This window comes from Stegodyphus dumicola, chromosome X1 (assembly GCF_044657685.1).
Source record: "Stegodyphus dumicola isolate Sdum_Otavi_A_Nest chromosome X1, ASM4465768v1".
NCBI lineage: Eukaryota > Metazoa > Arthropoda > Arachnida > Araneae > Eresidae > Stegodyphus > Stegodyphus dumicola.
In genome coordinates, this window is record NC_140780.1 from 226129000 (window position 1) to 226401936 (window position 272937).

Here is a 272937-nt window from a genome sequence, read left to right on the forward strand (position 1 = left end):
ATATTAGGTTTAAAAATTAAGGATGGTATAGATATAAAAGATTAAAGAACCGGAATTGTTAAACATCTAATCGAACTAAAAAATATTGTCAATAAAAGTATTTGGAGAAAAAAAATTAAAAATTTACACTAAAAAGAATTTTACAATTTAATTAAGAAAGCTTTAATTTTCCTCCTGCTATAAAATTAACAGATGATGGAAGTTTTCATGTGGAAAATAAAATTTTAACCAGTTATAGAGATCCTGTAAATGATCAAAATTCCGCAAAAAAACATTTCGTTTCTAAAACTGCCGTTCCGTTTTATGCAACTAGCGCTCTTGAATTTATTACTTATAAAACTCAACAAAATATCCATTTCTATAGATTTATTAAATTACCAAATAACAAAATTTTAAGCGGCAATTTAGAATTTCTTAGAGAAGGAGACGTTAAAATTTCTTTATTTACAGAATCTTATGAACCAAATGTTGTAGCTATTACAATAATAATTGATAATACTTCTCTTCTTTTGCATATGGAGTTTCCAAAAGAGACTCTTGTTTTAGCAAGTTAAAGTTGGTGATCATTTGGAAATGAATGTAAAAAGAGATACAGATTTTGGAAGAGCCACTTCTTTCTGCGTTATTAATTGTTCCCGTTTATTTTTTCTATTTTCTTTGCTAAATGTGCTGTCAGTTTTACCGAGTAGCAGCTGCGGATATTTTTCTAAAAAAAAAACACCATTAATTCGGATTGGTTAGTAGCTGTTCAACCTGATTTATGTACTGAATGTTTAGAATGGAGCATATCCTTCCTTCACGTAAAAGATGAGAATGAGATCGAGGGGTCTAGTCGAGATCGATGTCGGAAAACCAGTCGAGATTCACTTTCAACTCGACAGCAACCGGGAGAGTGAGGGGTCTGGGCTGGACACCGATCGAGATTGATGTCGGAAAACAAGTCGGGTGTCTCTTTTCACTCGACAGCAGACGGGAGAGCAAGTCTGACTTCCTTCAAATTCCGTTGGCGGAAAATGAAGTGGAAATTCGTGCGGAAGTGGACGTTTATGATATAGGAACCATACTGTCTCATCTCTACATCGCTCGAGGCTCAGGGGAAGGGGTAGTTTGTTGTCAAAAGTGCTGTTTCGCACGTGCTTATCACAGAAAATGGTGATAGCGAAAAAAAACAGCTACCAATCAATCCAAATTAATGGTATCTTTCTTTGAAAAATATCCGCACCTGCTAGTCGGTAAAGTTAACAGCACATTTAGTAAAGAGAATATAAAAAATAAATGGGAACACTTCATAACGCAGAAAGAACTGGCCGTTCCAAAACTGCAGGTATATGGAGAAACGGAAGCATGATTTTAAATATGATCTTTTAAAAAATGATTTCCATTTTTTAAAAGATCATATTTAAATTTCTAAAAGCCTACATGTTTGTAAACTATTTGCTAACAGGAATTTTATGTTAAAAATATTTTTTTGTGTTAAGAGGTTATGCAACAATGTCATAAATCTACAAGGTGTTTCTCCCGTCTTCTTAGCAAGTCTTTGTGGTGTAGTGGTCAGCACGCTCGACGCATATTCACGAGGTCTGTGGTTCGAGTCCCGACGAGGGCATTGCTCATTTTTCATGTCGCCCAGCATCAAAAGTTATAATGTCTCTACAGTGGCGCCCAAACTAAAAGGGTGGTGAATGATGATTCTAAACCACCAGGATTTGGTGACTGGGTCCTCTAATCCCCAGTCGCCCTTTAAAAGGGGGAGTATATAAGGTATTTCTCCTGCCTTCTTAGCATAACTTCGGGATGTAATGGTCAGTACGCCCAACTCGTATTCGAGAGGCCCGTGGTTGGTGTCCCGGTGAAGGCATTCTTCATTTTTCATGTCTCCCAGCATCAAAAAATCCTAATGTCTCTACAAATCAAATAATTGAAATATAGTATTGCGTAAGTCACGCATTAAAATATTTACAAGAATTTAATTTAACTCGAAATTATACAGAAATTTAACTTAAATTATATACGAGATTCTAAAAACTATTGGAAATTGACATTCATATCGGTACAATTAAAGCTACTTATATATTTTTCTTATTCAAACCAATTTAACACGAATGTTGAATTTAGGATGTGCATAATTTGAATATATACTGCATATTCTTTAATGCATTTGTTAATGTATTACACTTTTATACACTGCAAATTAAAATAAAAGTACAGGGAAATACATTATAATGTAAAACGTAAAATTTCAAAATTTATAAATTATTTAATCAGAACATGAAACTAAGTACATTAATATAGGCTTTAGTTTAAAAATTACACTTTTAGATTAAAAGTGTGCACTCCTACTTTATATGTGAAAGAAGAAAACGCGAAATATATTATTTTCAAAAATTAAAGTAAGGAATTGCTTATCTGATAGATCAGTAGCCAGAAGCCTACATCATACAAACATGAAAACAAGCGAATTATTCCTTAGCAAGCAAATTCAGGAGTTACTGCTGTCTTTGATGTTCCGATGTTCCAATAAAGCCTGGCCTTAATTCATTTACAAGGGTTCCTGCTATAGGTTTGGTAAGTCGAAATAATCCAATAAAAGTATAATCATCAGCATTAAATGCATTTTTTCTATCGCGAAACACGAATTTTTAGCAAATCTTTCGAAATTAAAATATTCATTAAGTACACTTCCAAAAGAAGTGTCCGTGAACTCCGCCATCTTCAGTTTAGCTCTAAAACAACAGTCAGAAAGTTAAACGATAGCTACACTGCTCCAACGCGTGATATCTGTAATGATCGAGACGATGACACAAGAGTCTCGCTCTTTGTCGATTATATCCATAAAAACGGCGGGTCTCGAAGGTCACGGTTCTTCTGTCTCGACGGTGTCCAGACTAGGGCTCTAAATTAAGGCCATACTTTACCTGAGTATCCACATCAAAGACAGCAATAACTCTTGAATTAAATGTAAGGAATAAATTCGCTTGCCTTCATATCTGTATGATATAGACTTCTGACTGTTGATCTATCAGATAAGCAAATGCTTAATTCAAGTTTAGTGAAAATAATATATTTGGTGTTTTTCTTTTCACATATAAAGGAGGAGTGCATATTTTCAATTTAAAATTTCAATTTTTAAACTAATGTCTATATTAATGTACTTAATTTCATGTTCTGATGAGTAATATATAAATTTTGAAATTTTATGTTTTAAATTATAATGTGTATTGCCCCTCTACTTTTATTTTAATTTGCAGTGTATAAAAATGTAATACATTAACAAATACATTAAAGAATATGAAGTATATATTCAAATTATGCACATCCTAAATTCAACATTCATAATAAATTGCTCTGAATTAAAAAAAATTATTTAAGTAGTTTTAATTGTACCGATATGAATGTCACTTTCCAATAGTTTTTAGAATCTCCTGTATAATTCAAGTTAAATACCTGTATAATTTTCAGTTACATTAAATTCTTGTAAATATTTTAATACATGATTTATAGTTAGCTACCATATTTTTTATACGGCCTGCTCTTAGATATTACATCAGTTTTGTGTATTTTTTATTCAGATTTTAAGAGTTTTCGGTTTTATGTGATTATCAGTTTTTTTATATTTTTTATTCAGATTTAAAAAGTATTCGGTTTTGGTTTTATGCGATTACGGCAAAGCCTATCTGCTTAAGGCGAGAGTTGCTTACGTGGAGGACTTTCTAACGGAAACTAACTCGTATACACGTTGCACATGGGGGAAAACTTTTAGAATATCAAATGTCAAAAGGTAAACTTATTTTCTTCTTCTTGGTGGACGGCTGAGAAAATTTTCTTCCGTGAACTCAGAAACCTAAAATAGGAGGCTTCCTTTAAAGAAATATAACACTTTATTAGTATTTACAAATACTTACGAAGAATTTAATTGATAGAAGGAGCTTAATTACAAATACGCTAAGTAGCGTTCATTTCTGCTTCCTTTCGGTTCTGAGGCTACAGTCTCTTTCCATTTTCTTCTCTTCATGATTATAGATCAATCTTGATTTTGGCCATTCTTCCTGAATTTTCTTTAGCCAATCGGAGCCCTCGCAACATCTAAGTGCCAAAAGTTGTTTGGCGGTGAACCCTCTTGATGGGAGGTCAACTGGACTTTTTGTTCCAGCAATATATTTCCACGCATTTAGATCTGTCAGTTTCCTAATCTCCCTGACTATGTTTTCCACAAAGACAGTCCAGATGATCTCTTCGTTTTGAATCCACGTCAAAACTGTTGTAGAATCCGTCCAAAATGCATTTCTACATTTTACCATTGTAAACCATTTAAAACGGAAGACCACAGTCTGGCTCTTATCGTGGCAGCTATCAATTCCAGACGAGGAATCGTGATAGACTTCGCAAGAACTACTCTAGATTTCGATGCCAACAGATGAACTTCAACTCCAGAATTTGTCACAGTTCTCAAGAAAACAGCAACAGCATACGCATTACTACTGGCATCACAGAATGTGTGAATGCTGCAGAACTTCCTATTGTCCTTGCTGGAATGTATCCAACGTTGGAAGGAGATTTCTTTTAAGAGAAAAAAGCCTTTATACCAATTCACAAAGTTTTGTTTTGTACTTTCGTCGACTTCAGTGTCCCTAGAAATTTCTATTTTCCAAAGGGTCTGCAACAATATTTTAGGATACAAGAGAACAGGACTTACAATTCCAATAGGATCAAATATTTTGTGTGTTACAGTGAGAATTGTTCTCTTTGTTATTATATTCATTTCTAAATTGTCTAACCAATTCAGATTTAAAGTCAAATTATCTTTCTGAGAGTTCCATAAGAGGCCCAATACGGGTGAAATAGTTTCCTGTTTCAAATTATCTCCGGTACGTAACCAACCTCGAAGATTAAACTTTTCTTCATACATTACTTCTCGAAATTTTTCGATGAATTGGATCATCTCGGATTCATTATCAAAACTGGCAACAACGTTATCTACGAAGAAGCTATGCAAGACTTTAGCTATCATCTCCGTATCATATTGAGAATTTTTCATGTACTTTTGTAGATGGAATTCTTTAACAGCTGCCAAAAGGAAAGGACTACTCTTAACCCTAAATACTGCTCAATATGACGAAATATTTTCGTTTTCTTTTCTTCTACATCATTTCACCAGAAAAAAACGAAGCCAATCCCTATCTTGAGGCTTTACACTGGTCGGTAAAAAAGCCTTCTCAATGTCTGCTATAGTAGCAAACTTGCCTTCAGGAAATCTCAACAGAAGAGAAGGAATTAGTCCTATCAAATTTCGTCCACATTCCAAACACTGATTTAGAGAGGGAGACGATTGTTTCCTCGCAGACGCATCAAACACCGGTCGAATTGGTGTTGAGCTATTTTCTTTGATCACCGGCCTATGCGGCAAAGAATGTCCATAGTCAACTGCTACATTTTCTTTAACTTCTTCAATCAATCTTAAACTACACCAGTCCTTAAAAACTGCTTTTTAAGAAGAAAATAAATTTTGAGATAGAAGTTTCTGGTTGGTAGACTGTGGACGCTTCAAAGCTAAATCCCTGTGGGTGGGGAGTGGTACATGATTCTCCGTCCACGGAAGTGCGACTTCATAATGCCAATCTTCGCTTAGAGTTACAGAATTTTGGAATTGCAATTTCGCTTGCAAATCCCTTTCCTCTTTCGTCTTCTTTGTAACTGGGTCTATTATTCCGATAACATCAAGTCTCCACAGTTCTGACAGCGTGGCATCATTAACAGGCAGATCTGTCATTATCATGGCAGAATTAGCATCAGTATTTATAACATAAGGTATCTTTTCCATTAAAGTCCATCCTAACAATATTCTGATAGCCACAAATCAGCAAGACAAATGTATTACTGTGCCATTAAAGAGTTTACCCGCTACGTCAGCCCCTATTAATAGATCAATTTCTGATGACTTATGTTTCCCAAGGATTAATTCGTCTGTCATAACAATACCATTATCAGAAAGTTCTTTAATAAATGGCTCTAGTTTCGGAATAGGAATTTCGGAACAAATTTTCTGTTGGTCAAATACTTCAAAATTGCAGTGGTAATCCTCATTTGCACTGCTTAAGTATGTCCGATATCGAAAATGCGTCTCAGAATGTTCTTTACCGCCAAATAAATTATGAATAATATTTTCCTCCTTAATTTTCTGGTACTGCATTTCCCTTATGACACGTTTACTTAAATAAGATCGTTGAGAGCCTGTGTCGATTAATGCATGAATTATTTTTCCACCATTTGTACCCCGTAATCTCACATACAATGTTTATATAAGGACTTCATGCGTATATGTTCTATTACTTAACGCTGCATCACTAATCACATTTTGTTTCAGTTCCGAAGTATTTCTTTTAATTCTTTCCGTTCCTTCAATTTTTCCTCATTGCACTTAACCCTGCAATGTCTGCCGCGGCAGTTTTCGCAAATAATTTTAGACTTGCAGTCTCGCGCCTTATGTCCGATTCTACAACATAAAATACAACGTGATTTCTTCGATAATAATTTTTTCTTATCATCTAGTTTCATTTTTAATGCAGCTTTACATGCTTGTAAATCAGGACCCTTTCTGCAAAAAAAGCAGACAGTTTGTTTACTTTTCGCAATGCCTGTGGCGTCGAAAAGACCAACGGCAGTAGGAATGTTTTGCGTTCCATTAGCCATATGGCGGAAGGGTAGAATGTTTGACTTTACTTTCGAAACCGAAACCTTGCTTTGCCAGTGATATTCTCTCTTCACCCTCTACTTCGTATTTCAGAAAGTTCATTAACGTAGTAAGTTTATTTGATGATTTACTAGTTTAATGTAAACCTACGCTTCTTTCCCATACTCTAATTACGTCTTCCGGCAAACACGATTCAACGAAAGGGTGTAACATACATGCGTATTTGTCAGACGTGGCGTTTAATGTCTCGAGTGCTTTCAAATGAGTTTCAATTTTATCGTACATCTTCGCGAGTCGTGTTGCTTTTGTTGCTTTTTTAATTATTCAAAATTAAGCTCAACAATTCTCTCACATATACTACTATGAGGAGATCCTCTTTGCCGAAACGAGCTTTAAGGCATTCAATTTACTTGGTAATAATCATCAGCCGACGGGGGGAAAGAATCGACGATATCTCTCGCATGCTAACCTTCAACAGTGGCTTGAAATAAATAGCGAAATTTATCTTCAGGTGGAATTTCTGGATCATCGTGAATTTTCTTAAATTGACCCCAGAAGCCCAACCATTCTTTAAGATCATCACTGAATTTCTTAAATTCGATTCTTGGCAATTTAAACTTCCGGTTTTGAACTGTAGCATTAAGAATGCTATTATTTCCCGAATTAGTATTATTCGTTATTCCTTGTACGTTAGTTCTAAGGCTCACATATTTTTCACAATATATTGTACTACCCTCGTATTCTTTATCAAAATCATTTTGAGAACATTTAGGATCCTCAGATAACAATTTTATAATTTCTTTTTCTATCAAATCAAGCTTCAACCATTTTTCTTCTAATTGCGTCATTAGAATTTCGATTTCTTCTATACCACGTACTTCATTTCTTAAACAGTCTTCGAGTTTATTAGATATTCATGTAAAAACGCTTCTTAAAGAAGTACGCAGCTTCTTTAAACACTCCATTTTAAGAGTTTATAAATATCATATACAGGGTGTTCGAGATAAATTTGACATATTTATAATTGATTATATTTTTCCGTAGGTTGGAGGTATTGACACACACTACTCCTCATTTAAAAGTTTGGACCCTTCTTCATTCATATACAAGATGTCAGAAAGGATAGATGACTGGAACCCACCTGAATCATGGAAGAGAATAACTTCCATCACGATGATTCGTGCCGGCCATCAAAATAAAGATATTATGACTGCTGCCCAATGCTCCCTGAACACAGTAAAAACAATCAGGCATGAACTAGAGACTTGCAATGGTAATTACGAGGATGTAGCAAGAAGAAAGATCCCTAGCAGACGATCTGATAGCGTTCGTACAGCAGAATTCCTCGCAAATCTGCAGGAACGGGTGTTGAAGAACCCTAGCACTGGAATTCGGGCTTTGTCACGTGAAATGAATGTTGCAGCCTCTACTATGAAGCTTGAACTCAATGAAGATCTTCGCTACTACTCATACAAGCGCCGCAAAGGTCAGCTACTCACAGAAAAGGCCCGTGAAAAACGTTTGATAAACGCGAAGAAACTTCTAAGCAAAGTGAAACATCCTGCGGATCCACAAACAATCTGGTTCTTTTCCGATGAGAAAAAACTTTTCATCAAAAACACAACACACAGAATAACAGATGGCTTTCATACTGTACAAAGGACATTCCTCGTGTAATGCAGACTAAATTTCCCCAAACTGTGATGGTTTTTCGGATGTGTATCTTCTGAAGGCGACGTCATGCCTCCGCATTTTTTCCAAGAGGGCCTCAAGTTAAAATCAGATGGCTACGTTGAGTTGCTAAACACTGTAGTCAAGCCCTGGATAACAAGGGTAGCCAAAGGTAGGCCGTACGTGTGGCAGCAGGATTCGGCTCCTTGCCACACCTCTGAGAAAAGTCAAAAATGGTTGTCTGAAAATTTCTACGACTTTATCAGTCCAAATGTTTGGCCTCCAAACTCCGCAGACCTTAACCCCATGGATTATTTTGTATGGGACGCAGTTGAAAAAGACACCAATCGCACTTCCAGTAATACAAACGCCCAGCTAATTTATAAAATTAAAACAGGTTTTGAGGCCCTACCCAGGGAGACTGTAGCATCAGCTTGTTCGAGGTTTCGAAGCAGGATTGAAGCTGTGATCGATGCTAATGGTGGTTATTTTGAGTGAATCTTGTTGATAGTATTGTAATTTACTCTGGCCTGTAGTTTTTTTTTTTTTTTTTTTTCTGTCAATTCATTAAATTTAATAGATACAAAGCGGATTTTCTTTTTCCTTACGAAATTGTCAAATTTATCCCGAACACCCTGTATTTATAATCATAAAGTAATACAATAAATAAATCCTTCAAGCCCGCCCACCCGGGGGCGCCAAATGTTATTTTAGAAGATCAAATGTCAAAAGGTAAACTTACCTTTTTCTTCTTCTTGGTGGACGGCTGAGAGGATTTTCTTCTGTGAACTCAGAAAACTAAAATAGGAGGCTTCCTTTAAAAAAAATAACACTTTATTAGTATTTACAAATATTTACGAAGAATTTAATTGATAGAAGGAGCTTAATTACAAATACGCTAAGCAGCGTTCATTTCTGCTTCCGTTCGGTTCTAACGTTTCTATCTCTGGTTTATTCCAGATCTCAGTTCACTTCAGTTCGTAAAGGATGAAAACTGCCGAGAGACTGGCTCAGCAGCGAAAAAAACCACGGAAATGCTCATGAATCCAGTCCGTTTGCGAGATTCGAATCTCTGACCGAACTACCAGTATTCAGTGATTTTACCACTCGGTCGCTGGTGGGATGGATTTAAAAAGGGCATAAATAGGAATATGTACTGGAATGTTTTCACTGCACATGTTAATATATTTATAATACAGTTTTATATATATGTATATAGAGTTATTGTTATTTATTTATTTAAGAAAGGCTTTTTGTGCTTTAAACTTTTATGCTTCTGGAAGTTACCTAAGCTATGTTGGTAATATATTGATAATTACGCCCATGCAGCCAGCCCGTTCGCGAGATTCGAAACTCGGACCGAACTACCAGTTTACTGCTCGGCCGCTAATGATATCTATTTAAAAAGGGTATAAATAGGAATATGTACTGCATTTTCTTTTCCTGCATATCTTAATATATTTATAATACAGTTATATATACATGTAATTATAGTTATTTATTTATTAAAAAGTTTTTCTGTGCCCTAAATTTTTATGCTTCTGGAAGTAACCAGAGATTATGTTGGTAATAACAGAATATAGGGCTGAGCGAGAAATATTTCAGTTGTTGTATTTGAGAAATTACAGGAGCCATTTGTTCTGGTATTTTCACCAAATGAATGAAATTTACAGTAAATACTTTTCAACAAAACAAAATCAATTTAGGATTCAAGCGAAAGTTTGGATTTCCTGTTGTCATCGGCACTGTAGATGGTACCCACGTATCTACTCGTATATTTGCACCTAATGACACGGCCAAGTTTCATTTATATAAACAGAAAACCCTTATATTCGCTTAATGTGCAGTTGTTATGTAATTTTTCCTTCCATTTTATATAATATATGTGTATTTATGCATTTATACGCAAAACGATATGCTTTGTGATTTAATCTATGGTTATATAATTCTTTAATTTTCGTTTCTGTTACTTTTGTTAACAATTTGTTATATTTTTACGCACTAGTAAATCTTTTTTAATGCTTCATTCCAAAGTTTTCTGCTTATATCTACGTTATATAGTATATCTCTAGTTACGATAAAATTATTGATATAATCATCATTTTCTAAAAAAAATTTAAATTTTTTGATTCAAATTCAATAGGAATACACGTACGCGATACTATATTTCAATGATTTGATTTATGACATTGTTGCATAAACGTTTAGGACAAAAAATATTTTAATCATAAAATTCCTGTTAACAAATAGTTTACAAACATGTAAATAAGCAAATAACCTTTTGGAAAACTTCCATTTTGCAAAAGATCATACGTGAAATTATGCTTACGTTTACGTTTCTTCACGTATCTGCAGTTTTGGAAAGGCCGTTTCTTTCTACGTTTAAAATATCCATTAACTCTTCCCATTTTTTTTTTCCTGTGCTCTTTACTAAATTTGCTAGCAAGTTTGTCGCATAACAGGTGCGGATTTTTTCGAAAAATTCCACTATTTACTCGAACTGGTTGGTATTTTTTTTTTCCCCTACCACCATTCTCAGTGATAAGCATGTGCGAAACAGCACTTTTGACAACAACTGCCCCCTTTCCCTGAGCATCGAGCAATGTGGAGGTGAGATAGACTGGTTGCTATGTAATAAACGTCACTTCTCCATGGAATTTCCACTTCATTTCCCGCCGGCGGAATGTGAAGGCGTCAGACTCGCTCTCCCGTCTGCTGTCAAATGGAAAGAGAATCTCGACCGGTGTCCAGACTAGACTCCTAAGTAATTCCTTCTGAGTACGCAGCTTAACTGTAATTAACTCCCTGTAAAAACGATCCGTCGTTTGACAAATACAACGGAAAATTGCCGAAAATTTTCGCCGAAGATAATCCCATCAGTAAAAAATGTCAGACAGTTGGCGGAACCAACTGCGCATCCACTGTCCTCATAACTCTAGAAGCGCTAGTTATACCTAGACGCTTGTTGGGAGAAGAGACGACTTTGCTTTTTAAACCGACGTTTCTCTAAGTGGTCAGCGATCACCAAAGCTGGAGGCAGCGTCTAAACATAGCTCCGAAATTTTTAACCAAGTGTTTCAGTAAATGTTTTCAACTTGTAATGTTGCGCGCTCCCAACCTGCACGCAACAATAGTGGTGACTGCTATGAACTGGAAAGTACACAAAGTCTTGAGAAGGGTTTAAATCCCTTTTTATTCAACTTTAGAAATTACAGATGCCTGCTCTTGATGCTCACAAACTACGCCGACCCCGCGGTAAAATAAAAATAAGAAACTAAAAATGAATAATAACAAGTGACTACCTACGAGGCTCTCTAAAACGTAACTAACCTAACCACGTTCTAAGATACTGCTGACAATTCAGCAAACTTCTGAATATTACGTTGAAAGATTTAACTATCTACCGAGGCAAGCACACAGGCCGAAACGCGTGATTCTTCAATTTCTACCTAGCCACCTCCACGCTCGTGAAGCAAGAAAGCACGCTTTCGAACTCGTTTCCCTTCTATTTAACTCAGAATACTTCCGCTGACTATTTTGAATACTTTGCGCGTTCTACTAAAATTTACATACTCTGGCATTGGCAATTCCAGGGGAAAGTAAGGCTTGACAGGAAAGATAGTTTAAACTTAAAATAAATGTTAGTTAAAATAAATATAAACCCTACATTTGCCGCTGCCAGAATTTGGTAAACTTGGAAGTAGGTCCTAGAAACGACCTGTTGAAAAGTTTCCACAATTCTGAACTAAAATTTAAGAGCCTCGTTTACATAAAAAAACTGTTTTCTCACAAAAGGTAGAATAAATTTCTGTAGATACTTATTTAACCCTCTCTTCTTACAGCAACCTTTCCTGGACTTCAGCAATCAATCTGTTCTCTTCCTTCCAGGACCTGGAAGGAATAAGTATCGGTATCTTTCTAAATACATTATAATTTACACTTTCTTGACACTGAATAAGTTTTTGTTTTTGATCGATTTGTTTTCCTTAGTTACTGCTTAATTCACACTCATTCAAGTATTCAAACATGATTTTAACTTTATCCTGGCTCTCCACCATGTGTGGTGTCAAACGGGAATATTCGTGTTTTAGTATTGCAACACTTCCCCTAACCACAATGATTTGTTAGAATTCAACGACCAAATAGACACACCTTACTCGACGTTCTAAAACTCGATGAGCTATTTTAACATTCTTAAAATTCAAGTGTATGTGGAGAACCCTACAAAACACATTAATTCTAAATTCCCCCTCATTCATCTTTAGACATGCAGGCTTTCGCTCTAAAGCATGATTTTATCTACAGTTTAATGCTTAAATTTGAATTCATTTCTTTTGAGCATTTACTTTTAGCGTCTAAAATTTTATGCTTCTAGACTAAATTCTACTTTTACATAACTTTCAAGTATTTACGTATATTTACAAAATTCTAATACATATGATTTTTACAATTTACCATAAAATGAATAAGAGAAAAATAAATTTTTACTTTACGCATTCTTCGCCAAGCTGGCGGCACTGAAACTAAATTTCTTATTAATACAAGAATAAGAAGTTATTTTTACCTTCGGCCAAATTTTGGCTTTAACATAACAGAATTAGTCTTTCGACCAACAGAAACTGCTTGTTCTTAGATTTTATACATAAAGAAAATAATACTTTTGCCTTAGCTAAATAAAGTAAAACAAAACTAAGTCTCAACCGAGACAAATTGACTTCCTTCAAAACATAGAACTTCGTATTTACGCATAACATTTCGGAACAAAAGAAAAAAAAAATTATAGAAGATTTTAACTTATCTTTGAGTTTTCGATGGTTGGAACTCCGACATCCTCTTCTGGCAGAACTGCTCCCACGATATGGAATTCATCGACGTCAGTCGTCTCCTTTGTGTCCTTCGAGTGTCGTCCATGTTGATATTTCTTTTCGCCCTCTGCATGCTGGCCTCTTGGAGTGGTAGTCGTCTGGTTGCTGTCTTTTCCGTTTTGCCCCTGGACGGCTGGTCTTGGCGTCCTGTGGTCTGGAATCATGCTTGAATTTCTTCTGTTGGTGATGGTCTTTTCGTTCCTCCTGCTGTCTTTTCGTTCTCGGGAACGGCGGCCTTGTTTGCACCTGACACTCTGGCCCTGGAAGCGTTTTCCTCGATGCAGAATTTCTACTGCGATACGTTGTAAGTGGTCTTTTCCTCTTTACCAAAGCTTCTTTACGCGGCGGCGTTGCTTTCTTGTATTTCTTAAATGCTGGAGTCTGAACGTTTTCATTTCTTCTTTTCGGTACCGTAGCATGACTTGTAGAAGGGCTAGGTTTCTCTTCAGTTCTCTGCTTCTTGGGTGGTGGAGCGGGTGACGTTACTTCTTGACCTTCCACTTCTTTTACGCTTGAGACCTGCAAGAAACTTTTAAGGATTTCAAAATCATTTTGATTATAATATTTTTTCACCTGGTCGGGACTTGCTTTACAAATTTCCCCTTTCTCGTTCTTAAGGTACAATACGACTCCGTTTATTTCCTGAATTACATAGGGGCCTTCACATTTTGGAGCTAACTTTGCAGTAAAATTGTCTGGGGCACTTGATAAAGAAAATTTCCGCTTCAACACTTTATCTCCAACTTTAAAATCTGCTTCACGGCGTTTTCTATCATAGTATAATTTTTGTCTATTTCTTGCCGTATCCGAGCTTTTAACCGCTTGGTCAATGAGTTTTTGCACATCCTTTTGTTTAAATTCTTGCTCTCTTTGTTGAACAAAGAATAATTTATCTAATGGCGTAATTAACTTTCGTCCTAAAAATAATTCTGCTGGGGTTTTTACCGTAGTATCGTGATTTGCCGTTCTTAAAGCATAAGCTAACTCATTTATGTAGCCATCCCAGCGCTTGTGATGTGTGCTAACATAACTTCGAATTATTTTTACAATATTTTTATTAACTCTTTCTGCTATGTTTGCCTGTGGTCTATACGGAACCATTTTGATATGGCGTATGCCAAGTCCAGTGCAAATATTTTCAAATATTTGGCTAACGAATTGTTTACCGTTATCGCTAATGACTTTTATCGGTGCACCGTATTTTAAAATGTATCTGTGTAAGAATGCATCTGCGACTGTTTTGGCTGACGCGCGTTTAAGTTGAACAATTTCTGTCCATTTTGAAAAATGATCTACAATTACTAAAAGAAAACGATTTTTATTTAACTCACTCTGGGGGAAAGGACCAAGAAGATCTATGCCTAAAATTTCATTCGGAAATGTAGCGCGAATGCTATTTAAGTACCCGGCCGCCAATTTCCAAACCCTACCCCACTTTTCGAATTTTTGACGTCATGGACAAATCGACTAGTTTCGCCTGGATGGTAATTCTTGAGCATGCGCTGAAGGGCGAGAAGTAACAAAAACAGAACTTTGGCTTGCGCTTGTAAACAGTATTAAGTATATTGTCTGAAAGTGTATTCGTTTATGTAATTGCATAATTTTACTGTTTTTGTAATAAGAAAACTTCATTCAGATAAAATTTATTTTAATATTATTATTATCTGGTTATAGGATTATACGAAATGCTGAATACTCTAGGTACTATCGTAATCTTCGCATTGGATTTTGCCTTATCATTTTAAAATATATTGTATTATAAAGATTAAATCAAAGCAAATTACTTTGTTAGAGATGTGAATGTTCTAACTGAATTTTCTTTTTATCACTTATTATTTATTTCCTCTTTGAAAACACATTCATATTTGACAAATAATTATCTCCGCGGAAAATTTTTTGATCGTTTAAAAACTATATTTGTCAATAATGTAATAAAAACTCACTAATCTAGTGCTTCATAGATCAATAGACAACGAATTCAAAATGTTTTAAAAACAGTTCTTTAATCTTTATTTTGTAGTAGATGCAACTAATGTCACAGAGAAAAAATATTTCAATAAAAAAGTTCTCCATGTTAATTAAATAGCAAAATTATTTCTATTTCAGTGAGAAATCCACTTTCAATGCTTATATAACAGAAAAATGTAAGATAAGCATTTTAGAAGTTTTAAATATAAGCTAAAAATTTACTGTACAACTTTATGTAAGAAACGTAATAATTTACTTTCATTCCTTTTAAATCGGCATATTAGTTTCCAATCAACTAAAATTTTTGGCAAGTTAGAGACTTAACACACAGTATTCCGTCACTTAAAATATCAATTAATTGTTCTTTTTCATTTAGAGATACATTGGAATTGAAAATACCAAAGGCAAAATGGGTCACAGATCCAACCTAATTCCTTATTTGGAAATTTTTGAAAAAAATTTCTGTCAATTTTATCATATGTTATTTTAAACAAGAAATCTGTATTATTTTCTTTAGTAAAATGTGAAAAACATGTTTCTGTTTTTTTTTTTTTTTTTTTTTTTTTTTTTTTTGTTGTTGTTGTTGTTGTTGTTGTTGTTGTTGAATTCTCCTTGCCAAAGTATTGGCTTAGTTTTAAAAGCTTACATTAGTACAAACTGCGACATAGTGTGTCTAGGTAAGATTATTTGACCTTACCCGGTTTATATTTAATTATGAGATTATATTCTTGAAGTTTTAAAGCCCATTTTATTAACCTGGGCGTTAGGTTTTTCCCCGAGTAAAGTCTACCAACAGCCGCATGATCCGAAAAGACTGTTACTGGCGCTTTGCCGAAATAAACTCGAAATTTGTGTACAGCCATTAATACGGCTAATGTTTCTATCTCTGTAGCTGTATAATTCCTTTGTGTAGGGCTCAACGTTTTACTAAAAACTGCCAAAGGATGGCCATTTTGCATGAGAACAGCACCTACAGCATAGTCCGACGCATCTGCTGCAATTTCCAGGTTTTCGTCCCCCTCCAGGAATTTCAAAACAGGGGCATTGATGAGCGCTTCTTTTAACCTTTCAAATGCGGTATTTGCTTCTACTGTCCACGTGAATTTACTTTTCTTTCTTTTAATTACTAACAATATTAGCAAAATCTGTTATGAATGACCGATAATAAGAACATAACCCAAGGAAAGAAGAAAGTTTCTTGGCGGTGTTGGGAGGTGGGAAATTCTTGATGGCTTTTATTTTTGAATCTTGAGTTTCTATACCCTTTTGCGAAATTTTATAACCCAGATATTTAAGTTCTTTAGTTGCGAACTTGCATTTTGAGGCGTTAATTGTAAGACCGGCCTCTTTTAATAATTTAAAAACTTCTTCTAGGTCTTTAATATGTTGTTCCAACGTACTACTCGTTATAATTATATCATCTAGATAGATTAAAGTCGATTTTCCTTGGACAGGCTTTAGAACAATGTCCATAGCTTTCTGGAATGTTGACGGGGCCCCACACAACCCAAAGGGCATGCGTAAAAATGCATAAGTGCCTGATTTTGTTATAAACGCGGTTTCATGGTCTCATAGCTATTTGATATATGTCTTCGGGTCTCATTGCTATTTGATAGTAGCCAGACGTTAAGTCCAACGTAGTATTGTATCTTGTAGATTTAATCTTTCTAATAATTTCCTCTATAACCGGCAAAGGGTAAACTGGGAATTTAGTAACACTATTAAGTTTTCTGTAATCGATAGCAAACCTCCAAGCCCTTTTATCCGAAGGAGGAAACTCGTTCTTTTTCCTACATAGTACGACTGGACTCGCGTACTCACTATTTATGGGCGTTATTATTTGGTTCTTTAACATTTCCTGAATGTGTTCTTCTATGATTTGCTCTTGCTGTTTATCATAGCGGTAAGGTTTAGTCCTACAGGGTTTGTCGGCAATTAACTGAATATCATGCGTAATAATTTGACAACTACCAGGCCGTTCAGAAAACAAGTTTGAAAAAGTACTCACCACTTGCTGGATGGCTTGGCTTTCGTGGTCATTCAAATTGCTAAGGTCGACTTGAGGTTGTTCCACTGGTTCCACCACCCTCCGATCCATCTCCAGCACAATAGAACTTTTCTGAAAATTCAGTTTGGCCTTCGCGGCTTTTAAAATCTCCATACCTAAAATAAGTGGACTTTGCAAGTTTTTTACTACAAAAATTAATACTTTAAGGCTTTCGTTTTGAACCTGTATTTTTAAAGATAATGTTCCAAAACAGTGACAAGTTTGTCCTTGCGCTGCTATGATTTCTGTGTTTTTATTTTTAAATAATCGTAACCTATTAAAATTCTTCTTAAAAAAATATCACTCATAAAATTACCTTCTGCTCCTGTATCGATGAGGGCTTCTACTGGTACATCGCCAACCAAGACTTGTATAATTGGTAATTGTAAGTTTTTTACGATGACCGTACTTAAGTATCTTCTTCAGGGTTTTTTCAAAACTTCCTTGGTCTGGACCCTCGCTTTCACAGGCCTCTCTACTCATTTAAAGCTTTCCTTTCAACTTCTGCCTTCTGGGTACGCGGACGGTTGTTTTCAAATTTCCTTTTTGGGCCTTGACCTTCGAGCTTCGATGAGTTAGCTTGATAGCTCTTTCCCCCATAAGAGCGGTTTGCATTTCTGGTCTGCTCATTTGAAGATTGCCTTCGGATACTTTGAGAATACGATGCCCCGCTAGCTTTTTCCGCTATTCTGCGATTTTGGAACTTGACCGCCAATTCGAAGAGCTCCTGCAATGTGCTTGGGTTTCTAATTTCGAAGTAATCTTGAACAGCAGGTAGCAATCTTGGTAAGATTATTTCAATAATTTCCGCGTCGGGTTTCTTCCCATACAGCATATCCGTCAGCTTAATTTTTCGCAGAATAATGTCCGTCAACTCTTCTATATCCCGTTGATAAAAACTATATAGTTCGGCTTCTAGCCTTGCTCGATCTTTCACTATGGGGAAGGCCTTTAATAACGATTTTTTGAAATTTTCAAATGTATATGTCTGGCCTCCGAATTCCCCTAATAAAAATTTGCCTATATTCTTCCACCATAGCGAGGCCTGTCCTCTTAGTGCAGATGTGGCGATGGCAACTTTTAGTCTTTCAGGCACAGGGAAGAGCTGGAAGTGATTTTCGAACCCTTCTAGAAATATCGCCACCGAATTTTTTCCGTCGAAATTGACGTTTGGCTTGATTTACGCTCTTATCGTCTGGACCAGGTATCCAAATCCTTCCAATTGGCTTGCCATTTCTTGTTGTTGTCCAGCAGCTTCCATCCAGTTTTCGGCCATTTCAGTTCGACAAGTGTTCGGGTGCCAATGTAATGTTGCGTGCTCCCAACCTGCACGCAACAATAGTGGTGACTGCTGAGAACTGGAAAGTACACAAAGTCTTGAGAAGGGTTTAAATCCCTTTTTATTCAACTTTAGAAGTTACAGATGCGTGCTCTTGACGCTCACAAACTACACCGACCCGGCGGTAAAATAAAAATAAGAAACTAAAAATGAATAATAACAAGTGACTACCTACGAGGCTCTCTAAAACGTAACTAACCTAACCACGTTCTAAGATACCGCTGACAATTCAGTAAACTTCTGAATATTACGTTGAAAGATTTAACTATCTACCGAGGCAAGCACACAGGCCGAAACGCGTGATTCTTCAATTTCTACCTAGCCACCTCCACGCTCGTGAAGCAAGAAAGCACACTTTCGAACTCGTTTCCCTTCTATTTAACTCAGAATACTTCGGCTGACTATTTTGAATACTTTGCGCGTTCTACTAAAATTTACATACTCTGGCATTGGAAATTCCAGGGGAAAGTAAGGCTTGACAGGAAAGATAGTTTAAACTTAAAATAAATGTTAGTTAAAATAAATATAAACCCTACAAACTTTCTAAAAAAGTTCAATGCACCTTTCCTCTGCAATGTGTCATCAATTAAAATGAAAACGAAACTTCGTTTCTTCTAAACTTCGAATATCTTCTTCGCTGTTCACTATCAACACGAGAAATCCAAAAGAAATCCTGACACGGAATATGCAGATAAGTCACATTTCGCTCTCTAAACAAAACCTTATTCTCTATCACTAAAGTACCATTAAATTTATTCATTATTTTCATAAAATTCTAGCATTATACAATAATAGTTAGTAATTGCTTTAAGTCATGTAGTTCTTTTTTTCGTAACTATTCCATAGAGACGCCACATTCTTTATCAGTAGTCCGTTCTTATCAACCAGCCACACCCTTCGGAGGACCCCCTTTCTTGCCTAGAAATTTCTTGAGAGAGAAAAAGGGGGATCTCTTGAGTATCGATGAATATAGATTGTGATATTTGTAACTAAGATCCCCGACTTTTTTCAGTTCTCAAACTTAGAATTATGAACAAATATAAATACAGTGTGACTGAATTTGTTAAACTAGTAGTAAAATAAATTATGACAGTTATGTTAATAAATAAATTTTATATTTAACTAATATTTAAAAAAATATATTCTATAATTTATTTATTTATTTTTGCTGAAGTGCTCGCACAGTGTGTATGGATTTATGATTTTGTCAATTACTGCTTTTCTGAAATATACATAAATTTTTTGGGAACGGTAATAGTTAATGTTACTTTAGTTAAAATAATATGTACATCTCTGTGATGTTATTGTCTTTTATAGTTACAGTTGTCTTTTGTAGGTCTCAAGATAAAGACAAACACATTGCCATGTAAGAACTTACTTTTTTTTTTAACTTAGCTAATGTTTGCTTCTTAAGACACTAGTTTTTGCAAATGAACACAGCTTCCTCCCCTTTTGTCTACACTCATGGACACAATCTTATTTTAGGAAACTTTCTACTTCTTTTCCCTTTCTCTCTATAGGCCCTTCCCCCCTCTGTTACATTTAGGCTATTTATTTTTATTTTATTTTGTCCCATCTTTTCGTCTTGGCCTTTCGAACTCGTATAAAATGTACGAAGTTCTTTTATACTGTCCTCTGAAATACGAAATTGCCCTCTTTATATATATTTATACTCAACTGCCTTTTAAACGGCGCCGGTATTGGAATACAGACGCCCAAGTGGATGCTTACTTCACGTGCCTAAACCCCAACCGCCCCCGCATTTACAATGCGTAAGGGCACTGACCGGAGGAACCCTGTTCTTTAACTTTTTAAGAGTCTTTTAACGTCTCTTTAACAAGGGACAACTTATCTCCGCAGCCGCGCGCGACTGCATTTAATTTCTTAATAGCTTCTTTTCACCCTCTAAACGGGTTGCTTTCGACCAACCTGAGGGGCGCTCTCATCTGGCCTTTAAACGTCGCACTGGATAGCGACCAAAAAAAATTTTTTTTGATACTCTTATGCCGGGCTGTCGCTGTAAAGCACGCGACGTTACCGACTCTATGACTAAGTATTCCAATACGGCACAAGACGTCGAACAGTCCGGACGGGTCTTGAGGAAGCGTCGGAAATGGGAAGTGACCAGCGTCACAAGAAGATGGCAGGCACAAGAAGGTGGCACGTACAATCTCAGACGACGAACCTTCAGCCTCGTTGTCCCCGCTCCGAATGGACCAAAATTTCTTCTCCTCCATCAGCTTTATACTCGGATCTGCTCCTAGAACCTGCCTAACGGGTCCCCCCCCACGCCCAGTTCGCCATCTGCTCCGAGTGGGTGCGAGTTCATTGAACTCGCGCTAGTTCCTTCCATTCGGACTGCTTGTTCTAAGGATTTTATTTTACTGTTGATATCAAGAATCAAGGAAATGTACTGCAAATTTTGTTATTCTTTTCAAAATTTTATGAATGATGACTGCCCTATCAAAATTGAATTCTGGCCCTTTTTAGACACGAAATGTAATTAAAAAGACCTTCTATGAGTTTATACTTTTTTCTCATGCGGAAGGCATTATCTGGAAAGCTTTTATTTTTATAATTTAGGCTTCAAAATTTTCCCTTATTAGATGAATCCCTCTTTTGATGTAATTACTTTTTATCTCTGACGATGTGGAGTTAAAGGCCTAGCCTAGCGCACTCTGTAAACTAACTTCCTTGATCTTTCTATATACCGTATATACTCGCGTATAAGTCGATACCGCGTATAAGTCGACCCCCCCACTTCGACTTAAAAAATTCGTAGAAAATAAGAAACCCGCGAATAAGTCGACCCCCCACTTCCGAAATCGATCGAGAAACTTCGAAAAAAATTTTTTAAGTACTACATTTATTCAAAATCATCTGAGGAAAAAACGTAAATATACGATAAAAAATACCTTGGTAAATAAACAAAATCAAAATCCTTCAACGTCCGATTCATGGTCAAATTCGCCAAACATTTCATAGAACTCTTCTGTCGTCATTGGCTCGTCATACATATTTTCAGTCTCGAACTCTGTATTGTTACAATCACTACTAGAGCCTTCGTCGTCATTTTCACTTTCAAAAACAGTATCATCTTCCGTGCCGTCTAGTTCGTTGCTAATACAACATTTTTTAAATGATTTTATAATCATTTCAGAGGGTATTTCGTTCCAAGCATCTTTAATCCACTGAGCAATTAATGCAATATCGGGCTTTTTAATGTTTCCTCCCTTTGTAAATGTTGGTCGACCGGAACTAATCCACTCTGCCCTGTATTTTCTAACATTTACTTTGAAGGGCTTATTGAGGCAGACATCTAGGGGTTGAATGGCGGATGTTAATCCTCCCGGAATTACGGCCACAGTCGGTTTTAGGTATTTTGTCACTTTTGTCACTTCTTCAGAAAAGTGTCCACGAAAAGAATCGTATACTAAAAGCGAAGGTTTTTTGAAAGCTGCTCCCGGGCTTTTATCCCACACATTTTTAAGCCAATCGACTGTTCCGTCAGCATCCATCCATCCCTTTTCATGGACGCGAACCAGCACACCTAATGGAAACACAACGTTTTTCACTAAAGTTTTTCTTTTAAAAATGATCAACGGACGATCTTTAAAAATGACTATCTGCATTTCTCTTTTCTTGGCGTGTTGGCGAAACTTTTTCATTGCTCGATATTGATCGGTTGTTCGGGGGCCGAAAATTCTTTGGTTTAATCGAAACGTACTCTAGTTAAAGTATGAAACTCTGTGATTAGTTCGTCACATAATTTAAGTCATGAAATTACTTCAAGTAAGTGGCTTATTTGATAAGTCGTCCAATTTGAGCGCGGGAAGAAAACAACTGAATTATATAAAGAAATTTTTGAACTTCCGATTCTTTTAATTTTTTATGGCCCCACGTATAAGTCGACCCCCCACTTTGAAGTCTTTTTTTGTCCAAAATATCTCGACTTATACGCGGGTATATACCAAGGAGGTTAGAATAGAAGGAGGGAGGGTTCGCAGTTTCCTCCACTATCGGGGAATGAAACTCCGCCGAACAAGCGGCGTCCATGTTTGTGACTTTAAAACATTGCATTACGGCAGTGACATGTACGTGTTTCTAAGCTGTTCCGTGCATTTATTTTCCAGTAAAAATATGCTAAATTTATAATGAAATCCCTCGCTATTGTTGAATTTTTGTTTTAAAGTAATAAAGATGATATCCATAATTTACTATGTTCTACTATATTACTATAATCCATAATTTACTTACAAATTGTTAAGAAATAGTTCGAAATCTAAATGCATGCGCATAACATTAAAGCCTTTAAAAAATGATGTTTCTGCATATTTCACGGATTCGCTTAGGTTAGAAAATAAATCTTAATAAAATAAAACAGAATTCATTGATTTCAGTTTATGCATGATTTCAGTTTATTCATTGATTTCAGTTTCATATTTATTAATCTCAAAGAAACTGCCTTTAATTAAGTTGAATTACAGAAATACACCTATATAAGTTTTTGGATACATCTTTCCACATATTCAAGTGTGTAAATATTTTACTTAATTTTATCACTATACTGCCCAGAAATTTGTAAGTTTATGCAAAAAATTTTTAACAACAGAACAGTTTATCTTAACTTAAAAAAATGAATAATAATTAATATATAAAGAAAAGCATTGCTTTATTTAACACCTTTACAATTAATAAAAATAGTAACACTTGATTTCTTACTTTTCATGAAAGTTATAAAACGAATTAACTAAAACGTTCAAATTATACAATTTAAATCCTACCATATAGCATTGTATCTTAAGGAACGAAGATACCAGCTATAAACAGAAACATTAAAATGTATTTAATATATTTTGATTATAGTTATATTAAATAACCTATTTTAAGTCCTTTTTTTCACATCTGGAAAGAAAACCACATGACATTGTGATATTTTTTGACATAGTTGTCATATTACATAAAAAAAAAAGAAAATTAATACTTACGTGTGAAAAATAATGCCCGGAATTTTTTTCGAGAATCTATTTGTGCATCCATATGCAATACAAGCTGACATGCTTCAAAAAGAAAAGAAAAAAATGTTGCAATGACAGACTTCCTTGCACAAGTCACGGTGATAACAGGAAGATGGCCGCCAAGCTTCACCGTTTGAGTTGAACCTTCCCTCCTTCTATTCTAACCTCCTTGGTATATACGGTACCTTTCCCTCATAAGCGCCTGGCCCCAGCCACCACCCCAACTCTTATTGGACACGACTTCTGATGTCATACAGTGACGAAAAAAATTCTCCGCGGCATTTTTGCGCGCCAAAGGCTTGAGCTTTTATAAGATATAAAAGTTAAGAAAGTAAATAATAATGCATAAAAAACAGCATGATAACTCCATTTGACAAAGTCAAATAAACGATAAAGTAAAAAACTAACCTGACTACGAACAATTTTGATACCAAACAATCAATATATAACAAACAATAAATGAAAGGAAGATTATTTAGTTAACAAACAGTTAATTTTTATGAAGAAATAACTAGCATTTACATTTACATCACTTTTAAAAACACTTCTCTGCAAAATAAACCGCTAATTAATGAAAACTGCGGCAGACATTATTTACACAGTAAGAATTAAGTGCTATTTCTTGACATTGCTGAAGAAGAAAATCTTGTTAATGGTCTTCTGCTATATGAAATTATACAATATATTTACAAGCTGCCCAAAACGGGGTATTGCGTATGATATGTAATGCTCTCTGGTACATTCGGAATAGCTAAATTCGTAAAGAGTTAAGAATAGAGGATCTTTGTGATTTTTATTGCCGCCTATCTAGGGCATTTTATGATAAACAGAAACTTCTGGACAATCCTGTGGTTGTTAACTATTGTTATGATACTAGGGACCCCAATTTCAGTAAGCGCCCAAGGGCGATCCTAAATGTTAGTAATGTGTAATTTTGTATATGTGTTATGCAAATTGTTGCTCAGATTCTTTATTGTATATTGTTCTTTTTTCCTCCTGATTGCTTTTTGTTTTTACTAGTGGCACTAAGGCGTCGCACTTCGCATTTTGTTTCTCTTGTGTGTACATGTATTCTTCTGTGAAACAGTTGTTAAAAAAATAGTTAATTATGTATGGATTAGTAATTAGGTACTTAAGGAAAAAAATATGTATTTAACTATTAGCAATTATGAATTTAAACTCTTGCTCATTTAATTATTTAGCACATTCAGTTATATTTCTCATAATTCGAAACTTTTATCATGTTATTCGATGAGGGGTAATGGCTATGGCGCCCAGGCACCCTGGTGGTTAAGCACCGCAGTTCAACATGCATACAATATATTTCTGAAATATCAGTATAGCGCTACGAATTGTACTGAATACAGATTGCTTAGCCAAACGGTATTTACGAATTATAAAGTTTTATCGATTCCATTAACGTGATTTAACAATTTATATAAAAAGAGCCGACATATTTCCTTATACTGTTATGTTCGTTTTAATTGCAAATATTCTGTTACATTGCACAAATTCACATTAACACATGGACATAATTAAATCTAGAGTAGTTATAAGTTCCCCTTGACATAAATCAAACGAAACTGATAATTGAATCTTTTCAGCCTGACGTTATAAACGGCAACAAATAAGAACACAAGGAGGTTAGAATAGAAGGAGGGAGGGTTCGCAGTTTCCTCCACTATCGGGGAATGAAACTCCACGGAACAAGCGGCGTCCATGTTTGTTACTTCAAAACATTGCAATACGGTAGTGAAACGTGCGTGTTTGTAAGCTGTTCTATGCATGAATTTTCCAGTAAAAATATGTTAAATTTATAATGAAATGCTTCGCTATTGTTAGTTTTTTGTTTTAAAGTTATAAAGGTGATATCTGTAATTTACTAAGTACAGAAAATCATTAAGAAATATTTCGAAATCTAAATGCATGTGCATAACATTAAAGCCTTTACAAATTATGTTTCTGCATAATTTCAAGAATTTGTTTAGGTTTTATTAGCAACTTCTCTGGTATACTTTCCAATTGCTTCTTTAAGAAGTGATATTTCTGATTTATTCGCAATATTATTATAATTTATTAAAGAATCATTTTTACCTGAAATTAATAGCAGATAATTATCTAAAAAAATGGTAACATGTTGCTTTTTTTTTTAAATGAAAGTTTTAAATAGATTCTTTTCACAATCAACAACCTTATATCAACAAGAAAATAAATCTTAATAAAATAAAACAGATTTATGTGAATTCAATGATTTCAGTTTATGCGCGTTTCATATTTATGAATCTCAAAGAAATTACCTTGAATTAAACTGAATTACAGAAATATACCTATATAAATTTTTGGATATATCTTTTCACATGTTCAATTGTGTAAATATTTTACTTACGTTTATCGCTATACTGCTCAGAAATTTGTCAGCTTATGCAAAAACATTTTAACAACAGAACAGTTTATCTTGATCAAATGCACAAATTATATTCGTAACAGTTCACAGAACTTAAGAATGAATAATTAATACATAAGGAAAAGCGTTGCTTTATTTAACACCTTTAAAATTCATAAAAATAGCAACAATTAATTTCTTACTTTTCATGAAAATTATAAAACGAATTATCTAAGCGTTCAAATTATACAGCAAGCATATAATCCTAGCATATATCATTGTATGTTAAGAGTAAGTTTTGAGAATTACGAATGCTGCCTTTTGACAATAGATGGCGCTGACCGTTGCCCTGGATTTCTGACGTCAGAATTATGTGTTGCTATCTTTGGCGAAGTTTTCGCTCATGTTAAAATACAAGCTCTTGGCGCCATATTTTTATTATGAATTTGTGCAACGTAACAAAATATTTGCAAGTAAAACAAACGTGACAGTATAAGAAACGCATTCTGGTAAGTAAGGATTCTTTTTATTCGGGGTTAGTATTTTTATATTGTCCATATTACGTACTTTTCATCAAAATTTTTTAATCATATTAATTAGAATAAATAAAACTTTTATGGTGAGTAAAGATCGTTTGGCCTAGCATGTGTGTTCAATGCAATTAGTAGTGAAAGTGCTCACGCTATACTGATATTTAGACGTGTTATTTAATTTTTGGTTGAAACATTTTCAGTTACCGAATATTTTGAAATTAGGAAATTACATAATTTCATATAGGAGGAGACATTAAACAAGATTTGCTTCTTAACATGCAAGAAGTTAATGCTATCTGTTGAATATTTAAGTTTTATCATTATAGCATTTAAGAATTATCTTGTCTCCAGCAGTTTTCGTAAACTAGCAGTTTGTTGTACAAAAATGCTATTTAAAAGCGATGTAAATGTAAAAGCTAGTTATTCATAAACTGTTTGTTAACTGGACAATATTTCTTTCTATTTGTTAATTCTTTGTTATGTAGTGATTGCTTGTAATCAGTATTATTTGATAATCAGATTAATTTTTACTTGCTATGTGTAGGCATTAATTTCTGTTCATTTATAGTTAAAAATTAGGTAAACTGATGCGATATTTTTAAAGCACTTAATAACATAGTTTATTTGACCTTTATCAATTAGAGAGATCATGATTTTTTTTATGTGTTCTTTTGTTAACTTTTATTTCTTATAAAATGTGTTTATTCTATGCACACGATGTACGTTTGTTTTCAGAAATAGCATTTAAAATTAAAATGAAAGCTATCATTAATCAGCACTGTCAGTTTAGTAATTTTTACATAATATGAAAGCATTCTATATGTTATGAATTTGCTTCATATATAGCAGGGGTCTCCAAACTTCTTTAGCCTGCAGGACATATTACCTCTTTTACTATCTTTCGACGGCCAATACGTAGTTAATTCATCACTCCGTGGTGATGTAATATAATGAATTTGAATCTATATTGCTATGATAATCCGAAGAAATGGGGTTTTTAGACTTTCATGTTGTTTCACCTAACATGAATTTCTTAAAATTGTTTAAACGTTTGCAAAAACAATCTTGTCACAGCATATCAAAGATTTCTTTGGTTTGTGATGTAATTTTACTTATAAGTGGATTTCCTTGCTTGTTGTAACAATTTAGCATCACATTTTGATCAGATGAAAACTCGCTCATAGGCATTTCATATGTGTGGGGGGGCTCAAAATGCGATGATAAATTTTAACATATACATTAAAAAAATTTTTTTGAATATTTAAACAAAATTGTTGCTAAAAATTTTTATGAACAAATCTAGAATACTACTATGAAAGTGGGTATGGAACCTTTTTTCTCATAAAAAAAATATGACAAATTTTATAATAGAGTGTTGGCTGTATTTTACTCATTGTAAATTTAGAAACAGTAGTATAATATTTATAATATGCTTTAGAAAGAACATGCATGACTGTAAATATATTTATCGATTATTTGTTATATAAAATAGTTATTGTGTATGGTATCTTGCTTCTTTTAAATTTTATAAAACTATTTACAAATTGGTTGGCTGAATTGATAAGGCTCATGGGCCAAATTTGGACCACGGGCTGTAGTTTGGAGACCCCTGATATAGAGGGTAATGTTTTATTTTATTACTGCTGTGTAGGTTTGCAATGTACTAACTCAGTCTGTTGTTCAGCAGTTGTTTTTAATCTAGATTGCAGAAATCTATATTTGATTGAAATTTGATATTGCATAATTAAATTAGGTTAGGTATACTTACATTAGAGTAATGCACACCACATTGTACATCCTCCATCAATATAATATAAGAAATTTTTCTTTCATCATCTGTAAAGCTAAACTATAATTTAAATGATTTTATTATGCTTTTGTTCTAGCATTTATTATTTTAAATTTGCTTCCTGATGGATAATTAATGTTTGATTTAATAATAATAATTTAGGAAATAAATAAAAATGAAAAGACAATATTAGCCAGTTTCGACACGTATTTGCAATTTTCTGTCAAATGTAAATAAGTAAATGAATATTTTGAATTCTGCATATTAATTTTTTCTCATTCTGTTATGCTTCTCAGAAATAAAATTGAATGTTTCCTTTTCAAGCAGAGTTATAAACAAGAAATGAATGCTGAAAGTTAAGAAGACAAACATTTTTGTGTGTTTTTTCAGTGTATCTACATTAATTATATATTTTGGAATATTTATGACTGGATATACAGACAGCTTGCATATTTTAAGTTAGGTAAATGCTATTTACCGTGTGGTATTTTTTTTCCAATATTGCTATGATTCACTTATTTGTAACATGTTTGATGATCAACTATTTCTCTAAACCACAGTATGACTATTTATGATAAGCAGATCTTTCTGTTGGTAATGACTGTTCTGATAAGATTTAACATTTGATGATAATTTTAAAGCATCTCTTAAAAAATCTTTAAAATGTATTTTACAAGGAATTCACATATAAATTAAATATTAGCAAAAAAAAAAAAAAAAGAGTTCTGAATTGTATAAAGAAAAGTGCAGAGGAAATGCCTGTATTTATTTCTAATGATCTTTCAAGGTTGAATCATTTTCAGAAATTTGCTAAATCAAGTTTAGTTTTGTGTGACCTAGAATGAAAGGCACCAATAATAAACTTGTTTTGGCAATGATGCTTATAAAATACCTCCTCCAAAAAAAGTGTTAAAAATTTACTTGTACTGTACCCTTGGCAATTTTTTAAAAAAACTTGCCAAATCCAAGATGGCATCAAAATGCTGTCTTAACAGATAGAGAGGAATAAATAACCAAAAATATAAATTTTGAATGATAATAAAATAACAATTTTAATTTTTGTAACATAAATTTTCTGGGCCGTTCCTGACGGGCAGCTGGAGTCTAAAATTTTATTAAGTATTGAGCACTTTTTTAATTTGAGGGGCGACAATCTTAGGAAAGTACACAGGCAGCCAATGGCCTAGGAACAGCGCTGTAAATTTTGTTTCGATAACTCAAACAACATATTTCCTTTCACACAATTTCATATCATGCTACACATAGGACATTCATATCTCTCAGCAATTAAACCAGCTTTCATGCAAAAATAAAATGTCTGTCATCCATCATCTAACCTATACAAAAATCTCAAATTTACAATTTCATCATACTATAACCCGTCAACATTCATCCTTGTACTTACTTCAGCCATACTTAACATTAGCACACATACTCAAATGATGGTACCCAGAACAAATTAACACAGCATTATCAACATTAGGGCTTCCAAAAATATGTTTGGTACAGCAAAGCTTCCAGATTTGGTAAAAAACCAAACCCTTGGCGATTTTTTAAGAAAAACCAGGGAGTGCCGTACAATAAAGATTAGCCAAAAAAGTTGTCACTGTTATGAAAGAATGAATGAATAAATAATTGTCAGTATTATATAATATTGTAATAACAATTGATGTATTTTGCTTATATATATTAAATTTTGCATAAGATTCTCATTTTCTTTAATTCCTCAGAGATAATTTTCTTTAATCTTATTTTTAATCTTTATAAATATGTTATTTAGTTAATTTGCAGCATTAGTGCAAATTATGAATTTTATGTCTGATTTGAACATTTTGAATTACTTATATATATTCTATATACACACACACATACACAGCGGCCATTAAGATTGCTGCACCATGAAGGTTGCATGTACCAATGAGAGATTTGCATGAAAAATACTGTATGCTGGGAGGTGCAAATGATAAGCGTTCCAGCGCATGTACATGAAGTAGGTATGAGTAATCTACATTGTGTGTATGTGAATAGAAAGACTTGTGTGGGAATTATGTATGAATAGAAAGACTGCATGGTGAGTTTCTCATTCAGAAATTTCATTTTAATGTTGGTGGTTGGTTTGTGTTAAGGTTATGTTATGCCTCACGTAAAAAGAAGAAACTTCTATCAGCATCTGTTAAATTTCGACTGCCACAGAATTGTGGTTTTTTGTTCCATGATAGTACTGATTGAGATGCTATGATTATTAAGCTAATATGGAATTGATGGGTCCAGGAGGGCTAGACTAAATGTCATGCAGGATTTCAGTGGCTCCAATCCACTAGCACCCATGAGAACAGATATATCATCTGAGCATTTCAGGATTGTACAGCAACATCATGTTTCCTAGGAAAGGAATGTGGTTTCTATGTAGGATGACAAGTGTTCACGCTGAAATCTGAAGCATCAGGGACTGTCAGCACAGCAACCATTGCTGTTGCTTACCTTGATGCTTACAGCAGACACAGGTTCATCTGCAATGGTATGATGAATGACAACGCTGGATACAGGAGTTGTACCACATCGTCTTGTCAGATAAATCATAGTTATGCATACAGCATCATGATGGTACATGGAAGCACTGAGGAGAATGAACGTAGATAGCTTGCATTTGTCATATGGGCCCAGCATCTGGTTTGCTAGTATAGAATGCCATTGGATACATATCTCAGTGATGTACTGTTCACATGACCAATAATGTGGATAGCCACCATTACTATTTTTGTGTGTAAGGTGATGTCTAAGCTCTATCTTCAAAGTCATCACCATGGCTTCGAAGATAGAGCTTTGGTGCTTGAATAGGAAACAAGTCAGTAAGTTTACAACTGCTTTTCCCATTTTAATCAATTTCATCAACAAGCTCTTCATCAAATAAATTGAGATATTTTATTGGCTTGTCAATCAAAAGAAGATTTTGTTTATTCATTTTTCGTTTCAAAAAATGCAAAAATTGTGTAAAATGTGTATCAAACATAACAAGTTCTGCAGATATGAAAATTGTGCCAAAGCTCTCAAAACGTTGTGATTAGTGCCATCTTGTAGAAATTTTATGAAAACAATATTAGAGACTGATATGCAAAGGTTATAAATAAGTCACAATAATGGTTGCAGCAATTAAAAAAATTATTGGGTAGAGGGTGAGATATCTTGTCTCTAGTGCACAACGGATAATCTTGGAAGATGAAACATCTCATCCATCATGGCAAAAGTGTTAAAATAAGAAACATTTTATTTTGCATGTTCTAATATGCTAGTAGTTTTCAAGCCATTGGCTTTTAGAATTTAGAAAACAAGACAGTTGCAATAGCATATTTCTATTATGTGCAGGTTGAGTACTAGATGCAAGAATGGAAGAGTCTAAAAAAAGTATGAGTCATCAAATAAAGATAAGTTAAGTACTTTCTTTCTCTTGAATGAATACATATAACTGAAATTGCCTACTAACATATTTATGGTTTTTTTTTGGGGGGGGAATGTTAATACAAAGGTTTCCTGTAAACTGAGAATGCAGGTACAGTTTGGCAGTGAACATGTTAATTTCCTATATTTTAGCTACATCAGTCCCAAAAAATTATGCGGATGTATGGGAAGACAGTAGTGTACATGTCTGAAGTTCTGTACTTCAGCTATGGTATGAATTGCTACTCTGATAACATTTTGAAACTTGTAATTTATGAAACCATTTAGTAATCCCCTCCCCCCCAGTCATACTGAATCTGTGGATATGAAGCTATCACCATGTAAGTAAAATTCATACATAAGATGAATAAATGAAATTTTATTATTATTTGATTAATTTTTCCTCTTAATGAAGATTTTTACAATATTGAATTCTTGCCAAAAAACAAAAAAAAAAAAAAAAAATGTGCAATTAGAATTGTGAGAAATTTAATAGTCTCTTTAATGTATAACTTATTTGGAGAAAAGTTACTGTTAAATAAATAAAAGGTAAAATAACTTATGAAATTGAATATAATTTTCCTTTTCTATTATGAAAATTGCATGCTGATTAAATTTAAAATTTTATTATGCCTATTTTTCACGTAAGCTTATGAAGTTAATACCCAACATTTAAAAATTCACATTTCCAATGCCTCACTGAATATGCTAATGTTTTCACAATATTTCACTATAGGAATTTTAGTATCAGCCTTTGTTAGTGTAGATTAAAAAATGCCTCTATAATTTGAAAACTGCAACTCTGGAAAAAATGACATGTTAAGTAAAAATGGAGCATTAATTTTTTTTTTTACCTATGTCAAGTGGTCTTTTATTTGTATAGTTACATGAACTCCCTGAGGCAAGACCAGGATACTTTCTGTTGCTGAATTCTAGGAAAGAACAATCAAAGTAGGACATTTCTTTATTAGAAAGTGGATGTTTATATTTACAATGTTCTCTAAAGTTAGATATCAGAAAAGCTAAAGGATAGCATGATGAAATATTCTCAACACTTCAAAATGTTTCAGTAGAAGACTGAAAGTTGAATGAAATCTTCAGTTTAATTTCAGTAATGAATTTAGATTTTAATAATATGAATTTTTTAATATGAAATTAGATTTTAATTATTTTAATAATGTTGTATGCAATTTATTCCATTATTAAAACAGTATTTATAAGACATGCATTATTCATCTGGCATATATGAAACCCAGTATCCTTAGTAACCCAGTTCATCTGGCATATATGAAACCCAGTATCCTTAGTAACCCAGTTCATCTGGCATATATGAAACCCAGTATCCTTAGTAACTACATTAGTTGTAAAATGGGCTGGAACTAGGCATTTTGCTGCCAGTTTAAATTCTGTTGCCCGATGCAATCCTAAATTCTGCAGCCCATTGTCTCCTCCTGAAAATTTTGCTACTTAGTGCTTCTCAAAATTCTAAAAATATTGCTGCCCAAGACAGATATTTCTAGAATAGCTGTTATAATATTGAGGTTATAAAGATGAATCACACCTTTTGTATGGTGAATATAAAGTGAACTACATTCACATGATGTTTCGCAATTACTTTGAATAGTAAATTCTGATATTTTCTTAAACTATCAGTTTTATTTATAGTTTTTAAACTCAAGCAATTTGCTACTCTTTCTCAGTACTTATTAGTTTATGGAAAAATTGAAGATAACCATGCATATTAATGAGTAAAAATTACATTTCAGTCACTTATAAACTGATTTCAGATAATTGAAATGATAACAAGAACATTATTCAATACATAATTCAGAAAGACTTATAGTTATTCATATAAAAAAATAGAATATTATCCAAAAATATTCACTTAAAGTCAGATAACTCAGTTAGATGATTAGAGATGGCATACAAAAATAAAACTTCATTATTTTAAAATTTCTTTGCTGCTACTATCAAAGATTTAACCACTACTTTTAGAATTTCAATATTACACAATATACTTCCATATACTATCAAGCAAATGGAAAAAATATATATATAATTTATAATCATTGAAACTACTTTAAACAAATGCTACATAAAAATAAAACAAACTAATGACATAAAAATAACAAAACAAACTTGGGACATAGAGATAGAAACATTAATGTTAACTTTTCACCATGATGCATATATAATTATCTACCATACTTGTGAATTAATAGGATATCACATATTATCACCCATTAAAATAATTGCATACAAAAAGCAAAATCATACAAATGTCAGTAATTATATGTAGAAACTATAAAAACTAGGGTACATTTAAAGTTTAATTTCCAATCTGTAGCCTCCCTTTTAAATTATAAATGATCATTATAAGGATCAGTAATCAAGCAATCACAAGTAGCTGGCTCATGAATTTTTTTTTTTTTTTTTTCAATTTTATGGTTTCAGAATTAATGAGATTTGAACTTTCATCTTTTTTGTTTGGTTTTGTATCATAACTGAAAAAAAGCATTTTTGCTTAGTTAAAAGTTTATTTGCAGGTTCTAAATTGTTCTTATTTGTAGTTTCATCCTGTGTATTTGGGAGTTGGCCAATCTGCAATAAATATTCAATGGCATTTAGGTGTTCCATCATTTTTTGAGCTGACATACTATTAACATGTGCAGAATTTAATTTTGAATATACTGTTGATTGAATATATATTGAGTTGTACTCATCAATCACTTTATCGAAAGAAACTGATTATTTACTTCTAATGGAATACTTGTTGCAGAAGTATTAAAATGTGTCAGTGTAATTACACTGCTGATTTTCTGAGATGACAGCAGCATGTATGTCTGCACATGCTATTGGAAACTGTGTAATCGAAACAAGTACAATTATATGCAAAGAAACAACATATTCTACATGCAATTATGCATTTCTCATTACAAGAGAGATTTTTTTTTTAAGTTTATAAATGATTGTGTCATTGCAAGAGTGATTTTTATGGATGTTTAATTCCGATACTATTTCGAATTACACCTTTTTTTTTATAATACCATATATATGAATAATACGTTTCTGAAGCTGATTTTTATTTTTATTTATTTATTTTTTTTTTTTTTTCAAAAATATGGCAAATTATTCTATCGTGGTCCATTGTTTCGCCCGTTTCAGCTGTAAAATGGCCTCGGCTCACGTTTTTCGCACGCAAAAATGCCGCCGGAAATTCGGTTCGTCCCTGCATGACATCACAAGAGCTTGGGCAAAGAATATCCACGTACACAATACATATTCTTTAGCTGGGGCCAGGTGCTTGGAATTTTTTGCCAAAGAGAGTTGAAGCTAATGACTCGGGTAACCATAGCAACACCGCATAAGATTTAAATAACGCAACGCCTGAAGCAATGAATACTACTTCCCAGGCCTGTCCTCTCATTTACCCATCATTGCCTCTCTCCTTGGAGAACCACTTCCAGAAAACACTGTTAGTCATGCGCCCTAGGGCACTACATCAACTGAGCTGGGCCAAAGAATATGTATGGATGTTCTTTGGCTGGACAACGTCGCACAAATAGTGTGATATTCCAGCAAAAATAGCGGAACTTGAACCTACGAATACCGGTCTATAGGCTTTTTTCAAAGTAGAAAGAAAATAATTTCGGGGATAGTCACAGAAAATATTACTACTTGTGTAATGTTAAGCGCTATAATGAATTAATTAATACCTTCTGCTCTTCATTGCCTTCTGTAAATTTAATAACTTTCATTTGCAATACTTCGCTTTTCCATAGGATTAAAAACTCCAGGATAACAATTATTAATTATCAAAGCTTTTTTTTTCTTTTTTTTGGGGGGGGGGAGGAGGTCCCTTTAGAAAGCAAATGTGTTGTACTGGTAATATTCTAATTTTTGTCTTATTTAGGAATTTTGATTTGTTAATTAAGCATCGAATATTATAAAATTTTACCAAATTAAAAGTAGTAAGAGAGGTAAAATAAAAATGTAGCTGAATCGTATTACTCAAACTTTTTGTTACTAAACCTTTTGTTTTTGTTTATTACTTTAAAAAAACCATTTCTGAAAATGACCAGTCTTTCTAAAAATATACATGAAACATTGGTATTGAATATCATTTCTTTTTAGGCTATCGTCTTCATAGAAAACGAAATCTTTTGGAATTGTAGAAGATTGTCTTAGAAAATCTATATTCTATTCTGTAAATTTATTCAATTTAAATGAAAAATCAGAGATTGAAGATGATATATATGTCATATCTGAGCAATGACATAACTAGAACATTCATCGCCCGGGGCTGGTTCTGAGTTTGTTTGCCTGGGCAGCCTTTGAACTTCTCACTCCTCTTGGTATAATCAAATGACATTAAAGAATGTAAAAATGACAGAGGAAAATAAATTTAAAAAATCTTCCTTTATTTCTGGAGAAAAATTTTAACTCCATCCTTTTAAAATATCATTATTATTATATTTGATTTCAAAACTACCTATTACAGAACACTATGCTGATAATACAGAACTATTTCTTAAATGCAAAATTAAACATTTGATGAACCCATCAGCGAATGAGCGGTAAAATCGCTGAACATTGGTAGTACAGTCCGATGTTTGAATCTCGCTAACGTGCTAACTGCATGAATGTTTTCGTGGTTTTCCCCGGTGTGTAACGTGTACACGATCCAGTTTCCCTTAAAAAGCCCTCCACGAAAGCATCCCATCCCTTAGGCAGATAGCCCTCAAGGCTTTGCCATAATCACATACACCCATAAACATCTGATGATGTTTGATTAAAGCTAGTTTGATGATTGAAAACTAGTTTTTATTAAATTCAGTGACCATTTAACTCGTGAAACAAATTTAAATCATCTTTAAAAAATGAATTAAGAATATTTTTATCTTCCGTGCAGCCAGTGCAGAATTCCGAGCCATTTTCCTTTAGAAAGTCCTCCACATGGACATCTCTCCTACTAAGCAGGGCTCACCAGCGGGCCGAGCTTTAAAGTCGCTGAACACTGGTAGTTCGGTCCGAGGTTCGAATCCCGAGAACGGGCTGGCTGCATGGGGTTTTGCGGTTTTCCCCATGTGGGGGTAACGTGTATATGAGCCAGTTTCCCTTAGAAAATCCTCCACGAAAGCATCCCTCCTCTTAAAGCAGATAGTCCTGAAGGCTTTGCCATAATCCCACACACTCCAAGTAGACAGATAACTCTTGCGTGTGTTTTTCCTTATGTGTGTAACCTAACCTGAAAACTAGCAAAAAAGAGAGTAAAGTATGATATCGTCTGTTTCACAAATTTCTTATTCTTTTCTAATCGTTCGTAAGTACCATGCAAAATATTCTGCTCAATGAAATTATTAGAATGTAATTTTTTAATACTAATAAAACTGATGGCTAAAAACCATACGGCATTTCGAAAGGGAGCACTTCCGAAAGTAACATTTTTCCTAAACAGCAGTTGATTTTTAATCCTGTGTCAAATCAAAAACTTCAAACTTCCTGTGTCAAAAGGAAAAAAATTGAAATTTTTTTTTTTACTGAACAAAGCAAACCACATAAGGGCTATTTTCTCAATGCAGGAATAGCATTGCTGAGCACCTTCTAAGATAGAGAAGCTAATATCGGAAAATACCACATCATTACATGGGAAAAATAGTACATTATGTCATAGAATTCGAAATGCTATAAGTATACTGTTATTATTTCAGTTCGACGCAATTTTTGCGGATTTATGTATAAATTCTGCCTTAAATTTGTTTTATCTCAGAATTTTAACCTTTTCATCTTTAGGCAGTTTGAAAATAAACGTCCACATATAATTTATTCCCAGTTTTTCTCTTAACAAATTTTATCGATTTTCCCTCAATCAATCGACTATTGGCCCACTAGCGCTGAACACTGGTAGTTTGATCTGAGGTTCAAATCTCTTGAAAGGGCTGGCTGCATGGGCGTTTTCGTGGTTTTGCTCAAGTGTAACGTGTATAAGAGCCAGTTTCCCTTAGAAAGTCTTCCACGCAGGCATCCCTTCCCTGAGGCAGATTTCCCTTGAGTGCAGTACCATAATTAAATAAAACCAAACCAAACCAATCAGCTATTTTCAGCAATTAAATATTCAGTCGTTATATATAGTATCTTTCTATTGTAAACTCTCTTTTTTCATTTTAACTACCCAAAGAAATACAAAAATATATATCAATATTTATTGAGCTGTATTAAATTATCCATCTATTCTGTAATTAAAAACTGAAAATAGCAGAGACAGATTTATACTTTTCATACATTTACAAGATGTTATTCTGTTTTTTCTGCTAATTTTTTGACTCAGTAAAATTTTGAAATAAATTTTTGACTTGCTTTGCTATTTGACTCGCTTAGCAGGATCTGATTCTGTGGTGACAGTACAATATTTCATCAAATATGAGTTTTCAAATTTTATATTCTTGTTCTGAGGTAATGATATTAGATGTAAACGGAACTAAAATCATAAAATATGAGATATATTAAAACACAAGGCATTAAAATATAAGATGAAACATCAAAATAAAATAAAATTATGCGAAAAAGACCTATCTCCTTTCAGGTAGTGAAACAAATTCATGCTGGCCTCGTTCCCGTTTTCACGGTCAAGAGACAAGTTACAGCCTTTGAAACACTCGAAGTTCGTTAAAATATGAACATTCTACTAAAAATTGACGTACGGGTAGGGAAATTCTGGTATTAACATGTTAATCAGATTACACAGAGAAATAATTCATAATTTATTGATAGGAATATAAATTCTATGTTTTTTGGAAAAAGTTACACCAAGGTATCAATCATAGAAATCGAATTAATTTCTTTGCATATCTTTTCTTTGTAAAATTATTTGTAATGAGATATGCTAATGTAAAAGAGAATTTTTTGGCAGTAGTTTTAATGAATAAATTTAAAACTGAAATTTTACAATGGCCTTTTTCCACAGTAAATACGTACAGCGAAAGAAAGAGCATCTATTGGTATCTCTGAAATTGAAACTATAAATACATAAAAATAAACATATATACACATATAAATGCAAAATATACATATATAATATATACACTAATATCTATATCTATCTATATATATATATATTCTATATAAATATACATATATACACTAATGTCTAGATGCTGTCTGCGACTAAAGCGGAAAAAACAGTTTCAGAGAACAAAAATCGTTCATTCCCAGCATGAGAGCTTAGTTGAAGTATTTTCACAGCATTATTTTTTTTTAATTTCTAATTTTTTTTATAAATCAAATATAATTTTGGGTTTTCTAATTCGTTTAGATTGGGATGTATTGGTTTGACTTTCAGATGCATCTGTAGAGACAACTCTTCTGTTCTTAGTCTTCTGTTTGAGTTTAGTTTCAGTTTTTTCTGTATTTAGCTTTCTCGATTTCCGTCCTTTTTTACTATTTACTTTTTCTATTATATAATATGGTTCCCTAAGTGTCATATTCCTTGTAGCCCGGGGATCTAAAATTTCGGGTAACACACAGTCAAAGAAAAATGAATTGAGTTTGGGAAGAATATTTTTACAAAATTTCTCGTTTTTCTCTATTCTAACAGTTAATGTGTCTCCTTGGCACCAATAAAAAAGATCGCACCAACTTCGGTTAGTAATATTCAACTGACCTTGAATTTGAAAGTAATATTTGTGAGTATCTGGAAGGTAAAATGAATCATTTGCATTCCATTTTAATCCCTGCTGTTTGTTCTGTTTAAAGAATTCCTTAAGATTAGTGGAATCTCTAGCTGAGTACGGGCATTTTACCTCCACTAATCCGATGTCTCCAATAAGACCATCAGGGGAAGTGCACAGGAAAGGGTTTGCGGGATCTATAAATAATCCGCATCTATGAACATATAATTGTTTGTCATGTTCATATTGCGCCAGAGCTTTAGCTTCATTAGCTAAACCATATTGCATTGCCTCGCATGCTGTCGTGTTTTCATACACAATTCTTTTCACTAGGTTGGCAGTTCGCGTTGTATGTCGTCTGGTTACAATTTCTTTGAAATAAGAAGAAGATATTCTTTTGGATCTTTCCTGTCTCCACTTTTCTGATAGGACTTGCCCTCTAGTTCCTAATTCTAATTCGTCTTTACGCAGAACTTGAATAGACGACATGTAGTTCTTTTTAAGAATATTTAGTGCTTCTGTAGATATGTCTGGTTTCTCAGCAGAAATGCCATATTGATTATCTCCTCCACTTTTAATGTGAAAAAGTCTCCTCTGAACTCTTTCTGTAACCCTCCGGGGAGATAGCATTTTTACCAGGCTTGGGTAATAAAATAACTTTAGCATTTTTCCATTTATCGGGGAAATAATTTCTCTCAAGACAGGCATTTAAAATGCTGACATATTTCGTGATAACATTAATAGGCATGTTTTTGATAGCGACGTTGGTGATGTTATCAAAACCGGGAGCTTTTCTATTCTTCATTCTTTTGATAATCTCCTTAACTTCGTTAGGTGAAGTATAATTAGTCTTGTTTTTGGGTCCCGGGCCGTTAATCCAGTCTTGAATAAAATACCTTGTGTCATAAAATACAGGTCGCTCGGATAAAATAAAGGGTCGCTCGGATCTTGGTTAGGAACAAGTTGCTTTTCTAAATAATCATTACATTGGCTTTGTCCTTATTGGTGACGGCTATAGTATTATCTCCGTAAATTGGTTTATTGTTCGGCTTTTTGCCGCGAAGATTCCTTGCAAAAGACCAGAATGCATTATTCGGCTCATTGAATGTTTCAATTTTTGCGTTCCACGACTCATCTCTATGTTTATAAATGCTTTTCTTTATTTCTCTGTTGAGTTTTTTTTTTTTTTTTTTTTTTTTTGATTCTAGGATCCCAGGCAATATGCCATCTTTTGCGTAGTTTGTTTCTTTGTGATATCAGGTTTCTAATGTTATTAGGCAATCTAGCACTGTACTTATCAGCGGGAATTTTCTTAGTAGCCCTGTTATATGCACTAAGTATGCTATTATTGAGAACATCAATTGCGTAATCAATATCAAATTTTGTTTTAAGGTGCTTAATAGCCGGAGGGTTTTCAATGAGGTAATTATGATATTTATTCCAGTCTGTAGAGATTTTAAACCTTTCATCAGTGTTTTTATTCGTAACTAGCGTAGCTAAAACAGGCACGTGATCCGAAGTTAATTCAACTTTCACATCGAGATAAATCGGGATAGAAGTGGTGGTAAGAATAACATCCAGGATGTCTCCTTTTCTAGGGTCATCAGGAAGATAGGAATAGTCAGCTGGAGCATAAAAATATATAGGATAATTATTAATGAATTCAAGTAAAAGTTCTCCATTTCTGTTGGAGCGTCTGCATCCCCATTCTACATTCTTCGCGTTGAGATCGCCAGCTAAGATGATATGTTCCGAATTGGGCAGTAACTGTGCGAGTTTATGCTCATCTATAGGAGTGTGTGGAGGGTTATACAATGCAACAAAATAAATTATGCCATAATTTGGTAACAAAACAGAAGCTGTAACAGCTTCGTAGCCGTTTCCTCTATCTTCGCTAATCAAGCATGATTGCAAGGAGTGCTTTACGTAGATAGCGCCCCCCCCCCACCACGGTGACTCAGTCTGTCACACCTGTAACAGTTGTAATTTGCGATCTTAATATTCAAACATGGTGTCGCAAACGTTTCGGTGACTAGAGCAACATCAATATCATAGGTCAATAAGAAATTATGAAATTCCTGGATTTTATTTAAGATGCTATGAGCATTCCAAATCATGATTTGGATAGGAGCTCTATTAATTCTGTGCGGGCCCATTATCAGTATTGTTGCGTTGATTGCTTTCTTGATGATTTCTGTTCAAGTCCTTAACTTGTGTGAGCTGGGAAAAACCAGCGGATTTTATTGCTGAAACCAGTTCAGCGAGATCAGTGAAGACTTTTTTGGCCTCAGTAATTGTATCTGTGTAGATACCTGTTGAAAGAGCAGCTGCGAAAGATTTACCTTCAACTATTCTGTTAGAAAAAGTTTTAGGCTTTTCTGTTTTATTTTTCGGAAATTTTTCACATCCTTTGAAACTAGATGTGTGGTTGACACCGCAATTTACACAGACTAAGGGAACATCTTTCTTATTTTTGTCCGGACAGTCTTTTACATAATGATTTTTACTACACCTGACACATTTCGGTTCATAATTACAACCCGCCTGAGTGTGGCCAAAACCCTGGCATCGAAAACATTGTAATGGTCCCTGTCGGCCTCTACTACGATTTTGACTCTGAGGTCGCATAAATAGCGTTCATGATATATTTGTTTAGAGTTTTCATTTTTTGGTAGGGTAACCAGGAAAAGTGGAAGTTTCTGAACTTCACCGCCTCTGCGTCGTGACATTTGTTTTATTTCAATTATCTGATAATTTAATTCTGTTAAATTATCCTTAATTTCCTCAATTTCAGTCGTGAGAAGTAGTCCATTAATTACTACCTTGAGATTCTTATCCTCTGGCAAAATGTACGAATGATGCTCCACTTTCATCTCTTTTAAGATCCTAACAATTCCCTTATAACTTTCAGGATCAGTAGTAATAATTTTAACACCATCCTTAATAGTCCTATGAACTTATATTTGTGTTGATGGAATAACCCTGTTAACGCTTTATATTTGAATTTAGTTTCTTTGAGAATTATCGGAGGTAGTTTGTTCTTTTTAGGTGTTTTAACCTGTGCGTTGTTATCATTTGTGATATTTTGCTGATCTTCAGCATTAGTGGTGTCCATTTCATTGTTATCAGAGGTAGTGTGTTGTTCAGGAATGACAGATTCCTGACTAGTACTCTATGAATTTTCCTGCGGTACATTAGTACCATTGTTATCTTTATGAGTTATAACTGGTGAAATGATTTGTGTGAAATTGTCTAATTTGATCTTCTTAATACCCTGTCTGGGATTTCTTGTTCGGACTGTTTTGTCTCCAAAACGTTGTGGATAGTCGTCCTCAGAGCTAGAATCTTTATCAAGTGTTTTTTCATCATCAGTTACAATTGTGCTATCATGTATACTAACTAATTGGGCTACGTGCCCTCTCATTTTCCTCATAATTTTTACTTGTGGTTGGAATTTGAGGTTGTGTTTTATCATGATTTAAAACTGAGTCAGTTTTACTTTGAATAAGTAGTGCATTGACAATTTCTAGTGAGCTTAACAAAAAATTTAAGAATTTCGTTTCAATTTCTGTTAGTTCACCTTTATCCAATTTGAGTTGTTCCAACTCATGTATTTGAAATTTGTAACTTTCTACGAGCCTCTCCATGGTCGCGCTAAGCCAAAGCAAAACGCAGAGAAATCCAGAAATCCAGCGCCCATAAGGCAGTAGTCCTACACCCCGGAATGGAGCCCTGGCTCGACAGCCTTCTCCACAGACGGATGTGTAGACGGAGAACACACGAGGCCCCTGACAGTCACCTGAAGTGAAACTTGGGGGTAACTACATGCGTTATAAAATCCAAAAAAGTCGTGCAGAACAGAGAAAAATTTATTTGATTATTTTAAATCGCGCAGTAAAGCGTAATATAACGTAAAATGGCAGAAAACAAGTAACCAGCAATTAGGCTATTTGGCGAGACACGCGGTATTAAATTTCATAATAAAACTCAAAAGGCCAAAAAATAATCGAAAATAAAAAATTAGTGAAAGCGTTTCAGCATTTCACAAATCATACAAACCACAAAATAGCATTAAAAAAATGCTGATGCAGTCAGATAAGCAAGGCACGTGTTCGCACAGGCAAACCACGTTGAACGGATGTACTCGCAGAGACAGATCGGAAGCAGGCACAATCTCAGACGGTGAACCTTCACCCACCAAGTCCCCGCTCAGGATGATCTTAGTACCTAATTTGTTAGTTTTAAATTGAATAATTCACCTGAACACGTGATGTATGATTCCGGACAGCATATAAGCCTTTCCGTACCGCGCCACACGCATGGGAAAAATTCGTACTTATGATTAGGTATATTTTCCAATGACATCATTTTCTCTTGCCGTAATGACATTTAGGTTCTTATGGTTTTGTTTTGTTGAATGAAGCGCATGAGTGACACGGAAGAGTGAAATTTATCCTTTGCGTTCTTTGAATAATAATGCCAGACGAAAACATTTACATGGAGCTTTATGCTGATGGCTTTCCTGTTTTATGAAATAATAAAATTATAAAATCCTCCAAAGACGCTGTTATATCAGAAGCAATTTTAAGTGCTTAGGTTATATAAATAGCTGAATTTATGAATTTAGTACCAAAACCGAAACAAGTTAGATTACAAGACGATCTCGACCCAAATGTTAAAGCTCATTATCATTGATATTTTATAGCACATTTTGATTTTTTACACATTGCAGAAAATACTTCCTTTGCAACTTTATACGTTATTTCCATATTAATGTTCCATGTCTAATATTTTGTGTTTGTGTAAGGAAAAAATGCATTCAGTGTTATCGCTGAATTTAATACAAGTGTGTAAGAAATGAAACTTCCTTCTCTGATAAACACTAATTGCATACAAATGTACAAAACATGTTACACGTGAAAAAACGGGCAATATTCACAAAGTAATATTATTCAATTTAAAGATAACGTATGTCCATTTCTCTCTTCTAAATCTATAGTTATCTAACTTCAAAAGTAAATTTTACTTTTTCAGACTGGTTACAAATATCGAGAATTAACTGTGCATTATGTTACCTCCTAAACGTTTTTGCTATTTGCGAAAGCTGATTTGTCTCACCTTCGAAGACTGCATCTGCAGAGAAAGGATATGTAATGAACATGGTGGTGGTGTATGTGATTATGGCAAATCCTCGAGGGATATATGCATAAGGGGAGTGATGCCTTCGTGGAGGACTTTCTAAGGGAAACTGGCTCATATACACGTTACATATAAGGAAAACCTCATGCAGCTAGTCCGTTCGCGGAATTCGAACCTTGGACCGAACTACCAGTGTTCAGCGACTTTACCGCTCGGCTGTTGGTAGACCTGTAATGAACATGAAATAATGAATTAATTATTACAACACCTTTAATATGAATGGTTTTAAATAAAGAATACATTTATTAAAAACATTTATACATATTTACGAAGTTAGCGAACTGGAAAAAATAATTCTCTCTCCAGGAAAAAAAATTCACTACATTTTTTATATAAATTAAATCTTATGGTAACAAAAATACAACGCACATCATTAACTGTAATAATGTTTTCGGTACTCCTATAAAAGTGCAAACGGTAAGGAAGTGTACTCTCGAGCCTAAGCAAAGTCAAGGCGCTCCTAAAAGTGTATAAGGCCCCACCAGCCGCCGAAAGGTAAAGTCGCTGAATACTGGTAGTTCGGTCCGAGGCTCGAATCCCGCGAATGGGCTGGCTACATGGGGCTTTCGTGGTTTTTCCCATGTGTAACGTGTATACGGGCCAGTTTCCCTTAGAAAGTCCTCCAGGAAGGCATTCCTCTCCTTAGGCAGATAGCCCTTGAGGCTTTGCCGTAAGCACATACACCAATACCTAAAACTTTATAGGAAATGAATTCAGCTGACAGCCTTTTCCAAGCATTGAGAACAGATTTTTAACCTATGCGCATGGGCACGGTACGGAATGCTTATGCCTCTGAACAAGGCACGACCGCTGCTTGTCTGGACGAGTGTTCTGCAATAAATGATTTTTTATTTCACTGTTAAAAAGTATTGGAGAGTTCGTCGCCTAATGACCTGATGGTAAAAGGCCTGGCATTTGTTTAATAATTAAAATAATTCTTGAGACTCATTAGCCGTTAAACGGTAAAATAGCTGAAAATTGCTAAATCGACTAGTGTTCAGATCCTCAGAGAAGTTCTTGCAGGGGAGTTTTCGTGAATTTTCTCAGACGGGAATGTGGATACGAGCCAGTTGCATTTTTAGAAAACCTCCGGAGGAGGAGTACTTTATTCTGTACGTACGGGTGGCAAAAGTCACCCCAAAAAATAGTCAAAATTATTAATTTCTTTTACTTCGTACATAATTTAATAATAGTAAATTTTAACAATAGTAATATTTAATAATAGTAGTAATTTTTAATAATAGCAGTAATTTTTAATAATAGTAATATTTCTTTTACTTCGTACAAGGAAATAAAAAAGGTAAATGCATATTTAATAACAAAGAACATAATAAATTTATTCATTTAATGTAAAGGCTCTTTTCACTTATTATTGCGCAATATTGACCTATTCAGTATAATTTTTTACAAAAAGCTTATTATCCCTGGTATTATCAAGATTTTTCCAAGAACTTGTACAGAAAAAGTTTGATGTACACAAAATATTTATTAATAAGAACTAATTAGAATAAGTAAGGTTTTGGATCTCGATAGCCAGAAGGCGAAAAAAATTTCTTTGTCCATTTAAAGGTTTAAGGTGAAAATTCTGCAACTAGCAGAAATAGACATCATAATTTATTTTTTAATATTGCTTAAAATTTTATATCTTACTAAAATTATTGATAACACATGAAAATATTATCCACACGTATTTTCATCTATTGCAGCGATGGGCAAACTACGGCTCGAGGGCCAACTCCGGCTCGCCGGAAGATCCTATCCCGCCGGCAATAGAATTTAAAGGTGGCAAATAAAAAGAAATTCGGTGTTAAATAAAAAGAAATATATATTGATATATTAAATATCCATCTCCTTTTCTAATTTGTTTAAATATTATTATTTTTTATTAAAGGACTGATGAATACTTTCTCCGTTTTTGTTCTGCAAAACATAAATCAAAAGAATTATGAAGATGGCTTGAAATAACTGCATTTTGAGTTCGAAAGCAGATTTAAAGACTTCAGTATCATTCAAACAGAATTGGATATTTTTACCATGCCTTTGAAGTAAACTGTGAAGCAGTGAGGTCAGATTTTCAGCTGGAATAAATTGAGTTACAGTCTAACAATCATCTCGAGCGGTTGTTTCTAACTGAGCCAAAGTTGCCAAAGTTAGAGTTTTGCATATCGAAAATAAGTTTCCAAAATCTATTATCTCATCCCCAGAAAATCAGTGCTAGGTTTTTCTTCATCTTATACATGTGAACAAGTGTTTTCGACTGTGAAATTAGAAAGAATTATTTCAGAAGCAGACTGACAGACGAGCATTTTAGCCTCGTTCCTTAGAATTAGTACATCTCCTTTCGAACCTCAATATGAGGAACTTTTAAAAATGAAATGGCAATTTCATTCATCTCATGAACATATTTAAGTTGTAGTACTTTGTATATTGTTTTTAAAATTTTAGAAAAATTTATCTTGGCCCTTCAAATTTTTTTTTTCTTTTTCGATCTTTGGCCCGCGACCGAAAAAGTTTACCCATCCCTGATCTAATATGTACAGTGAGAAGTTTAAATGGTCATTGAAATTTAGGTACGTATACTTACCTAGATAAAGATCTTTCATCTGCTTTAACATTAATTAATATTCGATGATTCAAAGATCTGGCAAAATTGAAAAAATGCCTCTAAAGTAAAGTTATTACTCATTGTTTGAATTCTTCCACAAGACCTACTTTATTACAGCAGGAATTTCTGCAAAATTTAAGGATTTTTAGTAATTTTACACCATTAAAAAAAATCACTAATTTTCTGTAGATTTCTATGGAAATTTCGAAAGGCTTTTAATATTTGCTGACATTTTGAACAATCCATTTTCGAATTTAACCACGTTACATAACAGCAAACTAGCTCACCGACGACCGAGCGGTACCGGTGAGGAGCTGCTACCATTGAACACTGGTAGTTCGAAGGGCTCGAATAGCAACGAACGGGCTGATTGAATGGATTATTTCGTGATTCTAGCATGGGTACAAGCCAGTTTCACTTAAAAAGTCCTTAACTAAGGTTTGGTTTGGTTTACGTAATTACGTCAAAGCTTCGAGAGTTATCTGCCTAAGGGAAGCGATGCCTTCGTGGAGGACTTTCAAAGCGAAACTGGCTCGTGTACAAGTTACACTTGGGAAAACCATGAAAACGCTCGTGCAGCCGCTTTGTTCGTGGGATTCGAACCTCGGACCGAGCTACCAGTGTTCAGTGACTTTACCGCTCTGCCGTTCGTAGCGGTTCTCAAGGAAGACATCTTTCCATTTACGCAATAGCTCTTGTGTGCTTTGCTATAATTAAATAAATAAACTAAATCAACCATGATAACAGATATCAAATAAAAAGGTGACGTAACTTATTGATGTGACGTAAACTTATTAAATTGTGCTATCAGCTTAAATCAAGATCTTGATCGCTTATGATGGTTCTGTTAGTACTGACAAAGCTTGGTTTTTGAAAATAAATTTAACATAATGCGTCATTATGTGACAAGTTCTTTGGAAGTGTAAGTGAAATTCGTCGGCTGCGAAATATTCGCAGAATTTTGCGATTTATTCTTAGAAATTTCCATTAATTTTCTATCCTTTTAAATTTCCATCAAATTATGCCATCCTTTCCGCAATGAGATAACTTGTACTATGTGATGCACGAAATAATACTGAAATATTCAACAAGAAGTGCCATATTATAAGAATTATTGAAGAGGCAAAATTTAACGTATATCACACTATCCCTAATATCTGGAGACTATTTTAAAAGCGTTTCAGTTATGCTTAATTTCAACGTATTCAGTGTGAAGTGCTGACCTAATATATGATGAGATTATTCGGAAAATATACGTATAATTTGAAGGCCTCCAGTTTCTATGATTAAGTTCTATAAATTACCCGAAAATAAATATCAGTTTAGCATTCAAGTTTTTATGTAGAATGATTTCAACTTGGTAACTGAGTTTTAAAGGTAACCTTAACGTTTCATAAAAAAATACCGAATGATTTTTCGACGTTCTCTCATAACCCTCAGATGAATATTTATTTATTAATGGTATTAGTAAAATAATTTATTATTTGAATTATATTTAGCAGACAAACATTGCGCTTGAGAAATTTTTCGTTCAATGAGTGACTCGTTAGCTGAAGGACCTAGGAAGTAAACATTTCCACTGATTCTGCAAATGGCTATTGAAAGCATTCAATGTTTCGTCCTAAATTGCTTGGGGGAGAGGGCAAAAATAGAGGGTACATTAGTGAAACCTGTTCAGCTCTGCAGACGCAAAGCTGGAGACGATCGACAACAAATGGCGTGAAAAAGTTCGCCAAGTTTTCTGCTTGGCGAAAGACGCAATTACGTTTTAGGTTTGCTAAGTTTTAGACAAAATTGATGTACATGCATATTTTTCTGCGCAAGAATGACATTTTAATGAATGAATTGAATGATGGTGAATGTTACTTCGTTCCCTGAAGTAAAAAATTATATTTTAATGCAGAAAAAATCAAATGTTCCCCAAAATAGAAATTGACAATCAGTCCGTATGGAGTAGTGGTGCCCTCTATTTTTCAATTTTGATACTAATCGAAAAAAACGTTAAAAAAACAAAAGTGATATTCGGCAAATATTTATTAATAATAGGATAAAGCATGCCCTTTTTTTTATTGTAGCAGAATTTTGAAGATGTATTCTATGTAACAGCAGACTTTTTCATTACTTCACTGAGCTTTTTTCATGTGATATTGTGTTTCTAAATTTGCTAATGTTAAAAGAATAGGAAGACATTTGTCAACAATCCCCCTTAAGGAACGAAGATACCAGCTGTAAGCAAAAGCATTAAAATGTATTGTATTTAACATGTTTCGATTATTATTAAGTCTTTTTTGTCACATCTGGAAAGAAAACAACATGACATTGTGACATTTTTTTAACATATTTATGAAATTACATAAAAAAAAAGGAAAATACTTACGAGTGAACAGTAATCCCAGAAATATTTTTCAAAAATCTATTTGTGCATCCATATGCAATATAAGCAGACATGCTTCAAAAAGAAAAGGTAAAAAAAAAAAAAAAAATGTTACAATTACAGACTTTCTTGCACAAGTCACAGTGATAACAGTAACATGGCCGCCAAGCTTCACCGTTTGAGTTGAACCTTCCCTCCTTCTATTCTAACCTCCTTGTAAGAACAGGGGTGGTGGCGATTGCGAGCCGCTTGTCCTTCCTTGGCACCTTCCGATTTTTCGCCCATCAGAGCAGAAAGACTTAGCGGGTGCAAAACAAGACATCTGTCTACTTTGTCTGTCTGTCTGTATGCCTTATTATTTACGATGGATTTTTAAAGTTACATGTGGAGTGTGCGAAATAGTATGATGCGTACAGTGTTTATGTTAGTTTATTTCCTAAATTAGTTGGATCACCTATCTTAGTACTGAATTTTTTAGTTCATAAAAAAGCATGCAGATTTTTTTAGGGGAATACTTTAATTTAATTTCTAAACCGTGAACAAAATTTTTATAGATCTCGTCAGCTAATAGCGTAAAACATGGAGTATAAATTATTTCTTACCATTTCTCGAAACTAAATATTTTTATTAAATATTTTCAGCTGTCTTGACCGAATAAAAGTTTCATAGATCACGGCGGAAGCTAATAAAATTTTTTTATCATATTTCCCGAAACTAATTTTTTATTACATATTTTCAGGTTAAATAACAGCGGCGACATTTATGATGAACAGTAAACGAATTAGTTTGATGTTGGCGACAATTTTCAAAACCGCGCAAAGGTCGAACCGTATACTAGGCATTTACCAATAATTCTTAAAAGCGATAGCCGGCGTGTAAAGTATGTTATGTGTATTTAAAGCACTCCACATCACGATTACATTAATTTTATTCCACATTATATGCATAACGTACAGTTGTGTGATATGTACGTAACAAGTGTTTCATTAACTATGATAAAATTTATGTTTCATCTGCTGATGTTAAGGTTTTGATGTATATTGTATTGTAGACGTAAAATATAATCGACTGGTGATTATAATGACAGTAGTTGAGTTTTTTCTTTATCTTTAAATATGGGTTGCACAGATAAGCTAAAATGAATTTCTCATGCTCACTTCTAGAGAATTAAGTTATTAAAAAACTACAGTTTCTTTTTGTATTTATATGCATACAGTAATTAAATCTCTACTAGATCCTTTTGAGAAATAACCTGCAAGTGATTATTTATTACATGCTTCTAAAAAAGAGAATAATTCAAACACCATCAAAGCTTAAAATTAAATTTATTTAATAATTTTTATATTTAATTTGTTTGGATTTCTATACACTGAAGAAAAAGCTCAATGATTCATTTGTGTTTATCAGAAATTTCATTGGATGCTATAAATTAGTGTTTTTAGGATGCATACAGGTTTTAATTTTTGACTGAATGTGCATTACATACTGTATATTAATTAACCTGTTTGAGATGCGCCTTTGGGAGAGATTGAAGTTGAAAGGAGTCGTTCCACAAGACAGGGATTTTGTATTGCGTAGCTTAACTTTACAGAAAAAATTGCATTAAAAAAATTAGTCCTAATGTCATAATTTTTGGTATCATTTAAAGTTATTATTTAAGTTATCTTTATGTTTAAATAAATATTTAATAGTCTTTTTCTTTTACTTAATATGAAAATATATTAAAATAATTGCTTACTTTAAGAAATAATTTTCCAAAGCACTATTCGAATTATTCCAAAGTTTTAATTGACAAAATAAGTTAACAAAGTGTTCATCTCATCAAACTGTTCTTTCGTTCTAGGTTTTTTGTTGTTGTTTTTAACAGTGTTTTTCATTACTTGGGCTCATTACATTTCACGCGTGAGTTTTATTAGAAGAGCTACTCTAAATAGAGAGATTATAAAATACTTTACTTTAAGTCAAACTCACCATCTTTATAAATGCTAGTTTAAGATGATTTCTGTATAGTTGTCTTTTTAAATATTTTATTCGTGCTTAGTGGAGAGAGGATAAAATATTATGCATAGTCTCATTACCTTTAAGAATGCTCATTTAAAGTGGTTTCTGAATTGCTTTTTTTTTTTTTAAATGTTGCATTAATACTTCATAGTTTGACCCAGTGTTCTGTGTCAAGCAAAATAGAAATGGGGAAGAAAAAACAAAGCTAATATTTCATATTGGGAGAAATCTTTATTCCAGTTTAATTTTCTGTAGTAGGTTGTACTATGTGAATGTAGAAAGGTTCAAAGAAATGTAATTCAATTACTGAAAAATTGTTTTGGTTAATTTTAGTGAAATTAAATGTAAAATTGTTGGTAACTTGGACTAATTTACTAAGAGATATTATTAATTATTTATAGTTGCTATCAAAGATGTTAGTTGCTGTGATTAGTTTTTGAAGATTTATTTATTTCTTCATTTCTAAAATAAGGTTTATGTTCTTTAATGCAAAATTTTAACACTTTCTAACTTTAGTAAATGTATTGTAAACTACTCTGACAAGGAATATTAGGTATTCCCAAGAACTAAAATCTTATCAAGAATCTTTATAGACCTTTATTCATAAGTGAGAAAACAACTTGAAAATTATACTTGTGGGAAAAAGTATTTATATTACAGTCAGTGTTCAAAAATGAGATAACAGCAAAATTGTTTTTTTATTTTTTATTTTTTTTTTTTTATTTTTTTTTATAGGAAATTGGACTTCTACTTTCCAACCCAATTTTGAGAGAGAGAACATCTGAGGGGGTGGTCCAGGGGTCTCCTGCTGCTCTCCCCTGCCATCAAACCATACGAGAAGACTTTCAGTTTGCCGCGTATTTAGAGTGCCCCCATGCAGCAGCACAAATATTATACTTTTACAAACATTCATGTCTTTGGGATTCGAACCCAGGTCCTTTGTTACCGCAGTAGGCTCCCCAAACCACTATACCATCTGGGTGACAATGGCTTTTGATAAACAGTAGTATTGAATCAAATTTAGTATAGATAATAGTAATGTCAAGGAAAGGAAGAGAACTGTTAATGACAGAATTGATAGATGAATATAATGTTTCTTAAATCCCCTTTATTATTGGCAAATGGTGTGAAAGTACTATCAGTATAGTAAATACAGAACAGAAAACATTTGCTGCCCCCCTTTAATAATGTAACCACAAAATAGTATTAGGTTATTTGGATAAGGAAGAGCACAAAACTATTTGTCTAGAGTAGAAAGCCTATGTGGAAAACTCTAAGGGAAACTGGTTTGTATTTGTAATTACATATGAAGAAAAACATGTAAACTCTCATGCAGCCAACTCATTCTTTGGGATTTAAACCAGAATCAAATTTAGGTCAAAATCAAATCACCAGTGTTCAGTGATCTTGCTGCTTCCATAAAATAATGTGCATAAATTTCGACAAGTTCTGTTCAGAAAATGTTAATCATAACTAATCCATCAGGTTAGTAATAGGAATTCTTTTGAAAAATAAAGCAAGTCTATCTCAGAAAAAAATGATGGTAACAAAGATTAAATTTATCAGTTTCATGATGGAGTTTTAAAGTATCTTTAAGACATTTAAAGTCAACTGGAATTTTCAGCTGAACAGAGAATCAGTTTCATATCCTTACATTTATCATGTTTTCAAGGATTATTCTTCAAAATTTTTTATTAGTCTTGCAGAAGAGTAAAACCTGTTGTCACTAATAAAAATTTTTATGGCTTGTCAGTGAGAACTGAATTCATTTACATTTGGGATCAAACCCTGATGAATAGATTGGCTGCACAGTCATTTTCATAGTTTTTGCACTTGTAACAAAAAAAAAAAAAAAAAAAAAAAAAAAAAAAAAAATTAACTAGTTTCCTTTAGAATGCCATCGATGAATGCATCAATCCCATAGGCATATAGCCTTGTATGCTGTACCTGATTTTGTTAACCTAAATTAATGTAGACTAAAAGGCCTTTACTTTTATATTGCTTGTCATTAACAGAATAATATGCTGTATTTATTAAAAGAAAAGGTTAAAATAAGTAATTTTGAAATGTAATATTCTTTAAAAAAGTAAGGTAGCAGGTTAATAACATAAAAATAATTAAAAAGGTTATTAATTGTATATGCAAACTGATGATGGTCCCAAATGCAAGAATTTATTCTGGCAGTGTGCTATATGTTATATACTTGTGTATTAATTAACTGCAGGATGACTGAATATTAAACTTGCAGAACTTTGCATCAAAACTAATCATGTTCCAGAATTATTGTGTCACTGATATGTCCGTTATCAAATACAGGTCTCATCAATATAAAATGAAATAAATGTGTATAGTGTAATAATTAGTAGGAGTTCTGAGTGGGAAAATAAATAAAAGTAAATGTAAATAAATAGCTCAAACATTAGCTATGCATGAATTCCATACTAAGCATTAAATAATTATATTAAGAGACTGGAATTGCATGATCAGTTTAAGTTAATAATCGGAAGTTTTATTTTATTCGTAATTATTGTGTTTAATGAATTCTTTGGGAAATTATGTGTGCATCTAAATAATTTTTAATAAAAACTGTTATTTACAAACTTCAACAATTAAAAAAAATATTAAATCTAATATTAGTTCCAATTCAATCTCAATATCATCATCTCACCAACTATATCTTCTTTTCAGATTATATTATTGTTTTGGAGCTTTACAACTAGACTTTCAACTTGAAGAATCTTGAATATGATTATTGGACCTTTTGTGGCTGAGATTGTAATTACATTTCTTGCTGTTGCTTATTTATTACAAAAGTACGGAAATTGCAGAAGGCATCACATTTTAGTAACTGCCAATGTTTTTATTGCCTGGTACTTTGCCTTCATTATTGTCTTCATTTTACCCTTGGATGTGTCATCTGTAAGTTACCTTTAAAGTATTTTAATAAAAATTGTAATTGCTTTTTTTTATCCAAGTCTCAAATATGTTTAAGAAGACTTTTTTTTCCCTTCTCCTAGACTGCATATAGACAGTGTTTAGCGGATAACTTTCACTCTCCTACTGCTTCTTCCTATGTTATACCAGTTACAATAGCTAATGCAAGTGAATTTGGAAATACAACATCTGCAGAGTATAATACAACTACTCCTGACTATTCTACATTTCATGGTAATATTTTAGTTAACCTTGTGAATTTGAAATATTCTCTTTTAAGCTAAAATTTTGATAATTAATTTCTATCTAGAATTTTATGCTTGTTTTTTAAGTATCACGAAATACAGTTTCTTTGAGAATGTTTTGACTTTTTCTAGCCAAACTTTTTTACTTTTATTATGTATTAAATGTTTTATAACTCTTTTCAGCAGAAGAGGTTATTTGATATTTTGCATCAAGTTTATACTCTCTTTTGCATACTGTTTAGATTGAATAGTGTCATTTATTATTTTTGTACTTTGCTTTTGATCTTAACATTTTTTTAATGAAGTTTCACCTATCGCTCATATTGCTGCTGCTTTTTGTGAGATGAATTTTAGCTTGTAACAATAGTATTTGTGTGATGGTGATTTATTTCAAAAGTACACCAGGTCACTTGCCCAACAATTTAGCTACCCGATGGGTATGTTCACTCTGTGCCACTTGTCTGATAGATACATTTGCCTGGCTACTCTGTTGCCCAATGGGTTACTTTTTTTTAAATTCACCATTAGATGGCAAATTATTATATTTCATAAAATTGACCCAAAATATATATGTTTGTGCCAGAGATAGATAAGATTATTCTGACCATCGGAGGGAACTAATTAATTGCGACACAAGACTTAAAATGCTTATTGTTAAACAAATTCATTTATTGATAAATAATTAATTTATAGAGTCCTGTACTTTTTGGGAGCTTAAAATAATGAGCTCTAAAAAGACTGTATGAGGAATTATCCTCAGATCTTAACACAACACAAAAGTCTGATGAAGGGTGTAAAGGAACCCTTATTAAATCCAATATAATTGGACAGATGGCTCCACTTGAGCTTAATAAATTCAAAACTTCTGGTTCAACTCAAACAGGTAACTAGACTAGACTAAAAATAAATGTAATTAAGTTAACCTAATGGCTCACAGGATAATTTAATGTGCAGAAAGGCTCTAACTCTTAGAAGCCGCAGAAACAAGCCTTATGTCAAGAAGCACCCAACGCCACAGAATCAAATCGCTCGGAATTCAGAGTAACAGCATGGCCTTCAAGCAGGCATAACACACTCTTAAATCACTTACAATAACCTTCATTTAAATAGCACCTCTTTCTCCCTCAATTTGAATACCCATGTGTTATCTCATTAGCATTCTGGCAAGAAAGTGTGGGTAAAAATGAGATTGAAAGGAAACTAAAAATTAACTATTAGTCAAATTAAATAAATCTCTACAAATTGTGATTAAAAACTTGATTAAAGTATAAACAACATTAATTAACTTTTGATCACTATGATAAATGTGATCACAAAATATTCTAGTTATTTCATTAGAACTAGTTAAAAAAGAATTTAAATTTGCTGCTTTGAATGCACATTAAATATCAAGCATGCAAAGAATTTTATTTAAAGATGGCACTGGATATTAATGCAATGTCTGTGATTATCGAGTGACATAATTATGCAATAAAGCATTGAGTACAACATATAATAAAGAAATAAAAATGAATCAGATATATTAAAACCATTTAAACAGTTTTAAATATTAATATAAAAACATATAGAAAGATTGTTAAAGAAATCAATAAGAAAGAAAGCTTCTTTAATATAATAATTTTTTAGAAGGAAGTTGATTTGATCTGGATAAATTGTTAACTATATTGTTATTTTCTATTATTGGTTTAATAAATCAATTTCATATTTTATCAATAGAAATGCTTTTAAATTTTACTGTGCAAGGGTACTGCTTAACCCGCTGATTGCTCAATTTGTGGACCGAAATCACTTAAAAAATTGTGTAATTTTTTTTTTTTTGCAAATTTTAAATCTATATATATTGGAGGAATAAAAAATGCATTTTTCCTTTCTAGAAAATATTTTTTTTATATAGATTTTTATCATGAGAAACTAAGTTGCGAGAAAAACCAATTTCAGATGTTATCACCAAAAAAAATTTTTTTTTAAAATAAATTTCACTCGAATTACAGTTAATTTCTATTTATTGCATAATATAAAAAAGCAAAATGTATGAAATTTAAGAAAATATAAAGCACTGAGGGAAAAATACCTTAGAAATACAGTTTAGTATGATAGAGTTCAAAACAGAGTTGAAGGCAAAGTGCAACTTCACAGTCTTTGCACCAGATTCAATAAATCTAATTATTAATCTAATTAATAATTCAATAACTTAATTAAATATTCAAGATAATTGCTGAATGTTTTCTAGCAGCCATTTCTGTAAGAAAAAAGCGGCAAAAAGTGAAGTTTGAGCGGTAGTACCACGTGCCTTCAAATGCCGCAATTTAGTGGACAACTAATGATATCTGTTGGCCAAAACGTAAACTAAACGTCTAATATTGTATGTAATTTATTCCAGTGTAACCACTGGGGATAAAATGGGATGCACTTCTCAATAAAGGAAGAAAAACGCATGCCTGCGGAAATCGCGGGAGGAGCAGATTTTGCTACATTTGAGTTGCCCGTGGAAATTGCGGGATGAGCAGCCAGAGGGTTAATCAGTTTTTCACATATTTTAATTTTGAAAATGATCTTTCACAAACTAATTAAGATATTTGTAACATAAACTATTTATAAGCCAAATGAAGTGTCAGATAGGCCTTCTTGGTGTATATTATATTTATGGCAATATCTTATTGCCATTAGACTCCACCAGAAAGGCCTAAGAATTTCAAGAACTTCAGCTAACAGTTAAACCAACTTTATTTAGCATTTAAAGAAGGGAAAAGCACATCTTGCAAGAGATTAAATGTTTAAACATTAGTGCATACAAACTGATGCCAGACACCAGCAATAAACGGGAAAAATAAGGGTAAACGTATATTTACAGGTACCCCTTGACAATTTTTGGTAGCACATGGATGCCAAGTTTGTGCAATTCTTAGACTTCTTATTTTGGCTTTGTGTAGTGGCGATTTCAACACCAAAAATCTCTGCTACACAAAGATAAAATAACAAGTCAAAGAATTGCTCAAACTCGATATCCATGTACACATTGACGTATTTTCACTTAAAAAAAAATCACATAATTGCACAAACTAGGCATTACTCACTCCCTTGACTTTATCCATGTATACGTCGACCTATTTTCACTTAAAAGAAACATCAGAGAATTGTATAAACTTGGCATTGCACACTCCCTTGACTTTGTCTATGTACACATCGATATATTTTCACTTAAAAAGTCAAAGGTGCACCCAATTCTACAGTAGAGGCAAACAAAAAATACGTAATCTCGATAAACTGAATTTTAAACCAAATAATAAAATAACATAAAAAAGGAAAAACCTCTTATGTATCTAAGCACTACACAAAGCAAATATCCACTTACCTTATTTAGAAATGCCTTTGTCTTCAGTCTGTGGTGCACAAAATTCTTTAACAGCATCCAAAAACTTCCTAAAATTATCTGAACTTAAATCCGTATATCGGCGTCGCCACATAAATTCACAAAAATAAGAGTAAAAAATATTATCCATAGTTCCGAACAGTCCGTAAAATGGCTACTAAATAAACCTTCACTTACACACCAGTCAATTAATGCTCTTTTCCCCTTTCGTTCCAAATCGTACAGAAACTTCAAATTTAATCTTACTACATTCAGCCATTCTACCATCTAAACAACAAAACAAGCAATGTACAAACTAACACACACCACGAGCCCTTACAAAACATCCTATAATTCAAAATTTACCACAATCATGCAACCGATTGCATCATAATAGGATTTCCATAACATTTATCTGCTCAGGTTACCATAAGCGAAACAACAACTTGGCAGTAAATGAAACAACAACTTCGTGATAATACGAGTGTTACCCTTCAGTCTACTCTAACCAAAATAAGGTAAAAAATAAATGGTAAGGTCTCAGTGAAAAAGTTCAAGATTTTATCCTTGCACTACGGCAAGTACATTTGCAGTTGTGCAGCAAAGATGAATGTTGCCACTCACTGCGAAGAGGATTTCCACCCTATATTTATTATGATTGTGTGGCGACATCATGGACAATTTTTGCAGTTTTTATGCACAGTTGCTTGATTCTCTTCCTCAGTAGTTTTTGCAATTTTTTCAGTTGATCTCTCATTCTTTTCTTTTGATATACCTAGTTTCTATTACTCATGTACACTAAATTTTGATGAATTCTAACTGGAAATAAAATTGTCTAACTTGTAAGGCAGAGAATATAATTGTGGAAGAAGTCTTTCATCAACTGGCAAGGAATACGAGAAGTGCATTACTGTTGTCTTTAATGATAGGACAGACCAAATAACTATAGGTTTCTTGCTTAGTATTGCACACTATATGGCATTATAAAACCATTAAAAGTGATGAAGCCCTCAATGTAGATACCTGACGCACACACGTACAAAAATGGAAGAAGAAAAATTTTAATGCTACCCAAAATGAAATAAAATTCTGGAAGGTCCCAAGACCTTAAAGAAAGCAGAGGGGAAGGTTGTTGCTGCTCATTATTTATAAATATGTAAGAAAAATAAGGAATATGCAAAATATAAATTGTAATTTAAATTAGCAGCATAGATTAATTTACCTTCTGTATTTTAAAAACAGTAGTCTGTCTTTGCACTGTATCATTTCGAGACTAATTCATGTCATATGACTCTTATGTAATTCTGATGATGTTAGTGGAACTAAAACTCAAACAGCCTATAATATTTTTACTGCAAATATTAATTATCCAATCAAAATGCATGGAGAACCAAAATTAACTCATTCTGGATTAAGATTTCATCCTGAACATAACAGGCTTGCTACTTTTCAGCCTATCTGGACTGTTATCTGCTGCTTCCTACTTACTGCAAAGTTATCAAAAATGTAAACATTTAGAAATAGGCACAAATAATGCGCTAAGTTGTTTGTGGCAGCAATATGTTTACTAAAATAAAATAAAGATTTATTCTGCCTCAGCTTCCAGTTTCCTATTCCTTGTGTATCAGCATTTCAGCAGCCTGCATTATCAAAATTCTTGCTCTTTATTATGGATTCAATCTTCTTCTATGTTCTATGATATCAGTATTGCAAATTCCCTTTTTTTATTTCGCACATACACACACACACATATATACAGTAAAAAGTCTGAGATCCAGACTCGTTGGGACTTTGTCTATTCCGGATTTATGATTTTTCTGGATATTATTAGATCATCAGTTTAAAATTGCCGTCCATGAATTGACTGATGATTGGGGCATTGTCATCGCAATGAAAAACTTCTGTTATATCGTCTTCATTTGTTACCGCTTCTCCACATTTCTTTATAAAATCCATTAATTGGAAAATTTTGCCTTTGGTTTGCGATATCCAAAAACTTTCACATTCGTGGCTATCATATTCATCATCCTCACCATGAAATATAGTAGCTGGCCATAAATTATGCCGAGCGTTTTCAAAGTATCTGGAGGCACATCCTCCCACAAAGCAGATTTTATGCTAAAATATTTCAAAAATTCTTGAATAATCTTGTCATTATTCAAGAAATTTAACATGGCTTTTAAAAATTCTACTTTATATTTGCATTTTAGCGCATAGACTATTCTGATATTCATGGGCTGAATGACGGATGTACATTTGGAGGAAAGAATAATACGGATACGTTATCTTTCACTAAAACTTTAAGTGAAGTATGCACCATATAGTTGTCTACAATTAGGACAATTTTTGCGTCATCAGGTAAACCAACCCAATTCTGCCAAGCCACGGGTATAAAATGATTTTCAAACGGATCATTCATTAACACTTGTGTCATCCATGCTCTTTTATTTGCTTAATATATAACGAGGGAAATCTTCACTCCTTTAAATATTTGAGGTCGTGTATTGTTTTCATAAAGTTTAGACTTCTTGCAGCATTTGCTGATTTATGCTAAATTATTGTTTCTTCAATAACAAGGTATTTATTTAGTGCCAAAGTGATTTTTAAAATCGGTACTCTCCACGGGGAAAAAATCGAATTCGCATGCCTAAAGCATACACACACAGACACACACAAAAAGAGTTGGTGGTTTTGAGTCTGGATTTTAGGTCATTTCGGATATTGGATGTCCAGATGTATATACAGGGTGTAATACATACATAATGTGACTTTGTACTGTATATACAGGGTGATTCAAAACTTATCATTCAAATTTCATGGGGATGTAACGAAGATGTCAGGAAATTGATTTCACATAGGAAAGTATGTCCACAAATGCATGTGAGGGTGCTGTGTGTACACAACCAGTGTACTGCTCACCTGACTACTTCTGCTACCATCGGCGTATGAGCTGACTTACTTGTGATAAGATGAATCGTTTTGCACGTCAAGAGCTAGCGGATATGCATTTTGCATGTTAGGCAGCTGGCAAGAGCATCTGCCGACCTAGGCAAGTTTATGAAGACCGATACCTCAGCAGAAGAATACCGCCGCATCAAATGTTTGCATGTGTACATCGCAGTCTGTGCGAAGTTGTTCATTGTGCGGTAATATGTTGGATACGGGGAGACGACAACTCATGCGGACTGTCAACATCGCAGAACAAGTCCCACGATCCATCGAAGATCATCTGAATACCACCACATGAACTATTGCTCAGCAGCTTGGGGTCTTCCGTCAGCAGTATGGCAGAAGGTGTGCATTCTTACCATTTGCAAAGGGTGCAGTTACTGCGTCGTAACAATTATCTGAAGCTTGAGGAATTTGCACTATGATTCATGCAGAAAGGTGCCATGGACCCTAATTTTCCAGCTTCTGCCCTTTTTACAGATGAAGCTTCATTCATTTATGAAAATGTGTTCAGTACACACAATTCACATGTGTGGGTTTACCTGCATGGTATGAGAAGTCATGCTGCACAGCATCATTTTGCCATTAATGTGTGGTCTCAAATTATTGGCGATTCTTTGTTGGGACCTTGCTTACTACCGCTCTAATTGGATGGCTGAAAATACCTAATGTTTCTCGAGACATGTTAACGATTTTTCTGGGTGCTGTTACTGTGCATATTTGCCGAGATATGTGGTATCAACTTGACCGGGCTTACAACCCATAGCATAGTTGTTGCATGTGATTACCTGAACTAAACATTCAGAGCTTGATGGATCGACAGAGGTGAAACAATCGGTTGGCCACCCAGGTCACCTGATTTATGGCCCGTGGATTTCTTTTGTGGGGGGACTTGAAAGACCATGTGTATGACACCCCTGTTGACAGTGAAATGGACCTTGTTGCATAAATATTAGCCGCCGCAGGAATTGTCCGTGATATGCCAGGCGTTTTTAAAAATGTTTGGCGGTCAATGCATTGGTGCTGTGAAGCTTCTGTTCGTGTAAATGGTCGCAATTTTGATCACTAACTGTGAACTTGTACTTTATCCTGTTGGAATAAAGGTCACATTTGTTACCACTTAACTGTACCCTGTGATAAGTTTACTTCAACATTTTATTTATAGATGACGTTTGTGGACATACTTTCCTATATGAAATAGGTTTCCTGATGTTGTCCCTACCTCACCGCGAAATTTGAATGATAATTTTTATATCACCCTGAATATACGCAGCTGTTATAGTTATATATATATATGTGTGTGTGTGTGTGTGTGTAACGAAAGCAAATTTCAGAGAAGTATTGATGTAGGAACACTGAGACATAGATCCATACTAAAGAGTAATCGAGGTGGGTTAAATTCCATTTTTGTTTAAACTGACATTTGTGGCCACAATCATTCGGCACTCTAGTCATGCCTATTCAAGAACATTTATGTTTTTGATACTGTTGCAATAGGAAGCAAGCACAGTGAAATTACATCCTAACAGTGTGGAGAGAGAAGCTAAAGTCCATAGTTATCCAATATTGAAGCACATTAAGAGGAAAGTTTTGGTTTGAGTTAGAATAGTTTTAGTTCTCAGAATTTAGATTCCCAATTGCTATGTCATCAATGTTACACAAACTGTTTGTGGCATAGATTAATCCAGAAATGACGGAGAACAGAAGTGTTGTTATTATTTTCGGAATGAAGATGGGAGTTAAAGGGCTATTATTAATTTATTATTTGAAAGGTAAATAATTTATATTTTACATATTTGAAGAGGAAAGTTTTGGTTTAGATTAGAAAAGTTTCAGTTCTCAGAGTTCAGGTTCCAATTATTATGTCATCAATGTTATGCAAGCTTCATGGCATAGATTAATCTAGAAATGATGCAGTTAAAAAATGTTGTTATTATTTTCAGAATTAAGACTGGAGTTAAAAGACTATTATTAATTTTATTACTTGAAAGATAAATATTTTATATTTTACATATTGTGCCTATTCGAGAACATTTACATTTTTGATACTCTTGTGATGGGAAGCAAGCACAGTGAAATTGCATCCTAGCAGCTAGAAAGAGAAGGTTAACTGCGTAGTTATCCAGTATGGGAGCATACAAAGAGCAAGGTTTTGGTTTGAATTAGAAAAGTTTTAGTTCTCAGAGATTAGGTTCCCAATTACTACATCCTCAGTGTTATGCAAGCTTTGGCATACATTAATCTAGAAATGATGCAGTCCAGAAATGTTATTATTTTCAGAATGAAGACAGGAGTTAAAAGGCTATGATTCATTTATTGTTTGGAAGATAGATATTTTATATTTAACATATACAATATATGTATGTATACACACATACCTGTCAGGCAAACAGCCTCGTGTAGCTGAGTCTTAGGCAAACATACCTGACCCTTCAAAAGAGATGTAGTATTTTGAACTAAGTTAAAGGTAAATTTGCCAACTTTTCTGCTTTCTGTACTGGACAGCCAGATTAATTTTCTTCTGGTAATCTAGTCTTTTCGAGATAGCTAATAGTTTCAATAAACACCAAGTTGCAAAAATAAAATTTAAATGAGGATATTTTTTAACATACATGAAGGATTTAATTGATAACTAGGCACTACTAATTTCTACAATATTTAATTCTAAGAATTGAAACTTTCCAAATGCATTACACAACATGAAAAGTCCTGTTATATCTTGAGTAATCTACTCATTGCGTGAATATTTTGAATATGGGCAGTTCTCTTGCAGTGAAGGCAGAGTACATCTTGTGGTAGGCATCTTGAATGAAAATGCCTTTAAAGATGTGTCTTTATATCCTAAATTTGAAAGAAATCCAGAGAGTAGTATCTAGAGCACTTGATGTATTTTTTTAATGTTAATCTGCCATTGTTTATAAATTACTTTGCTCTTTTATGTGCCAATGGAAAGGTGACTTGCATATTCATGCCAAAATTTTCATTCTGCATCTTGTATTCATATTATCTGTTTTTTATTATTTTATGCTCTAATGTACCTGATGTATAAACACCTCCTGTTAAAAACAATATTATAATTACTGCCAGTGATTTTAATCTTATGATTAAAGATTGCTTTTCTCATAGTTTGTATTGCCTCTTCTTCTTGACCAAGGACTTCCCTAGTGAAGAATTTTTGACACAAGTAATTGGAGTTTTAAGGTGTACAATTCACTGTTTTGCATAATAGTTATGGATAATAGTTCCCATGAATATTTGATACTTAATTTAGAATTCTGACTGTGATGTATTTAATAGTTCATAATTTCAGTATTTTCTATACCTGTTAATCAAATTATAAAGCTATTTTAGACACTGTACGTAATACTTCATACATCATTATACACTTTTGAGATTTAAAAGTATTAATTCCAATTTCAAATGGGCAATGAAAAGCTGGAGTGTACATTTTACTGTTGTATTCATTGTTCAAGATTCTAAATTTCCCTGCATTTCAATTTTCCCAGGAATTTTCTTCTTTTCACCTTACATGTTTTTCGTTTCTTCAGCCATTTATGACATAGTCTCTGAGTAGCTTCTGGAGCATTGATCTGTGTTGTTTGTACACTTTGAAAAAAAAAAGGGGGGCAGTCCGATATCTCCCGTTGTACTGGGCTGATTGACAAAATTCAACTTGCGTTTTTCATGGCTCGAAAGTTTGACTTATGATATATATTAGATTTATATATAGCATCATTCTAACATAGATATTTTGACACAAAATTGGACTTTTTCTGAAATGACATGCCAATTTTTTTCCATATTTCGATTCTAGGACTCAAATTATACCAAACTGCCAAGTTTTGTAAAAATTGTATAAGTAGTTTTTAAAAAATTAGCTCTCAAAATTTTAGCTTGTCATTGTTAATTGAATTTGATATATATTTATTAATCTTTTTTTTATTAAACTTACTTGATTCCTACTTCCTGAATTCGAAATTTAGGCTTAATCCGAATATAATTCACACATTTTTTATGATTTATTTTTAAAATTTGTATTTTTAAATATTTTTTATAAATTTTTCGAAAAAAGTTTTGTATTATATCCTATAAAAATTTTTAACATCGTCTTAAAGTAGATGCATTTCTAGGCACACCTGCAACAAATTAGAATTTCTTATTCAAAATTTTCAGATATACCTGAATTTACATATTGGAGCATTTTGAAATTTGGCATCTTGTTTTTGAGCGATAATAACGCTAAATGTGGTTTGCGTACTTTGTTAAAATCATTTGAAAGTATGAATGATGACTTTTTTCCTCTTGTCTGCAATGAAAAAAAGGAAAGGAAAATAGGTTGCTATAAATTAAGAAGTTCGCCAAGTAAATTATTCTTGGCGAAAACTGAAAAAAATATGGCAAGATAAATTTTTGAATTTCTCCATAAATTTTGCACCAAATTTTACAAAATTTAATATTTAGGTATAATTTGAGTGGTAAAATTGAAATATGGAAAAAAATTGGCTTGTCATTTCAGAAAAAGTCCGATTTTTGTGTCAAAATACCTATGTTAAAAAAATGCTATATATAAATCTAATATATATCCTAAGTCATGTTTTCGATACATGGAAAACGCAATTTAAATTTTGTCAGTTGGCCCAGTAGAATGGGAGATATAGAAGTGCCTCCCTTTGTTTTTTGCCCAGTGAACATTGGCTCATGTATACAGACATGTGGTAGTGTATTCTAAACATTGATGTGTGGTAATGTATTCTATACATTGACCTGTGGCACAGAGGCCTTGTTGATTCAAGATCAGGTCTAATTTTTCAGTACCTTTTATTCCAGTCTTCAATATTTTGTGCCTTAATTATGCTGAATATTTAATTAGTTTATATGAAATTGCATGCATATTTAAAAATTTTTTTCATATATTTGTCAAAATAGACTTTTCCTATAATTTTATGGTTTCTTTTACTGTATAAAATTTCTTTTCAAGTACTTAATTTTTATTTTTGTGTTTTTATACTAAATTTTTGTTATTTGGTTGATAAGATTACATTTTTTTCTCTCTAAAAACAAATTGTCTTAATGTGAATCATTCTTGGTTATAAAATTTATGTTCAGGTAAAACATATTTTAGAAGTTAAGCCTAGAGGAAAACATTTATTTTTCTTTCCTTTTATATTTTTAAATGTGTTTTTAGTTAAACTTTTGCTATAGCAATTGTTGTGTATAGAATAATGTGTTATGAAAACCACTTTTAAAGTGTGCTTTCAGATCTCCATCTAAGGCTGTCACCTGATAGGCCAATTTTAACAATATTCCTCTAATTTGAAATGCTGTTAATGGCAAGACCTAGTATCTAAGTATACATATTAAACCATTGGTCGGTATGTTCACATAGATATATTAATTTAATATTCACACATTGTGAATTATCACTTATTAACAACTAGGATGAGAATTTGGGTTTAAAAAACACGTTAAAGTTCACTCACTTTAAAAGGATTCAGCTTCTTTAAGAATTTTCTTCTTGTCGTCAAAATTTAAGATTCTTTCCTTAGTGGCTATTTTTACTTCCATAAATTAGTCACAAGAATGAAATTTTCGATGTTGGGCATTTTGGAAAAAAAAAATAAAAATAAATAAAAAATAAAAAAAAAAAATAAAGTAAGGGGCTATGGGCTATGGATTAAATTTTAGATGAGAGAAAACCCACTGAAAAAAGATCTAGCAGATAGGAAAGAGGTTTTTTTTTTCTTTTTTCTTTTTTCTTTTCTTTTTTTTCTTAATCTGAGGACTTTTATCAAAAGGCTAAAAAATTGCTTTTAGAAAGTCAAGCATGTATTGTGGCTTTCATTATGTGGTCACTATCATGATTCTCTTCTGAAGGGTTAAATACCATAAATATATTTTGATAAACAACACAAGAAATTGTAGAATTATTTATGTTGCAGTGGTTGTAAAAAAATATATGTACTTTTATTAGGTAGAGATAGAAATAGTGTAGTATTTACAATGCACTTCAATGAACTTTGGGACTTGGGAAAATTATTGTGAAACAGGGAAAAATGTAAAATGCATGACTATAAAAGTGAGTTTTCACCATGATAAGATTTTATCACTCTTTTTCTTCGTACTTGTTTTTGTGGCCAAGCTAATTTTAACCCCTTAACTGCCGCGGAAAACATACAAGATTCATTTCCCAGTGCCACGGTTTTTCACACAGGTGTGCGTAGTTATGCGATGTATTAGTGGGAAAATAAGTGCAAGTTTTACTTTCTAAAAACTGTTTACTTTCACAAAATAAAGAATAAAAGAAAAAAATGAATAGACAAAATTTAATGTTTTGAGTAAAAGTATAATAAAAAGATGTAAGTATAATAAAAATGATCCCTAAATGGAGTGTAATAAAAAAGATCCCTAAAATGGAGTTTCTATCAATTCATTTTTAGACCAGTTAAGTGCAACATCAGGTTTCAGTGTTATACCTTGTGAAATCAGTATGCCTAAAAAGACATATATTTCTTCTGAACTGGTTGAATGCCACGATTTTGTTCTTGATTTTTTGTTTGCAATGTGTTAGTTCATATACTCGTCTACAAAACAGTTAGTTTCAGTGACAATATGAGCATGAGCAGGTCATCAAAAAATAATTCAAAAAAGATAAATGGGTTTGACACATCTGTTATATCTTTCTTTATTCCTGGAACCTACTGAAAAAAGTAAATGCAAGCAGAGGACACAGAATAAAAAAAAAAAAAAAAAAAATATTTTACTCAAAGAGCACCAGCCAATACCGCCCATTCATTACTTTCACCGCTTTAGACACACCCATCTCTCCAATTTCTCCCCACACTTTTCTGAAATATCCTCCTTCGCATACTTTGTCAAGGTCATTGTGGCGTTGCATTCCAAAGCTTTGCGAATAATTTTACAGGTAGCAGCGCAAAGCAAATTTTTGGAAGGGTGTATATATATGCCCGGGGCAGTTAACGCATCGGATGAGCAAGGCATGTATATACGCCCATGGCAGTTAAGGGGTTAAAGGGTTAACTAATAGTGGTAATATATGAGTTTTATTTTTTAGAAGGTATGTACATTAGTATTATTACTGCATATTGGTTGAGTTTTATCTGTGCATTAAAATGCCACTAAATATACGTTTAATATTTTTGTATTCTGATCTTAATAAGTGTAACTAATGTAGGGAAATGAATAAATACATTACTATATTTGGCTGGGGAAGGTATTAGTACATAATGTTAATCTGAAAAATACTATGGAAATCTTCCATATAATGAACCATATTTTTTATTGTTTAGATTTTGTATTAACTTTTCAGAATTGTAGCATTTTTAAACATTTCAGTACATGTGATGCTTTCATATCGTTTGAGCTTCAAATACATTTTTTACATATTCATAAACAGGAAACTAAATGAACATATTATACTGGAAATTTTTTGTTAATTTATAGTTTTTTAGTGCAGGTTAACAGACTCTCATTTTTAATTCGTGCACTGCATAACAGAGAAAATGTCACACCATCAGTGAATGACTGGAAACAGACCAATCTGCATATAGATAGATAATCAAACAGTTAACAAGTATAATTTACAAACATGTTTGATGATAGGGCACTTAAATATAAAAGGCATTAATAAGATTTTGCAGCCCAGTTTCAGTCACTTCATTCTTGAACATAATGTTGCATCATATGAGTGAATGTTTATGTCATGTCCTCTGGTATTATGCACTGTGTGATGTTGAAATGACCTCATAGTTCATTTTCACTTCATGAAGGAAGGGTGGTATTTAATCAGCTCATATCTCATAAATGTTCAGTTTGTGAGAGATTGGGGGGATCGGGTTAGCCAAGGGAGCACTTGCATACCTTGCAGTATTTTCATATGAACCAATGAATATGGAAGAGATGGGTCTGCAGTATGTCATCTACATAGCATCATCTGAATAATGTGCATGTAATGCATGCTAGAAGTAGATGGTTGTTAGCATTATTTATGCCCTGAGCCATTATTTCTCAGTAATGAGCCATGTTTCACTTAACAATGGTAAAAGGCATCCACCAGGTAACCACATTGTCTTTACCTCCTCATATACTGATCATTATTTGTGAGAAAGAAGTGAGATTCATCACTGAAAGCTACATTGCCCATTTAGCCCTTCTTTAAACTGTGATATCTCTGTAACTATTCATTTCATGGCTGACTGCTAATAGTAATCTGCATACAGGACAGCTGGGCCAGATTTAAAATGAAGTCGTTTCATAACATATATGTGTGTGCTATGATAGAAATTTGCATGTCAGTGCATTTTTTGTAATGATGAGGCATAATTTTTTTTTTTTATCAGGCAGTGTATATCTTTGATTTTTGAGATTCATGTAAAATTCACAGGGTAAGCTCTTTTTTTTTCTTAACATTCAAACTGAACAGTCTGTTTCTTCAGTTACCTCATTTACTGGAAGTGGCTTCCTGCATAGAGATGAAAGCGTGAATGATGACTGCTAAGATTTTTGCCTTTAATTTTTTTTTCTTTTTTCGCCTTTTGTACCCCTTCTATACTTTGCTAATATTGCATAAATGTCATCTTAACTGTATTTCAGTAAATGGTTACTGATGTTACAGTATCAGTAACAAAAATTTTTAACATTGAATCCACATAACATAAAAAATTGAGAATTTGTATTTATATGCATATTGTCTTAGCTTCCTATAAGTGTGATTTTCACAAGTAATATGATTATATCTGTGCTTCACAGGTATCTGACAATTTAAAATGAAAAGTATTGTGTACTGAATTTTCTCTCTATATATATTGATTCTAGTAAACACAAAAGTTATTTTTCCTCTTTTGTAATTAGAATATTATTAAAAAAAGCTGTAGAATGCTATTAAAAATATTTAAAAGCAATGCAACTTAATATGGATATGAGTCATGTTATTATGCAGGTGATATGAAAAATAATTGGTCTTTGGATTTAAATAGTGTGTACTTAAGGTGAAATTTTTCACATCATGTCAAAAATGTCTTCCTTTGAAGAAATTTTCTTCTGTCAGTTGTGTTTTTTATGCATATAACCACTTTTTTAAAAATTGTTTTATCATTTTCAGCTTTTTCATCTTTAAATGAGTGCGTAAAACCATGGAGTTATGTTCCAGAAGGTGTGCTTCAGAGCTTGTGGAGAGTTGTATACTGGACTGCTCAGACACTCACATGGTAATTTTGCTCTTACGACACTGACACTAAATTCAAGAGACTCAATTTATATTTTTGTAATTCTAGCTATCTATGCTGTACAAAACATTTCAGTACATGTTTTGTTCTAGATCCTAGATCTGGAATCATCAAAATTTCAGAAATTTCTGAATTTTAGATCATCAGTTTAAATCTAATAAGGTTATATGTAGACAGAGCAACATTGGGGCATCACTTATTGTTTAAGTCAGATAGGAAAAATGCTAACACCCCACAACCAATCAAGGGCTGAAAGTGTGATCCTGGCTAACATCAACATGTCAATCTATAGTTTCATTGGATGCAGTGCCCTTCTTAACCAGGAAATATTTAATAGTGACATGCAGGATTCTAAGTTAGCATAAAAACAAGACTTTAAAGTACTTAAATTTTTGTCTTAGCTTTAAAAACAAGATTAAAACCAAAACAAAGATTTTAGGTTTTAAATATGATCTTGATTAAAGAGTTTTCTAATACAGCAAGAAGTCGGTTTATTATAAAATTAGCTGAAATTACCGCTGAAGTGCGGCAATGTATAGATGACGAAAGAAAATTGGGTATGTTTAATCCTTATGATTTTTATGCTGCTTATGACGCAGAACCAGAAAATATCAAAAAAATTTACATGCTTATGAAGAATATCAAGCAGAGCAGAAAAAGGTTATTTCCTGTCATTTGCGAGGTGAGATGTTGACTAAGGAATTTATTGCACATATAAAAAAGCAACTATTTCCACTTGTTCAAGAATCTGTGCAAATAAAGCGGAGAGAAATGCTAGGAATTGATAAAAAAACACAAGAAAAATGGGAAGTATTTAAAAAATTTATGTTTAACATCAATGACCCCCTCTGATATCCTACTTTATGAGTCTTTTGAAAAAGCTGAAGCAATAGCTATACTACCAAAAAATAAATTAAAACAAAGCTATCAATTTGTGCAAACTGTAGCAAAAGGAGCGGCTTCATTAGGAGAAAAATCTATAAAAAAAGAGGTTTATTACGCAAAAGTAATATTCTGTTTTCTTTGTGTAAATTCAAAAAATCATCTGCTGCATGCTGTAGTAAACAAGGTGACCATTATTCCTTAGTGGTGAGTCGACTTTAGATTAAAGAACAATGATTGTTTCACATCTGTCGAAACATCACACTTAGATAACACACTTTCTTTTGCATTTTCCTTGTAAAGATAATGGCTATTGCTATTTGTATGTATTTTTGATAGTGAGTTTGCTGTAAAGTACTATTACCATTTTAATCAGAAAATTTTAATATAAATTTGCTTTGTTAATTTTTTTTTATTTAATTTCAAAATAATGGGGACAAGAGGAAAAGATTAGAGAGGTTGTGGGCAAGATGAATAATTTTAAAAAGCCAGCGTCATTGGAAGAAAAAGCAGTAATCAAAATAGCGATTTAGCATTGCCAAGCAAATGATTTTAAGGAGATGGTGCTGTGTCTAGAAAAACTGGTATTTGGTACATTCATTCCTTGTTACAATAGTGTGACAGACGAAAATCTGTGTTTAAGTTATTTCGAAAAATCAAAGAAACGTTTTGTCAAAGAATGTTTCTTCTCAACACGTGTTCCTCAATTTCGTGTACACATTGCGGAGAGGGAAATTCTGACCGCCAGGTTCCGTCATCAAATCCCTTGATGAATTTTCCCTCCACTTTCTAGCGACGTAATAGTATTACATGTGTGGAACCTTTCCTTCTTATATAGATGTTCTTTGGTTTGAACACGGAGTATAATGACATGGAGTACTTTGTTTAGAACACATATCATTATACTCTGTGGGTTAGAATAACCTCCGTATTCTATTCTAACCTCCATGTATGGTACACACGGGATTTGGCAACATAATGATGAGTAGTAAACGGGTCATTTTGGTGTTGGCGACAATTTTCAAAAACATTAGGATTTTATTGCAAAATGTTTTAAACTTTTTTTTTCCTTTTTTAAAAATGCCTTATTTGTCATTTTGCAGTAAAATAAAAAAATAGTAATCAGTCATCTAGGCTAACCATTAAATATAACTATATTCGCTAAAATATCCTTGATTATTCTAATTCAATGTTTAAGTAATTATCTTTATTTTTGTTATTCGTATCATTTACTGTTGCTTCTTCCCTCTAAATGTGTTTATTATTAGTAAATAATACTTTCAAATTTCAGGAAATTTTCTCTGGTATAACCCTGAAATTAATTCTAGCAGTATGATGACATACCATCACGAATTTTAATGCATATATTTTTTTGTCATGTATGCTGCTGAATAAATATGAAATACTTGAATTTATTTAAAAATATCATTAAATAGATGTCTTTCTTTTGTTTAGCTGCAAAATGTATGCAAAAAAAAAAAAAAAAAAAAGGACATTTTTTTAATCCAGATTGGGCAGATTCTAATCTCAATCTTCAGTGCAGAAAACAATTCCTATTACAGTTAAAATAGTAATGCGTTGGGGGATTATATTCGTATATATATACACAAGTCATATGTGTAATTGGCAAATTTTTGTGTTCTCAGTTAATACCATAATTAATTTACCTCTTAGCACAGCCAACGTGCATTACATGGATAGACTGGAATTTTCTTAAAACACACCTGGAAAACCTGGAAAAGTCAGGGAATTTTATTCTCCTGTTTGAGTGGCCACTGTCTTAGGGTCTCTTTATTCTAAGGAGACTTTGTTACTCTCATTGCTAAAATCACATTTAAGACCCACCTGCTTCCTTTTGTTTAATATTATATTTTCCATTCCTAAACTTTGTAAGGGGAGAGGGGGGTATTTTTTATATGATTTTATTATTTTTTTTTAGCTGGAGGTCCGTATTAAGTTATTCCAGATATTGGATGTCCAGCTTTTGGACTTTGTATTGTAGGACATTTTCTCTTACACTTTCAATAATATATATTTTAAAAATTTTTCATGCTCTTTCTTTAAATAAAATTTTTGAAGCATAAAACTTAATACATTAGTATTTGCATTATTTTAGAAGATGATTTAAAAATTAATTTGAAAATTTCCTTAAATATTTAAATAGGCATATATAAAACTAGAAATTAGCAATTTACTACTTTTCAGAAACTAAACTTTATAGTAGTATGAGTTACAAATAAGTTTACATATAATTAGTTTGCATATTTTTCATGACTTTTGAAATGCAGTAAAATAAAACTTGTTATTTAGGCTGTATTAATCTTTTTATTAAAATTATATTGATTATTTGTAATAATTCATTTAAATTGTGACTTTTGTACTTTTGTAGGATCATATTACCCCTTATGCAGTCATACTCAACTGCAAGTGATTTCACCATCACAGGCAAATTAAAAACAGCACTTGTAGAGAACTGTATTTACTATGGAAGCTATAGTCTCATATTTGGAACTCTCCTAATATATGTTATTTTTCAACCTAATAGCAGTCTTGATGGGTAAGTATTTAATGTTCCAAAAACGTTTTTAATTTTAAGATTTGTAATAAAAAATTTCTGCATTGATGCAAGATGCCATTTGATTTGTGACAAAATTGTCTTTATAGCCTTTATTAGATATTGAATATCCTGCAAAACTTTCTGCAGCATGTTCTTAAGATCTGTTTCTACAATTGAAGTAATAAAAAGAATAGGATTTGGGCTATTCCGTTGCTTTATGAATTTCATTATTAAATATTGGTCAAATTAAATTCTAAAACCCCTGCTTAAAAATGAAAGTGCATTTTATTTTTGAAAAATATTGGTAGTTATTCTAATTTTTATTCATGAATCAGTCTACTTCAGCCTCCTACCTTCCCTTAAAAAGGGCCAATATAAGGTATTAAATTTAAGTCTTTAGTAAAGCTTGCATGTTTTTGTTTAGGATTTTTTGATAGAAATTTGTTCTATTTTTGTATTTAAATTTTACTTGGTATTTTTCTGTTGAGAAAGTGCCACTTTGTATCAGAGATAAACCTTGCCACGAAATCTAATTAGATGGTTGCAATACTCTAATAATCTTATTTATACTCAAAGCTTTTATGAAAAAAAATTAACTTTTAATGATAGTAATGTATTATAATATATATATATATAATTTAGAATAAGAAAACTTTCCATATACCATCTCCAAGGAACACAAATTCAGTTTTGACTATATATTTATTTTGAATTTGAATTTTATTCTTTATTTAGTTGAACTTTATTTTGAATATATATATATATATATAATTTTTAATGCGTACAATGCTGAACATTAGTTTTCCTCATGGATCCCACTATCAGTTTTCGCATTAAAAAAATAAGGGTATTACAGAATATTGCACAAAATCAGCATTGTGGACAACATTGATTTTGCACACAGTAAACATTGCATTGTTATTCTTTGCTTACCTTTTCTTGTTGTGATATAAACTGGCTGCTACATTTTGTGACTAGAGTGTCATCAATAAAAAGTACCTTTTATATAACTTTCTGAGCATTGGCAAATAATCTTCCGAACATGAGTAGTCTAGTTCAAGTAAACAAGCTTACTGATGTTTCAACCTTTTTGTACAGTCAAAAGTCTTTAATCTGGACTCGTTGGGACTTCGGCGATTCTGGATTATCGATTTTTCCGGATTATAGATCATCAGTTTAAATCTGGTAAGGTGGCATGCAGAAATTATAAAATTAAAAATATGAAACCGTAATTTATGAAATAAAGAACAATTATGATCTAAAGGGTATCAAAATTTACAAAAAAAATCTTAATATTTATTTGTTTACTTTATTAAACATTTCTTTCAACGCGTGCATGCGTAAAGAGTACATTACGCATAGTCGAAATTTGAAAATTGCAACCAGAAAACTATTTGATGTGTATTCTTGGTATTCATAATGAACTTGATTTAAATCATATCAAAGACAGAGTACATCGAGATGAAATACTACATTTAGTAATGAACTATAAGCCAAATAAAATAAAAACATCTGCCCTGAAGATAAGGATAGTGCTGACAGATCAACTTCCAGTTCATTGCACCTGCAACGTTCCTCTCCTCCCCCGCAGAGGGGAATGGTTAGAGAAACAAAAGATATGCCTTTTTCCATTTTTTGCAGCAATTCCACTTTTTGTTTGATGGATATTGAAACATGCTTTCGCTTTGTAGATAGATCCTTTAGCAGTATCCAGCATCAGAAATTCTATTTGACATAATCGAAAGTTCAAGCTTACTTTTATAAAATTGCTCTAACAGTCTGCAAAAAATAATAAGCCGGATCCAATTTGAAGATTAAGAAACAACGCAATCTGCAACATGAACTGAAATAGATAATTAGATAATTTTAGCTTAGCTTATACCGTCCGTTATACATTAAACGCACATGCATAAACGCATTATGCGCATGCGTACATGCATGCGCGCATGCATGAACGCGTTATGCGTTGACGCATGCGCAGAAAGTTTGTAGCTTTGAGGTCCGGATTAATGACTTTTGACTGTATTTGTCTGAAAAGTATATTTCGGGGAAGGGAGGGTATAGATATCATAACTAGGACAGTAATTTTATTACAATAAATATCAAAAATAAGAGAATGGGTAATCCTGTCCCTTTTCAAGGTGCTAATTGCTGGCATACTGTTTTTGCATATATAAAATTTTCTTATGCTAAGCATTTTTTTATATAGCTTCATCTGCAGTATACTGCAGATGATGTTTTTACAAAAAACCCAAAGTATTGCTGATGCTAGAACTACTTGCATTTCACATTCGCTGTCACTCATATCTATGATTTTATTCATTTTGATGGGCAAATTAATATTGCTGAGAGTACAGTCAGCTCTTATCTCAGTTAACTGAGGAAAGGGTAGATTAACTGTGCCTTGTAAATTTTTTTTTTTTATTTGCGAAATGGTGGAAAAATTACTATAAAAAATCATTAGCATGAAGGAAAATTTCTCCGGGAAATGCAAAAAGGAGAAGAAAATGTGTGGGATAACCATAGTGATAGCAGTTATCATGATATTAAGAAACTGTTTTTATCTACAACGTTATTTCATTTAATTGTGCATAATCCCAATATATAGACAATGTTATCTGTTAAACATAAATTGCTAACTCATAAAACATAAGTATACAGCCATCAACCTTATTTTGTTAACCTTTTCTTTTCCATTACCTTTCTGTACACCTTTTCTTTTTGACTTGCATCAAATTATAAGAGTAACATGCACGAAAACATTATTCTTTCTGTATACATTTTTTTTAATGCTGATTTAATTTGTACAATCAAACGAATTTAATCTCCAAATTAATTTGCTTAAAAACTCAGTTAAATTATTAATAGTATTTTTCTGCTAATTATAATGCAGGTTATTCCTCTTTCCTGTATTTTTTTAACTACCATCTGATTAACTGTGATTTGTTAATTTATTAACAATGAACAATTGCCCCCGTTTTTATTCCTATTAATCATGAGTCTGAAGGCAACCACTTGATTTAAATTGATATATATTTAATATCTTCTTTTAAAAGGCTAAAACTTTAGAGAATGGAATGTACATTTAGAAAATTTGAAGCTTATATAAATGAAACATTTTAATAGTAAAGATTTCAGAAAATCAAATCATTCAATTCTGGAAGGAATGCATAATTACTGTATTTTTGTAAGTGGCTGGAAATTTGCTGATGGATCATTGTTAAAATTCTATCTTTCTGAATTCATTTAGATTTATGCACATTCTTGATTTAATTTTGGGGTTTTTTCATTATAGCAGTTTTCTAGTTATTCATATGAAGCTGTGTGAGATCTTTTAATGATCATGCATACCCATGTACGTAACAGTAATTAACTAGTCCTTATTTAACAAGTTACAGTAAAACTATATCCATTTTAATTGTGCACTGATACGAAGGTGATAGTTTCAGTGAATTCACTTATTTGTTCACATAAAAAGAAGGTAGGGCATAAGCTGTAATTTGTGGAAAAACAGTTGTTTCATTTTGATAAGTCATGGGAGTGTAACTTCTGATTGTGCTGTGTCATAATGAGAAAAGCTGTATGAACACTTGTATAAAAAGTTACAGAATTGTAAAGTACTTCTTTTGTGAAAATAAATTTTATCAAGCTATTATTTGTTCTGTGTACATTCAGTCCATCATGAACCTGTATGCATATAACAATTTTTGGTGTCAGAAGTTGGACTGAATGCATTTGACAAGATGGTGAGCAACTAAGATGACAGCCTTTGTTGTATTCCGAGGAAAGATGGAAGGGTCCATGAACTCCATTAAAGAAGAGATGAAACAGTTCAAGAAAAGATGGAAGCAGGCCAAGAAAATATGGAAGGGGCTATTAAGTCAGTTCAAGGAGATATGAAAACAGGCAAAGAAAAGATGGAAGGGGCTGTCAAGTTAGTTCAACAGAAGATTGAAGCAGGTCAAGAGGAAATGAAAAGAGAAATTACTGCCATAATAGAAAACAAATTTGAGACTGTGAAAGGCAGAATTGACGCAGTTGAAAATAATGTTGGAGAAATTGAAGAAAGAATTCCTGCTGCTGGACAACAAATGGAAGAAAGAGTTTCTGCTGTTGAATGAAAGTTAGAGAAATTCTGCTGTCCAATAACAGATTGAGGAAAGAGTTTCTGTTGCTGAACAACAAATCGATGACAGAATTTCTGCTGCTGTCACCAATTAAATTGACAGCATGACAATATCTGTGGTGACAGCTGGACATAATTCTGACATCTTTAAATTTTTAGCAGTGCCTTCTTCTCCCTCTGCAAAGCCATCCATATATGATGAAAAGACCTCCTGGCAAATGTACAAGATGCAGTTCTGTATGGTGGTGAACACAAATTGATGGGATTTTTAAGCAAAGGTCTGCTAGCTGCTTTTCTGAGAGTATTTGCAGCAGATATCTTTCAAGCTCTGCCCAAAGACTAGAAGCTAGACTGTGAAGCTCTGTCCAGTGCATTGGAGCTGCTGTTTAGAGAGAAGTGTTCAAAAGACTGAGACTGCAATAAAAATCTCACCAATAGGAAGCCCACGGAAATACTGTAGGAGCTTGCCCCAGATGTTCAAAAGCTGTCTCATCTGGCCTTTTCAGACTGCCCAACTGAAACAAGGAAAATCCTGTCTCTGCAGTACTTCATCAGTGGCATTCGGTATCCTGAGATACAGAAGGCTCTGCAAATGGTAGATGTCAAGGATCCCCAAAGTACTTTAGTGTATGCTTTGAATTCTGAGGCAGCTCAGCAAGCAATCCATAGATACTTATCACCCAGTCAGAGCTGCTCATGTCCAAGAACCAGTGAATCAAGTGAATGCTTGTGTAGATGATTTAACCAGGCAAATATATGTTTTGTGGCAGAGCAGGAGTGACATCAGACTGAACCCTAAAGCACTTGATGTGTGGGGCTGAATGGCACATACAAAGGAACTGCAGAATATACCAAGGCACGGAAGCTAAGACTGCTTTCGAGCAAGGTGGCAGGAAAGAAATTAGTAACTATCTCATGTGGGTTAGTTTGCAGGATATTAAGAGGCTCGATTTTAAAGGGCTTTGGATTTCTTCTGTGAGTGGTGGCAGTAATATTCTTTATCATGGGACATATCAATGGAGTTCTTTGCAGTATGACTATCAATACAATGTCACCATCATCCAAAAAGGTGCGGCTCAGCAGTTGGAATGTAAACTCATTTGGACACCACTACCTTCCAGACTGTGTCCTGTGACAAAATCGACATTGATGGAAAGTTAAATGTTAACATAACATTTGGAAGTGCTGTTTACCATGACACAGCTTATGTGGCAGATATTACAGGCCCTTGCATACTTGGAAGACTTCCAAAGAAAATTTTGTTTTTTCTTGGACACAACCCTGTTCGAAATCAGAGATAAATGAGTTAAATTGATCCACCAAAGCTCAAGACAACATCGCAGTAGCAGCAACAACAGGATTTTTACTGCCTTGATCTGTAGCTGAAAACAGAAATTTCGGTATGAAATTTGATTTCTGTATCCAGCTTAAAGAAAACATCACCAAAGCAATCTACAGCTTCATTGCCTACTTTTAATTGGTAGATAGCATATACTTTTTCAGCTAAAATATCAGCCAGGATAAACCCAGCCAAAACCTGAAGAGCCACAGTCAAAATGGTTTTAAAACATTTAATATACCTAAGAGAGCTATTCTTTGAAGGTGCAAAATTTTTCTACACATTCAGACAGAACCTATCAACCATGTGCTGTATGCATACAAAATTTTTCTTTAGATGGCTCTTTTATACAAATTTTTCAAGACTTCCCTTGGAGATTTATCTTATTATGTCTGTTGAGGGTGTAAATGATCTGGATCTATATTTGATCTAAGTGCAGAATAAATTTGAGCTTTCCATCAATCATAATTCCCAGATATTTAATTGCTTTAGAAACAGTGATCGGGTGGTTCTACAACATGCACGTAGGATATATTGACTTGGTGTTACTTTTTGCTAATCCCCAAAAAAAACTTTTCTTTGGATCAAACTAAAACGTGACTTGGAATGACCACTTCTCCAATTCTTAAGTAGTGTAACTTAATGAACTGTCTGTAGTACAATGGCCACTCCCTATTGCTAATGAAACAGAATCGTCAGCAAAAGCTTGTATACCGTGGGGCCCAACCTTTGGCCTATCGTGAGCACATTTCCAAAACATCAACATTTTTGTTAAACATATTTCCAATCTTATGTGATACATCTGAAATATTAATTTTAGCAAATGTGTTTGAGATGAATAATAATATTGGTTGAACGTTATGAAAATCAGAAGCGGAGTTCAAAATTATTTTTCAGTGCATTTAGGTTTTCCGAGTATTTCTCCGTTTCAATTGCCTTATGGTTATTAATATGGCTTGATAAATTCTGAAAATGGGTGAAATTTTTTTTTTCATCTGATCTATCCACAAATTTAACTTTATCTGAAAATTAGTTACAGTCCCAGTCAATTGAAAAAGGGTTTTTTTTTTCTTTTCCTTGGTGATCTTCGTTCAGTTTAGCTGTTATATCCATGAGAAAATAGAGATTGGATAACCAATTATAATCGTCCAATTCTTTTTAACTTTCGTTTCTGGATTCCCAAAACTGCTTTATTGGCGAAAGAAGTTCTACAAATCGTTGAAGTACTTTTCCCCTGCTGAGCCATCTAACATGGTAATGAAGCAATAAGATTCCATGTTCGCTATGAAGTTCATCAGTCTGCAAGCAATTATTTATTTTATAAGGTCTTGCAAGAGATCTCTTATGACTATAAATGCTTACCATATTTTAACAATTAAGAAATACAAATGAATGGTTATTTTAAAAATATTTTTTGTTCATAGTACCTAATCGGGCTGGCAAGCACATATAAAATGATCGGCGAGCCGCGAGCGCAAGGTTGGGCACTGCTGTTGTATATTGATGTTCTGCGGCAAAGATTTAATGCAACATTCGCAATAATGTTTCATATAAGTGGGCTCGATATTGACCCATAGTGGCTGCCCCTTTGATAACTTATCTGATACCATTTGTTACCATCATCTAAAGAAACTCCTTTCATTCAAGAAATCACATATCAATAAAAATCTATTTTGTGGACATTTCATGTCCTTTAATTCTTTTAGCAAAATCTTCCACCAAATGTTATTGAAAGCACTGACATCTAAATATAGAATGGCAGTATGCTTATCACCCTTTCTGTTGTAAAGGGTTTCAGAGACTAAATTCTCTCTACCAGGGTTGTACTTTTACTCGCCATAAAACCATATTGATTCTTATTTAAAAAGATTATTTGTTAATAAGTAATATAATCTTTGTGTCATAAAGCTTATCCAGTACCTTGCCCCAAATAAGCAAATGGGGCAAAAAGAAGGATCACCTTTATCCTTTTTTCTCTTTATTGAATAAAACTAAAACAGCCTCTTTCCAATATTTGGGAAAGATCCCCCTTTGGAAACACTTGTTCAAAATAGCTACAGAAAGCCTCTTTTGTAGCCTCTTTCAATAGCTTTAACGTACAATTGATTTGCAGCAGCTTTGGTGTCATGTAAGTTTATTTGAACCATTCTTATCATTTTATGATTTGTACTAGCCATAATTTTGTATGACTAATAAAGATCCATTTATCACATATAAGAATGACAATTTTTATCTAAACTCAATGCCGTTACCAAAAAAACAGAATGTTGTATCACTATTAGGTTTTTAAGTAGCTCATTTGATTTAAGTTCTGTTTCTAAAGCTTCTAAGTCCAGAGCCTTAGAGCATTCTATCAAATTTAATCTTCTTTAATTATTAATCTTCTTTAATCTTTTCATGCTAGTATGTAATAAGGTAGGATTAATTGAATTCACAGTTTTATTTTTAACCTCCTTGCAAGTAATACCTTCCTTTCGTGGAAAAAGTAATAGTGTGAAGTCTTTAGACCTACTTGTAGATCTTTCTTGTTTTTCTGTGTAATTTAATGAGGAAATCTCTTTAGATCTGCTACTGTTGCATATATCATAGGTTGAAGAGTTGGCAAAATCACTGAACGTTCTTCAAACCTTCCTCTGGGAATTGCATTGTCAATAGTTTGTGTAACTAATACATTAAAGATCAAAATTCAAATCTTTCTAATTTTTACTTTTTTTTGTTTTGTTTTGGTAGATGCATTAAACATTTTGCCAGCTAGGTGATTTGTCGCCAGATTTGTATTTAAAGCACATGTCAGAAATTCGGGTTGTCATTCAATCTCTATCATGCAAAAAAAAAAAAAAAAAAAAAAAAAACTTTTTGGTGTAATATGAATTCTGTTATGCATTGCCAAGTTTAACGATTTTAATATGAATTTGTCAACAAAAACTTCAGTTTGGTGGTTTGTGAATGCCATAGTGATTATTTAAAAGATATAATTATATACTGTTATTATGATGTCATAAAACTAATATAAATAAATGAATAACATAAATAATAAATTAATTTGGTTTGTTTTACTTTTCATAAGTGTTTTTTCCTTTGTCATTCTTCCAAAATACTCAGATATGTGTTAGCTTTCACTGTAAAATTCATTTTATGCTTCTTTCCAAACATTTTTCAAAAATCTTTTGATTTTTATTTTTACAAAGTTGGCAGGTATTTTATTTGGTAAAAAATACTGAAAATTTGATGAAGTGAAAAATGTAATAATGGTATACACAGGATAGATGTGTTTTGCAGGAAACTGAAGTTTTTTATGGTATTTGGAGAATTCTCAGAAAAAAGTATTAAAAGTAAAATTATCTGTGATACTGTCTTATTATTAGGGCCTCCATTATTTAAACATTGCCAAGAGCTCTCATATTAATGGATTGTATCAAAGCGGCAACCCTACTCATGGCTTTTCTGCTGATAGGAGGACTGTGACTGTATTTAGTACTGCGGGCAGCAGTTTGTGAAGAGCTTAGAGTAAGGTTGCCGCTTTCACAACCTACTCAAGTAGCAAGACAGTACTCAACAAGAAGTTCAATTACAAGAAGGCTGTTGATGCCATTTTAATATGTGGTATGTAGTAATAAGGAATTACCTTTTCTACTTTTGATTCCAAATTTCTTTCTCTTGACACTTTTTTCTTTTCTTTATTTTCTCTTCTTTTATTTTGTGATTTTCTTCAGTTAAAAGTGTGGAAAATTGCAAAATTCTTTTGAATCTTGTCATATGGATAGGCATCTTTAGAAAGGAATTTCTCTGTTATGAAGGTAATGGAAATTGACTATTTAAAAGATTCACCGTATGTGTCTGTATAAAACTTCATGAAACTATAATTTCATAAAGTTTTCTAAAATTATTTTCAATATTGAAATTAGTAAAGAAATAAGATTAGAAACTTCTCGTTATAAATAATCACTGTTTTTTAGAACAAGAATTTAACCAAGTCAGAATTCAGAGATGAAGCTAAAACTCACCGAGAATGAAATTGATTGAATAAAGCAGAAGGAAATTCTTCTCCAAACAGATGTTGAAGATATTAACAAATTTGGATTTACTGTTGCAGGTGATGCAGAGACTAATAAAAATCTTGATTTGTTTGTTAAAGCAAATAAATTTAGAAATGTAGTGAAAGAGAAAGAAATAGATCTAAATAAGTTAAACAAACTGAAAAATTTTTAGATTAAAAAGAGAGAAATGATTTGTGGTGTTATGGACATGTAGTAAATAATTGTTTTAATATTTTTAGAAATAAGCTTAATAAATTTAGGTGTAATTATCTGTTACTTTAAACTGCAAAATTTCCTTAGATTAGGATTTAAATAATACTTCTTTTAGCAAATAATTTTAAAAAAGAAATTAATTGTGACCATATAAATCTCCTTTAAAATGTGTTTGACAATTATACATGTAAAATATTATTGTTTTAAAAAAATATTTGTAATTTAATGTTAGTTACTTGAAAAGTTGTACAGAGTTATTTTTATTTGCAAGCTACTGTTATTTAAAATGTCCAGATACCTGCAACTTAATGCATTTGCTGGGACTGGCCAAAACGCATCTGTCATTTAGCCATCTTAACACTGATGATGTTGCCGAGGTGATGCCTGAATTACATTCGCAAGAAAGAGGAAGTTCCATCCTAATTTTGGGGGAGAACACCTCGGGGTCTTTCACCCTTCTTCCTCTACCATAAACCCCTCAAGAGAACGTTCAGCTCAATACTGTTTAAGTGCTTCCATTGCATAAACATTTTATACCCTTCATCCATGCCTTTTTCTGAGTGGCTTAACCCAAGAGTATGGCGAGTCGTCATGCCGAACAGCTTCAAACTTGTTTTTATGTTTATGTTAAATATTGCATTTTGCTTAATAATGCTGCCTTCTACATGTTTTTGTTTTAGAGTGGTATTGCAAGAGTGAATGTAGTTCCATTGATAATTTCTGAAATTTCCTCAATTTTGTTTGCTTAAAGGTCTTTTAATTTTTTTCATTAATAGTCCTTAAAAATTTACAAAAGTCTTTAATTTCCATGAAAAGAAATGTGTACAAATCATGTAAATGTACACAGTATCCTGCCCATTAGCTAGAATTCCTCAAAGGTGCATATTGAAAATTTCATTCATGACCCTGTAATTGAAAATGATTATTCAAGATTGACAGAATTTCGCATTAGTGAATCATTGGCCTGTAGTTTACTAAAAATTTAAGCAAATATTTAATGCAAGAAATTTTGCAAATTTATGCCCAACTGATTATTGTTTTTTTAATATTCTAAAATTAAAATGAATATGCTTTTGTCACTACAATACTAATTCTCTTATATTCGCATTTATTTTAAACCATAAGGGCTTTTTTTTTTGTCATGCTTATGTAAAATAATAGTATGCTTAAATCCCTGTGCCGTTTGCAAGAACCATCTTCACCAAAGACTTACTGAAACTTGTTAATAAATGAGAAATTTTACACTGTGTTTTATTCATAGCTGTCATATATTTTTCTGAAGAAAATTTTCGCCTTTGAAAAATATACAAGAAGTTTATTTATATTTGATGTATCATTCAAATATTTGTATTTCAGGTCTAATTTAAAGGTTGTATGCATTACTGCAAGCAATACATGGGGTCTTTTTCTTCTGGTTTTACTTGAAGGTTATGGGCTGGTTGAAATACCACGGAGTTGTTGGAATACAACAAAGAAAGGATTCATGTTAAACTACCTGTATTTTAAAGCATCTAAATTAAGTGCTGAAAGATGTGAAGCTGAAGAAAAGGTTGATGACTTACTGGAGGTACTTCATAATCATGATATAATATCTTAAATAATATTACTGATTTTATTGCAAATTCAGGATATGTTTATTACCAGGCATATTGAGCCACTATAAAGCTACATTTCAAGTTTTGTTCAGAATGATTTGAAATTAATATGTATTTGTACAGTTTTTGTTTGAGACTTATTTCATCAGTAATTTAATTCAATCATACTTCTTGATCACAATTTATGAAAACTTTCCTGTGACCTATTTAATTGTAGGGCTTTTGAGGGATTTAATGTAAGGAACTTAAATGTAGAATTGCTTTACCATATCTCAGTTCTGAGATAAACTGGCATTTAAAAAGTTTTTGTTTTGCCATACATGGCAGAAATCATATGCGAGTTTTTAATTAAAAACACTAATAGTTTTATTATTTATGTAACTGAGGTGTGCCAAAGGTGAAGTGATTGATGTACTTGCTTGAGGTAAATGATGGAGGCTCAGAAATAAAATGTGATGAGTTACACTTTTGGCGATCCAAAATGCAACACCATGAGAAACAATAGATACCAAAATCATACGATTTGAATAATATAATGTAAAAGGGTGAACTGACTGAAATTACAGGCTATTTGACTTGTGGAGGTAAAAAATATCACTATTTTGTGTATTTGGTTTGACTGGCAGCAACTGTATCAATATGCCTCAATTTTGAACATATGTTAATCCATGCTGTATTCATTCAATTCATGGGTGGGCTTAAGCCAGAATATTTCAGCAGAAAATGGATTTAAAAATCTGAGTGCTCATAATGTGCATGCTGTTTAATCAAATTTAAAAAAAAATCGCTTTGTTCTAAAGCAGTTAAAATTTTGGGGGAAAGGGTTTCAGGTGATGCAGACACACATGAACAGTTTGCAGATTAATTACTCAAACTCATTAATAGCAAAAAATTTTCTCCAGAAGAAAGTTACTATATTGACAATACTGGTCTTTTCTGGGAACATGTGCCCTGAAATAGCTTGCTACATCTGCAAAACGAATTTCATCTGGTGTCAGATTCCAAAGTGAGACTGCTGATTTTCCCACGTGCAAATGCTGCAGGAGTGCAGAAATGTCAACTTTTCCTAGTCAGAAAAGATGCATTGCTTGAGGTAAAGGCGTGAAGATTTTCCCTGTTATCTGTGGTTTAAATAAACGAGCATGGAGGACAACAAAAATCATTTCATACATCTTTGGCAACATAGAAATTGGTTGGCTTACATAACAGAAAAACTATTCTGATTGTAGACAAATGTTTGGCTCATTGTGAACCTAAAGTTTTAGTAAAAGATAACATCTCCGTCTCATTCTTTCCGTCACATCCATCATTCAGCCAATGGATATAAAAGTGCTGAGCATGCTGTATTTCAAATATAAAGTAACTTTAAAATCTATATTTTCTGAACAGTGGCAAGACTATTCAAGAAGTTTTGAAATATTTTAATATAAAATCTGCTGTTTTAAAAAGCATTGTAGAGTCAAGGAAGGATGTTTCTTCAGATATTATAAAAAGTACTTGGCATAATTTATGGCCAACTACCATGAGTGGTGTAAGTAGAGTTCATGCCCCTTATGCCAAAACATATTTCTGGGCTCCACACCTCATGATTTACAGCGCTCCAGAAAAAAAAAAAAAAAAAGAGGGGATTAATGGCTTTTCACTGATGATGAATTTGGTGGGAGCTGAATTAATTATTAAGCAACGTAATCACATGCTTATGGGATACCAAGGTGGAAAACACATTATAGAATTATTTGTAAGAAAAAAATTATGATGTGTTCTTCCTTCTCTTTTCTGTTTATCTAATTTTAAGTCTACAAAGAGTGAAAACTGAAGCCTCATTCCTGTCATCACTTGATTTTTAATCCAACTTTGCTGCTTTGAGGGATCAGATTTTTTATGAGATTTTTCTTTCATCGAGAATATATTAGGGAGAAATAAATAATCTCTAGAGAATAAAGCATGCCATGTAAAAAGCAGAATCAAAAGGGGGGAGATTTTTCTTTCGTCAGGAATATATCAGGGACAAATAAGTAATCTCTAAATAAAAGAAGAATGCCATGCAAAATACAGAATTAAGAGGAAACATGCAAAATATTAAAAGTTAAAGAAAGAAGAATTACATTAGCAGATTTTACGTAAAATTTTATTTTGAATTTTATATGAAATTTGCACAAATCTAAGGTTTCTTTGTTCTAATTATTATTATTTACTATATTTAAGAAACCAGAAATGACTGGTTAAGTTACAGATTAATAGACAGGCTGACAGTAATATGTAAACATGCTAGAAAGAAATTATATAAATTTTGCTCCATAATTTATTTAGCTCAAAAATATGAATTACTCAGAAATTTACAAAAATAAATTAATAAAATAAAAATAAACATAAGCCCTTCTTCAATGTATAAAATGTATTGTCTAACCTTAAAACAAAGATTTATATTGGAAAATTCATAAACAAATTTTTCAACAACGTATAATTTAGAAGATTAATTTTTATGTTTAATTTTTGCATAATTTGGTTCATGTATAGAGCAGCATTTCATTTTATTTAATATTTACCTGAAAAATCGTTTTTTATTTTTAAATTGGATTATAAGAGAGAATTTCCTTGATATGTATGAAAATAAGTTGAATTAGTTTAATTAAAATTGAATATTTCTTTGGATTAAATTAGATTTAATTGCATTCAGGCATGTGAGACAGATGAAACCTGATCAGATCTGATAATTGTTGGTGATTTTATAGAGCTGGTCTAATTCCCTTTGAAAGTTTGTATTTTCCATGAAATCAGCCATAAATACTTACTAAAAATTATTTTGTTATGTTTTCTGCAAGTTTTATTGATTGGATTTCAAACTATATTGATTACGTACTAGTTTTATAATTCCAGTCATCTTTTATCAGTATATATTACAATAGCTTCTTTTTTCTTTTTGTTTCCAGGGGATAATCTCTATTAATAATTAATTTTTTTATAAACGACATATTTACAATAGTTGTCCCGTCCCTGTTCATTTAATTCCTCTGTGTCCTTAAATTTTTTTCTTTCCATCGGCTCTAATTTTGTTAGCAAATAAGGAAATACTTTGGTTGACTAATGTTGTAAGGTATTTTCTCCTCATTAATCCATGCCCTCATGGTGTAATTGGAAAGGTTGTTCGACTACCATTGGGATGTCTGGAGTTCAAATCCTAATGAGGACATTGTTTGTTTTTCATATTGCCTGCTTCTACAAACCTAACAACTCTGCAGTGTGATTAATAAAAATGATGATAAAAGTTACTATATATAAATATTAAAAATCCTGATTTATTAAAATTTGTGTCTTGCTAGTTTCATTTCTGCAAAATCATTTATTAATTTCCTGGATATCCCCATTTTTTCAAGCATCTGAACTTTAGTGCATAGTAGTGAAAAGCTTGAGTGAAATTAAATGTATAGCAAATTAAAACTAAACTTTTTATGCATTTTGAGTGACTAAGACCTTTGAATATCTTGTTTAAGATCATTTAATCCAGGTTCGATCCCAACCAGACAGGCTTCCTGCATGGTTCTTTTTTGTGATTTCTTCATGTGTAACTTGAATATGAGTCAGTCTCCCTTAGAAAGTCTTCCATGCTGGCATTGCTTCCCTTTGGAAGGTAGCCCTAATGTGCTTTGCCAGATTCAAATGAACTAACTTTTTATGCATTTCTTGTTCAACTCATTTTACAGACCATTAGTTGAATAGTTTCAAAGCAACCAATGGCTGAGTAAGTCTAGACTGGATTACTTATTAAACACACAAAAGCTATTTGCCTAAGGGAGAAATGTTTTTGTTTATTACTTTCTAAGGGAAACTGGCTTGTATCCACATTACATGTGAGGAAAACATGAAAGCTTCCAAGAAGCGAGCCCGTTCTGTACATATTTAGTGCTGATGAAGAAAAATTGCTAAAATTCTTAATTGCATCCTGCGTTTGTTTCCCCAAGAACAGAAAGATTTGAGTACTTTCATATTTGTTCTAATATGAAGTAAATGTTCCTTAAGAAATTTCAGGTATTTTACATGTGAAAGCAGGCTTTGAAGCAGGTTTTTGAGTTTTATCATGAGATATGGAAAGAGAAGTTTATTTTTTACTGGTTTACTGCATAACAAAGAGTGCTTGAAAAAGGTTTTTGCAGAATAGTTTCTAGATCTAATATTATTGTTTCTAGATTCAGTTATAAAAATTTTAAAAATATTGCCAATTTTGTAGATCAATAGTGATTGAGAGGACTATGTTAAGTAATGAAATATAACATTTTATATAGCCTTTGTTGAGTAAAATATGTATCTAATAAAATACAGTATATTTTTCAATTAATTAAATTAAAAGTTTTGTACCCTTACTGCAAATTTGCAAAGTTAGAGCATTTCTTTGTGAATTACTCACTTTGTAGATTGTAGTGCTGATTTAGAATACAAAGACTAAAGAATTCTTTGGCTTACGTTGATTAAAAAAGTTCTTTATTTGCGGGCAAAATAAAATACATGTGTGAAATCAGTTGATTTTCAAGGAGCAATGGAAGTTGGTGTTCTGAAAAGAAAGAACCTTTGTAAAAATGCTTTCTCAGAATTCTAGCTGAAAATGCTATCCCTTTTCATAATGGGCAATGAAATGCAATTCGACTCTTGCAGGCTGTCACATTTAAAACAGAACTGCTTCCAGTTACTTCCATTGATTCAAACTGTAATAGCTCCTTGTTGTTTGTATTTCCTAAAACATTTAGGCCTTCAAACATTATGTAGACAGCACATTTCTGTATTTTCCTTGCCTCAGGAAAATTCCAATGCTAGAATAATCTCATGCGATAATAACGGTGCATCATTATCTGTACAAGCTTCTGTAAAAAAGTGTAGAATTTTAAGAGGGGTATGAATGTAGTCTTTTTTTTATGCTTTTAAATTATATACAGCTCTAGTTATGATAAGAACTTATTATTTTTGTATTATTCGTCATATTGCAAATTTGTATTAAATATGTATTATCACCAGAAAATCTTAGTTAATGCTATTTATCATTTGATATCTAAAAACCAAGGGCATTAAAAATGCATGTACGTAAGAATTTCAGTTATCTTGTGAAATATACGCTCTTCCTTGATATGCTTCAGTACAGTATTATTATGTCTGAAAAGTTTTTAAATTCTAAAAAGGCTTAACATTCACTAAAGCTAATTAAACAAAATGTAAGATTCAGAAATAATTAAGCTGCCAGGTTTTGATTTAACAAGAAATTGTTAGAATATATGCAGAAGTTCTCAAATAGAGTAGTTAAAATGGAAGTTATTTAACTGTTTGGAGATGCTTTTAATTTAGGAATCTCGATACTGATTGAATTTTGATTGATTTTACTTTGGGATTACTTTCAAGAAAATTCATGAGACTTTGATTTTTGAAAGTTTTGTGATCATAATATGAAATGAAATGAAATAAGTTTCCATTTTATCTGTAGAACTTTCATTTCTCTGTGAGAACATATGTCAGTATAATTTTTAATTAATTAAAAAGAACTAAACTTTGATTTCAGATTAACATTAACTATGCAGTCAGTTACATATTAAATGAAATTTCTGAATATTCATGAATATTACCCAAACTAAAGGAGCTACTTCTAGTTCCTTCTTAGCTATGCAACATATGCAAAACTATTAAAGCTATTAAAATGTTACGTAAACATGAATTTGGTTTTTAAAAAATATCTTCGTAGATCTATTCATTTTTAAGGAAAACCTACAATTTTTATCTAAATTGTTGATTGTTGAACCTTTAATTTTTCTCTAGTTTCTTGGAAGGAATATCTGTATATCTTACTTATAAGACAGGCATGCTGGAAATATTTCAATCAATATTCATTGTAACAAATATTCCATAAAACCCATAGTTGATACCTGTGTCGACTATTCCAGTACAGAAAGCCCTTAATGGCATATTGAAGCAATTTTTGTTATAACGGCCACACATTATAACGTTCTTTTCTTGCTGATGTGAAAGGTTGTTATAACAAGTATCATTGGCATTAAAATTATAGAAATATATTTTCCTCGCTTGTTAATCATCTTATAGTGAATAAGATTTCATGATTATTTAAAAATTACATTTACTGTTAGGCAAATAACTTAGATAATTTTCTTAAATATATTTTAATATGTAAACTGTGCATTATAAAATATCCTTAATCAGCTATTCTGGTAATTGGGGGGAAAACAGCTCAAAATCAACTAATTGGTTATTTTAATAATTAGATTTTTAAGTAAAAAGAGACAGGATTTAAAATGTTTTATTTATTTATTTTTTAATGTTATTCATGTTTATACTACACAAAAGTAACATAAATAATTTTGTGTTAGCTGCCTTTATCAAAGGCTTGACTCCAAAAAATCTGAAATTTGACTATTAATTTCACAATAAGCCTAAAAATCAAATTATTGTTGGTGCAGAATCAGTAATAGCTTTCATTATTAAACTCTTAAAAGCGTTCAGGTCACAGGGAATGAGAGTAATAATATGCAACTTGCTTTTAACTTGAATTTACTTTCAATTGAAAATTGTGCAGCTTCGTTTTCAGGCAATTAGTGATGCTACCCATCTGGAACTGCCCAATAACATAGCTGGAAGGAAGGTTAAGGTTAAACTGCTAAAGTGAAAGAAGCCTGAAGTACCCCATATTTTCCCTGTCTATAACTACTCAAATTTTTGATTTTATTTCCTTAAAAATATGATATGTATATATATGTTTCTATTGAAGCAAAAGTAACCAGTCCTTCTTATTTTCCTTCTAAATTAAAACTTTAAACATAGTAAACTTAATTCAGTAAAACATCTAAGGGCTTTCTAAGGCCTTGGGCCCATATGTGGCTGCATTGCTTGCATATCCTTAGTTATGCAACTAGTGACCATATTTCAGGGTGATCTTGATAGCCACAAATTTGAAAGTTTTCAAAAGCAAAATTTTCGAATTGGTGAAATTTGCAGAAATGTGGAGAAGTGACAATAAATGAAGATTGAAATAACAGAAGTTTGGGTGGTTATGACAATTACCCAATTATCAATCAACTAATAGATGGCAAAATCCGTAGTGTGCTTTTAAATCCAGAAATTATCTCTACCAATAATGAAGAAAGTGACAAAGTTGGTGTTGAAAATTAAGATTTCAATTGGCAATTCAGTCAGAATCCCCAACATGGCAATACAGGATTTGAACAGTGGAACAAGAAACTGAACAAGAAATTATGTCTGTCAGTAAAATTAAACAGAATGTGTTAGCACAAATAATGAAACATCTTAAACAACTTGCCCCCCCCAAAAAAAACTTTAAAGAATTATTATTATTTTTTTTTTTTTAATTTTTATTTATTTATTCGCAAATTTTGATTCTCATAAAATTATAAATCCTTCATTATTTCTTAAACAACTGTTTTATATTTTTAATTTTATAATTTCTACATGTCATCTTACTGGATTTAAGCCCTAAGTCTGGAAATTTCCAAAATCTTGAATCACTGAAGTTCTAGTGATTCTGTATCTTGGTCTTTGTATTGTACAGAATAATGTATCATGATAAAAATTGACACAATAATAAAATTGGATTTTGTGTTACACACTGTTTGATTGTATAGTGTATATGCAATAACTCCAAAATGCATACTGTGCATATGTGTTCACTGTTTGTTCATTTGCAACTAGCTAATATAACAACTAAAAATTTTTTCATTTATTTTATGAAGTAGAACTTAATGAGCATAAACACAATAAATATCATATAAGAGTTTGACAAAATACCAAATATGAACTATCAACCTAAGTCAAGATTAAAAAAAAAAAAAGTAAAGCAGGGGGGGAAAAAAACGCTTAATATAATTTAATGCAATGTTTAATTCTTGCAAAACCAAATGCAGACATTGGTATGAATTAAGAGAAAAAAGTTTTAAGAACTGCATTTATGTGTATTAAGAAGTGAAAGTAGGAGGAGAAAACAGAAATGATCATGAATTAAAAAAAAAAAAAAAAGAATTGTTAATGCCTTGTGTGAGAGAAATCAACATAATTTTTTCAGGAAGAATAAAAAGTTGGAGAAAATCATGATCAGCATATGACAGAAACAAAAGTGAAGACAATCACAATGCATCAAAAATCTCCAAACTTATGATACATCTGTGTGGTAATACATTTTGCTTCCATTGTGCAATTCATAATTAAAAGCAAAGTGCAATTAAACATATGTTTAGTAAATTCAGTTAAAGTAACTGACACAGAAGCTAGAAGGGAAAATGTTCTTTTTATGAGAATATATTTTTTATAAAACAGCAAACTATGAAAAATTCAAAGAGAATGGTAGCTGTACAGTAATAAGAGTAAATTAATTTAGCGTTATATATATACTACAATATTTCGCGTGTAGGCTATTTTTTCACCCTTAAATGTTATTATTTAAAAAAAATACTGCGTTGAACTATTTCTTGGAGCCACAGCTCCTGGTAACTTTTTGGCGAGCTCACTGCAATATTTCTTCTTATTATTTCATAATTTTTGCAGCATAATGTGCAAAAATTTTTAAGACCAAATAGGTCTTACAGCACAATACTTATTAGCTTTTCAATTTCAATTATATATATATATATATATATATATAAACTCTTATTTCTATTTAGACATGTTTTAGTCTGCAGTGATTGGTAAAAGTGAAACTTGAACATCATAAATGCTCAGTTGACTGCAAGAACTCTGTAACAACCTTCATACTTAATAAGTCTATGCAAAATCTCATTGATAAAAGCATTAAAACTCATTATTTGGGAAAATACTGGAGAACGTTGTTTCAAAAAGTGATCACAATTATCAAATTTTTAGAAAAATATCCGTTTTCATTTTGTGACAGTAATAAATATTTTCTGTTAAGAAATGGTAATAATAGAAACTTATTTAGCATTGGAGTTTCTAACTGAACTTATTTAGCATCTCCTGTAGAAAAATATGACCCAAAAAGGAAAGGAATTGTAAGTTATTTATCATCGACAATATGTGATGAATTAATTCACATTATTAATGAAAAAAATTAGCATTTTTAAAACTGAACTTAAGAATCAAACTGCTGTGCCGTAATTGTTGATTCCACATGTGGCATGAGGGTATAATCCATTTGATCAACTTAGTATTCATTATAATGTGCAGTTTGTTAGATAATGGTCAAGTTATGGAGTATTTTTTTGGCATCATACCTATTTGTACTCTGTAGCCAAAAAATCCATACATAATGATAATAGAATGTTTAAAATTTACTTAATTGTGCCTTTAACCTGGCAGAAGGTGCGGACCCAACACTGACGTTGGAGATCGTGCAGGGTGACTGGGTCACCCCAATCAGTTTCATTAGGAAAATGTGTTATAAATGTTATAAAAAACCATTTGATTATAAACAATAATTGCAATATTCCATTGAGAAACTATACTTAACTTATTTCAATATTTAAGAAAAAATTCCATTCAAAATAATTACATACCTAATCAGGGATCAGAAACTGACATACACTTCTGGCAAACATAGGAAGAATGAATTTTACATGAAAAATTACCATATATTTTGCAAGAAATTGTAATTTTATTGTCTTTGGACCTTGGACACATAGCACATCAGCCTTTGTCGAGTTTTGGTTTCTCTGATGGGCGTTCTTCTGATCCACGAGAAGTTGCATTATTGATGCTTTCACGTAGCACTTTAGAAAGTATTGGCATATTTTTTCTTATCTCTATGTGGGGCTGTATAAGAGATATAGCCAAATTTTTTAGGAATTTCCTCCTATTTCAATATTGTAAGGGAGGGGTCTTTGTTGACAATAATGCAACTCGGGCATTTATTGCAGCGACGTTCAACACATAATAAAAAACAACCATCGGCCATCTGTTGATTTTTCGAGCTATCGAATATAATGATGACATTTCATCAACTTTGTCTACACCACCTTTTGTTGCATTATAAAATTGAATTATTTCTGGTTTCTTGGTTCATTAATAGCATCATCGCGATGCATTGTAGATAACAAAACTACACATTTTGATTTTTTAGGCATATACGATACTAGTGTCACATTCTTTTGGAACCCAAATATAGAAGAATGAACTTTCCTAGCTTTTGTTTGGACGAACTCATTGGGAATTTCAGCCTTTTTTCTGTTCAGGCTTCCTACAATAGTTAGCCTATTTGACAAACATTCTTTAGCTAGAGGATAACTCGTATACCAATTATCCATTGTTACGTTTCTGCCTGATCCAAACAAAGGGGTGCACAGGAGTTTTGTAATTTCAAATGGTGAATTTTCAATTCTAAAGGGACCTTCCGGTGTTGTCCTGCATAAATCTCCATGTTATAGCTGTAAAATGTTCTTGAATCTACTAAAGCAAATATTTTTATTCCATATTTCGCTGGTTTGCTAGGTATATATTGACGAAAGGAACACCGGCCTCGAAATTTCTCTAATTTTTCGTCGATAGTAACATATTCACCAATAATGTATATCTTTTGGCAATTTTCGTTGAAATCGGCAAAAAATACTCTCACAGCCACCAGTTTGTCCAATTTTTTGCAAGCTTCACGATTGGTAACATTGTCTAACCATAAAGACCTGAGAAGAAAATTAAATCTTTTATATGACATTGCGTTCTGAAAAATTTCAATGCGTGATCCATCAGTAGCCCACAAATCTTGCTTGTGATGTGACAATTTATGCAAGCCACACAGATATAAAAGCATGAAAAGTGCTCTAATTTCCACATTATTTGTCGTTTTGGCATCTCGATCTCTGGTGTAATTTACTGATATTTTTTCAATATAATTATTTGTACACTCTACAATTAATCGTATCATTTTAGCATTGAAAAACAATTCCCAACTTTCTAGAGGCTCCGTTATATCGCGTGCTGTTCCTTTTAATCCTGGTAAATGAGTTATTATATTTTGAGAAGACGTTTTCAATTTTTATTTGGTTTTCCTTTCTGCCAAACTGTGTTATTTTTGTTAATAAAAATACTTTTTACTAAATCAGGATTTCTGTCGTCTTCATCATTCTGCTCAAATTCACTTTTGCTATCGTGAGAACTGTATATTTCTTCATCAGATTCATTTTCACTATCTTGATCAATTTCTTCTTCAGAAGACACAACTTCATCTAATAGAGTTCTCAAACGTTCCATCTCTTTTTCATATTCGGTAAATTTACATTTGTAAGCCATTATTTATCAAATAATCGAACAGACCAACAATGGAAACACTCGAGAGCACGAAGCTAAACTGCTGCTAATGAAAAATTTCGAAGCAGTAACGGTCGCACGGGGTGACTGAGTCACCCCATTCCCTCATTGATTCCAAGAAATGATTGCTTCTCTCGCAGAAAAGAAAAATAAGCAAAAATAACAATACACATTCCAAGAGGAGTGTCAGACAGGAGGATACTAGAAGGATGATTCATTATCATGAAATATTTCCGGTCAGGATTGTTGATTTTTGACGCATGGGGTGACTCTGTGCCCTGTGCGACTTCTCCCGTGTTAAATAGTCTAAAAGGAGAAAGGTTTTTAAAGTGAGTTAAAAAAACTGTTTAAGAAATTCAGTGGAATGAAAGAGGGCAAGTTCTTTAGCAAAGCATTGCTGTTAAATATCCTATAATTGTTAAATTGCAAATATATCATTGCTTATTTTTCTAAAATGAAAATAAAAAAAATATAAATATTAATTTTTAACTGCTTGCCTGATTATCGTGTGTTTGTATATATTGCAATTAATTATTATCCCGAGAAAACTTGGGCGAAGCACAATTTGTCAGTATGATTTGTTTTATCATGGTTTTACTCGGCCTGGAGGAAATGAAAGGAAATATTCGGCTTTTATTGGCAGTTTGCCAAATTTTGTTGGTTTCACGGTACTTTTGGTGGGACTGGTCATGTGTTTTCCCTGTCGTCTAGTATACATTGGTTTGTGGATTAGTAACGTATAAAGAATGATAGTTGCGTTGAAAAAAGTAAAATAATGGCAATGATGCAAGATAGCGAAAGCGATGATTTTTCAGATAGTGATTATAACCTCAAGGCATTTTCCAGATGTTATTCCTGCTACTGGAAAAAAATCAAATCCAATGAGACAGTGCCTCTGTGCTCCCGTAAGATAGATTCCAGAGGTAAGCCAGTAAGAAAGGAGACCAGATACCAGTGTATAGAATGTCAGATATCACTTTGTGTTGTCTCTTGTTTCAAAAACTATCATACACTAAATATTTATTTTTTTTTTTTATTTGCCTGAGATAACTCTGGATAGTAAACTAATATTAAAACTCAATGCTTTTACACTCATAAAAAATTAAAAAATTCAACTTAAAACCTATATATTTTGTTTCGTTTTGTTTTCTTGTATTTAATAATAAAATAATAAAAAAAAAAATGGGATGATTTTTTGCAATTTTTTCAAAAAAATTTGTAAGGGAAGCGGATAAATGCTGATGAGTGACCATAGTTCATATATTTATATAGTTTTAGTTATATCACAGATATTATACAGCTGCTGCGTTAGTATCTGTTTTATGTATCAGAAATAAAAATGTTATGTGAGCTGATTTAAAATATCTTTAAAAAGCAGTTTATATAAATGCAGTCGCAATTAAAATTTAGTTTAGGGCTCAAAGGTCCCGAAATTTGAAATTTAGTATCTCGAAGAATTTTTGTTGTTTAGAATTTTAACTCATGAACCCCCATATATATATATATATATATATATATATATATATATATATATTACACTACCCAACATTGAAAATGCAACACCATGAAGGCATGTCCAGTAAGTGATGAAACTCGGCAAAGCGATACATAAAGCAACACATCTAAGTACAGAGTTAATGAGACTACGGATGTTGTCCTGAGGAATGACTTTCTGTCAACCAATTGCCACAGTTTGTCTGCTGAATCCGGCAGTGGGAGGCTCTGCAAATGACGTCCAATCACATCCGAAATGTGTGCGATTGGTGAAAGATCAGAAGAGAATGCTGGCCAGGGAAGCAGCTGAACAGCTTGCAGAGCACGTTGGTTGATGCGTGCTGTATGTGGTCGGGCATTCTCCTGCTGATAAAGGGCACTATGCATTCCCTGAAGGGGAGTGTCACTGGCTGAAGCACATCATCCATGTATCATTGGGCCATCATAGTGCCCTGAATATGAACTAGAGGTAACCTGAAATCATACGCAATTGCGCTCCAAACCATGATGCCGCATCGTCGCGTGGTGGGGTGTTCCACAATGGCTGCAGATTAGACTTGTCTGTACGTTCACGCCACACTTATACGCGGAGACTATAATTGGAGAAAGAGAAGCGTGACTCATCTGAAAACATGACCCTGAGCCATTTCATTGTCCACATTGCTCATGCCTTGCATCATTGCAGATGTTGGCGTTTATGATGTGTGGTCAATGATAGTCTTCTTAACAGATGCCAGGAGGGCAGGCCACTAGCCACCAATCGATGGCGAATGGTTCTTGTCTTGAGCATGCTGTGGAATGGCTTGCGGATGCATCGCCACTTGTCAGCAGATGCGTCGATCTATGCATGGTGATGCCACTGTGGGTGCACTGTGATCTATGCACCCTTTGACTTTCCACATTTCCTTGTTCCAACCCTCCATTACCACATCTGGTGCTCTATGGATGCATCCAGGTGTGTGTCAGCTGAGATTTGCTGTATGGACCAACCTGCCCTTCTCAGTCCGATCATGCCCCTCGTAAAATCATCTGTCTGCTGGAACTTCCTCCATTGAAGACAGTCTGGAATTCTCTGCTATTACATGCATCCTCTGAGACAAGAACACATTTTGTGTGATGATTTCCCTAGCAGTAATAACGGCATGAAAAACTGAACATTCTGCTAGTTTCTTCCTTTATATCTCCCTCTTTGTGCATTGGAGAGCTGTTCATTTCACATCATTTGCATAACTCAGTGATGTGTGTCTACTGTGAAATTCATATAAGTTTTCGGTCACTCCCTCTTTGTGTTGCATTTTCAATGTCGGGTAGTATATATGAGATGTAGTTTAGTGGTTTTCAGTTATTGTACGTTACACTTTAGTCGTGATCAAAGTGGTAATAGATGTGATGCACAGTGCAAATGTCATACATAATAGTTGTCATGAGCACTTAGATGAACCATAAAGTACTTATATAAGCACAATATATCTTTATTGTTTGACAATTACACTCTTCAAACATCATATTGAGTAACAGAACATAATGGGGGCAATCTGGTCATCAAAATTTTTAAATATGCATAATTTACCGAAGCAGCAGTAGGTGAGGAAAACGTAATGAGTACTAACTGCTGTCATGTTTATAAACCAGAAAATCTGTTTTAATCCTGAGCAGCAGACCTAAAGATTTTGCAGTGCAGAGAAATTGTAGGGAAAGTGTGACATGACATGCTTCAGAGTGATGGAAAAGGGTGCAAAGCATATCATTGAAGCAGGGATGTGTTTAATTAAAATTTATGAATTTGTATGTTTATTAGTGATTTTGTTTCATATTTTACTATATTTAAGGTATCAGTGTAAAAGTTTGCTAAATATAACTATAGTAAACAGCTGAACTTATAAAAAGTGAAGTTTTAAAATTCTTACAAAATTTGTTTCTTCAATTAAAAAATGCCAAAATATGAATATTTGGCTCGTTTAAAATATTTCTGTAATTGAGAGTGTATGTGTGCAACTAATAATTTTGAAAATAAGGGCCTTATGAGAACATAAATAGATGCAGTATTTATTGGAAGAATATTTGAATGTTTTCCATATGCTTGTGCTTACATAATGTAATATGTAACTTTTTTCCCCCCTTCAAAGCATAGTAAACTTCAAAAATGAAATTTTTCTTGTTAGGAAATTATGCAAATATCTGATACAACATCTGTGAGCCATCCAACAAGAAATTATATAGATTTAATACTAGATAAGGTAAGTAATTGATCTTAATTTTAGGATTTCATTTTTTGCTTTTGCCTCTTTGTCTCTCCCACAGTGTATATTAGGCTAAAGTAAATGAAATATTCGCTTTTATTTAGAATTTATGTGTACCTTCTAAGCTAAAGTAGGATATTCAAAGGATAGGAATTTTGGATGTCAAAACATTGCTATATAACTCACATACATGCTGTACTTAACAATTTTTTTGTTGGCTCACTATTGCTGAGCTATTTGAAGATGAAACATGTGGAAATCCTTATATATATATAAAAGAATAAAAACAAAATAAAAAGCACATTAAAACCTAATCCATTTGCATGCTGAAAGCAGGAACAATAGGTGGTAATTATGAAAAATAAATTTATATGCATAATACATTTAAAATTCATCCCGTATTCAAATCAGAATGAATATATGAAAAAAAAAAAAAAAAAAAAAAAAAAAAGCACTCTCTCAACTTGCAAGAAAAAGGGGGGGGGTTGTCAAAACCAAAAGTGAATAAAGAACTTTGTATCTTTCAATGCATTGGCATTAAGGGTTTGGTGCAATGAAAGAAGTAATTGAATCAGACTGTTTCTGAACCAACAAGGACAAACAGTAAAGTTTAAAATTTAAAATAATCTCAGAAAAACTATTAAAGTAATCTGTATCATCACCAGTTTAACCCCTACCGGCCAAAGAACGCAGTGTAAAAAATTACAAAATTTTCACATCAATAACAAGCAAATTTTTAAAGTATTGTTTAAAGCACACCAAGTCCACAAAACAAAACATGCAAATATAAATAATCTAAAACATAAAAAATTATAAATATATGTAAATTTTGAACCCATGCAGGTCAAGTTAAATTTTTTTTAATGAAAAGTCATAGCAACAAAATCATAAACAAGCAAAAATATTTAAAAATCTAATAATTATAATTTTAATTTAAGTGGACCAAGTCTGAAAAACATGCAAAATAAAAGTAATCCAACATATGACAGCGTAGACTAAAAAAATAAAAGTAAAAATAATAAATAAAAAGAATAGCTAGTTTTTAAAAGTGTAACATTAGTGTAACAAAAGTTTTGAAACAAAAAGATATATATTCATTTTGTTTGATATCAAAATACTGTTGCCAAGCCTATAATGTGAAAAGTAGTGGATTTAGATAAATTACAAATCTTAAACTGATTAATAATAAAGATAATTTAAAGAAACCTTCTGTGAAATATTAAATATAGTTAGCAAAAATTAATTATTTTATAAAATTGAAGAGAAAAAAAATCTTCGAATTACCTGATTACAATTCAAAAATTAGTTCAATACCTACTGTCATAAATTCAGTTTAAAATGAAGAATGAGTTCATTTCATTTCAGTGAATGGAACAAGTTGTAGTACTTAATTCAATTAAGCACTACTTAGTTGTAACATTTATTACCAAAATAATTAATTTTTTTTAATTCCGAGTTCTAGAAAGCTGCAATGAATTGTGTAAAAAATATTTGAAAAAGAAAAAAATTGTTTCTGTGAAGAATCTATAAATTTGAAGAAGCTAAAGAATTTTAGGAAAATGTGATCAATCGTAAAGAACACAAAAGAGGAATTTAACAAAAAAGTGTGGCACCTTGTATATTGATTGCCCTAATGGTGTACGTACAGTCTTCATGAAGAACATCAGTTTGGTGGTAAAAATTATTTTTAGATTGACAAATGTAGTTTGCTAGCTGTTTTTTGATGACATTATATGGAATTTTTTTATCTTTTAATATTTTAATAAATAACCTAAACTCTTTTGTAAAATCATTGCTGCTATTACAAATATTTTTGTTTCATTAATAGTAGTGTTAGCAGTTATTTCTCTGGATGCATTAGATTTCCAGTTAGTTAGTTTAATTGTATTGAAATTGAATAGTGTTCTTTTATCAAATAAAGTAATATTGTTGAGATTCTAAATTTATAGGTCAAAATAATCTTTGTAAATTATATTGCTTAATGAACAGCTTATTGATAACAGTTAAATAGTTAGTTTTCATAAGAATAGTGTTAATTTATAGACACATTTTATTTTCATATTTAATAAAATTCTTATCAGAATTCTTACATTAGTTTTAATTTAGAATAGAATGTTTAATAATTATCTATCTGTTTTATTAAAAAAAATGGTCCTACTTCAGCTTCCAAGTCTCGTGAAAGCCCACTTGAATGAGTTCTGTTTTCTGTAACATTTGGCATTTTTTTTAATTCTTTTTCTGTTTGTATTTTCATTTAGGTTGCCTATTACTTATAACATTTTTGCTAAATTTCCCTTTATCACATAGATCGAAAACATCCTCAGGACATTTTCCCTAACCTGCTAAACATATTCTTCCAAGTGCTTAATGTCACATCCCAGTACATCCTCATGACATCCTATCTGGATCCCATCGGTAGTAAATGGAATGTCATCAGGATTTAGAATTTAGTAAATGTTCTAGAAATAGCTAAGCCATTGAAAATATCATTCTCACTCTAAATAAATCTAAATAATTCTGATCTTGATCTAAATAAATGGAAAATAATCTTTTGCAATTTAAATCCAGTTTAAATCCTTTCTAAATCTCGGTCTAAATAAATGGAAAATATCTTTCCCAATCTAAATAAGTTTTAAAAAATGTCAGAAAAAAACAGAAATTAAGATTAATAATGAAATACGAATATTAACCTGGATATAATTGCTTTTCATTGGACAATATTTACAAATAAGTCTTAGCAAAATACGTATAAAAATCAAAGAATGTACAAATTTGAAAAGCCCAAACTGGTAGAATTGAGAACAAATATCACAAAAAGAAACACACATAAAAAAAAAAATCATAAAAGTGAAAAAACAACCTGTGTTAAGCATAGATTTTTAGCATAGAAGCTCTATTGATTTCAAGGGTGAGTTCTCCTGATGAAGAGGGACTTTGTTTGCCTTCAAAATCATTAAGGGCCGTTCCCTTTGGAGTTCATTTGAGCTAACAAACACAAATGACATAGCCGACCCATCTCCAAAACCAGTTTTTTTCCCATAGGGTAGCAATTTGAAAAATCTGAATTGCAGGCACAGCGGAGCTAGTCGACACATGGAACTGACTCTGTTAGCTCAGATAAACACCAGTGGGAATAGTCCTTTAGAGTTTCTAAGCTAAAAATCTATGCTTAACACAGGTTTCTGCTTCACTTTTATGATTATCCTCAGAATGTGTGACCATGGAAGTCCTCCAGAAAATGCAGTATCGAACATCTTCAGGATGTGAAATTGACAAAGCCTAGGGGAGGCCCTCACATATTCCAGGACAGTGTTTTAAGTGAGACATACTCAGGATGTTAATTTATGTTGTCCTCAGGACATTTGAGAATTGACGTACTTAGGATATTCTAAGTTTGTCCCAAAATGTTGCAATTTTAATTGGATATTCTGTGCTATGGGTCTTTCGATTCTCTTATGATTGTGCATCTGCCTTACAATTTTTTTAGCTTCTTCAAATTTATACATTCTTTATAAGAATAATTATTAACTTTTTCAGAAATTTTTTATACAATGCTCTACAACTTTCTTGAATGCTGAATTTCAGAGATTTAATTATTTTGGTATTAAACATTACAACTTGTACCATTTGTTGAACTGAAGCAAATTTATTCTTCATTTTGATTTGAATTTATGGTGGTTAATATTAAACATCTTTTTGGACTATTCAGATAATTCGATGATTTTTTCCTTTGTCATTCAAATTCATTTTTGTTACATCACATTTATTACAGCAGTGGCAGGTTTCTGTAATTATTTTTATTATTAAATCTGTTTAAAATTCATAGCTTAATTAAATCCTTTACTTTGCACCTTATTGGCTTGGCAACAGTATTTAGCTACAAAACAAAACGGATATATATTTTGTGTTTCAAAACTTTTATTGTGTTAATGTTACACTTTTAGATCTAGCTCTTTTTTTTATTTCTTATTTTTATTTCTATAATTTTAGTTCTAATCATCATATGTTGAATTACTTCTGTTTTACTTGTTTTTTGGGCCTGGTCGACTTAAACTGAAATCATTATTAGACTTGTAAGCATTTTTGCTTGTTTATGATTTTGTTGCTATAAAAAAACTTTTAGTTATTAACTAAAGCTTTGTTTAGTCTAAAAGTTTTAAACTCAATTTGTATGGCTCCAAAAACATTTGACATGTTTTGCACTCTTTTTATAGCAGTTTGCCATTGTGCTTCTAATTTTTTGTTTTTTGCATGTGTTTATTTCGAATTGAATATGGAATAAATTTTAAATGTGTCATTCATAGATCATCAATTTAAATCTGCTATAAAAAACTTTTATAGCAGCTTAAGTTTTGTTTAGTCTAAAAGTTTTAAACTCAATTTGTATGGCTCCAAAAACATTTGGCATGTTTTGCACTCTTTTTATAGCAGTTTGCCATTGCTATAAAAAGTTCTAATTTTTTGTTTTTTGCATGTGTTTATTTCGAATTGAATATGGAATAAATTTTAAATGTGTCATTCATAGATCATTAATTTAAATCTGGTAAGATGGCATGCAGAAATTATACAATTAAAAATATGAAATTGTAATTTATGAAATAAAGAGCAATTATGATCTAAAGGGTATCAAAATTTACAAAAAAGAAGCTTAATATTTATTTGTTTACTTTATTAAACATTTCTTTCAATGTAAGTTGCTTCGTTTTTTGTGGATGCATAAATATTAAACCCGCATGCGTATCATTAAACGCCCATGCGTAAAGCATACCAAAAGAAAAGTTTGTGGCTTTGAGGTCCGCCTTATAGATCATTTCGTATAACGGACATCCGGATTACAGACTTTGTACTGTAGTTATTAAGAGCTAATGAATGGATGAACCTTTAAAACTGCAAGTGGACCCTGCAGGTAACAAGGCATCATGTAGGGGCAGCCACTTATTGATGAAATTAATCGAAGCAGTGTTTTTTTGTAACCATTCAGCCCAAATGGCAATAGACAGAGACATTTATAAATCTCTTTGGGTGCTTCTTTATTATAGCAACCTCCAAGATTAAATCGTTAATTAACTGAGATATCTTGCCAAAATCTCGCAACATATTCATACACCTCGCTACATGTTACATTTTTGCTGTCACCATATGTTGTTATGTTGTTTTTCATTTTTGTTAAGCAAGGCCCACCAGCGGCCGAGCGGTAAAGTCGCTGAACACTGGTAGTTCAGTCCGAGGTTCGAATCCTGCGAACGGGCTGGCTGCATGGGCGTTTTCGTGGTTTTCCCCATGTGTAACGTGTATACGAGCCAGTTTCCCTTAGAAAGTCCTCCACGAAGACATCCCTCCTCTTAGGCAGATAGCCCTCGAGGCTTTGCCGTTAATCACACACACATTTTTGTTAAGCATTTCAAATTTGCATTATGTTTTTTAAAATGTTTCTTGCTTGTTTGTGAATATATAATTAACAATCTTTAACTTACCAAATAAAGAGGTGGCTGCTATATCACTTTTTCAAGAAAGAGGTCTTTGACCTGACAGGGAAGTATATAAAAATGACCACAACATGAAACTATATGCTGATGCCAAAACTATTTGGGGATGCAATGTTAAAAGCTGTAAAAGAGAGAAAGGCCTCCGATTTGGAAATTGTCTCTGTGGTTTAAAAATATCATTCATCACTTCTACTAGATTTATGTATTCTTGGGCAAGAGTGATGACATCCATAAAATGATGTGAGAAGCAACTTAATACATTTAAAAATGCTGCAGTTGATTGGAACAATTACATGAAGAAAATGCATTCCCACAGCAGTGGTTTTTTGGAGGAATATGCCGGAAAGATAGTGAGTGTGTTGTCGTTCAGATCTCGAACAAAGATGCTAGTACATTTAAAGAGAAAATTATTCAACATGTACGAGATGGATCAGTGATCTATTCAGACTGCTGGAAGGGATATAAAACAAAGCAAATTGAAGAAGATGGTTACAGTCACTTTACTGTGCGTCGTAAGTAAAATGTTTTAGATCCAAGAATGGATGTTTACACCCAAAATGTGGGGGTTTAGTCAAGTGACGTAATAAAAAAAAGGCATGTTCAATATCACCTTGAATCATATTTGGAATTTATGTGCAGAAAGTACACAGGAAAAAATTATGTTTTCCTTGAATTGTTGAGAACTGTTTTTGAAATATGGCCTTTTCATAATGAGTATTAAAAATATTGTTAAGAAACAACATGTGAATATTATTGTTATTATTGTATATTGTGTTATTGTTAATTATTTATCTTCATGAGCTCACAAAATATCTCGTCCGGTTAGTGATTCAATCTTGGGGGATGCTATGATAAGGAAGTACGTCTCTTTGTTACGAAGAAATTTATTTTAATTCCTAGTAAGCTGAAGACAGTGTAGTTCTGGGAAAATATGATGTCTAATGAAAGCATTATACCATAATTTCTGGTAGATAAGCTTCTACATGTTCAAAAGTTGAAAATTTAGGTCTGCAGTGTTTCTGAAGAAATTTTATTTTTGCTCTGGCTTTAGAACTTCTCTAGTTTAGATCGTGAGTTAGGCACAATCAAAATAGTTAATGTAAAATTCATTGCGATATTTTAGCCTTTGGGTTGCGGGAAGGCAGTACAAGTTCTAACTCTCGTGAAATTGTCTAACAACAGCTTGGTGTAAAGACACCATAATGCATATTCTATAGAAATCTAGTTTTCTCTGTGTTTTTCCGATGACCATCACTTTTTAATAGCCACAGAAACTTAAATTTGTCCAAGTTCTTTGTTCATTCTTCCATGTGTTTTCCTGCTTTGTGATTGCTTACTTGTTTCATTACTTTCTTTATCGCTCATGCTTGTTGAATTTTTAAAAATATTATTATAAGTATGGCTTCTACTTGAAGAAAATATTATATAGCTGATTTTGAAGTTTCAACAGTGAGAAAAGCGATAGAAATAAGGCTGCAGCTGGAGAATTTTAAGTTAACGAGAAATGCATTTGGCAGTGGAAGTCTGAACAAGAACAATTTAAAGAAAATGCCTAAGTTTAAAAGGTCTTTTTGGACTGGCATCATAGTGTGGCCTGTTTTTGGAAAACAATTTAGAGGAATGGACAATAGAGCAGAGAAGAAAGGGTCAGTATCAACAGTTAGAATTCACACTCAAACAAAAGTATCTGCTTAACAAATGGGCATTAAAAATTTTGTTTGGAGGACTTGATTGGTGTTTCAAGTTTGTGAAATGAAAGAAACTATCCATCAGAACCAAAAAGCAGTTAGACAGAAGCTTTCCATGGACTGGCTTTGAAAAGAAAAGTAGCTTTTTTTGTAGTACAGATCTAAGAAAATTAAAGAACAGAATTTGGATAGAGGGGAATTTATTAATATGGTTAAAGTGCTGCTTACTTTTGACTGCCCTGAGCAGAACTGTTCATTCAACAGATAAAAAAACTATTTCTGTGTTAACAACCGGGAATGAAAAGACTTCTTTTTACTTGTGTTTTGAGTTATATAACCACTATAAAGAAGTTTACTGCTTTGATGATTTTCAAAAGAAAAACAGTTTAAAGGGGTCATTATTTACACCAATGAAAAGGTTGGATGTGTTAACAAGTGATGCTGTGCTGGGTGAAACTGATTGAAGAAGGAAAGTTGTTTTCTCCAACCTCGAAGGTTCATCGTTCCCGATTCAGTGCAGTCCCATTTAATGGATATGATAAAATCCAGAAGCTTAGCACTGATGCCTGAATCATACCAGGGTAGGCATACAAAACTTTTACAGCTACTGGATCTCAACATCAATAGAATTTTCAGCAGTGGGAGGAATGAATAGGAAATGGACTCCATTCCTTCACATATTCTGGAGGGATGAGAAAAGCTTCATGTGAGGAGGCTGCCGTGTGGATCGATAAAGCATAGGAATCACTCTGAGCTGATACGATCATATTAGCTTATACCAGAAATTATTGAAAAAAGTGGACAATGTTGTTTAAAGATGTGATTTAGAACATAATTATTAACGTGATCTTGATGGTCATTTGTTAAATTTATTTAATTCTGACATTGATGAATCAGTTTTGAAGGTTTTGTTAAATAAATGTACTTTAATTATAAAATTTTGTTTGATTACCCAGTTTACATATTCTTTTTCTTAATATGGTAATTTATAGTGATGAACAAAGTTTGCAGAACCTGTAAAAATAACATCAATTAGAAATCAGTAGAGTTTGTTTTGCCAAATTTAGTGTAAGATGTTTATTCTTTATTAATAGATTTATTACCTATCACAATTATGTTATAAATGTAATAAAATGTTTTCAATGATGATTACATCAGTATAGAAGGGAATTACTGAATAAATGAATATTAAGTGCCATGTTTTGTAATGCTTTGCTGTGGCATATATATGGCAGTGCAGCTTACCTGATGAACTTGTTTTTTTTTTTTGTTAGTTATCATGCGATGCATACTGCAGGGTGGCTTATCTCTCAAAAATTACGGTACATTGATGGTTTTTAAATTCTCAAAAGATTATGGCTTTGGCAAATCAACTACATGATCAGCAACTTTTTATCAAATTGAAACTGCAAAATTCAGTTGATGTGTTTTAAATTAATGCATTGGTAGGAGCTAAATTGAATTGCACGTTCTGAAATTGGGTCAGCCACTTTGAATAACCTAATGTATAATTTTTCATTCTTTTGTAAAGCATGAAAGCCTAAGTAAATTTATAATACATAATATCACTTTCCCATGTTATATTTGATGATATTACTTACCATGATTCTGCATTAATGAGTTTTATTATCCAAATGATTTAGTTTCCAGAGGACAAGAAGACTTCCATTCAGATGAGAAGGCCAAGAGAGGATAATCGATATTCTGTTGATGGCATAAGTGAGAAAAAGCTTGCAAAATTGCACAAAAAGGTTATTTGTTTATTAGGCTTTTAAAACAATTTTAAAATCTTTACATTGTATATTTTAATGTGTCATTTCTTTAAAATATTATTGAGATTCATTCTTGCCATTAAAGTACTTATGTATTTCTGTCAGGACTTCATTAGTAATTAGTTGATTTCTTATGTAAATTTTGCTTTTATGTAATGATATGCATATTTTTTAAAACTTAGCATGATCAGTGTAACATCATAACTCCCAAAGGAAAAACTTAAAAATGATTAGCAGTAAAATAAAAAGGGTACGTTTTTATTATTCAACACCCTAACCAAAATATCGTGAACTTGTTACCAACATTACAGAACATTAATGTGCAAAAGCAAATATAATAGAGTATGAATGAATGGCAATCATGAATTCTTATTGTGCCTGCATTTAGACATCTGCCCTTTTGAAAATGGTAGTACTCTAAGAATAATCAATCAATACAATTGCAAAAGCAAGAACTATTGACTATAAAACACTAAATGTTTGTGAGAAATCCATCTTTTTTGAACTGTTGTTCTTCCCATGTACTTCTTCAATTGCACTACAGCCTATCACAGGCCAAGGCCATCTCAAGCTTCCTCCAATGGATCTGATTGGTCGCTACAGTCCGCCAGTGATTGATTTTTACAATCTCGAGATCTGCTTTCACATAGTCTATCCATCTTGTGTGAATTCTTCTGCGTTTGCTAGTTCGCTCTACACCTTTCGCAAAGATCACCTTGTTAACAGGGTCCAAGTTGTCATATCTAAAAATATGTCTAAACCACCGGATTCTATCCATGTACACAGCCATATATTTTCGCTTAAAAAAGTCAGAGAATTGCATGAACTTAGCATTGTGCATCAGGTAAAACAGACACATGCTAAGTGCATACCTGGGTTGCTGTATAAATACACTTCGCACCGTCATGGGTTGCCATATATAGAGGGTGTTTACACATTTTTGTAACGATTTTGGTTTTCTCCATGAATTTAAATATTAATTTAAAAATACATACATGACTGGCATCAAATTGGAATAAGGTTTAATTATCATCTGTAGCATTAAAAATATTCTTTAATTTAAAATGTCACTGAAAAATAAACAATGGATAGAAGGCTATATTTTTGTGCTATGTGAAGAGAAATACTCATATTCAATTATTAAAAAAAAGATATAAAAAGCATGATTTTAATATTTCTACATGTAAAATAAGTGACATATTTAATATGAAAGAAAGAAATGTCAAAGCTTACATCTGACTGGAAAAAAGGCAAAAAATGCATACACAAGAAAAGTACATACAGCTGTTATTAAAACTAAACTCTCATCTCATATTTTAAAGGAATTCTAGCCCCCCAAAGAACTATTGCAAAATCTTTAAACAGGGTTGCCACGCTACCTGGGAAACCAGGAAAAGTCAGGGAATTCAAAATTTGACCAAAAAATTCAGGGAAAAGTCAGGGAATTTATATATTTTAGTCAAAATCTGCAAAAATCAGGGAATTTCATATGGCGATCACCCCAAAAAAGTGAGTTTTGCGCCAACATTGGAAGCAATCACTTTCTTGACGAATTGCGTATTGCATGAGCGTCATTCGGGCAGCTGGCATATAGCCAATTTTCGCAGCTGCAGTTAGAATGTCTTTTAGAAAGGCAAATCAAATATCCAGCAACTTAGGTTTCCAGTAACCTTGAGAATCGCATGCGCATATGCAGTGCATGTTGAACTAAACAAAATACTTATTCTTGTATAAAACGAAATTGGTTTAATTCTAGTATACGGTACCATGGAGGTTAGAATAAAAGAATATGTATTGTTAAGAAGGAAAACTCTGGTACAGGGGTGGCTCCGTTCCGACGTAGAGGGAAACAGCTGCGCATACACGAAGTATCTGTCACCAAAGCTCGAAGTTCGAAGGGCGTCATTAAGAGTTCATAAACTGAATATTGTTTAAAATTGCTTTAAAGGAAAAGAGAATATTTTTTCGCGTAAGTAAATCAATTAATGAATTAGTTATTTTAAGGGGGAAAAACACTACAAAAATCTGTGGTTTAAATTATTGTGAAAGGTCAAAGAAGAAACTTTTTGTCAAAGAACATTTTTTCTTAACACGTGTTTCCTCAATTTCCTGTACACATTGCAGAGAGGGAAATTCTTGCTGTCAGGTTCTGTCGCCAAATCCCTTGGCAAATTTTACCTCTGCTTTCTAGCAGCATAATAGCATTACATCTATGGAATCTTTCTTTACATAAACGTTTGTTGGTTAGAATAGCCTCCATGTATGGTACATATGGCATTTGGTTACATTATGATGAGCAGTAAATGGGTCATTTTGGTGTTGGTGGCAATTTTCAAAATTGAGCCAAGGCCTTATCGTATATTAGGATTTTACTGCAAAATCTTTTAAACCTTTTTTTTCCCCTTTTTAATAAATGCCTTATTTGTCATTTTGCAGTAAAATAAAATAAAAAAAAATAGTAGTCAGTCATCTAGGCAAACCATTTAATATAACTATATTCGCTAAAATATCATTGATTATTCTAATTCAATTTTTAATAATTATTTTTATTTTTATGTTATTCATATCATTTAATTTTGCTTCTTCCCTCTAAATTTATTTATTATTACTAAACAATACTTCAAATTTCAGGAAATTTTCTCTGGCATAGTCCTGAAATTAATTCTAGCAAAATGATGGCATACCATCACAAAATTTAATGCACATATTTTTTGCTTACGTATGCTGCTAAATAAATGTAAAATACCTGAATTTATTAAAAAATATCATTAAATAGATGTATCTTTCTTTCGTTTAGATATGAAATATCTGCAAAAAAGACATTTTTTAATCCAGATTGGGCAGATTCTAATCTCAATCTTTAGTGGAGAAAACAACTCCTATGCTTTGGAAATAATAGTAATGCTTTGGAAATTATATATATATATATATGGCGAATTTTTTGTGTTTTCAAGTAATGCAATAATTTGCACAGTCAACGTGCATTACACGGATAGACTGGAATTTTCTTAACACACTTGGAAAAGTCGGGCAATTTCATTCTCCTGTCTGAGTGGCAACCCTGTTTAAAATATCTTTGTAGGAACTGTGAACAAAATTATAAAAATCTGATTTAAAGCTAATAAAAAAATGTTTATTACATAACGCCAAAACGTGTTTCTCAGCATAGGACTATATGCAGGTTGCTGTATGAAAATTATTTGGCAGGTGAAAAATGGAAATATATAGTTACAATTGATGAGGCTTGAATATCCTTATCTGATTGCAATAGAAAAAGATCGATTTACTACAAAAAAAGAGGAGAAAAATACTTAATATGTTGGTTCAGAGAAAACAAGGAATGTTTTTCTAAAGGTTTTATTTTTATTACTGGATTCTCTTATAACGGAAAACTTAAAATAAGGAAAGTAGAAAAAAATATCAAAATTAAATCGGATTAGTATTAGAAATAATGTGTAAACACCTATTTTTAAAGAAGAAATTCCATCTCTATATCCAAACAATCTTCACCGTGCTAAGTTCCATTAGGATAAGGCTCCAAGCCATACCGCTAAATGCACAGCTCTGTTTTTTGAAAAAATGAGAAATGAAACCGGAATTGAAACTAGTCCCTTTAAATGCATCCCTCTCAAGTCCACGATGTGTCTCTTGTGGATTACTGTGCATTTGGACTTTTAAAACAAGCTCTTTATAAGAGGAATCCCAAAACATTGGATGGACTCTAGAAGATTGTGAAGGAGTGGAATGAAATCAGCCTTGATGTTTTAAGAAAAGGACTTTTATCTTGGAAATCAAGATGTAATATGATAGTTCAACAAAAGGCTGTCAAATTGAAGATATTAGAAAATAAAATTCGAAGTTTTGTTTATATATAAATCTTTGTAAAATTGTTACCAAAATATGTGAACACCCCTCTATAGCTATTTTGGCAACATGATGCTTTGCCTTGCTAATACTTCATACCTTTTTCGGTCCAGATGCAGATAATCAGAAAGTACCAAAAAAGGTCTAGCAGCTTTGCCTCTTGAACTTCAGTTGTCTCATCATGTAAGTGCCATAAGCCAAAATATGCACTGATAATAAAGTAAACTGCTTACTAAGGTAGCATAAGGGTTTGAAGACTATGAAGGAAGTGCTTTAAAATCAATTGGGATGTGAAATGACCTGTTTTTATTAATGATGACATAAGTGGTATAACAGAAATGTCTGTTAGCCTCAACAGTAATGCAACCTACTTATAATTCTTTGTTATTTTTAAAATGATTCTGCAAAAGTGATGTTTGGCCAAAGGTGTGAATAAACTTCTGAAGAGAAACGCAAAGTAGGGTACTATAGTTGTCACAAATTGCTGGAAGGCAAGTAATTGTTTTCATGATGAAGATTTTGTATGCCTTTCGGTCAAAGAAATGTAATGTAACATTTAAGGACCAAACTCATTTGAGGAATTGTAGAACTTCAAATAATCTGTGCATTGAACTGACCACATGTGAAGTCATTTCTTTAGAGATGACTGTTGTGGAGAAATGTGTCATGACTTTGATAAGTTTTTACAGAGAGGTATAAAAATTTGTGTATTACATAATTGGTATGACTGCTAGCTCTGGTGGTATTGTTGAAACTAATGAAAGCAAAATAATAATAATGATAAAAGAGTGAACGGAACCTGGATGTTTGGAGGCATTGAAAAGAGGTCTGACAGTTTTTTTTGTTCTTTTGAGTTTGTTGAGGAAGGAATGAAGAAAACTCTTTAGGAAGTTTTTAAGAGAAATGTTAAACAGGATTTTGTAGTTGACTCAATTTGTTGGAATGCGTGCAGTTGTCTTCTTGATGAATGTTTTATATACTTTTCAGTCACTCTTACTCTGACATATAAGGACCTTGTTTCTAGGGCTTAAATAAAGTGGATAGAAGGTTTGTGGAGCTCCATTATGAAACTGGCCACCCATGGTTTTATGTCTGTTGAGTTCAATGTCATGGAGAAACGCATCTCAGATTCGATAAAGTGTTGCAGAGATGTAGAAATGTGTGTGTAGGAAAGTAGTATGGTTGGAGATTGAGGTGTGATTGTTAAAACTTTAAAAGGACAAATATAATCATGTTTTTGTTTTTGTGATGTGTGTGTGTGTGTGTGTGAGAATGAAAAATGAAGAAAATTATTTTTACAATTATTAAGAGAAATGTAAAGCAGGGTTTGTCTCAAGTTTCTGGAAGGCATGTAATTAATTTAAAGCTGAAGATTTTATATACCTTTCAGATAATCAATAGTGTGATATTTAAGAACTATTTCCAGGCCTCACATAAACTATGCTGATGGTTTGCGGAGCTCCATTAAATAATCTCAGCACAGAACTGGACATTCTTGCTTTTATTTCTTTTGAGATGATAAATCTTGGATGATACATAATGATACATTTTTTCCAAGATGCATGATACATCTTGTCAAAATGTATCATGCATTGGATGAGTTTCTACAAAGATCGCTGTGTAGAAACGTGTGTATACGAAAATGAAATGATTTAAGGTTCTGGTATGATTGTTGAAATGGAGGAATGTAAAAATATAATTATGGTAAAAGAAAAAAATGGAACCTGTGCATTTGAAGACATTGAAAGGGGGCTGACAGTTCTTTCACCTTTTACTTTTGAGTTTGTTGAGGAAAGAATAGAGAAATTTTTTTCTAAAGTTATTAGTAGAAATGTAAAACAAGGTTCTATAAGTGTCTCAGATTGCTACAAAGCATGTAATTATCTTCAAGATTAACATACACCTTTCACTCAGTCATAACATGACATGGACCCTGGTTCTAGACCTCACATAGACTCGATTCTGCATTTGTGGACCACTATGCATGGAACTGGCCACTTTATTGCAGTTTGAGATCAATGTATCCAAGAAAAGTGTAATGAACTTGATGTGTTTTCTCACAGAGTTATATGTAGAAATGTCTTTCTTGGAAATTCAGTGATTGGAGGCTGTGGTGTGATGGTTGTAAATGAATTAATAAAAGGAAAAATACAATCATGCCAAAAGAGTGAATGGAACCTGCATGTTTAGAGACATTTAAAGGGGATCTGACTGTTTTTTTATGTGAGTTTGTTGAAGAAAAAATTTAAACAACAAAAAAACTTCTTGAAGTTATTAAGAGAACCATAAAGCAAGGTTCTTTAGTTGTCTCACATTTCTGGAAAGAAGGTAATTTTCTTCAAGGTGAAGGTTCATTATCCAGGTATAGAGTCATATAAAGTAATATTTAAGAACCCTGTGTCTTGGGCTCACACAAATTTGATGGAGGGCTTGCAGTGTTCTATTAAAAAAAAAAAAAATCTGAATAGAATTGTTCACATGGGGTTTCATTTCTTTTGAGATTGATGTCTCAGAGAAAAGTGTCATGAATGAGAAGAGGTATGGGTAGGAAAGTGTTTATACAAAAGTAATATGATTTGAGGTTTTGTTGTAATTGCTGAAATTAATGGAAGCAAAAGTATAACTGTGGTAAAAGATTGAATGGAACCTTGCTAAATGGAGCCATTGAAAGGAGCTTAACTGTTTCCCCCTGAGGTTGTTGATTAAAGAATAAAGAGAACTGTTCTGAGAGTATGTTGAGAAACATATAAAGCTGGGTTGTGTAATTGTCCCAGATTATTGGAAGGCATGTAATTGTCTTCAAGATGAATACTGTATGCATGCTTTATACAGTTGTATAGTCATTAGGATTTATAAAGCTGGGGATGTGAAAATTTTGTAATGCCAACGCCAGACTTTCTGAATAGGTGTCGAGAATGCTTCCAGTTACACCACAAAGGCATGCGGAAAGAAGGGAGAAAATACCTTATGTACTTCCCTTTTAAAGGGCAACTAGGCAGGAGGGGACCCAGTTGCCAAATCCGTGTGGTGACAAATTATTGTCTGCCACCTTTTAATTTGGGCACCACTGTAGAGTAATTAGGATTTTTGATGTTGGAGAAGTGAAAAATGTGCAATGCCTTCATCAGGAATAGATCGCCTGACCTCTGGAGTTCGCGCCGAGTGTGCTTCATGTTCCACTACACAGGAATGTGGAAAAGAAGGAGAAAATACATAATATAGTGATATTATGACATTTAAGGAAGTATTTCTAGGGATTATAAAAGGTCAATTAGAGATTTTTGGAGCTGCATTAAAAGAGCTCTGCATGGAATTAACGACCTGTGATTTCATTTTTTTTTTCGATCGATGTCTTAGAAAAATCTAATGAAATCAAGTTCAGAAAGCAAACTTATGACCATAGGAAAAGAATGAATGCTACCTAGCTATATATAGGCACTAAAAGGGGTCTGACTGTTCCTCCTCCCCCTGAGATTGTTGAGAAAAGCATGAAGAAAACTCTTCTCTTTGTTATTAAGAGAAGCATAAAATAGAGTTGTATAGTTGTGTATCAGATTGCTGTAAGGCACATAATTGTCTTCAAGATAAAAGTTTTATGCACGTTTTATTTATTTATAGTATGAAATTTAGGGATGACAAAAGCTTGATTGAGGGTTGGTGGAGCTTCATTAAATAATTTCTGCATGAAGTGGCCACCTATTTTGTTTCTTTCAACATCAATGCCTCAAAGAAACGTGTCTTGAACTGGATGAGTTTTTGAAGATATGTAAAAATCCCTGTATATTAAAAAGGTATCATTTAAGGCTCTAGTATGATTGTTATAATTAATGAAAGCAAAAACATAGTCTTGGGAAAAGAGTGAATGCAGCATGGTGTTTGGAGGTATTGGAAGAGACTTTTTCTTTCTTTATTTATTTATGCAAAGAATGAAGAAAACTCTTTTCGAAGTTATTAAGAGAAAGATTAACAGGGTGCTATAGTTTTCTCAGATTGCTGAAAGGCATATTAGTTGTCTTCAAGATAAAGATTTTATTCACTTTTCAGACATTCACAGTTTGACATTTAAGAACCTTGTTTCTAAGCATCTTGATTAGTCTCAATTAAATTTTTGTGGAGCTCCATTAAATGATGTCTGCATGGAACTGACCACCTGTGATTTCATTTCCCTTGAGGTGGAGTCTCATGGATGGAATGAGGTTTTGGAGGAAAAAAAGAATGGTATTCAAATTCATCACCTCTCCAGAGCTACACAGAGTTGCATGTCAGAGGAGGAACAGTTTAGAATCTATGATATCGTAGGCAGTCATGTCCGGTGCCAAAGCAGAATTCAGTGACCGCTCTACGCCTTGGGCCATTACACAAATTCAGGATAGCATTCTTCCAAGACTTATGAAAAACACAATGATAGAGATCTTCCTGAGTATGTACTTTGAAAGATCTTTTAATATGATTCATAGCAGTATGGAAAGACATAGGATGAGAAATATTCTGCATGATTTAAAGCCACCTTTTTTGCCAGGAAGTCGCCTTTCTCCACCTGGAGAACTATTGTTTCCTCAATTGATGCCAGGGTTTTTAGATAGTGTCGACAATCCAATAATATGTTCTGTGATATGGGATTTTTTTATCTGAAACGATAGCCAATAGAGCAGCTCGGGAATCACTGAGGATAACAACTCTTGTGAATTTTTCCAAGTGGCACGGCAGCTGGTACAGGGCTGTGCGAATCGCAGCAATTTAACCATCAATTGCAGAACCTTGGCCTACAGGGATGTGGAAAGAGAAAATTTTGGAGAAAACTACGGCACCTGCATTAAGGCCATGAGACAGGAGGTATCCATCAGTAAAGATCTGAAGCCACTCTGGCTCAGGGTAAAAAATGTTTAATACTTCGAAAGCAAGGGCTCTCAAAATAGAGGGATCCATATTACTCCTGCGGTCTGTACGGCTCCAGAAACAATACATAAGAACTGAATGCATATTTTTTCTAGAGAGAGAGTATAGAGTGCATTTTCCCTGGTTACAACAAGTGGTTCACAGCAGTAACTCAGAAGGGGGAGGATAAATGATAATTTTGGTGCAGGTTTTGTCCAGTGCAACCCCACCTTGCGTTAGGAAGGTGTTTAAGGACACTGCGTCTCTTTATAGCGTGGTTGGACAAGTCCTCTACATGTGGCTTCCATGTTAGTTTGTGGTCAAACATCATACCTAAATATTTAAATTTATTGCACAAGGGGATTTGGGTACCCTTATACGTCAGTTGAACATCCAAAGATTGATACATAAGTGAGAAAGTCAGGCAGTATGATTTATTTTAGTTCACCTCCATATTATTAGTATCACACCAAACTTCCAAAACATTCAAGGCAGCAGAGAGTTTAGTCTCTATGTCTCTCACTGCACTTTCGTTTTTAGAAACTCTCCAGAAAAACCAAATCATCAGTATATAAAAGGCACTTGACAACAGGAATTTCTCTTATTTTAGAAGTCAAATCATTAATATAGATGTTAAAAAGGGAGCGGCTACTAACAGCTCCCTGGTGGAGACCTGTTTTTAAAATCTTGGATTTCGATAATTTGTTGCCGCACCTGACACAGGAAACCTCTAACCTAATTAAAAAGATTTTCTCTGATGCCTAGCCCCAACAGTTTCAGTAGAAGGCATTCCCACCATACTTTGTCATAGGCAGACTTGAGGTCGATAAAAACTGCTGTCAGGACCTGTCTGTTATCTAGGGGGTCCTTGACACATTGATTCAGGATGGCAACATGTTGGTTAGTAGATATGGAGCTTTTAAACTCTGCCTGCTGCTTGGCAAGAAGTCCGCAAGTTTCTGAGTAATAATTAAGTCTTCTCACAATTATTTTCTCCATAGTCTTCCCTGCAATACTAGTAAGGACTCAGGATATTTGTCTATAGTTATGGAGACTATCATGATCTTTGTCTTTCTTATGTACGGGAATAATGATAGTAATATAGTGCATTCATGCCTACTTCAATTTTTTTCATAAAAGACTTATAGTTTTTTAATTACTGCAGAAATTCTCTGGCTTTCAGTAGTTGAGCTTTTAATTTTAACCAAACAAAAAATTTCAAGTAATTCCCCTTTCAGTCTGATTTTTCCCAGATAGTCTTGACCAGAATCTCTTCATTCCCAGAAGGGAAGGGAAATCCTTTTCATAAAGTTCATTGTAAGGAGCTCTATCTTTTTTTTTTTTTTTTGAATATTATCTCTGATTTCTTTTATTGAATTTTTTGGATATTCTCACAGCCTTTATATGAGGAAACATGATTGTTTCCACAGATAGTTCAGTTTTTGGTAATAGAAGATGATTGTTTCCATAGAGTGCATAGTCTGCAGGCATTTTGTCTTTGTTTCTCTTACATGTGTAAGCTTTGTACAGTGCGACACATTTGAGGCACCTCTCAGCATTGCAACATTTCTCTCTGGAGTGCCCATACCACTGGCACTTGTGGCACTGGGTAGGATCCAGCCTGTTTTTCGGTTTGATGTTAAACATTGAGATCTTGAAGCATTTTGTATGATATATGCGCTTTCCTTCTTTGTTTATTTTGACTTTCACAAGAAGCATAGTTAGTGGTATGGGAGCATCTTCATTGATTCTGTGAAGCTGTTGGATTTTTAACTCAGGAATTCCAAGATCTAGAAGTTCATGTTGAATGAGTTCTGTAATGATATTATGTTGGAGCTTTTTGATGACTGCTTTGATCGGCTTTTCGGAGTTCAGTCTGAATGTATGGAATGGGATACTTGCTCTTGAAAGATTTTCGTTACTTTTCAGTAATTATTAGAGTTATATTTTTAGAGTGCCAGCTTTCAAGTTTCCTCTGATTTTCCTGATTGCTGTCAAACGCTTTTTCAAACTCTCCTAGTCAAGATTAAAATCAGAGATTTTAAATGGTGGAATGTGACCAGATGTTTTCATCTGAGCAACTCGATTGCTTTTATCAGAGTCAATAATTTCTTGCTTCATGTTATCCTCAGAATTTAATTCAGTAACTTTGTTACATTGAGGAGTCGTCATGCTCGGTAATAGAAGATTAAAGTTTCTTAGTAACACAAGGTTTTTTGAAGCCCTCTGCATTGATCAGCACTAGTATTTGGCACTGGAAGACAAGAAAACTTGTAAATATCAACAATTTATGATACCGGATTACAATTGGAATCTGCTTGATATTTCTCTTAATATGGTTATGGTTTTAGGAATTCGAAAATCAACAGCAGTAAGCAGTTGTTCTTTGGAACATTTGATCTTATGCTTGAAATGAATCAAAACATACTTACTCTCAAGTATGTCCAAAAGCAGATTGAGTGATTTAGCAGTTTTACCAACTGAATATGACACTGCAAATTCGATTTCATTTGGTGATGTTATTAAAATTTTCATTGAGAATAAATTCAGATGAAAAGTGTGATGTAAAGAAAAGGTCATTTAGTCAAATATCTATATGTGTTTTTATATTCTGCTGGAATGTGGCATTTAATGTGATTCTAATAACTATTTGCATAACTTTTGTATTACTTATTTCCTATTTTTAGTTTTTTAAGAAAGATATCACTGCTGGTAATTTGGTTCAGCCTGTAGGGAGCGCATTTGTAAATTCGCCTCTGTTCGTAATCCTACCTGCAACATAATATTATGGCATCATCATTAAATTCTTAGTAGAGAGCTGTAGGATTTTTTGCCACCTAGTATAAGATAGTGTTAAGTAACCTAAAAGGAGTATATATTTTTATCCTCCTATAATAAATGACATGTATTGTAATCATAGCTGTCTTAAAGAAACTGATTTTTTTCATAATACATTTGTAGCGTTTTATGTTAATTAACCAACTATTTTTGTATTTTATCTGTACTTCGAATTCTTCCTGTATTGGTTCCAGTAAGGATGCAGATTCAGTAATGCATTTAAGTACAGAGTTCTTAAATTCAACTTGGCTATTGCTGACCATCACCATTACTTTTCTCTGTGACAGAATTACTTGAATTGGCTAACTTTGCTAGCAATAATTGCTTCATAATAGATTAAAATTAAAAGCCTGACCCAAAGCTTGTAGGTGTTATTTTTTCCCCCTCTTTATGTAATATTTTATTTGAGCATTTGTCCTGATTTTCCTGCCGGCTGGAGAGATTTAATTTATAAGTATTAAATAAGTTGTGTTGTAAGGAATTTCCTCCTTCCTTAACATGTGCCATTGTGGTGTAATTGGAAGCAAGTGTAGGTAGCAATCAAGAGGTTTTGAATTTGAATCCCATTGAGGACATTGCTTATTTTCCATATTTCCTGGTTTAAAAAAAATCTGATAACTCAACAGTGTAAAGAGATTATTTTGAATAATTTTTTTTTTACGTTATTCTACTTAGAAGTTGAGAGGAGACAAATTAGTCATCTGTCCTTATGGCTCCAGGAATTACAATTTAGAATAGTAGGAAGCTGTATCCATACATTTTGCAGTCTGTATGTGTGTGTGTAAAAACACAAAAGAGAGAAAAAGATTAATGCTCTAAAATTATGTGTAGTGTGCCTCAGTACTAGTAGCAACTAGTGCTTATATAAAAATAAATAGCCTTAACTTAATATTCCCAAGGCTCTAATCTTGCTGTGTTTGGAGTCTAATTTGCAAAACAGTGCAGTCTGCATTGCAGAGTATGTATATTATTAGATGCTAACATTTTGTATGGGTGAATTGAATTTTAATATATGATGAAATTATGAGGAAAAAGTATCCTTATTAATGTCAAGATAAAATTTAAAATGGAAATCTGAAATATTTATGTATTACAGCAAAACATTAAGAATATAATTGTGCTGTTTTCCATATTAATTGAACTGAATAACCTTATGGTGTCATTCCTATTTGAAGAGAGCTACAGAGCTTCATGATTACATTGTGTGCCTATAATAATATTTATGTTAAACATGTTTTATGGGAAGGACTTCAAAAAGCATCTAGGACACGGGTGAGTAACATGCGGCCCATTTAACATTTTTATGCGGCCCGCCAAGCATTTCTAAAATTGAATTTATTTCATTGACTTTCTCAATATATTGTTATAAAAATAATTATAATAAAATGGCAGTACAAACTAAACTGAAACATTTTTTTGTGACGAGTTACTCACTTGTCTTTTACATATTAGTAAATATATATCGGAAATTCTATTTGACATAATCGAAAGTTCAAGCTTACTTTTATAAAATTGCTCTAACAGTCTGCAAAAAATAAAAAAATAATAATAAAATGCAGATGATATAGCAAATGGCAATTGTTTATCGCCATGGCTACCGATCGGTAAGCTATTTTTAGGTAGCCCCGAGAAAAAAGCGATTGATAGGCTTCGGCAAAAAAAAGCCGATTAATAGGCTATCGGTCGGCAGGCGTTGCCTAAAAAAAGCCGATTAATAGGCTATCGGTCAGTAGGCGTTTCCGATAAAAAGCCGATTAATAGGCTACCGGTCGGTAATGTGTTAATTACGTTATCACAGTTACTTTCCTTTCAAGAAAAAAAGATGGCGAAATGATTAGCATTGGTGAAAAAGTGAGATACTACTGATATGAATTAATAGCATTAATTACCCATCATGATTTCTTTTCGTAAAATTGCTTTTGAATTCTCATTGCACTGAAATTTTTCCAGTGTTGAGTTTTCTAATGACATTGATAAACATTTTATTTCAGATTGGTTTTTCTAGCCTGAGTTCAGATACTCTTAATTATATTGGTGTACAAAATTAAAGGATAGCTTAAAATTCAACTTTACTTGTGGTGCATAAGAAGAAACGTTTTGTACTTTTATATAAACTGTAATATAGTTAGTTACATTACACTATTGATAAGTATCAGAATTGCAGAGTAAATGTTGAAAGCAAAAATATACACATGATTATGAAGAAGACATATCATGATATTTATTATCCTAGATAAAAAAAAAAAGTTTTTTATGATGTGTAATCCTATAATTGCTGTGTTGAGAATACCGACTAATTTGTCAATCGAAATATTTTCATTTTCAATAACCTCTGGGTCACTTTCTTCTCTATCGGAAGCGAATTATAATGACGAGGAACTTGATTTAAATCATATCAAAGACGGAGTACATCGAGATGAAATACTACATTTAGTAAGGAATAATAAGCCAAATAAAATAAAAACATCTGCCCTGAAGACAAGGATAGTGCTGACTGATCAACTTCCAATTCATTGCGCGCCGCGGCGTGAAATTGATAAACAGATTTCGGATTTCGAAACATACTTTCGCTTTGTAGATCTTTTACATATTAGTAAATATATATCGGAAATTCTATTTGACATAATCGAAAGTTCAAGCTTACTTTTATAAAATTGCTCTAACAGTCTGCAACAAATAATAAGCCGGATCCAATTCGAAGATTAAGGAACAACGCAATCTGCAGCATTAACTGAATTAGATAATTTTGGCTTAGCTTATACCGTCTGTTACACATTAAACGCGCATGCGCACACACATATTCGCAGCCATAAATGTCTTACGCGCACTCGTAAACGCCTATGCGCATGCGTAATTTATGAAATAAAGAACAATTATGATCTAAAAGGTATCAAAATTTACAAAAAAAAAAAGCTTAATATTTATTTGTTTACTTTATTAAACATTTCTTTCAATGTAAGTTGTTTAAGTTGCTTTGTTTTATGTGCTAATGCTTTCTCTTTAATTCTGTATAAACAGATATAATTTCTTGTTCAGTTACAAACTTCCGCTGTTCAAGTCCTGTAATTGCTGTGCCGAGAATACCGACTAACTTCTCAATTGAAATTTTTTCGTTTTCACTAACCTCTCTGTCACTTTCTTCATGCCTTTATCCATTTTTTGCAGCAATTCCACTTTTTGTTTGATGGACATCGAAACATACTTTTGCTTTGTGGATCCTTTGGCAGCTCCAGCATCGGAAATTCTATTTGACATAATCGAAAGTTCAAGCTTACTTTTATAAAATTGCTCTAACGGTCTGCAAAAAATAATAAGCCAGATCCAAATTGAAGATTAAGGAACAACGCAATCTGCAACATTAACTGAAATAGATAATTAGATAATTTTAGCTTATACCGTCTTTTATACATTAAACGTGCATGTGTAAACGTAATATGTGCATGCGCAGAAAGTTTGTAGCTTTGAGGTCCGGATTATAGATCATTCCAGATTATGGGTGTCCGAATTAATGACTTTTGACTGTACAATCATTATATGAGGCCCACCATGTATTTATATATTGTTTAGATTAGCAGTTCCCTACCCATGGCATGTATAGCACTTTGGTTACATACGTGTACTACAGATTGCAAGTTATGAGTACGAAAGGTTGGGAAGAAACGGCTTAGTTAAGCATGCTCAAATAAATTATCGGTAATGACAAAAAGCAATAAAGTATTGTGGTAAATGCTAATAAAAAAGCAAAATATTCAGAAAGTACACATTTTTCATTGAATAAAAGGCAATGTAATTGCAACGATTTCCGATATAACCCTTGCTAACCACAACATGTACTAAAGCAAAGTAATTAGTTGTAACTAGCCCCACCTATACCAGTTATATTGCTCAACTCCTTGCACATAACTTGTAGCCATTTTTTCTTCATTCAGTAACTTTTTCTTAGAGATCAAGTTTTTAATTTTTGTCTTTAGTATGAACAGGGCTTAATTTCAAAAATTAGAAGTACCGGAGCCCTATAGAAGATCTTCAGGAAAGAGGAACAAGAATAAATAAAGAATAAGATGATTAATAAAATCATTAACAATTAAAAAATTAAATAAGTCATTATTAAAATAACTAAATACTTAATGGTTAAAGTAATTAAATAATTAAAATTTAATAAAATGCAAAGAGATAAATTAGAATTTAATAAGCAATTTTCAATATAATTTTATTAGTAAAAATAAAGTTTTCAAGATCAAATTTCTACTGAAATTATTGTTCACTTACATAAAAGAAGTTCTTATTTAGGACTCCGGTGCGCTCCAGCTAAAATTATAAATTATCCCCAAAACTAAGAAGTACCGGAGCCAGCCTCCTGTGTGCTCCGGCACAATTTAAGTCCTCAGTATGAATAAAGTAATGTATTAATTAAACTTCAAACATAGTACTTTACTGCAGTATAACAGCATTTCAGGAGTGCTTATGTTTTTAAGTAATGGTGGAGACCTTATCAGTAGTCAACAAATTCATCAACCCACTCACTATCATTTATTTTTACAAATGTGTAAAGCGAAAATAACTATGATACTTCATATTTAATTAATTTTTACTATGAATAAGGTAATGTATTAATTAAACTTCAAATGTAGAATTTAATTGCAGTATAACAGCATTTTAAAGGATGGTGGAACCTTATTAGTAGTCAACAAATTCATCAACCGATTCGCTTTCTTTTATTTTCACAAATATTGAAATAGAAAATAACTATGATATGTCATGTAATGTTATGTCTTGATTTCAAAATATGTGTTTCTATTAAGCATATTTAAAATGAGTAATGTTAGTATTAGTTTGTGTTTTATTTTTATTCTTTTCATTCTATTCATTTTATGTTTTTGAAATAATATAGTAAAATATATTGGAAGAATACTGGGTATAATTATGAAATATTTTCAAGGGATACTTAATGATGACAAAATCTTATCATGGAGTATGTGAGAGCTACTGGTCTAGGTTGAAACTGGAATGTTGAAAGTCACTGTAATCTTACCAGCATGATCTAAAGTTTGGTTGTGCAAACATATTTTGTTAAACATATACTACAGTGATAATAGTTCCAAACTGTTTCACCATGTAAATAATTTTTATAGGATTTCTACGCTTTTTGAAAAAATAAATTATTTGTTCTAGCCAAATGCTTTGTTATTTTACTGATTTATTTTTGATTATGAAATGTACATTTACTTTGTTTTGATATTTAGATAATACGAGCTGTTCATATGTATCACCGTACTCAGTGCCAATGGAATATGCTTTTGGAACAAGTATTTCACTGGGAAGATGTTGCTTCTAATGAAGGCAGTAGAGATAGAATTTTTAAGAGCACGTTTAGACCATCTCGTTCTTTGATAATGAAATCAATTTGTTCACCGAAAATTGGTAAAAGAAAAATGTATCAGTTGTATTGCTTTGCTGAAATTCATGCTTTTTTTTTATTAAAATTTACAATTTTATTTAAAGTGGTATTTACAATATATTAGACTTTCTGTTAAATAGTATTGCTAAACTACAAATATCAGATCAAAATAATTTACATAACAAACAATGTAATATGGTATTCTTTCAGCTTACAATTGGTTTTAAATGTAAATATATTTTAAGTATAAAAAATGTACATTAATAATTTCAAAAGAAAGAAGTGTGGTAGGGGAAACGTAATATTTACAAAATATTTATATGTAATAAATGAGGTTTTTAACGTTATTCAGAAGATGAAAGGCTCCTTTCCTGCATTTTGCCATATACATTTCACAAGGTAGGCTGCTGTTCATATCAGTATAAAATGTTTCATTTTTAGGAGCAAAAGCTTTGTTTATATAAATTAAATAAAAAGGTTTAGCTTAATTGTAGCACTTTTGATGTTCACCAACCTCCAGTATTAAAGTTGTTGAAGATATGCTGTAGCAGATATCTTTGATATGCTTAACACACTAAGGGCCAAAAATATTCTATACTATGTTTAATTTAGGAATTACTTATTTTTATTTGATTATGTCTATATTTCATGGAGCTGCGTTTTAGACACATTTTTTTAAACCTTGATCAGTACTAACAGCTCAAAGGTATTCTTTTCTCTTGCTGACTTTCTGAGATGCTGAAGGAAAAAGGGATTATGTTGACAGGTGCTGAAACAAAAGGGATTGATTTTTTTCAAGAGAAAATTTTTATCTTTTTTTTTTTTTTTTTTCCCTCCCATGGGTGTAGAAAAATCTCAAAACTTTTTATCAAGTCTGAAGTAATGTAACCTTGATTTTTTACAAATGGGGTTGTGTGTTCAAAGAGAGCACCTTTTCCTCCCCCTTTCTTACCAGTACTTTGTGGCTAAACAAATCTTTACACCTCCAAAAAGTGTCTCTTGTGACAAGTACAACTATGGAAGGCTTTTTGCAGTGTGCCTGTGTTTTTATTTAAGACAGCAGCTCTCAACCTTATTTGCTTCATGCAAACCTTTCACCATTACTAGATAATCATCCCCCCTCCTTTCAAAAACTCGAAAAATACATATGCATTTATTTAAATTTAGGTTCTTTTTTAATGTGTTTTACAAATTGAGCGAAAAAGAGTACATAAAATGTTTTTAAATACCAAAACTTTAATAAAAGTAGTTTTTTATATTCATAAACTAAAACTAAATATCTAACATGTAAATGAAAGGCTGACAGCATTACCCTAGTAAGAATAATCCTGGAATGGGCCATGGCCAAACAAATATTGCATTAGAAAATCTTGTGTGCTTCTGGTTTTGTTATCCACTTTTGGAAAGAATTCATTTGTGCTATGACCTGTTGTGATTTCGTCATACTCTTTTTTGTCAGATCTTTCGTATTTGCATATTTAGTATATTCTTCTGGCGAGACTTCAGAAATGGCACATCAGGGAATTTTCCTGTTTGCTTTTGTGCTGCCATCTTTACAAATGCGTCTGCAGCACCATTATTATAGTCCCTATTGTGGCCTTTTATCCATGACTGTAATTTTGTATTTTGCATGTTTTCTGAGTTTTGATTGATTTCAAACGCAATTTTAAAGCTGCTGATTGGGTTACAAAGTGATAATTTTGCTGCTTGGCTGTCTTATTCAATCTGATGTGGGGGATTCTCTGGTGATTTGCTATTTTCAATGCTGTTTTTATTGTCAAAGTTTGGCCTAATGAATGCTGTTATTGCTTTTTAGGTATCCTTGTTATTTTATACTATTGTTGAGGTTATTTTACGCAATGTTGTAGACTGCATATTCAACTTTTCCATCTATTTTGGAGCCATACATGAAAGCCGTTATTTTGTTGTTGATGGATTCTGCTGGTTTTTTTAAATTTTTTTTTTACATTTTGTCTGTATGCAGGACAGCAGGATGTCTGTTGTAGGAAGAGGGATGGCGTTTGTATTCTTAAGCTTTATAAAGATGATCGTTAAAGAAAATTTTTTGTTCTAACTGCATGATTGTTGTATAAATAGCTTCATCTATTACTTGTACATGCAAAGTAGTTGTTCTTGCTAGGATGTTGAATGCAGGCACAAAGTAAACTGTCTTTGAATTGAGATTAGAATTCTCTTTTAGCATTCACTCATAGGTATGCTCCAAATGTTGGTGCTTTAAGTCACTATTTTGGTTATTACGGTGTTACATAAAATTTTCTTTATGTGTGGGTTTCAGCTGCAGTTGAATCCATGTATTAATCTTAGCTTGACTCTTGTATGGTAAGTGCATGCTTTGATCTTAAGATTGTAACTAAAATTTTGCTTTTGGTCAGTGTGAATTCCTAAATAATCATTTTTTTATTTTAATTCTTCCGTCATCAGTTTTCAGAGAGAGTTGCTTGGTGGTAGTCTGGCCCGATTTGTGTATTACCATAACCTGTGACTGGTAAAGAGGTTTTCAGTTTGTGCTTTTTATATATAATTTTGAATATTTCAATTTTGGTTCTGTAGTTTTCTTGGAGTATCGCTTCAAGTGGATATTCACAACAAATGTGATGTCTGCAAACCCACTAAGTTTTACTGGGATGGCCAGTCTTGATTAATTACTTTGTTGAAAGTACTGTTCCAGAAGTCTGCACTCATGCAGGACTCCTCGCAGCATTTATGTGTTTGCCGTCAGGAGATGAGAGTATTATTGTATAAGATAATGTTATTGCAATTGTTTTAAGATGTCATTTATGATGCTCAAAAGATTGTTAAGACAGCTGATGTTCCATAAGGCATGGAGAATAGAAGGGTACCTTAACAAATCGAAAGCATCTTGGAGGTCTAGGCTAAGTATTGCAGAGTTAATGGCATTTGTTGGGGTGAACTTGATTGGAATGTGTGGATGGTTGAAAATTGCTGTTTGAAGCTGTATTGATTACATTTAATGAATCCTTTATTATTGAAGTAAATTAATTAGATGTGCAATAATGCCTCTTTCAAATACCTTCCCAGGGCTCAGAGCAGATTAATCGTTTTGTATGATTTAGCGTTATCAGGTGGTTTATTTTTTTTTTTCAGAAGCAGCATTATCTGCCCTGTTTTCCAGGTAGTCAGGGAAAGCTTTGAACCATCAGCATTTATTCCAGAATTTGGTCATCTGTATGCAGCACTTGTTGTCCTCACTTCATTTGAGATTGTAACTCAAATTGTCCTTATCTGTATGCATTAGTCAATATCTTATTTTCTTCACATACTTCCACATTAGGCCTTCATATACGAAAATCAGTCAGCATAATGATTTTTTTCCCTTAGCGCACAATGAGGCTATGATTAAAGCTGAAAACTGATTATGGATCAGACAACTTGTGCTTTTGATTGAATTATCAAGAATTCTAAGAATGAAATTCATTTTAATTTGATATCACTTAGAAACAGTATTAAACATATCTGAATAGTTTTTAATGCTTTTCTGTATTTGTTTAGTCAAAGTACGTCAAGTTCTATCAAAACGTGCCATCTAAATTAAACATAATGTGTGTAAATTTATAATTTGCTGTATTTGGAGTACTTGCATAATGTCTCCTGTTTGATGTTTCTGTACTGAATCTGCTGCTGCTATTTTTTGTTTATTGTAATGATATTGTAAGAAAAAGTGGTTAACATTAAAATAGGAAGAGTCTTTTTTTTATTGTTATGATATTTTAAGAAAAAAAATGGTTACCATTAAAACAGGAAGTCTTTTTGTTTAGACCTGCTGTCTTCTAATTTATGCATTAATTTACAAAAATTCCCATAGAATCAAGGAAAAAATGGATTTTATCTTTTGAAAAAAATCAGTGGATGGTAATATCATGAAATTATTTTCATTTTCGAGATTAATTCGAATTTTTACTTTGCATTATTCGTTTGACTGAGATTTAAAAAAGACTGAGACTTAAAGAAGTAGGGCAGGAAAAGAGAGTTAACGGACTTAATAATTACGATAACAGCATCAAGGGGAAAGAACTGACTTTGAGGAACTTGTTCTAAAGTGATAGACTGTACGTACATCGTACTATTAATAATTATTGTTCATTAAAAGATTAAATTATTATTCCTTAAATGTTGTAAATTGTTGTATTGAATTTATTTAAATTTGTAGAGAGGTAAATCTGTTTCTTTAAATAGTCAATTTGGTTTCAAAATGATATTTCTGATCTACAAAACACAAATTTTAATGTCTTCTTTTAGAGTTACTACAGTTCATTTTAAGATAAAATTTTATTAAGTTAATTGTGTATAAACAATTTCTTACAATGCTGTTCTTCGAAGTTAAAAAAACTATCTATTCAGGCTGGAAAATCATGTTTGCAATTTTTTTCATGGCTGTTTCATATATTAGTGATGCAAAATAACATTCATCAAGAGAGAATCTAAAAATTTCTTTGAAATACTTTTTTTAAAGTATTTTAAGTTGTTGAAATACTTGTTCTGTACATTATTCCCTTTCAAATGAGGTATGTGCATGTTTCGATCAAATTTTAATCAGCAGACTCCATTTCTTAAATTATAATTTATCTCCACATATTAAAAGGGCAGGCCATTGCTGGCATATATGAATTACTTTTGAGGAGTTCAAAGTAAACTGTTTTACTAAATTCTGTAACTGGAATTTACCTCTGTAATTTATAAGATGGTTTTTCTATTTGCTCCATTTTCATCTTCAGTTCTTATAATAAAATACTGCTAAATCTGAAATTACCAGGAATTTAGCCACGTTTTGTGGTAGCAAAAGTTCATCAATAGCTAATTCATTGACTTTTGAAAATGCCGAGTGATCTTTCTGAGTGATATTGTTCCAATAGTTGGTATAAGCATAATTAATGTAAAATAAGCAACATAGTTCAATTAAATACACATTACCTTTACAAATTTTACAACATAAATTATTTTTAATAATTTGAAATAGGATATCCAAATCAAATAGTCTATAACCACTATAATTAGGCTCTAAATTACTATTATCTGTTGGTGGAAAATAGTGTCACTGTTTAAGTGTTTTAAACAAAGAACTGACACCACACTTCTTATTCATTATAGCATTGTGTTTCCCTGAAACTTTCGTTTCTTGGATTGAGTATGAGAAGATCTTTTACGTTTTACATGTTCCTCACAGTTTTCTATAATTAGCAGGTGATAAAAATATTAAACAAAAATTGTAATGTTATAATAAAAACATCTTCAAAGAAATCAGAAGAAATTTATAAATCACAAAAGAGTTTGTAAACAATCACGCTTCACACTAATTCAAAGCTGGAGTAAGATTTCAACCCACAGCTTAGGAAAAAACTCAAGCAAAAATAAAAATTATAAAATAAGTTAAACTGTGCAAAAGATGTTTACAAAAAGTCCCTGTTGATAGTCGTTGAAACTCAAACGACAAACACGGACAGCTCATTTGCTGACGCCAGCCCTTTAAATCAATAAAATGGCACCTGACTAATTTTTTATATTTGGTCATAGGGAAAAAACTACTGCAGTTATATTGATGAGAATGGTGTCAAAATAAGCAGAAAAAAAAATTAGCTTTAAAATGACCCAAAGTTTGAAAAATCACTTTTTTTTTTTAGATTTTAAGGTGTATGAGGTACCTTGGCTTAGTAAAATAATGTTGCAAGTTTATTAATTTTATTTTAATAGTATTAATTAGAATGAGTTATTTTATTGCAGAGTGGTACTGGAACTGCATGGTTCGTAACTGGGTATTTCGTAGCTTGTGTGTTGTTTTAACAGTGTTCAGTGTTATTGTAGTCTGGTCAGAGATAACATTCTTCACCCGGAGTCCTACTCTGTCATTATTTGCTCTTTTTATCAACTCTGCAAAAGCAAGTTATAATTATGCTGTTATTGAAGTAAGTATGTTGTTCCCCCTTCCCCCTGTTAAATCATTCTCAGTCTACCCTGAAACATTTGATTCTAATTATTTATGATTATGTATTATGATATTGTAATGAAACATTTATTTAAAAATCAAACCATAAAGTACTTACATATGTACCTCATCTTACTATTAGGATCTTATCCTTTTTAACAGATAATGAATTTTACTTCAATATATTATACAATCAAAATTATTTCTTTATGAAAGACTCATGCATATAGTTTGCAGTAAATTTTAAGTTTGTCAGTATTCAGATGTTTTTATCTGAAGGCAATTATCTTTCCCCCCCCTTACTTAAGCATATGATACTAGGGTAGTTTTTTGTACTGGCTCAGATCTGTACTCTAACACTGTGAGCTTCAGGGTATACCATACATGTGCCAGTTACCTAAATGTCATCTATCCATGCAGCTAGCATGACTGACCAGTCATCGGATACAACTCTAAATCCTGCATAATTTGTTGAATAGCCTGTGTCCCTGAGATCAGGTAGAAGGTCATCAAAGGCTTCAGGCCAGAGCTTATGTAAGTTTCCTTCAAGGAGCATTTTTGATGAACCTGCTTCTCTTACTTGAGCCCAAAGGTTTGATCCCCACAGTTGCTTTAAATGGTAGAAGTGGGTTAATAAATTTTATTGATTACCAAATTCTAATTATATATGTACTAGCCTACTGCCTGTCACTTGTTGCATTGATTGATATATTAACTTGCATTTGTTGGAAATTTTCTTATTACCTGTTTCTTGAAGTTCATGTAGTTTAGGGAAAGAAAAATGAACTAGCTAGAAATTGAAAGTGAGAATAAAGTTTCATTGTGTCTCTTTATTCTTTTATTCATTTTTGGTGTGCAGAATGGGTAAAGTTGCATAGTAATGCAGTACTGTTTTTTGTTGCAGTGCTTTGTATATCAACTTTTGTGAAGATTAACAGAGTGCAACAAAGTTTAATGAGAGATATTTTTCACATAACTTCTTGTGTCATGAAATTTAAGAGTCTTAATGATAATGCTGTAGAAGTTCTGTTTGTGTATCGTAATTTATTTCTTATGTTGATGCAAAGGGAAAAAATTAAATCTTTAAAAAAACTTAAATATGTTAAACTACAGTCAAAGTAAGTATGTGAAAATGTGCATTTAAGTGTTTATGAAATGTGCAATTAAGTGCTACTTTTCATAGAAATATCACTTTCTTGAAGAAAACTTTGTATATGTTTCTGTTGTACGTGGGGTAAACAATTATGCTTCTATGTAATTTTTTTTTACTGGAACTTTACCTCCAGGTAAAATTATTAGTGTGTAGAAGTTTAATTGCTCAGATGATATACTGGTTCTATGGGGAAACATGTAGTTTATGTAAACATTGAAATAAAATGGGAGATTCTTTTTTTATGGGCAAAATCTTTGGTAAAATGTTAATAATGTGAATATCTTTTTAATGGAGGAATCAATTAGGAATAAATGTAAAATGTATTAGGCACATCCAAAAAACTGTTTTCTACACTAACAATAAATGGCAGGCAATGCTGTGTGAAAGGCGAATGTGCATGCCCAAATGTTTTAGGAGCCACCCAGATGGTATAGTAATTATGGGTGTTTGACTGCGATATCAAAGGGCCCGGGTTTGAATCCCGGAGAAAGCATGGATGTATAATTATCTGTTTATCTGTCCCTTCATAGGAGATAACAGTGGCCGCATATTTGGTGCCTCCACAATAAAATGGCAACCACTTTTGGCCTTAGTAGTGGCCAGTTCTGTTATAGGCAAGTGCCCGCCATTGGGGAAAAAGAGGTTTTTAGGTTGTGGATGTTGCATGCAACAGTTGCTGCTTGTCAGTTGCTGAAATTTAGCAAGTAGCACCATATCACCACTGTTATATTTTGCAGTATTTTTTATTCTTTATTAATAGAATAGGAACTGCATTCTTTTACTAATGTGTGTTTCTATAAGAGTAGATTTATGTATAAATTTTGTTCAGTGAAATTGAGAGTTCATGGTTGAAAGGCCTTTGTTAGAATTTTTCCTTAGTTAACATCAAACTTCTGTAGATGCGACTTAAAAGATATGTCACTTCTTCTTATCAGATCATATATTCAAAGTCCCAGATCAAATTAATGCCTTGTCTTATTCACCCATCATTATTTAAGCGGTAAAATCTGATGCCATGGTGTTACAAGGTGAATTGAAAAATTAGAGGATAATCTTCAAAATTTAATTTGAAGTGCATTTGTGTGTAAAATTTTACAAAAATGCTAAGTGTGAAATGCTTTATCATATAATATTGAGAAGGTGAATCATATAAAATTATAAGCAAATTATATAAAATGTGAAATGTTACAAAGTGTTAGCTATGTGTGCAATAGAAGAGTTGGGCTAAAATACTGATAACGGTAGTAAATATATTCACAGTGAGTGAAAGGTTGTTAGGTATTTGAATATTTCCAGATGGAAGCATTTAAATTCCAAAAAAATGGTGGGTGATTGGAAGCAGAAAGATAAACAGAATCAGTAAGGATAAAGAGCAAATTTGCATGTCTTTTATCTTCTCCAAGTTGTATATAAATAATTTATTGAGACTGGAAGCATCTCATTACTTATGATGAGCTTGTCCTCTTGCAACATACTGAAGGTAATATTTATGATTTCACTCACAAAGGGAAAAATGTATTCATAAAAGTTTGCTTAGTGTGTTACATTTGCAGGGATGTGTATAATGCTATTTTCTAAGGTTGGTCAAAAGAGGCCTTACTGCCTGTTGTTAGTGTTCATTATATTTCATCTACAAGGGTTGCAGTTTTCAAAATGTAATGAGCATGCCAACTGCCGTTTTACAAAAGGCAGTCAATTGCTGTTAAGAGTAAGTCTAGTGTTTAATTATAGAACTCATTGATATGTATATTTATCTGTAAGCAATCAGAGATATTTTCCTAGTGACATCCAAGAAAGGCATTAATATAAAAATAGGAGCCTCTTCATTTTGAGTGAAATGATGCCAAATGATCCCAAAATCTTTCAAGATGTTTTCTTAAATGCATAGAAATGAGATCAAGGTTGTAAGTAAAATTTTATACAGGAGCTAATGGTGATGAATTCTGCTCAATGGATGCTATTGCATTATCACAACAAGCAGTACTTACCTCTGAGTATATGGGCAGTGAGAATACTCAGATAATGGACTGGCCTACCTACTCCCCTGACTTATATTTAATTGAATGTGTTAGATGTAATTAAGGTTTCTGTGTATTCAGAATTCTATCCTTATCATAGGATCCTTAAGGAGTAACATTTTTTACTACATTAAATCTTTTTAAAACTATAAGCAGCATGAGCTTTCATTGCTAAATTGATGTTTGTGATTTGTCATACCCCTTTTTAAACTTGTTTTGAATTTTTATGTACCTCTGTATTTGTACTCATATTTAATATAGTTTTGCTGCTTTTCATCTTGCATTCAAAAACTTACTAAATTTTAAATTCAATATAATAATTTTACATACCATGAGTTATGAAATTATGAAGATTATACAGAGATGCCAGGTTTGTATCTGGAAGACAATGAAAGTTATAGACTTTTTTAAATCATTTATCCTTTACTTTTCTGTTCTATTGTGTTAATTATTCACTTAATCATAATTAATTTCAAGGATTCTTTTTCTGTATATTTGTATTGTATTGGTTTAGTGATTATTACTACTTTCATGAACCTATATTTTTAAGTTTTTTTTTGGGGGGGGTTAAGTTCTTAGTAGTTCTTCAGTAAAGATATTATTGTTAAATTTGTCATTTGCCTTTTTGCTATCTTACTGACAAAGTTATTTCTTTATAGATAATTTCTGTGGCAACTATTGCATATTTATGCATTTGTGCTTATTACACTGTTTTTAGAATTCGAATATTGAATTACTATTATTTAGCTCCTCACCATCAAACAAATGAATACAGCTTAATATTTTGTGGAATGTAAGTATAAATTTCTGCAGTTTTAGAGAGCAATATTAATGTCTTTTTATTGGGAATGCTTCTTCCTCCCATTCTAGCAGTACTTAATTAATAACATTTTATATCTTGTATTTTTGTTTTAGAGGGAATATATCTGAAACAATGAATTTTGATACTTTGAATTTTGATACAGCAGTGCTTTAGTCGTACTTGGCAAATGATTTATTTTGCATTCATCTCTGGTTTAGCTGTTTTTTCGTGGATCTTTCTATTTTTCTGTTTAAAAAACTGTCTTTGTCTTAAATTACTTTAATGGCTTGAATCTGTTATAGAAGCTGCCTGGGCCTGTTGATTGAAATGTCCATTGGCCATTTATTTTTGCATTGCTATCTCTTTGTCTATTTTTTAGTCATGTTTGTGTTGTTTGTGTTTGTCATGTTTGTGTTGGAAACAAACGCTTAAAAGCTATTTCTCTATTACTAGCATTTTTATGCATCAACAATACAATATTATCTTTAATGGAAGCAAAGCTAACTAGAAAGCACACACAAAAGGAAAAAGTATGCTTTTGTGCAGAAATGTATATTCACCTAAGGATAAAAAAAGTCCATTAAAATTGTTTCTAGATAAAAGGAATGTAAATAGATAACTAAGTTTTTTTTTTTATTGTTATTATTTGTTCAGCCATGTACATTTTCTTTCCATTTAAGATTAGATCAGACTAAAGTCTGCCAATGAATTTAATTTGCAGCAAAAAACTCATTTAATTGTTAGTTCATTTATAGTTACAAATGAACAAACAAACAACCTACAAAAAACATTTTTTTTTATTCAGAGTTTGACTCCTAGTCTTCAAAACATTTTTAGGGAAACTCTGCTATTTAACTCTCACCGATCAGTCTTTTATTTTAATTCATAAGAAATTCAAGCACAGTGAAAAACTGTAGCTAATATGCCATTTTGATTGGATATTATATCTCCATTCTTCCATACTATGATGTCCAGAATCTGTATATACAAGGATCAGTTTAGGATGTGTACTAGCTCCAAAGGCCACACAGTATATTTTGTTTCAGCCAGTGTTTTGAAATTCCATCGTGAGATAATGAATACCTACTTTTTTAAATGAATATTTTAAGTAGTCTTTGTAGAACAGTTATGCAGATAGGCCGCACAGATGGTATAGTGCAGAGGTGGCAAACCTTTTTACCATGGGAGGCCACATTTAAATTAGGCAGTGATAAAGGAAGCCACCTAAGTTGATATACCTATAAATGCAACTTTTGTGAAATTATTATAGTTTTTGTATAGTTTATCACTTTATTGCATTATACAGAAATAAAGCAAAAAAAAAAAAAAAAAAAAAAAAAAATCAAGTCATTTATTAAAATAAAAATATACAATGTAAAATATTTTTGTATTCACATAAGGCTTCAGTAATTTTTTAATAAACAACTACATATATTTAAATACTGTTTCAAATAAAAATAATAAAGTAGAAGTATATTTCAATAAATTTATTACATTATGAAGAAAAACAGCAGAAAAGTAATAATATTAAGTTATAAAAATCAAACATAGAGACAGTATGTAAAATACTGTTAAAATCCGATGGAAAATTTAATTGAAATATTTGCATTTGTTTTTTGCCTGAAAATAATTGAATATTTGGCTCAAGTTTCTTAACACACAGCCTTAGTAGATCCTGTAAATGAACATCTGTAATTTGTGTTCTTAAACTAGTTTTAATTTTTGTAATGAGAGAAAATGTTTAATCGCAGCAGTAAGTGCACACACTTTACAGAGCTGTGAAATTTGTAGAAACAGCTGCCACCTCTGGCAGCTAAAATGGCTATGGAGTTAAACTGGGCTTGGATGACAGAAATGGGAAATTCATTCATTCCATGCTGCTTCAAGTCTATGTCACACTTCATCAACCGTATTAGCAGGAGAGGGGTGGGGGCCAGTGTCTCTGCAAACCATTATCAGATGCTTTCAATGGGTGACAGATCTGGGGACCGGATATGTCTGTCATCTATGGTGTAGTCATGGGACTGTGTTGAGATCCTGCCTGCCATTCACTATGACCCTCAGCAATCTATTGATTCCATATTTGCATGACAGTGCTTGGATGTCGACCAGTGCAACCGGCGATATCACGGAACGATAATCTACACTTTTGATAGGCAACGATCCTGCCTTTATCAAATTTCAAATTGATAATTCTTTATAAGTATTGCTGGTAAGCATTTTCTCTTCTTATTCGAGGCATAGCATGATGTTCTGAGCAAACTCCAACCTTACAAAGCACTTTCCGAATCAGAAATCCGCTACACAACTTCTCATTTATGTAGTGTTTCAGATGCCGTTTCTCCCTCCTGCGTAATTTACTAATCATTTGCATATCCCAACTTCTTCCTTTCATGTCATTTTGATATTCCTCAGATCTTTCCTTCCTGTTGTTGCAGTTTTAATGGTCAGCAGTGTACTTCAAAGAAGTTGATATATAATTCAAATATACAAAACAGGAAAGAAAATGATGTGAACGCTATTGTAGGCATGGATATTCAACAGCATTTTCCCAGATTTCTATGGAATCCTTTTTAGCATCAAAAAGAGATTTGAGGCTACTATCTTCCTGCAACTCGAGTAACTCCATCTGTAGTTTCATAGGAATTTTGGCTATATCTACTAAATGTGGTTTAAATGTCAGTTTCATAGCCAAAGTGTGCTCATCAAAATCTGAAAATCTTTCAGATTATACTATTATATTACTTCTATTAAAAAATCCAAGACACCTGCATATTTGTTAAATGTTTTATTGTTACATTTTTGCTCATTCAAAAGTGTTGCTACTAGGTAAGTATTCTGCAGATATATCCGAGCAAGAGAACAATGTTTTGAAAAATGTTAATTTTCTTCGAAAGGCTTGGATCTTTTGTCACATTTCATATGTGTGCTTCGTTTTACCTTGCTAGAAAATATTTAAATTGTTTTGTTTTGTCATAATATCGGACAAAAATGAAACCAGTGTGCATTGGACAGATATAAAGTGGCCTTTTTAAAAATCTATGCAAACAATAAGACAATCCTAGAATACTTGAAATAATTTAATATAAAATCTGCTGTGTAGAGCATTGCAAATTCATGAGAGGAAAGGTATACAGATATTTTTCAAAATGCTTGTTTTATAATTTCTATGTGTAATCTTACTAGATTTAAATTGATTATCTAAAATCAGGCATCTTAAAAATGTCCGCACGATTCAGTATATCGGACTTTGCATTGTATTATGTCTGCATAAAATAACTTGAAATGGTATATTATTCCATTATTTTTCTCCACTGCTGAGTAGTATGCATGGAGTATTCATAACGGTTAAAATTTGATACTTGTTTGTAATTTATTTGTAATTTGAATAAAATATGCATATTTTTATCTTGATTCAAAATTGAAAATGTACTGCTTTGATCCTATGCATATTGCTTTTAATTAAAACCTAAATCCTTCCCCCTTTTTTAATGGTGGTGCATTTTTATTAAAACCATTCTTGCAGTGAGAATGAATATCAGGAGTAATGATGTGTTAGGAAACTTAGGAATATGTTAGGAACTTAGAAATGTGTTAGCAATCTATATATCAGGAGTAATGATGTATTAGGAAAAAATGTTGTGTTATTGTAATGTAGTAAGAAAAGATTATAGAGATTAATATTTATTTGTAAAATATTGTTTTGTCAATTATGGAAAAAAATTTGACTCATAGTTTTATTCTGTTCTAATAACAGGTTACTTTGTCGTTTAACACCACCTCTTTGTCTCAACTTCTTGGGTCTAATTCATCTTGACAGCCATGTTACAAAAAATTCTGGTATTGAAGAAACAGCATACACCAAGGTGAGCTTTCTTTCACATGTAAATTTTGGTAAATGTAGTTTTTTATATAATTTATCTTAAATTCATTATTATAATGCAAAATGTATGAAATAATTAAAAACTGATAAAAAGATGCAAAGTTTACTCCTAGAATTTAAAGTATAATAGACCAACTTACTTTTTATGTTATGTGCAATCATAGAAACAAATTGAGCTGAAATGCAAATCACATAGTAGGTTCATTTTCTATCTCTTAACTTTAAATTTGCTTTTACTTGGGCTTTACCCTTTATCTTTATGGTAATTTTTAGTTATTTCAACCCTGAAAATTTGTCTTTTTAGCTGTTCTCATGTTTTTAAGTTTCGAAGCATGTTGAGGATAAAGTTGTTTGTTATGATATCTAGTTAAGTTAATAAGCATTAAGAATACAACATTTGCATGTGGATTGTAAATTTTATCTTTTTATTCAGCGGTTTCAACTTTAGAACAGCAAAAAGCAAAGCATGAAATTTATGAAAGTTATAGTTATTGGTTACAAGAATACAAAAAAAAAAAAAAAAAAAAAAATGCGAGCTACAAAATGCAAAATAAGTTCTTACAGAGAGAGAATAGTCAGAGAGTCTCATTGTAGTCAGACAGGCAGGGGTTCTGCTAGCCGAAACATTCCAACCAGTGTTGAAACATCATTTCAGATCTAAGTACAATTTACAAATGAAATTATCATAAGAATTATGCCAAAAAAAAAAGCACTAAAATATTCTCAAGAAATATAATATGAAATTATGAAAATGAAACAAAATTTTTCTCAAAATAGATGCTCAGAAGACTTGGGAATACAATTCAGTAACTTACTTGTATTTAAAGCAGAGTACAAAGTCATAATGTTTTGCGAAAATAATTAGGCATTGATAGCAGGGTTGCCACGCTACCTGGAAAACCGGAAAAAGTCGGGGAATTCGAAAATTGACCAAAAAAGTCAGGGAATTTAAATATTATAGTCAAAATCTAGAAAAGTCAGGGAATGTCATATGGCGATCCCCCAAAAAGCGAGTTTTGAACCAATGTTGGCAGCGATGACTTTATTGGCGAATTATGTATCGAATGAGCGTCATTCGGGCAGCTGGCGTAGAGCCAATTTTCGCAGCTCCAATCAGATTTGTCTTTTAGAAAGGCAAAGCAAGTTTCCGGCAAGTTTGGTTTCCAGTAACCTCGAGAATCCTAAGACTCGCATGTGCAGGTTATGTTGAACTACAGAAAATACCTTCCCCTTCTCGTATACAATAAAATCAGTTTCATCCTGATATACAGTACCATGGAAGCTAGAATAGCTCCCAAGTACTCTGTTCTAATGTAAGAAAGTGCATGTAAAGAAAGAAAGGTTCCATAGATGTAATGTAAATCAGTTTGCTATAGTGCTGCTAGAAAGCAGAGGGAAAAACCCGCCAAGGGATTTGGCCACGGAACCTGATGGCGAGAATTCTCCCTCCACGATGTGTACAGGGAATTGTGGAGCATGTGTTAAGAAGAAACATTCTTTGATTTTCACGAAAATTTGTACTCAGATTTTCATACTTTTTTGCTCAAAAGAGCTAATCTATTAATTAATTTATCGCACAAAAATATTTCTTTTCCTTTAAAGTTTAAGTAAATTAAAACGATACTCGTTTTATGTACTCTTGATAAACTTGACCTTCGAATTTCGCGAGCTTCGGTGACAGATATTTCACGCATATGGAGCTGTTTCTCTCTACGTTGGGACGGAGCCATTCCTGTTCCAGAGAAGTTTTTTTTTTATCTTAACAATACATATTTTTTTATTCTAACCTCCATGTAAAGTACACATGGGATTTGGCGACGTTATGATGGGCAGTAACAACAGTTACCTCTTTCTGTCTCTTAAGTCTCTGTTTAAGAAGGTAAACCGATCATTTTGGAGTTGGCGGCAGTTTTAAAAAATTGTACAAAGGCCGTAGCGAAGACTAGGATTTTACAGCAAAATCTTTTGAATTTTTTTTTTTCATTTTAATAAATGCCTTATTTTTCATTTTGCAGTAAAATAAAAAAAATAATAATCAGTCATCTAGTCTAAGGTTTAATATTCGCCAAAATAGCATTGATTATTGTAATTCAATTTTTAAGTAATTAATTCATTTTAATGTTACTTATATCATTCAATGTTCTACTTTCCTCTAAATTTATTTATTATTAGTTAATAATACTTTCAAATTTCAGGCAAATTTCTCTGGCATAATTCTGAAACTAAATCTAGCAGTATTATGACGTACTATCATGAAATTTAATGCACATATTTTTGTTGATATATGCTGCTAAATAAATATAAAATACCTGAATTTATTTTAAAATATCATTAAATAGATTTCTTTTTTTCGTTTAGCTGCAGAATTTCTGCAAAAAAACTCATTTTTTAATTCAGATTGGGCAGATTCTAATCTCATTCTTCAGTTGAGAAAACAACTCCTATTATAGCTATAATAGTAATGCTTTCAGGATTATATATATAATAAGTCATATGCAATTGGCAAATTTTTGTGTTTTCAAATGGTACCATAATTAATTTACCTCTCAGCGCAGCCAACGCGCACTATGCGGATAGACTGGAATTTTCTCAAAACACACCTGCAAAACCTGGAAAAGTTGGGGAATTTCATTCTCCCTTTAAGTGGCAACTCTGTGATAGGCAAAGCACTAAGTTTGTTAATTAGCCTTTTGGAAACTCCATTTGTAGTTTTGAGAATCACAACATGCATAATATTATCTGCACGAGGGAAAACTTCCAAAAGTCTTCCTAATTTCCGTCTTAGAGGGGGTAAATTGACATCCTTTATAATAACTCAATCACTGATCTTTAAATTAGGCAGCACTTGAGACCATTTTGAAGGTCATTGTAAATTAGAAACATATTCATTGGACCATCTTTTCCAAAAATTTTGAAGCATTTTCTAAACAAGCTTCATTATACTTTTAAGTTTAAAAAAATGATGAAACCTCATTAAGGACTGGAATTAATGAAGCGATTGTTCTAATTGAATAAGGAAACACTTTTGTGTTGTTCTATTAAGAAAAGTTTTGAAAACAGGAAGTTGATAGAGAATGTGATATTATTTGAACTGAGACATTGATTTTCTGTCCACCATAAATCATGAGTAGACAGTTCTGAACGTTCTTGATGTGCAATCAGTGAGATTCTCTTTTCCTCATATGAGATTACGCTACAATAGTGGTAGAACTGATTGAATTTCTGAAATGCGGTTGGCCACAAAGGTTTATCAGCATGTGGGTTCCGATTGTATTCATGACATGAATCATTGTATCACACAATGCATAAATATCATCGACATGAATTTGTAAGAAATTTCTGCACAGCTTGAACCAAATGCAGTAATACAGCATCAGAGCAGAGTTCTAAACAAGGAATAGAAATTACTTTCAGGGTAGCTACCTGAGTCTTTAATATTAGTAGCTGCACAGAAACTGAAAAATTATTTGAAGACTTTAAATAAATGACTGCAGAGTAAGTTTTTGCTGATGTGTCACAGAAGCAATTATGTTTTACATTTGTAGCTTTGGACAAAGATACTCTTCTAGGAATGCGAATGCATTTAAGATTTGCATTGTCTTCACAACTATTAAAAACAGTAGATTTCCATCTTTCACAGTAGATTTTCCATCTTTGATTGATTTCATTTGGTTAGAGATCATCCCATGAGATTTGTAATTTTCCTATATCTTGAAGCAAGATTTTTGCTGCAAATATGAAGGATGCTAACCAGTCAAGTGGATCAAAGATCTTTTTAAATAGAAGGCAAAATTATTCTTTTAGTAGAATGTTTATTGTTTTTGAGATTTTCTTTTAGTAGAATAAGAAGAAGTAGAATTTTAGAAGTCATAAGTAAACACATCTTACATTGGATACTATTCTGAACCTAATAACTTTATTGATTTCCTATCAACAGTTGCACATGCAGAATTAGTAATCTGAGCTTTTAATGCAGTTTCTAAAATCGATTGAATATTTGCATACCATTTATGCAGTTGAAAACCACCCTTTTATAAAAGTTCACTCAGTTGTGAAATTAAGTCTACTGCATTCTGTATTGTGTCTGAACTAACAAAATTATCTCAGTTGTGTTTAAGACTTCAGCCCCTTTATCAGTTGTTAGTTGTTTGAGTACAAAAGTAGCCAAGACGCTGAAGTAGTGCCGTACTTAAATGTACACAACCTGTAAGTTTTAATGGGCTTCAATAGATCATCTCTCCACAATATATTTGGTAATCACGATCTTCATCATGAATTTGAACTTGTCGATGCATTTTCATTAAGTCACTAGTATTGGCTATGGGATAGCATCAAAACCACAAAAGAATAGTAAATAAGTCATCTGGTATCTTGAAACCTTTCATAAGTGTGTCATTAAGCGATATCTTAGAAATAGTTTTGGCATTAGCATTTGAGATGATGCATAGTTTTGTGGTAAGACTCAATTCCTTTAGCACATGATGATGAAGTACATTAAAATGCTTATTTACTTTATCTAGATTATCATCATGGATGATTCTTCCATGTGTCCATGTGAAAATATTTGGACATGAACTCTTTATATTGTTGATGTACTTCAGAAGTTTTTAAGAATTTTTATTTAAAGTTTAAAAGTTCTTAGTAAAAAAATCAGAGGAAACATGATTTTAATGCAGTTTTACATTAGACAAAATATATGTACAGATTAAAGTGTGTATTTCAAGAATCAGTAAAGTGCCGCCATTTATGGGACTCAAAAAGAATACATTATGATCTGAATATGTGAAGTCAATTCAATTAACCACAATAGAAGCTGGGAGCTTTTAAAGGAAGCCCAAGTCAAGTTGACTGTGTTCTGTAGAAATGAAATTAACATGTGCGAGATGGGCTTATTTGTTCCTAGTGATAAAAATGTAGCTCACCTGTAGCATAAACAGCCAGAATGTCTTTAACGAAATGAAGTCAGTTTGCTCACTGAAAGGTTAATACTGCAGCTCTGTCATATTTCTTGATAAAACCAGGAAACTCCCCTTTTTTCATTGTGACATTCATTTTCGAATGTTATTTGAAATGTGTTGTTAGTTAAGTATGAAAGGCAGAAAAAATGCTATGAAAAAAAAATTTAATGACATATTTTTTTAAAAAATGTAGAGCAGCCATTGTGTCATCTCATAAGAGAACTAAGTTGATGTAAATACTATTTTGCTTATGTTATTTTGGAGTTATTCTGTGGAATGATTTTCCTTTCTACTGATATTTCTTAATTTGTATCAAGTTTTGTATGGAGTTTGTAAATGGACACTACTAAATTTATCCACATAATTCTGTGCTTCTTAACTGTTAATTTTATTTTCATAGTGTTTGAAAGCATTTTTTTGAATAAAATTTTTCTTCTTTATTTGGGTTTACATAAGTATAAATTTATTTTAAAAAAAATAGCTCAAAAACATTTTTTTCATTAGTCTAAATTTTTTATAAAAATTCCTTTTGAAGTCATATCATTTGCTGTGAAAAACCACTTGGCTTTTCACATTTCAGAGTTAGCAGGTGGGTTATGATTTAGTAGATTTTTAATTTATCTGAACCTATTAGATTCTAGAACCTTTTTAATTGAAAGCAGCAGGTTCTGCATTTCCTTAAATTTCTTTTAAAAATTCTGGTTAATATTATTAGATTCTGCATGTTATATGCCTATGGTAATAATCTTTTAGTCATACGCTTTCCATCATAATTTCTGGTAACATTTTTCATATCTTTAGAACTTTTTAAAGGTGTTTGTTTAAAAATAATTATATAGTTTGTGTTATGTTATTTTAAATATGAGAAGTTGTTTTTGTTATCTCTCCAGATCTGTTTTCAAAAATATGCTGGAATTTTCTAATACAATTTTTGCATTATTTCCAGATAATGGGTCACATGGATGTTATTCCAATTATATCTGATGGCTTCAATATCTATTTCCCTATTTTAATTTTCTTTGTGTGTTTAGCAACATATTTCAATATCTGTAGCAGAATTTTACATTGTATTGGATTTGAACAGTTTGTTGGAGATGATGAAATGACTTCTGACTTAATTGAGGAAGGCAGAGAGCTCATCAGAAGAGGTACGTAAGCTGTATATTTATAAATATATTTAATTATTAATCTTCTATTAATGATTATCTCTTTAGAAAGGAAGTGTAAATGCTATCACAAATTTAAATTAGGAAATGTTAATAAATAAGAAGACTGTGTTAAAACTATAGAAAACTTGTAATAAACTTAAAAGAGGTTTAAAATTTGTAATTGTGTGCATCAAAAATGTACAAATGTGTAAATTAAAATTATAACTTAAATTAGCAAATAGCCCTTTGATTCTTCATTTTAATTTGGGTATTTCTCCTCTCTATTCTAAAAATAGTAATTACTTATAATCACTTTTCCTGGATTGCATCATTTCTAGATTAATCTGTTTCATGCCATCGTACATAATACTACAATGCATTACTCCAATCAGATTTGAGATTTCAGTTGAAACCTAAACTTTTTGCACTCTCCTCGTCCACTCTTTTTTCTGAATGCATTATATTCAGCTTCCGCCTTGCATCTGCTAACTTGCTGATGTGCTGTCTTAAAAAACAATAATCTTTACAAGTCTATCAGTAGCAGTATGAAAATTCTGTAAGAACAGTTGCTGAAAAACTCATTTAATTTCGTGTTAATGAAAAATGTGTCAACCATGAATAAAATGAGATGTGTGATAAGTTTCTACTTCTTTATGCATCCATCTACTATTCCATCCTCTGTCCCAAGCTACTACAATAAAATTAAACCAGTCCAATATATTCAATAAACCATTGTAAAGTTATTACATTTATGTATGTACAGTACAAAGTCCGAAATCCGGACTCGTCGGGACTTTGGCAATTCCAGATTTGGGATTTTTCCAGATATTAGATCATCAGTTTAAATCTAGTAAGATGGCATGTAGAAATTATAAAATTAAAAATATGAAATCGTGATTTATGAAATAATGAAGTATTTATGATCTAGAGGGTATCAACATTTACAAAAAAAAAAAAAAAAAAAAAAAACTTAATATTTATTTCTTTACCTTATTAAGCATTTCTTTCAATGTAAGTTGTTTAAGTTGCTTCACTTTTTTTTTTCTCTAATACTTTCTCTTTAATTCTGTAGACAGACATAATCTCTTATTCCATTACATTGTTGATGTTCTGTAACTGCTGTGTCAAGAATTCTGACTAACGTGTCAGTCAAATTTTTTTTTTGTTTTCAGTAACTTCTCTGTCACTTTAATCACCATCGGTACAAGTATTTTCTGGATCTAGAACCATGCTACAAATTTCGCCATTCATTAATTAATTGATGATTTAGAAGCATTGTCATCAAAATGAAAAACTTCTTTTATTACCGCTTCTCCACATTTCTTTACAAAATCCTTTAATTGGAAAATTTCACCTTTGTTTTGCGACATCTGAAAACCTTTAAAATTGAGGACCGGCACTAGCTATCTTACCGCTTGATGCAGTCTCTGTGTGTCCTAAACTCTGTGATCTGGTGCAGCCATAATAGTCCTGGCACTGGTTCTGTGTTTATGCGAATAAGAAATCAGTTATTCTTAAATTCAATAGCTCTAAATGTAATCTTTGGGTCTATGAGTATCATCAACAATCTATTTTTAGCATATGGAAATAAATTTTTGTTACATTTTCCCTCGTCAACATTTTTTAGCACATTTAACTTAAATCTGTAATTATCGCCAAGCGTAATGTCAACAAAAAATGTTACCATATTCCTTTATTATTCAATTACTATTATAAAAAAATTGTTTAGGTGTCGCTACATGAGTCATTATTCAAGTTGCCGTGTGTTGATAAACATGCAGTGATGAAAGGAAAGTATAATAATGATTTACCAGATTGGCGTCAGATCAACGATGTACCTATGTGGAATGTTTTGGTTTGAGATGTGTGCCAAGCAAATATGTAGCAACAGAGCCAAGTTACTGATCATACAAATTTATGCTAACATTATTGTTTTTTCAATAATAAGGTATTTTATTTAGTGTTGAAGTTAAGAATCGGGATTCTCCAGATGTTTTATTATGCACGGAGGGGAGAATCAAATGCGCAAGTGTAAAACCTGTGAGAAAAATGTTGGTGGTGGTTTTAAGGTCTGGATTTTGGATCATTCTGGATATTGGACGTAATTCTCATGAGAGGGTAGTTTTTTGGTAAGGGGAAAAAATAGTGAAAATTACATTGACAGAGAGTGCCGCACAGATGCAGTAACAAGAAATATGTAAATCGGAGGCCTATAAATTGCCTGTTTTACCATTAACAGCTCATTTCTGATTTTTCCTCATGCTTGCTCGTACATAAAGTTTTAATTGTGATGCTGATATTAGTGGATGAAACATTATTAGTGAAGTTGGTTTACCTCAGCCAAGAAACCGCCGACTGAAGCTTTATGAAAGTTTCGGACATAGAAGGGATAGAACAGTGGTTCAAGTGATTGAGTGATACTTTCAATTACTGAAGCATAATCTCTTTGGCACAGTCATGCAAGCACAGGGAACCTCCACATATCACAACCAAAGTGAAGATTTTCCTAAGGAGAACTTTCATCAAAGTGAAATTAATTAGCTATCAAATTAGAAATGAGTTGCCCACATATTTGCCGGATTTAACACTACTTGATTTTTGGCTTTATAGTTATGTCAAGTCTGGAGAGTAACGCAATAATAGACTAATAGTCTTTGGTGCAGTTAAGGGACGACATTCGTCACGAAACCTCTTGAATCCATATCGATATGCTGCATGTTGCAGTTAATGTTGTTTTAACTCAAACGCAAACTCTAATTTGTGATGAAGGCAGACGTATAGAATAAGAGTGATGTTCTTATAAACATTTGCCTGCTTGCAAATAAATATAGTTTTCCTTGAAATGTGCTGAAGATTTACTCTCGTGTAGTACCTTCTATTAAAGAAAACTTTAACAATTTAAAAGCCCCTTTACAAGAATAACTTTTTCACAAACTGTGCTCAGTTCTTCCAGTTCCTTCAATTTTTATGAAGTTTTAAAATGTATACAGACATATGTGTATGTATGCGTGTGTGTGTATGTATGTATATGTATATACACTGAAGTGACAAAAGTCATGGGATACCTCCTAATATTTTGTCGGTCCTCCTTTTGCCTGGTGAAGTGCAGCAACTTGACGTGGCATGGACTCAACAAGTCGTTGGAAGTCCCCTGCAGAAATATTGAGCCATGCTGCCTCTATAGACGTCCATAATTGTGAACATGTTGACGGTGCAGGGTTTTGGGCACGAACTGACCTCTCCATGATGTCTCATAAATGTTCGATGGGATTCATGTCGGGTGATCTAGGTGGCCAGATCTTTGGCTGGAATTGTCCAGAATGTTCTTCTAACCAATCGCGAACAATTGTGGCCCGGTGACATGGCGCATTGTCATTCACAAAAATCCCATCTCCAAGTAGCTGAAGGCATCCATTTTCAGTCAATGATCGGTTCAGTTGCACCAGAGGACCGAGTCCATGCCATGTAAAAACAGCCCAGACCATTATGGAACCACCACCAGCTTGAACAGTGCCTTGTTGACAACTTGGGTTCATGGCTTCGTGGGGTCTGCGCCACACTCGAACCCTAGCATCAGCTCTTACCAACTGAAATCGTGACTCATCTGACCAAGCAACGGTTTTCCATTTGTTTAGGGACCAACCGATATGCTCACGAGCCCATGAGAGTCGCTGCAGGCGATGTCATGCTGTCAGTAAAGGCACTCGAGTCGGTCGTCTGCTGGCATAGCCCAAGGAAGACAAATTTCGCCACACTGTCCTATCGGACACGTCCCTCGTACGTCCCACATTGATTTCTGTGGTTATTTGACGCAGTGTTGCTTGTCTGTGTACATTGACAACTCTACGCAGATGTCACTGGTCTCGGTCGTTAAGTGCGCTGTCCATGGTGGGATGTTATGCCTGAAATTAGATACTCTCGGCACACTCTTGACACTGTGGATCTCGGAATGTTGAATTCCCTAACGATATCTGAAATGGAATGACCCATGCGTCTAGCTCCAACTACCATTCCGCGTTCAAAGTCTGTTAATTCTCGTCATGCGGCCATAATCATGTGAAAGCCTCTTCACATGAATAACTTGAACACAAATAAAAGCCCTGCCAAAGCACTTCGCATTTATACATTTTCTGCGTGATACTACTGCCATCTGTATATTTGCATATTGCTATCCCATGACATTTGTCACGTCAGTGTATATATATATATAATTTTAAATAATACAAATAGAATCATTATAGTTGCCCAAATTAAGAGCATAAAGCATGTATTTTGTTCAATAATTTGATCATTCAATTTGTGAGTTTCAAACTTGCTTAAATATGTGCGAAAAAATATATTTTTCAAAACAAAGCAAACAAATTTTTTCCTTCATCCTTTTTTTTTTTTTAAACTAGCAGTGCAACATATAAATGCTCTTAGAAATTTATTCTGATCTTTTTGCTCAATGCAATTAAAATGTTGTTATGCATAAATTTCTGAAATGGTATAAGCTAATTTACTGCATTAAAAAATTGCTAATTCTGACTGCCGCAGAAGTTCAGTAAGCCTGTAAATTCTGGACTTTTGTCATATAAGATTAAAATTGTACAATGCTGTAAAACAGTTTTTATTTTGTGTTATTAAGCATTCTGAGTAATGTAAAAAGCTGTATGCAAAAATTCTGCAAACACATTTAATAAGTCAAACATATTAGTAAATAAATTTGTTCTTAATATAATTATATTTTATAAATTTTTCCTTTCATTATTGCCAGTGCATGAATCTTTCTGACTAGAAAAAAATTCAAATTCAGAAATTTGATTACCAGCTCCATAGCTTCCACTCCTGCCTCATTCCGAAATAAAAATTCTAAACAATATGAATGCTAATTAGTTTTCCCAAATAATTTCACTAATTCAATGCATTTAAAAAGATTTTTTTAATGCATTGTTTACGTTCCCAAGCAAGCCATGAAAATCGTATCTTTATTTTTTTTTAACCTGAAATGCTACCTTCAGAATTTAATGAATACTGGCGGGCTGAACCATTCGTATATATACATATATATACATATATATACAGTCAAAAGTCGTTAATTCGGACACCCATAATCCGGAAGGATCTATAATCCGGACCTCAAAGCTACAAACTTTCTGCGCATGCACATATTACGTTTACACATGCACGTTTAATGTATAAAAGACGGTATAAGCTAAAATTATCTAATTATCTATTTCAGTTAATGTTGCAGATTGCGTTGTTCCTTAATCTTCAATTTGGATCTGGCTTATTATTTTTTGCAGACCGTTAGAGCAATTTTATAAAAGTAAGCTTGAACTTTCGATTATGTCAAATAGAATTTCCGATGCTGGAGCTGCCAAAGGATCCACAAAGCAAAAGTATGTTTCGATGTCCATCAAACAAAAAGTGGAATTGCTGCAAAAAATGTATAAAGGCATGAAGAAAGTGACAGAGAGGTTAGTGAAAACGAAAAAATTTCAATTGAGAAGTTAGTCGGTATTCTCGGCACAGCAATTACAGGACTTGAACAGCGGAACTTTGTAACTGAACAAGAAATTATATCTGTTTATACAGAATTAAAGAGAAAGCATTAGCACATAAAACAAAGCAACTTAAACAACTTACATTGAAAGAAATGTTTAATAAAGTAAACAAATAAATATTAAGCTTTTTTTTTTGTAAATTTTGATACCTTTTAGATCATAATTGTTCTTTATTTCATAAATTACGGCTTCGTATTTTTAGTTTTATAATTTCTGCATGCCATCTTACCAGATTTAAACTGATGATCTATAATCCGGAAAAATCGATAATCCGGAATCGCCGAAGTCCCAACGAGTCCGGATTAACGACTTTTGACTGTATATATATATATATATATATACAGTCAAAAGTCCGGACTCTCTCTATATATATATACAGTAGAATTCCAGAAATCCGCTAAGCTTGGGACCAGAGGTTGTGCGGATTTTAGGGGTTATTCAGTTATGGCAAAGCACACGAGGGCTATCTGCTTAAAGGGAGGGATGCCTTCGTGGAAGACTTTCTAAGGAAAACTGACTCTTATACATGTTACACTTGGGCAAAACACCATGCAGCCAGCCCGTTCGCAGGATTCGAACCTCGGACCGAACTACCAGTGTTCAGCATCTTTACAACTCAGCTGCTGGTTGGCTCATTATGGATTTTTTGGATTGTGCGGATTTCAGGACAGAAAAGGTAAAGCATAATATTCGGACTAAAAGTGCAAAATGAATAAGGCATATTAGATACATTTAATTAAATTATTATATACATTATTGCAATAATTTATTATATGCATTAAATTATTATTACATATAGAAATTAATTATATTATTCATTATATTATATGTACACAGCATCGAGGTTTGCCAATTTCGCCTCATGCAAAGATTTCCGGTTTCGGATTCCGGTGTTAGAATCACTGTTGCTGTAAAATTTCAACAGCTTTTCTTTATTTTTCTGTATATCATATACAATCGTGTCGCAATTCCATACCATTCTGCTATAAATCGAGGAGTAGCACCCGCTTCCATCTTTTGCAGAATTTGCACATTTTGCGTTACCGTCAATGCAACGTGTTTACGTTTTTCAACGTTGCAAGCAGTAAAATCACGAGTGCGTTTCTTATCTGTCATTGTATTAAAAAGGGTTGAAATTTAAAATATTCTTAATTGATCCACAAACTATCCGTAGAAAAAAAGGCAGCACTAAACAATCTCGTGAAATGAAATAACAAAGCTCAGAAAATTTAACAGTGTGAATCATGAGCTTGAACAAAGAGTTGAGTGAATCGTCTGCTTTTTTACTTCGATGCAGATTAGAGGGAAAAAACTTATCTTATTTTTTAAAATTTTTATATCAGTAATTTGGTATTTCCGTTTTGACTCATTATTATTCAGTAATTATGACGTCATTATTCGGTAAGTATTTTTTTCTTCGATATTTCGTACTCTAATGTTGCAGTTTCCAGAACCTATAAACTGAATGTTTATATTCTGAGAGGCAACATGGATTTCAGGTCAGCGGATTTTCGGTATTTGACTGTATATGTGTTTTTACCTGACCGCATATATGTGTTTTAACCTGACAGCTACTGGGCATCACGTATGCATCTACAAGATACTGCATACACATGTGGAAAATCACGAAAACACCCATGCAGCCAGCCCGTTCACCGGGATTCGAAAGTTGGACCGAACTATCAGTGTTCAGCAATTTTACCCGGGCTGCGCCCACTTTATTCATGCATCCACAAGATACTGCATACACATTACACATGTGAAAAATCATGAAAACACCCCACTGCTTAAGGGAGAGGGATGCCTTTGTGAAGGACTTTTTAATGGAAACCGTCTCGTATACACGCTACACATGTGGGAAATCACGAAAACATTCGTGCAGCCAGCCCATTCGCCAGGATTCGAAAGTTGGACCAAACTAACAGTGTTCAGTGATTTTACCCAGATTGCGACCGCTTTATTCATGTATACATCCACAAGATCCTGCATACATGTTACCCATGCAGAAAATCATGAAAACACCCATGTTGCCAGCTCGTTCATTGTGATTCAAAAGTTATACCGAACTACCAGTGTTCAGCAACTTTACCACTCAGCCACTAATGATCCATTGTACGAAGTATAATCATGAAAATTTTTGGGTTTATTATTCCAACAGTAGATTCATTGTTAAAATTCTTTTTTTTTTTTTTTAATTTCAACAGAATCACACACAAAATTACAACAAAATTGTTTTACAAGAATACAGTTAAATTAAATTTAAATAATCGTCTTGCACCATTGCTGCAAGGAATGAAATTAGATTTTAACAAATATTCTCTATTCATATAAAGCTCATATTAAATTAAGTTTTAATTAAGAAATTTTAATTGTAAAAAATAAAATAAAAATAAAAATAATTGTTATTGCTGCAAACTAATTTGCAATATCATTTAAATTCAAAGAGAATATGTAAATTAAGTGCACATATCTAAAACCATGAAAAAATCTATTTTTCCAGAAAGTTAAATTTTTTATTCCAAAAAATAATAACATATTTACATATGCTCTTTGAATTTAAATGATATTGTAAATTAGTCTGCAGCAATAATAATTATTTTAATTTTTTTTTCTTTTGCAATTAAAACTTCTTAATTAAAATTTAATTTAATATTAGCTTTATACGAATACAGAATATATGTTAAATTAAAAATTACAACAATATATATATTAGTACAGTAAGACCCCGCTTAACGCAGGGGATACGTTCCATCAAAGTAGAGCGTAATGCAAAACAGCGCTAAACGAGGCTATCTTTACATGTAAATATTGGGGTTAGGGGAAGATGGCTAGGAAATTGGTTAGGTATTAAATTTAAAAAGTATGTTTTTTTAATAAAAATAAAACCAAACATTTATTTCTTAAAGCCCAAATTAATACCACATTATTATTTCTTGCAAAAATAAAAACAAAATATAAATAACAAAACGAATATTCTTAAAAAAAAAAAAAAAAACAAATAAAATTCTCAGTCAGTCATATTTAGTTAGCCTTCCGCGTTTTTAGTGTTCTGCCTTTTTGTGACAAAAGCATCTAATGTTGTTTGCCTTTTTCTTTTGCGTTGTTCTCTTAAAAGTTCTTCATAAACGGATAGAGCATCTGTAACACCACGCCTTACTTTTGAGCTCCTGTCAAAATTCGGATCATTTTCAATGAATTGATCCATTATTTCAGTTATGGTAGACAAACTCCTTTTTACAAACGCCATCGAAAGTTCTTTTTGCTCTTCTTCTGAATCACTGCTGTCAACATTTTTGTTTTCTTCTTGTTCAGTTAATTCCTTGAGCTCATCATTAGAAAGACTAACCGCTGCTTCTTGAATTATTTCATCGACATCTTCCACATTTACCCCTTCAAAATATGTCTGTACAATACCGCACCAAACAAGAAATACAAGTACACTCTTTCGGATATGTATTTGAAACCCATCGCTGCATAATATTTCGGGGAATCCCCGTATGCTGCGAGCGATTTCGTGGAATCCCCGGGTTGAAATAAAAGAGTGCTAAACCGAAACAGTGCTAAACGAAACAGCGTTAAGCTGGGTCTTACTGTATGTATGTGTGTTAGTGTATATGTGCAAAAAAGCATGCAATGAGTGAAAAATGTATTTGCATCTGAAAAAGAAAAAAATTATAGATTCTATGTTCACCTGAAAAAAAATGTATAAAATATAAAGTGTTAATGCAATTTTTCAAGCAACAATAACAGAAATATATAACACGAATGAATAGATCATTAAAAAAATGAAACAAAACATTAAATATAATGCAGAAGTTGAAATGTTGATAATAGTTTCAAGTCTAAGTTAATTAGAAGTCAAGTTATTAATTTTTAAATGATTTTCCACGTGTAAATCCATGAATTTTGTAAATATAACGCTGATTTTTGTTGTTTGACTTCTGAATTAGTATTTATTCGGCGTGTTATTGTGTCTTAAGTAAGAGTAAATGTTTGTGATTTGATTGCACTGTTAATTGTTTTCAACAGCAATATTACATGAAAGAAATCTGAGAGTGTATGTAGGCAAGGGTATAAATAAAACAGATTACCACATTTATTCAAAATTAAGACCCCCTTTTTGCTATATTTTTGTTCTAAAATTTGATGTTTGCTTATAATCAAGTATTTTTAATGCGTGAAATAGCAGAATGAGAGGAAGGAGTTTAATTATCGTACTCTATAGAATAGTTGCACTGAATAAACCACATAAGTAATTACTGTATTTATGTAAATTGCATAACTATCACTAATTATAATAATCTTGTTGAGTAATTTAAGTTTAGGCCTTGGGCAGATTTTCTGAAAACAAATAGATAATAATGTATCATAAATTTTCACTAATTTTCTTTCTACATCGTATTAAAATATTGTATTTAATTAGATGATTGGCTTTTCCTTCTAATGAAAACCATCATTCACCCACACTTTTCTTTCTTAAAACGGATTAAAAATGTAAGGGGGTCATATTTTTGAATAAGTATGATATGTGTTTGGCTTAGGATATGAATAAAAGAGGAAATAAAGACATAAGAAAATTACAGAAGTCATATTGCTGTTAAGAAAATTACGTAGTAAATACAAATTATTAGGCTTTGCAAAAAGTAATGTCATTTTAGAAGGATAATAAATAATAAAATAAGTAATAGTAATAATAAAAAAATGTTTAATATTTTAATTGTGTAATCACCATTATTACCAAAAACGATATGTCATCTTGGAAAGAAGCATGTACTGATACCCATTTTATAAAAGAAAAGCAGTTTGGATGCATAAAAGTTTGCTAGACCTATTTTGACCTGGTCAGTAGTTCGAAATGATTTTCCGTACATAGAAGTGCTTCAGAGATTGGAACAGATGATAATCTGTTAGAGCAGTCTCTGTTAAAAGAGCAAATTCCAACACCACAAACTAACCATGCGTGCAAGACTCCACCAAACATAAAATACAATTTGTTGGGTGGGGGAGTCCTAATTTAGCTGTTGCGACGACTATCTGACCTGGTGTAAAGCAGTAGTTTTTTCTGAGTTTATTGTTAATGTGTGATACCCATTTCTAACTCTAGTAAGAATTCAATAAAGAATTTCCCCCCTTTGATTACTAAGCAAGGAATTGCCTATATAAGACTGAATCCTTTTATCTGCTGAGAGATTGTGTGGTGTCCAAGACCTTTCCAATTTATCATAGATTCTTTTGCATGATGGATTGATGATAACAGATAATTTGCTAATTCTGCAATGGTTTGACAGGGATTTGTTTGATAGCTTAGTACAATAGGTCAGTGTCTAGCTCGTTATCTACTGTTAACATGTATAAGTAAGGTCAAAATTTCTGGCTTGAAATAAGACAAACCGCTGCAGGTGCTTATAGGTATTTAATTTATTTTCACTGATGTAACAGATGTGCCTTGTGGCTGTGGTGTTGTGACCATTGCAAAAGTTATACAGCATGAATGACAGAGGTGACTTTCAGTAGATTTTCTGTCATTGATTTAATTGGGCCTATAGGAAATGTTTAAAATAGAGGGTGCTGCATCACGTGATAAGTTTTTGCACAAGTGTGAGAGTTATTTCAGTTCTCGTGATTATATTCTTTTACGCTTACTTTCTGAGGAAAATGGTGCAAAGAAAGGTTGTTGAGAGGTGCATTTTAAAGTGTAAAATTAAGATATAATGTTCGAGTTAATGTATAAATATATTTATCAAATTCATCTGTCTCGTCACTGAAGTGTGATATGGTTTAATTTTCTGCACCCGAGACAAAGTTGCATTTTAATTACGTGAACCACCGAAGAATTCTGAACCCAGGCTAGATGCACATTAAGTTTTGCATCATATGTTTTGGCTGATCAGCCAGGAAACTTATGTGAAAATTTCTTCATGATAGAAGTAATTTATTAATTTAAAATTATTGCTATGAGTACTAAGGATACTGTTGAGAAGAACAAGAATAATCTTGTTGAGTAATTTAAGTTTAGGCCTTGGGCAGATTTTCTGAAAACAAATAGATAATAATGTATCATAAATTTTCACTAATTTTCTTTCTACATCGTATTAAAATATTGTATTTAATTAGATGATTGGCTTTAGACAGGTGCCTTTAGAGCTAATATAACTAAATTTATTAAGAAAATTAATGATGATCTTTCTGAAGAGCAATGTAGTATAAACAATTTACAGGACGCTCTCTTGCTCTCTTAATAGAAGTAAAGTTATTGAATCTGGATGATGTCATTGCATCTCAAAGTCTAGATCAGGATTAAAAACAGAGGTAGAAAATTCATTCAAATCAAATAATCAAATAATCCCGAAACTATTTGTGTTTTTCCAAACTTTAAAGAAAACAATAGTACTTGTTGTACAAAATTACCCCATATTGCATGAAAGAAGTTTAATGGTGATGTATTAAAACTCCAAGAATTTTGGGCCCAATTTACTATGGCTGTTCATGAAATTGACTCTCTTATAGATGTAGAAAAGTTTAATTATTTAAAATTTTTGCTTATAGATTCAGCAACCAAAACAAAGTGGATTACTGTTAGCACTGAACAATTATAAAAAATGCGATAGAAATCTTAAACAATTCAGAAAGAAAGACCTATTAATAAGTGCTCATGTGAATAATTTCCTATTCTTGATGCTCTTTGGGCAAACTAGTGATGTATTTGCTGTGCACGAATTATTTGATGAAATGACAACTAAAATACACTGTCTGGAATCATTGGGAATTAATTTGATACATATGGAAATTTATTGTTACCTATTTTGTTTAAGTGTATTGCAAGTGATTTAGTTTTATTGTTTAAGGGCAAAATTCATATAGCGATGCATCAATTCCAGGCTTATTATTTTTAGAGAAAGCAATAGAAGTGCGAAAAAAATATTTTTTGTTAATTCTAGCAAATCTAAAGTTGCAAGAAATGAAGCAAATAAATTTGAGAGTTATAATAAAAAATATGTTTGCATTAAAAATAAAGTATTTTCAGCTGGCATGCTTAATATATCAACGGAAAAAATCATCTGCGATTTTTGTTTGAAACCTCATCTTTCGAAACATTGTAATTTAACCATGTTTGAAAAACATAAGGCTTTATATGACCAATTTAAATACAAAAAATGCTCATTAATAGGCCACAAAAATCATTTTATGAGGCCAGGTGGATTAAATGTAGTATCTGCAATTCATCATCACATTTGGAAAATCTGTGAGTTGCCAAATTAAACTAAAAGTAAGTGGAATATGACAGAGCTAATTAAGTAAATTTTATGTTCCCATTCTGCGAACTTAATGCAACTCATGTGTACTCGTGAACCAACTCTGTATTAGGCAGGAGGGCCGGATGTATTCTACTGCAACCTTTTTGAGAGGAAATTTATCGTCTTGCTATGCAGTGGGTGCCTCGAATCCTCTGTGCAGACTTTGAAATTGAACACCTTGCTATACTGTCATACCCCAGGGCTGAACTGAGGCACCAGTTGCTTTCACACCTCGGTTCTCAGAGACCACCCAGAGGGAGGCTTACTCGGACACCGTTATCCACATGGCAGTCTGACTGGTCATTGGTAATGCCCCTGCCAGTACTACGTGGCTGCTCATCACGGAGGGATGTTACATAGAATATGCAGACTAACTATGCTCCGGAACCCTGGGTTCTAGGACTGGCGCAATCCCTCTTGTTCCAGCCATATGAACGACCTTCCCGAGGTTCTGAAACTGACAAGCTCAAATTTATTTTCCCTCAGAGTGCAGCTGTCATGATAAAATACCAAGCCAGACTACACACTCCGAGAGTAAGATAGAGGCAATTAATTAACGTTTACATAGCTCTCCTGGTAATTGAATGCAACTGAAGGCTTACTCGTGAACAAATTTCATATTGGCACGAGGGCCGGTCGTGAGTTCGCGATACCTCTTTAAGAGGGAAATAAATGTCTCACCTTGCTATACTGGGGTGCCTCAAATCCCTGCACAGACTTTGAATTTAACTCTCTGTCTCGCCCAGGGCTGAACTGGGGCTTACACACTTCGGTTTTCAGAGACCACCCTGAAGGTAGGCTTGCAACGGACCCCATATCCACACAGTAGTCTGACTGGTCATTGGTGTGCCCTCACCAGTATTACGTGGCTGCTGATCACTGAGGGACATAACCTGGAATACACAGACCGGCTACGTTACCAGATCCCTGGATTCGAGCACTTGTGCAATCCCCCTTGGTCCAGCCATATAAACGACCCTCCCTCAGGTTCTGGAACCACCAAGCTCAAAGTGCTTTTTCTCCAGAGTACACTGTCATAATATAGGATCAAGCCAGCACTGCAGCTCGTGGGGGAGTGAGATAGAGGTAAAAGAGACAAGCATTAGTTCACTTTCCCCCAAAACCCTTAGCGAAGATATTCATTAAGATTTAATTTACTACCAGACACTGAAAGCACAAATTGTAAATAACAATTATATATTTAACATCAGAATATTGTGTGATTCAGCATCCAAAAGAAGCTATGTATGTGAGACAATTTCAGAAAACCCCAGTTTAAAAACTGTGGCCAAAGAAAAATTGAAAATATTTACTTTTGCACCCATTAATCCTTCAATATCTGAATTAAAGATAAAGAAAATAACTTTAAAAGGTTGTAATAGTGAAGTTTATCTAAATATTGAAGCTTTAAAAATGAGCATTATATGTTCAGGTTCAGTTGTACCTCTATCAGAAGAAGTGTTATATGAATTAAGAGAAATAATTTTAATTTTGTCTAATTGCAAAAATGATGGCTCTGCTAGTTCAAAAATTCATGTTTTAATTGGGAATGGTTTTCTAAACTGTGTTTTGACTGGAGAAAACCCATCTCTTGACAAAGTCATTAGTACTGTATGAAACTGATTGGGTGGACCTTGATTAGGAGGTCTAATATTAATTTTAAGCAGCAGTTGCGAGAGAGAATCAATGGCATTGTTTATCTGAAAATCGTGACTTATCAGAGCAGCTTAGATCAATGTGGGCAATAGGAAGCTTAGAGATTACTGCTTGTGTGGCTCAGAAAGTAGTGAGAGTTGTAAACAAATGATTCAGCAGTTTGAAAATGAATTGAAGTTCAAGAACAAGAGGTGGGAATCAGGTTTGTTATGGAAAAAGGATCCAGATGATTTGGCGAACAGTTTTTACGTAGTGAAAAAGCAATTTGATAGAATGCAAAAGAAATTAAATTGTGACAATTTTGTAAATGAGCACTTTCTTGAAACAGTTAATTCTCAAATTGCTTTATTCAGCAGTGTAATGAAAAGGAAGGGGATTGCTTTATACCATTTCAAGCAATGGTGCATAAGGGCAATGGTGCAAAAGTACTCAAGTTCGAATGGTTTTTAATTTAGTTGTAATAGTTGTAGTAAAGGAAATTAATGATTATTTAGAACAAGGGCCTAATTTAAATCAAGATATTTTGGACAGAATTCTAGCATTTCGAAAATTTAAGGTAGAGTTTTGTGATGATATTTAGAAAGCATTTTTAATGATTGGGATCAAAGAGCAGGACAGGAAATATTTGAAAATTTTGTGGTGTACGGATGATGATTTAGAGGATTTTGAAAATTATGTAAATGAATAGAGTGTGTTTTGGGTGTTCTTGTTCACCCTTTCTGCTTAGTGCCACAATTATGTTTAACATTAGTAAATATTCAAAAATGAATAAAGACTGTTTCGAGATGCTTAGCAACTCTTTATATGCTGATGATCTGTGTCATGGAGTGCATAGCGTTGAGTCAGTTTTTAATCTTTCTTCCGAAGCGGTGTCTATTTTAAGTGATGCAAGTTTTAATTTAAGGAAATTAAAATTTGAAATATAAAGAGTTCTATAATTTGTTTAATCAGGTTGGGTTGTGTGCTGAAAAGGTGACAGAATTAGTAAGTTAAAGTATTAGGATTAGTCTGAAGTTTGAAAGAGGATTAGTTGAGAATAGATAATTATGTCATTGTTGATTAGTTTAGAATTTCTGCAAAACATTAAGAGATCAGTAGTGAGTACAGCGACTAAGGTGTTTGTTCCAGTTGGTTTTTCTCACCTTTTGTTGTTTGAATTAAGAGCCTTGTTCAGGAAATTGAAGTATGATAAGGTTTAATTTTCTGCACCTGAGACTAAGTTTCATTTTAATTACCTAAACCACCGAAGAATTCTAAAACTGGGCTAGATGTAAATTAAGTTTTGCATCAGGGCCACCTGCAAAGGTAAACAGATATAAAACTTTAAAGTAAAACATCTTATTCATTTGTATATATTATTATTTCACTTTTCCAGAGATAGGTTACTTAGCTTCCTACTCTTGAAATTATTTTTCATAAAATGACATTTCAGAGAGTGTTTGCACATTTTTAGAACAGTGTCAGTAAAGTATTTGAAGAAAGCAGATGTTTTGGAATAACAATTTCTCCCAACAGCTTATTATATGAAACTGAGAAGTATTTTCTACTGCTTCTATTCTTCTTTCAAAATGCCGCATGTAAATAAGCTGTGGAGGGATATGTTGTTCCAGAGAGAAAGATTCCTATTACGTAATTAGAAAACGTTGTGAAATGCATGATATTAAAATTTCTAAGTGCGAAATACACAATATTTTTATTGGAAAGAGAAAAACTGTCAATCATTACTTCTGCATGGAAACAAGATTCCAAATGAAGACCTGAAAAAGGATGTATTGTTTCTAACGTTTATAAAGTTAATTCGTTGGTAACAAGAGAAAATCTGCTGATGCAGAAATAAACTGCAAAGTCTTTAAAATTGATTTGTAGCAATAGTAAATAAAATAAGAAACCAAGATTTAAAAGGCTAAAAAATGCACTTAAAAAGTTGTAAAGCAAACTGAAAAATGTAATGTTCACCAGCTTCTGCTGAGCATGTGACTCAACTTAGAACAATTTATTGTACCCTACATGAAAACTATTTACCTGGAAATAAAAATCGAATTACATTGTAACCCTTGATGAAGAATGAGTTTACCCAAATAACTGCAACAAAATAAGGTCTGTTTATTATCAAAAACAAAGTGAGAAAAGTTTGCAAACCTGGTTCTGTCAGTGCAATTAAAGTTTCACTACAGGGTTTATCATTGTCATAGGATCTCTTACTATTGGAAATTAAACATAAAAAGTGTAGGGGAAAAATGTTAAAATCAACTCAGCATACTATAAAGAGAAAGTTTTATGTCAAATATCTGCAAAAGAAATTCCATGTCTTTACCGTAATGACTTTCAAATAGTGAAACTTCATTGAGAAAAAGTCATTTAAAAAAGTACCACTGCATCGCTTGAAAAAATTGAAGAATGATTCAGGTATTGCTTCATATACCTTTTCAGTGCATTCCTGCAAAGTACCCTGACATTTAACGTATGGACTATTGTTTCTTTGATATCTTAAAAAGAGCTCTTTCTAAGTGCAAATCTACCATGATGACTCTGGAAAGTAATGGAAGAGAAACTAAAATCTATACATCTGGAAATTTTATGAAAAGCCCTTATGGAAATTATGATGCAGACTTAAATTGCGGAAAAAAAGCTCAGATATAACATTTAAAAAAATACTCTATACATTTTAAACATTAATTAATTAAATGGTTCCAAAATCATTCTAAAAATAGGTAAAAAACTATTTTTTCTGTACTAGCTATCAACTCAGTACTTTCTTTTTATTTGTGCCTTCACAAATAATATGAATTGCATACACTATTTTAGGAAATATACTATCAACATTTTATAATATATAAAGTACATTTGAATCTCATATCACCTGATACTTCCATAAAAATCTGTGATAATAAATGCCATATTCATAATTTGTAAATACCATACAATGTAAAGTATACCATTTAATAAAAAGTAATATGCACTCTTAATATTTAGGCAGCAGTTTTTGTTGTTTCTTATGGCTGCACACCTTATATATTTTGTTATGCATTGTTGGTATTGCTTCTTTTCTGTAGGTCTCTTAGTACTGAATAGTTATAAATACTGAGTACTGTAGCTACTTGCATCACATGTTTGGTTCTTAGGGATGACCTTGTTGGGCTGCATATATACCGTCACCAATATGTGATGCAAGTAAAGGCAATACCTTCAAGAAATTTCCTCATAAGTATCTTTCCGGCACCACTCGGCTATCGACTGGTTTGTTATCTTAAACTGACAAGCTATTTTTTTATTCACTTTAGGTGTGATGTTGAATTATTATAAGCTTGCAACTGTCATGTAATATTGTGTGGTACAACATGTAGCAGATGATGTGGGAAATAGGTGATGTTTTTCAATGTGCTAGTATAATTTTATTTAATTATGTAATAGAAAGGTATTCTATTATGGTAGATTGGAGATTTGTGTCTTAGAAAGGATGGAGGGCGACTTCATGAATGACTTTTTTTTTTCATGCATTAATGTTATATTGGAAAGAAATCCATGCAGTCAGTTTTTCAACTGCTAGCATTCAAACCCAAGATGAACCGCCAGTGTTTAATAGTCTTGCTGTTTCTATTGCAGAGTATAGTTCTTGTACTTAAGCAATTGTACACACACCTGCAGCAAGTAAGCAAAAATCTGAATTTCCTTACTTGTGGTAGGTGTTTATGCACCATGTCCTTAAAAATCTTTATGGGTGTTTACTTTCACAACCATTGGTGGTAGACATCTTCCTGTAACAAAAATGTTTTAAATGAAGCAAATATTCATGTTTGAGATTTCTAAATTTAAAAAGGGATTTTGTAAAATTACAAAACTTCACTTTTCTATGTTTATATGTCCCTGTAGTTATATTTAGTAAAATTTTGCTCTCATTATAAAATTAAAGGAGAGAAAGTGACTTCTATATGCCAAACTTAGCGAAGATATAATCATAGGGTGCAGGGGGGTGTAGCATGTGTTTCGTGAATATTTGTTTTGCTACAATTAGATGACATTTAAAAATTATTTCTGAATTTAATGATTCATGCTGAGTTGAAATAGAAACTTTCATCTGTGAATAAAGACTTTCAGTCCTTGGTTGAGCATCAGCTTCCTAATGAAGAATATCTTCAGCTTGAGAAAAGAGAGCAAAGGGAAATCCTTTCTAAACTAGGGTATGTGTGAGTGCCACAACTGGCTGATGAGTTCATTTTCCATGGCTTATAAAATTTTTGAAATTCTGCTTGTATTACAGGCATTAGCTTTGCCAGCTGCTTTATACCTCAGTTGTGGCACATCGAGATTTAGCTCTTGATAGCCCAGTTAAAAATAGGGAAGAAGAAAATCTCCCTTAAAGCATTTGGGGGTTAAGTTATTTGAACATGGTAAAGCATACGGGGGGTGGGCTATCTGCATAAGTGTAGATATGTCTCCATGGAAGGCCTTTTGAAGAAAATATTGGCTTATTTTTATGTAACACTTGGGAAAAACTATGAAAACTAGCCATGCAGCTTGCCCATTTGTCTGGTATAGAACCCATGTCAAATTCTCAGTATTCAGCTGTCTTAACCGTTCAGTGTATTGATAGAGCTTGTGCTCCTGAGTTTTGTTCCATAATTTTAGAATGTTGTTTTTGGCCATGCTCTGCTATTCAATAATTGGTGACTAGTACTCAGTTTATAGCTCAGTGAGATTCATGCTTTTTCAGAAACGATTATTTTAATGTTTTATGAGGCTGAGATAATGCTCGAGATTCAAGAAATGGAAATGCACACCTGCTTCAGCACCTAACTGTAGGAAAGGGGGCATCAGTGATCTCTTTTTCTTTTTTTTTTTTTTATTGAACTGCCCAAGGGTTTTAACTTATCAAGTGAAACTCCTTCCATTTTCTTCGTTTTTCTCATACCCACTAGAAATTCTTGTTGAAGCACCACCTCCAATTAAGTTTCCCTTTCTGACTGGAGAGTTTCAGAAGTAAAGGCAGGACATCTGGTCTTTGCTTGGAGCAACATGCAAAAATTACCCTGAAGTCAAATTTAAAGCAGATTTGCTGGGGGAAGCATGCAAAAATTTCATAGCTTTGAAAATAGCTGAAAATGTTATAGTGAAATTCAATGATAATCTCTTGTGGTGTGCAATATTTTTAAATTTATAATATTGTTACACATGATATGCTGAAAGAATTTTGCCCAAGTAATTTATAAATTTTCAAATGTTTTGAAATACATGATATTCTCAGATATTCTTATTTCTTTAGTATCATAATCTTATACAAAAAATATACTTGGATATTTTTTTTCCAATTCTGATTTATCCAAATAATGCTATGAATTGGCTATATGCCAGTACAGAAGCCTACCACTGTCTCCTGGAACATGAATTCTATAAGATTCTTGAATTCTGGCCATGAATAAAATTTCCTTTTTGAAAAATTTGTATTGATCAAAATACTTCACGGCAGTCTGTATAGCAATGTTTGTCACTTAATCTATTAATGCTGCAAACCTTTTTTTAAACTAATGTTTTATTTTTAGCTAAGCACAAATCTAAATATTAAGCACTTCAAATTGTATGAGACTCTGAATGCAATCTCGAATTTTAAAATTAAATATCATGATCAATCTTAGTTGTATGCGAGTCAAACATTTTCTGTGTTCTCTTCTGAATGAGCCTAAACTTTTAAATGCAATTATGCGGCCTATGAGCCATATGAAAGTTAGATTTCATAATTTTTAAAAATTCATGTTTAAAATTTTAAAATGCTATAATACAAATGTGTTTCTTATTTGAAGCCTTTTCTATTTGTAAATATATGACCAATGATTGTAAAAATAAAAGCTGCAAAAGGACATTAGTGAATATAGTGTATATTGAATAAAGAATTTTTTCATGAAAACTTTTTTTTAATTGTTCAATCTACATTTCTAAACTGATAAAGTACTTTTTTAATTAAATAAGTTACTATTTCTCATTACCTTTTAAAAAATATACACTTCTGTTGCACTTTTTATGTGAACAATTTTTAATGTGTATGTATATATATATATATATATATGTATATATATATATATATATACATATATATATATATATATATACATATATATATATATATATATACATATATATATATATACATATATATATATATATACATATATATATATATACATATATATATATATATATATATATACATATATATATATATATACATACACAGTGGTGGCCAAAACTGTGGACACTTTTAGAAATTTTTATGTTTTTGAACTTTGTATGCTTATAAAAAATGTTACGTTTCACAAAATGCAAACTTGTATATATCATTTTAAAAAGAATTTATTACTGAATTCTATACAAAACACAAAATTCAATTATTTGCAATACAAAAAAGTTGAACTATAATAGTTATCGATATACACTACATAGTGATGATTGCAGTGAGTTATCAGTACTTAGTAGAGTACCCTTTTAGTAGAGTACCCTTTATTTTTTATTATAGCTTCACATCGACATTTCATTGAGCTGACAAGAGTTTTAAGCTCTTCTTTCATTATTACATGATGCCAGGAAACAATTATAGCCTCAATTAGTTCCCTTTTATATGATGGGTGCCTCATTCGGACAAGAGTTTTCAAACGGAGCCACAAATTTTTGATAGGATTGAGGTCAGGACTGTTTCCTGGCCATGACAACAATTTAATGCTCTTTGTATGAAACCACTCTTTCGCTATTTTGGCCGTGTGGCAAGGAGCAGAATCCTGCTGAAAAATAAATAAAGCATTGTTGGGAAAGAGATCTCTGATGGAAGGTAGAAGTTTTGGTTCTAGAATAGTGTCAATGTATTTTCTGGCATTCAGTGTCCCATCAGTGACATGAAGGCGACCAATACCATCTGCTAACATGCATGACCAAATTATACCTCTAACTGGGTTCTTCACAGTTGCTTGAATGCAGTCAGAATGTAGCTCTTCTCCTATTCTACGTCTTACATATTTTCGCCCATCACTACCGAATAACGATATCTTAGTTTCATCACTCCATATAACTTCTGACTACTGATCATCTGCCCAATTAATGTGTTCCTTTGCCCACTGTAGTCTTTTTTTTTTTTTTTTTTGTTCTTGTTGTTGCTGAAAATTAAGATAAGGCTTTTTTCGTGGAATTCTACCTCTCAGTCCAACATCTGTTAATCTTCTCCTGATTGTTCTTGAACTGACAGAAACACCAGCATCAGTCAGATCACTTCTGATGGCTGCTGATGACATTTTTCTATCTCGGAGACATAGTCTTTTTATTCTTCTGTCATCAATAGATGTGGTGCACCTTTTTCATCTTTGTTTTTTATTGAATTTTATCTCCTGATATCGTAAACAAAACTTTCGGACTCCAGATGTAGTCACTGAACCATCCACCTGTTTTGCAATTTCTGCATAGGAAAGACCACTTTCTTGTAACACAATAATATTACATCTCTTTCTAGGTGTCCATTGTACTCTTTTATTTGATGTCATTGCTTCTTGACTAAATATTAAAAATTTTTACAAAAATTCCTACTTGTAATTGCAGTGTATAAGAAACAGATTCTCCTTCTACAGAACAAAGCAAAATAATGAATTGTTTCAAGTGTAAACATGATGTCAGCTTCTACTGGCAGTTACTAACATTTGAATGGTTCTCAGAACAAGAACAGTGATTGGCTAGGAAAGCTAGACATTACAAACCACTTCATAACTGTGTTTTTTATTTATATTAAAGTACATATAAATTTTTTTGTATTGCAAATAATTGAATTTTGTGTTTTGTATTGAATTCCGTAATAAATTCTCTTTAAAATGATACGTACAAGTTTGCATTTTGCGAAACATAACATTTTCTATAAGCATACAAAGTTCAAAAACATAAAAATTTCCAAAAGTGTCCACAATTTTGGCCACCACTGTATATTTTCATAAAATGTTCTCTTATTCTGCCTAGATGAAATATTTTAAAAGCATTACATGTTGATTTTCTTTTTAAAATGGTTATTAAGAACCAATATTAACATTTCATATATTGATTTCACTTAAGATGCTAGTGCTGACATAACATTTGTAACAGTGCCGTCTTGTTTTTCAGAAAAAAATAGGCGACAACGTATAGAAATGAATGAAACCCGTAGGTGGCAATCAAGTAGACTTGCATCTAGTGCTTTGTTGAGATCTAACAGGCAGTCAAGTGCAAGAGATACAAGTAAGTCTGCTATTAAGGTGCACAAACGATTATGGTATGTGAGTGAGTATTTTTATGATAGCATATTTGAGAAATCCTTTATGTGTGATTCCAGGATGATAGCATAACTGTTTCGGTAAAGTAAGAGAAAATTTTGAATAACCTGAATGTTATAAAAATTAACTGTTTTTTTAATTGCTGCTGCAGTAACCCAAAAATAGATTAGAATTTTGAGATTTGATTTTGGTGTGCCTTAATAACCTAAAATTGGATAAAAGATAAACCTTGATTTATTACCTGATTTACCAGTCTTAGTGCCCAAAACGAAAATGTAATATCTTCACCTGGAAGAACTATATTTAGTCAGAACATTAGTGTTGTAGTGGAAATTTAAATACAAATTCAGTCACAATGTAATACAGGTAAATGCTAGTTTCATCATATAACACTCACGAATTCATCAAGAATAGGAGGCAGCATGAAATCATATCGTGAAACATCGCATGTCCTTAATTATTTTCAGCCGATATGCTTATGGAACTTTATAGGACTTCATAGAAAGGACAACTATTTTTAGCCAAAATGCTTGGTGGATCTCATGACTTGAACAAAAAATGGCATAAAGAACTGGCATCTGGATTTAATTCTGAATTAACCAATTATTCATCATCCTACAAAGGTGTTTGATGAGAAAAAAATATCTTAATGGACGAATTTTTTAGACATTCACATGTTACAAAAATAATTGATTTCAAGCTGAAACAGAAGCACTTGCTGAGAAATATTCTCATTCCTATTCGCCGAGGGAAAATGTCACCAGACATGTTTTGCATCCAGTATTCATGCTAGCTTTTTTAGCACGTAAGAGGAAAGAAAAAAGGCAGTTCCTAAAACCAGACTATTTATAGCCTCTTTAGCCGACATCCATTGCTACACTATCAGAATGGGACTCAGAAAATGTGAGGGCTTGCTTTCATACTGAGTAAAAAATTTGTTTAAGCAGGGAAGACATTAACACTTTTTTTTTGCAAAATTCATTAGCAGTTTAAATGGTAATTCATTCCATGTTTATGAAACAATTCCATGTCACGAGTATAAATGATAAGTTTGTTTCAAATGTCATTGATATTTATTACTTTTCCCACAGTAACATGTTTTGATGAAATTGTAATATGAAGAGTTAGTGATGAAACAAAGCAAAATATGTTTTAAGCTGGAAATAGAAGTAAGGTTTATAAGGAATGGTAGACAGACAGAAAATTTATTTGTAAAGAAAATAAATGAAGTCTCAAGAGAATACAAAGTGATAGTGTGGAATTTTTATACAATTTAATTGATATAGGTCTAGAGCCAGTGCATTGTTAAGGAGTCTGAAAAGTGGTGTAATGTGATTAATAGTTTAATGTCTATGTCTTTATGACTTTATTTTATGAGCTTGATGACTTTCATGTCAAATCTTTTTTTTTATGAGGATTTAGGTCCTGTTTTAAATTGTAGATCATTAGCTAAGGAAAGCAACTTTCTGTGAAAAGCAGCTGTACAGCAAATTATACTTTATCATAAATCAGAGCTTATCCTTATAAATATCTCTGATTGCATTTTCAACAAAAGTATGCAGTTGTGATTTTTTAAAGTAAAATTTTGTGTGTCAGGATAAGGCTGATTATCAAGAAAATACAAATATTTCTTGTAAGGTTATTATTAAGAATCATTAACTTTAATAATTCTTTGGATTTGATTAAATGTGAGAAGTGTATTTGAATGCTCCAAGTGAATTACCTGAAGTCAGGATTGGGTGTTTGAAAAACTTATTTTTGCCAGGGCAAGGACTAGAAAAAATGGATAAAAATTGGGGAAATAAAAATTACAGTTCCATTTTACATTCCATACAATTTGCGCTCTTTGTGCTTCATTTTTTTCTCTTGCTATTTCATGCTTTAAATGAGTAAATAAACCTTAATCCTTAAATGCATGAATTCTTTTAATTTTTTTAAAATCTAAGTCAAAAATACATTAATTGGTATCAAATAAAATAGAAAAAATATTGAAAAAATTTAAACTAAGTTTTTATTCCAATTTTTAAAAAAAATACTGTTGCCAAATGGCTACATTTTGCAAAAAACATATGATATGCAAATTTGTAATAACAACTTTATGTAATAATACATACCTTATAAACTTGTTCAAACAATTTTAAAACTTTGAATACATAAAAATAACAACAAACACAAAATCACGAATTTGTAAACAAATGATGTCCACACCCTACACATCAACTCACAATAATGATCATTACGCTGTTAGTATTACACTGAAACTTTCAAAACTATATATGTAAACAGTATACTATATCCAGTTGGTTAAAATATGCAGTAAGCTAAAATTTGTATTTTGATTTGATTTACATCACTAAATATAAATATGTTGCCAAATGGCAACTACATGCATTTAATGGTTAAAGTAAAAAAAAACGAAGTCATAGTTTTGTTTATTTGAAGTAAAAGTCCTAGAGCTACGTTTCAGCCAGAGTACAAAATTGTTTCATAGTTAACCATAAAATAATTAACCATTTTTCAGTAATGCATAGTGAAATATAAATTTTGATGATGTTTCCAACAAATGTTTGTAATATCAGAATGAATGAAAGAACAGTTTTAAAATGTCATTTAAGTAGCAGCAGAATAAGCATAACAAATTTGTAAATGTGTATTAAGGTAAAAGTAAATGGTTTCAACTTCTGATCTACCTTATAGGTCAAAGGTTTTGTATTTGAAGAATAAAAAATATTTTGCCAGTTAAGAGAAGTAAGAAGCACCTGCTTAATTTATCATTTCCAAAACAGATCAGTATTTCTTTTATGATTTAACCCCTCATATGCTAAGTCAAGAAAGCTGGAAGAAATGGGTTTTGCCTTTCGAATCTCCACGTTTAGTCTATCCTTTCGTGATTGTGCCTTCAGAAGAGGAAGGATATGCACTTGATAGCTTCTATGCAGACAAACTGTTCAAAAATGTGAATCCATTGTTATTTACCTACTACTAGTCTGTCTACTTGAACGAAATAATAACTTTTTTTCCAAAAAACGAGAAGCAGTTTCAAATACTACACCTTCCTGGAACAAGTTTAAATTATTTGAATCTGCCCCATAAAAGTGAAATTTAGTTTTATTGTACAAAAATACTTTTATATTACTATTTTCGCAAAAATTGTGGCAAAGGGTATTTTTGCTGGTACCTTTTTTTTCCTATGTTTTCCCCCTCAGATATCATTTAATGAATTTCACCAAATGTTGCTGTAAAGCTGACAAAGAAATCCGAGTTGATACTGAATTTTATAATATTTCTCAAGTGAAGGTTTGCAGTTTTTCATAAGTTTTTCCATTTGTGACTTTTTCATTAAAATTCCACTGACTTGCTTTTATTTTTCCCACTTTTTATACATTAGTTTAATAGCTTGTTTGACAAACGATGCAATTTTGATTTGAATGATTTCTGTACTCAAATATAGCAGTGTTTTCTTAGCTTATTTTTAAACTTTATATTTGAGATAGTTTTTGTATTATATATTCTGAGTTTGCTAATTTTTTTCTTCCCCCTCCCACTATTTTCTTGAATTTTATTCATAAAGGTTTAACTGGATCATCCCCAGAAGAAAATTCCCGTGCTGAGCTTCTGAAAGATGTGGAACCTATTGATTACACGGAAGAAAGAAATCATCATGGGGATTATGGTAGACATTTACATCCTGATGAAGAATGTGTGGTGGAGGATAATAGTTATATGCGATCAACTTGGACTCACATTGGTAGACCCCCGGCTGGTATTTTCGATGATGTTTGAATTCTGCAGAGACTTATTTGTAATTGTAGTGAATTTCTGTTTTTTTTTATTTCCGCATTCAAATTTTGTGTATATTTTGTACTTTCACAGTAAATGAAGATACTTTTTGTTATCTATTATTTTACATTTCTATCACTTGTATGAAACAAGCAGTATAAACATTTATTCATTATAAATAATTACTGAAATTTTAAAGTAAACTTTACTCATTTTCTTGGCTTATAAAAATGCATAGTAATTTTATCGATTCACAGCGGGGCCTTAAAATAGTAGAGTTGGAGCATTAGCTGTTATTCAACAGATTTATGAATAGCTTAATTAATAAAAATTTATGTTCGATATTAATGTGTAGTGGTAATAACATCTTTTAGCATGGGCAGTAAGAACCTTTTATTTAGTACAGACTGCAAAATTGTGCAACATAATTTTGATAGTTTAAAATGTTTTGTTTATAATGAAGTATTTCTTTGCACTTGAGAAGCTTTTGTAGTAAGTAAACTTGTTGCTGATCTTTTCATCTCAATGAAATGACTTAATGTTTAAAATGATCTCATGCTACAAGTAAGGTATTTGAATATATTTGTGTATGTGTTGGTCTTCAAGGAACTAAGTAAATGATGTTAGCATCTCTTCAGACCATCTCTCTGAAATGAAATTATTTCAGTTATGTTAAAAATCTGTATTCTAGGGTGACAAGTACAGAGATAGGATTTGTCTTTAGCTGAACTCTGGTGATGATAATAAAATTTTGTTATATATGTTTTGCCCAAATGAATTGTTTAATTCATCCAGAAGTTATGTTTTGCCCAGTGAAGTGTTTAATTCATTTGGCAAAACATAACTTCTGCATTTCCACTGATTTTTGGTGGCAGATAGAATTTTAGAATTTTTTTAGTACCTCGTTGCAGTATGTGTATTAAAAAAATGAGGTAATGAAAATATAATTGTCCAGCTGGTGTATTGCAAAATCGTAATTTTGTTCTGAAGGAATCTCTTAAGAGGATATCTTTGATATTTCAATGAAGTGTATCTCATGTATCTGATATAGAATGTAAATCGAGAATGGCTGGCAAATGCAGATGCCTGGTCATTGTGGTCGTCCACAAACAGAAGTTTTGAGTCTATTTCAGTACTAGAGAACCAACCATACATTATATTGGAAAATTGTTCTTGGTATGCACTGCATTCAATAATATTTTGTCAGATTAGTATTATACCACACATTATAATGTTGGACGATTCTGAAAAATTCTATAATCTTATCACAGTACTATTGTTATGGTGCTGAAACATGTTCCATGCATCAAATTTTTCTGTAGGTAGTGATTAAAGTGATATACATATCTGGCTTTCAAGTAGTTCTCTGTAGATATGCTAAGAAATGTTCATTTTATTGATTACTGAAATATGAATAACAAGTTTTTAGTTGTACTTGACTTCTGTTAGCTGGAAATTGTGGACTAAAAATGATTTTGTGGAATTGCAACTCTTGGATTCCTCTGTTAACTCTTCTTCCTTAAATTCTGTGTGGCCATGCGAGCTCTGGCGCTGGTTCTTGCTTTATGTGAATAACAAATCAGTTATTCTTAATTCATATAGCACTAAATGTAATCTTTCTAGCCTATGAGTATCATTAACAAAATCTATTTTTAGCATATGGAAAGAAATTTTTATTAAATACTTCCTCGTCAACATTTCTTGGCACATTTAACTTAAATCAGTAATCGAATAACACTCTTTGTTATTCAGTTACTAATATAAACAAATTTTTTATGCATCACTGCATGAGTCATCACTCAAGTTGTCATGTGTTGATAAACATTCCACTGTCAGTACCAGTGGCATGTTATACGGTTGGGGGAGGGAAATTGACAAAGGGTTATGTTAATCTGAGATGTCCTAAAATTGCTATTTCAAAAAACTAAGAGATCAAAGTGGTTTATATTTATGTTCATCATCAGGGATAAAACATGAAAATAGACCAAAACTAGCCAAAGACTTATCAGTACATGTGTCTGGAAATGTACTGAATATGATGTATATATTTTTTATATCAGTTGAATACCATTCTACATTATTGTAATTCATCATAGTTATAGATCTGGCTTTATTCTGAATTTCTTTACTTATCATAAACTGTTACATACCTCAGATGAATCAATAATAATTACATGATGCTCATTATTACTATTATAAAAATTGAAACTTTTTCTGAATGAAAAGTTGATGAGCATTTATTGGAAGAATTACGTTTAAATTTGCTTGTTTCAAACATACATTCTACAAAATCTTTCCTCTTCATAGTCTCGTCTGAGAAAAGTTTTATATGTGCTGTAAGCCCAAGCTATGAATTATAACATGTGTAAGGTAATTTATTTTTCTTGTTGGCATTTACTAGCCAAATTGAATATTTTATGCAGCCTTTTCTGAGTTTTTCTTTCAATATTGTATCAATCTTCTTTGAAATATTAAGTTACAAGTTAATTTTTGCAAAAAATCAGTTCCTCCCCATTTTTATGCAAGCTTTACATATTAAATGTTTCATTATTTGCAATTTCAATCTATTATCGTATCTTAATCAGTTCTCTGAATTAAGGCATACTATTAGATTTCAAGCAACATAAGCACTCAAAAGGAGAGAATAAATTTCCAAGTGTGTTATAAAAAACCAGATTTAGAATTTTTTCTGTGCTTCAAAATGTGTTCTTGGCATTTCAGCTTTCTTGGCAAACACTTTCAGTGTATAAATGTGTGCTTAAGAAATGTTTAAGATGTATTTATGTTGATAGAAACAGATAAGTATGTCTCTAAATATAATTGCTGTATAAAACGTTTTACTGAATGTCATCGTGTATGTCTGATGACTTAATTACTTTGTAGATAATGGTAGAAATGAATTTGATGATGACTGTGATTGGTTTTTGTGTTTACAGTACAAACTTGTGTTATTAATAACAGGAAAGATCGTTTATAATAATAGCGAATTATTTTGAGCAATACATTGTTTGATGATGCAGTTAAAATTTTTATGCAAATCTTTTATGTGAGTTATTAAAACTCTAAAATGATACAAAATTTCATATATGTAATGCTTTAATTTATACTTTTAGTTTATGCAAAGCATAATGTATTTCTCTGTTTGGAACATTATTAAAAAAGGTTCTGTTCTATTTCAAAATATGTTTGCAGTTTATATGCACTGCTGAACTGTTGCTAAGGGCAGATTTTAAATTGCAATGTAGTATAACATTAAGGAGGATTGAAGGCTAAGCAGGACAAATATATTGTTGCTACATTGTTCAGACATTAGAGTTAAGAACATTTATTGTTCAGGAGAACAAAAAGGTTTTGAAATGTCCAAAAGTGAAGGGGAAAAAAGTATTCCTTTAATGCTGTGTGCAAAGAAATGAGAAAATCCATATGAATTCACGAATTCCAAGCATTCACCTTTGAGAAACATTTCAGTATGAGACATGTCCACCATGGAATGCAGTGCAACTTTCCACACATCATATCCTTTGCGCAGCATTATCCAACTGCTGTTCAGACAATTGATCTCACTCCTTAGTTGGTGCATGGATGAGGGTGTCCTTGTTTGCTGGAGGATATTTTCAACCAGCAAGTATCTAAAGCATCCCAAACATTTTCAATAGGGATTTGGAGAACATGCTGGTCGTTTGAGGCATTAAATATTCTTTCTGTCTAGACAATCCTGAACAGCAAGTGTTCATTGACATGGTGCATTGTCATGCATGAAAAGAAATTTATCATCGAGCAACATGGAAATGGGAACATAAGGCAGTTGAACTTCATCAATGTATTGTTGGCTGGTCATAGTCTTAATTGCAACCACATGTAGGGGCATCTGGCTATTGATCATGGTGCCAGCCCATTATGATGATCATTTATCTCAGATAGCGGTCCCTTTCATGGATATTTTCTGGACAATAAGCAGCACCATTCTCACTCCAGATCTGTTGGTGTGTATAAATCCAGTAACAGACTGAAGGTATTCTAATCTAAGAACAATACACAAGCCCAGTACTGTTCAGTTCAGTTATGATGCTCTCAACACCATTGCAAATTGGGCGGTATGAGACAATAGAACGGTGCTGTCTGAGCAATAAAACAAATACAAGTCTGTGGGCATACAGTCCTTTTCAGAGGAACAGTAGTCTGGCTACAGTATTTGGCTGCTTTCCCATGGCAGCAGTAAATTTATTTGGCTTCTGCTGAGCTGTGGTGTGCCAGTTTTTGCCCTGTCTACTGCAGACATCGTATATCTAACATGACATCCTCCCTAGCACTGGCTACACGTTCCAGTTGTTTAAAATGCTCTTCACAATCATGAAACAACAATATGGGCGATGTTGAACTTCCTGGCAACTTCTGATATTTTTTGCCCATTTTTTTACCTTTTCTTTGAATCCATTTTTGATCTTTCCAAGACCACAAGGAAAATCATCCAAATGATGTTGGGAAGAATACCAACACTTTCAAGATCGTTAGTTACAGTTTTCCTGTAAAACTTTCGCTTGGTACAACTGCACACATGTGTCAAATCCTTTAAATCTCTTATTGGTGCCATCATGTTGTGAACTGGTGAGGAAGTTAAAAGTTGCATATGTACACCTCTTCCTACAGTATCCAGTGCTTATTGTAATTTTCCATATTTCACTTCCTTTCATTTTGTGGTTACTGTGGGTGCTAATGTCAGTCCTTAGCAGTTATTCAGCTGTGTGCCACTTAACACTTTTGATAAAATCTATTGCAAAAACATCAACTAAATTTTCAAGAAGAATTATAACAAAATGTTAAAATGAAGAAAATCATTTTTGAAATAACAGCAATGTGTATATATTTAGTATCTCGAATTGAAATTGTTTTCAGTATTAATCATTTGTGATAGTTTTATTGTAAGTGAGAAACAATTAACATAAGTATTTCAGAATACATCGAATTATGTTCTTTTTATGTTATATATTAAGAGGAATATAATTTCATGAATTGTAAGATTGTGTATCAATGCATGTGATTTAAATTTTAAAAAGAATGTTAAATGTATTTTGGATTCTGTTTACTGGTTTAGCATAATATTTTTCTAATGATATTTTTGTATAAGTATGAACTCATGAATAATTTGAAAATATAACTTGTTTGCAAACTTCATTTACACATGTCCTTACTTCATATATAAGTTTAATGAATTAAGTTTTGATTTATTAATTTTAGCAAAAGAATTAATTTTATCCATTTTATACTGACTCTTGAAAGCGTGTTTGCTTAAAATTTATTTATATTCCATATAGTCATTGTTTTCTGATTGTATTTTTAATAATATTTAAATGTCTGAATTTTGATTAATAATCTCTAATGATTTAAAATTGTTTAATCAAGTGAGTATGATTGTAAGCCTATAATTTTTTAACAGAAACTTTTAAAGGGCCTGAATTGTAATTTCTTTCACTTGTGTTTTGTAAATTTTAATCTTTACAAGATCTATGTGAAACAATTGAATTCTTTATTTTGTATGTATATAAATATGTACATAAATTAAAGATATATGAGTGTTATGTTTTAACCTTTTATTATAAATATTATTTTATTTATAAATGTGATTTGTAAGTAGACTTACATAAACTTGACATTTATGCATTCATATTTCATTTTATGTGTGCATTTATGAAAATCATTCTGAATTTTGTTGTATTTAATTAGATTGATCTTAAATCTTGTTCATTCAGATTCTGTTATGTTTCAGCATTTCTGATGAATTCTGTTCATGAAATTAAAATTATTAAGTTTTAGAAAAATTATATTAAACAATTAAATATTATTTTATGACTCATGTTTATGACAATATTTTTAATGAAAAATGTGTGTTTTCATGAATTAATATGCATTTTATTGGTAAAGCACTTGAATGTTAGCAAACAATGTGATGTAATAAATTATTTAAAAAAAAAGTAATTGGTTTTGGTTTAAAAATTGTTGAAAGATTTGTTTTGAAATTTAAAACTGACTTGCTGTAATCATAATGTAAGAAACATTTTTGAAGAAAACCAAGCATAAGTAATTTTGTGAAAAGTCTGTGCATGGCTATGTATGCTTTTACAAAGAATTATAGGATGGGAGTATTCTTAATATAATAATTTAATACATTTGTTTTTGCTTTGAATAGTTTTCACTATTCGTAACAGACATCTGTCTTCTTATAAATTTCTGTGGTTAAAAATATTTTTTCTTGTAAATGTCCATAGGATTATTATAAAGCATAATTTTTTTGAAAAAAAATTGTAGTATGTGTCGATAGCAATCCCCCCCTGCTGGCTTGTGTGATATGATAAGTGATTTCTTTTACTTTGCAACACATACACTGTGATGACAAAGTGTTAGGATTGCATTTGTAAGAATTCAAGATTCAAAATGAGATTACTCTATCAATGTTTAGCCACTTGCATTAATTCCTTCTGCTTGTGTCGTTTCAGAGTGTTTTCAGAGTTTTTATTTATACTGGTCATCAAAATTAAAGGATAATGACAAAAAAAAAACGTAATTTTTTATTTATTTGTTTTTTTGTTCCCCCCCTCCTTTTTTTAGCCATGAAGGCTCTTCCCTTCTTAGACCAGTTTATAGCTTTTTGCTTCTTTTCTTTTTAGCCGTAAGGCACCCCTTTCCCTGTTAGCCGATTGGCTTTTCTTTGGGGCCCCTTTTCTCAGCTGATGTGCTCTGCCTCGTTTTAGCCTATTGGCTTTTGCCCACCTTGGTAGTTAGCACCTGTCTTCTCCTGCCTGCCTCCTGTACGCCACTCTTCTAGAAGTGCACTTTTCAGCTCCTGAAGGCTCCGGGGAGAGATTTGCGCCCTGAGTTTGGCCCCCTAAGGCATCCCACACGTGTTCAATCGGGAGAGTAAGGTGGCCAGTCCATTCGGGATATATCTTCTGTTGGCAAATATTCTGATACTATATATGCGTGATGAGGCCGAGCATTGTCACCCATTGGCAAATACTTTGGGCCAACAGCACTCCTAAACAGCTAATACAGAGATGCAATACCTCGTCCACATACACTAACGAGCCAAAACATTATGGCCATATTTTTAATGAACTCGTCTGGAGGGCACGGGATTAAGTGTGAATAGTATGCAGAAGATAAGGAATCATTCTTGCTGTTACTTTTGCGAGTGATGGGAAAAGCTGCTGATCTAAGCGAATTTGATAGAGAGCAGATTGTAATGGCCCGAAGACTCGGAACGAGTATCTCCGAAACTGCAGACTGGTAAAATGTTCACGATCTGCCATTGTTAGTATTTATGCAAAATGGATAAATGACGGGGAAACCAGCAGCAGACTCCAAGATGTTGGGTGTCCACGCATCATCAAAGAAAAAGGATGTCGGAGACTGTCCCGCCTGGTACACCAAAATCGGCACACTGTCTCGCGGCAATATAATACAGATGTAAGTGTTTCGGAACACACAGTTCAGCAGACACTGCTGTATATGGGACTTCGCAACAGACATCCCACTCATGTGCCTATGTTGATCAAGAATCATTGTCAACTACGCCTATAGTGGGCTCGGGAACATCGAGACTGGATCTTGCATAAGTGGAAAACAGTTGTCTGGTTGGATAAATCACGAACTCTTATCACGTCGATGGTCATGTCAGGGTACGCCATCTTCCAGATGAACAGTTGCTTCCCCTGTACGGCAGGGCGTACACAGACTGGTGGTGGCAGCATTATGCTTTGAGGGGGAGACGTTCTCAGAGGCTGCTATGGGATCCTTAGTTGTGGTAAAACAGACCATGAAGCTGCGAATCAGTTGCACGCTTACATAGCGTCTGTCTTTCCAACTGGAAATGGAATCTTCCAGCAGATCAACGCCCCATGTCGCAAGGCTCGGATGGTGTTGGAGTGGTTTCAGGAGCATAAGAATTGAATTCCCATTAATGTCATTGCCACCTAATTCTCCGCATCATAACCCAATAGATCACATTTGAGATGTCATGGAGCGGCAGCTCGGAGCCCAGATACCAACATGTCGGAAAATCTCGACATTAGACATTTGGTATCGCTGCTTAGGCATTTGGTACAACTATCTCCAATCATCTACCAAGAATTTGTTGCATCCATACCAAGGCGAGTTGTAGCTGTTTTGCAGGCCAAAGGTCGCGCAATGCGTTATTAACGAGGCATCATAATACTGTTACGAAATGTACGGGCACGGTAAGATGGCTTTCCCGCAAAGCAGGTTTAGGGTTGCCATAAAATGGCAAGGGAAGGGCAGGGTCGCCATATTTGGCGAGAAATTGCCCATTTGGCGACACAATTGGCGATATGCCATGGACAGATGGAGAACCTTCTGGAACCAATTCTTACCAATTTAGCCCAGAATGTTTTCGAACACAAGGCTAAAGCTATATAAACTCTGCTGGTCCGCGGTCAGTTAGTGAGTGCCTCGCCTAGCGAGCTGATAGAGAGTGTGTCTCGTCAGAGTGCGAGTTAGTATCGGGTTGGTGTCTCGTCTAGCGAGTCAATCCCTGCGTAGTCGATCGAGTTGACAGCCAGGCAGCGAGTGCCGAGTGGGTCGTCGAGTGCACCGAAAGAGTCTCGTAGAGTTTCACGGTTAGTCGTCGAGAGAGCGTGTTGAGCTCCGGGAACGACTGAACTGAAGACTCAGGAGCTGTGCTGTGTGTGTCGTCGAGTGCATCGTGAGTTGTAGCGTGGAGAGTCTCGAGAGTACGTGGAGTTCCGAGAATGACCAAGCAGAGTCGCGAGTTGTACGCTAGTGCTTTGCCGTGAAGCCGTCTCCACCGTGATAGCCTGATAACCTGGAGTCTGTGTCGCTGATCGTGTTAGCGTGTTTATAGTAGTTCATCGACGACTGTAATAACGTTTTGGAGCTGTCCTGAAAATACTGGCCAATGAAGTGTGTTTCGATACTTCATCAAGTAGTAATTTCACTCCAAATCCAAGTAAAATTCACTCCAAATCCTCACGAACCCCGTACGAACGTGAAGGAAAAAATAACGTAACAAGTGGTGTCAGAAAAGAAAAACGCAACAATGCATTATGATGTTTTCCCTCTTCAGTGTGTCTGCGAGCGGTTACAGAATCTTGAATGATATGCAGCTAAGTGCGGCTATTTGGTAAGATTCCTTCCAAATTATTAAGTCCACCAGCCGTCTAGTGGTCAAGTCGCTGAACACTGGTAGTTCGGTCCAAGGTTCAAATCCCGCGAATAAGCTGGCTGGGTGGGCGTTTTCGTGTCTTTCCCCGTGTGTAACATATATACGAACCAGTTTTCTTTAGAAAATCCCTCTCCTCTTAGGCAAATAGACCTCGAGGCTTTGCCATTATCACATAAACCAGACCAAACCCAAATCATTAAACCGCGGTGGCGGAAACAGGATATTTCAACGACAAGGGAAGGCAAGTTGTGTGTTCCTTCTTCTTTCCAGATCAAAACACGTAGTATCACTTTTTAGACTATATCTGGACTCGTCAGTAAACAATACTCGGACCCAGTCGTCTTTTCTCCATTGAGCATGAGAACGGCACCAGTTAAAACGGGCCCCCTCTGGAAGCTGGAGTAAATGGGACATAAACCATTGGTTTTCTCGCAGACAGTCCACCCTCATTAAGATTTCTTGCAGCTGTAGAACGCCTAATTCGAGTACCTGTAACAGCCCGAAAACCAAATCTCTTGGAGTCGTTTCACGCTTTTTTCGAGCCGACAACGATAGAAAACGGTCTTATGATGGCAGTTGTTGCTCTCGGTCGCCCATAACCGGACTGCCAGTTAACTGATCCAGTGCTTAAAAAGCGGCTCCAAACTCTTGATATGATACCTTGATAGATATTCAAATTTTGGGCGGCTTCCATTGGTGTTTGACCTCCCTCGATTCTATCAATTAATCGCCACTTTTGACCTTCACTTCAATGATTCCTTTGATCCATAACTACTGAATACTGATCACTCTCAGAAACCACATTCACTATAGAGAACACGACAGACCAGAATTCCAATATGCGTCCATTGTGCACCACATTGTCAGTCACCGAATGTGCATATTTCCGGCGCTAATGTATGAGCGGAAGTGCAATTATATATTCAATTGTATTTAATTAACATAAATAATTAAAGCATTGGTTGCGATATTAGCTTATTGAGCATACCTTTTTTCCATTATCCTTTCATTTTGAAGGCCAGTGTTATATGTCGGCTGATTAAAATCGTGCGAAGATGAGAATGGTTTAAATGGCTTCCCACGAATATTTGGAATCCAGGCCTACCTCTCTCAAAACTCAACTCCCCGCCGTTCCGGAGGAGATAATGTTACAAACAGACAGACACGCAGAGATTTTAATCGTATTAATGGCATTAAAATACTGCCTGTAAAATTCAGTTCTGGCAAAGCATGTGTCACCTTTAGGCAAATTCTACTCCGCTACTCACCATTCAAAAAAAATAACATCTGGAAATGAATATTTTATATCAATATAATAATGATTTAAAATGAAGGAAATGGATCTGTGTATAGTTACAAAATATTAAAATACTGAAAACTGTTAAATGAATACATATTTTTTATTTATTTCTGGTTTAGAATTGTTGAGGTAATCAAATAAAAATTTTAATTTCACCGCATACTTCTAGATGCTATATCTTTTGTAATTTCTGCTGCATTTTTATTACAGGATTTATTCTTATTTGGAAGATCCTGAAAAGTGAGGGAAATGAAAAATGATAAAGAAAAGTTAGGCATAATATAAGCGTTTTCTAAAGATATCGAGGAAAATATAAACTTTTACCAAAACATTACGAAAGATAGAAGAGTACAGATAATAAATAATAAAAACTTCATAATTAAAAAAAGTACACAATAAACAAAACAAAGATGTGGAAAGTGACAACGAAGATAAAGAGAAAAGATGCTATTGTTTGGTTAAAAATTCTGTTTATGTAAACACATCACTGATTAGTTGTATCTCTGAGACATCTATGTTCATGCGGCTCTGCTTCAGATTCGCTGGGCCATTGTTTCATTCAAAATTTCGTGTGTTTGATTCGTTGTTGCCAGGTTTTAATGTGGAAGATGGCATTGTAATTGTTAAATGCCTATGTTGTAGCTACTACTTTATTAGGGTGATATTGTTACATGAAAACTTTACACCTTGTCTATTTTGCACAAATTTTGTGGATCAAAGGATTAAATATTTTCTACCTCCGTGTTTCTCTTCAGAATTTTCTTTTTCCATTCCTGTTGCTGCTTCTAAAGTTGTTCCAGTTCTTTCTTATTGAACTCATTATTTCTCTAGTAACTCCTGCACATGCTTATTGTTAACCTACAATCCTGCGGCTTGCCTGGAACCACAGTATCATAGATAACAAAAAAACTCAAGTGTCGAAGCCTTCAAAGTCTGTGCCTGCAATACAATCTGGGCATAGTTAGCTGAATTAGTCAGAGTTAAGCAGTGGAAGATATTAAAATGATGTTTCAAGTATCTATTATCATAGATAACAACAAAAGAAAGTTTCAAAGTTTCAGCCTGCAATACAATCTGGGCATAATTACCTGGTCGCCCAGACGGTATAGTAGTTAGGGAAGCCTACTACGATACCGAGGGCTCGAGCGGAGTGTTGGTCTTTGATTGATCCACGGGCGGAGTAATTGATCTTTGATAAGTTGAGTTGATCTTTGATAGATCTTAATTGGTTTAATGTGAAGTTTACCAGAAAAAATTTGAATCTGATGTTTTGTATTGCTCCTGATCGCCAATTTGTCTTGTTTGTGTATTATTTTTTTATGTTTTTTATTTATTAAGAAGCTTGGTATGATCGAGGCGACTTGTATTGGTCATAAGGTCTTCATTGACAAGGGGGACCGGGTCGTCCTCCAATCCAGTCCAAACCGAAGGGCCCGGGTTCGAATCCCGGAGAAGGCATGGATGTTTGTAAGTGTATAGTGTCAGTGCGGCATGGCGGCACTCTGAATATGCGGCGAGCCGAGAGTCGTCTCGTGTGAATTTGTGGAAGGGGAGAGGGGTGGGAGATCATCGGACCCGTCTCCCCCTTCAAAATTGAGGGGCGGAACTGAGCTAAACTGTACTGTCACCTGAATGGTGTTCAAGGCTGTTGCCAACGACAGGCGTATCTTGAGCGCTTCTTGCCACGAGGAATTTCGTGGGCTGGGGCGGAACAACATCAAAGTATCGGGGGTTCTGAGTTGGAAATCGCGCCCTCGAAATTGGGGTGGAAAATAGAAGTCCAACGTCTCTTTGGAGTAGGCTCTGGCAACTCTTATTCCATGTAATATGGACAAGACAACAACGTAACTACCTGAATTAGTGAGAGTTAAGCAGTGGAAAATATTAAAATTATGTTTCGAGAATTCTCTAAATGTTAATAAAGTCTGTGTCATAAGTTAGTTCACACCTTTAAAAAATCATTTGCTGCCATTTTGAGTATTCGGCTCGAGACAGTGCTAATCATCTGAGGCGTTTTTTGTGCAGAAAATTTGGTCCTGAACAAAACTGTTCATAATCCGATGTTCCACTGTACTTTCATCTTCTGGGCGGAGGTATTTGAAACTTTTCATATATTTTAATTACATTTATTTGCTATTAATTAAGAGCTGTTTTATACCACAACAGAGAACTAACTTTCAGATTGTTTGATAATTTCACAAATAAGCTAGACTGCCGCTACTTTGTTGACGTGGCACCTTTCAAATGTAGTAACATTATATCATTTCAAATGTAGTAATTTCAAAATGTAATACAATAAATTCAAAATGTAATAAATGTAGTACATTTCAAATGTAGTAACATTATATATTATATATAAGTAAAGTTATTTTTACGCAGTTTTCACTTAAAAACATAAAGCTCTTAACTGAAGTAGTCAAAATAATTTTTTGGTTCTTATACAATCATAATTATTCGAACTACACTTAATTAGATATTTCGGGAACCATATAAAATGTTCGCAAAGACCGCAAACGTATATTAAGTTTTTAAAAGGTAATTTCTTTTCTGTTACATAAACAATTATATGGATGCACAGGTTTCAAGTTCTCTTGCATAGAAATGTAAAATTTCGAAAATTTGTGTTTCACGAAATTAAATTTTTGCAGCTCCTAAAATTAGAATCTTTTTATAAGGTGAAACTAGTATAAGTTGGTTTCAAACTGATTATTCTTTATTATTAAATAATGTTTTCAGGAGAAGAAAGAAGAGAAATACTTTTATAAAATTATAGTCACACTGGGATCCTGACTGTTCTTGTTTTGTTGCTTTTTATTCACATGCGACGTTTTGTCAAAGGCTAAATGTTATTCTTTTCTTTGTAGAAAACTTAGATATTTTCTATACAGCCTATTGTTATTACAACATTGTTGTCTGGGGCGAAAGTTCTTCATATGTATTGTCAGTCATCATGCATATTTGGCAGATACACGGCTTAAATATTACCATACCTAAGTAGTGAAATTCTTGCAAAAACACTGCGGACGTAAACCTCGTGAACGAAACAACGCATGGCGCCGCCCAATCGGGATAGTGGTTAGTGACTCTGACTGCCGTACCTAAGGGTCCGGGTTCGAATCCCGAAGAAGGCAGGATGTTTGTAAATGTGTAGTGTCTGTGCAGCACTGGAACGTATATGCGGCGAGCAGAAAGTCCTGTGGAGAGGTTGACGGAAGGGGATACCCTCGGATCCGTTGCCCCCAAGGGTGCTGTCTATCAAAATTGCAAAGTCGTATTGTCACCTGTATTGGTGTTTAAGGCTCTTGCCAAAGACAGGCGAAATCTTGCACTCCTTGCCACGATGAATTTCGCAGGCTTGTTCTGATGTTTCTATCAGAGAAGTGAGACAAGTCACAACGCAAAGCGAAATCATCGTTGTACAAAATATTGTGAGAAGGGGGAAGCAAAGAAGAAACATCGTGATATAAAACATTGTAGTTGAAAAAGCAGTTCCGAAACATCGTAGCTTTAAAATGCAGTGTTAGAAAATAACGTGATCAAAAAAAATATGCAAATCATCACAGACGTGTTTTCAGGCTTTAAAACTTGTAAATATATATTCGCATAATGATTTTTGAGCTCAAGAAGGAATGAGAAGTATTTTTAACTTCTAAATTTCACACTAACCATCTATCAGTTATCACCTTTAGGAAAGAGGAAACAGGTTCCTTTCCCATTAAATCGTTTTTCGCGACGTACTTGCCAGTTATGTTCTTCAAGTTGATCTTTCTCAATAATCTATCAGCTGTTCATAGACGGATTTTAACCTATAAAGATTTCGGAATCTTACATATGGAGCTCTTCATCCAAAGTTTTAAGTGTTGATTTGTCAACGCCCCATCTTCCCCCTGCAAATAATTAGGTTTTTGTCTTTAGCAAATTTTTAGCTACGGGATATGTTTTGATTCCTTTAATTTTAGCCATTCATTTTTCATTTATTAAAATTTCCCTTCTCGCGATCGATTTATGCAAAGAAAGACACCTAATTTCATCCTTCAAACTCATATCCTAGATTTAATGATTATAAATAATGTTCTTTTTGGGGGATGCTGAATGTTTTACCAGTATAGAATTTAGATATCAGTTTTTGGGCAATGTTAGCTAAAATTTTTAATTTTGTGTCCAAAGGGGTCGCATTACTTTTGGGGAGGGGTGAGACAGCTATCTTGGCAAATAGGAAGATGTAAGTGTTGCACAATTTGAATTTTACTGTTAAATTAGAAGTTAAGGCGTGTGTTCATTCTCTTTCATCAAAACGAAGGTGATTGCCCATAAGCAGCACCGGATTAAAGCCTCGTTTCCATTAGCCTAAGTCCCAATGCGATGCTTTATTGGCAGAGAAAACTATGTTTCACGCGTTGGGTCTGCGTTTACGGAAGTTAGGTGATCGTTTGTATTTACTGCCAACAGATGTCTCTGTATTGAATTTACCAGTTTCAGATAACTTAAAGGAATATTCCTGAGACTCTTTTACTTCGATTTTTTTGTAAATTTTTATTCTTTTTATGAACTCTGAAAGAAAAGCTCTAGGGTTCCAGCTGAGTAGATGCTTAAATCAATATCTTTCAGATCCTACGAGACTGGCAGGCGAATTGTCGCTCTGGTCTATTGAGATAACAAAGGCCTACGAAGGCATAAATAATTTTTCTATTAACTCTTAAATTTAACCAAAGGCACTATTTATACTACAGAATGAAATTGCGCAACTTGCGTATATTTAAAACAACATAAAAGGATATCCAGATTTATGTAACATAATCGGAGAAAATGCTCAAAATAGTCTATTTAAGCTGCCTGAAGCAATTAACGGTGCATATTTAAAGTCGGCTAGCAAAATTACTGAAGCCGAAAAACAAACTTTGGCAAAGCTGGCGATAGGACGTAAACTGCACGCGAGGCTACCAGAAGCTTCTAAACTTCAAATACTGTGTTTAAAATCTCTATGGCTAAATTGCATTCTGGTGAGGGCTACAGAAAGAATGAATTAAGTAAAATTTCAAATTACTATAAGGCCCACCAGCGGCCGAGCGGTAAAGTCGCTGAACACTGGTAGTTCAGTCCGAGGTTCGAATCCCGCGAACGGGCTGGCTGCATGGACGTTTTCGTGGTTTTCCCCATGTGTAACGTGTATACGAGCCAGTTTCCCTTAGAAAGTCCTCCACGAAGGCATCCCTCCCCGTAGGCAGATAGCCCTAGTGTGCTTTGCCATAATTAAATAAACCAAATTACAATAATTGGTTACTTATTGTAAAATCCTGCATTTTTCCCCACCAGAAAAAAGAAAAATTTAAAACGAAGGTCTTTATGACCTTACATAAAACATGTGCCAGCTCTTACAAAACTCATTTAAATTCTTACGGCTAAATTAACATTCTGCAAAATGTCATTTAAATTTATGTTTCCAGAAGCCAGACTTTATCTCATACCTTTTTTGAGTGAAACAGTGTATAAAATTGCAATATTTCAGCAATTAAACTGCTAATTGAATTCCTACATGATTAAACCCATTAGACACATCAGATATCAACGACATCCTATTACAAAACCTATACCTAATTTTTAAGATTTAAATTTCATTTAGCTCTAAAAGTGTTGACTGAATAGCCTAACTTTCAAACTCATTTACAATATGCTAGTTTTACTTTTCATTTACAATACACACTATAAAAAACGCATTTTGTTAACATCAGAGGATTACTTAGTTTTAATTTTGTACAGAAAGCGCTTACACGCGTACATTAGTTGTTATTAGCTAACTGTATTTAGCTAACTAAATTTTCTATTATTTACTGTCTTTTGGACTAAAATAACGTGCTCAACACACAACACATAATCGTGCTCAACACACAAGCATAAAATTCTTAAAAGTAAATACATTAAAAGAAGAGCTCTTAGTTGTATTTAACTTAGGTATCCTCGCTTGGGGCAAAGAAAAGTACACTAGCACTTTGTGCGTATATTGTAACATACATAAAGAAAACTTCTACTTGAAGAAATAAAGTAAATTTTTACTTATCTTTTGTTTTTGTGGAAGACAGCTATCCTCCTTTCCACAGGTTCACTCCATGTTGGGTAGGCAACTATTCTATTGACACGTTTACGTCTGCGGGGATAATAGTTATACTAGTTATCTCCTGGTCTTTTTAATTTATCTAATCGGTTTTTGATTATGGTAAATTTCTTTTGACCTTCGGTGTACTCTGTTGCTGCTGGCCTCTTCCTTGGAAGATTCCTTTGCGGTTCATGGTCTGCAGTATTTCATCTGACGTTCATCTACGCTTTCTGATCTCTTGGTGATCCTGGAAGGGATCTCTTGATGTGTAGTATGTTGAATGAAATTTAATATCTTCAGTGCATAGATATATTGAAACCTAATGCATTAAAACCAAAACTGATTTTGATAGCTTGTATTGTAAATTATGTAAAGGTTAGGCTCTCCAGTCAGACATTCATAATGTTAAATGAAATTTATATCTAGAACTTTAGGTGTTAGATTTAGAAATAATGTGTCTTTGAGGTCTGGTGTGTCTAATGCTTCTAACCATGTAGGTATTTGGTTAGCAGGTAGTTGTTGAAATACTGCAGTTTTACTCGCTGTTTCATTCAACACAATACTGAAGACCGGACTGAAAAAAAAAGAGAGAGAGAGAGAGAGAAAGGGAGACGAAACTTGAATTGTGAAAGTTATTCTTGTACTTGCAAATTATGTAGTTTAAATATTTCTGTTTTTTTTTTTTTTTTTTTTTTTTTTTTTTTTTTTTCAGATTTGCCCTATCAGCGGCCGAGCGGTCGCTGAAAACTGGTGGCTCGGTCCGAGATTTGAGTTCCTCGAAAGGGTGTTTTCGTGGATTTCCCCATGTGTAACGTGTATACGAGCCAGTTCCCTTTAGAAATTCCTCCACGAAAGTATCCTTCTCCTTAGACACATAACCCTTGCGGCTTTGCAGTAATCACATAAACCAAACCAAACCTCCAGATTCTTAGAAGGATATATGAGAAAAAAATCAATGATGGATCTGAAAAGAATATTGAGTGAAATATGGCAAAACGTAAAGTTGAACTTAAGGACTTTAAATACATTTTTTATGAATTTAAATACGTTTTTGAGAGATTTGGTTCATGCTTTTAGATTTTAGAATTTAACATCGTATCTAAGGTCATTAAGACCTTTTTCTAATTTGGTTAAATTCTCTTGGAGAATCATAATACCTGGATAATTCTCATGTTAGTTAACCAGTTATTATTATTTGATCTTTACTATAACTTCTACCCATAGTCCTCACCAGAATGCAAATTAGTCACTTTATATTTAAGCTGACGGTTTGAATGTTTAGAGTTAGAGCTTCTGGCAGCTTCGTCTTATTGTTTCTATCACCTAAGATCTATGACTCTTCCCGGCTTTAGTACGACGTTTGAAATACGCTGCGGTAATTATTTTGAGCCAGCCTTAGTATTCAGACTACGTTATCTGCATTTGAATCAATTTAATTTTACATCAATTTAAATACCTGCAAATAGCGGAGATTCGCCAGTCGCGCAAACAGTGCTGTTCTGTTCATTTAAGACTTAAATAAATAAATTAAAAAAAAGGTTAATTTATCTTTCTTAAGACTTAGTTATTTGTTTCGGACTAAAGCGATAACTCGCTTTCAGTCTAGTAGGGTCTGCAGGACATTAACACAGCATCATTCGACCGCCATCTGCTGAAGAAGTAGGAAGACTTTTCGAGTGCTGTTGTGTATTAATACCTGTAGGGCCAAAGAAGTTGCAATAAATGCAGTAAGCCTGATGTCACAAAAGTGAAGCCAAGAAAATGTCAGAAACGTCAAGTCACGACTTATCATGGCTGCCATACAGCGTATGGAATAGCCTTTGAAGCATATTGTTAAAATAAAATTAAAGTGATTTTGAGCTCAAATATAAACGTCCGCAGGCTCAGGAAAGTGTCTTTAAGCATAATGTGCATAAAATATTGAAACTTCACCTCAGCTTCCAGGTTTTACCATGTGTACATATGATTTATAGTTACATTTACATATTTTCGCGTACCTAGATTATTTTAAATTTGAAACAGTTATTTGCAATCCTTGAGACTTTTCTATATATCTAATTTATATACTAAGTTAACCTTTTATGTTAAGTATTAAAATTAAAACTGGAAATTTATAAACGTTCAATGATGAACAACTAACGTGTTGTTGTTTTTGTTTTGCCCATGAATTACATAGAAGAATGGTTGCCAGAGTCTCAAAGAGGTCGGACTTCTACTTCCACCCCAATTTTGAGGAAGAGCACTCCTAGAGGGTGATTTGAGAGTCTCCCACCTCTCTCCCCTTCCACCAAATTACATGAGAGGACCAAATTACATGACAGGTTTTACCATGTGTACTTTCCACTCACCATATATTTTGATTGCCCATGCCGCAAAGACACTATACATTTATAAACATCCATGCCTTCTCCGGGATTCGAACTTGGGCCCTTCGGTACCGCAGTAGGCTCCCCTGACTACTGTACCGTCTAGGCGGCATAACTAACAAGTAGAACACCAATCAGAATGTAAACAAAACCAACCAGTAGTCCTCTTATGGCAGCGGCCATGATAATTCGTGACATCATACCGTGACTCTTCATGACTTCATTTTCATTGCACGGGTCATACAGGGGAGGTTTACCCCATTTATTCTAACCTCCCTGTGTGCGACTGATTCCATGCAGTGGACAGGGACTCGTTTCTTCTGCTCCCAGCGAAGGAAAGTGCAGGTTGCCGCGATCAACTTCAACCTAGGAACGAAATTAACCTCGGATATCTAGACTTATTAGATCTTTCAGATTATATTATTAGATCTTTCAGTGCAGACTGGGCTTCCTCGTAAAGACTCGTACGATCCCTTCGGATCTTATGCTTCTCATATGATAAGGACCGGCGCTAAACCTTTTGCAACTCGGCGCAAACTCCGCAATTGTAGAATTCTGCCGTCCGTTTCCATTCCAAAAATTTTGCCGCTTCTGAATTCTGCTGCCCGGTGCACGAGCACCGGAGCCGGTTCTACATATGATTAAGGAACAAGATGCAACACGATTTAAACAAGAAGATGGTTCATTCAACAAGATAATGAATTCTCCAGAGGATTATGAGACCGCGAGCAAGGATATATTTATTAGAGCGCGCACGCAGAAGAAAAAGGTTCTAAGCTATATACAAGATCATTGAGAGCTTTTTGGTGCTGGAAATTTAACTTCTGAATTGTATTTTATATTCCTCCATCATGACTGTTTTTTTAGTATCTTCTTTTATTTTATTTAGTGGCACTATTGTGTTCTTACTTCCTTGTGTTTATCTTGGCATCAGTTACAGAGCTTATTTTACTCTGTATGCATCTTATTTAGTGATTATGTGACTTAATCTTCAAAAGACCTTGTGATGTCCATTCAAGCAAATTTAGGTAAATCTTTGACAGTTTTACTATGCGTAATCTGCTTTTATTAGAATTCATCTTTTCAGTTATGTGGTGTAATAATTTCGAAACTTTTATGACTGCTCGATAAGGGGCAGGTACCCTGGGTTTATGCCCAGGTGTTTAGCACCGTCTAATCAGCAGAACCCTACATGTATATGAAGGGTTTTATCCCACGTTGACATTAATACTATTTATCTGTTCATGACCTCGCTCAAAAAAGGCCTCCTATATATAACCTTATCAGTTAAATGATGATTTAGCTGGTTTACGATCTGCTTTTGGCGACATTATTTTGTGACGGTAATTTTTTTCTTTTTGGGTGCAAATATTTCCGTTTCATTTTCCCCATAAGTACCATTACTTCTTTTTCCTTTCTTCCAGAGACTTCTTTTTCAACACCCCCGAGCTACACTGCTTGAAAAGCCATCAAGTTGATAGAACAAGTAAAATTCACTCGGGCGAAAAGTGTGCATCGCGTCGAAATTTGGGGCTTGTACTCGTATTCTCTCTGGTTAAGAACAAAGAAATTCTCATTAATCTGTCGAAAATTGTGTTGCAATAGGAAACTTCAAATTACTTCATCGCCAGAAAGCACTACAAATTACCAGTTTGCCATAATACACGCCACGAAATTATATTAGTTTATTATGTGACCGCCCATCAATGGCCTTGCGCTTAATGACTGCTGAGTACTGGATTTAACTCCATAAGAACGGACTGGTTTCCGTTCCGTTTTCCGACTCCTTTTGACCACGAGCCAGTTTTCCTTGGAAAATCTTCCACAAGGGCATCCGCTCGGGTACTTCGCCAGTTAGCGCTCGGGTACTTCGCCATATTCAACTAACTTAACCTTGTTACGGTAAATTTTATAATTGCTTGTAAAATTAAATTGCTAAATAAATAAAGACAAAATAAATTTCACATTTTATCATTAAAATGTTAAATAAATTTACCCCTTATTGCATTTCGCAATCACACATGGTCCTTGCACAAAATCACACAAGAACTTGTCCAAGACTTGGCGTTACACGTCTAGAATCATCATACAGTGTCTGTAATGTGTGATCGAAATTTACAAATTCATTCAATATATATATAATTTCACTTATTTACAAATTTACACATTCATAACATTAAGCAAGGCATCGGAACTGTTATGAAAACAAAAAACTGAATTTTTTTTACTACGTAAATTTAACTTGTTTCTTACTGTCCTTTCATTTTTTTAAAATTATTTTTGTTCCATTTATTTCGTATTTTTTTATTTTGTATTTGCACTTTCTCTTCTAGCCGTAACTTCTTGTAAACAAATTTTTTCGAAATTTGATATGGCGCGAATTTTTGACAAATTAAACTTGTTACTTAATCAAAGAATTAAATGTTGTACCCATCTTTTTTTAAGCTGATCTAACCAAAGCTTTTTGAGCAATGTTCTAATTTAATTCAACTTACCTGCAGCATAGTAAACGAGCAAATACAGTAGCGTTAGTTAGTTATATAAAGCACTGGGCAAAAGTTTCTAATGCAAGAAGAGTCCCGCAAACTCGACACGCGGTATCTCGACATTCCGTACAAGTCGACAACTTTTTAGGAACTTTTTAAGATATATCTCTAGATATCTAATATTGCGTACTTATATATATTTAAGATATATTGCATACATATGTTTAAGATATTTAATATTACATACAGCACATTATAATTATCATTTATGCGTATGCCTTTCCTGTTCTGTTCAAAGATTTGAGTGTTATTTTTATCTAATTTTTACCGTTTTCGCATTGTGCCATTAATTCTTAGAACTGCCTAACTATGTTGTAATACTTGGCAACGGTGTTTGCTTCTTTCGAGGATACGAATAAAGTCAGGTAGCTGGCTCACATTCCTTTCTATTGTTGCGAAACGTTAGCACACTTGCCTGAAGTTTTGTGATTGCAAACTAAGCTCACACCTGTTCATTGTGGGTATCGTTCCTCAGTTCATATTCAGACGTATAAGTGTTAACATATTTTGGGGAATTTTTGACATTATGTGAATTAAAAATGTCGTTCGAAAAGAAAACAAACTAACGTGACAATGGAAATGAAATTGGATGCCTTAAAGAGATTGGACAAAGGGGAAAGTGTAAACAAAATTACCATGTATTTAGGTGTTGGATGGACTACTTTGATAGGGCGGGAAAAGAGGAGTTCTGAAATCGGGTCTTGATGTATGAAAAGAGCATGTACGGACAGTTTAAAGGAAAGAAGCCGCCCAACCGTTATAGTGGTTAGCGTCGCTGACTGCCGTGCCGAAGGGTCCGGGTTCAAATCCCAGAGATGGCCCGGATGTTTGTAAAAGTATAGTGTTGGTGCGGCATGACGGCACTTTAAATATGCGGAGAGCCGAAAGTTCTCTCGCGGGGTTTGGTGGAAGAGAAGAGGGGTTAGAATCCTCGGAGCCGTCCCCTCTTCAAAATTGGGGGACGGAACTGAGCTAAATCGCACTGTCACCTGAATGGTGCTCAAGGCTGTTGCCAACGGCAGACTTAATCTAGCGCACATTGCCACAAGGAATTTCCTGGGCTTGGGCCGACTACGTCAGACATGTTAGCATAAGCAACAGCAACAAAGGAAAAGTATGAAAGGTGATGAGTACGAAAAAGTGAGCTATGCGCTTTATTTGGGGTTCAGGCAGCCAAGGGAACAGGGAACACCCATTTAAGGACCAGTTTTACAAGAGAAAGGCCTTAAAATTTTATGAATTTCATGAAGGAAAGCCTGGATTTACTACTAGTGCTGATTGGCTCGACAGATGGAGAAAGCGTTAAGATATCAGGCAGTTAAGCGTTTGTGAGGGAAAAGCTATCTGCTAACTTGAGAAATGATACAATATTCAAGGATAATTTCCACAAAATATTTGAAAAGGAGGATATATCTTTATAACTGTGATGAGATCGCTTTGAATTTTCAAATGCTACCTTCCAAAACGTTGGCATCCAGGCAAGAAAAAAAGAAGGAAGGAGGGAGAGAGTCACAACCTTGGCTTGCAGCAATGCAATAGTCAGCCATAAGCTCAAACTAGCTCTTATAGGCAAATCAAAAAATCCTCGGGCGTTTAAAAACGTAAAAAAATATACTAATGGAATCGAAACCAACTATGGTCTTCCTATTTGGTACCGGAATAAGTCAAATGCAGGGATTAACGGATCAATATTTAATGACTGATTTCATTAACAGTTCGTTCCATCGGTGGAAAGTTTTTTTTTTTTTTTTTTAATATAAAAATCTACCAAGGAAGGCATTCCTCATTCTAGATAATACCTCATCCCATCCAGATGCAGAACAGTTACGAGACGAAGATGTAAGAGCCCTGTTTCTCTCTCCTAGCGTAACTTCAGTGTGTCAGTCGATGGACCAGGGCGTTTTGGAGGCACTGAAGAAAAAATACAGACGTAAACTTCTTTCATCTCTTGTCTCAGCCATGGAGGAAGGGCGTGATATGATCGAGAAACTGAAGAACATAGATATGTTGGAAGCTATTGGATGGACAGCTCATCCTTGGAGTGAAATGGAGCAGATAAACCTTGTTCGTTTCTGGAAACTTGCTGGACGATTCAGGAAACGAATTTCCCGAAAACAGAAAAGAGACAGAAAATTGTGAAATAGTTGACTTACTTAAGGAAATTCTAGGTTGCGAAGAAGCTACTATTGGTGATGGCTGCGAAGAAGCTACTGTTGGTGATGTTGAAGAATGGATGAGACAAGATGAAAATTGTGAACTTTTAGGACATGCAGAAATAGTTGCACTGGTGAAAGACAATGTGGGTAAAAATAAAGATGAATCAGAAAACGAAGAGATTGAAGATAACGGAAAATCTAAAATGATGATCCGTAATGAAGGACTGAAGGCCGCTGAAGGAATGCTCCGTTACATGAGAAAGGTGCATCTGGTTTGGACATTTTGTTCCACCGTCGCATACGGGATGAAGCTGTACGTCGACGAAATGAGTGCAAGAGAAAATCTACCATCATACGATACTTTTCTACCAAGAATGTTTCTTCATTTTTGTATGTAAGTTTTTTTACTCAATTTTCTTAGGGTATTTTTTATGACTCTTATTGTACTAGAACCTGACATAAAAAAATGAACATTAATTTAATTACATGCTGTACTTTTCCGTGTCCAATATTGCTCTACAAATGTCTAGAGCAGGGGTTCCCAACCGGTGGTACGCAAGAGAAAAATAGGTGGTACACAAAGATGCAAAGTATTTTTAAATATTAAATTCAAAAATTAAAACCCCAACATCCTGATTGAGTTTTTTTCCCTCTAACACTAAATTTATGCGATCTGAGCTTTGTTCAAGAGTAGTGGTGGTAGTAGTAATACTTTGTAGTGGTGGTACTAAGGGTTTTCAATTTTTGTTCAAATGGTACGCGTTAGTCAAAAGGTTCAGAACCGCTGGTCTAGTGAAATTTACAGTTAAACATTAAGAGTTCTGAAAAACCCACCCCTTATTCCGTAAAACTCGACAGTCTCTCAATCCACATTATGTCGAGTTTGTGGAACTCTACTGTACTACTGAAATCGAATCTACTTCATCATAGTATTTTTTAACACTCACATTAAAAAAAAAAAAAAAAAAAAAAAAAAAAAAAAAAAAAAAGCTTAATGAAACGCAAAACGCTATCAATTTGTCAAATTAGACGTTTGCTGACTCTAAAAAATTTTCTAACGTGAATTTTCGTTGAAATTTTGTTATCATTATCAGTTTTATTCTAAATTAAATAATTGTCATTTGTGTAGTATTCTTTTCATTTTTAACGGCCCAATATATTTTTGACTGCAAGACATAAAGAGGTTGTGACACTTTCAAAATTGCATGCATCTCGAATGTCGAATTTTGACTTTTCTCTGCCTTTTACAAATTTTTCTTTTCGTTTTAGTTAATCAAATTTTTAGTAGCTTTAATATGTTCTCACTATGAAGAATTTTCGGCTGATTCAAGCTGATTACTAAAACCCGTTTTCCTATATTTACTTGTGGACTGAAAAATAATTGAATAGGAATAAAATCAGTAACTACATGCTTCGAATTATCGTAATAAAGTTTATAAGCTACAAATGAGAGGATTATGACCCGATCCACCCAGTCTAAAAATAGACCTTATGGTTTGGGTCGCCTCTAAAATGTGTGTAAGGTATTTTTTTCCTCCTTTCTGCATGTCTTCGTGGTGTAACGGTAGCACACTCGGCCCGTATTCGAGACTTTCAGGTTCAAGTCCCGGAGAAGGCAGTACATTTCTTCAGTTTCCTGACATGAAAATAAACTAATGATTCTACAGTGGCGCTCGAAATAAAAGGTGGTGGCTGATGATTCTTTATCACCGGGATTTGGCGATTGCGTCTTCTAATCCCCAGTCGCCCTTTAAAAGGAGGGGGGAGTATACAAGGTATTTTCTCCCTCCTTTTCTGCATGCCTTCGTGTTATAACGGTAGCACACTCGGCGCGTATTTGAAAGGTTCACGGTTCGAGTCACTGCTCATTTTTCATGTGTCCTGCTTCAAAATAACCTAACGACCTACAAGTTTAAAAATGCTAATCTTTCCGACCACTCTATTTCTCTGATTAAGAAGCCGTGCTTTCTTCCGTCGTTCAATGAAGTCGCTCTGAGATTCCGTTAGGTTTAGAGTAATAACAGAGCTTTTGCTATGTTTAATAGATAGATTCTGTAGAAAATATTTTAATTCAGCCAAACAAAAATTTGGTAGATTGTTAGAAAACATTATTTTGGGAATTCTTAACCTGGAAAAGTACAGATTCATACACCTTATTATTGTTGCTTAAGTAACATTGCAGTGTCATTAGGTACTTGTCAAAGCCCGGAATGTGAAAAATCAGCAAATGACCTCGCTCGAGATTCAAAACCCGGGCCTTCCGAACACCAGCTATGCGTGCTTATAACTAGAGCACGGATGCACGTCGTAAGAAAGGATGAATTTACTTACATTCTTCCCCAATTAAAAGACGACTAAGAAGGAAGGAACATAGTCGCCAAATCCAAATGGTGGCCAATTTTACCCTGTTTTTAGTTCGGGCGCCACTTGTAGATTCATTAAGTACTTGTATTATCGGTGCAGGAAACATGAAAAATCAGCAAGCCTTCGCCGAGGTACGAACTTCGAGCCTACCTTAACCAGCCAGACATAATTACACCACAGAGGTAGGCGTTAAAGAAGAAAATTCCTGACAATATTATGTCTAAGTATTTCGAATACTGGTAAGTAATAGCTAAAATAAAAAATTATCATCGTAAGATCGTGGTAATTTTCCAGCTATGTCATCAGCTATTATTTCTCTAGGAGCTAAGTTTAATTTTATATACATGTATTACTCTTGACTGTCATCGAAAGTTTTGGTCTGTTTTCCAGACATCATTGACAATTTCCACAAAAGCCGTCCAGAGGGTACAGTGGTTAGAGAAATCGACTGCGATATCGAAGGTCCCGGGTCCGAAACTCAAGGCATGGCTTTTATAGGAGGCAACGGTGGCCTTATTAGGTGCCTCCACAATAAAATGATCACCTTAGGAGTGGCAAGTGCCCGCCACAAAGGGGGGGAATTCCACAAAAGTTTTTGGCTCATTTTGCGGGGGGGAAAAAATTCCACAATTTTGTTTTAATTTCAAAACATATCTTTTCGGGAATATTTTTTGAAAATTCGTTTTATTGGTTCCACACTGTGCATTTTCTAAGGAATGTTTTGTTAAGGAGGTCGGAAGTAAAATTTTGCTTTCTAAATGCTCAGTTTTTAAATGATATACTGTATGCTGTAGGTTTTAATTTCATCATTACTACATCAATGGGCTTATGAATAAAATTCTCATCGAATTTCATAATTATTGCTTTTAAGTCTTGTTTATGATGCCCTAAATGCGCTTATCTTTTATTTTTTATTTCATTTTATTTATTTATTTTTTTAGACTGGTTAGGGTTCATAATTATTTGGTTGGAAAATATTACTGTTGTTTACGTTCTGAGTCTCTTCAGAAACTCTGCAGGATCAAATATAATCAAAATCTTGTAAATAAATATCGTAATGTAATCACCATACTATAATGTTGCTCATCAACTTGCATATGAATAAGTGGTTTCGCATTAGTCAAAATTATGAATTTTCTACGGTATAAATATTCATGGCCGTATTTCACAGAAGGAAATATAATATAAAGCCATCGAATTTTGAATGACGTAATCCTCCTACGAATATGGGCATGTGGAAGACCAAATTTGAAATTTGTTTTATTATAGATTTCATATTTTTTTATCACCAGCGCGTGAGACTGTGTATCGGAAATCTAAGGATATGCTCGTTTTAAAATTAGTTTGCGACATTGTTGTTGAACTGAATTTTATGGTTTAAGTGCAAAGAACAATATATTTAATAAATAAAGGTGACACACAAAACGTTAAAAAAACGCCCCTTTGAACGTAATTTAAAATCTGAAACTTTTCAGATTATTATTATTATTATTATTATTATTATTATTATTTTCGTGGCAGAGTTCTAGAAATGGCTGCTTAGAATCATCTGTTACCTGAAATAGTTAATTGTTGACATCAATGTTTGTTGTTGTAGGTTTCTCAAACATTATTGACTGCAGTTTATCCAATTAATTTTGACAATTTTTGTTCTACATAAAATGTACATTCATTCTCTTTTGTTAAATTTGCTATCAGCTGAGTAATATCTGAAGAATTGTAAATTAAAGTCGAAAATAGTTCACCATTCCAAGAAAACTCTGAACCTCTTTTATATTTTTTTGAATATGAGATTTGGAAACTTTCAAAATATTTTCCTCTGAAGTAGCGAATCCATCTTTAGTGATGCTGGAAATTTAAATAAGTTAATTTAGATTTACTGAGTTGTGATTTTGTTCGATCTAAGGTTAAACTAAAATACTAAAATACTTTAGGAACTTTTAGAGAATAAACTTTAGCTATTTTAAATTATCTGCTACGACAATTATGTCATCAAGGAAAAACTGAACATTATTACCATTAATGGAATTAAAACATTTTGAAATTAAGGTTCGGTAGTAAGTAGTGTTCCCAGATACAAAAGGAAGTCTATAAGGGTAAAAATTGCCAAGCTGAGCTGAAAATGCCAGTTTTTTTTTTTTTTTTTTTTCAGGAGTTTTCTGATTATTTGAATTATGGGAAATCACATGACTATTGCCCGCCTAAGCTTAGGGAAACCTTCGCGGAGGATCTTCAAAGGGAAATTTGGTCGTATTCGCGTTACTCACTGAGAAAACCACGAAAACTCCCTTGATATGAGCCCCACCAGCGGCCGAGTGGTTAAGACCACTGAATAGAGGTACACTAAGACCCCGCTTAACGAGGGGGATACGTTCCATCAAAGTAGAGCGTAATGCGAAACAGCGCTAAACGAGGCTATCTTAACATGTAAATAATAGGGTTAGGGGAAGATAGGTAGAAAATTGGTTAATTATTAAATTTAATAATGTTTTTTAATAAAAATAAAACCAAACATTCATTTCTTACAAAAATAAAACAATATAAACGAATATACTTATAAAAACAAATAAAATTCTAAGTCAGTCAGATCATTCAGTCTATTCTGTGTTTCCAATTTTCTGATTTTTTGTCAAGAAGGCATTATGATAGTTTGGCTTAATGGCATATTGCGCTCAATTTCGTCGTCAATCCATACAGACAGTCGTTTTCCCATTTCCTCTATAATGTTATTTCTAGAACAGTTAATTCTAGTTGCAGAGCTTGACGTAGCTGCAGTTGCCGATGACGGTATTTTTTCTTTATTCTTAAGAATTGTCCTTATTGTTGAAGTTGCCAAATTCAATGCAGCACTAATTTGAGATTGATGTTCACCAGAATCTAATCTTCTAATCACTTGCATTTTAGTTTCCAGTGAAATGCTTTTTCTGGTTGCTTTCTTTTCTTGTTTTTTATTATAACCCATGATAAAAACTAAAGATCATAATATTTGTCACTGTATTAATCGTTATAGTATTATATAAATTTATGCTTACAATAAGGTCAACAAATGTTTCAAATGATAAAAATGTGTCCGTAATGCACCGTACCAAGCAAGAAACGCAACTACACTGTTTTGGATATGTTATTTGGAAACCTAGCGCTGCGCACAATTTCGAGGAATCCCCGGGTTGAAAAAAAAAAGAGCGCTAAACTGAAACAGCGTTAAGCGGGGTCTTACTGTAGTTCGATCTGCTCTGGATTCCAACCAAACGGGGTGACTGCATGATTGGTTTTCGTGGTTCCCCCCCCCATGTGTAATGTGAAAATGAGCAAGTTTTTAGCCAAAGTCCTCCAGGGAGTCATCCCTCTCTTAGGCGGCTAGTTCTCGTGGCCTTGCCTTACTCACAAGAGTTCAGTGTTCTTACCGCTGAGTCGCTGGTGGCCGTTCGCTTTATCAGGATCTTGTAGACTAATTTGTAAAGAGGCTGGTTTTATATCGAGTACACCATACAATATTTTTCCCACAAGTTGGGCTAAATTTGAGAAATTTCTGGGAAACGAATTTTGAAGAACTCTGTAATATTATTAAGTAAACGATAATCTACCATTATACGAAATGTATGGTTTTATTTTTATCCTCATCACGTTAACCTTTTTTTTTTTTTTTTTTTTACATATGTTACTGGAACACTATAAGCTCGAAGCTGGTTCGATGATACCTACTTCTAGTAGTTTCGCAATTCCCTGTAGAGCATATTGTTTAGCAGTTTTAGGAATTGCGTAAAGACTAGTCTGAATGAGAAAATTGTGAGAATTTTTTAAGCCTCCTTCATCTTGATCAGTTGAACCTAAAATCTCATAAAATCTCATAGGAGTTTGAAAACACAGCATAATTATTCATTTGTGATTTTACACTCTCCCTCTTATCCTTTTCATTTAAATTATCTAATTTAAAATCTGATACATTTAACTACTCTTTAGTAAATTCTGGTAAGTTTAATATGTTTATTTATATTGGTTATTGATATTTTAGGTTAAAAATATTCTCAACATTGAATGGTACAGTAGCTCCAATAACGGAATTTTTTCTGAGAATTTAGTTTCCAGTTTACGGAAAGATAAATTTCCACTAGTATCAAGAGCAGTTTCGTAAATCTGCAAACCAGTTGTTCGTTTAATGACTGGTAAATTGTTGCAGTTTTCACTACAAAAAAACATGAATATTTTGGTAGTCTATTTCTTTTATTTCACTTATTTTTGTGAAACTTTACTGACATTGTTTTCCTTAAAAATTATGAGGTTTGGAATTTTTTTTTTTTTTTTTGATTTTTCTAATGTATCTTTTGTCCCCGAGATTTATGGATTCTTGCATGTGGTCTAAGTTTTTTTCTTTTGCAGTAATTCTTTACTAGTTTAATTTATTACCCCCTCTGTATTTGTCATTGGAGCTTTGATAGAATTTTTTGTATTGATGAAAATTTCTAGCTCCTTGTACTATGAATTTAACAATTGTCTTTATAAACTCAACTGCAGTAGTTGAGTTCCTTAAACTATTTTTCATTTAATTCAGAAGTCAAACAACAAAAATCAGCGTTATATTTACAAAATTTTTCACAGGACTAGTTTCGATGGTTTTTGTTTAATCAAGCAGTTAAAAAATTCTCATCTCAACACACTAAAAGGCACACTCTTGTTTTAGGAGATTATAAAAATTCTGTTGTCATTCCCTTCTTTCCATCAATTAGCTATAAAGTTGCACATATTTTGCAGAAATTTAACTTTCGGGTTGTTTATTCTCCCATCAATAAAATTCCGAGTTCCATACTCAAGGACCCCATTCCGGATATGAATTCCTGGGGTATTTATAGGATTCCTTGCCAGTGTGGTTTAATTTACATTGGCCAAATTAAGAGAGCCTTAAAATTTCGCGTCAAGGAACATGAGGCATATGTTAGAAAAAAGGAAACACAGAAGTCTTCTGTTGCTCAACATTGTTGGTCCGAAAACCACACTTTCAGTTTTTCTGCTGCCAAAATTATTCAAAAAACATCTTCCATTGGAGAACTGGATTTTCTAGAGGCATTTCACATTCATAAAAATCTTTCTGTTCTAGTTAACGATCCTAATTCCAATCCAAATTTGCCTTCGGCCTTTAAAGAAATTATGTTTTAGTTCTGGTTTCACCAACAGATGGCGCCACTTGCTTATTCTTGTCCAGGCTTTCTTATCTTATCTAATCATTATTTCCTATCTGGTTCATTTGCGGTTTTGCAGCTGAAGATGGTGGTTCGGTAAAACTATCGAAACTAGTCCTGTGAAAATTTTGTAAATATTACGCTGATTTTTGTTGTTTGACTTCTGAATTAGTATTTATTCGGCGTGTTATTGTGTCTTAATTATTTTTCATTTATTCATTTCTTTTTAAAATTATTTATATGTATGTGACAAAAATTTCTCACAGGCCTTTCTATTTGAGAATTAGATGCTGAAGCATTACTGCTATTATTTTTCATGTTGACCACATTTACCGGTACTTTTCCTGATAATTCACAAACTGTAGCTGTTAATCCTAAGTCTAATTTTCCTTACATCTTCCTTTTGTCACATCAGAGTAACCTTACCTAAGGATTTCATTTCAGAAAAGTTATCATCCCATCTGTAACATCATTTTTTTTTTCTTTTTGGCAAACCAACTGCAGTAAAACGTGAAAAATCATCAATAATGATCATGAAGTATTTCTCATCTGTTTGTGTAGTTGGCGTACTTGAACCGCATACATCTTGTGTGTATTGTAATTTCTCTGCGTCTTGGCCCCATCGGCTTAGCTCTATGTTTGGCATAAGTACAAACTTCGCAGAATGGTTCTGAGCTAGGAAGTCCCTGTTTCTGTGTACAGGACTAGCACAGTGTCTAAGATATCCCAAATTAATATCATCCTTTGTTAATAACGATATTCGTAATCTGCAAAAAATCACTGACATATTAGCCACAATTATCACGATAGGCAAAGCATATGTTATTACTTTTGTCAACAATAAACAGTCTCTCTCCTTATAAATCATAATAAAACCTGCGGCTTCAATATTTCACACTAAAATTAATTCCCTGTATACATTTGGCACGAAAGGCACTATGTATTGAGGATTATTTGAACACCACTGTGTGTTTTGCCAGAAATATGGCCCACACCTAGAAGCACATTTCACGTTTCCTGACTTGATAATGAATAATGAAAACCATTCTTAACGAGAACACATGTGAGAAGTAGCTCCGAAGTCAATAATAAAGTTTTTGACTTTACATCACTTGCAGCGAAAGAAATCCTTGGTGAAGTTTGTGGTTCTTCTTGTTTAGTAGTCGACTTCGATTTACAATAACGATTTACAATAACGATTTGCAATAACAATTTAGGAAATGTTAAAAAAAGTTATTGAACTGTATGTGTGTTAAGAAAGATGATCCTGTGACATAGTACATAAACATACTTACACTTATAACATATCAAATTTACTGAAATGGGAAAATATATACATACCTGAAAGCAATCTTGCAATAGCATTTGGCTTGGAGCTCTTGCGCTATCCGCGGGACATTTGTACTTGCGCTGACTTCCTTTACCCATTTTTTGCACTCTTCAATCGAATTTATACTTGATCGTATCATTCAGCTTTCCAGTTGTTGAAGCAGTACAGCAAAAAATTGTATTTTAATACAGTAATTACTATACATTTACAGTATACTCTACGAAGATTTAAACGCCAGATTTGTTTACAATCAGATGGCGGTATAATTACCATATACCGTATTTATCCTCTTTTCAAATCGCGCCAACATAGTAATTACGCCAAATTTTTTTCTGGGCATGCGCAGTATGCGACATTCGTTTAACACTGTTCAACTGAATGTGCGGTCTGCCATTACGCTTCCGGTAACCGGGTCAAGGTTTCCCACACTCAAAGCACAGAATCTTCTTCTTACACTGTTTCGCAATATACCCTTTCTTTTTACAGTGAAAGCAGATACGTTCCTTCTGACTCGTAGCAAATGCAACTTATATTTTACGTTTTTGAAACAGTAAGTATTCGTAATTTCTGAATAATCTAAAGGCCTTTCGCATCAACATGTAGACTCCGAGAAGTGTAATTTGTTACATCGAAAGGAATCGCAGCATACCGGTCTTTTGCACTTGCTATTGCTCACATAAAATTACTATCGAGCAATAAAACTATTTGCGTATCCAACTACACAGCTTACTTCTTGGAAGAATAATCTGTTCTTGAGAGATAAATAACTCTAATGTTCCGTTGGCCCGAAAACAGAGGTTTATCTAAATAAATATAATCAAAGATAATCATATAATCGTATCATAATCAAAGATACAATTCAGCGTAAAAGTTTAGCTCAATAAAACCAACAACAACAATTACGGATACTGAGCTAATCTCAACATATTGCTCAGTTTGCTTTACAGTATTATGCACTGATAGACTAACGGCTTCTTTATTTATGCATGCATAGCTTACCGAATCTACAGTCAATATTGGTTAATTTAATGGACTCGGAGGTGAGTTATACATGTTTTACATATATGGTCATTCGCTCCTACAATTCATCCGCCTTTTTCCTAAATCTGGCAACAGCTACAGCAGCGAGATACTTCTTCAAGCTGCGCGAAGGAATGGGGAGAATTCTATTTCGATCAGGTTATGACATGATGATGGATGGAGTTGAACTATGCCGCTCGACAATGTTGCTTGATGATGTAATTCCGTTTCATGATGAATCGAACTTTTTATTATACTTCCTTTCACTCTGTACATACCATAATCATGTTTATTCTTTCATTATTAAATAACTTTAAAATGCCACTGCCTTCCTCTATCTTAACCCTAACCTCATCCCACACATATACCTTTAATACATAAAACTATACTATTCGCATAGAAAATACTTAGTGTGCGATTACATCCACAGCAGTGCGAAATAAAGATTAACCTAGCTTCTTTGTACTTTTCGACACTATTTGAAAGTAGCAAAAATAAAGTTGTAAAGATAGTCGGACGAATTAGTGTCCCGTGCATCATTTAATATAGATATCGGAAACAAAAACTAAAGGTTATAAAGTATTTTAGGTTAATTAACCCCATTTTTATGATTTTACTCAATTCTATTACTTCTTTTCGGTCATTTTTTAGCTCATACTACTATTATGATTAGTTAAGAGCATTTAAGGCGAGAATTTTGAATGCTTTGGATACAGAGCTTTTGGCAACAACCCTCCCAGCTTTATTTTTTATCGCCCAGCTCTGCAGGTTTATATTCCGGTATTAGCCATTTGCTAGCTGAAGTTGAAACGCGCTATTAAAGTTGAGTCAGCTTGGTTAGGTCAAATTTGTGTAGTCTCCGGCTACAATTAATTTTCAAATAGCAAATTTTACTTTGTGTTATGTTAATATCCGTAAGTGGCAAAGTTTTAATTGTAAGCATGAGTTGTGCCTTCTGTTAAAGGTAAGCTTAAATAAGAAGGTTTATTTAAAACCTTCACAGGACTTTGTCGTACTTCCACAGACGAAGCGATAAGTCGCTTGATAGTCTAATAAAGTCTGAAGCACAAGTTAGGACTATATAAGGTTTAAAATAAAACCTATTAACTAATAAGTAAACCTGATGGTTACACAAGATTGAAAAATTCAAATTAAATGAGCAGAGTATGAAAACAGAGTAACGGTCAGCGGAACATTTGATCAGCAGAAGCTGACCAAACGTTCTCTCTGAACTCATAATTCTGCACTTATTTGTACTTTAACTAATTTGTATTCTGGTAGGAGTTGACGAGATTCGAAGCGAAAGAAAAGGAAAACTAACATGATGTTAACTATCATAAAATCTTATAACATCAATACGAATATCTGCTGCAAAAGTTAAGGAATTTCTGAGTCTTGTATTTTTTTCTGAGTTTATTTAGACAAGTATTTACATGTACAGCCCTCATTTAAGAATTTAGCAGATGCTGCTGTTATCTCTTTAGCCAGCTCCCTAATCTATTGGTTACATATAAAATTTCTTGGAAATATTCGAAAAAGTTTGCCCAACTAATTGCAAGGATTTAGCTCATATGAATTTATTTTTATAAATCTTTCTTTGTTGACAACTTGCTATCAATTTCACGTTGTTGTGTCATTAATTAAAAAATCAAGTTTTTGATTTTTTAATTAATGCTGATTTTATTGCTTAGCATTCTATTGAATTTGGGTTAAAAAATAACCCATTCGGTTTTGGAAAACTTTGGATATAATGAACGAAATATGTGAATTCACAAAAGCGTAACTCTACAGTTGACTTTTAAAATGATGGTTATTTTGTCATTTGACCAATTTTTTTTTTTTTTTTTTTAAATTTAGCCACACTGTTGATCTGATAAAGAAAAAACAATTACATTATCTGTTGGCTTTTCACTGAATGTAGGCTGTGAAGACGCCAAAGATTTTGCCATTACGTTTTACTCTTAAGGTTAAGCAGTAATTTGAATTTTTTTTTATTGTTTATTCCCCCCTTTTTTTAGCATATACATAACACTGAATCTCTATTTACAATCATTTAGGATACTGGTTCTTTCATACATATAAATCAATTTCTTAGATATAACTACAATTTATCCCAACCTAAAGTTTCAGTAGACTGGTAATTAATACAAATGCAGAGATATTGGAAAAAATAATACTAACACATGTCTTCACAGTTACAAACGATTTCTTGTGTGAAGTACACAGTTTGGATTTCTTTAAATTCTAAAGCAATGTAAATTTAATTCATGAGCACGTTAAACTATATTGGTACTTAAAATATACAGCTATTAATGCCCTCAGTATCGTCCCACAATACATATTTATGAAATTATGTATAAGATCAGCAATTATATATCATCAGACACCAAATCCACATTCTAGCAAATACTTATTTTCGTTTAAAATAAGGTATCAGAATTTAATTTAATCTTTCATACAGAGGTATATCACTTCGTTAAAATATGTTACGAATATATTTAAGAGTATACGTCAAGCTAGATTTCTAACATACGTGCAAAAGGTAGAGACCTAGACAAACATTTTTTTCTCAAACCTGCGAATTCATTTTTGATATTATTTTATATATGAACTCATGGTGCCTTTTGTGGCGATTTCAAAAATACTGATTTTTACCAGTAGTATAGTAGTATTGGTATAAAATTATCTTTTATTGGTAGTACAGTTAATAAATGCCAAAGAAATTTCTTTCTGATCTCATGATTCCTTCATGCTGTTGAAGCTTTCGCAAACTTGAGTATAAATTTTGTACATATTGTTTCTCACTCATCATATTTTCTTGCTCAATGTTCCATTAAAGTTAGGTTAAAAAATTGGTTTCTTGGATCTGTTATCCTAGAGACTTATTTGATAGACGCTAAAACGTATCGAAAATCGTCTAAATAATGTTAGGCTGAGCGCTTACGCACGGAAGCCCGATACTGCGAACCAACACCTAACCTGAGGATTTTTCGCTCGCCTTATATTTTGAATGCCGCCTTGTTGCACAGACACTATCCGCTTGCCATCCATGCCTTCTCTGAAATTTGAACTCGGGCCCATCAGTATGGCAGTCTTCTATCACTGTAATTAAAAACATAACTACATATTGAATAACGATATTTTAAAAGTAATAAAGGAAAACAGCATAAGTGTGATGCTTAACATTAGTTTGTGTATGGATAATTCAAAATATTTCCATCTCCGTTAATTCAAACGAACATGGATTCCTGCCCATATTATTGAAACCTTTATTTAGAAATGAGTTTTATAATAGTTTCAAAGGAAATAAATATTTTGATTATTTCTATCAGGCCGGCGGTGAGCTTTTTGCCCACTGGTTCAACTTCAGAACTTACAAATTCTGGAGTCCAGTTTCTCCCTAAATTCTAAAAGTTTTGCCCTCCCCACCATAAATTCTGGCACCCGATAGGAATGCACTGGTTACACCAGCTCTGGCCCTGATTCCTACTGATTATGTGAATTCTAAATATTTAAAATTTCCGTGTAAAGAAACTATAAATTCATTGTAACACTTTAAACATATTATTGCAATTATTTGTTCATTATTTCGGCACTATACTTGCTTTGAATGTAACTGACGGTGAATGCTCTGGTATGAAAGGATGAATGTTTTGTAGATGATAAATTATTTGTTCAATGAATCCTTAGTGTAATAGTTTTTGCATATTATAGTGATACTGAAGACGATACTTTGTTGTTTCTCGTTTACCTATAAAAAAATTTGTTTCGTTTTCCTATGTTCTTAAATTGGTAGTACACTGTCTACCAATAAGTATTTGGACACTTATGATAGAAAAGAAAGCAAAAGTTTTTCATATTAAATAGGTGGTAGAGCCTATATGAGCGGCAGTTACAGCCTCAACCCTCCAGGGTATGCTTTCCACAAGTCCAAGTATGACGGCTATTGGTATTTTCTTCTACTTGGCTTGGAGAAGACATGCAATTGAAGACTTATGTTGGACGGTTGTTGCACCTCTTAATAAAGCGATTAATAAACGCGTCCCAGAGGTTCCCGATTGGGTTCAGATCTAGGCTATGTGAAGGTCAGTTCATTCGATTAACCCCATTGTCACCATACCAAGCCATGGTGAGTCTCACATCATGACGCCTGGTATTGTCGATCTGAAGGTAACATGGGTTCAGCCCCTAAAGTTGCCACAAGATAGGAAGCACACTGTGATCTAGAATAGTGCAGTAGGTGTCGGCGTTGGCCTTACTATTTGGACCAAAAGTCCCAATCCTCATACCAAGAGAAACACCCTCAGACCATAATTCCATCGCCACCGAACTTTACTGGTGGCAGAATGCATTCTGGCAGGAGGCTTTCTCCAGGTAGATGCCAGACCCAAGTCTAGCCATCCGAATGGTGGAGGGTGAACTTTGATTCGTCGGTCTAGAGAACCCGTTTCTACTGACCTACGGTAAACTGTCAAAATGCTTTGCGCCACATTAACCGAACAGCACGGTTAGACTTTGTGATCGAAGGCTTATGGGTGACTGCAGCACGACCATGTAAAGTAAGCAGATGTGCTTCCTTATGGATTGTATTTACCGGGACAACACTCCCTGATGCCTGTTGAAACTCCTGGAATATGGGGACCATCGGCTGAGTGTGGTTCTTCCTAATTTCTCTGGACAGCAACCATCGATATCTGTCTCCCAGTTTCTTGGGTCTGCCGTCTCGGGTTCCGACAATCACCGCTCACATTCTACTTCTAAATCAGACAGGCCGCTGTCAATTTTGAATAATTCAGCTCGCTAGATATACCTCTTAAGAATCCGCCATTTCCGTGATACCCGATGATTACACCTTTCTCGAAATCAGGTAACTCTGTGCTTCATGGCATCTTGCATGCAACTAATGCCAATATTGTTTCCTACACGATATTTAACAGCGGAGGACGTGACGTATATAAGAATTGCAAATATCGGCATTTGCATGGGTGTCCAAATACCCATAGTGCACTTGATTAATGCTCATTTGGACTGCTCTTAGGAATCTTCTTAAAAGAAAAGCAACGCACTTAATAATTTCTTACCCAACATGAAGAAAAGTGACACATAATCTGGCAGTTAAGAGCACGTTTTTATTACTGATTCAGTCTGATTATTACTTTCTAATGCATCTAATAATCATTACGATTAATATTTATTACAGTAAAGTAGAAACGTTTATTTATTTTTTTGCATATTTGATGTCCATATATCAATAAAATATACAATAGAATTCGCTGAACATATTTCTAAAGAAACAATATTTCTTAAAAAAGAAAACTTAAATGTATCAGATCAAGAAACTGCGAGAAATCCGCTTTTTCAGGGTTTTATTTTAGCAGGGTTTTGCACATATCACCATGTGGCTTCATTTTATAGCCCCAATAAACAATGTTTCGTAGATCTCCTTCAATTCTGAGCAGTGCAAAAACGTGCGTTTCTAAAGCGAAGTAGATAGGAAAGCACATTAGGAACTTAACATAGCATAGATAAGATTTTTAGAAGGGAATAAGATAAACGATAGAATAAGTTTCAGATGTTATCTCTGATTTAAAAAAAAAAAAAAAAAAAAAAAAAAAAAAAAGCTTCCAACTCTTGTCGTTTAGACACCGTAAAGTTTTCTGATGAATGAAAGCTTTCAGAAATCAATTAAAACGACAATGAAATCGAAGCATCGCATGATCGATTCTGCATCTAAGGGATTATGAGATCAATATTTCCACCTCGAAACGCCACCCAAGGAAACACGTTTTTATCCCTTGGACTATTGTGCATGTTCCATGCCGAAGGTTATGGGACGAAAGAGGGAAAAAAAAAAAAAAAAAAAAAAAAAAAGCTTTGAAAGCAAAAAATCCAGAGTATGAAGTCCTTTCATTCACTCATTCGCCAATCGAAAGCGGTGTCCCTAACATTGACGTCAAGACCGACGTCACTACCGCCCTTATTTCCTCCCAGCTTTCCATTTCCGGTCTGTTCCGGCGAAAGCTACACTAAGCGGAAGTTTTCCCAAGCTAAAAAGATTCAACATTTGTGAATATATTGCTAGGGCATGAGCTTAATTTATTTATTATGTTATTAAACCACAGGTGGATCGCTTCTTCATTAGAATGCGTGAGAAATTATCTTCTTTCCTTAGAGACCACGAAAAGGCCTTTTGCTACACGTTTTCTCTACTGATTTTCAAAACACGCAGCCAATTCTCATTGTTCTCTATATGCACACAGAGCAATATTAAATTGAGCCCTCTTAGAAAAACTAATTGACATAATTAGGGTACTTTCTAATTAATAAGTCTGGGGTTAAAATTTTCAGCTGGTTTTAATATGCTGATCATTTTAGCAAGTGCAGGAGAAATGGATGAACAATTATCTCGGATATGGTATTTTCAGTACCGACTTTAACTCCCCCCTCCAAAAAAAATCACCATTATTCCAATTAAGACCATTATTCCAATTTCCATTATAGGTCACATCCGTATAATAATGGAAGTAACAGTATTTCTTTATTTACTATAACTTAGCATTTTGAATTGTAAAATTTCTAGGGGGCTTTAAAATTTATTTATTTACTTTTTCAAATAACTAATTTTTTAATCGAAGGAGGCAGAATGAAAATCTAACTGCTAAAATCTAGGTATATATTAAAAATATGCGGATATTTATTTCTAATTACAGAAAGTAAAAATTTCGATTCTAAGTTATGAAATAAAACATTCCTAATATTGGACTTTTGTAATCTTTTGAAAAATAAGATTATTTTCCATATTATAGAATCTTAATAGTCGAATGATCTATAAAGACCTGAAGAACAAAAACACATTCAGTTGAATTTTTATTTAAGCGTTTTATTTGCTTCCTTTGCCTTGAAAATGGTTACAGACGAATTATGGCTTTGTGACATAAATGTTTATAAGTCTTATCAATCATGCGTCAGAATAAATTAGCCTTTTCATGTAACAGTGGTAGCGTTCTAACATTTTGTTGTGTTTTATTTGCAACTGCAATTATTACAATTCATTTGCTGAGGGATAAAAATATAAGTGCGAATTTTCAGTCATTGAGAGACTCAGCTACGTTATTGCCACTATAGTTTGCATGGGAAACTCGAGAAGCCTCAACCCCGGAGGAAGAGAAGATTTTAATGCTTAAGAAGATAATTCATAAAGATAAAAGTCTCTCGTCCTGTCTATAAACCTCTTGGAAAGGGTGATTTCTTCACCTAAAACATAGTTGACGGGCACTGCCGAATATTCTATTGTGCTTAGAATCTCTATAAAATTTAATGCTAAAGAATGGTTTAAAATTATTTTCTTTTTAAGAAGAGTACTCATATTAGTAAAGACCGAGTGCACCTGAGCATTATTCAGCGTTATTTCAGGGGAAGCGAAACTGTATTTCTTATTGTGTTATGAATAATGAGTAATATGTTTTTATTCCAAATGGCAGGATACTTGCAAGTGAATGCATTCACTAAATCACTGAGAACGTTTCCCAGGATGCACCACACGCGACGACCGAACTAAACCTGTGAGAAGCTCTGGCTCAGTTTTGATGGACACACAGAGCGAGACGGGTCCTTAACGGGAAGATTCTTTAACCCTCTTTCTCTACTGCCAAACCTCTCGAAAGGACTTTAGGCTCGTTAGCATTATAAGTGTCTCCATGCCCCACAGACTGTATACGCTTAAAAACTGTAGATACATTAGGTATATATTTGGAAACCGGAGAAATGAAAAATGAGCAACGCCTTCTCCGAGAATCGAACCACGGACTTCTGGAATACCGGCCCAGCGTGCAGAACCACTACACCACGAAGGCACGCTAGGAAAGTGGGAGAAATACTTTATAAAACATCCAAGCTTTCTTCAGGAGCACGGGGCAAACGATACAGTGGTCATCACCGCTAACTGCTGTACCGAACAGAGCGGCGTAGTCAGTTGTATTCAAGTTATGTTTGTTTAGAAATAACACTATTTTTCGGAGCTTAAAATTTAGAAATTTATAATAAGTATCTGGAACATTTTCTCTAGGATATATAGTAACAGGCTTCTACTTCTCTAGACATAATAGCTGCAAACATCAAAATATCATAAATTAGAATTTTGTGATTGCGACGATATTCACACACACACATACACACAATCACACACACACACACACAAAAAAAAAAAAAAAAAAAAAAAAAAACAACTATGCCGTGACTCTGAAATTTGTAATCATCCTCGGAAATTTTCCTCAGGAAAAGAAAGCGTTCAAATAAATAGGCAAGCGGAACAATAAACAATAGCCCCTAGCTGGAATTTTTTTTCCTCCACACCGCAACAGGAGTCTTCTGTAGCAGCGTATTGTATGATTCTGAATTATAGATTTGAGGGGCACAAAAATTTACAACAGTATGAGAAAACAGGAAAACAAGTAGCAAGTGTGATTAACATAGAACGCGTGCCTTATTTTAATGCATCGTTTAAATGCGAACAGATTGTAGGATCAGTAGGATGGGGCATTTGAAACTTAGAGGGGCGAATGCTTTGCGTTTTTATGAACAATAGCAGCAAGAATATATTGAAAAACCTACAAGATATGATTTTAGAACAAACAAAAAAAGATACGACTTTAGAAAATGTAACTTAAGATGTTAAAAAGTGTACTAATGATGATCGTAATGTATATGCGGATTGTGCTTTGGTTAGAGATAAAAGTAACTCTAAGGCAAAAAGGCCATCTCCAAAAGTTGCTAAGCGTTCGATAGATGATTCACGATGAATGGTGATGAAGAGGTGTATATTTTATCCAAAAAATGCTGCTTGACCTACTAAATTAATTAAGAATGATATTAAATTACCTCTCTCTAATAAATTTGAAAAATTGTCTGCTAAAGATGCTATTGTAAATAATTATGTTAATGTAGTTAAGGATAGTAATAATGCTCAAATTATTGATGTTAATGACGAGAATATGGATACCCAAACTGGACATTCTAAAGATTCTGTAACTGTTCAGCTTCCCTAAAGTTAGACTTATTATGGTCAAACCCTATGTTAAATGCAGTGATTTTATGAAAATTTTAAGAAATGACACTAAATGTGATTTCGCGGGTAAAATAAATGGGGATTTTTCTGAAAATATTTCCGAAAACGGAGGAAGACCACAGGGGAATAACCCAGTATTTGGACTTAAAGAAACTTGACTAGTATATTATAATAACTAAATTTGAACGACCAATAAAAGTTGTCTTTCGTGCCTTGCCCACTGACTGCTCCCCTGAGGAAATTAATGAAGAATTAGGGTTACAAAGAGCGCCGAGTAGCGCAAATGCATAAAATTAAAGTTCAATTGGAAAATTGAATTATTATTGACTCAAAATATTTTATTAATCTGGCTAGAAAATTTCATGAAAGACAGCAACAAATTGACAATTCTGTCATAAAAATTACAAAATATGATTACAATGACCTAAACAATAAAAATACGCCACTGGCTATCTTAAATACCTGGATCGGTTACAGCTGAAAACATCGCGGACGAAAACGTTGCGGAGAAAATAACGCAAGGCGAAAACGTCTTAGTACGAAACATCGTGGGAGAAAAGAAAGCAAAGAAAAAACATCGTGGCTCAAAATATTATAATTTTCAGTTGAAAAAATGTATGACATTACTAAATTTATGGATTTATATGTTCCGGTTAAGGCTTATAAAGTTAAAGGAAGTGTTGTGCAGTGTCACAACTGCCAACACTTCCATCATTCTTCTGATACCTGTAAATTAAAACCAAGGTGTATAAAATGTGTCGGACTTCATAAATCTGAGGATTGTATTTTTAAGCGTGTTGATGTGGTCAAATGCTGCAAATGTATGCAAGTCGGATACATTGCGGACTATCGTGGGTGTCTGAAATTTCCAGTTCTCAATATAACTAAAAGACAACTTCATTCCAGTCTTACCATCGGAAGTCTCTGGCTATATCGAAAAGCTGAAAAAAAAAAAAAAAAAAGAAAAAGAAAAAGAAAAGTCCTAGTCTGGAGTGAATTACAAATGACATGATTAAAAACTTTCCTCTGAAAAATCGTCTTCTTGTGTACTAAGATCTGCAACCTAATTCTACAGTGGCATGTTCATGGAAGACAGCCGAAGTTGTTCTGGTACCCAAGCCTGGGATATCTCGATCTCAGCCGGAGTCATACAGACCTATAAGTCTATTATCATCTCTTAGCAAGATCATGGAAGCTGTGCTGTTGAAAAAGATTTCCTCAATGCCAACAAGATTATAATTCCTCACCATTTTGGATTCAGAAAGAGCCTATCCACCTCAAACCAGCTTTACAGAGTGGTTGAAACCATCTCGGAAGGAATGGGAAATAGAAAGATTACTGAGGAATTGTTAAAGACATTGCCAAGGCTTTCGATCGGGATGTTATTGTTAGGCGATGATTTGTAGGTACTTTATTTTTTGCCACGATATTTTCGACGACGATGTTATTAAGCTGCGAAATTTCTGAACATCCGCTTATCCGTTTGGTAAAGACCTATAGCTCCCTTGATGTGCAATATGTTTAGAGTTTGAGGGTGGTTAGTTTTGGGAGAGATTTCTTCTTCTTATTATTATTTTATTAATTTGTTAGGAAATATGAAGCGACGATAAGTGGCAACGATTACAAATATATAACTAGTGCTTACTTAAAATTATCATTTACTTACGAAAAGAAGTTCACACAGAATTTATTGTTTGATTTTATGCTGCCGTTATATTCTGCAATAGATTCAGAAAACGGTAAGCTTTTGCTTTGAATATGCTAAAACTGTAATGAAGTCTTTCGAAGGGATATGTGTATCTTCCGGTGATCAAGCACTACGATGATTCAATTTTATAGTTGATACAAATGGTATTGTGAGATGGTGAGTGCGAACAATGACTGAAGGAGTGGTCATCCTTCAAAGTGTCGAATCGATGATTATGCCGAATATGTTCGACAGCTGCCGCTGAAAACCGTCGTTTGCTACTTGGAATGATATCAGATAAACTTGACTGCAACAAAAACATTGCTTCAAAAGACCTGATATAGAAGTTTTGGCTATACACTGGTAGCCTTTCTTCTCTGCAGGATCTCTTAAACCTGAATGAATGATAAATAGTATTTTGATTAAAGACATAAAATTTTTATTTCAAGAACTGCCTCGACTGCATGATATTTTCAGTTGCTGGGCAAAGGCACATGTGAGTGTGTTTGGCAATGAGACGGCTGACAGCCTCGCCATGGAGACTGCATTAGACTGTTTCCTTGCAGCCCAGGGCTTTAAAAAGTAAGATGTTCGAATGATTTAAAACGACTGTTTAACGAATGAAAAGGCAATATTGAAAATTTTAGAAATGCCTATTGATTTCATCAAATATTGTAATATTTTTAGAAGACATTCATGTAATACATTAAAGGGATATTGATGTTAACCAAGTTTTGACTATACATGGCCGCTTCCTTGGCTGTCTACCCTGATTTGGAGTTCAGAACTCAAATGAAAGTAAACAATGTAAATTTACAGATGATTTCTGACACATGACCATTACCTAAATTAATTACGAATAGATATCTTAAACATGTGTCAAGAAATGCTTTTGTAGGATATAAAAGATTTCAGTTATTTTTTAGAGATCAAATTTTGTTTACAAATAATGATCTTGAACTAATAAATGTTACTAAATAAAGGATATGTTTACTTTGTTTTATCTTATGTTTTCGATATGTTGTTTCCTTTTGTTTTGGTGACTGGGTCCTTAAGACCTTATAAAAAACTTTGCTGTGTAAGTGGGATGGACTTTTTCTTAGGATAAAGGAAATAAATGGAAATTCTAGCAAAGGAAAAGATAAGGGAAGAAAAAAAAAATATTTTGTGCATTGACTGCAGAACAGAAAAAAGAAAAAAAAAAAATAATTGCGGTATGTCAAGATTTGATTGAAACAAACTGTAACTGATAGTAGATTTTTATTTTTTACCTTTATTGCTTAGACAAAATAATGACTATCTGCATGAGTAGCAGAAAATTTTTCTTGCGAACAGAAATTTCTGTTTAAAAAAAAAGTCTTATAGAAAAAAAAACTTCTGGGATTGGTAGGTAGAAAATTACTCTAGACAGAGTAGTTTTCTACCTACTTTTTTCTAGAGTCTTACTACTAATTTTCTAGAGCCTTAGAAGACAGAGTAAACTCTATAAGGTATTTCTCCCACCTTCCTAGCGTGCCTTCGTGGTATAGTGGTTCTGCACGCTGGGCCGGTATCCAGAGGTTCGTGGTTCGATTCCCGGCGAAAGCGATTGCTTATTTTTCATCTTGCCTGTTTCCAAAAAATACCTAATGTCTTTACAACTCTACCTTTATAAGGAAATAATAAAGACACTTTTGAAAATAATTAAGCACTTTAGGGCAAAAAATGCGTGATCGAATTACTGGATCTTTTCTGCATGATTATGCCATTCACGGAATGCATTTATATTGAAAATTTTATTATTATTGTAAATAAAAGTATAACTGTTCTTAATTTCCCCTAATATGCTTTGTTTTGGACCTAGTGATTATTTTCTGTTATTAAGTTTAAGCCGTTTTCTGAGAGCACTTCGCAAATCCACGAAATAATGCTATCGAGCAAATGAATTTACTAAACTGCTGTTACTAATTTGCTGTTGGCATGCTCCCAACAGCTGTAGAAATTTTAGAAGAAATATCCGTAGAAGATCAGAAGGTGATCAAGTTGCTCCTTTTCATATTGACACCTGAAATTCTCTAGAAACCTTGTAACATATGAAGATAGTTATAAAGAAGGTTATAAGGTATTTTCTCCCTCACTCCCGCACTTTCTCCATCCTATCCGCGGCTATAAGATATTTTCTTCCTTGGCGACTGGATCCCCTCATCCCCAGTCGGGGGAATATTTAATGCATTTTCTCCCTCCTTCCAGCATGCCTTCGTGGTGTAACGGTAGCACACTTGGCGCTTATTCGAGAGATCCAGATTCAAGTTCCGGCAAGGGCACAGCTCATTTTTCATGTCTCCTACTTCAAAATGGCCTAATGACTCTAGAAGGTAGCTTGTGAAAACAATAAATTACCTTTGCTTCAATCTAAAGTGAGGTATTATGCCTCATTAAATGCGGTTCTAAACTGGCTCATTAAATGTGGTACTAGATCAATTTAGAAATTGAATAAGCTTTTATTGATATGATTGAGAAAGCCCATGCATATGAAACAAAGGCCAGTCCAAGCAATTAGCAAGTGTTAGTTTTGCTTCTGAAAGATAATTACAGTTTGAAGCAGATATTTTCCAGATATGTCAAAGATGTTTCGAAATTACGTCATGTATATAATTTCAAATATGTAGTGTGCCCTGATTGCCAGAGTTACAAGTAAAAGATACATAACTCCATTCCTGTGACTTAATGGTATGTCTATTAGTTTTCGTAATATGCACTCTCTATTAGGTAATAGAAAAAACAAATGCATCAGCAGCATGTTGTATAATTCTCTTTTCCAGTGGTGGGTTCTAGCTATTTATAGGCATTGACCTCTGTTAAGGCCGGAAGCGGTGGTCTCTTTATTACGAAGACACCTAACAGGTGGTCCATGTTTCTCGATTATGACTTTTTCATGTCTTGAAACTGTTAAAAGTAGCAGACCACTACTCAATCTCTTCTCCTTTCATTAGGGATTAGATTAAGAACTAAAAATTGGATACATTTCATTCAGCAGTATATGTATTGAATCACAAACATTTTTCATTCACATTTTTGTATTACATTTGGTCATCAATCAAAGATGTTGCTAAATAAAATTTTAAAAGAAAGAGAACTTTATTTTGATATTTTTTCCTTATAACTCTATTAATCACTGCTCATGATATAAGATACGTTTTAAATAAACTGACGTATAGATAATGAATTATTTCCAATATTTTTGCAAAAAGGAGTGTATCTTCTTCGGAAATATTGTTTGAAGAAATTTTGACATTTTAAAGGTACCTTTGTAGAGTCATTAGGTTAACTGGAAGCAGAAAAGATGAAAAATATGCAACCGCCTTCGCCGGGAATCGAACCACGGACCTCTGGAATACCGGCCCAGCTTGCTACCGTTACACCACGAAGGCACGCTAGAGAAGTGGGAGAAATACGTTATACCTTAAGGTATTTATTATTCTTTGCAAATAACATAAACATTTTGCTAAAATCTACATTTTTGTAGTTCAGTAGCTTATAACTGTATAAAACAAATTCATAATGAAAATCGCTGTTACAAGTTATCTAAAAATAGCCAACATGTAATATTTGCGTAAATGCCACTAAATTATATAAACTGCTATTACCTATCCAACAATGAATGTTTCTCCTTTTATTCCTACCTTTATGGCAGAAATGTAGGGGAAAGAAGACCACAGCTTATAGGCTGAACAACATCTTAAATGTTTATGGACAAGTCTGGCCTCCGTATTAACAAGTCTTAATCGTTTTTAGAACGTTTTCAGGCTCATGTAAATGTGTCTAAATCAGTTTGAAAAGGAACACTGAAAACGTTTAAAGACATCTTAATAGTTAAAGCGTTAAAGATGTGAATATGTTATACACAGGTTAAAATAACGACTATAAATTTATCAAAGAAGAGAGTTTGATTGTTTCACTTGTTATTTCCACAGAAGATGCTGAAATAAAAATATTCAAATAAATATTTTGAAATAAACTTGAATGAGTTTATAACTGAAATATCAAACTTTCTTAAACACAGGGATGGTATGAGTGAAGTCAAATCATCATTAAATGAAGTTGTAAGCGTCTATGTGATTCCGCACTACGTAAAATAGCATAAAAATGAACGATATGATATTTAATAATTTAGATGTGATTTCTTGTTGGTTAACACCGAACAAATAGTATCAGTGCTCCGAATGACCCATATAAAATTAATTTTGATAGCAAGAAATGTAAACAATCGTATTCGATTCTCCTTTAGAAGCAGGATTGAATAATATAAACACGGAAACAGGATGTCTGATCAGTTGTAGAGTTTGGGAGTCTAGTTTCGTTTTAATCATTCACGTCACGAATACTATTTAGATTTAAATAGTTTACACCATAATTTCCACTATGAACTGAGAAATGCTGTAAATGACTCTTTTTCAATTTTAATTCATTTTGGAACAGATAAGAATCTGTAAAATTAATATGGTTTCTGAACTAATTTCTATGATACCTTCTTTGGGAAAAATGGGAAAATTTTATTTTTTAATAAATGGCAGTGTATTATTATACTTTTAACAAAAGAAACAGAAAAACATAGTTTCAGATTGAGAAGCGATGGAAATTATGATATGGAAAATAAAAATTTAACCAACTGTGGAAATCCGAAAAATGAAAATTACATTATAAATTAGAAATTTGTTTTGAAATATATATAAGATGACGATTGTTTAAAACGTAAAGATAATATAAATGAAAGACGTAAAAGAACTGAAAACGTTAGAGATCCAGTTGAACCAAAAAATATTGTCAATTTTAAAATTTCATTATTTATAGAATCTTATGAAGCAGGTGCTCTTCAAAATATTTAAATGCAGAATTTGTATTTTCAGTCATACAGATTCTTTAAAAAACATATTTTGTTATTTCCATACTCTGCAAAAAGCACTGTATAATGTGAAGCAGCTTTCTTTTGCTGTCGACTTGAAACTTCAGATTGTTTTCGTAGAGCTAATTCTATTTTATCTAAAACTCTTATACGATGTGCCGAGGAAAACACATTCCTGCGACAGCGGCGGAACACTCTAATGTCTGCTCTTCTCTCCGAAATGTGTTGGGATAATGTCCTCAGGCTCTATTGACATTCCATTTCCTTGTGTCAATAGTCACCCCTCTCTTTAACAGGCATAGTAAACCACAAGTGTCGTTTTTCTTTCTACCTATCCATCCCTTGCGTTTGTCATGGGCATTAAGAATTACGAATTGGGAATCACCGGATGGGAGTTTCATGAGAATTGATCTAAGTAAACAACTAAAGTGCAGAACTGAAATATAGAATTCGTAGGTAAGCTATATATTCCAGTTTAATACGTAACGTCGCCGTCAATGTTTCATTTGGCATAGATCCACTGATTAAATGCATCCACGTGTTAAATTATTTATTTCCAGATAAGTTTAAATAATGTATCAATATTACGGGGAATATTATTCTACATTCATACATTTGCTTGTATTAGTTTGCTTAAAAATTAAAGCTGTAAAATATTTCTAAAAGTTTTGTAGCGTTATCGGATCATCTAATCTAATTAAAGTAGGGCAAAAACAGATAAAAAGTTGCTAGTAAATAAAATCAAGACAAATTTATTTTTTACAAGCCAAAAATTCACTAAGCACATTAATGAAAAAGCGAAGGAAATTTCTTCTCAAGACTAATAATTTCGTAATAAAAGAGAAGGCTTCTTGAAATGAAATATTTCTTGCTCCTGTAGAAGTGTATCACAGTTTTGTCGAAATAACTTACGAACATCTGTTGTACTGTACATTACATTTACAACTTTGAGTTTCTAGAATTCATGACATTTATGTCAGGTAATATTCTGAATCTGTTTCAAAAGAAAAATTAATTTAAAAAACTTTAAAAAAAAACTCCATGCATTTTTTAGCACCAGTACCCTAATTTAAAACAAAATAAGTTTGCATCAGATATCACCGAAAAAATATTCATTCCATAGCAGCTTAATTCCCATACTAAACATGTATCCAAGTCCGTCTCATCATGCTCAGATGCTGTTATAGAATGAGCTATCCGCAGATGGTAGTAAGCTGCTGACAATTTCATAAGACTTGCGGGATTCGATTTTGATGCGCCGTTCATACTTCCACTTTCCTGCTGAGATGGGAAATATCTTGGCGAAGGATAATGAAAAAGGAGGAGCCCCGTACATCTCCGAGGATTTAACTTTAGTTGAGCTCTGTTATAATGATCTGGATATTAAGTGATACTTGACACTAGGATCCTCCTGCAGTAATATTTCCTATGCGACCTAAAAGCAGAGCCATGCCTACGTATTGGTTTTAAGGCAAAAATTTAAAAGCGCGCCCCTGTATACAATGCAAAGTCTACGGTATTTTCAAGCAAAAAAAGAAGAAAAAAATACATACGCCCACACACACACCCATGTATATCTATACACATATAAACACATATATGTATATGCAAGTTAACAAATTGTAAAACCAAAATTCTTATAATAATATTTAATCATAACTTTACGCATTCAGAGTGTGTGTGTGTGTGTGTATTTAATTATGGCAAAGCACACGAGGGCTATCTGCTTAAGGGGAGGGATGCCTTTCGTGGAGGACTTTCTAAGGGAAACTGGCTCGTATACACGTTACACATGGGGAAAACCACGAAAACGCCCATGCATCCAGCCCGTTCGCGGGATTCGAACCTCGGACCGAACTACCAGTGCTCAGCGACTTTACCGCTCGGCCGCTGGTGGGCCCTTTACGCATTCAGAAAGATGGCACTTATAATGATTTATAGTTTGGGGAAGAAAAGCATTAAATCTTCCCTTCCGATATATAGCAAATAATGTTAAATTAGCGTAAAGGAAAACGTAATTAATAGTAAAAAAATCCCTTATTATTCAAGCGTGTTTAATTATTTAATTTTTCTTGCTTTTAACGAAGCAAAAATCATCAATAATTTATTAAAAATATAATTAATCACTTAATCCCATAGAATGGTCGTCTTTGAATTAGTACAACTTTGTTTGAAAGAATATCCATTATACCATAGAATAGATTTGTTTCAACAAATAGCCATATTATATAGAATGGCGATGTTTGAAAAAATATGCTATAACATAGCCATATGTAAAAGGTTTTAGTGCTCAAGTAGTATCAACACCAAGTGGTAGCATAAAAATATTCTTAATACTGCTTCCAAAGTCAGATACGACGGAACTGAGTTACATTTGATAATATTTTTTAAGTGATCCAAGCTTGTAGTTCAGTGCAATATAACCCAACTGCACGAATCAAGGTACCCCTCTTGTCTGCGGACTACCCAACTGTGTGAATAAAGGTTTTCCCCTTTGCCTGCAGGGAAATTTAACGACCTAATTCCGAAGAAGACCCCTCCCTTTCAGAAAGCTGACGGTTACTATCTAATTTTACTTTTCGAAGCCAAAAGTTCCGAATATGCTCCTTCCCCACAGAGATGACTTCAGAGTTCAACATGGAGCAAAGTAACTTTCTTCAGGAGAATCCGGGAAGCTCAAGCAGCGATAAAGAAAATATCAAGCCAGAAGTTGATGGCGGGATCGACGGTGACATAAAAGAAAACCTACGTTTCATGCGAAATTTTTGAAAATGTAAAACCCCCAAAAATATTCTTCCATATTTGTGATGTCATTTTATAATTTAATTAAAAAAAGTAAAAATTTTTATAAATAAAAAAATCGACGTGAAAGGGTTAAACGCCATTTGTATCCAAAGTACACACAAAATACATTAGCTTAACAGGCTTTAGCTTAATTATTTTAGATACTGTGACATGCGTTCAGTTTCAGCCGCATGTATTCGAAAGGAAACAAATTCTATATGCAATTTAATGAAGTAATTATTTTAGGTATCCCAGTGGCACATAAAACTTTGGTGGACAAAACAGACATGTGCATAAAATAGAAACTTTTGTCCATATGGACCTTATGTATCGAAGTGAATTCAAACTAATTACACTCTTAAAAATAGGTATAAATATGACATTATGTTTTAAAAATATCACGATATTAGGAAGCATAAAAAATAGCAGACATTGTTTTACATAGTGGTGCTCAACGTTTTAAGCGAATAAACTTAGACCTGAATTAGTTTATTTTTATTTTACGAACGTTCAATATTGATATTTAAAGCAGTGCAGATTTTCAGTGCATTATACCTATAATTTACGTGCTGTGTTTAACTATATGTAAGTTTTTACTTGAGGTATTTAAAAACAATTTAATTTCCAGCTGCTGTAGTCTCTAAAAATATTCTACAGTATATTGAAGACAGAAAAACTACCAAAAGACGCTGATGTCTAGCTCCAAGAAACATATTTTAATAATATTTTACGACTATCCAAATGCAATTTAGCAGCTAATTTTTACACTAAGTACATATTCAGCCATAAACTAATACATGCGCGATTTTTATCAAATCAAGTAAGTTTCGGTTGAAAACGTTTTCTAGTTAGAAATAAACGTGACCGATTTCAGTGACCTTGTAGGATTCTCCCTTGTGTAATTCTAAGTTACAGTTGAAAGTAAAGAATCTTAAGAACTAGTATGCGAATAATCGCTTGAGTTCGTGTGACAGGAAACAACAAGATAGAAGGGTAAAATAACCCTTTATTATTCCAACTAAGTTTAACAAAACTCCGTCTTGGAGTAGTACAATAAAGCCGACACTTGGGCTTGCACTTAACAAACTAAGAATTAAACTAAACTAATCTTAACTAAAGAGATATAGCCGAAGTTATCAAAATTCCAACAGAGTTGGCCCCTTAATGCTAATTGACTGCGAAGCCTTCAAGGGCCTAAAGTACCGCCGAGCGTAATAATAGCTTACTAGAAAGTAGCCTAAAAAGGCGGACGCGTGCAGCCAGAATATCGGGTATCTGTCTAATTAAGACAGTAGAACTTCGCAGTTAAATATCTCTCTTCCTCAATAACAATCAGACGTGATTCTAAATCTACGTTCTGGCCGGAAGTGGTAAGTTGAAATTAAGAAGCGATAGGAAAGGAGTTTAACTCAAAATTTAACTGTGAATAAAATTAACATAATCCTTACAACCTCAGAAACAGGACTTAAATATCTTGGCATTATTTGGACACTGATTTTTTATTTTATCTAAGGTTAGTACAAAACTATCAGAAAAAGATAATTCATTTATGAAATTCTGTACCAGAAGCACTTGCCTAAGCCTAAATGAAAAATTACTACATTCTGAAAAAGATTAAAATTAATTGGTCAGAAATAATAATTAACTATTTCTTTCGAAAAAATCTAGTCCTACTTCTATAATAAAAATTTGAAAATGTAACTCCTTACCGGCTTCTGGATTTGTTTAATATTTAATTTTTTTAAGCGAATGTCGGAATTATACACTTTTGTGATCATCTTAATCAATATTTGGTTGTCTTGGTCCAGTTATGGAGTGAGTATTATAATTCCCAAAAGAGATATCTATTTTTTTCCCGAAAATATTGATTACTTTTAGATGCGGTCGTCACAAGAGATTTTGCTGCATCTCAGGTAAATGCTAAGGTTTTAGTTTTAATCCAACTGAATTTAAAATTTCCTTATAATTGCTCCTTTCTTTCCATAAAACTTGCAATAAAATATCTTCTCCAAATCTGAGATGAGATTAGGTTAATATCGTAACACAGAAGTAAAAAATGAGTTAAAGTTACAAAATACCTCCTCCGACAAATGCTTTTTCCCTTGAAGTAAGCTTACTCCAATAACCTGAACGAGATAATTTTCCTCTGAATGATGCTGTAGAGACATTAGGTATTTTTGGAAGCAGGCAAAATGAAAAATTAGCAACCGCCTTCGCCGGGAATCGAACCGCGGATCTCTCAATTACGCGCTGAGCGTGCAGACTACTACACCACGAAGGCTCGCTAAGAAGGCGGGAGAAATACCTTATATACTCCTCCTTTTAAACGGCGACTAGGGTTTTTAGGGGACCCAATCGCCAAATACTGGGTGAGGAGAATTATCATCCAACACCCTTTTAATTCGGGTGCCTTTGTAAAGGCATTAGGTATTTTTGGAAGCTGGCAAGATGAAAAGTTAGCAACCGCTTTCGCCAGGAATCAAACCGCGGACCTCTCAATTATGCGCTGAACGTGCAGATCACTACACCACGAAGGCTCGCTAAGAAGGTGGGAGAAATACCCTATAATGCTTACGAAGATAATATCTATTATTAGAAATTTTAATGACAAAAACTTACGTTAACAATCGAGAATGTTTATGGAATTTTTATGGTTTTCTTTCGAAAAAATATTAATAAAGTATAGCTTTCACATTATTTCATTTCTATAACTGCAAATTAATATGCAAAACTTTTGACAGTTTAATGCAAATTTATTTCCTTTTAAATCGTATATAATATTATAATTCTCATTAGATGATATTTGTTGCCATAAATGATGGCTTAACACATTTCATATTTAAGAATTATCTAGGATGTGAAGAAAAGTTATGGCTAAACATATAGTATGAGATGCATTTCATATTACTCTATTTAAAATAGAAATTTCTTATTCACAAGTAGTGTCATTTTCTGCGTTACACGCCACTCATTAGAAAGAGAATTTAGGAAATGTTTCATGCTGTGTTTGTTTGTGTGCCTGGAGCAGAAAGAAAAAAAGGAATTTTAAAGAAAGAGAAAGGAATTCTTCATTAAATATGGTTTAACAGAGCTCAAATGCCACTTTATTCGACATTATGCAATTAGTGTTTCGCAATGCAGACCGAGGCTGAGGATTCAGTAATAAGCTTTATTACTGAAATCTGAGTCTCATTGCTTAAAGTAGAAGAATATAGGCTTAAAAATATAAAAATTTTGTTTTTGAAACACACAGGCTTTCAAAAGCAAAATTCTGCACTTTTCCAAAGTATATGAAGACGCTGTAGCGTTCTATAATCTTTATTACTATTGTTATGTACATCATTATTACATCAGATATATCTACTTAGAACGTAACTACATACACGCAAAAAATGTCTATTTCGGAGAATATTAAAAAGACACCTTTCGCGCAATATTCCCATCTCAGATGGCGAACGTAATTAAATATTAAAGTCTTGCATATTCAGCTACAGTACATCGCAGTTTTACAGTTGAAAATTTAATTCATATTTCATAAAGATAAGAATGGAATATTTCTCATTGCAGTCTTGGTTGGTGTAGTGGTTAGCGGGGTTGTATATTGTTCTTTCTCGAGCTTGTCTGCTGGAGTACTGGTGTGTGCTTGTAACAATCTCCGTGATGAGATTGCTACATGACCGATTCAAATATTCCCAACAAATGTTCAAGAAGAAAGCATTCGACCGTTTGATACATACGTATAATATGTAAGAGTAATATGACATAGATTTTTCTAGAAAAGACGCAGTGCAAATAGAGGTTATCATTTTTAGAATAGAGAATGGAAATTAATTTGCGCTGCTAATTTAATCTTTTACATATTCTTTATTTTTCGTACATATTTAATATATAATATATATATGTACACATGTATAATTCTGATTTATATATATAATATACCATACTGAATTTTATTATATACATATTTATATATAAATATGTATATAATAAAATTCAGTATGGTATATTATATATATAAATCAGAATTATACATGTGTACATATATATATTATATGCATATGTATAATTATACATATGTGGCGACTGTAAACATGTATTGTACTCGCCAACCGCGCGCCGTTATCACTAACTGTAACCGAAGGTGATTTCGGCGACACACAGTCACGTCTCGTCGTCGGTGCGGTTGGTCGCTCGTTTTCCTCCAACGTGATTGTCTATCGACTGTAGTAATTAAGTTTTAATATTGTGATGTGATTAAATGTTTTTGTTATCAAAAATTGGCTCTTATGGCATGTTATGAATTCATCCTTAAAAGCACTGGCAAATTCCAATACGCATAGTTTGTTGTTGCACACAGCCGCAACCACGTGCAACAATTGGTGACTTCAGGACTGTGAGGCTTAAGCCAAATGAATCGTCGCAATTTATAGTACAGCATAAATTTTGTGCTTAAACAAGACCTTGTAATAATGTGCGAAATGCAGCTGAACCAATATTTTTTACTTATGTGTATTATATTACTTATCGTGTCTATTGGATCGTGCATCAATTTCATCATATTACAGCCACGTGGATTACCTTCATGTTCCATTTGTGATCATCTTTCAGACATGCGGAGTACCTTCATCTTCCGTTAGTGATAGTGTTCCAACATCAAGCGAGTGGATAATTTCTGTACATCAAGGTGATATTTTTTACCTTTTATTCCGCACATGGATTCGTATGTATTCGTCAAGCGGGTGAGTTTTTTTCCTATATTTCTCATGTTCTAGATCATCAGAACCCAGGTCCTAACATTAATTATTTTGTGTTTCTTCACGTGTACTGCAACAGTATTCTTGAACTATATCGTTTTTTTTGTTGTTATCTGTATTTATTCATATTTATTATGACTACTAGCGATCCTCTAGCCACTGATGACAAACAAATGGCTCGCGTTGCTGTGAAACCTGCCCCATTTTGCCGTAGTGACCCCAACCTTTGGTTTTTTCAATTGGATGCACAATTCAAGCTCGGGGGTATAACACGCGACGACACGAAATTTTATACTGCAATTTCCGCCCTCGACACTGAGGTTCTTCAGTCAGTACGCGAGATTGTTCTGAAACCCCCCACGGATAATAAATACGAGGAATTGGAAAATAAATTAATTTCAGTTTATGAGGAGTCTGAAAACACCAAACTAAAGCAGTTATTACAAGATTTGAAACTTGGTGATATGCGCCCATCCCAGTTATTGTCAAAAATGCAGGAGCTTGCGGGTGACAAATTTAAGTCCAATGTTTTACAATCATTGTGGCTCAATCGTCTCCCGAACAATATCGAAGCTATTCTTGCCTCCAGTAACGAGAACCTACCCCAACTGGCCCAAATGGCAGACCAAATTCATGATGTTCTCCAAGCAATCAGTCAAGTTCAACATCCCAGTGTTGATATTTCATTTCTTCAACAACAAATCCAGGAATTATCATTGCAGGTCGCAGCCTTACAGACACAATCTCAGTATCGTCCGCGCGGTAGATCAAAGTACGGGAACCGAAATAATAGGGAATACCAACGCGCTCATTCTGGTACTCAATCAGACATTTGTTTCTATCACAGCCGATTCGGTGATAAAGCGCGCAAGTGTACACCTCCATGCAAATTTCAATTTCAGAAGACCTCTTTAAACTGAAGGGGCCGTCACTCGAAGCCATGAGTGACAACGGCCCGTGCATTAGTCGATTGTTCGTAACAGATAAACCATCAGGCAGACGTTTTCTTGTTGATACAGGTGCTGACATTTCGGTTGTACCTCCCTCTTTTGCCGAATCCAAATGGCCGCCTGGAAAATTTAACTTATTTGCAGCTAGCGGGTCAAAAATTGCAACATATGGAGAAATATTAATGTCTTTGGATCTAGGATTGCGTCGCAAATTTCAATGGCCATTTTTCATCTCTGCGGTTTCGCACCCAATAATTGGTGCAGACTTTCTGCAAAAAGTTTCTCTGTTGGTCGACATTAAAAATCGACGCTTATTCGACTCCATCACACAATTGTCCGCGGTAGGTAGCATTGGAAATGCCACTAATTTTGGAATTAAATTAATTTTCGGTAATTCTCCTTTCGACAAACTACTTGAGCAATACCCTAACGTCATCCGCTCAGTAACTGGCAAACCGACTGCTGACCACGGTATTGTACACGTCATAGAGACTACGGGACCACCAATCTTTGCCAAAGCACGGCGGTTACCTCCAGAGAAATTAAAGGCTGCAAAAGAAGAATTTAAATACATGCTTGAGCAAGGAATCTGTCGGCCATCTAAAAGTTCATGGCCAGTCCACTCCACATGGTCCCTAAGAAAAACGGCGACTGGCGTCCTTGTGGGGATTATCGACGTCTTAATTCAGTTACTTTGCATGATAGATATCCGGTTCCTCATATTCAGGACTGCATGCAAGTCTTGGAAGGCAAAAATATTTTTTCTACGTTAGATTTGACTCGTGCTTACCATCAGATTCCTGTCAATACGCCTGATATACCAAAAACTGTTGTAATAACACCTTTTGGATTATTCGAATTTCCTGTCATGACTTTCGGGTTATGTAATGCTGCGCAAACGTTTCAGCGCTTCATTAATGAAGTCCTTCGAGATTTAGATTTTTGTGTCCCATATTTCGATGACATTCTGGTAGCCTCGACAACTGAAACCCAGTACCTTGAACACCTTTGCATAGCCCTTGGCCGATATCAGTCTTATGGTGTAGTCATTAATCCATCAAAATGTGTTTTCGGGAAATCTAAAGTGTCATTTCTTGGTCACGAAGTTTCTTCGGAGGGCGTTCGCCCACTTAGTGACAGAGTCACTGCAATTCAAAATTTCCCAAAAAATTTCTCTGCAAAGTTTTTGCAGAGCCAAAAACTGTTCAGGAGCTGCGTCGTTTTCTGACCATGTTAAATTTTTATCGTCGCTTTCTTCCTCATGCCGCTGAAAAGCAGGCACCTTTGCACACATATTTGGTTGGGAGTACAAAGAAAGATACGCGGCCAATTATTTGGTCTGATGATGCCCGTACAGCCTTTGTACAATGTAAGAATGACATAGCGTCGGCAACAGCTCTTAGCTATCCTTCTAAGCACCCTTTAGCATTAATGGTTGACGCATCTAATACGGCCATGGGTGCAGTTTTGCAGCAACTGGTAGACGGAGCATGGAAGCCTCTGGCTTTCTTCTCGAAAAAAATTTCTGCAGCGCAATCAAAATACAGCACGTACGACCGCGAACTTCTTAGTGCGTATGAGGCTGTTAAACATTTTCGTCATATGGTAGAAGGTCGTGTGTTTTCTATCTATACCGACCACAAGCCGCTAATTTTCGCTTTTCGACAAAAGCCTGACAAGGCTTCTCCCAGGCAAATGCGTCATCTTGATTACATAGCGCAGTTTACAACCGATTTTAGGCACGTAGAAGGCCCTCAAAATACAGTTGCTGATGCTCTGTCCAGACTTGAAGAGGTTCAGTTGCCATCAACAACAGATTTCTCCGCCATTGCTGAATGCCAGAAACAGGACCCAGAATTACAACATCTTTTGTCTGACAAGTCTTGTCATGGACTTAATTTAGTACCTATGCAGTTAGAACCAGATCTTTCACTGTACTGCGATGTGCAAGGTAATGTGGTGCGGCCATACATTCCACTGAAATTCCGACATGGTATTTTTAGCGGCCTCCATAATTTATCCCATCCTGCCATCCGTGCTTCTCGCACGTTAATTCAACAGCGTTTTGTATGGCCTGGTATGCAAAAGGACATCGCTGCATGGGCGAGGTCATGTACAGACTGTCAAAAATCAAAATTTCACAGGCACACTCGAACTCCATGTCAACGCTTTGAGTTACCATCTGCTCGCTTTAGCCACGTACATATCGATTTGGTTGGACCCTTACCCCCCTCACTAGGTTATACATATCTTCTTACGTGTGTCGACAGATACACACGTTGGCCAGAGGCTGTCCCTATTGTAGATATGTCAGCCGACACTGTGGCAAAAACCTTTTTTTCTGTATGGATTTCACGGTTTGGGGTACCCGAGTACGTTACCACGGACCAAGGACGGCAGTTCGAATCTCAATTATTTACTGCATTAACAAAATTCTTGGGAACTAAAAAGATCCATACATCACCGTACCACCCGAATTCCAATGGACTTGTCGAGAGGTTCCATCGCTCTCTTAAACAGGCCATTAGATGCCATACTGCTATTCACTGGGTTGATGTCCTTCCTACTGTGTTGTTAGGACTCAGAACGGCTATCAAAGAGGACCTGGGTTCTTCAAGTGCTGAAATGGTTTATGGTACCAATTTACATTTACCGGGAGATTTTATAAATCCCGCAAAAAACTCACCCAATGTCCAGCCCCATGCATTCCTCAAACAATTGCGTGAAACCATGGCTGCATTATACCCTAAGCCCACAAGCATACATTCTTCAAGACCTGTGTTTGTGCCTAAAGAACTCACTACATCCTCACATGTGTTCTTACGGTGTGATGCAACAAAAACGTCCTTGGAGCCTACCTATACAGGCCCACACCTAGTTCTAAGTCGCACATCCAAGAACTATCAGATACTAATCGGCGACAAAGAGACAGTGGTGAGCCTTGATCGTCTCAAACCAGCCTTTATCTTAGCACCACAAACTGTCGAGACTAGTACATCAGTCCCCCCTCCTTCGAAGGCACTTTCATGTATGGGGTCTACACCAACATCTGCTACTACGTCAGTTCCTGTGCCTGGATCCCAGAAAATAAGTGCTCCTCAGTATACACGTTCCGGACGTAGAGTCCGATTTAACCCTCGGTACCTTTAATTCGTTGCCACTGGAGGGGGAGTACTGTGGCGACTCTGTAAACATGTGTTGTACTCCCAACCGCTCGTTTCCTCCAACGTGATTGTCTATCGACTGTAGTAATTAAGTTTTAATATTGTGATGTGATTAAATGTTTTTGTTATCAAAAATTGGCTCTTATGGTATGTTATGAATTCATCCTTAAAAGCACTGGCAAATTCCAATACGCATAGTTTGTTGTTGCACACAGCCGCAACCACGTGCAACACATATATGCTTATGCTTTATCTGGTGATTAATTCCTCAGAACATATCAGAAGCAAACAGGCAGTCGGGGCTATTTACAGAACGTCTTTATTTTTTGCATAATTCGTCGGAGAGAACATAATAAAGTGAAACAGAAACGCTGGATGGAGGCAACAACTTTCGCAAAATTCGCTGTCTATCACATGTCCATCTAGTTTCTTCAAATATCTTTAGCAAATCACTTACAGTTTTTATGGAATATGGCTTCATATTAGCTAATGATTTTGCCGATAAATTCGTACTGCTTCGGCAGCATCTTCTTCCGATCAGATAAAACAGCTTTATAAATTCACTTCGTTGTTTCCCTGTAAGTGTCATCTTGTTAGCACGTTTGAACATCTGATTGAAGAAACAAGCACACTGTTTATTAAAGGTTTTCCAGAAGTAATGCTTTGCAAATGATATTCTCTGACTGGTATTCTGTGCTGTCATTATTATTTTGTAATACCATTATCATTGCAATGCTCTTCTTTGCAAATGCTTTACGAAGGTAATTTTCATTATACTTGGGTCGTTTCAACGCCATTTTTTTGTTTTCCACTGATTTGATCAATTTTCACAGGAAGAAAGTGGGTGTTGCCTTTTGAAACAATTCGAAATTTGTTCGCTGTAACCGTAACCGTGAGAGCTCTATTATTCGAAATCATTAGAATCTTAAACTCCTCGCTGTTTCTTCGCAACCAAATATGAAAAATAATTTCATTACGTCATTGCTTGTGACGCAACATCATTCTTTGAATCAGCCATAGAGAAAAAGCCGTTTTACTCGGCAGCCTCATCATTCATTACTTCGCACTTGGCAAATGTTACGTGCTGTCAACTAAACCTGAAATATTTAACCATCTATTGAAAAGACGTCTGCATTGCGCTGTCCAACTGTGGAATTGAATGCAAGGAACTGACAGAGCTATTAGCGAGAACGGGCACAAAAATATTGCAAATATATCAGTTTGCATCCAGAGACATCCAGTTTGCATTAATTAAAAGAGTCATTCAGAATATAATGAAATGTAAATGTGAAGAAAATATCGTGTAACGAAATTAAAAGCAAAAGTTGGAGGGACTCAGTTTTTAAGATCCCTGCCACTCCCAGACCAGTCACAGTGGCAGCCTTCAGACTTTTAACAGGACAAGATTGCCTCGTAAATATCTACGCTAGATAGGAATTTATTCTTCACTGCAGAGGATGGAAGTTTTTCACTATGTATACAATTTATAGATAGGGAAAGGTGAACATTGGTTAAAACACAGAACTGGTGCAGTGCAATTTCATTTAGTTTAATTGTTATCGTTTTTGTAATTCTCTCTTATTTTGTCTTGTTTTGCATAAGTTCACTTGTACTATTTTATCATTCGCTCCAGCTCCATGCATCACTTATGTGATGTATATTAGCTAATGGTGTACAAGTGTCTTTGAAATTAAAAAAAACAATAACATGACAGGCATTAAGTTTAAAATGACATACTTCCAAAACATTTAGTACAAGCAAAGTACTAGTTTAGGATAGAGAAAGGGGATAAATAACTTAAAAAGGAAACGTAAGGGACTATTTTAAATTGAAGTTAGATCTTTATCTTCACACACACATGCACAAGCATTCATACAAACATATACATATAAACATAAGTAAAATATAAAACATATATCTTTCAAATAATAAATTAACAATAGCCCTTTAATACTGTATATATATATATATACAGTATTTACTCGAAAATAAGTCCTGACGTTTATTAGCTATATTTTTATTCTGAAGTCTAATACGGTCTTACACTAGGATAAGGGAAGACAGGTTGGTTGGTTGGAGAATTTTTTGCAGCATAAACTGAGATATTATGATGTGCCAAACATATGATCAATCCATTTTATCTTACACAGCATTTTAGTAAAATTATAAAGCAACTAAAATTTATACTGATGACACTATATTGATGTTATCTAAAAAATTAACTCCACTAAATTTCTGAAACAAACCAAAATCATAAACTGACTCATACAGATTAGTGATGTGATAAGTAAAGGCATGAAATTCACAAAAAGAATTTAAATAGGAAGCCAGATAAAATCTCAATACAGGAAACGTATTAAAATACATTAAGCTACTTTCATACCACTTCAGATCAAGCAGCAAAAACCAATTTCTCTTAAATAATGAAATAAATTATAATTGAACTTCTTTCCGGTAAAACAATCAAGAGGTAAGTTACAGTTATTAAAATACTTTATACGAAGTCTCTTAAAGATGAGCATTCTATTAAATGTGACGTACCGATAAATGAGTATTACATTTCGAGAAAATGGGCTCACTCTCAGCTTTTAGAAGTTTTTCAGCTTTTAGAAGTCTTGTTTTTTACATGTAACTCGATAATGCTCATTTATAAGGCAAATTAAAAGGACTTCCGCCCTCTGGTTTCTACTAGAGTCCCAATGTTCCACTCTAGGCTTTACTTTTGTCAAATTATCATGAATCTGAACATCCCAGAGTCATTGCCATTTATTTGAATGAAAGTGCATAATATACAGCAGGACTAAGTCAGGACTAAGTAAGCGTCATACAAATGTCTGTTCTCCATATGATTGCAGTTCCCCAAAAATATTCCGACATAAAAATTTTCTCGAAGTAGCTATACATATATATATGGGAAAGTTACAGCTGTATTTATGTCTTTTCGCAAGAAAAACTGATTATATATGATTTGTTAGCATTTCTTTCATTGAGATGGAGGAAAACCTCAAGACGCAGAATTTGCGCATACTCCCAAGGTGGGCTTTCAAAATATTTTACTGCCTGAGCATGAATACCAGCAATGCAGTACTTGTATTTCAATGAGTGAATCCTTAAAGCAAAAGAATGCAAAACTAAAGAAAGTCGAAGATTTTGCCCGTCTATGTATAACTTGTGCACAATCCATTCTAGAGGCGAAGAACGCCCTGTAAATACGAAACAATGAGCAATTTAGCACCTTGAAACTCTTCTTCCTCAAGTATAGGACATATGGAAGGAAGGTTAATTTTTTGTCGAACAGCACTGTCAAAACTTCACGTCGGATGCAGGTGAAATCTTTGACTTTTTAAGGTGAAGCTTAGGACCAGGAGGGAGATTTTGCTTTCTGCAAAAGCGCATACACACAGTCGTCTGTTTTAAAAGCAAAAATTTATGATTGTATGACTATTCCCCGGGTCCTGTAAAGAGTGATCTTCAAGTCCTGCAACATATCTCACATCTTGACAATTTATCTGGAGATAGTTTATATTTAATGATCCTCTAACGTAGGGAGATATTTCTTTAAAACAGTATTTATCTTTAATTGATTAGAGTAAAGCTTAGAATACAGGCAAATCTTAGAATACTTTGTTTTGTTCGAAGAATCTGACAACACTGAGCCAGTCCTTTACTTTGAATCTTCCAGCTTCAAAACATTCTGAATACAAGTTGGCAGGTTGTCATAAGCCACTATTTTCAGAAGAAGGAGATTTTTTTTTTAAAGTTGCAGTCCATCTTCAATTTCCATGTTATCAAAGTCAGAGTCCATGCTTTCGTTTGAACTGTGATTCTGATACTTGGTCGTTACTGTTTGATTCTTACTTTCCGATTTAACTGTATTTCATTAACTTTGCTTATTTCTTTTCTTTTCTGGTGTTTTGTTTTTGTTGTGTTTTCTAGTTCATTACTTATATTCTAATATTGGATATTTACTGCAGGTTGCCTTCCCACTGATTTTACAGATTTTGTAGCAGAGAATGAAACATTAAAATGAGGCTGTGTATTTGCTACTAATCTCCTAGATTCAGAATAAGTGATGTTTCTTGTTGCTTTTATAGCATGTACTTATTTTCCTTATTCCATTTCGAGCAGGGGCGTAGCTAGAGTTTCCAGCGCCCGGGGACAACTGAAGAATTTGCGGCCCTTTCTGTGTGCCAAAAATGGAAAATATTGCATTGAAAAATTTCGTAGCATCAATTTGGCGCCCCTTGGATGCTGCGCCCGGGGACAGATGGCCTCCATTGCCCCACACTAGCTACGCCACTGATTTCGAGCAGTTACCGAGAAGCAATGTGTTCTCTTTTGCAGTTTAAAGACAATGACACAGCGCTGCGAATATCACTATCGCGAACCCTCCACAGAGCTGTGCGCATATGAGGGTTTCCCCAGTAGGACATATGTAAATGGCTAAAATACTGGCACTACAAATATCACAAGAGGTTGGGTTTAAAAGGTCTTGCAGCGCTGCTTAAATACCCGCCTTTATATTCTTTGCAAATCAGGGGTATTGAATATTAGGATGACGTATTTTGCATCAGTTAACTAACCCCTTTTATGCAAGCTGATTCGCTTAGCAGCGTAGATATTTTGTTGCGAGAGCTCAAAGAAAAATTTGTCCTCCGAAACGGAAAGCAGATCGATTTCTGAAATGAATCCAAAATATTAGTGTTTTGTTCACTGAGACGCAGACATCTACACGCCCAAGTATCGTGAAACTAAGTAGAGTTGCACCAGGAGAGATTCTAGGAGAGATGATTTCTATTAAGAATTTGTCATGAAACGCTGTAATATTTTTTTAAGCTCAACCGTTGAGTTGTTAATAAAAATGAACTTGTTTATGAACTTCAGAAAGTTAATTTTTAGATGGATTGACATTGACATTTGTATTTATTTTTAATGAAAATGTATCTTCAGAAGTGATTACAGAGTTTGAAAAAGTGGTATTTGAAAAAAGGAAGATTCGGACACCACGGCCGCATCCACCACGAAACCCAGCAACTAAACGCAGATCCCTGCTTCAGGACTATCTAGGTCCTCAATGAAGCCTCAAAAGCGGCTTTCCTGAAAACATGATCACCCAACTGTTTATCTCCAAGCTGGCCATGTAAATTACCAGCAACCTTGACACTTGGGGAAATTGTTATTTACATCCTGCATCAAGTGAAGCAGAGTCTAAGACGCGTGTCGGACATATCACCTAGCGCTTCAACTACCAGGCTCTTCATTTCCAACTTTAAACATAAGCAGTTTTCATTCTATGAGAAGCCAAAAACAAAAAAACATGTTACAGCATTTCACAGTGAGCCCCAATCTGAAACTCAATAAGAATGCAGAAAGTTAAAAAAAAAGGGGGAGAGTTAGGAAAGATCATTGGGGCTTCTGGCCCATGAAACCCATGCTTACTAAGGAGGTGATTATTGCAAGGTTTGCTCTTGTGCGATGTCACTAACTTATAATTATGCTTAAAAGTAATTACTACGTTTGTGTCTTCGTTTCTCCCACTTGTGTAAGTAAGTGACATCAGCGTTGCGAAGAGCCTAATCTTGTTTGTCTACTGACTTTGGAGATGACCCTCTGAGAAAAATACGGGAAGGACAGTGCGAGCAAGTATGATATGAGTTAGGATGACGTCGCAGTTTGTTGAGAGGTTAAGTGTTAGAAAACCATGCAGTTATTTCTTTTATAATGATATCCTTAATTATTTCCTTTACTTATTTTAAAACTTTTTTGTATTAAATTTTTTTTTTTTTCTTTTGCAGTTTTAAAATGAATTTCATGTTCCGATATTTAATGCTGTAATTTTTCATTCTCGTTCCTATTTACATATTATTTAGCTTTATAATTTGCCTCGCATTTTTACTTATCAGGGTTATTTAAGGATTATTTAGTCGTTCGATCTATATTCTACTATACTCTGTAATTTTTGACACAATACGAAACTCTTCCATAGTTTATAGTTTTAAAGTTTTCTTCCCATTCAGATTTGTTTTTATAGTCTCTGATCGCAATTACCATATTCTCTCAGTCTTTAGTATTTTGCTTAATTTTCCTCAAAAATTCAAGGTTATTTCACATGTTTAGCCTTTGTAATTTCCTACCTATTCCGATAAGTTTTAAGTTAGACATTTAAATTAATGCCTAAAATTGCCAATTACTATTCACAACCAATATTTTATCGTCTTTACATAGCTTATATATTATTGTGCCATAGCCAGGACAAAGGTGAGGCACTTGCCTCATATATATGATTAATTAGAAGTGGCGCCAAATTCGCAATGAAAAGTCAGAAATTTCTCTTACAAAAATTATGATTGTTAACTTTCAACTTTAACACACATCAAAATGCATTAAATAAAATATTTAAAATACCACAATTTTATTAACCCTAATTAGAATGATTTAAAAGCATTACATTCATAGTACTGCTTTTATTCTCAATGCTATCAAGCAGATTATTTAGTTTACTTTAAAACCTTCTTTTTTATCTTTTCGGTCAGTATTGCGTCTCTCAGTTTATGTTTGACTCATAGCAGTGTCACTCTAATAAGCACCGCTTTCTTAAATATAAATTAATAAACTTATTTTATTCCCTTATAGCGGTCAGATTGTTTTGAGACATATTTTATTCATCGCATAGTTTTGATTATGCATTATTTTTAAATAGCTCAGCTGAATTAAGGGATGAATTAATTACATTAACTTATTAACAAAATTGCTAAGGTCCACAGTACTGTATATACTATTTTTTTAGCATTAAAATTTACTGTTAGATCTAACACACTGAAATTTAATTTAAGCTTATTGTAATACTCTGTATAGGCTAAACTTGCTTAAAAAGCATCACTTTGCCGACAATAAAAATTTTCTACTACCTTCCTTTAATTTCAGCTGTAACTCCTATTTTACCACAAAAAGTTTTCCAAAGTCCACGGGATGAGTATGGAGGGCGATGCGCTCACCTACAGATTGTTGCAGGAAGTCTAACGTACAGAGGTCTATTTGAATAGCATGGGGAACCATGCTTGGAAATGAAATGTATCACGTTATCAGACCTTTGCTTCTTTTTTGTGTACAGTTTGCCAGTGAATGAGACGCACGATTCGAAAATTTGTCTTTTCGTGTGATTTGTACAATTAGTTTCATTACGGTTATTTCTGGAGTAGTTACTGCGGACGGATTAAAAAAATCGACGATTTCTTTCCAGACTGGAAGGAAAATATACAAGGTAAGACATGACTTCTCCTTTTTAATCTGCTTTATTGTTTATCATGAATGAAAAATAAAGTAAATTGCTTAGTTTCAAAGGAAAAAAAAGAAGGAGTAGCGTTTTAATTCTTTGTGGAAGATTTAAAACAAACCGTAGTACTTATTCTAACTTAACTGACATTGATATAAAACCACATATTTTAAAAAATTTCATTTCATTCCATTGATACTAAGGTAACAAATGAGAAAAATGTAATTAAGAAAGATAAGTTTCTTGCTAAAAAAATTTATAGAAATACAATTTTGGGAAGATAGAAATGTGAAGAAAGAGAAATAAGTGCACGCAATAAACTTATTGATTTAGATTTCAAACACATAAATTAAAACATCAAATAAATTTTAAATTTTACCAGATGTTGTAAACTTGTTTATTGGTGCTAAGAGAAATTATTTGTAAACACATATTATATTCTCTAAATTTAACACACTGAAGCCCCTTGAAGTAACTCATAAGGCGGAACTAAAGCAGGAAGCATCATTAATTCTTATTAATTAAAAAAAGGTATTGTAGGTATATTGTAGGTATGCGATAGAAACAAACCCTAAAAATACTCTTATAGCTATTTAGTGGTCCCTTTTAAATCACAGACAGCTAATATATGGAGTTTTGCTTAAGCATAAATAAGTCGTTCTAACAATAAAAGTTCATTTACCTGATAAAGGATGTACAAATATTAAAGATTTATTTTTTGGTTAATCAATTATAGTAATTACAGTGTTATGTGCTTTAAAAAGGACGCTTTCGCAGAAGATATTCTATAGGAACTATTTTGTACAGAAGTTACGCACAGCAGTGGCCGAGCGGTAAAGTCGCTAAATACTCATTGTTCGGTCCGGGATTCGAATGTTGGCAAACGGCTAGCTGCTTAGCAGTTTTCGTGATTTTCGCCATGTGTAAAGAGTATACGACATGGTTTTCCTTAGAAAATCATCCACCAAAGCATTCATCCTTTTAGGCTAGATAGCCCTCTACCGCTTTTCAATAATCGACTAAGCCAAAGGTTTCCATAAACAAAAGTATACAAGTTACACTTGGGATCAACTCATTGGCCACACTCAGCCAATTCGTTCGTTCATGAACCGTACCAGGATAAGTTTACCAACACGCCCACTTGTGGTCTCAAACATTAACGGAAAACACAGGAGCATAAAACTTACTATTTATAAGTTGTTAAGTATAATTTTTGGAATCAGGTGTCTCTTAAAATGAAAGTCGCAAATTTTGTAGAATTGTAGCTACAAATAACCGAAACACATCGCTTAATAAAAGATATGGCACCAAAAGATTGATAATTGGAGTCGAGTGAAAATTAATAGCATTTTGAAGCAAATGAGTTTAAAAGTTTTAATTATGTTATTTGCTTGGAATTTAACATTATATGAAAAAAATGTAAATAAAGCTTTGCAATCAAAAGCTGTGTATAACTATTTAAAAAGTAGCATTGCTTAAGAGGGATTATGTCTTTCTCTACAGCAACCGAGGAAAAACTTTTCTGAATGTATTATTGAAAAATGTAAATATTTAACTAGAAAGATAAATCCAGTAACAGAATTTGAACAGAAACTAAAACGAAAAGTTCATAAAGCATATTGACAAGTTTATAATCATAAAAAAACTAAATGTTCTGAAAAAATATTAACTGTAGAAATTAAAGAAGTGTTAGATGTTTTATTCTGACAAATAAAATTATTATAATTAAGATTAACTATTTCTTATGCTTCGTATTTTTCATTTCTATCTTTTCTAACTGATGGAAAAATTGATGTCTTTGGGTTTAGGTAATTCGAAGGCTTATAACTTAAATATCCGAAAATATTCGTCTAATATGAATGATACAGAAATTGATTCAGAATTATATAGAATTAGAAACCTCCCTATTTCTATAATTCTGGACAGTAAAGCAGTTAAAACGAGGATTAAGAAATCCTTCAGTGCCTTTATTTTTTATTTAACCGTTAACTATTTAGTTTTAGTTTACGAATACAAAAAGAGCAGAAAGCACGCAATGGCGTGGAAACCATGGATCAGCTGCGCTGTAAAAGGCCAACACGACGTCTAAAGGGGTAAAAGAAGTGTTGGCAATTGCCTATAATTGATCATATTAGTTAACAAAGAGAATGCTTAACAATTTTAGCTGGACATAATGAACACAGGAGGAAATAACAACACATATCTAATTAAACTTTCGTTTTAATATGCATTTTGCACAAAATATACAGCAAAAACGTAAATTTGCATGTCAGAAATGTATTGACAAGATTATACAGCAAAATGTGGGAACGAAATTTAATACTTTGTATTCATACCTTTTGCATCTATAACAGCTTGCAATCTATTTCTCATAGAGAAAATCAAAGTCCTGGTTGTTGAAAAAGTCCTCTTGCGAATTTTGTGCTATTCTTGCAGGCCGCTATTATTAAGATTAACTATTTCTTATGCTTCGTATTTTTCATTTCTATCTTTTCTAACTGATGAAAAAATTGATGTCTTTGGATTTAAGTAATTCGAAGGCTTATAACTTAAATATCCGAAAATATTCGACTAATATTAATAAGAACTAATAAGAACTAATAAGACTAATAAGAACTTGCAGGCTCAAGTTCATCTTTATACGAAATTTTAGGTTTCCTGACTTCTAGGTCCAATTTGTGCCACAAAGTTTCAATTGAACTTATGTCAGGCGATTGAGGCGGTGTCTTTAACTGGCGAGGAGCGTTAGTGAGTACCTATTGCCAGATAAGGTTCACTCTAGCCTTAGGGTCATTGTCCTGTTGAAACACAAATTATGTTCCTAATCCAAGCTTTTGGGTACTGAATTTCATGTTATGGCGCAATATGTCAATGTAAGTGCGTGCTGTCATAATACCATCGATGAAGCACAGGTTAGCAACTCCAAACGCGCGGCGACGAAGCTTCCTCCAACATGTTTAACAGTCGGTGCTAAATGTTGTTTTTCCAGTTCAAGTTTAGGTTTTCTCCACACATATTGTTGTCCATCACACTCAAAAATGTTAAACATCGATTCATCGGGTAAAATAACAGTGTTCCAAAATTCTTCTGATAAATTAAAATGAGATTTAGCAAAATCTAATCCCTTTCTCCTGTTTATTTCTGAAATGGAAGGTTTCTTTCTAGCTGCCCTTCAATAATAACTTCCTCCATGTCAGACATTCTGTCAAGTCTGCACACTAAAAGTTTTATGTGAAGTAAAACATCTTTAGCTAAACTGGGATGCAATTATTTTAGGGTTTTTCTTACCCTCCTTAATAATGCCACGTTTTCTCTTGCAGAAAATATTCGAGGCCGTCCACTTCTAATCTTATTTTCTGTTGATCCTCTCTCGATGAACATTTTTATAACACTTCTAACAGTAAACTTATGTTTAGTTGTATTCCCATAGCACGATAAGTTAAATCCTCATGTCTGGGTTGAATAATCATGTTTTTAACATTAACATCCAACTCTTTCGACTTCGATGCAATTTTATTACAGTATTAGCAAATTAACGTTTAAAAAGTTTTGAAGTAGCACTGCAGACTTTATACTAACAGGGTTTCTTAACAGTCTAAACACGTGACCTCAACATAACAAAATTCGCATAGCAATTAGAACTTTGCCAATACTTTTTTGGCATGCAAATTTACGTTTTTGTTGTATATTTTGTGTAAAAGACTTATTAAAATAAAAGTTTCCTTATATTTGCTTTATTAGCTAATATGATCAATTATGGCCAATTGCTAATACTTTTTTACCCACCAGTGGGTAAATTAGTTAACCAAATTTTATGATTTGGGTCTTTATTTTAATTTCGGTTAGCCCACACTAGGATGCAGGATGCAAATGACTTATGGTATGAAAGGCGAGGTTTTTTTTTCTGTTTAAATATAAAGCTTGCAGCTTTAGTTTGAATCAACCATCTTTGCTAGTTAATATTCCGAAACTAGCCATTTTCTAGCCGAAGTTAAATTGCATCATTAGAGTTTGAGCCAGCTTAAGACAAATTGGTTTTATTTCCGACTGCGATCCATTAACGGACGCAAAATTTTCTCCCACGAACTTTAAGGCCTTTTTCAGCTACAGGCTTTCTAAATCTCCCGCTAAATCTTTCGTGATACTCCCGCCTAAACAGAGTCCTTGAAACACGCGGACTTTCGATTTTCACAGCTAATTCCAACAATTATTCTAATAAACCTGAGTTTCAACAGTACAGCTTTAAATATATCGAATTTATAATTGTCACTATCCGATTCACCTAGTAGAAATTTTCCAGTGCTTTTGTACCAGTTTAATGCCTGACCCCCCCCAGTGCAGCGGTTGCTATAGCAACTTTTTTTAATTTCGCCAACCTGTTATAATAGAAAATGAGTTTGTGAAAGGGAATGCCTTCAGTGAAAGGGAAACAGAACTTCTACCGTCGAAACTGTAGAATGCTTTCATCGACGTTCAAATGATGTCTAAAATATTCTCAAACCCATCCATAAAACTTGATGGTGCTGGAGAAATTTGTAGTCTTGGGTGATGGAGGCAGAATAAATGTTAAGGCCGTGGCCGGTCATATTTCTTGAAAGTAACATTTTTGTATGTTATTGGAAAGAAGAAATTGTCTTGACTCTAGAAAAGGTGCTTAATACTTTTGCATTGAACTAAAGGATTTTTCCAAGCTTTTTAATTTTTAATTCACTTTTCTTGTCTTTGTTACTAAAATAGTTCTGATGCTGCATTAATTTTCGATGTACTTAATTCTGCAATAAAATTTTGAGTAAATTATCAAATAATCAATTAGAGTCAACAGTTATAAACTTGTATAATATTTAGTAAATGTAGCCTTTGCTATTATTTTGTGAAATTATTTTGAAATTCTATAGTTTTCAGTGAAATATTTGAAATGAAATATTTTTTTTTCATTCAAAATAAGTAAATGGATAAATCAGAAAAACAAAGCAGGAGGAAAACAATTCTTATACTTTAAATGTTCTTTTTATAGTTTTGTAGTACCATTAGGTATATTTTTTTGGAAACAGGAGACAGGAAAAATGTGCATTGCCCTCGCCGGGACTCGAACCATGGACCTCTTGAATACGCTTCCAGCGTGCTGACCACTACACTACGAAGAAATGCTAAGTAGGCGGGAGAAATACCTTATATACTCTCCCTTTTAAAGAGCGACCGGTGATTAGGGGACCCAGTCGCCAAATTCTGGTGGTGGAGAATCATCATCCACCACCTTTTTTTTTTTATTTCGGGGGCCATTGTAGAGACATTAGTTTATTTTAAAGCAGGAAGACGTGAAAAATATGCAATGCCCTCGCCGAGACTCGAACCACTAACCTCTCGAATACACGCTGAATGTGCTGGCCATTACACCACGAAGGCATGGTAAGAAGGCGGGAGAAATACCTTATAGATTTTAACAAAAATACTTTATATTAACAGCTAATATTAAACATTGTTTCTGCTGTTTATTTATGGATTTCAAGTTAGTAGGTCGATATTTAAAGTTATAAAATTCTTACTAGAATAAACCTAATTAGAATTTCGATTCAGTAAAGATTTTTAAAATCTTAACAGGAAGAAAAGGAATTTTACTTGGAAATAAGAGAAACTATTTAGGTGCATGACATTATACAACATCTTTATAAATTTTAAAGTCTGTATTTCTGAGTAGTATAACATTTTTAAAACTTATTTGTGAATCTAGATATCAGTACATTTTGGCTGAATTCCTGTTAATTTATCTTCAGTTTTCTAATAATGTATTTCAATCATTAACTCTTGTTAGAACACAGAATTTGATAAAGAATATAGAATGTGGAGAAATGGAGGTTAAAATTTTACTATTTTCATTTCTTATTATATTAACCTATTCTATTTCTCGAAACGTTACCGCTCCACCGGATAAGTCTGCCCATGGCCCAAGTGAATACTATTCTTTTTGCTCAATATTCATCCGAAAGAAATGATGTAAATGTAGTTCCGAAATTAGCCGTTTTCTAGCCGATGTTAAATCGCATCATTACTGTTTAAGCCAGCTTAGTTAGGACAAATTCGTTTATTTTACTCCTAAACTGAAGAAAAAAAAAAAAAAAAAGATAAGATTTTTATTTATTGACTTTAGGGAAGAGTAATCCTAGGAATCTAGTTACTTTCTTTGTGAACTTTAATTAATTCTTTATTTACTAACAGTTGCTCATATTTCGAGCTTTATAGCCTATAGGAGATAAAATAGTGAGTTTCTGCGATAGATGCGTCTGTTTACAAAATTCGACGGTTTTTTTTTTTTCAAATAGATTACCGATTTTGACTGATACAAAAATCTATGAGATCTGCTGTTGGTTGATTCATCCGTCTGCAAAACAAGGCGTCTCATAGATGACCCTCAAACTACGAAAGGTCTTTCTATGAGCTAATATAAACAAAGCCTGTTCTTGTAACATATCTGCCCAAAAATGGCGGAGCGGAAATGTTAATAAACGCTGGTAGCTCATAGTTTGGTTCAAAATCTCAGCAACTAGGTTGGTTTTATGAGCATTTTTGTGTTTTTCTCCATGTGTAACGGGATATCAGCCAGGTTTCCTTAAAAATACCTCCACAAAGGCATTCTTCCCCTTAGGCTGATAGCCCTCGTGTGCCTTTCTACAAACAATAAACCAAACCAAAACCTGTGACATACAGTGGGAAATGCTTGGTTTACGAGTTTAAGGGCTTTGAATATGAGTTATAACATGGAATAGAAGTTCCTGAAATGTTCGTAAGAAAACTTCGGATGAGAGCATGATATGCAATACTTGGAGATCTGATGAATAAGAAAGATAAAGTTGTGACATACAAATATAAAAGAAACATTATCGGCTGCAATAAAAGCGAGCAGTATAAATAGAGCGAGCAGTATAAATAGAGCGAGCAGTATGAGAGCTGCCAGATGAAGCAGATTCGAAGCAAAAATACTAGCTGAGCTGCATGATGTCTTACTATTTGAGCGTGGATATTGATAAGCATTTTATTTACATATGAGAGAACGGCTTTTCTATGGAAGCACAGCAACTGTACAAGAAAACATATCCTAACAGAAGAACCTCTGTATGGTGCATTTACAGACGAAAGGAATTGCATCATTACCATGTTAAATGGTAATCATCCTCATGTACGTAATGCCAAGACAAGGAAAATTTGCAGTGCCATTTCGTTTCCGTGCCACATCTAATTCGTACAAGAGATAGATAGCACTGAGTGTTTATTCAGGCGGATTGCATTTGTCCGACGAAGGGACTGAAAAACAGAGGAAAAAAAAAAAAAAAAAAAAAAAAAAAAAAAAAAAATACGCATTTGGTTGCTAACGTGTTGCTTGCAGTTGAAGTGGAATTCCAATTGAATGTATCCTTTATATTCACGACAGACATTCTTCGTCGAAACTCAGTCTTACTTTCATCATCTAGGATGAACATTAACCCCTTCCATCTGAATATGTTTTATTACTGGTGATATCTTCATGGATGCTACTTCCTACCGTCAGCGCTCCAAGGCGATCAGGGCCGACTAGGAGAACTGAACGCTAGGGACTGCGGAAGATCTGTTTTTGTCCACATTTTCAAGGCATGCGGTTCACGTGTAACAGAGCGACTGCAGATTTTGCATGGAATGCTGGAGAATACATAATTCGCAAGCACAACATAAGAAAAATTATACCACATGGTTCCATCATAGGGCATGTTTTACCCTCTGGTATATTCTTTGATTGTTTTTGTGTTGTAGGGTATTTATGTCTTCCTCTCCAAAAAAGTTTAATAGTCTCAACAACATAATGGGAAATCTCCTAATAATAAAATACTGATGGTTTGAATTTGATTTTTTTATATACTGAAAATAATAATAATAACAATAATAAAACAAATAAACAAAATGTTTAGAAGCAGAGTAGTATCAATAAATCAGCTAATTGTTTCCGATAATATACAATTAATTATCAAATTATTAGAGTTTTATATTGACTGACGCGAACGTTCCTAGATTTGCGAAAATTTCGAAATATTTTAGTTAGGATTTCATAAATCTTAACTAGTGCCTCTGAATATTCAAGATATAGTCTAAATACCTCAGAATAAGCGAGAAAAAGAAATTATCAAGAAAACAAAACCTGTGCTGTGGCATATCTGAAAGGGTTGCTATTTTCTAGTCAAAACAGAGACTCTGCGTCAAATTTAAATTCTAAATAAACAAAACTGAATTTATTTAAAACAAGTTTTCATTCATTTTGACTCTGATTTCACATTAAGTCACTCTTTAGTCCTGATTTCACTTTTTAGTTTTCATTGTCATTTTTGTGGTGTTATTCTCATTTTGTTAACATACTTCAACTATTCCAGATATCGCTTACGATATACCAAAACTTTTAACATAAAGCATTTTTTTAATTACGTAGTATTTGGCTTTAGATTCGTTGGGTTAGTTTAATAGCCCATAAAAAGATTTCAATCATATTATAGAGTTTGGTCTTGAGTGTGCAGCTCTTTCTATTCTAAGAATGCTTCAGCTTACCTCTTCAGTGTTTCTATCATAGAGGAAAATTATTTAGTGCAAGCTAATTAATGTTTTCTTATTTTACAATAAAAAAAAAGTAAGCACCCATACTTCACGTTCTATTTAATAGCGCAAAGCACAATATCTGGGAACATCTCTGAGTGTGTTCCTGATCACTCCACTCGCGTAAATGAGTCAATATTCACAACTAAGATTTTTTAAGGTTAACTGCCGTTAAGAAAAACTAAATAATGTGAGAAGACATGAAGTTTCACATAATCTTCATTTTCAGTCCCCGTAGGAACAGAGAGAAGAGTACTGAAGGTTAAAAGGGCCAATTAATTTCAACTTGCTATCCAGAAGGAATATTGATTCTATTCGTTTGCATCGCTTGGAGGGGTTTCTTTTCAAATAGTCGATTCAGAACTTATTTTTCTTCCTCTGTTAAGCTCATTTTCTTGAAAATACATAGTATCTTATTCTTCAGCTCTCGATAGTTTCATTCTTTACCAATGTCATAGTTATTTTAATAATACGCTATCGAGGTATACTTTTAGAATTTGAATTTTGCTTTTATCATCGAGTAAAAAATATTGCATGAAATTCGAAATGTAACATTTTCGAGATTGCTGCTTTGACATTTGCAAACTATATAACGTTAACGATAGTTTATTTTATCAAATTCTGAAACATTTAATGAATTTTTACTTAATTCAAGATAAATTTCTTACTTTCAAATGCTTCTTTAAATGATTAATAGTCCAGTCGTGCGTTGATGTAAGTTCTGAACTTACACAGCATCCCCCAACAGTTTCGAGTCTTACCTTGACAGACTTCTCTTGTTCAAATAAGCCAACAATATTCTGTATAATGAAACGAATTGTGCTCTTCACCATCTACATTAACGGTAACGGTATTTATTATGCGCCTCGTCAACTGAATGACACTACGCGGCTGGAAAAACCCAACTCAAACCACCGATATTAGGCACTGGGCGGGCATTCCAGCAAAAAACCACCTTGCAGATGGTCGAGCCCACATCACTAGGAACAACAGCTTCAAAAATATCTCTACCTGCAGAGCAGGCCCACCGCTACACTGGTCAATTAAGACCTCCGTCCCAGGGATCAGAGACCACGATGGGGTGGCTAATTGCCTGGAGCTTTAACTGGTTGTTTAAAATGCTACCCGCCAGTACTACACGGGCAGCCTCTCCCTCCAGGTCTTACACGGAATACCAAGGACAGCGGTAACCGGATGCTCAATGGCCCAGCGCTATTTGGCTACCGATGCTCTAGTTACGAGGACTTACGCCATCAGACCCGTGAAGAGTGGAGATGAGCCCCACACCACGGATCGTCGGAAACCTCCAGGCTCGTAATTTTTATAGCCACGTGGCCGAGACTGCCAGTAGATCCTAACCAGTAGCTTCGCGAATTACTCTACGTCAACCCCCGGGGGGGGGGAACATCTACAGTAAAGAATATCAACAGTCATTACAACTATGGACTTAAAGGGAGACTAAATATGGTTCGAGATCTGCAATCAGAACAAATGAGCATATACAGAAACCTAATAAGATAAAACGATAACTTCAATCCATTCTCAGAATTTTAATATTCAAATCAGCGTGGTACGTTTAATAGATTTTTAAACTATATTTTGACAACGTCACCGTACTTCTTCAATTAATTCTGCATATAAAATGGTGTTTAAAGACTACATCATTAATTTATAACGATTACTTTTTAGCATGTTAAAAAAAGTACTGATAGTAAGGATTGGAATGGAATATTCAATTACAGCAAAGCACACGAGGGCTATCTGCCTAAAGTGAGGGATGCCTTCGTGGAGAACTTTCTAAGGGAAACTGGCTCGTATACGCGTTACACATGGGGAAAACCACGAAAACGCCCATGCAGCCAGCCCGTTCGTGAAATTCGAACCTCGGACCGAACTACCAGTGTTCAGCGTCTTTACCGCTCGGCCGCTGGTGGGCGCTGATAGGAAGAAATTTGTAAAATAAATATTAAGTTTATAACTGTCGTAAAAGAAGCGAAAGTATAACAAATTATCAAAAGTTAATAAGTGCCCAACACTTCTAAAAATCTAAAGAAATAGAATATCAGTGAGTGCAAAATTAATATACAGGTCAAAGTATCTCTCGTCTACTGTGAAAAAATATACTGCAGGATAATCTCTTGCTTTTGGTTTCGGTTTAACAAATTGTAATGTTACTTTCTCGTTCTTTCTCTTTTATGTATTATTTATTCCTCTTTTAAGTTTTATGTGTTAATTTAATTATTTATATCATTTTCCCATATTTTATGGCTATTACAGTAGCAAATTACTGATTTTCGATTTCAACAGATGGATCGCAAAGATTACAAACTGACTAAAGTGCTCTTGCGGCAGAGCTATTTTATTGAGAATTGTTTAGAGTATCACAAAGCAGAGGAAAATATTACACTTGATAAAAAATTATTCCTACAAAGAAAAGATGCCATTTCATTCAGTTTCTTCCCTCCCCCCCAAAAAAACCCGATAAATTCGGCGTAAAATTTTGGCTTTTAGGTGAAGTGAAAACAAAATGCTTTGTGAATAGATATTCTTATTTAGGAAAAGATGAAAGCAGACCACTTGAAGAAATTGTTCGGGAGCATGCTGTTTATCGGTTGGTTGAGCCCTTTTTTGTAACACCGGAATGAAAGTTGCTACGAATAATTCTTTTCTTAACATTAGTACAAAAGTTAAATAATGAAGGAATTAATTATGTTGGCACAGTTAATCTTGCGAAACATTTTGCATAAAGTATAACACTAACAGTAATGTTTTATGCTGTAAAAGAGAAAACGGTGCTATGTAAGTCTTTAAAATAAAAAATAAATCAAACTCATTTTTTTTGAGAATTTAGAGAATTTTAACCCTGTAACCAAAATAAATTTAATAAATTACATTATAGCAGATTTTATTTAAAAAAAACTTTAAAATGCTAGATTTTTTTCCATTAACTAAATCGGATGGTCAAAATGACCGCACACCATTATTACAGGTAAACCGAAAATGCCGTAATGTTAGTATTAATACTTTTTATAATGAAATATGTTGAATGTTGTTGCAATATTTTATTGTGCTGAAATTGATCATAGGCAAAAAGCAAAAAATCTGTGGTAAAGAAGAAGCTATTTGACATTTAGGAACAAGTAGTTTATACTTAATCAGATTAAATAAGATATTATAAACGCAATTATTATTTCTTGCATTTAGTGTTTATCACAGAAGCAGGTTCAGTCACATGGAAAACACTTCGGTGGTAGTAATAATTTCATGTTTAATGCAGCTAAGGAATGTTTAACAAGAAATAGAATTTGAACTTCTCCATTTCCACGCTTATATCTGTTAAGAGTGAAGGACTTTTGACTGCCGAATCTCTATATGAGTAAAGGTTGACACATTTTCTTCGTATCTGTTTGAAAATATATTCTTTTCATTTCAACTTAAAATTTAATCATTTGGCATTAAATTACCAGATAAAAAGATAGGATAGCATTTAAACACTGAGCAACACTTGTAGACACATTAGGATTTTTTAGAGGTAGGAGACTTGAAAAATGAGCAACACCATCGCCGGGAATCCAGCCACGGACCTCTGGAATACGCGCCCAGCGTGCAGACCACTACACCACGAAGGTACGCTAAGAAGGCGGGAGAAATACCTTATACACTAAATTTTCGTTAGAACGTATTCATAATTCTTTTATTGTTATCTGAATTTTTCTCATTTTGATGAGTGGACTACATAAAAATGTGTTCTTCTAGAGCTAGAGATGCTGATTAAAAGTTATACAACAGAACTAATTGATAGCGAAGTTAAATGATACATTTAAAAAATGTTTTACTTATCTGTTCTTTCAGTTAAGAGCAGTTAGTTGAAAATAGAAATTCAACTTTAGTTTTCTATATATTTACTTCCCACAGAAGAATAAAGCAGTGCATGCACGCGAATATCAAATAAGCCAAGAAGGAAAAAGAACAATTTAGTCGCACTGGGTAACAAAAAAGTACAATTGAAATTTGTAGAAAAGCAGGTTTATACTCCTTGAAAGTATTACTAAATAAATTCAAGAGATACATGCCGAATTTTCAAAGATTTTCAGTATATAAATCTTCTTTTGCTGCCAAATTTCCAGTGTAAAGACTGCAAATTTCCCTTGTCTTCCTTTCTGAAGGTAACTTACCTTTAAAACCTGACTTCAGTTACTTAACTTAAACCTAATTAATTATCAGACTAAAACCTGTTTATCTTTCCTGTGCTTAAAATGAATTTTTATCTTCGCACTTGATTAGAATATGGAATTCCATAAACACACACATGGAGTAAAACTAACTAAGCGTTTTCTTAAACCTTACCCATCTATTATAACTAAAATTTAAAAGAACTTACCGCCAGTACTTGCGGTGTAAGAGAAATGTAAGTAAATAAGTATCTACAACACATAATATAAATACCAAATGCTAATCAATCCGGCAGCAGCTATTTGCTACTTAAGGCCTGAGCACTTGCAAATCCAAAACTTCATTCACTAAAATCGGATCGGCGTATAAAAAGACGACTCGAGAAATAAACTGCTATTCTGGTACGTTTCCAAAGCTCTCTTTTTAAATTACACATTCACTTGCTATTTAAATTCAATATAATTTGTATTCAGGGGAAGACTTATAGGGTCCTAACTGTGTAATAATAACTAAAATGTCCTTCAGACCCTAACAGACTGCCAAACGAGTTATTGCTTTGCTAATGTAAATACGAGAAAGAGACAAAAGTCCTAAGAAGTTTTTTTTTAAGAAGTCATTTTAATAAACCAGAATTTAAACAGAAGTCACCACTTATCCCTACAAAATCCCACTACTTATCGGTAGTAAAATAGGTTAGTTTAGGTAAACGTGCAGGGGCCACCTATTATCTACCCTGTGGAAATAGGTAAAGGCCCCTTGCATTAGCTATCCAGACTAATATTTCCTTCCTGGAGCTCATGGTGCCGTTTGATGCGGAGGTGGCACTGCTGTGTGATGCAAACGACATCGCAAACTCTGACACCGCTGGAGGTGTTACCGGTTGTCCCATCTTATGTCTGGTATCATTGAAACATTTATGATCCCGCATTTAGATCCAGTATTTAAGTAGTTGTTAAATGATTCAGATTACACCACTGCAAACTTGATCAGATCGAATATTTGTCTACAGTTATGAACAGGTCCTTGGATATTATGATTCTGAATACAAATTACATAAATAATATTCATATAATTTTTTCGTACATACACTGAAAAAAAAAAAGGGGGGGGGGGACAGTTCTATATCTCCCGTTTTACAAGGCCGATTGACAAAATTCAAATTGCATTTTTCATGTCTCGAAAGCGCGACTTAGGATGTATATTAGATTTATATATAGCTCTATTCTAACATAGTTCTTTTGACAGGAAATCGGACATTTTCTGAAATAACATACCAATTTTTGGTACTTTCCCATTTTGGCGGCGCAAGCGATAAAGTCGCCAAAAATGGTACAACCGATACCAAACGAAATATCCTCACTGGTAAATCTTTTACTCCTCATTTTCAAAACAAGTCGCAGCCATTTCTTATCGGATTGATTGTTTCTTTCAATTCTGGCATACAATTACATAGATTTTTACCCAGATAGTTCAATTTTATACCCCAAGTCCATTCGCGGTAATTAAGTCAGTTAGGATGCAATCACACCACTTACCCAAAGGTGAAAATATAGAAAAGGCAAAGTCAAGGGTTAAATTCTAATGAGAATGCACTAGCGAAGTAAAGCACTGCGGTTTTACATAATTTCTGAATAAGCTATTAATTCGAATTGAAATAATTCTTGCATTTAAACTTGTATTCCAAATTAAGATTTAACTTGAAGTTAATGTAGATAATTACTGGGCAAATTAGATTTTTGTAGCGTAGTTTACGTGAGATGAGATCACTTGGGATCACGTAATAAGGAACTGCGAATCAGGATGTTGTATCATGAAAGCGTACTAAATTCTTAAATTAATGTCTTTTTACAAATTTATTGTCTTTTTACAAAATTTTAAGCGATATTAAAATTTTCATATCTTCAAAATAAAAATTTCTTAGAACTAACATTTGTTAAAACTTTTTATGTGTATACTGTGTGTTGTCGCCAATAAAGTCTGCTTGGCGATATTTGCGCAGGCGAAACGGTGTTGGTGTTGGTGTATTTAATTATGGCAAAGCACACTAGGGCTATCTGCCTAAGGGGAGGGATGCCTTTCGTGGAGGACTTTCTAAGGGAAACTGGCTCGTATACACGTTACACATGGGGAAAACCACGAAAACGCCCATGCAGGCGAAACGGAAAAGTACCCAATGTTTTCTCATATTTCGATTCTACCACTCAAATTATGCCTAAATATGAAATTTTGTAAAATTTGGTGAGGAATTTCCGGAGAAATTCACAAATTTATGTTGGCGCTTTTTTTCAGTTGCGCCAAGAATAGTTCACTTGGCGAAGTTCTTAATATATGGCAACCTATCTTCCTTTCCCGTGAACGGGAAAAAGGTCACAATAGTTCTTTTTTTCAAATAATGTTCTTTATATTATATTTTTAATTGTGATTGTTATTAAGTATTTTTTTCTTTTTCGAATTTCATTTTAATTGTTTAGTTGCATGGTTTCTTTCGAATAACGGTTTTAAAATTTACTATTTACCCATTCGAACTGCGTAGTTTAAATAAAAGGTGCATCGTTTATTTTTTTTTTCAAATCGTTTTCTTTGTAATTTATTTTTTGTCATAGTTATTATTTTAGGTAATTTTTAGATTTTTAGACTTTTAATTGTTTGTGTTGCATTGTCTCTTCAGATAATTGTTTTAAAATTTTCTATTTATTCATTCAAACTGAGCATTTTGAATATATTTATCAATATAAAATTTCCAGGATTTTGTTTTATTTATTTGAATTGCATTTCTTTCGGAAGAATACTTTGAGTCCCAGACTACGGTGCATGTGAAAGCTGAATATATTAAAAGAAAAAATACAGGTAAAGCACAGTTAACACGCCTTTCAATGTTCAGTTCAGAAAAGATATATAAATGAGAAAGATGTATAACCGACATTTTAACTTAGGATGATTTACATATGAATTTATTTGAATATATTGCTTTAAACAGCTTTAACATTGTGCTCATTGCTTTACACAATTTTATAATCCTACATTTAGTTTCTTAAAATGTTATTCATATTTTAGTCAAATATTTTATTTTTGAAGTCGCTAGATTCAAATACCATAAGATTAAAAAAGTTTTACAGTTAAAAAAAAAAATACTAAATTTTATGCAAAAATTTATTTTTTCTTCTTAATGGCTTACACTTTTTCTTCAGGCATTCTGCAAGTATATTAAAACGAATCCAACATTTCGAAACATCTTGGTAGTTCTGACATTCATTTTAAATAAAGTTATCGTCTTCCATTTCATAAAGGCCCACAAACGGCCGAGCGCTAAAGTTCACTCCGGGGTTCGAATCCCGGCGAACGGGCTGGTTGCATGGGCGTTTTCGCGGTTTTTCTCATTGTAACGTGTATGCCAGCTGGTTTGCCTTAGAAAGCTCTTCACGAAGGCATCCCTCTTTTATGCAAATAGCCTTGCTTTGCCGTAACTTAATAATCCAATTCAATCCATTTCATCAGTATTTGGTCAGAGCCTTTATCAGTCTTTAGAGGCATTTTGAAGGCAGGAGATGAAAGGAAAGACTGGTTTCATCAAGACAGAATACGTCTTTAGGTGACATCCACATACATCACTGGATAAATTCCTGAATATTCAAATAATTCGACTAAGAAATCATAGGATTCTCCATTTATGATGATATGATGTTCTATAACGTAATTACAATTTTTACAAACATATAGTCGAAAACCAGTCGCTTTTCACTTTAATCTGCAATGATATCGTTTTTGTCTTTTCCGTTAGCACAAGCTCAATTGATGGTGTTTGCTGGTGTACACATCCAAGTGTTTTCTCTTTGAACACCCAAATTCCTTGAAGTATTCTGAAAGTATATTCAAAAGCATCCACAACTTTTCGAAACACCTTGGTATTTCTGACAGCCAAATTCCCCTTCAAATTGTTTCTTACTTTTCTCCCTAATTTTCTTCTTTCCTTCTACATTTATTTTCAATATTCACCACAAGAAAATTAAGATTTTTCGATTGTTACACTTTCATAAATTTTGCCATCTTGTCATTTTTTTTTAAATATCAATTACATCAACTGCGTTTCAGTTGAAGACAGCTTTTTATTTTATAGGCATTTTAACTGTAAATAAAGTTTAAAGCAAAGTCCAAAGGATAAATATTTTAATTAAAAGATTTTTTTTCTAAATGACAAAGAAATAAAACAGTCCAGCAGTGTTTATTCTGTACCACTGAGTAACCCGATTATTATATCGGCTACAAACAATCCAAATCATATTCAAGATCATGCTTTTTATAATTTTTTAATTTTTATACAATCTCTAACACGAGAGAAAATTAGCTACTTAAAACATTCTTTCGAAGAGGATTAATGTAAAAATTTGTACTTATATATATATAATTTTTAAAGCTCGGACATGACCCAAACTGTTAACGTCCTGTTTGCTTAAAAGCATTGTGAAAATAAACATTAAACGAACTTTCTCAGTTTTAGACAATTCAATTTAAATGCAGTCAAAGTAAAGTAGCAGACGATAACACGGCGAAAGTAAAAATTTACTCTTACAAATATTACAAAAAGGAAGAAGAAAAAAAAGATGCCAAATTTCAAATCGCGAAAATGTGTAAATTCGTGTATATCTTAGAAAATTTTGAATAAAAAACTCTAATTTTTTGTAGGTATGCTTAGAACTACACCTACTTTAAGATAATGGTAAAATTTTATAGGCTATAATTCAAAATTTTTTTCGAAAAATATATAAAAATTATTTAAAAAAAGAAATTTTAAAAATAAAGCACAAAAAATGGGTGAACTTTATTTGGAATGAACCTAAATTTTGAAATGTGAAAGAAAAAAATAAAAAAGGTTTAATAAAAAAGAGATATTAATAAATATATGGCAAACTCAATTAACATTGAGGAGCTAAAATTGAGAGCTAATATTTTAAAAACTACTCGTACGATTTTAACAAAACTTGGTTTGGCAGTCTGGCATAAATTGAGTCGTAGAATCGAAATATGCAAAAAAAAGAAAAAAAAAATTGGTATGTTATTTCAGAAAAAGTCCGAATTTGTGTCAAAATACCTATGTTAGAATAGTGCTATATATTATTATCCTAAGTCATATATCCTAAGTCACACTTTCGAGACATAAAAAACGCAATTTGAATTTTATCAATCGGCCCAGTAGAACGGGAGATATAGAACTGTCCCTTTTTTTTTCGCAGTGTACATGATATGTATTCAATGATTACAATGTGATTACGCTAATATTTAATTTATATTATTTGCACACAACGGGTACCATATTTTAATGAGCCTCCCTTTTATCTATTAACTAAGTATTGAGGGACCTAGTGAACAGCTAAGCGAAAAATCGCTTAAGTACAAGAACAGAAACGTAAACTCAAGAAGGGTTATACCCTTTATTGCTCAAAATAAAGATTCCCAGATGGCCCCTTTCTCAGGGTGTACAACAAAGCCTTCACTTGAGCTTAACTTAAAATTAAGATACAATAACACGCCGAATAATTACTAATTCAGAAGTCAAACAAAAAAATAAGCGTTATATTTACAAAATTTTCACAGGACTAGTTTCGATGGTTTTACCGAACCACCATCTTCAGCTGCAAAACCGCAAATGAACCAGATAGGAAATAATGATCAGATAAGATAAGAAAGCCTGGACAAGAATAAGCAAGTGGCGCCATCTGTTGGTGAAACCAGAACTAAAACATAATTTCTTTAAAGGCCGAAGGCAAATTTGGATTGGAATTAGGATCGTTAACTAGAACAGAAAGATTTTTATGAATGTGAAATGCCTCTAGAAAATCCAGTTCTCCAACGGAAGATGTTTTTTGAATAATTTTGGCAGCAGAAAAACTGAAAGTGTGGTTTTCGGACCAACAATGTTGAGCAACAGGACTTCTGTGTTTCCTTTTTCTAACATATGCCTCATGTTCCTTGACGCGAAATTTTAAGGCTCTCTTAGTTTGGCCAATGTAAATTAAACCACACTGGCAAGGAATCCTATAAATACCCCAGGAATTCATATCTGGAATGGGGTCCTTGAGTATGGAACTCGGAATTTTATTGATGGGAGAATAAACAACCCAAAAGTTAAATTTCTGCAAAATATGTGCAACTTTATAGCTAATTGATAGAAAGAAGGGAATGACAACAGAAATTTTATAATCTCCTAAAACAAGAGTGTGCCTTTTAGTGTGTTGAGATGAGAATTTTTTAACTGCTTGATTAATAATGTTGGGTGGAAAGCCCCTGTCAATAGCTATTGCTTTTAAATAATTTAGTTCTTCATCAAGGGCTAGTTTGGAGGAGCAAACTTGAAGAGCACGGAAAACATAGGAATAAAATGAAGCTAACTTTTGTTTAGTCGGATGACATGATTTAAAGTGTGGTGGAAGGCAAACCGATGAAGGTTTACGGTAAACCGTAGTACTGAAGTTGGATGTGTTACGTGTGACCAGAATGTCGAGAAACGGAAGAGAATTGCAAGTCTCAAGTTCAAAAGCGAACTGAATAGCAGGATCAATAGAATTCATTGTTCAAAGAACTTTATTTAAATCATCTTTATTACCTTCAAACAGAGTAAAAGTATCGTCTACGTAGCAGAACCATGCCGGGAAGTTTAAAGTTTCAAACAATTTTGATTCATAATAATGTATGTAGATATCAGCCAGGATGGGACTGAGGGGGCTTCCCATGGCTAATCCCTCAGTTTGCTTGTAATATTTATTTTGGAAAACAAAATGTGTTTGTTTCAAACAGAGTTGAGTGAGAGAAATTAGCTCATCAATTTCGATGCAAGAGAAATGAAATTCGCGAAGTCTGCTTTCTAGACATCTTAATGCGCCCTCCACTGGGACATTGGTGAATAATGATTTTACATCAAAAGAAACCATGAGTAAATTACTAGGAGAAATGTTTTTAACTTTTTTTACAAACTCTATTGAATTTTTTATGGTGTAAATGTTATTGTCTAATAGAGTTGAAAATCTAGAGTTGAAAATTTTCAACTCTATTAGACAATAACATTTACACCATAAAAAATTCAATAGAGTTTGTAAAAAAAGTTAAAAACATTTCTCCTAGTAATTTACTCATGGTTTCTTTTGATGTAAAATCATTATTCACCAATGTCCCAGTGGAGGGCGCATTAAGATGTCTAGAAAGCAGACTTCGCGAATTTCATTTCTCTTGCATCGAAATTGATGAGCTAATTTCTCTCACTCAACTCTGTTTGAAACAAACACATTTTGTTTTCCAAAATAAATATTACAAGCAAACTGAGGGATTAGCCATGGGAAGCCCCCTCAGTCCCATCCTGGCTGATATCTACATGCATTATTATGAATCAAAATTGTTTGAAACTTTAAACTTCCCGGCATGGTTCCGCTACGTAGACGATACTTTTACTCTGTTTGAAGGTAATAAAGATGATTTAAATAAAGTTCTTTCAACAATGAATTCTATTGATCCTGCTATTCAGTTCACTTTTGAACTTGAGACTTGCAATTCTCTTCCGTTTCTCGACATTCTGGTCACACGTAACACATCCAACTTCAGTACTACGGTTTACCGTACACCTTCATCGGTTTGCCTTCCACCACACTTTAAATCATGTCATCCGACTAAACAAAAGTTAGCTTCATTTTATTCCTATGTTTTCCGTGCTCTTCAAGTTTGCTCCTCCAAACTAGCCCTTGATGAAGAACTAAATTATTTAAAAGCAATAGCTATTGACAGGGGCTTTCCACCCAACATTATTAATCAAGCAGTTAAAAAATTCTCATCTCAACACACTAAAAGGCACACTCTTGTTTTAGGAGATTATAAAAATTCTGTTGTCATTCCCTTCTTTCCATCAATTAGCTATAAAGTTGCACATATTTTGCAGAAATTTAATTTTCGGGTTGTTTATTCTCCCATCAATAAATTTCCGAGTTCCATACTCAAGGACCCCATTCTGGACATGAATTCCTGGGGTATTTATAGCATTCCTTGCCAGTGTGGTTTAATTTACATTGGCCAAACTAAGAGAGCCTTAAAATTTCGCGTCAAGGAACATGAGACATATGTTAGAAAAAGGAAACACAGAAGTCCTGTTGCTCAACATTGTTGGTCCGAAAACCACACTTTCAGTTTTTCTGCTGCCAAAATTATTCAAAAAACATCTTCCGTTGGAGAACTGGATTTTCTAGAGGCATTTCACATTCATAAAAATCTTTCTGTTCTAGTTAACGATCCTAATTCCAATCCAAATTTGCCTTCGGCCTTTAAAGAAATTATGTTTTAGTTCTGGTTTCACCAACAGATGGCGCCACTTGCTTATTCTTGTCCAGGCTTTCTTATCTTATCTAATCATTATTTTCTATCTGGTTCATTTGCGGTTTTGCAGCTGAAGATGGTGGTTCGGTAAAACCATCGAAACTAGTCCTGTGAAAATTTTGTAAATATAACGCTGATTTTTGTTGTTTGACTTCTGAATTAGTATTTAACTTAGAATGTAAGAAATACAAACTATTTAATGACTATCTAGAGAGATTTAGTCGAAGCTAACACAAATGCTAACCTAGCCGACCCGTAATATTAAACTAGCCAGCGAAGCTATCAAAAGGCACGTAATACTCCCGAGCGTAGTTAGATAGATGTACCAAAATGCAAACGCGCGCTATTCAGGAATCCTAACTCTCCCGCAGTGGAATTTTGACTTAAATAGTTTCTACTACTCATTTGCATTTAACGCGATTATAAAATCTCATTCTGCTAAGGAATCGTAATCTGAAGCTAGAAGGGATAGGAAAGGTGCATAAACTTAAAACAACTGTTATAAAATTAGGATATACCTTACAATATGATTACACTATGAGTTAAATAGTGACATTTTAGGACAGATGGAAGAGGTAATTCGGGAATTTACTTTCAATTATTGAATGTTCCTGGATATGCAGTTCATGCATTTTTTTTCACTTACACAATGTATGCACACAATAACTATCACACAATTACACTGATGCTTGAAGTTTACATTATATGCACACAATTATTACAACAGTGTTACACTGCTGTCTTATGTCGACATGCATTTTGTTCACTTATGCAGCCTCTACATATAGTTGCTGCAACAAGATTACACTGATATTGGAATTTTGGATTTTACATACATAGTGGTTGTATCATGGTAACACTAATTGTTTGAATAGAGTTTTAAACTAACGCCTAAGTGATGTAATTCCGTACTTGGGCAGGTGGGGATTTACGCCGCTGCTTAAATTATACATTATATACACACATACAACAGGAATACATTACACGGTTACTTCAGTAATATATTTACATACATGGGCCGGTGTATCATTTAATTGCGTAAGATATAATTGAATGTTCATCATAACTGGCCATTCGTTTCTTAGAAACACAATGCATGGACTTAGTTCCTTTCTGATGAATATTCACTTGCAGGTCCCAGTGGGATTGTAGTTATGTTAAAGTTGAGTTTATATCAGTCAATTACGTATTTTAACCGGTGGAGTGGTTTAAAATTTGTTCATATATATTATATTACACACTTTGGTTATTGTTGAGACAATTTAGAACTGTTATGATTTACTCATATTGTTTCGTTGACTTGCTGTTGCACTTAGGTGCTTCATACCATTCGGATGGAGACTGGGCGTGATTTGAAGTGCGTGGATTATTTGCTGTGACCACTTTCAGCTATAAATGCAAACAATGTTCACTGGAGGCATATTGTTATTGATTTGGATGCAATCACTCTGTGTCACACAGTTCTAGATCCCTTTTAATGCCAGAATATCCATTATTTGGATTATGCCCTTCATCATATGACTATTATTGATTGCGCATCTGCGATACGCATTTACATCTTGTTCTAGTCTTAGTTTTCTCCGGTGCAGACTTGCTGTTATGGTGCAAGTGAATAGGTAATTCTCTGGATCGCCCGATCTCCCCACATATAAAGTACATAGATCTATAAGTATAAGATTCCTCTTGTAGAAATGTGAGCGGGAGATGGTGAAGGGCCGTAGTCTGAGATTAGCCGTATTACAGGGTGGGCCAAATAAGACCTACCAATGTTAAACACAAATATCTTTTTTACTTTTTGATATAATTATTTTTTTTCCTTTTGTAGGTTATAATTAAATTCTTAGAAATTTATTATGGAACCATACAGTACAAAACAACGCGTTAAAATTATCGAGTTTATCTATTCTTGTCAACGATCAATTGTTATGACGCAGCGCAAGTATCGGCAATATTTTAATTTAAATGTAGTTTGGTGCGGTGTTACGGCCAATACAGTTATCGGCCATATTTCGAGAATGAGGATGGAAGAGGTTTCCGGAGCTTCTTACAGAACAATAATTGAAAACTTTTTGCCGCCAATGGCGGAGCAGAATCTTTTTTATGGGGGTATTTAAAAGACAAACTGTATGTTAATAAGTCAGATACTATTAGACAGCTGAAGCAGAATATTCGAGACGAAATACTGAGCCTTCAAACAGAAACATTACGTGGTGTAATGGAAAACGCGTTAAAAAGAGCCAATCTCTGTATCGAGAAAAATGTCTGGTGGACATTTGTCTGTGTGGTATTTCATACATAATTTCCATAAAATATATATATAAAAATTAATCAAAATAAATTATTATTATAAGAGTTATCCGTATTTAACATTAGTAGGTCTTATTAGGCCCATCTTCTGCTAATGACGTTTGGAATGAAGTTTATTCCTAGACATAAGGTCGTATGTGCACTTGCCCTGCTCCATGCTTGCACCTTTTTGAAAGAAATTTTGTCTGTCGCACGCATTTTTTACGCTCCCGAATTCTTACTATGCATATGCAGTAAATTGCCGTGTACGTAGATAAAGAGAACATAATTGGATAGGTCTTTTAAATGCACGTCTTTTGATATTAGTTACAAGTTTGTATGATTATTAGTTAATTAATTACTAATTAATAATTTATTTTCAAAGTTGTACAATTGCGCATTTCAATAAGATATGAAAAGTGCCTAATAACAGTGAAAGTTACCCTCGTACGAAGATAAATTTTACGCAGCTCAGAGCAGCAAGATACAAGGTTTATGCTAGTAAATGTCTTGTGCTAATTAAAGCAACAGATCGCGAGAAATTCATTACTTTCTCATTTTTGTTCATGGTCTATCAGGCCAAGCATATAATCGATGACGTTTACCTGGATGAGATATCCATACGCCGGAAATTTCTCTCAGCACAAAAAGAGAGTAAATCAATTTGTAAGAAAGTTTATCTTTTAAGATTATAATCTGAATGTTTAGAAAGTGGTATCACAAGAATCAGCAAACCCAGACGATCACAGATTTCAAAATAAAAATTTTAAATCGGTTAATTACAAGATCTAATTTAGATAATTAGTAATTATCTAAATTACCAGATAATTTAAGTTGGATTCTGTGCAAGACCTAAATACCCACAAGGTAAACCAGCCGTTGCTTCCGTATCCTCCATTCCGGATTTAAGGACAATCTCTCTTTGAAGCCTAGAAGAGAACAAAAGGAACTGGCGAATTTTCTCATGATCATTATCATAGCATCTAAGTAAATGCTCGTGATAATTTTTCCACCGTAGTCGTCACTGGTAAAATGAGTACCGAAAATTCTAATTTTGAAGAAATTTGGGAAATTAAGCTATTTTTCAAAAATTAGTGTTTTCCCCCTTCCCTTTCTCTTTTCCTTTCTCTTTTCTTTTCTCTCTCTCTCTCTCTTTTTTTTTTCTGAATCCTGACTTCATGAAATTCCCAAGGAATACAGTGTCCATGTGTGTTAATGTAAAAGATTCAAGAACCACATTTATTCACTAACAGTATTTCGTGTTATTTCATTATCTTCCCGTTACTGCAGTTTTTAGGACTAACTATACAATCCAAAGAACAAAAAAAGAACAGATGAAATATAACACTTTAGGCAGGTTTCAAATCTTATATTAATACTATGTTAATATTAGTTCGAAATTATTATAACACTAATTACGCAACTAAATACGCTTTCAGTATCTGTCTTATGAACTATTAATTTAGTCAAAAATCGGCGAGTTTTCATTATTAAAAGATTAATGGAAACATTCTTGGTAAATGCTTCCGCGGCGATTCGTCATGCTGCGGTACAAGAATTTCACCTCTAGCGTCGAAATACGAATTCTCCGGTCTATCCCTCTTAATCATTACCTCGGATTCTAAAAATCAACAAAATAAAATCGAGGTCCTATTTCATTATTCCAAGCACAATTATTCAGGCGCCACACCTGCTTTGATCACTTTAATTTTTCTCGAAGTAAACTTGCCCGTCACCCAAGACAACCGGTGAAGATCATCAAAGGAAAGTGATTTTACAATAAATTATAGATTATTCTATAGCAGTATAAAAGTAGTTTATTATAGTTTGTGAGGATTTATTTATTTATTTTGACTAATAGTTAATTTTTACTAAAGCAACATTTCTTTTCACTCTCCTTTTCACCCATGCTTTCTTGCCAGAATGATAATCAGTTAGCACGCGGCTATTTAAATTAAGGAAGAGAGAAGTGCTATTTAAGCGAAGGTTTCGGAAGCTGATTTTAGAGCGTGTTATGCCTGCTTGAAGGCCACGCTGTTACTTTGACATTTTAACGATTTGATTCTGTGGCACTGAGTGCTTCTAGACATTAGCTTGTTCTGCCGGCTTCTACTAGTCAGGGCCTTCCTGAGCTATTAAATTATCCTGTGAGTTGTTAGACAAGTTTAATTACATTTTATTTTAAGTTCAACATTACTTGTTTAAGTTAAGCCATAAGTGTTGGCTTATGTAAATCCAAGTGGGGTCGTCTGTGAAACTCTTTGTGATTGGATATAGGGTAATTTACATCTATCTTCTGACTTTGTCTGTATCCTAAGACTCGAGGATAAATCCTCTAGTCTCTCTAGAGCTCGTTAGTTTATGTTTCCAAAGAATATGAGACTCTGTGAGTTTAAAGTGAACATTTTGTAACTTATATCTCATAGACTGTCTTCAAAAATATTCCTGTGTTAAGCTCCATATACATATTTCAAATGCTGTTTAAGAATTTTAACTAGCTGCTTAAGTATTTAATATAAGAACAGTCACAATTGTTTAGCAATCTACTTCTGTGTATTTCATGATTTGAATGTGTGTTATATGAACTGGTTGTGAGTTACAATAGTCAGGTCTTCTGGTGCACTAACTGGCCCCTCCAGCGTTCGAGACACTTTCAGGCGAAGGTTGGCTCGATCTTACGCTATCTTCATACCATCTCGTTAACTGCATTAATAACTGAAAAATGCATAATAAGATAGCGATCTCGGTTCATAAAATAATATCTGTTAAGATAGACCGACAAAACATTCAAATAACATTGAAAAGTTATAAAAATTGTAGAAGTTAATGATGATGAGAATGATAACAGAGAAATTGCTTCAAAATACACCAAAAAATAATCGAACTTAGCACAGGAGTAGAACTCAGCGAAGTAGACCACCTCCTAACTTCTGCACATAAATAATACTGTTATAACATTTTCAAAGAACCAAAGAAGCAAGTGCCAGGTGTAAAGGGAACTGGTGGACCTCGAAACTTCGAACTGAACAGAACAAAATAAAAGCGCTCCAAAGAAAAATTAAAAGTGCACTAGCAAAATGTAATTCTTCTATTAAAGAAACTACAGCTTTTAATGGTGTCACGTTCAACCCACAAGATTGTAAAAAAAAAAAAAAAAAAAAAACCCAGAACATTTGACAAACACCTGGCAAAAACAGTTAACAACTTCCAATGCATCATGACACAACTACCACCAGAAACCGAATAACCTACACCGATGGTTCAAACTTGAGGAAAGCATTGGACGTGGCGTCATCATTATGTCAAATGTAAGATGTAATTCAACACTGCAAGGCCATCTTCATCAAAGTAAAGCCTACAAACTGCGTATACAAGGTCGATCTGATAGTAGTCTATTTCAGTATAACATCTCTCTAAAAATGCCAGACGGATAACATTCACATCATCATAGACACTCAGACCTGGACCAGAGACAACAACAACCGGCGAAGGTAGTGAACAAGCCGACGCCCTTGCCAAAGACGTATAAGCAGTATATAAAGCAGCATGTCCCAAAAATTGAAATCCATTGGTGTAGGTCTACCCTCGCACTAAAGCTTCAGAACCTTACACGAGACAAATGGCAACATCAGTGGGATCAAAAATACCAAGGACTTCGAACTCTCAGCTTGCTACCAAAACCTGAGGAAAATATAGCAATCACTTCCCACTTCTTCTCCCTATGCTTCTCTTGACATGGCCTCTTTCCCCACCTACTTTCACAAAATAAACACGACATTTACAGGTATATATGTACATGGGGAAAGAGGTGATTCAGAACATTACATACTCCAATGCGCTCTCACAGAGAACTATCATATTAGACATCCCACAGACCTTGAAATTTAATTTAAGAGATTCTAGATAAGCATCGCAAACCTCACCAGCGTGGTAAAGCTATTATGCAAGGGCTCGAACGCCAACGTCTTTAGTTGTGCCATTCTTGACACCTCTGTAATCAACATCATCCGCTAATGTGCCACTAAACTAATATACTTCTAAGCCGTATTGTAAAACTTTCTGCTAAACTTCCAAACATATTGCTGTCAGCACTGTAACTCCCCCTTTTTTCTTCTTATTTTCCTTTTTTAGTGTTGCTGGAAATAGTTAGTGTGCTAGACCTATACCAATTTTGCCTGTGTCACTGTGATGGTGCCATACACTTTTGTTCCTGTCTTCTGTTTACCAGTTCATCTTTTTGATATCAGATGGCCTTTTGAAATTAAACGACGTTTCTCAGTGCTTGTGTATTGTTTTTTTGCAAATAGTTATCATATCATTAATATGGGATTTATTTTCAATGCCAATCATTTCATTTTCGAAGACTTATTTCGAAGACTTATCGTCATACGAATTCACGAATTTAATTTGATCTTACTTTTGTAATTTTAAAAGATTTTCTTGAAAGTGTTGAAGGCAAAATGTCGATTTCAAAGGAGATATTTGTGATCTGACATATCTTCATCTTGTAGTATAGGCCAATGATTTATGTTTTATACGTTGGGTAGTACACTGGGGTGATATTCGGCTATCCTGATTTGTTAATTATATGAAAAGTATCATTGATTGCTATTAGGTTGAAGCTTTTGATAAGGTCTTCGACACTTGGATCTTAAATTTGAATTTATACGTATTATAATGGGAGAATACAAACATTTGGCTTAAATAAACTGGCTGAACTTTAATGCGCGACTAAAATTCATTCCAGCCAAATAATGCCAAAATACTAACTGACACAGCTGGGCGATAGAAAATAAAGGTGCAAGCAATGCTACCAAAAACTCTATACCTAAACATGCAAAACTCTCGCCTTAAATACGTTTTAATCTATTGCTTCTTGGTGAGGGATAATAGAAAGCAAAAGTTATAATAAAGACTGAAATCATAAAAACTGGTCAATTAACATAAAATACCTTACAGACTGATTGAAAAAATATAAGTTACAAGGAAACATTAACACAGTTAACTGAGAAAAACCTTATAGATTATATTATATTTGGGTGGTTTGGTGGTGTATTAGATTACGGCAAAGCACTCGAGGGCTATCTGCCTAAGAGGAGGGATGCCTTCGTGGAGGACTTTTTAAGGGAAACTGGCTCGTATACACCTTACACATGGGGAAAACCACGAAAACACCCATGCAGCCAGCCCGTTCGCGGGATTCGAACCTCGGACCGAACTACCAGTGTTCAGCGACGTTACCGCTCGGCCGCTGGTGGGCCTTGGGTGGTTTGGAAAGTTCTGCGGTTATTTTGATGATAAACACAAATGAAGTAGTACAAAAACAAAAAAGTTCATGCGATCACATAAGCACCATTTTGTTCGGTGACCTTCCTTCATCTCTCTAACCGCTGGAAAATACCTTTTTTAAAAAACTTCATTACATTTATATATTAAAAAAATATTGAGGTGCTGTTTTACAGTCTCCAAAGAAATTAAGCCATTTAAAGAATTTTGAAGTAATCTGAAGAGATTGAAGTCCAAGGGGCAAGGTCTAGTGAATATGGGGGTGGGGGGTAAGACACACAAGGCTTATTCAGTAAGTCTTTGTATATGACATTCATTGCTATATGGGGTGAGGCACTGTCATGACAGAAGACAACACCTTGACAGATGAGCAATTCTGGGCACTTTGCTTCAGTTTCTGGTTTTAAAGCATTTAGCAAGGGTATTTTTCCGAATTTATAGCCTGATTTGATGACAGCTGTTCATAGTATATTTTCATAGTTCCTAGTATATTTGTGGTCTGACCATACAAAAGCCGTCTCTCCATGTTCCTAAAGGAGGTTCTTTTGGCTTGGCCCTTCACCTTTTCCTTGTAAGATTATTGCATAGAATCCAGTTCACATCATCAGTAACGATCTGTTTCAAAATACGAGCTTTGTTTTTCTTCAGCAAATAATCACATGTCGAAACTCAAGCACGCATATTCTGCTATTTTAATATATGGGGTACCCATATTTTAAAATAGCAGAGCCTACGTCGAAGCAGCTTACATACCAAACTTTTTCAGATGGTCATGTACTGTATTTTTTGAAATGTTTAATCTATCTAATAGTTTCTGAACTGTATAGGGTGGATTTTCAGCGATAGCTTCTTGTAACAAGTCCTTGTTTACATAGGATGGTAGTCAGAGGGGGGCATCATCTATTTTGTCCATATATAGCTAAAAGTTTACAAGCAGTCTGACCAACAATTCTTTTTTTTTTTTTTTAAATAAAAGCATAATGTGAGAAAAATGAACTTATGGGTTCTTAATTCTTAGCAGTTCACTAAAACAATACATGCTAGAATTTCATAACTTCAGCCGAAAAGATCGTATTTAAACATTTGCTTAGATCAAGACCACTCCTTATGAGCAGTAGTAAAACAATTAGAAGAAAATGCAATTGGATTTTAAAACTTCTCTGATGACTTTCCGGATAAGAACTTCCCGGATAGCTCAATACAGTTGGCATATATCACCGTCTATTAAGAAAATTTAGGTGAAGAGATAGAAAGGAAAACGGAAATACAGAATTTTGAGATGAGGTAGTTTTAGAAGATACCAAGATAGGCCCATTTAGCTAAGACCTTTAAGTACTAGTTTCTTGCTCTTAAGATTCACTTCCAGCCATGAAACAGACTATCTGCATGTACGTTTTCATGGTTCTCATGTTTAAGATAAATGCGATCCATTTTCTATGATTTTTCGTCTTCTTTTAGAAAATTATCCATATAGCTATTTTTCAAAGATAGCTATGGTATTTCCTGGCTTAAAAATTTCTTTATTAAATATTCATTTTCACTATTTAGGATTTTTTCTTTATGAACCTCTAATGCTTTAAATAGCTTATATAATGTTCCATGTTTTATCAGATGGTTAAAACTAACATCTTGTCAATTAAGACCCAATAACACGCCGAACAAATACTAATTCAGAAGTCAAACAACAAAAATCAGCGTTATATTTTCAAATTTTCACAGGACTAGTTTCGATGGTTTTACCGAACCACCATCCTCAGCTGCAAAAAGCGCAAATGAACGAGATAGGATATAACGATGAGATAAGATAAGAAAGCCTGGACAGAAAATAAGCTAGTGGTGCCATCTGTTGATGAAACCAGAACTGAAACATAATTTCTTTAAAGGCCGAAGGTAAAGATGGCTTGGAATTAGGATCATTAACTAGAACAGGAAGATTTTTTGAATGTGAAATGCCTCTAGAAAATCCAGTTCTCCAATGGAAGATGTTTTTTGAATAATTTTATCAGCAGAAAAAAAAAACAACATTTTGTCATTAGAATGTATTTCGAGTAATACATTGCAAACAGGCGATTATAAATACTTGTTAGCAAGGAACCTATCAAGAATAAAATTCTTTAACAAAGTTCCTTTTTTAGCTGCAAATATTTTTTATAAGCAGAAATTAAATAATTTTGTGGATGAAAAAGTTCATCTTCAAACAGTTCAAAATGAAGGAGCTGTTTACTTGAATTAAGCACAATATACATTTTAATTGATAATACTGGACATGAAAAGTACTATATAAAGAAGCATTTAAGTCTGAAAATTATTGCAATTATTATAATACATATACGAGGGTTTTTCACCTGTCACTGAGAACGGATTTTCCATCTACTTTTATTTGGGACAACTTGTAGATGAGTTCTAAATTGCACGCTTTTTTCTTAATTTAATCACAAACTCGGTAAAAAGCAATTAAAATTTAAAAACATGTGAGATCATGAGTTGAAAGGTAATTAAAATCTGCAGCCATAAAATCTGAAAATGCAATCAAACTTCAAAGTAGTGCCTGGAATAATTTGATTTTTTGCTTTCTTTCATTTTCTGTGGAAGAGAAAACTCGGAGATGATTAAACAGAATGGTAATGGAAGTACACCTTTGAACATTATGGAATGCTAATTCACTGGTTTTATAATCTCAATGGATATGCAAAGTGATATACTATATTAACTTACAAAAACAATTCTTTGGAAATTCGAAATTGTCAGATAGTTCTTTGACATTTTAAAATTACATTAAATTAATTAATCGACAGCGCAACTTTCTTTCAACTACAAATTAAATGTGATAGCGTAGTAACAAATAATTATAGAATTTGGTATTAAAATGTAATACGAAAGAACAAATATCAGAAATACTGCAGGACTAAGCGACCTAAAATGGTGAAACAAAATTTTAAAAAAAAATTTATTTTGAGCTTATTCCACTCTCCATTTTACACAGATAATTTATGCAATATTTTCTTCATTTAGTGATTATTATAAACAAGATATTCAAAATTTTACAGTACAAAGAATAGAAAAAGGAATAAAATTTTGTCCTTATATGAACATTTAAAATCAAAATACAGAACAATTTAAATTTTGGCATAACTGACAATTTTACCATAATATTCCTGGTTTTAACGTCGATTTTCAGATTCAGATTGAAGCAGAATATAAAGTATCGTTTCTTTAAGTAGCAGAATAAAATGAAATCAATAAATATTCAATATTCTTATACATCAATATTCTTATACATGATCAGAGGTTTCAAGCAGAAGTGGCAGTAATACAAGACTTGGTTTGCTGATCTTAAAGGATGCAAAATATTGTAATAAATTTGCTAAATAATTGAGAGTTATTTACAATTTCATAACGTTCTGTTATGTTAAACTAACCTGTTACTTTGTACTTTGGTTCTTTATTGTCACTTCTCTCTTCTGGTTTCTCGCCAGACTGCAAATTAGCTCGCGTATATCTAAGCTGAGGTTTTTAGATTGTAAGACAGAGCCTGTTGTGCCTTTCGAGGCCACGTTACTATCTCGCCATAAATGCTGGCCGCGTTGCAAGCATCAGATGTGCCTTCAGTTCTTCTTTAGTTTTTAAATAAAGGATCTTTTACACCTTTCTCGAGCCTCAGTTTTTATTTTAGATTTAGCTATAATTCTCAGCTACTCTATCTTAAGAT

At 33.4% G+C, this 272937-nt stretch overlaps 1 protein-coding gene across 2 annotated transcripts; it reads left to right on the plus strand.

Moving 5' to 3' along the window:
* The first annotated feature begins 49869 nt into the window (after window positions 1-49869).
* Window positions 49870-178417, plus strand: LOC118194692 (G protein-coupled receptor-associated protein LMBRD2). Of its 2 annotated transcripts, none has more exons than XM_035365864.2 (15): window positions 49870-50004; window positions 54271-54501; window positions 54600-54750; window positions 70178-70283; window positions 73573-73740; window positions 84812-85022; window positions 99960-100034; window positions 108855-108962; window positions 125804-125981; window positions 131716-131897; window positions 135748-135881; window positions 139648-139756; window positions 145678-145879; window positions 168498-168611; window positions 172218-178417. In XM_035365864.2, exons 2-15 carry the CDS (start codon window positions 54328-54330, stop codon window positions 172427-172429), a joined length of 2124 nt encoding a protein of 707 aa, XP_035221755.1. In that variant the 5' UTR covers window positions 49870-50004; window positions 54271-54327; the 3' UTR covers window positions 172430-178417. The 2 variants fall into 2 exon arrangements, with proteins under 2 accessions (XP_035221755.1, XP_035221756.1); XM_035365865.2 differs by lacking the exon at window positions 49870-50004 and adding an exon at window positions 50406-50548.
* The last annotated feature ends 94520 nt before the right edge of the window (window positions 178418-272937 follow it).

Excerpts from the sequence above, each read along its gene's own strand:
- LOC118194692 (XM_035365864.2), top strand. The coding sequence starts at position 54,328 with ATGATTATTGGACCTTTTGTGGCTGAGATTGTAATTACATTTCTTGCT. Across the intron at positions 108,963-125,803 it reads TTGCAAAATTGCACAAAAAG|ATAATACGAGCTGTTCATAT; the intron begins GTTATTTGTTTA and ends TTTGATATTTAG. Across the intron at positions 168,612-172,217 it reads GTCAAGTGCAAGAGATACAA|GTTTAACTGGATCATCCCCA; the intron begins GTAAGTCTGCTA and ends TTATTCATAAAG.